Below are 205,789 nucleotides of genomic sequence, written 5' to 3'. Positions count from 1 at the left end.
TGCAAGAATCCTTGATCCTGCAGTGTATTCTATCTTAAATCCAGTGATCTTTATAATGGCGATTTTTTACCCAAAATATTGACAAGAATATATGCCTCTACATAACTTAACACTAGCTTTACATCAGTTCATCAGATTGCCTGTATTGCACCATATGGTACTCAGCTTGGTCAAAAACAATAGTTACATGAACTCTTGACTTGAGTTCCCATGTGTTTTATGTCCAAACCCAGGAAATCATACAAATTATAGCTGGAAAGACATACTAGGTTTATTGCCAAACCAATGCAGAGCATTCCCTATAGGACATTTCCGTGTGGTCTCTGCATTCTAATATAATGTCTTGAGCAACAGATCTCCCTGTTAAGAAAGCTGTTTCAGTTTTGTATAAATTTCATGGTCAAGAAGTTTTGCCCACTTTGCTTAGGGTAATCCCACTATTCTTAAATATACTCTATGTGTAATACTAAGTAATTATTTGAATTTTTCAGTTTATGGCCTTCAAATATTTGGAGACGTTTATTGTGTCCCATTCTCTAAGCTAGGATAACAAAGTGTATAAGCATGCAATATCTTTTTATGTCACTTCCGTTATGCTGCTGATTAGTTTGACTGCCAGTCTTCCCCTATTTTTTATTGAATTCTAATTCTGCTAATAAAGAATTGAATAAACAACCTTACTTATCCAAATGGTTTCTAGAAAAACATTTAATCTCTTTTTATAGTAGGACTCTTCCACCTTCATAAATCATAATAGGTTCTATTTCATTACCCTAAATCACTCTTACTGCCTTTGACATTTGGTTGAGAACAGGTTTGGGAGAGACTAGTTTGTCATTACTGGTGACATAGCTTTCATGGAAATGCAGCAACTCATATGTACTGGAGGCTGTACTTAAGAAGAAACTTTAAATTAAAAAAAAGACCCCACATTAAAAATATTCTGTAATAAAAGCATCTTTACCAATTTAAGAAAAAAAAGCTTTCAACGATCCAGTATTTTGTATGAACATAGAAGAATTGTGCCTCTTTAAAGTGCCTGATTATTTTGAGTTACAGTCCTTTCTGGGACAGTTGATATTCTTGATACATCCAGCAGAGGAAACAGAGGTTGTGTAGCCATCATTATTCCTGTAAATTCGCTCCTGGCATCAATAAATAATAGTACCATTGTCACTGCAATCTTGTTCTAAAGTTCAGTGCTACATCAATGTGCTGCTAAACCCTTGATTCTTAATGTGGAAAAGTAATATGTACATACATACATATATAGATAAGTATATATGCACATATATATGTATATATTTGTATGTAATGAATAGTATTTGTGGGAAATGCACATAGAGCTTGCATATATTCTCAGAAGCCAAAAGGTATGTGATACTATATTCTATTTGGGAGATGGTGTGTTTTATTTGGGAGAGCATTTTTATGAGGTTTTTGTTTATTACTGCTGAAAATTGAACATTTGCCTTTTCTGCACAGAAAGGTGAAAATGCAAAAAATTGCTAGGTTTGTAAAATCTTGGGAGTGTTGTTTTGAAAATTTGCAAACCATGGCACGTACATTGTTAGTACTATCTCAAACATCTATCCAGTTGTGTTATGTGTGTGTGTGTAATGGGAAAACCTGAAGAATAACAAAAAAGCTTTGGTCACTCTTGCTGTAGTCATTCTTACTGTGTTTTTTTCTGCTATGCAGGCTCAGAGAAGTGTTTCTTTGAAATTGTTAGGCCAGAATATCAGAACAGTTGCAGAAAATATTTATCAGCATCCGTGAATAGCCCCAGTGGTAGCACCATATGCCATTGCTTGTTGAAGATTAAGAATAATGTGGAATTAGTCTGAAATCAAGTGTTGATGCTTTTACATATGTACTATAACAACCTTGGTCAAACACATTATGGAGGGTTTGTGTAGTTAGCTATTCCTTTCTTCTCAAAAGAAAGTAGTTTTCTAACCAGGGAGGCTGGGGAATTTCTGAGATCACTCTAAAGAGGTTATCCTTCTTTTGACATTCTCCATGTGTTTGGCATAAAACTGTGGACTTTCTTGTTTTTACATAAAGTGGAATAAACTTCTGTGTACCAGATAATGCATGTCTGCCATTCTTTCTTAAAAAAAAAGTTTCCCTTTTATTTTTGAGTTGTTGAAACTTGTAATTTCTTTTCCTAGAAATCATGTCTTCTTTGGGAAAGATCTGAAAGTCTTTGGAGAATGCTGGCTCATGATATATCTGATAGAGTGAAATTCTCTTCCATATTTTCTCTTACAGAGTATGTTGTCGGTTTGTCTCAGCTAATGTGGATCTACTTGAATTAATGTTCTGTTTTTTAACCTGAGTTTCTGTATGTTTCTCCGGATGAGAAAATAGCATCTTCCCTCCAGACCACATGTTTCCCCAGATATTGCAAGTGTGACATTGGGAAAGGAGGAAAATTCAAATTAGTATCTGGCAGAAAAATTACTTCAAGGTTAGAAATTTGTTTGCTTTTCCATAGCTGGGACCAGGTGAGGCAAAACTTTAATCCCAGAAATATTTTTTTTGGGAACAATTCTCTTTTTTTTAGCATTATCTTTTTGCATTCCCACAGTGCCTAGGAGCTCATTCAACAAGACAGGACGAGGTTATGTACTGTCAAGAACAAACCAGAAAGAATAATGTATTCCAGAAGTTCATCATTTGCGTGCTTTTAAACAGTCTTTGAATTTGAATTAAACTATCTTTGAGTTTGTATTTCTAGGTGCTGTACAACCAAAGCTTTTATTACAGAAACAAAAATTAGCCTGCTGTGAATATAAACTTTCTGTCTACTTACTTGGACAACCAAATAAGCAAGGGGAAAAAAATGACAGGAAAAATATCAGTATCTACTGCTGGAGGTACTAATCGGTCACTGTTTAAAACCCACTTCAGAAATTTCCCTTTAGTTTAAGAAAATACAGGGTTTCCTTAGCAACAAATCTGATATAAAGCAGAATCAGATCTGAGGTAATCTTTCTAGAATAGCATTTGTGAGTCCTTTCTTCTCTGCTGATGTAGAATAAATCAGCATGCATGTCTCTGCTGTTTTTTGACAACGCTTTAGAGCTCTTCTGTGTGGTAGCATGATGCAAAATTGTATGCTGTAAATGTAACTTTCATAGAAGGAAGAATTTCAGCTGGTTGTTTTTTAAAGACAAACCACTGTGGACAAATGATATATAAACGTCTCTGAAGGCGACTGCGTGCAGTAATAAGAGTGTGTGTGTGTGTGTGTGTGTGTGTGTAGAAAATGTTCAGCTTGATTTTATGTACTTGTTTAGAATGAGATGTTTGGGTCCATGCTATGCAGGTATATCATAAAAAAGGAACAGTAGAGCAGAGAGAAGAGCTGCTTTTAAGTAATATTTTTTTTATACATGTATTTCATATCTCCCAATAGTTCTGAGAGATGATCCACAAAAATGTTTGTTGTTATTATTATTATTATTATTTGATCTATTTATTAATTTATTTTTCAAAGGTTTCAGTCCATATTAAACCTGGTTTTGAACAGCTTGCTTTTGCTGTGGTGCAGCTCTGTAACCAAGCAGTAGAGGGCATTCTTTCTTTAGGAGATGGCGCTAGTTCCTTTAAAAGACTACTGTTTTATTCAGCAGGTTAGTGTTCTTGGGTCCTTTTTGTCTCTAAATGTAGCCCATTCACATGTAGATGTTGGAGATAGGATAAAGGGATAAATTCTTACCTCAAATGTGCAATATACTCCTTAGTCTTCAGTAAATAGTTACTAAAATTGTATATATTTTTAACTATTTCATAGAGTATTTTTGGATAAATAAGAGATTATACACTCATTATTCAAATTCACTCTGCAGCATTTTTCATAAATCCAATTCTCTCGAAATCTGAGCTATTTTACTTGGCTATGATCAGTCAATAATCCTAACAAAACAATTTTCAATTGCTGTAGTTGGCAGCAGCACCTGGGTAGGTATTTTCAGAGCATGTTCAAATGGAGTTGTTGGGGACTGTATCAAAATTCCAATGGGTATATTTGTTTTTCATGACTTTTGACATTACCTTAACCCAGCCCTGTCTGAAATTAAATTTAGTGTGGTGTCTTCCTGTCCCGCTTGGAAAATGCTATCTTATCCGGGGGAAATGAGCACTGGGGGTTAGACCCATCCCTTCCTAAGTTGGGAACTTCCCTCCTCCATTCAGTTGTCTGGAGATAATGAGCCAGAGCCCCGCGATGGAGAGCAGCAGGGGGGCTGCACCCCCAGAAGAGAAGGCTAGTTGGCAGTTTCCGTGGATTGCCTGTCTTTCTGGCACTGCTGAATGCTGCTCTCCCTTTACCAGAGAACTCACCACGCACTGGGTACTTGGAGAGTATGTTTTTAAGTGTTCCTCTGTTGTGAGGAAATTGAGATTTTTTTCCTTCTTTTTAAGTTGAGGTGAAACCAAGGTGACTATATGGCTTCTAAATGTGGATATTAGGCATAGGGAGATCCATTATAGGTATGGGTATAATTGGGTATAGGCATAGGCAGACCTGTTATACTGTAGATTTCATTTCAGAAAATGGTTGTCTGAGTGAGTCTAGCAACACCTGTTTTTCTGGATTGTGCAGAATCGCAGGTGAGGTATGAAACAGCATAGACAACAAAACGTTTCTGTACATATACACTTCAATAACATCAGGAAAACAGAAGATCTGATACCAGAGATTAAAATGTTTACATTTTAAATCTGAGGCTGCATATTGCAATTATATTTGCAATGTTGCATTTGAACACATGGAAATAAAACTCCTTCCCATGGCATTGGCCTACTGATTCACATCTGCTATTTTACAATTTTTCCCTGATGTTGCTTGGTCATCAACAGTGCATAACCTAACTGTATATTAAAAAGAAATGCCATGGGAGAAGTTATAATTGAGAAATGCAAGAAGAAGCCTGAAGAGACAAACAACAGAATGTGATCTGATAAACCACTATTCTGCTATGACATGATTTCATTTGATGTCTGGTGAGTTATTGTTTTAATTTTGTACCAGTTTTGCTTCAGAAACAAAACAACCGTTTTGGTTTCGTATAGTACTCCTGTCAGACCTTTCTTAGAACAAAGTTTTTGATCTCTATTTCAGGAATTTTCTCAAACTGGTAAAAGAAGTTTTAGTGTTGATATTTGTTTGCCTTAAAAAAAAACAACCAACCCCAAAACAACAAACAACCAAACCATTGTTGTTTAATTAGTATAAAATAGCTATCAGTTATGAATGAGAGAAAAAGGTTTTGTTCCCTGGAAAAGGGAGAGTCCAGCAGGTATTGCCTCTTCAGCTGGCTAGTAGTTCTTCTGGTATTACAAAACTTCAAAACAGTTACTTAAGATAATACCTGCAAATAAAACTCCTTTCCATGTCACTGGCCTACTGATGCACCTAACATTTCCTGGCTATTTTGATTTTAAATAACCAGCTTTTGCTTGCATAACCTTGAAGCATTCAGGAATCTGACTCTGCAAAACAACACATTATTTCTGAAGATGACTGTTAGCAGGAGACAAGTGAATTTGGGCACACCCAGACTCTAATTATGTGTAAAAGAATGAAATAATCCTGAAAAGTAAATGTCATTGCTGTCTGCAGCTGTGGAATTGTGAAGATGGTTCTGAGGCTGGAACTTTTATCATCTGTTGCTTAGGTGGAATATCTGCCCTATGTTTTTTCTTTGATGCGAATGGGTTTGCAAACAGAATATCAGAGAAGGGCGATCTTAGTGTTACAACAGAGTAATGAGAATAAAAGTTATTCCCAGCTGAAAACTGGCATTTATGGAGAAAGCTCACAGATTTGGAGATGAGAAAGGGCTTTCTGGTCACTTGTGGTAAATCTGTCTAATGTTTACTGCTTCCCCTCTGATCCTAGACACATGCTTCTTCCCACTTCTATATGCTGGATTTGAAGTTGTTGAATTCTGTGTTGGGCAGGATCTAATGCAGTGGAAAACTAACCTGGAAAAAAAGCCCAAACCCAAGCCCTCCTTTTTTAATGGAAGGCGGAATTATGCTTAGAATTGATTCAGTGAAGAGCCCAATAAGCACTGCTGGTGCATAGAAAGGTGATGGGAGCACTGAGCAAGGAGTATTGGTGAGACAAGAGAAATAAGGATCTCTTTGTAAAGTGAAGAGCTATGTGGTGGGCCATTTGACTAATCCTCTGGAATATTGGTTGGTAGGCTCCATCCTATGGCAACTATCGCAAGTAATAAAGTGAGAAAAGCTGAAGGAGCACGGAGAGGTCTTTAGACCAGTTACTGGATTTGGTGAGTTATAGGTGAATTAGATGAAGAAATGCAATGTTTATGGGTCTTGGCAAGTTCTAATGCTTCATTGCTCAGCACTGGCAGTTCTGTACTTGAATGAAAACAGTTCTGTAGGCAGTTTTCCCAGGGAAAGGACTCCCAAAAGTCCCTAGGAAGTTAAGCAATAATTTAAAGGGGTTTTTTAGTCCTTGAATTTTTTCATATGTGCACAGATGGGAGAATTTAGTTTTAAGATTGGTCCATGAAAGTTAGTAGACTTGAGTTGATTTGCTATAAACAGAAAAGAAGTCTGAGGTAAGAAGACAATTTAATGCGAGTGTCTCAGTTTCTGCATGTTCTGTTTTAAGCACTGGTCTGTCTTCAGTTTCAATTGTGACATACCGCTTTTTCCTTTAAAGTTGGAAAATTGAAATTTTAACTGTGTATTTGGTTACTCCACCAGTAAGCTTAGCACTTCACAGACTCAAACCTTTGGGTGGGAAATATTTAACACATTAACTAGGAAATGCAAAGTTCTCTGAATAAAATACTCTCAAGGCTAATGTTAATGGTGTATATAGTTGATTGGTAATGCTCTTTATACGGCATCAGCAGTCCTGAGCAGAAATGGAAAAAGAAAAAAACCCATTACAGTACCTTAGTATAACATGGCTGTCTGTCTTGGGACTCAAACAGTAGCATGAGCTTAAACTTTTTAAAAAAATGTACTAATGCTGAAGTAATGATGCTATCTAGCCTGAATGTTAGTCCACAGTAAAATCTCTGTCATTGTCCTGAAAAGCACCACGTTCTCTATTGCATTTGGGTTTTGGGTTTGGTTTTTTGTTTTTGTTTTTGTTTTTCCCCAGGAAAAAATGGCACTAGCAAACATTAAACATTGTGTTTAAATATTAAACATCAAAGTGCACCATGAATTTTTAATAAGCCAATTAACAAAGTAATATGTCCTCTTTTTTTTGGTGCAAATGTAAGGGTAGCGCAAAGAGTTCAGCAGAGAGAATGTCAGTTGCAATGAAAGGAAAGGGCAGCATTATAAAGCACAACTGCTGCTCCCAGAAGGCACATTATTAAACCCAAATAATACTTTGAAGAAACAGAGGGTCTGGGATTTTAAAAAAATCTTAACTTTGGGAAACGGTTGAAAGATATAAACTTTAAATTTGCAAAGGTTCATGAAAAGGAAATCAGTGCCCTAACTTGTAAGTGATATGACTTACTTCTAACATTAAGGAGATGAATGTTACAGAAAAGCAGAACAGCAAATTGTATAGCTGTAGCTTTTCACAATGGGAGTGTATTTTCATAGGGAAGTATTTCTTCAAGATGTTATTGCAGACTCCAGTTACTGTTACTGTCAGGCAAATTTGTATGATAGTTTTTTGTTGTAAGGCTATTTCCAAAATACAGACCCTTCTCCACCTGGCAAAGTGGTAGGAAGTTCTGCCTCTGGAAAGCTATGAATGTAAATGGGAGTACATTTGTAAGTAGGAATTTCTTTCATTTGATACAATTAACATAGAAATGCCTATCTTTGAGGCTAAGATGAGCATTTGTTTAATAAGGAGAAAATGAAGTTTATGAGGTGGGACAAAATTTGAATCAGTCTTATTTCTGGGCAAAGACCACCTGGTTGGGTTGCATGACAATGTGTGCATGTGGCATCATTCCAGGAATCTGTGGTTTCAGAGTAGCAGGTGAAGGTTAACACAAAGGTCTTAACATGTAAGGACATCACAAACCCATAGCTCATAGAACATGTTGAGAAAATAAGGAATTCCTGGTATTAACTCATTTTTATTTATTTATTTTTAATTGTGAAATTGAAGGGGTAGGAATAAATATAGTGTGTAGAATGATTATTCATGTCAGCAGTGCAGGTTTTCACAGCTCCCATTGAAGCACCTGTTGCTTTTCATCATCTAAGATGAAATGTGGGACTTAATATGGCCTGAGTTTCCCCATTCCTTGTACCGATTGTTTTCTGCTATCAAGGTGGGAAAGATCTATCCCATCACTGCATTCCAGTTCAAGAATAACTGTTACATTCACTTTTTTTTTTTAGCTTATTGGGAGCATAAGACTACATTTTTCCAAGTGCCAAAACGTGGTTGCTGTGGTTTATAACCATTTTTCTTTCTGGCACCTTTTGGACTTCTAAAAGTCTATTTGACTAGGCTTCATCTAGTCTTAACTTTGAACTCTTCTCATTCTGTCTCATACCATCCTCCTTTCCCAACAGTCTCAAATCACCCCTCAAAACAAAACAAAACAAAACAAAACAAAACAAAACAAAACAAAACAAAGCCTTTTAGACTGTTAACTTTTTGAAGGCAATGGGACATTAAGAACATTAATCAGCATAGCAGAATGATGTTGGAGTGTTTCCCTTTGTGAACACCCTGCATGAAATAGCCCTGAGAGCAAGCTGTTCTTTTTTGCTATTAGAGCACTGTTTTTCCTGGCACTTAATACCTCAGTGAACTCCATTGTTATTTTACAAGACCTTCAAAAATTGCCTTGGGTCTGCTATATTAAAGCCCTAGACTTAAGTGCAGAGCTTTGTGCTGTTCTTTTCTGCTCAAAGCAGCCTCTGCACCTCTCTCAATTTGCTATTCATTATGTATGAATAGCACTTACATATATACTGGAAATGTACAGCACTTATGATGGGATCTCAACAGATGCAGAGGAGAGATTTTTCATCTTTTCAGGTTGTAATTGGGTTAGCTTAAAACACACAGGAATTGCTAGCACAAGCTCCTGTTGTAAAAATTTTGTAAAGTTTGCAGGACCTAAACATATGGTATTCTTCCCTCTTCTTTTTGTGTGGTGCCTATGAGCTGAAAGAGCTTTTCATTTATTACCTCCTCTCAGTTCCTGCTATTGAAATACAGATGGACCTAAGTACATGAGAAGAAAGATGTTCTGATAATAGAACAGTCACTGTGGTTTAAATAGTTTGGGCTGATAATTTCCTATTATATTGATGGTTATGGCTGCATGGTGGGCTGACCTTGGCTGGACACCAAGTGCCCACCAAAGCTGCTCTATCACTCCCCCTCCTCAGCTGGACAGGAGGGAGAAAAATATGACGAAAGGGTCATGGGTTGAGATGAGGACAGGGAGATCACTCAGCAATTCCATCAAGGACTAAACAGACTCAATTTGGGGAAATTAATTTAATTTATTACCAATAAAATCAGAGTAGGATAATACGAAATAAAACTAAATCTTAAACCACCTCCCCCTACCCCTCCCTTCTTCCTGGGCTCAACTTCACTCCCTATTTCTCAGCTGCCTCCTGCCTTAGCAGCACAGGGGGACGGGGAATGGGGGTTGTGGTCAGTTCATCACACGTTGTCTCTGCCGCTCCTTCCTCCTCCTCAGGGGAAGGACTCCTCACACTCTTCCCCTGAGAGACAGTCCTCCACCAGCTTCTCCAATGTGAGTCTTTCCCACAGGCTGCAGTTCTTCACGAACTGCTCCAGCATGGAGTCCCTCTCACGGGGTGCAGACCTTCAGGAGCAGACTGCTCCAGCGTGGGTCCCCCACAGGGTCACAAGTCCTGCCAGCAAACCTGCTCCAGTGTGGGCTCCTCTCTCCACGGGGCCACAGGCCCTGCCAGGAGCCTGCTCCAACATGAGCTTTCCACAGGGTCACAGCCTCCTTCAGGTGCCTCCACCTGCTCTGGCATGGGGTTATCCACAGGCTGCAGACAGATATCTGCTCCACCGTGGACGTCTGTGGGCTGCAGGGGGACAGCCTGCCTCACCATAGTCTTTTCCACAGGCTGCAGGTTTTCATTTTATCTATTTTTACTCTGGTTATTGATGAAGTAGGCTTTATATCATAGTTTATTTGCAATAGTTGCTGGGAGTCAATCTGAGGAATTGAGTGTGTTCTATCAGAGGTTATAGATGAAACATTCAGCAGAAAAGTCAAAGCTAATTCATTCCGAAAGTTGAAATTAATATGGGGAATCTTTTTTTAATCCCTCCATCAAAATCTCAGTCCTTCTTTTAAGCCTTGGAACAGGATTTAACTTTCATCACTTTTGTTAATTAATCCACTGGTGGCCACAGCAGAATCCCTTGAAATAGTCTGTATATCTCAAATGTCTATGATGGTGAGCACCACTAGAGTGGGAAGCTGTAGAGAAGCAGCATGTCCTTCAGCTGAGCAGATGATTCCTTCAGTCTACTACTCCTAATTCATCCACTGAAAAAATTGTTTCACTGTTACCAGTTGACAGGTATCTGAAACAAATATGCTTCTGATTTTACATGATCTTGCATCATGTATGGCATTGCTATTTCTACAGCTTTTGGAAATCTTGAGACACAAATATGAATATAGCATGAATCATTCTGAAATACCAACATTGTTTTCCTTGTATTTGAAAGGAAGGAGAATCAGGAAGGCGATAAGTACGGTATGATTTGTATATGGTGGAAATTATAATTATCACTGTTACTACAGTTATTATTTTATTATATCAAAAAGAAGAGAAAAACACATTAGCTGGGTGTTCTGACATGATTTCCCAGACTGGATGAATCTTTAAATAAAAGAGGAAGGGTAACTGCATTAAAAGAATATTGGAAATTGAGGTGCTGGTTTAAATAACTTGCAAGGATATGCTTGACTTAACACGTGTAGTCACTGGAATTAGTCAGATAAATGTTAGTGTGTTTGTATGCTTGTGAGATCTGGGCCTTACAAAGGGCGTGAGATAGTATTGGTACTTATGTATTAAAGTCAATGAAAAGAAGGGAGATAAACTTCTCAGATGTCAGTGCAGGGAAGGGAAAAAAGGTTAATATTTGTCAGCCTTTTTTTTTTTTTTTTGGACTACTGTTATCTATGATACTACCAAGAAAAGCAAATTACTATATGTTAAGATTGATTATTGGCAGTTAAATCAGAAACATTTCTGAATAGCTACAATGTACAGAAATAACACCTATTGTATGTAAACTAAAATATTTTTGTTGCATATTAAAAATCTGAATTAAGATATGGAATAAGACATTAGCTTTGGAGTTCTGAAGGCACTTAAAAGCCCTAGGCAGTTTATGTTTAATTGGCTCTCCAAGGTAGAAAACAATTCTATATAGACAGATCCCTTAACATATTATCCTTCATCCCTACCTTGGACTTATCCATGTGAAGGAGAGCTAGAGGAGAAGTAAAAGTACAGTCTAGCCAGAAAAGTGGATAGATCAGTTGCCCACCAAGCAAATAATTCCTGAGTATCTTGAGAATTTGCTATAAAAATCAATAGTGTATTCTTTGTTCTATACTATGTCCTATTTGAAGCAAACAATGCTAATTCAGTAATTGCTTTTGAGAAAAAAAAATGCTGAGATTGTTGCTAAGTTGAACAGCTTCAAAGAAGTTCTGCCCTTCATAAAATGATTAATTTGACTAATAGTTGAGTATTCACATTACAAACAGTTGCTTTCCTACAGGACGTTTCTGGACTGTAAGCCATCAGGAGGCATGAAGGTGAGTCTATAGATGTTCAACTGCCTGAATACTGTTTGTCAAGAATTATGTGTCTGAGGTTCTGCTTACAGAAGCTTTGGGCCATAAAACAAAATCCCATTTTTCTGCCTGTAATAACACAGTTCAAATATCTCTGCTCCTCAGTGATTCCATACGTTCTGGATAGACATGAGCTCTTTAAGAAGTAAAGCGACTATACCAATATGCAACTAGATTAGCTATGCACTGCCAAAAGAGAAGATTCCAAAGAGTAGCATAGGAATTGCTTACCAAGAACTGTAACTCCAGTAAGAATAAAGGAGGCAATTTTTAGTACTACCTAAATAAAATATTGTCATGCAAATATAAGCCCATAAACATGAGATAATAGAATACTGCTAACAAAGGAAATCAGTATGAATAACTGTAAATTTTGGGACAGTATGAGAAAGATTCAAATGATATGCAATACCAAGTTTTGGGTTAATTTCAAACACAAGCATTGTGGCTGTCATGAAGTACTATGATACATGTGATCTCAGTTGAAAATTAGTATTTTGTTATTCCTGTATTATTCATCTTGTATTCCTGTATTCTCTTCTGCCTTGGTCTATAAAAATGCAATACTTGTGGATTAGACAATTTCTAAGATTCAAGAGCAACTGAAGATAAATAAGAAGGAGGAAATGTTGACCTGACTGACTGTGGTGGAGAACCTTCTTGTTGACATGAGTAGATGCAGTCTTTCATCTCTTGTTTAAAAAAAAAAAAAAAAATCATCCTTGAGGAAGCATTGCCATTCAGGCATACTGAGTTAATTCACCTTCAGGTGATACAACAAAATTCTCCTCTGTTGAGGGGAGAAAAGAAATATAACATAAAAAATCATTTGCCCTTTTTAGAGCAAAACGGATACCTATGCAGAAGTGAATTGACATCACATTCAGCGGGTCATGATACAAGTATATGTGTTGATTCTGCTTCTGCTTCTTATTCCCAAGATTAATTAGTTCTAACATCCTTATTCTTTGATTAGTCTATTCCTCCCATATATTTCACTCTCAGTAGTTATTTATTCTACAACAGTGCAATTTGCCAACAAGATTCTTTTTAGGCTCAGTGTTGGTTCCATTAGTTACTATGAGTATTACCAATTTTTTTTAATATGCTTTACTTGCATTTTACAATTTTCTCCAGGCTGTAAGTCTTTCTCCCAAAAAATGTTCCTGCTAAAGTGAATGGAACTGCTCACTAAGTAAATAGACTGAACTTAGCACTCAGAAAAGCCTATTGAGGCATAACTGTCCTGCATGTTAACATTGTGATTGCAATTATCTCATGACTAGGAAGTCACTGTTTATATACAGTTAGCAGATGAGAAGGCCACAACCTCTAATCTGATCTTCCTCTCTAGTTTTGTTATACATAGTGGGAGTGAGGGTATAGAGGATGCCAAGTACTATTTTATTCCTTCATAAACTCTTTAACTACATAACCTCTCTTTTCTTACTACCAGGAAAAAGGTTTCCTCAAAAAAAGGACAGTCTTACCCCACCACAGATTTGCACTGACTTGCAAGGTAAATTTTACTCCTTTCGTCTATATTTCTGAAGTAATATTCCAATAAATATATTTCACTGTAGCTGGTTTTGTGGTTTAGAAGGGAGATGGCGTGTCATAAGACTATCCTGGATTCTGTCCCTCTCTCCTGAAGCAAGTCAACACCCAAACAGTGCAATTATCCAGCAGTCGCTTGGGAACAGACTGAATCCAGACGAAAATATCTGAATGGGAGCATGCACATAGAAGGACACACCAATGTTACTAACAAAATGTATTCTGTCCATGGAAAAATACTACTAACTGCAACTCCGTTCACAGCTACAAAATTCCCCTCATGCAAGTGGCATATTTTGTGTTTTGGGATATGTAAAACATTAATTTTTTCAAACAAACAATAATTTAGATTATTTATCAAGACATTAATGATCTCTTTCAACTGTATCTTTTGCTTTGGGATTGCTTTGGAAAAAGCACAAGTTCAAATCGTTCCTAAAAACAAAAGGAGCAGATGATGCTGATAATCCATATTAGGCTGTAGTTGCTAAAAAAGGTCATTCTTGGTTTTGGAAAAGTAGGCTTCATCTGAGGAGGGCAGACAGCTACCTTTTTACCTGTCTTACTGGTCTCTGCTTGACAATGTTTAAAAATTATAATATTGATTTAATAAACATATTGTTCATACTTCAGCAAAAAGTGCACAGTCAATAGACACTGAATTAATTTGAAGATAATATTTGTTAATATTCTAAATGGATGTTCTTAAAATAAATTATCCAACATTCATATTTGTTTCTAGATATTTTGTGTGATAGGCTTTATGATAGACCCAGTTCTATAGTTTGTGTTTGTTTATTTCTGCTGCTGTGCTGCATAACAGTGAAGTAAGACTTTTATTTCAGGTCTCAGGGGAGGACTTTATGATACTGAATCTCTGTTTGTAGAATCTGATACTGGTGTTCTTTATCTCCTGAAGTAGCCCTGAATAAATAAAATGCTCTGTAGTACTTCAAAATCTTTGTTTTTCTGGTGGGTAATTTACATTACAAGTGATAAAGTTTTGTTTGTTTCTTTGTTTTTAATTTTTTTTTTTTATAATGGTATGCTGGTTTGAAGGCAGAAGCTTGAATAGATATTTTTTTGACCTACCACAGCTCTTAGTCACTTCTCTGCTTCTGCAGCTCTTATCTTTAATACAACTTCATGCATCCAAAACCAGTGTTTGCCTCACAGTGTGAAGATCCACATTTATTCTATTCTTTCCCTTTGAGAATAGGAGTGTCCTCAGTTGAAAGAAAAAGTCACTTCCAGAGCTGCACAGGGAAGCTTCTACAACAGCTGCCTGCACTGTATTTGTACTGTGGGTAAGTAGGGGAGTTTGAATAAATATTGTAATTAGGAACATAATAGCACATTTTGATTGCTTTAATAAATAATGCCAACATGAATCTTTTCTTAGTGGTGACGCTAATGATCATTAATGGCCAAGCCTGTTATCTTTATGGTATGAATTCTTAGCTGAAAAGCCTAAGTCTTGAACAAGACATGCTATTACTGAAATAGAAAATAAATGCAGAACTTTGGCATTAATCTTATTAGTTTATGATAATCTTCAAAAATATAAACCAGAAATAACAGAAAAGACTCAAAACCTTTTGTTTCCATTGGTTTTCATGCAAAAATAATAGGAAGCCACATGGACACAGCTGGATTCCATATGACTGTGTTTACTCATTACCTAGCATTACCTAGCTACCTTTGTGCTCCAGCTCTCTCAGGTTTCTGTGCCACACACAGCAAGTACCAGAAGAGGTTTCCCACTTTCCAAACACTATGTTATCCACTGCTGATGTTACAGGCTCGAGGCAGTGCAAGTAAAAGAGACAGCTTTGCCGGGGACTTGTATGAAATGTTGCCTTTAGCTAGCTCAGTCATATATAGAGGCATGTGTTCCTTGGGACTGGGCATTTAAGGCCCACGGTGTGCTACTGACTAAAGCACTTGCAGGCCTTAACAACACTTTCGGCAGAGCAATGCCTGCTTTAGCCAGTTTTCCTTTGGAATTTGTACTTTTGTGTCAGTTACTGTTTCCAGCAATAACTTATAAAGTGTTGATCAGTTTCAACCACATTTGAAAGAATTTTCCACTTATTTAACTTGGGGAGAGGAATTAAAGGCCGAAGATTAATTTCTCTTTATCAGATGACATATTGTCCATTGAGATGCTATCAAAAGTATCAACTATTAAAAGTCTCCAGACTTCCAATTTAGACACCAGAAAGTCCTCCAAAAGAAATATACCTGTTCTTAGAAGACACTGTTGGTCTGCTCCTCTGTGCTGTTCATGGAGCTATTCACTTTTTGCGGTATTCCTCCCCTTGAGTATAAAAAGACATTTTGATCATGAAAATGCATTAATGTCATTAAATATACAGCAATCTACAAATGAATTCTTATTATGAAATATAATATTATCTTTGGATAAGGTTTTACAGACACTTTATCAAAACATATGGAACAATGTGCTTTCTAGCCTTTCTTCATCAACAAAATCATCCAGCTGTGGAGTAGGGGAATCACACCTGAAATGTCTGGTGGGAACAGGGATGTACAGCACACTGGTGGTGTTACGTGACATTGGCTGTGCTCTGTTTCACAAGAGGTATCCATAATGCATAATATTCTGTAGAACTTGTGGAAGCTTTCTTGCACCTTTGCCAGAACACATTGCTGTCTGTCATTTCTCATGATACAGGGAGAATCACAGGCTCTCATGAAGAAACATCACCATCTCCAGGTCTCTGTTATCTTTTGTCAGCTTATCAGTCCATCATTGACAGGGCTATAACAAGTCTGTATGGAGACCTCCAGCTCTATCATATAAAACACCTTCTGTCAGCTTATAGGAAGGCAGTACATTTGCAATTATCTGTTGTAGGATATATTCTCAGTTATAATTTGAAATACTTACTGGAATACATGAATAAATCTTTCTACTAGTGCATTTGTTGCTGTATAAAAGATGATGGGACATATTTGAGACAATTCCTCTTCAGAAGTTAACTGAATTCCTTGGTGACTTAGAATCTGTTCAGGAGCTCTATTCTTCAATAAGTATAGTGATAATTTTCAACATCTCCATTGAGTTACAGTCATACAGAACACAACCCATTTAGAATGGGAATCTGTGGATTCAAAAGTCTTCTTTAGTATTATCTTCCGAAGATGATCACCATGTTTTTTGAATGGTCTGTGTATATTCTGTATGTGCTTCAATTTGTTATTCCTTTTTTCAAGTAACAACCATGTGTATTGTGAGTAAAACACATTGTAGTTAGGTGTTTAACCCCTGTTTATCTGATTATATTTCAGCTTACTGGAATTTTTAGCAAAACTCGCAATCGACATGATGAAGTTTAGTACCAATTCTAGGGCTAAATCAAACTTAGTATGCATATCTTACTTTGCATACCACACAGAGGTTATTCCCTTAAACTCTTCCAAACTGATGACATTTTAATTTTACCCAATTTAGCCACATAGAAACACTTGAGTTGTTATTTCATTTTATATTAAAAGTGGAAATGTGCTGTAGTGGCTTAGGAAGGAGTTAATACAAGAGCTAATAGCCACAGTCTTAGGAAAACCAGTCTCCCGCGGCATTTGTAGAGAAGCAAGTTATAAATTTTATCTCCAAATATGATTAATAAAATTTCCACCTTTAAATGAGCTATCTTAGTATCACTGTATGCTGCTATAACCTGTTCATGTAAACAGGCCAGCCTTCAGCTAACCTGTCAAGAACATTTACTTTGCCCACATGGAAGATTTTAGTAACTTTCGTAAACATTAGACTAAAGATTTCATTAATTTTTCTAATAGCTAATAAACTGTACTCAGTTTCACTTTCCTAGCTTTGCTTGGGTTATATTTTATCATTGTATACCTAGAGTAGAAGAGCTGTCTAAATAACAACAGTTGCTTATTTTAGTGTTTATTCTGAAGCTGTACTCAGAGTAGCCGTAACACAGCAAAGCTGGGGGTAAGTGTTCCAGGATACTTGTCTGTTAAATATGGTGGGCTTAGACAATTTTTGAGGTATACAGAGTCAGTAAACTTCATTCAGACTTAAAGGAAGGACAGTGTTGCAAGCTCTACACTCTTTTCTGGCATAATCTTTTTTTTTGTTGTTCAAAACAAGATTACCTGTGCATGAATTCCCCTCACTTGCATCTTCAGACCACTATGGCTTTTGTAATTCTGCTATTGAATTTATATGCTTCATTAAAAGAATCAGATTTCTCTTTCTTTCTTTCTTTCTTTCTTTCTTTCTTTCTTTCTTTCTTTCTTTCTTCCTTCCTTCCTTCCTTCCTTCCTTCCTTCCTTCCTTCCTTCCTTCCTTCCTTCCTTCCTTCCTTCCTTCCTTTCTTCCTTTCTTCCTTTCTTCCTTTCTTCCTTTCTTCCTTTCTTTCTTTCTTTCTTTCTTTCTTTCTAGAAGTCAGAGGTAATTTTTTCCCCCTATAAATATCCTTCTCCCTTTAAAACATGAGAATTTCAACTGTGGAATGTTCTTTATTGTACTTTATTAATCATATAGAATATTTTTACTGGTGTTTGGGACCTTAACAGTAAATGCTCCTCCTCTACTTCCAGACAAAGAAACTCTTCATCTTCCTCACACCATTGCACAAGCCTTAATTTTAGCCTCAGCATACCTACTAAGCATTCATTATTGTCCTCAAGGCAGAGGTCCAATGAATTTGTTGAGTACGTATGAATTTCGAAGCTCAATGTAAGAATTGTACTGGCTTTATAGTATTCTTTTTAAGAAAGTAGTTGTAGTTAGCTATGATACTTGTCTGTGGAATGAGAAGACTTAGCTAAAAATTATTGTACTAATTAAGTAGTTTCTAACTTAAAAAATACTTTTAGCTGATCTATTACAAACAATTGCATACTTTGCTCAGCTTGCAAAATGAGAAGTACTGCTACTACTCTTTGGAATTAAAATAGTAACCAATATAATATTCAGTGTAATATGTTTCAGAATTAGGTTTATTGTCACAGAGCCAATATTCTGTTAACATTATATTCTCTAGTTTGAAATTTGGAGAACATTTTTGTTTCCTTTTTATTTGTATTCAAACTGTCATTTGTAAGAACGTTCACTTATGTAATTTTGTTAAACAATTCAAGAGTCAATAATAATAAATTTACTATTATGCAATTGATCAATGGTAATCTATAAAGCTGCAGATGTTTTATGTACTGTTTGCTCTATTTTCTTATAGTTAATTTGAAAATACCTTGTGCTCACTGCAGCATAAAACCTTATTGTCAAAGGCGTGAGACTGGCTATTGCTGAGAAAGGAAATTGGTCTTCAAGGACTTTGACCCATGTGCATGGGAAGCGAACAGTGTTAATGATTTAAGTCAAATGGCTTAAGCCCTTTCCCCCTATTTCAACAGGGATTACTGTACCTTGGAAACATAATTTCTGCTTAGTTTAAATGATGCTAGTGAATGGCAGTGTAATGGGAATAGATTTCCTTCAATTAACTTCCAGGCAAGGGGTAGGTGGACAGGAGGTTTGGTAACAGCTTTAACCTGAAAAGCTGAGCTCATCTATCAGAATTACTTCTTTGACCTGGGACTAGTTTAATACAAGTAGCTTGTATTCAGGCTGTGCAAATGAAGTAAAATACTCTGTCTCTTAGTAGATTGATTATTTAAACAGTTAGGGATGTATTCACATGGGGCATGTAATTTGCTTAAGTTCTCAGTATAAGTGGCCTAAGAAAGCGGCAGCAGCACAGCAGGTTGATTTCTATAATAACCTATCTTAGTACTCATTTGTATTGAAATTTGATGAACAACCTGGGAACGCAGTTTCTATGGACTTAGTGCTAATGGGAAATGCATCTGGATTCTGGCTTCTCACACTTTTTCATGGGTTTTTTGTACAAGTTGGAGTTTGGGAGGGGACTGAACCTGCAGTTCTATTGTCTGTGCCTGTCGGCCTGTACTTTCCCACAAAGAAAACCATTCAATCAGCCAATTGTTTGGGATACCTCCAAGTACTTTTGGTATTGATTCAGTGGTGCTTTTTGGCTTAGAATTAGTAGCCAGTCTTGGCTCAAAAACATGCACTCTGGTCTCTTACTCAGTTTTGCATGGAAGAACAGAACAGACAAGTATTGTAACATAAGAATTATATGCTATTCACAGCTAAAATGAGATTAATGCATTCAGTCTTTGAAAACCTCAACAGATATTTGTATCAGATCTTTAGGAGTCATCTCCTAGCCAGGCATGGCTTTTCCTTTCTCTTTCTCTACCCCTCAGGAAAAGCAACAGCAATTTCATTTTTACCATACATAGTATTTCATGAGAGCAATAGGGGCTGCTATAAAGCTTTCATCTAGAAATTTATGGTTGGGAATGAAGTAATCAAATAAACAACAGTGATCCCTCAGAGAACATAATTTCTTATTAGTACTTGAGTTACATTTGGCAAACTAGCACTCCATCAGGGACACTGAGTTCATTGACTCCATTTTCATGCCCACCTTCTCTAAAGAAAGACAGGATATCTTCACAATTTAGAGGTTTTATGCATTGTTGATGGACAGTATTTACGTTTGGAGGAGCAGAGTCTCCTGCTATTTGGAATGGTTTCTTTCTGTCCATCTTTATAGGTTGACCAGTGTAATTGAAACATGTAAAACTGGGAAGTGTAAGTAACATGGAAAAGCATTGCTCTCCATAGGAAGTGAAGATTCTCGACACAGAAGACTGGATAACTGGTGACTCTAAGTACATGTCCTGTTGATAAAACCTGTGAGAAAGAAGTAGTAGCTTTCACGGGTGTATGTGGAAATCATGTGGAGACCCTGCAAATAAAAAGGCTTGAGTGCCAGTGCCAATGCCTGTCAATCTGCTGCTGCTATGTGCAGTTTTGGTCTTCCTTGTTTCTTTGGGTGGTGGTCTGGAGAATTATTCCTTCAGTAATTTGTGAAATCACCTTTTTCCTTTCAAATTCTTTAATCATATCCTCTTCCAATAGCTGACAGCTGTGTACAGTTGGTTTGGGTTTTTTTTTTCTTTCTTGTATTGAAATGATTATGTAACATTTTGATTCCATGGGGAAGAAACTATTTCTTCCTACTATGGTAGTGTAGCAACTCTTGCAATGGCAACCTGAACCTTATTTATCATGAAAACTATTGTTAAAATGCTGTTGAAGTGTTTATTACAAACACTACTTATGATAGAAATGTTAAGCCACTGGATAGCTGTATTATAACAGCTCTTCAAATTCCTTGCTAAATTGTAAAGGTGAGCTACAGAGTTCAGATCTGAGTTTTTCTGAGATATGGGTAATCCCTGGTTTTGCTTCTCCATCATATGGAATAAAGCCAATCTCAACTGTATGCCTGGAGAATAAATAAAACGGACACGAATCACTGAAACTCTAGAAGATCACAAACCCCTGCGTTGTTTGTTATGACATAGTATGTATCAGGATATAAGGTTTTACTAGGATATTTTGTATATGATGCAAATTACTTTTCCCTGTATGGTCACAATGAAGATGAGAGGAGAGTTTTAGAAGATCCCATAGGGTAAGGCATTCTCTTTGTACATAATTACTAGAGCTATAGTTTTTTTAGGACACAGAAAAATGATACAACAAAGTCAACATATATTCCTGCATGCTTTAATAATGGCTGAAATTAAAAAAATCAGCTTTTCCTTTGTCATGTGAGTAGAGAAACATGCACTTCCAAACCATACTCTGTCTCAGAAGTACAACATCATTTATATTTACATTTTCAAACCCACAAAAATGTACAATGCAGAACTCATCGTTCACAGGTTAAATCTCATCAATGTGACAAGAAGTATTGCAAATGTGCTTATGAACAAGCAAAAATTCAGCATTGCTCAACAAGTCTATTTTTTAAATAATTCAATTCTATGCATGAGGTATAGAGTAAATTCTCACTTTGGGACACATACATGACTCCCACTGATTTCATAAGGAATTATGTTACACACATCAAGGGAGGAACACCCCTTAGGAACAGCTTCTGGATGAGTTTAGTCCGTTTTTTTGTGAGATCATATTGATTTCTTACTTGGCAAAAAATTCTTAGTAGACCTTAACTCTGCATCTCAAATTACACAGCAACTCCTGTATTGCAATACTTCAGTTTCAAGTGTGACAATATGTTGTGCAAAACTTGTAATCTTTCAAAAGACCTACTTTTCTTTAGAATAATGGGAAAATCCAAATTCAGATAGAGTTCTAAAACACACTAATGTGTTTCAGAAGAAGAAATGTTCCAGTAAATGTAGCAAAATTCAATTTTATCTGTAGAACACTGTCATTTACAATACTTTGCTTCATGTCTTTTGCACAGTGCTTCAGTCCGCTATAATATTTTAATGAAGATTTACCTTTCCGTTTTAAATGTTTATAATACAGACTAGGGGTTTTTTTTCCTGTTCCCCAGAACACTTTGGAACAGGAACATATGACTAGTCAGAGCAGATTGATCATGACAGGGAACTCAGTAATAGGATCTGCAAGATATCATGAAAGAATTAACAATCAAATGGGAGTGAATTACACTCATAAGAAAAAGTTTGTTAATAAGGAAGCAAGAGCTTTTAGCTGTTACAGTAATATCTTCAATGAGCTGTAAAATAATACACAAGAGAAAAAAATCCCAAGTCTCATAGCACTGAATTTATTAATAATTAGCCATTGCTAGCTCCTCAGTGAGGCACAACTTGATTGGAATAATAAATCTGTATTATTCAGGTTAGTTATTTATAGTGGGCAAAGGAAACACACTGGTGAATACTAGTGGTGTGAGAGCATTGGGGAAGCTATGAATCCTGCAGGTTTTTTCCTGGTCCATTCTATACTCATTGCATGACCTTCCAGTGACTTCTACAGTCCTGGGCAGGGAATCCAGCTCTTTGACATTTCACTTTATTTTGCTATAAAGTGGATGCAATGCCTGGAGGCTCCTTTGCGAGTTGTTCAGTTGAATATGTATGGAATGTGACTGCGGGCACTACAGTTAGAAAGGATCCCAGGTCTGAAGTAGAGGGCAGGGTTTCTGGAGCCTAGGCTGTGTCTGCTAGGTTCCCTCCAGAGCTTGTGCCACCGTGGTAAGAGGACCCCGAAACGGTCACTGCCTCTGGCCTCGATGCCCTCGAGCTTTGCCTTGTTGGGTTTTGCCATCTGTAAAATGAGAAACTGAGAAATCCCTGCCCGCAGCAGCCAGCAATGCGTACCTGTTGCTTTGAGACCCTGGGATGGGTCTTAGAGTGCCTTTATTTCGGTCATACATTATTGAAACAGAACGAATCAGAGGTTTTAAGGGTCTGACAGACTGCGCAGACCAGAGGGAAACGCGATCCTGCTGCACGGGAGGGGGCTGCCTGCTCCACGCCTCCTGCCGCGGGCTCACGCCTCCGCGGGGCTCCGCACCCCTCCGCGGGGCTCCGCACCGGCCCTTGCGGCACGGCCTGACGTCACCGCCCGCGGCGGCAGGCGGGGCGGGGCCGGGCGGGGCGGGCAGCGGGGCCGCGCTCCAGAGCGGGCAGCGCGGAGACCGCGCGGGAGCGCGGTGCGGCGCGGTGCGGCGCGGCGGTCCTGCCTGCCTGCCTGCCTGCCCGTTGCCGGCCTGCCTGCCTGCCGGCCGGCGCCATGGAGGAGTTCCTGCAGCGCGCCCAGTCCAAGCTGGTGAGTCACGGCGGGGGGCAGCGGGCGCGCAAAACTTCGCCCGACTTGCCGGTAATTGCAGTCATCGGCCTCTGTCCCCGCACCCCGGGCTGCAGCACCCGCGGATGCTCCCAAAAACTTCTCGGAGTGTTTCAGCAGCTCTGTGGTCCTCGGCGTTCTTCAGCAGGGCGGGCGGTGGGAAGAGGATGGGGCTTGTGACCTTTGTGCCGGCTGGGGCATTTTTTGGGGGTGCGTTTTCTTCTCACACATTGCTGCCCTCTGGTTATTGCTGAATAATGCTCTGCTTTACGAGTATACGAACCTGTATTTGACAGGCATGCGGGGAGTGGCTGCGTGCCATTTTGAGATTGTTTGCGCATTTGTAGAGTCTTCAGATGCATCAAGTTGCGTAGTTGAATGGGGGAAAATTTATATCAGAAGTCACTGAAAACCTGTCATTTCCACGGTCTAAATGTCACGAGGAGTAGGGGATAAGTTTGGATAAGCAAGACTTAAAATAACTGAGAAATATGCAAAGGTGATCAAGGACCAGTCCCATAATTGTGTCTCATCTGCCATAGGTAGTTAATATTGTGTAAGGAATCACAGAGATATATAGGTCCTGTTCTCAAATGACTCTGTTTGTAGGGTTATGCTGAAACTGCAGTGCATTTATTTTGTTTACAGTGAGTGATAATCTGTCCTCAAATAGTATGTGCTTTTTTTAACCTTACATGCAGTGCAAAAGCAGGATTTTTTTTAAGACTGGTCTTAGGCCAGCTTGTTTCTGATCTTGAGGGTTGATTTTCTGTGCAAAACTCGGTTTTACAGTTGTTACCTTTCATGGGCAGCCTGCACTCCTGCTAGCTATCTCAGCTCTAAGAAGTATGTTCAATTATAGAACTAATAATGGGTTAGTAAAAAAATCCTGTGGCTGGTAGTTTTGCCCTGTATTTTTGGGTGCTTGGGACCTATGTGCCTGCAGGGTCCTTTCCCCACCTTTTGGAGAATTGCTGTAGGTAACTAAATGTAAACTTCATTGTTGATAATTAGAAGAGTAGGGCCTTCCCGGTTTGGTAGACCTGTTAGGAATCTCTGGAGAGTGAGCAATCATAAAACCAAGATTGTCTTTCTCAGTGGCGATCATTCTCTGTATATAATCATTTGTACAAGATGGTTTGTTATACCATCTTTTGTTGTCACGCATATATTGGTAATCAGAGAATTAAGGCATTTTTTAGAAGACTGGCAAAATAGAATCCCTTGGTTGCCCCCTTAATATTTAACTGTGTGGGCAAATGTTAAGGGTAAACATGAAGTGTGTCATCTTGGTCACATGCCAGCTAAGTTGTTTTACTATGTTTTTTTAGGAGTTTGTAAAGTGTTTCCCGTATCTTTCATGTAAACAGTCTAAACTTTGGTAGCCCTTTTAAAAGATACTGCATAGCGCAGTTACAAATACTTAGTATGTTTTTGCATCAGCATTTCATATATTGCAACATTTGAACTGGAGATTTGGTTTTGACAAGTTTCCTGTTCAAGTACATCAAAGGTGGTCTTACTTAATAGACATTAATTAAGTTATGAAAGCGGTCCCCTCTGAACCGTTAGTAAATGGCAAGCAGTAAGAACAACTTGATTTTACTACTAAAAGAAAATACTGCATTAATCTTTCTGAATAGCTGTTGATAATCAGAAATGACTTGTCTGTAAAACAATAAATCTGAAGAGGCCCATGGATAATAGATAATATTATTTCTTCAATTTATATGAAACAGGGAGCACAGCAACTGAACAGTAGCCCTTTTTATTCCTGCAATGTGGGTTTTCAAAGGCAATGCAGACTTCTCTTTGTACCTTCTGAACCATGGGAGAAAAGCACATTTTGGAGCAGGTCTCCTCTACAGAAGGAGTACTGCGGAGGTGGGGGAGCGTCTTTCTGACTATGATATTTCATTGTATGGTCGTGTCAGCTGAGCATGGCTGGGGAAGAAGCATCTGAGCACTAGCATGTTCAGTTCAGAACAGATTTATAAATCTTATAGGTTGACTTCAATTTTCCAATTTACTTTGTACCACAGTAGCCTGAAAATGGTAATCCAGAGCAATTCAAGATTTGCATACTGCAACACAGAGGGCTGATGATGTGTTTTCCTTCCTGCTTGGTCAAGCCTTTTGTGGGGAATCTTTCTCTGCTGATACAAGGTAGCCATAGACTGAGTTGAGGGCAAACAAAGGGCTGTGTTTGGTTTGTCATTGATACAAGGTAAAGCTGCCTTGGTAAATTGGTGAATGGCTCAAAACTTACGATTTGCTCTGTGTTGCTGTGCTGCTGCAGCCGTATCTGTGGAAGATGCCAAAGCCCTACATTTGTATCTCAGAGGCCTGATGATGCCGGTCTTACAGTGCTAGTATTTCACACTATAGGTAATCTTATTAGGTTAAACTGATTACAGTACACTGACTACATGAGTACTACTCATCATGAGTAAAGGAAAATTTTCTTTGCTCATGAACAATAGCTCCAGAAGAACCATTGCTCCAGACTGTGCAGGAGAACCTATTACTGCAAGTGCTTCATCATTCATTTGGGTCTGGCTCCAGCCACAACATTAATCAAGGCTTTTTCTACATGGAGTGAATTCTAGCCTGGGAGTATACCACACAAAGGACTTGCACATTTTTTGTTTTCTAAGACTCTTGTATTTTGTACCTTCACTGATTTTTAGAGAGGAAAGTTCTTTCCATATTATCCATTAATAATAAAGTCTCCATTAGGCTATTCTTTCCTTAAGAACAATGAATTTTGCTTTTGTGACTTGTCATGTAATCATAGAACATTGTCAGTAATTTTCAGTACTGATTTTTAAAATTGTTGTGTATAATCTATGTAAAACTGAGGGGGGAAAATGTTAGAAGGCAAAACATGGCAGAACATGAGATGAGGCACTGACATTTTTTGGCATTTACAGTTTAGTCCTGCAGGTTTTTCTCCAGTTTTTTCTAAGTCTAGTAATAATGTGAGAATGGGTGAGACTAGGTGAGACCAAAGGTCCTTCTAAGCCGGTGTTCTGTGTTGTCTGAGGGAGGATTATAAGCAGGAGAATATACAGGTCTGCCGATCAGGTGTTGAAAGCTTAGATCAAAAAATGTATCTGAACTACGATGTTAGCCACAACTAGAGCCATATTCTGTACATTTGGCTACATTTTGAGTTTGTTGGGGTTTTTTGGGGATCAATTTATGCTTAGGGTTCCACAAAATCCCTGAGACAGATGAGTTTTACAATTATATCATGTGCTCTGTGTGAGTGGGGCAATATCCCTGTTTGTTTGCTTTAAACCATCTGCCCGACAATTTTAATGGGAGTTCCATGGTTCTTATGCCTTGAATGAGTATTTTTTGTTCACATTCTCCATGGTGTTTAGTTAAGTATTACCGTATCCCCCTTCTCTTCTCCCAAACTTTTCCTAGCTAAGGTTTTCTATTGCCCCTTCTTACATGAGCAATGTTCTATCACTCTGCTCATCCTTGTGGCCTCTCTCTGAAGATTTTGTAATTTTATTAACCCTTTGAAAGTTGTGGAGCCCAGAACTGCCTGCCATATTTAAGGCATGAGTGCATGGAAGACTTTGACAATAGTATAACAACATCTCAGGTTTTTTTCCATTTTCTTAAAGAGTGCTTGATATTCCACTTACCTATTTATTTTACTGTCAGAGAGCATTTTTCTGATGCTTTCAGAGTGTCATTTAAAATTCATGCATGATTTTTTTTCTGCTTAGTAGTAACCATTTTAAAGCCCATCTGACTGTGTATGTTACCTATAAATAGTTAAAAAATGGAGTTGGGGTTGTTTCCTCACATTTTTCTCTAGTCTGCACTTCTCGACCTTCATTTCCATTTACTATTTTATTACCTAGTTCCTCAGTGTCATGAGTCCTTTCTGTAGCTCTTGTAGGCATTTTTAAATTTGACTGTCTTGAATAATCTGGTATTGTCAGTACTTTTCTCACCTTATAATTTGCCTACCTGTCCTACTGGAAGTAATATTATTTATTATTTATGGATATGAAGAACAGCACATATTCCAGCACATATCCTTGTGGAGAATCCTTCACAGATATTTTTCCTTCATTATGAAAACTGACCATTTGTTCCTGTTCTTTGTTTCCTAACTTTTAGTTCTTTATTATGCCATGAGAGGATTAGACCCCTTTTTTCTTTGGTGATTTAGTTTCTTTACTAGGCTCCGGGAAACTTCTCAATAATATTTTTGGAGACCCAAGTACAATGCATTGACTAGATTGTCCTTTTCTGCATGCTTGTTGAATTCTTCAAAGAACTTTAAAGGATTTTGTACAAAAATGTCATACTTCACAAAACCTTGTTGTCTTCCCCAGTATATTATGTTACTGATATGTTTGGTGGCAATTCAGTCTGTCTCTCTGGTTAGACTCTTTCAGGCACAGCTGAGCTCTCGTGGGAGAAGAGTCACTGATCAGTCAATATATCATTTTGTATAATTTAATTAGAAAAATAAATCAAAAGTTTACATCTTCAGTGGTGTAACTTCAGGATGATTATCAGAATGGTTATGAGAATGTTAAAGGCAATTAAATAGAGAAGTAAAAAATCAGAAATTATTTCTTTAATAACTCTCTGATGTGAAATACTGTGTGCTGCATGAGGTAGTTAAGTTTGGTATTTTCAAGTAATCTCATGTGCTTCAGATTGTTTGCAGTGAAGCTGAATGACTGTGAGAGAAATTAAATCAAGGGAGTCTGTCAAGAAAGAAGCTGTAAGAATTTAAAAAAAAAAAAAAAATTGACAGAATTCCCGCTGAGAGATGCTGAGACAATGGCTGCCAGCCAGTACTTTTCCCCTGGCCTTTGGTCTGTGCTTAATGGAGAGCCTAATGCTTTGTATGCTGGCTTCAGGGAAGTCAAAGAGGACAGAATGAGCCCTGGAAAGGGCTTAATGTGCAGATGATACTGAGATATCCACACACTGCAGCAAACTGCTTCATACTAGCAATTGAAAGATGGTCCTCCCTCTGCAGACAATAGCAGATCAACTGGGGAAATAATCTTTCTAAATGCTGTGTCATCTTCAGCAGTTAACAGTATTTGGAAGAAAACCCCAAGCCCCCTAAAACGTCAAGTTCTTTTAATCACTTGCTGCCATAAGGAAAGAGAATATAATGCTAGACCAATGTTACAGCTGGCAGAGTAATGCACTGGGCAAAGGGGGAACTATGCCCCCAGGCAGATGTGCCCAGAGAAAAATTGGACTATGCAACTGGACATTTTCCAAAGTGAGGGCCATGCCCATGACCAGGGAGATGCTTTTAAGAACAATAAAAAAAGCTTCCAAGGCATCGCTTTGATAGGTATGAAAAATTACTGTTGTTCTTGTTTCTGAGTCAAAGAAGTTCAAAGAACAGTTAGTGATGATGGCATGACTTTAGCAGATTTATGTGACCACAGTTTGAAAACAAGCTGAGTCACTTACATGTTTATTCATATTGCCTTTTATTTGCCTATCTGGAGTTTTGTTATCAACGATAGACAGTGGTTACTTTGAAAATAATATTTGATTTGGTTGGAATAAAGTGGCGGCTTTGTGAAGTGAAAGACATAAAGTGAAGCAGAAGTTATTTTCCCAGAAATTGCTGAACTTATCCAAGCAGAGGGGTAAAAAAGCTTTCAAGCATTAAGACAAGGAATCAAGTCTTACCGTCTCATGTATCTTCTTTGCATTAATCCAGCAGCACACAGGGGACTTGACTCCATTTAGTAGGGCACTTACAGTATGTACAGAATTAAGAGTATGAGTAATGATATTGACTTCAGTTGGAAAACTCATACGTGTAAGGTGTACATACGCCTAAAAATGTTGCAGAATCAGAGTCTTACAGCTGATTAACCTTTTGTTCCTTAAATCAATCAGAAGAAACCATGTACTAGGCAGCAGGAACTTCAGAGTCAGGGTTCATTAGTAATGTGGAAAAAAGAATAAACATTGCACTAAGGTAATTCTGAGATAAATATTTAAACAAAGAATAGTTGTGAGCCATGCTGAGGAGATACAGTAATATTAAAGGGCTAACAGAGATGAGTGAAACGATTAGAAAAATGTTTTGGGAAATTCTACTGAAGAGCAGTTCTAAATACGCATTCAATAAGAGTAGAAAAATCTGTGAGCGTGAGAATAGGAAGATGGAGATGAGTGCGTCACTGCAGTGTAAATAAGACATGCTTGTAGGGTGATGTAAGTGTTAAAAAATGCAGTTTTGGGATACAGTCTTCATATCCCATAGTAAGGCACTAATAGACCTTTGTATGTTTGTACACACTACGCACATCTTTACTAGGGAGGGTTATGTCCTGTAGACTTACTCTGTCTCTTTTTCATCATCATTATGCAGTTTCAAGAGGAATGCTTCCTTCTGTTTTGGGTACCATATCACCAAAAATATATTTCTTGACTGGGTGAAGAATTCAGAGAATCATAACAAAATGATTTAAAGAATTGACTTCTGAGCAAATAAAAATGAACTAATCATAAAACTTGATTAAATTACTGCTAAGCTGAGACATGAGAGCAGTCTGGATCTATCAGGTACTAAAAGCAACACAAAGAAGGAATCATTCATTCATGTACAGAGGTATAAATAAGAAATTGCAAAATGGTCAGTGGAAGCTTAATAACAAGAGAATATTTCCTGAAAATGAGGTCTTTTAGCTAGGAGAGCAGTCTCACAGAGGAAGGAGAGGAAGCCCCTCCATAAAAGCAAACCAAAATAAGACCTGAATTGGATGAACATATGTAAAACTACTTTAAAAACAACATACAGTTGTAAGGAAAATATATTGGGTGATTTAATAGCCTTCTACAGTTCCACTAAAGCCATACAGACTACAAACATGTAGCGGAAGCTGAGAATTAAAAATGCTTTCCCCCCATGGATTTTCTTGGTTTTGGAGGACAGAAATAACATTTTTAAATGATAGCCTACATACCTTGCCTTTCATCAGTCTCTGGTGCAGTGATATTTTCTCCTTTTTCACTCATTAAAAAAAAAAAAAGGAGTGGAAATAGGAGAATAAAACACATCTTGGTGAACTTTCCATTGGAGGAGGTCAAGTACACCAGATTAATCAAGATTAAGCCAAAATCTATCCTGAATAACTTCTTGCGTTTTGGATCACTGCATGCATAGCTGACATACTTTATTCATTGTTCTACACAGAAATAAATTCCAAAGGCATTTCAGCGCAGTATATGTCAATTTACTGAGTATCATGCTGCTCATACTATTATTTAAGTGTGGTATTGACCAGGATCCTGTTGTCCTAGATGCTCTGCTATGCAAATACTACATAAAAAATCTGTTCAATCCCTGTCTTAAGGAGTCCATAAAGTAAGTTGGATAACATGTAAGAGGAAGCAAATGAATCCAAGGTAGCAGTAGGGTGGTATTAGATAGATACGATAACATATATGTATCCTAACCTATTTGTTAGCATTTTGGCAAAGGGCAGCTTTGAGTAGGAATTAGAAAAAAGAAGATGGGGAGGTTTGGAAACGTGTCTTCAAGTATAGGGAGGAAATGAGAAGATCTGATTACTCTTTCCATTCCTCTGCTATTGACTGTCTGGAGATAAAAGTTACCATTTCATTATTGAATAGGAGATGATAGATGAAGCAGAGGAAGGTTTGTAAAGGTAAAGGTTACAAAATGCAGTTCAGGGATTCTGTTTAATGTGTTGGATCACGGAGATCCAGGAGACAGAGGCTGGCATGAACAGAGCCAATATGGCAGGGTCAGAGCCACAGACTAGGGGGAAGGTTTTCCACAGCATGATTCTAGAAGCTGCCAGGTTACATCTGCTGAAGCCAAATAATGTTTCTGTGGTTAATCAATTAGGTAATGATAGCCAGTGTGTTAGCTCTGAGGGTAGACAGGAGAGGTTGATGAGAAAAAAAAACAAACCTGTGGGATTTTGGAATAGGCAGGATATGTGTGTCTAAACTGAACATGATGCCAAGATTACGGGCCAGAGTGATGGGCGGGATAGTTTTCTTAATCTCTCTATATCTGTTATATATCTGTTATATATGTGCCTGTGAGAGAGATGTGCAGTAAAAGGAGAGGGAGTAAAAGCTTAGCTTTAGCCATGCTGAATTGGAGGGTGTGGTGAGATTCTGCCAGGGAGGTGGGGAGAAGGCATGGGATTTTGGTGTGAAAGGTGCAGGACCAGAGGGAGATCAGGCTCAGAGCTTAAATGACTTGATAACGTTCCTGTTATATTCTTTTTCTCCACAGAAGAGAGCCTGGTGCCAGCAACAGTTAGACAGGTCCTTAACAACTGGAATGATATCACTTGTCCTAATGAGACACAAATAGATTACAGCACAGTAAGGACAGAGGACGGACAGTGAAAAGGTTAGGAACATTTCAGAAAACAGTGATGTCGGGATGATGTCAGCTATTTCTCTTTCCTTGTTTACTGTATCATTTGACAATAACTGAATAATAGACCTAACAGACCTAATGCACTGCCCCAGTTCCATTTTGCACAGTCATAACCTGCTTTTGTAGATTCCCCTCTAGCCTCAATTTATTAGTCTTAAGCCTCCTTAGTCAACTTCTGTCTAAAGCAAAGTATGCCCGGCATGATTTACCTGTTTTGTACTATTTAGGAAATTTTGATTTTGCTGTATTTTGAGACCAATAATTGTGTGTATGTCTTTTTTGTAATTGACGTAGTTTTGATAGTGGTTTAGTTTTCTGCATGGAAACAGCTCTGTATACTAACTAACCAAGTTAGCCACTGAACCAGCATTTGATTAAGTGACAGACTGTCATTCTGAAGTGACCTTTTCCGTAACGGTTAATCTTATTGTGCTACATTGTAATACAGAACATAAGAATTATTATAGTTAATAAATGCTTTCTTGCTCTTGTACAATAGTGATTAAAAAATCCTGAGCAAAAATGAGTTGGCAGGGAAGAAGAACCTCTGAATTGGTTCTTCAGACACTACCATGCTTTTATAACTCATGGAAATAACTGGAGACGTAGAGTCTAGCTGGTATGCTGACAGAAAAAGGCATATTCTGCTTGGTGAACTTTATATGCTGTTCTGCAGTCAGTGGGATAGGAGGAAAGAAAGGAACTTTTCCTTTGATTGTGCTCTTTTTTTTCCTCTCTTTTTTTTTTTTTTTTAATGAGAAGCAGAATTGCTCCATTTGGAATATATTTGACTCTTTGTGAAGCAGCAAAAAATTTTAAACTTTTAAACACTTGGAGGGACAGTGTCTCCTAAATATAGACAGTTGGCAAGTGATCTATTGACTGATTCAGCAGTGTTTCTTTTACCTAACAAAGGTTTTAACACTCAAAGTCATTTGGACGCCTGGCTGGATTACAGCTGAGTCAGAGGGAGTGCAGTGATAGATTAACTTGCTGGAAAAGTATATTACTATTTTTTGACAATACATGTATGCAGACCACAGCAGTTTCATGTATGTTTACCTAGTTTTCTTACAGATAAATCTGTCTGAGACTGTATCCTGAGCATTCACATTACTCAAAAAGCAAGTGGCTTTACGTGATGTACCTGTGTGTTGTGCATTTAAGAAGTCTAGGTCTACGTGAAATCTTGGAAAGGTTAGCCTGCCAGGTTCCTGCATGGTTTTTAATACATGTTTGAAGTGGACAGCCTTATCTAGTTAAAAGACCAGGTATGATTTTAAAACCACTGTTTCACTTCTGGTGTCTCTCTGTTTTTGGATTTGTTTATGTGTTGCTTTGAGTTTTTTGATTTTTTAATTCAACAAACATAAAAATGGAAATTACTCATTCAATGAAATAACTTTAGTGCAGAAAACGAACAAAATTTCTCCTTTTTGCAAAGATGGACTTAGCTGTCCTTTGTCTTGACTTAGTTGAGATCGTAGCTGTAGTAATTTTTTCACTAGGAAAAAAAATACCTGTAATTCATGTTTACCTGAAGTACAGATTTTTTTTTTTTCAAAATGAATTACTCGTTCAGTTTGTGAGGGCTTGATAGGATGAATCATATCACTAAGGCATAGTCTGTGGTAAGAGATTATATACTTCCTCTCTGCCACCCCTCAGGGAAATATGTGCATTTATCTCTTTGTGATATGATGGAACTGTAGAGGCTAATGATAGATAAACTGTGCAGTTGCTGAAACCAGCTTTAACAATGATGCATCTTGGCTATTTTTTACATAAAAGTTATTTTGTATATGAGAGGAAGAGGTGTGGGATGGCTTTGTGCAATTCTTTCCTTTCTGCGTACTGTGAGAGACTAGCTACATAAACTCATATAAAAACAGTTCCATGCTATTGCGTGGAATTTGTTCCCTCCCTTGAGAATTTGATGCACACTAAGAACTTCAGCACTGGCGGTCTTAGGAAGAATAAGCAAAGGCAGTGACTTCATTTACTCTTTGAAAGGGTGACATAACTGTGCATTAAAGCATTCATTACAGGGATGAGAGAGTGGTGCAGTTTGGAGTTCTAGTCTTTCATCTCCAGACACATGGACTCATATCCTGTTTTAGATCACATATGATAATGAGTTAAGTGATCTAATCTTAGTAGCTATATTTGTTCACCTCTCAAAAATCATTGCACAGTTTTCAACCAGCAGCTTTTGCACAGTGGAAGAGGGATTTCTAAGGCTGGGTCTAAAGTCTTTCGGTTGATCTGTTTTGCAAAGTTTGTGCAATAGTTGTTGGTGTGAGCCTGCCTCAATATCAAAGCATTGAGCTTTCATTTGAAAAAAAGCAAGGAAACCAAACCAGCCATCAGCTTAAGCCCCCACCACCCCTGCCCTTCACTGTGTGAGAATTGGGCGAGTTACAATCTCATCGTCTGAAAAGATAATTTATTTACAGATTCTAAATAAAACAAAAATTACAGTTGATAGAGAAAATGCACTCATCTAAAGAAATACTTCTAGTTAAGTTTAGGTAAGCATGAAGACTATGAACTCTGCTTGACTGAAAATGCTGAGGTCTTGTTTCTTGGAAATAGACCAAATTAAAGTATATGGCTTACTTGTTATGGAAAGTTTATATGCCATTTCTGTGTTCTGTATCTGTTCCCATATAAAATAATTTGAATGTGCCTCTTTACTAAAGTGTCTATGGTGGTAGAAACCATTGCCAGAGAAAACTTTCAGGCTGTCTATTGATTTTTTTATTCCCCCCCTCCCCCAACCATCGTGTAGAACTTGTTTGAGATTTTATTCTTGCTGTCAAGTGCCTTGCAACTTTTCTATTAGGTTGGGAATTCAAGTTCTGCTCTGCGTTACAGTGGTGAAAATACAGAGTAATGCCAGTTCTGGTAGCGTTGGTTTATGTTTATACAGAAGAAAACAGAAGAGACTGGTTTCAGTATGCTAAAATGGAACACTAAATATAAAAATACTCTCTTTTAATGCAGACAGCAATAAGCAGGTGAACTTATCTTCTTTGCTTCCTTTTCTCCTCAACTTTGTAGCTTCCAAAAAGAAGTGGAAGGAATGAGATCTTTATTAATATATTTACATTATTTTCTTTTTCCTTTTTCCTCTTTTTTTCTCTCTGCTTTCTCTCCTTTCCTGCCAGTAGCATATTCGATAGTCACAGAATCACATAATCACACAGAATGGTAGGGATTGGAAGAGACCTCAGGAGATCATCTGGTCCAACCCCCCTGCTTGAGCAGAATCACCTAGAGCAGGTTGCACAGGATCACATCCTGGTAGATCTTGAATATCTCCAGAGAAGAAGACTCTACAACCTCTCTGGGCAGCCTGTTCCAGTGCTCTGTCACCCTTGGAGTAAAGAAGTTTTTCCTCATGTTCAGATGGAACTTCTGTGTTCCAGTTTGTGCCCATTGCCCCTTGTCCTGTCACTGGGCACCACTGAGAAGAGTCTGGCCCCTTCCCCTTGACATCCACCCTTTAGGTATTTATAAGTGTTGATGAGATCCCCTCTCAGCCTTCTCTTCTCCAGGCTAAACAGACCCAGCTCTCTCAGCCTTTCCTCATGCAAGAGATGCTCCAGTCCCCTCATCATCCTTGTAGCCCTCCGCTGGACTCTCTCCAGGAGTTCCCTGTCTTTCTGGACCTGGGGAGCCCAGAACTGGACACAGAACTCCAGGCGTGGCCTCACCAGGGCAGAGTAGATGAGGAGGATAACCTCCCTTGACCTGCTGGCCACGCAGAGCCATGATGTGGCCATGTAGGGCCATACATACCAATGTATGTGAAACTAGTTTAGTCTCTCAGTAAATTTCAACAGTTTCAGTACACTGTAGTGTAGGTACTTTGTGGTTCTCCAGAAGTGCTTGTAATATTACAGTTTGTCATTTCCTTCTGTGCTGACCAATGAAGTACAGATTGGTTCTTTTGGGTGTCTTACAACATTTAGGATAAGTTAGCCTTTTGGCAAATGATTGTTTATGAACTGTCATTTTCTGTTCTACCTTATAACATGCTGTCCATTGCTAGACAACCAGACAGTTCATCCTGTCTGCCTCCGAGGTTATTTGTCTTTGCATTTGCTGCACTGGAAAGTAAAAAAGGGCAGTAAACAAGTTGTGAAATGACATTCTAAATCTTCCTAGCCCCGCTTAATTACATGTATCCTCCACTGTTAACTGAGTGGTTAATCACTTACCTTGTAAGCTATTTAGATATTCATTTTAATTCTTTGCACATTTCAATTTTTCAGAGCTTAGATTGGTGCTGTTTGATGATGTTGTGGAAAAAACAACCTAGTTAGTTGCCATATTAAGTAGTGATTAAAATCTAGCTGCTTCTCTCCCAACCAGATAATAATTACTGATATTGAATTAACGTCAGTCTGTAAGAGCAGAATCTACTCTTTGCTTCCATAAATAAGAAGTGGTTATACAAATGAAGCTTGTGGGTAATAGAGAGACAAGGAATTCTGCTGAAGAAATGCTAGGCTTATGGCAGAAAGAAGGAAGAACGCAGCACTATTTCACAGCATTGTTTTGAGCTGAGACAGCAACCCTGTGGTACAATAGCAGAAGTTACAGCTAGAGTAGCAATCTGACATGTTCTCTCCAATTTGAATACTTAAAAGGTGATATAATATATTGCACTCAAGGCATTGTAAGGTGACAACATCTCTCTCAGACGCATGAAAATGTCTCTTACAGATTTATTGCATTGTGAGAACATGGGACTTGCTTTAAAGTACAGGTTTGGATTTTAATGTTTTCCAACGTGACTGCATAGATCCTTTAGGTATATGTTAGCAAAAGAAAAGAAGCCAAGACAGAGGAAATTGGAAGGAATGTGTAAACACTGAACGTGGCTGTCCAACCTGACATCCCAGCCTTACCAGTTTTCACTTAGCCCATATTATTAAAACACCACTCTCATCTAGTTCACTTGCTTGTGTGCTCACACTCTCTGCCACTCGCACGCACAGAGAGAAACACAAACCCCGTCTCCCTGCAAGTGGGTTAATGGACTAGAGAGCCCTTGGGCAGAGTTCTCTGCTTTAAACGCCTAAACGTGACCACGGTGTGAGGCCGAGGACTATTTCTGAAATCCCACCGAACCAGCCGAGGGATGGTGTCTGTGTTTTGTGCGCGCATGTGCGTGTACATGCACTTGTATGCATACTGTAGTACCTCTCTCAGGAAGTTTAACTGGTGTCAAGCTTGGGAGATGCAAGGGGATGCGATGTGTTTTATTTCCCACTCATCTCTAGGGAGGCTTCTTCTAGAAGTTGTTGAGATGTGCCAGAAAATTCCTGAGGTGACAGGGGTGGAGGCCTTACTGAAAAAGACTGGTCCAGCTGGCATCTTTCATAGGTATTAGAAATACTGTCCTCTTAGGTAAATTTACACCCCTAAAGAAAGGGGAACTGGACTTCCCTCATGTCCCTATTGTATGCTACAGCTTTTACCTTGCTGACAAAAACTGTTCAGGAAATAAAGTACTCTTAATGCTCTATTTTTACTTTGATTTGAAGGAAAAATTTGAAGGCTTCAAGGGACTTCCAAGGAGCAGCTGAGGTCACTTGGCTTGTTCAGCTTGGAGAAGAGAAGGCTGAGGGGTGACCTCATCGCAGCCTACAGTTTCCTCAAGGGAGTCAGCAGAGAGGGAGCTGCTGATCTCCTCTCTCTGGTGACCAGTGATAGGACACAAGGAAATGGAGTGAAGCTGTGTCAGGGGAAGTTCAGACTGGACACCAGTAAAAGTTTCTTCACTGAGAGGGTGGTTGGTCACTGGAACAGGCTCCCCAGGGAAGTGGTCACAGCACCAAGCCTGTCAGAGTTCAAGGAGCATCTGGATGACGCTCTCAGTTGTATGGTTTAGTTTTAGGTAGTCCTGCAAGAAGCAGGCAATGATCCTTATGGGTCCCTTCCAACTTGAGTTATTCTATGATTCTATGAAATATGAAGAGCTTTTATTTCTTCCTTTGAAATTAAAAGGAATACAGTAAACGAATTTTTGCAAGCTTTTCTACAAAATCTAAAATAGATCTGTTCTTCCATAATGTGACGTGCTCTTATGTGTATTTTTAAGGCTGGATATTAATAAGTATGTCATCAGAGCATTGCAGGTTCCTGAGGAAGCATTTCAAGTCAACTGTCATTTTTAACAGGAAAGAGATGCTAAGCTCCATCCCCCAGAGATCCCAGCAGAATCCACAGCTGCAGTAAACAGAACAGGTGACTGGATGTCACTGACATTGTACACAGCTATAGCTGAAAAATCATTTATCTTCAAGTTAAAAAGATTTAGCCCTCACAAAAGGCTATTCATCTATGACAGTCCAGAGAAGCTAAGGAGTGGCATGCTTTCTAATTCAAAGATTCTTTTTTTTTTTTTTTTTTTTTTTTTAAGAGTAACACGCTATTATCTGCTTTGAGGACCCCTTAACACATTTCTGAATGTTTAGGAAATCACCCATTTTTATGATAATTTGATGTGAGTTAGATTGATAGGTGACAGACAGAAGAGCATATTGTGTGCACTGAGAATTAGAAAACACTGCTGTAATAAGAAAAATAACCAAAAGTATGTAAGAATAGATAACAGGCAAGGCAAGGGAATTTTCTTGCACTTTCTGCATCTTTACCGAATACTTGGGTACTTGCAAGCCCCATTCTATCCCTGTCCATTAACACGGAGTACTATTTTGAACAAGATCAGTCTCACACTTTTAAGTTAGGAATAGCTTGCTGGAAATCATGGAACTTTATTTGAAATGATTAGTGAGTAAGACAGGGCCAAGGCCAGGGAGTGAAAAACACACCAGGAAAAAAAAAAAAGCCAACGAAAAAGAGAAAAGTGGGAAGTAGAACGGTAATATGAAATATATTATTTATTGAATGTAGAAGTGTCCTGTCTGGTTCCTGGTTCTGTCAAGAACCTAAATAAACTTGAAAACTTGACTTGAGTCTTGAAAACTTCCTCCTTTCCTTATGCTTACATTCTCTGTCTGCAATTTTTGGTTACTATAGTTAGAGAGGTATTAATTTCAGGGGCCCAGCTTTACATAATTGCAGATGTTTCTGAGGGCATTTAATTAACGTAAATCAACATGCATAAAGTTTAAAATAGCTCAAACCCACTGAGCTTTAGTAACTAGGTCTTTTTCCTGGCAAGCCCTTATAAAAACACCTTTATAGATTTGACAGTTGTACTGGGAGGCCAGCAAGCAGTGTAAATCAAGGGAACCAAATGTCAGTTAGAAATCGTGGGGTGTTTCTAGTCACAGAGAGATGCATTTTCCTCTCCCTCTTCTCTTTGGTGCTTGTAGCTTCTGCTGCTGAGTTGCCTGTGAGAACAAAGGTTGTTCTATTCGTTCTGAAGAAGGCCATGCTGAACCACAATGTTATTTCTATTTTTGACAGGGTGGTCTGTCATCCAGTACCTAATACTAAAGCTGTCTAGTCTCTATCACTTAAAACACATCTCTTGTAAGTGCATCTTTTGAAGTGTCCCTGGAGGAAAGAATCAACAAGTCTGATTTTAGCTCTTTATCATCTGCTCTTTAATTGCAGAGATTAGTGCCAAATCCTTGAATTGTACTTGCAATCAGTGATGAGAAAAAGGAAGACATAGAACATCAGTGCTTTGTGTTCTTTTTAGCTAATGATAGTCCGTAAGGTAGATGTCCTCAGTAAGGCAAGAGTGATACCACTGTTGTCCCTGTCCTCAGGTCCGCACAGCTGCTGTATCCAGGACACCAGCAGAAGGGTGGGAATGGAGTTGGGTGTAATTAGTTTTGATTCTGCAGATCTTTACCGAGATCAATTAATAAGAAATTGAGTAAGTATCACTAGCACAGTTCAGCACTCTGTGGCAAGACCAAAGACATTTTGGAGGAAATAGGAGAAACATACTAATACTGTTACTGAAAGCTTCTGAGCTTCACGCTCTTTCTGCAACTTTAATTTGAGGTTCAGTTTGAACTGTAATTGGTATTAATGTCAGATCTCTGGTATTTGCAGAATTAGTTGCACTTACAAAAGTGCCATTTTTGACATTATGTATCTGGGAACAGTAATATTTCTTATCTGGGAACAATACCGTACTGCTATATTTGCTTTGGATAGAATTTCTGAAATGTCTTGCCTTTTTCTTTTCTTTTTTTTTCCTCTATGCCTTTCAGAATGTCTGTGCTGAGTCTCTGCTAGTTTAATTTTCAGTACTGACTGTCATGTTATTGGTATCATTTAGCCACAAGGGATGAAAGAAGTGTTTATACAGGGATGATACCTGTCTTGCTATTTGCGAAGTATTCAGACTTCCAAATCTGATTGCATTTTTTTCTGAGGAGTAATATATTAATTAGGAGATTTTGTCATTTAAATATTTTTACTACATTCTCTGAATGTCGTTTTTTATGCTGAAGTGTTCCTGAAAAGAGAATTCCATTCATAAGGAGCAGTTAGGTGTAGATTTCATTTAACTGTGTTACAGACTTTCCCCATATCATGCATTTTTAAATGGCATTTTAAGTTGAGTTTCCTCTTATTGTTAAGCACAGCTGTCACTTTGTATCACAGTAATTGATTTCACAGACTAAATGTCAGCAGAGTAAAAACTGCAAGTTTTCTTGCTAATGTTAACTTAAGCATGTTGCACAGCCCAAATGCTTCACAATATACCTGTCATAACAAAACAAATATTTTATGTCATGCTCTTATTAAAACATGTATATGTGTTGCTATCTATATATTTTATATGCTGTTTTTAAAGAAAAAAATTAATTGCAAATTAAACTTTCTATTTTGATGCTAATTGTGACATTAGCTACCATAATTATTAGCATCCTGGTTCCCCAAATTGATGGAAATCTTTACAATGTATTTGTAAGGCTGGTTATCATAGGAATGCAATATTCATGTGACCAGCAAGTGGACATGGATCTCCTCTCATAGCCACAACAGTCTATTTTTATAAGTAAACCTCATTCTCAAAATTTGCTTCTCATATACTGCTATGCCTGTAACAGATGACTCAAATCACAAAGCCTCTGCAGGTTGGTCCTTGTATAAATTTAAACAGCTTGCTTATCTGTTTCAGTTATCATGTAGTGGAATATCTCAAATCTCTTTTAAGTCAGTATGTTCTTTTTAAGACCTGCTGTGCTTTTTTTATTCAGGAGTGGCAAGTATACCTTGGTATTTATACATACGAACTCCATCTAGAACCAGAGATTAAATATTCAAATGGACTGCGTATAAATACGTTGCCATTATACCTTATCCTCTTTGACAGATCCTGAGAAAAAACGTTCTACTTAGCTGGTAAAATAAGGGAAAGAATTATGCCGTGTTTATTTTTAACAGACTTTCCTAATTCCATTAATGCTAAACAGATATCCTTTCAACAGCCGTAGAAGGCCAGCACATGCTTCCCGTATAAGGGAAAGAAAGCTGCACATAGTTATTCCTCTTGTTCTTTCAGTGCAAAATGCTTATTTTACATAAAATGCTGTGTAATGTTTCTCTGACCTGCTGAGATTTATGCAATTAACTAAGCAGAAATGATAAGCAAAATAAATGTCAGATTGAGAACAGAGTGACCTTACACTGCAAAGCCATGAAATCATCACCAGTTTCTAATGTTACCACTGTTCCTGTTCTGACAAGTGTTTAACAGGAGGCTTGTCAGTATCTCCATGGGTGATATCCCTTTTTTTAACACCTTGAACACCTTGTGAATATAGAGAAATTTCTGTTCATGTGTTGCAGCATTCTCATAGCTGCAAACACAGGAATTGTCTTATTGGTACATACGAAACATCCATGTGATGGAGTATGTTGTGTTGATAGTCACTGATGTAGGGTTTAATTACAAGCAAATACTACACGCCCTACCAGTGTCCTCAGACTTTACCAGTAGAAAAGTGTGGATCTGGCTGCTGTGATCAGTCTTGTACATCAGATATTCTGGCTTGCATAGGTCCCTTTATGGTTTGGGGTTTGGGTTTTTTGGGTTTGGGGTTTTTTGGTGGGTTTTTTTTGTTGTTGGTTGGTTGGGTTTTTTTCCCCTCGCTTCCAGAGATTTAAGGACTTCTCTGTGTGCAAGAGGTGACCTAGGAGAGATGTTGTGCTCTCGGATTTTTTTTTTACCTTCAGAATCACTTTAAGCAAGCTTAGAGCTCCGTGATTTGGTGGAAGTAAGGTATTAGCCTGAGAGGAAGCCGGTTGTTCTTTGCTAACTTAGGTATCTCTCCATACCTTTGGACCCTTTGTTCTTGTCTGCAGCAGACACAGGAATCAATGGAGCTTGACTGCTGAGAAAAATCAAGCAAGTCCCTATGTGGGGCAGGATGCAGTTATCAGTGTTTTCCGTAGATTAAAAATACATCATAGTGTGTTAAATACAAAACTAGAAGATAGTGCTGATTGATATGGAAGTTGTCAATTGAAAGGTAAAGTTGAAATATTAATGTAATTCTGTTTGTCATTACCATATTTTTTTTCTAAAATATTTGTTGTCTTTTGAATTAACTAGGGCAGCAGATTTGCCAGGGATGATGAATTGCCCATTTTGGTGTTAACTGAGAAGATTCAGCAAAACTATCATTGAAGAGGATGTCTTACTTAATCAGTCATTAGTGTCTTTTCATATGTGAATCTGTCAATTTATATCTACTGTTTCCTCCTTCTTAATAAAATTTGAAATAATACATTATGAAAACCTTAATCAAAATGGATGAAATTGAGCGAAACCTTAAACAAAAAAAAAGTCTCTTCTAGGTCTGTTCCTTGTTCTCATATTCTGTTAATGCTTATAAAGTTTTTTAGCAGAAATGAATGGCATTAAATATCTTTAAAGAAATTGTTTTGTAGCTTTATAATATAAACAGTGCTTCAATTTACTTTGTAATTGCACTTTAAATTATTTTTTCTATTATTTTCCATACTTTTAAAGCAATAGTTGATATGCTTACCATGAAGGTCATCTTTAATACTATATATTCTCTATTTCTATGGTTCTCCTCTATATAAAATATTTTTTTATGAGATGAACTATTGTGCCAAATAGTTTGTTTGTGGAATTAATATGCTACTTACCATTACAGAAGCTCTCAGCTCTGTTTAAGGTGGAGCTTTTTCGGTAGCTACAGTGACAATCTGGCTATAGGTCTATGTAAGAAAGATGTGTTTATTGTGTTGTGGTTCTTGACAGATCTTGGCTGTAATGGAACACTGCTGTGATGACCAGCAGAACTATCATAATTTGTTCCTTTTTTTTTTTTCTGTACCAATTGTCCTAGTGTGTTAAATTTAAAACATGACTCAGGTACACGTCTGTTCTATGTCAAGACAAGATAATGTGGAATGGAGTTGTGGTTTAGATGGGCAATAATAATCATCACCATAAATATCGTTTGCAGTATCATCATCTGTATGTCAGTTCAAGGTGTCATTAACACTATGCAAGAGTAATAAGGCAGGAGTCTTACCCAAAATATGTAACCTCTAGGTTCTTACTTTTTTGGGAATCTTTGTAACAGGCATGTTTGTGCTCTGTGGGACTTTAGCTATTGCAGTGCTGAAGGAATGGGAAATGCAGATTTGAGCATATTCCCTCCTATAGATCTTTCCCAGCTTGCCCCAGACGTAGGAGGTAATCATGATTCCACCTCCTGATAAGTTTTTACTTCCTCTGGAAGATATTTTTCAAAGTTATTGTTATTTATTCCAGTTCTTTTACTATTTTTCCATTGTCAATTGTGCTGGACAAATACAAGGATTAGATTCAGTGTTTTCTCTGTTGCACTGTGTTTTCACAGAAGGACATTTAAGAAATAAGTCACTGCTGAAACTTATTTTTTTCCTGAAAAATATTACATCCTTAGCAGCATTTAAAATGTATTCCCTGAAACCCAAACACTCCACTTCAGTTTCCTACCCTTTTCTAATTGAATGTTAGAAGAGGAGGTTTTTTCAATAAATTAAGACTAGTGTTGCATTTCTTCAAATAGGAATATTTTTTGATTTTTTTTTTGTTTTTACAGGAGTGTATTTTACCTGTTCTAACTCATTAGAATGAAAACTAACATCAGCACAGCAAAAATGAATGTTTTAGATTGCTACCGTATATCGCCTTTCAGCACACTTTAATTAAAGTGGCGTTTGTTTGTCCTTTAATATCATCATTCCCTAATCGATGTACTGAGCAAGCACCATGGTGACAAGATAAGTTGCTTTGTTTTGTTCCATATGTCTGTGTTCCAAATTTTCCATAGTTTTAATTGGTTCCCTGCAGAATAACATTTACAAGCATATGGTATGGAAAATGCTGACTGCATTTGTTATCATATATTTTAGTACATTGGTGGCACTAGATCACTAAGCCTTTAAATGTGATTATGAGGTTATTTAATGCAGTCAATAGTGTGCTTAAAACACAGCAAAAATCTGCAGTGAGCCAAATGGTATCAAGGAAATATGTTTGAATGCCTTCTTAATGCTTCGAGGATAGATGGAGAATGATTCAGAAAAGCTTTTGGGTGATGTTTATGCTGAAACATACTTTGTCACCCAAGAGCAATTTGGAAAGGTCTGTAGAGGCTGCTCGCTATCACAAGAGGAATGTGCATCAAAACATGGAATACAGAAAAGGCAAAATATATGATACATCGAAAATTATTGACTTCTGAAGAAATGCACTGGCATTAGCTGATGAAATAGAATACAGGATCAGCTCTTAAATCTCACGTGTCTGACTCTGGAGACATCAGCAGCACATTTTTACACTGATTCTGCTCTGGCAGAAGACGGCCAATCCAGAAGAGAACACAAGTGACTGAAAAGACCCCAGTCATCTCAGCATGTGTGAAAGTCTGAGTTCAACAATATTGACAGAGCTGTTGGGTTATGCCTTTTTGATTGTGCTGAAGGGGAGCGTGTGTCATGGTGGAGAATGGCTGAATTGGATTTCTTGCTCAGACAAGTTACCCAAGGTGGTTTCAGACTTCTCCAAGAAGTCCTCAGTGGGTCATTGTATTAATGACCTCTTTACATTTCATGAGCGGACTGGGAACTCAGACACAGCCCAAATGATCAGAGAAAGAGGGTCACTCCATGCATGGAGATTTCTGATGTATGGCTTACATCCTTTTTGTATGGATTCAAGAAGTACCACATCCCTTCTGTCCCTAGCCTGAGCCCAGCCTAACTTACTAAATAAATTACTTCTACTGTTTTAATATTATCTATGCAAAAAAGAGTATTAGACATTAAAGCAGCACAAGTTCTAAGTTTATTAGTGACTAGATGTATGTTGAAAAGCATGTGAATGTTAAAAGTAATTGAAGAATATGACTACACATTTCCTCTTGCTCATACGCAATACATACATGGTTCTGACAATAGTAGTATGGTGAGGACACTTCAGGGTACATCTAAACAGTATAGACATAACCAGTTACTGTATGAGTAAAACCGCAGTGGTTTCTCATAATGGAGCATATGTTTCTATGTTCATAACATCCCAAATCAAAAAATAGATTGTTTTTGTAAAATCAAGTGACAGTTTCATTCTGAGTGTTCATTTCTTAGTGCACTGTCATTTCACTAACAAGCACAGTGTTGCAAGAAAATTTCTAATTTGTGCTCAGCTTCTGCAGCAAATCAACCCAATATCTATCTCTCACAAAGACACTTGGACTTAAACATGTTACAATAATAGAATTCCCTCATCAAAAAAGAAGCTGCCAATAATAAGAAAGGGCTTTTGAGAAAATTCTTTTGGGGAATGATATTTGCAGCAGGCATAAAGGACAGCAGAGGAGCACTTGTTAATTGGTTTCTGATTTTCAGTGTGGGAAAAGAAATAGTGACTAAAATAATACTAAAGTAAAAAAACCCAACAAATGAACCCTGCATCTTTTCTGAGGCGATTTTACCAGAGAATTAGTAAAAAGTCAAAGACATTTAGAATTATAGTATGATAAAAACCTGTTAAACAATAAAGACAAAATTGAAAGTGACTTTGGCATCCTGATCCAGCTATGATTCTCTCTCTTAGTTGAAGGTGTGTAATACATTTTAGGATAAGTCACTGATGGGAAGAGGGTGTCTATGATTCTGTTGTTAGCATGGACTACTTGTTTGTCTTGAATCACTGAGAAAGAGGGGACAGAAGTTTACACAGAAGATCTGAAAAAAAAAATGGTATGAAAATGTAGCCATGCATGATGTTTGTATTTGAGTTCAATTTAGTCACAAATATTATCTATAGCACATTGATAAAAATTTAGAAGAAACATTGAGATTGCAAGCTGCAATGAAATGAAAAAAAGGAAAGAACAGAATAAAACTCGCTTATATATTGTCCATATAAATACAGAAAATTCAGTCTCATATGACCACTAACGGTATTCCTACTGGGCGGGTGGCTCACTTCAGGGTATGGTGTCCTGTTTGGCTTGGTGCACACCACCTGAGGGCTACACTGACTTAGGCAACATGAAGCTCAACTCCAAAGGCGCCTGTATAGCACAGTGTCCATGTGCATCCTAACTCTTGGTAAATCTATTCTCAGTTGCAAAGTTGCTTCTACCATTTTAAAGAAGACGCTAAGCTTCTTAAATGCTCTGAGGTGTGATGTTTAAGTCTGTGACAGAGGCAGATAAAAGAACTGCATTATTTGAGTTGAATTCCCTTGCCTTCACCAAAGCAAAATCACCTTTTTTCTCCAGTACACTTTCTCTTTCCTCTCTATAAGTCATTCAACTTCTCCTGTGCATGATGTAAGGGATTATTGGTACTGGTCACCTCCCGACACATCACAGAACTGATACAATTACTCTGCCCCTCAGGTAAACGTGCTCACTACTTTTAACTCATTTGTTTTTAATGTCTCAAGGGACAACTTGATCCCGTAGTAAGCCAAACAGTTCCTAAAGGAGATGAATACTGTCAAGTCCTGTAAACTGATAGGCATCCCAGTCTCATGTTTGCATGTAAAGCATCAGGCGGGGAAGGAGAGGAAAGAGGAGTCGTGTAACTTGACCTGAAAATTCAAAGGCATGCTGCGAGTGGCTTTAAACACTAAAGATAACCTGGAATAGGAATATACTTGTTCTGTTGCAGAGCTGAATTGCTGTATGCTGTATTGCATAATCAGTTATTAGGTGAGAGCAATAATCCCGCATAGAACACAGTAATTTGAACAACAAATTAGTTAATGCAGCATAAAAGGACTAATTTGAAGAACAAATGAGTTAATGCAGCATAAAAGGAAGAGGGGAACTTTGATTTTTACTTTAGTAATTTCTGTGATAGAGAATCCTATTGACAGGCTGTTGAAGTACTGCTGATTCAAGCTTAAATAATTATTCTGCTGGAACATTTTCCTTTTTCAGCCATACGAGAGTATATCCTGTTTTGCCCTGGCAGGAAGGGCAATGTGATATCTTTATTGAGCCGAAGGTCATTTAAATAAGATTTTCCCCTCCTCATCTTGGTAATCTTGTATCATAAAAACATAGGTTTCTTTAATTCCCTCAGACGAAGTATATTTAATATCTGTTTGACTTAACAGGAGTTTTATCTTGATGTAACTGCAAAATTGGGATCAAAATATGTGGTGCCAAAGTTATGCTTCCAAAATGTGTGTGAACGTGGGCATGTATGTGTACCCTACGTATGACCCATTTTGAAAACCAGATACTACTGGGTACATGGTATACTTGTACCCCATGATCCAGTAGAAGTGGTGTCTCAAAAGCTGGCCCTAAAGGCAAAAATTTGGAGAAGCAAGAGTGTGAACATCTAAGGCTTATAAAACACAGTGGAAAATCAATGCCAAACCAATTGATGGAATAAATCTAATTTTAAAAGACGCAACAAGATTTTGATTGATGCTTTTAATTCTGTGGTGCTTCTTTTGATATTTAAATGGCATCTCTGCATTGTTTGATTACTCCAGCTACTCTTTTTCAAATGAAAATTACATGTAGAGAACATTGTTCATTTTTGTTTTTCGCAATGTGAATAAATGCACGTGATAAATTAGAGAGAAGGTATTTCAAAAAACAGGCAGAACAGACTTGCATGCAGTTATGTTTTGTAAAATTAATTAAAAATGAAAAGAGATCAGATGTTTGCAGTTGGTAGGAATTCTTTCTTGAACAGCATGAAGGTTGTCTGTATGCAGAATGCCAAATCAGACCCTGTTGGTAACGCAGAAATATTGAACTCAATTCTCAGCAGCAATAGCTGACCATGCCAATTCTTGATTAGAAATGACTGGAAAAGAGAGCTCCTGTCTTGTGGAAATTCCGGTAACAATCTAGGGATAGGACTTCCCTGCCTGGCTGACATGCCAGATAGTTAACTTGACTCATTTCCATTTTAAGTTTTGAAGGATCAGCATGCTTCTATAGAACAGTGTGATTTTGGGAAATGACATTTTAAAATAAAAATCTCTTCAGCAAGCTCTTGGCTTTCAAATATGGCTTTTAAAGAGTTAGCTTCAGAAGACCAATAATGCTTGTTCAACCTCCTGTGGGAAGTGCAGTCACCATCAGAGAAGGGACTGCAAGTAAGACTGGGTAAAATAGGTGTATCAGTTAGGCCCCAGGTAAGTTCTATATGCATGATAACTAAGGTGTTAGGACCTTTTCCTGGTATTTGTTATAGCCTAGTCATAGTTTTTTGTCATGGGATCTTATTCAGCAGAAAATATCGGGTGATATTTTATGCCTGTCTGACCAGTTCTGAGCGTGGCATTGAATTTTTATGACCACTTTTGTTTATTTTTTTGTAAGGTTGTGTCTCCCTTACAAAAGCAGATGGTGTGGATTTAGAAAATTGCCCTTTTGTTTTATTATATTTGGTTCTGCTAGTGGGATTGATGTTTGCTGTAAAAGGTTTTTTTTTAGATCCATAAGTGAACCAACATTATACAATATAGATCCAACAGATAATGATTAAAATATGGCACACTTGAAATTTTCTCTATTAAATTATGTTTCTTAGGGAGGAATCCACTATGTAACCATGTATTATACAACTATTAAAGCAAACTATAATATATATTATATACTGTACATGATAAATGTGATACTGCAGGGGCAGAGAAACACAATAAGTTGTAGGTTTTTTTTTTTTCTGTTCTCAAAAATAAGACAAAACAAAGACTTATCAGGATAAGAAACCATCTTTTTTCCAGGCCATTATAACCTTTTCTTGTGAAAAGACTTATGAAATATTAAACTAACCTGAACTTTGCATGAAATATTAAATTAACTTTGCCTTGGCTTAAAGCCATTTCTTTGACAACGGAGAAGGATAATCAACTTAAAAGCCCTCAGGCCAACGGAAGTATAATACTGCTTGAGACTATAAGGCAAATGCAGGATGTACTCCAAAATGACTACTCAATAAATTGTACCTCTGGGTTGCAGGTACAATTCCAAAACTACTGAATAGGTACAAAAATTTTCTCTCATGTAAGTAAATGACTTAAAATGTCAGTTGGAATATTTATTACTATCTTGTCCTTGGTCCAGGTAGTTTGATTTTTTTTCCCCATGCATCTCCAGGAAAGCTAAGTATGTCTGTGTAGCTCTGCTCCCTTGTTAGTTTTCATGATTTCTTACCTTGCAAGATCATTTCAAGTTCTTCTGTATTAACAGAAGGAAAAAAAAAAAAAAGAGACAACGTCATTTTTTTACTGGGATATTGTAACTTGATGAATCACTGTATGATATGTCCTAGCCAAAGTTTTTGCGAACCTAATTGCCAGTATATGCAGTATGTTTGAATGAATCAGCTGTTTGATGCAGGTAAGTACCAATAAAAGGTATTTTTGACTGCAGTTGCATAAAGATATAGCTGCCATACTAATGCTTTTATGTGATTAAAGACAACAAAAGTGGGCAGATAGGAGAGTTTCTGCACCTTATGTGTCAGAGTATCAGAAGAGATCTCTTACTAGATTGTAGAAGTAGCTTCATGTTTATGTCTCTTTTTTGAGCATTATAAGTGAATGTTGATCTGCACAGATCTGATCTGAATTGAGTTGTCCTGACTGATGCCATCTGAGAATGACACATCATTTCTTTAATTCATTTTATCCCAGACTTCCAGTGTTTGTGCATTTTACAAATTACTTTTAATCTAGCTAAACAAAAACTCATCAGCACTAAGAGAGATCAGTTGTCTCTTATGTAGTTTAATTTATGAGTTACAGTTTCATCATCAACCTGTTATTTTTTTTTTTATTCTTAGAGATATTGAGGGTTCGTGATTCCTCTCAGGTTTAGCTGTAGTAGCTGCAGGAGTTAATCACATTTTAGTCCTACTGCAGCTAAGTCTTACAGAGTTTATGTATCTAAAGCTTCTTTGTCCTGATTGTGGGCTTCTCTGCTGGGGTTTTGCTTGGAAAGACCTGGAAGAGGTCACATCCATGTGGATGCTTTTCTCCTAGCTGGCTGATTAGCAAGCAGTAGACTATGCAAACTAGTTGTATCTGAGATGACGAAAGAGGAAGCAGTCTCAGACCTGTAAGATAAACTCTAAGCTTGGATAGCCCTGTGAGGGTATACTTCAGGGTTGTTTTTATGGAGAGTACACTTTTTGGAAGGTTATTATTAATAAGTAGTAGTAAGATATTAAAAGCCATTCGGGGAGCTACACATGAGGAGAGGAAATGCTGGTGAAATCATCTGTCGTGGACCTGCAAGAGGGGAAGGAAAAGAGAATAAAATTATGCTTAGCAAATAGAAGAGCAGAGATCAGGAAAGGTCAAAAAAAGATATCACTGATCTTTAAAACAGCGTGAGGACTGTCAGTGGAAAGTCTACCTTGTGCGTTGAACTTCTAGAAGAACTAGCTCATGCCGGTTTCATGTTGGTTTCTAAACCATGAGCAGCCATTGAAGCTGAGGAGACCGTTCCCCCAGCCTCAGAAGAGATGGTACCAACTTAACAAAGAAACTTTCCATGTCTGTCAGGGCTGAAGATGTCACCTGAGCTAGAGAATGCCATTTCTTTTATATGCTCTTTAAAAACCATTACCTGATGTGAGAATTGAGAGGGATAGCATACTTTTGTTCCAAATACACAAAAAAGGCAGCGCATCTCAGGGAATGCTTGTTTTGTGCAGTGTTCTGTTTGTATTGTTCTGGATAAGTTCGGATTTAAGCCTTGGAAGATGAAAACCAAGATTGAGGGTTCCAATGATCTTTAAATATAATTTTAATCAATATGAAAATATTTTTGTAACAATTCATTCAGTTATTCCTCTTAACATAACTTCAGATCTATCAGTATCCTCCTTCCTGCTAGCTTTTGACTGCTTTAAAAGTTGTAGTAAGCAACATTGTGGTTATAGACTACAAGACCTGCGTGTTCCTGAAGGAGTAATTAATGATTTGTTTTATCCATGGATAGTGGTGTCTTTTTGCCAGTAATGATTATCGGAGGAAGTGATGTCATGCTGAAAGTACTGACTTCTAAAACTTCTAAGGTTGAGGATTAAAAATGTTGCTTTCGTAGCCCTATGTGCGGAATTGGTAGATGGCACCCATTTATGCTAAGATGAATGCTTGCAGTAACGTTCAAATTTTTATCACTGTGATTTGACAGAGTTCATCTTCTACCTAATGCACAGATCTCAAATTTTCTGTCCAGCACAGGATAAAGCAGTATTTAACCTGCTCTCCCTTGTATAACGCTGTGGTCATCGCTAAGCATTTCATAAGGTATCTGTGTTGTTGTATCAAGAAGGTTCCCTGTGTTAAAATAGAATGAAGGAGATGCTACCTGGCTGTCTTGAGTAATCTATTAAAATATAAAATATAAAAATATATTAAAAATATATAAAATATATATAAAATATAAAAATATATAATAATATAAAAATATATTAAAATTTATATTAAAATATAAATACATTGTCTGTGATTCTGGCATCAGATAAATACCCAGTTCAAATAATAAGGATTCTTAGAGTAGAAAATGTTGTCCATGTGAATAGGTTACGCAAGTGTCACTAAATTATTGTAGTGGTTTTCACTGGGGAATGGGAAGGTAAACAATTCAGCAATAACATACTGACCTGTGTCAGGGATAGCATATACCTGTTTATGCACTTCCCTGTAGATGTCCTTGGCTGATCAGTTTTGCACATGGCAGCTCTCAGACCATAGGTCCTGCTCTGTGGTTTGGAGTTACATCCATGTACTTAGGGGAGTTGCTGCGTAGCCCAATGGTTCTAATTGTCCTGATAACTTCACTTCTAATGGGACAGCACATGCTGTGTGAATGCAAATACTAGGATGGGACTTCTAACTTTGTCTGCTGCAGATTGTCTGCAAGCCTGATCTATCTATATCAAATTTGTGCTGTTTTCTAGAAACGTATCGTAGAATAATAAAAATATCTCGAGTTGGAAGGGACCCAATAAGGATCATCAAATCCAACTTGTCTTTGGGAGAACATATTACTTAGGTGGATAAGAGTATTTGTTCAGAAAGTGGGGGATTTAACTTAGGAAAACAATAGTAAACATCTTTTTATGCTTTTGAGTAATTAAGAGTGACATTTTAGGTTGTTTTTGTTATGTTTTGCTCCCTTTGTGAGTTTCCAGCACTACAGGAAGAATTAGCGTCCAAACGTATTCTACAACTTTATTAATATAAGTGTATTTTATTATTAATAAATAGTTTGGCAGTATATGATTTGGTATTGGAAATCACCTCTTCAAGAATCATGCTTTCACTTTTTTTTTGAATGAAGAAAATTCCTCAGACTGGTGAAACAAGGTGTGGACTATCACTTTACTCTTTTGTCAGTGTGTCTTACATCATCAGAATGTGAAGCACAGACTTTCTTTGCTGTTTATTCTGGCCAATTTTAGCTTTGAAATCTGTGAAATAGAAACTTGAATTACTTATTAAGACAGCTTAGAGGTTGACTTTGAATTTTAACATTAGTAGAATAGCTGCCATATTTTATTAGAAAAACCCCATCATAAAAACACTTTGCTAAAAGTCACAAATGAGAGATTAGGGAGTGAAATGGGGTAGTTGTGTGGAAATGAACAGATTCTTTCTCAGGGAGAGGTAGAGTCATTAAAATAACAAATTGTAGTGCATGAAACAAATATATCCTCTCTGGAGTGACCAGAGAAAGGCAGTGTGGAACAGAAACCCCTGAACGCCTTCAGAAATTTGTTTATCATTCCTTTTCCTTTGGGAAAGAGTTGTCAGTAGCTAGTAGGTCACCTCGGCTGCGTGTTTGGTTTAGGCAGAAATATTCTGGAGGAAACCAGCAGTCGTTTGGAGGGCTAGTATGTTAACAGCCTGATCAAGAAATACACCCTGTCACTGTTAGTCTGCTTACTGCCATTTTAAAAACTCAGCTTAATAAGCTCCATCTCATAGTTAAGCTTGTTAAGCTCTTGAGAACAGTCCAAGGAGATGGCCTGTCCTTCTGCAGTCTGTTCTCATTCATATGTGTTGATGAAATTCTGGTGTGCTGGAGTTAAAAAAATCAGTCCTCAGAAGGCTAGTTGACCTGTTTGGATTATGAAGAGATGGCCTCCAGAGCTTTCCTGCTCCACTATGGTCTCTTTGTATTCCACTCTTTATTGCCATGCTTTTCTCATTTCTTCAGACGTCAAGTGTAGGGTTCAGAAACTTTCAGCCTTGGAATTCTTCAATTTTTGTGTAATTATTCTGTCTTCATTCATCAAGATGTAATAAAGAGGAGAGGCATGATGGAACATACAAATGAGTGCAAGATGCTGGGTTGTTTTGTTGGCTTTTTTCCTTTTCCTTTTCCTTCTCCCCTTCCCCTTCTCTTTCTTCTTTTTTTCTTTCTTTCTTTTTTCTTTCTTTTTTCACCTTTTCTTTTTTCTTTTTTTTTCTTTTTCTCCCCCCCCCCCCCCCCCCGCCTTCTTTTCCTTTTAAACAGCTTTTAAGACAAGGTGCATTTTCCATCTTTGGTAGTTCTCCTCCCACATGATTTTCTACAGGTTTTAGAACTGCAATATACCTGTGTAACAAGGCTACAGCTAACATGTGACTTTAAAGAAGCCACAGCAACATATGAGTTGCAAAAACAAGTGTGCAGATTTTAGTGCTTGAGAGAATGAATTCTAAAGACAATACAAAAATGTCTTAATTTTTCAAAAGAAAACACTCACTTACCTGATGAACGGGTCTGACATTCATCACTGAAACTCAGATGGCTGTTGAAGATCGTTGCTAGTTCTATATGGGATAGTGTTTTGTGGACTATGAGCAACAGAAAGCAAATTGTTTTATAGGTACAGAATATGTAAATACAGAGCAGAATCAGATTGGTTGAAATTTTTTATATTGTTTGCACTGGATTCCTAGATGTGGGTGACTTTGTAGATTTAATAATCAATTTGTCAGTTCATTCAATTTCCTTCTTTTTCAAGGTTGAGTCATTTGTTTTGTAGTTATGATGAACCTAAAGAAAAAGACTTCTATGCACTGAATAGTACTAAAAAAGGATGAGCTCATGAACTTTATTTTCATTCTTTAGGGTGGTAGATCAATCAGAAATGTATGCTACAGAAGAACAATATGACAAAAAACATATTGAAAAGAGGAAAATGGAGACAGTTTATTGCAGATGAAGGCCTGCAGCTTGAATGAACATATCTGTTCCAGACACTGTACTCTTCAGAAAGCTGTCTGTCTTTCCCAGTATGTAGGGAATGGAGAATAGGTGTCCTGGTTTTGTTACTCAAAGGTATATTGATGGCTATGTTCCATATAAAGGAAAGAGAACTAAGTTTCTTCCTTATATCTAGACAGAGGTAAGATTAGACACAAACGGTTAGTTTAAAAAATTTCACATTTATAATTATTGAGGATAACATACTAATTATATACTTCTGCTGAAAGATTAAAATGTTACTTGATATCCAGAGTCTAATTCAAAATAACAAAAAGTACATCAGCTTGTATATGACAACAACAACGTTTAATTGCATATTCTGAGACCTTAGTGTCAGTCAGATATGTTTCTCAAAATAAGAAGCGTAGCTCATTAAAAGAAAATAAACCATAATGTTTTTGTGCAGCTAGCTTGACATTAATGATGTGCACAGGAGAAAAACATCACCTTACATTTTGTGTGCACAATTATGAAGACGGTAGACACTTCCTTGCAATATTTTGTTTTCACACAGTTGGGCTGTTTTTTTCTTTTCCTCATATTTGGAAGGCTCCTAATTTTATTAAATGCAGAACAGACTCAGTTCCATTTGCAAGTAAGAGCAACTCGAAGCCCTCAGTGCTTCGCAGGGCATGTTCAGCTTCTGAAGAGTAAGGGTGAAAGCCACTTACTTTGTCTCGTTACTCATTTCAGCCAAGCAAAGAAAAAAGGGAAAATTAAAATTACAACTTCCTATGTATGTTTGCTGCGTGTATTTCCACGCTCTTTGGGACTGCTTTTTGTCTTAGATTTGTGAGGTGTTTTCAAAAGCTTTTCCCCCATATACATGAAGCTGCTTATCTGTTACTCTGGTGCTAAAGGGACTTCTGTCAGCTTAGATCTTGTTTGGGTTCTAAACCGAGGCCTCTTGTGAGCTCCAGATTTCTTGGCTTTCTTGGGAGCTTCGAAGCCAAGGAAACATGTCTGATCCCACAGTAAGTGCATTCTTTCAGCCGATGGTGAAAAGCGCTGCAACTGAGGACGATACCTGATATTTAATGTGTTTTTTGAAGTGTCTTGGTGATCGGACTTTGTTTTTTCTCATCATTGTCACTCATTGCAATTGTCTTTTAATGTGTTACAGAACAGGAGCAAACGCCTGGAGAAAGTCCATGTTGTTCTTGCGAATAAATCCTGTGATTTGGATTCGCTCATTTCTTCTCTGGCCTATGCCTACTTTCTAGACAAGGTAATGGAAAAAAATGGACCAAATGGTCTTAATTCATTTGTTCCAGGTAGTTACAGACTTCTTATTGTTAATTAATATATATTGTAAAAACATTATGCTGGACAATGCTTCTGTTATAATCAGAGGTGAGGTTTTTAAATAAACACAATCTATATTTCTTTCCATACAAAAATTAATGAGTAGGTATTGGGTGGCTTATTCAACAGCAGCAAAAAGTCACCCCTGTACATCATTCTTTTTCCTTTCTCCTTCCTAGTTTCCGAATGATTCTGTAGGAGAGAACAGAGACAGAAGGACAAGAAAAAAAGCAAGAGACTTTTTAAAAAAAAATTAAGTAAAAGGGGAAAAAAATCAAACCAAAAATTCAGACTGTTTCTAGTTGCTCACTCTGTTAAAACATCTTCCTAATAAAAAACAGGTCTTATTTTATGCAACTCTGACAAATGCACACCTACGTTACAGGTCAGTCCTCCTGATGTTCTTTGCTTACCTGTGTTGAACGTACCAAGAAGAGATTTTAGCTACTTCACAGAGACAAGATTTATATTGGAGGAGCTGAATATCCCGGAGTCATTCCATATCTTCCGAGATGAAATCAATTTGCACCAGCTGAATGCTGAAGGGAAATTGTCTTTAACACTTGTAAACAGCAACATGCTGACAAGGTATTGCATTGTATGTACAGCAAGATGGCTTATATGGGTTTGAGCTGTTTTAAAAATTATATTTTACATTTTTTCTGCATTAATATTAGTATTTCTACATTAATACAGACCCCAAAAAATTAAGTTAAAATATATTTTGTCTCCCATTATGTCCAATAAACGCAACAAACTAAATAGCCACCTTTCCGTCACTTTTAATGAAACTCCCTCTTTTAAGTACCTTGTGTTTTCACACAGCTTAGATTAGATATTTTAATTTAGTTTAAGTAGTCTGGAAGTTTCCTGTAAGCAGTAAATAAGAGATTAGGGTTTTTTTTCCTGCTTCTCAGTTATCTTTCACTAAAGGCATTAAGACGCTTACATTGATCTGGAGATGGCCAGCACACTTGGATATGTTCTGTTAAGACGGCTGCTAGATTATTCCAGTCCTTCAAAAGAACAGCATTTTTCTCAAAATGTCCTGAGTACCAGAGGCTCAGAGTTACTCTGTGGAAGACCACAGTCCATATACACATCCTTAAGTGGGAATATTTACAAGTCCATAGTGAATCTTTTAAAGGGAGCTTCTTTATAATGGTCTGCCTGTCCTGCCCAGAGTGAAGGATGCTGTTTACTTCCAACTGTCTTTAGAACTTGATTTAAGATAAGTAACATCCTGTTGTGCTATGGCCCAGTCCTACTCTGAGGGGTTTGCAGATTAGAACAAAAGTAGGGGGAATCTAAAATGAGAAATAACGCGTAAATCTCATAGCTATTGATTCTTTAACTGCAGTCAGCTCATTACATCATTCACTTTTGCAAAGTAAAAATTATCCGTAAGATTTGCTTTTTTGTTTATTAGTGTCCCTTGTTGCGTTTCTTCCTTCTAAGGAATTATGATTAGTGTTTTATATTCTTAAATATGGTTTGGCTTTGTTATTACTATTATATGCAGAAATATAAAGTATCTAAATGCAAAAAAAAGATCTTTTTTAGTTGCCAAAATATTCAATGGGGAAAATTCAAAATCTCCATAGAAAGGGTGATATTTTCAGTACATGTAGAAATATTTTTTTTCAAATTATTGATTTTTAAAAATTTTGGTAGTGGAAATGTAAACATTTAAGTCCTAGCACTTAATGATGTATCAAGCAATAAAACCACTGTGAACACTTACTTAAAAAAATTACCATTTTGGGACTTCATTGTGACATTCTTTGGCTTTATAACCGACTTCAAGTAGCAATGACACTAGTGTTATAGTCTGGAATTTTAAAATTTTTTTTTCATTGTTTTACTGGGTTGTCTAAGCTTCTAGAAAGAAAAATACGTATAATTTTTAATTTTTCTTGATAGTGAGGATAAAAGTTTGGAATCAGCTGTTGTCAAAGTCATCAATCCAGATGAGCAATGTGACGGCAGCCTGGAGTTACAAACGTCTTCTTCCTCTTTAGTAGTAAAAGAGATTCTTCAGGAGGCACCAGAGTTAATCACTCAGCAACTGGCTTATCTCCTCAGAGGTGAGAGATTACTCTTTATATTAAATACTGAAAGGTTTAATGGAGTGTTTCTGAATCTGCTCATGCAGAAAGAGTGTGATCCATTCTTTGGTTAACAATCCCTTTAAAGACCACGGGAAGCTTCATAAAAGAAGCAGGGAGTAAAGAGTTTGTTAAAGAGTAACATTATATTGAATATTAAAAATGTGCATTTAAAAATAGGCATGAGAGGTCTTTGCTGTATCACTAGACAAGAATATTAAATGGAGCTGTCGACACACCAGCTGGGTAGCTGGAAAAGCTGTGCAGTTCGTCGATTCCAGGGGCTGTGCAGTGCCACCAGTTCTGCTCTGCCTGCCTGTGGACAGCAATATGGATTGGAATCTAATATTTACACGTTAAAGCCTCTCCTGATGGTGGTACCTTTTTATAGAATGATGTTTTAACGGCGTGACGCAAAACTTTTACTGTTTAAAAATGCCGTGACTGCATCTTCATTGCACTCTCCTTTTCTTTTGTAATATGTGCCCGGTAGTGTACAAAGGATGGGGCTCCAACAGTCAGCAGTATTTTCATTTCTGTCTTCATAGTTCATTTTTTTTATTAGTTTCTTCAGTTTATTTGCCGCAGCAGAACTCTTCAATCGGAAATAAAACTGGGTTTGAAAAGAACTGATTGCTGCTTTTAAGTTATTTACTGAATTTAAATAGCATTTAATGAATTTTAAAGTTTTTATGTTTTAATTGATGTGCAACTGTTAAATGCCCTTTTAAGAAATTAACATGGGTGTGTTTAATGAGGAATACGAAAACTTGTCTACACTTAGATTTCAGAAGCTACTGGAGTATGGTCTTGTCATTGTACTCATCACTGTGATAACTAATGTAATGAACATGTTCTGAGAAATTACAAAAGGTAATTATGTTTTTTTTTTAATGTTGCCATGGAAGAAGCATTAACAATAACACAGCATTTAGCCCCCTCTTTTAGTATCCTTCCATGCTAATAAGCTCTCATAAATGTGCCATGAAATATTTTTTTAAGCTCCAAATTTCTGTTGAGTAGCTGTCCAGGAATCTAGGCAAATGACCAAGCATAATAATTGAATTTGGAAGCAGAACAAAGAAGACTTTGGGGATCTCTCAGGATACCTGTTTTGTGCTGGGTAGAGTCAGGAGGGAATGCTCTGGAAATCAAACAAGAACATGTTCAAGTACTGTACGTGGTTGTAAGTGTCTGCATGTTTTGGCTCTCTAGTCTGTATCCAAGTTAAAATTAGAGAAATATTGAAAGTGTTTGCGTTAGAGATAGCACTTCCAGTTTTGAGGGAGATAGTAGCTACATTTTTTTTATAATTAGCAACTTCATTTTAATTACCGTTTTTGGTAGCGCAGTAATTTTTGAGGAACTTAGTGGATATGGTAGTTCCTGCATTCCTTCTCTTGCCTGGTATGAGAAGTGATTGACAAAGCCTAAACAACGAAGCACAGCTGCGCTTGTGACTTGATGCTTTTCTGCTTCTCCCAGCAACACAGTTTGTACATACAGAGGGCTAAGCAACACAGTGAGTCCTCTTGTGGTTCTCTTAAAGTAGAAGAGGTTTTTGGTACTTAAGAACCTTCCATCGCAAATGCAGAACAGTCAGTAAATCCCATTGCTTGTTTTGACAATATGAAAAAAAATTCCTAGATATAAACGTATATAGATGGCAGATCAAACTACAAGCAGTCTGAAAATAAAAGATCAAATACAACCTACCCAAGTCTAGCTTTTGTGTTTCTCTGTATATATTATGGCCTTTTGTCAAAGTCCTTGCCCATAAAGTACAGCTTTTTAAATTCATCTCACCTGTGAGCACAGGAAATGAAGGGACTACATGCATACCGTGGTCTGGAAGGAGGGGTGGCTGCTTCATTCTTGCTGCCAGTGAATGCATGTGTAGAGGCTCGCAGGATGGCCCTTCCCTCTGGTGGCACTCCATGGGCGTACGGCCAACGAAAGGGTCCTACTGCATTTTTCCTGCTTTGTTATGTTACTTCCAGTGTAAACCTGCGTATCGTTAGGGTGTATAAATTTCGGGGAAAGTTCAGAATGGAAGTCCGAAATGGAAGTCAAAGTGCTAAGAATTAGGATTTTATTTTCATAAACAGCTGAGAGATCCTAACATCTGAGTCTCTGAGCTGGGAACTCATCTTTCATTTTCTGGCTTTCCAGTGAGTATTTTGCTGGAGTTGTAAGATAATACAAGTATCTCATGTTTTAATAATTATCATGCAGTAGCTTCATTTGTTGCCTCTTTTTTCAAACTGCTTCTTTCTCTCAGTCTGTTAGCATTTTTTTATTTTAATAACAAAGGCAGATGTTTATAACCTGACATACTTCAACTTTGAACAAACTTTGCCTGCTCTTCTGTGTTAAAAAAAAAAAAAGGCAAGAGAAAAGACTTCTGTGAAACTGAGCAGTATTGATTTAGGTAGCTTAATATTTAAGGACTTTTTTTCTGCTGAATGCTTTCCTGGTATCTTTGTCTCCCCGTCAGACGTAAGTTAATTCTACCCTCGGGCTTTGAATAGAGCCTGCTTGGAGAGTCAGAGTGTTGTACAGCCATATTTGCCTTAGGTTAGAGCTTGTGCTGCCTCTGGATTTATGCCAGAAGCAAACAATTACAGAACCTGCCAGAGACTTGGGCCTGTATTATTTTATTTCCCCAGAGATGTTTACAAGGGGACTGTTGCCAAACTCGAGATCCATTAAACTGCTGAATCATTACATTTTCTGTTGCAGCCAGCTGGCAAGGATGATTCCAAGCACTCGCTGTCAGGTACCTTGGGTCACTGCACTCTCAGAAATGCCTCCTTATGTTTATTTGTATAAGGCCTTGAAGGATGCCACAAGGTGCAGACTGCAACATGTAAATAGAGACAGATTTACAACAAGGGCATCAGCAATTTTTTTTTTTTAATGCGAATCTGCTTTTGCTAGTTATGAACTGCGTAGTTGAGGTCTTTTTGTGCCCTGTTGGGGCAGTCTGACTTTCAGTAGAGAAGATTAGTTTGTTATTCTAGCCACCCAGACAAATGTTAAGAAATGCCCTTTTAAGGACTTCGGGAATTATGCCATTTTTTTGTTGTTGTTCTATCTTGCACATTGATCAGATGATTCACATGTTCCCTAATTGGTTCATCCCTAATATATTTGCCAGAAAGAAAGGAACATTTTGAACTGCACCAAACACTGCACTTACTTGGACTGATACTTTTATGTATGGAAACAGTTTTCTTAGATGTATTGCTTCCCTCCCTGCCCTTTCCCCCCCACGTTACATTTTATTCCAGCTTTCTGGCTTTTCTGTTAATTGCAATGATGACTGCTTGCCAGGGTCTGTTTTGGTTTGTGGATTTTTTTGGAAGTGAGGAGTGTTGAAGTACACTTTTCATGAGGGACTGTTAGTTTTCCCCTTTTCCCTGTCCTTTATTTTTCCAAGTCATGGAACAAAACCTCGACAGGAGAAATGCCTATATTTTCATTGTACTGTTTCTCTCAGCCATAAACTTATAATTCAGGAGATGCTTGTGCTGTTCTTAATGTTTTCCCAAAACGACTTCTGCCTTCATTAGATCATGTTTAATATTAATGCACAGCAATTGCTTTTGGCAAAACTAGTGCTCCACTTCCAAACTGCTTTGCAAAAAAGAATAAAATGCAGATTGTTTTTAAGAGTCCTAGCCTATTTTCTAGTGACCTCTCCTTAGAAAAAAAATATCTGCAATGTAGTGTGATGTACACAAATAATATTGAATCTTGTATTACCTATTATATATTTCTTTTTTCTGTGCTTGTCAGCAGACAGAGCAGCCTCCATTATGCTTTCAGAAACCCTGGGGGAGTTGCACCAGCACTCAGTAAAATCTGCAGGAAGTTTCTGAGCCCATGTATCTATTTTACAGCAGGTACTTAGAAGAGAGCACATGACTAAATGGGCCACTGACCTTTGGCCAGGCAAAAGCACCTCGACTGAACTACAATGCTTGGAAGAGAAGACACGTGCCTTCCTGTCCTGCTGATGAGCATAGTATTAAAGAATGAAGGAAGAATAAATGTTGATCTTAGGGCTGGCTGACACCCTATTAATTTGAGAAGGATCCTTTTCTTGCTTTCATCCTAATAGAAAAGTTAGCAATTGCAAGCACTGCAGTATTGCTGTGACAAGTGGGAAAAATAACCTTTCAAAAACCTAAGATGTCTGCCTATGATGAGGCATTATTTCAGGCTGACTGCATTTCATTCTTGTATTAAGTGATAAATCCCAAAATTTCTAAGTTTGCTTTGCTCTTTGAAGATGTCATCCCTGATCAAAATATGCAAGGGGATTGACTCTGAGACGAACTGAGTAGTGAAAGGCAAAGAGTTGCATTTAGATGCTGCAGTACAGTGCATGTCTAAACACATGCTGGGTTTACAACTTTACAGAAATTTCTGTGTCCTGCCAAAGGTGATATCAAATCCAAGATGGCCTTACTGTTGAAGAAACCAAGAATTTGTCACACGTGTGAAAGCAAGAGATAAATGCACACTGGTACCTGTAGAAATGCATGGTAGGCTGCCATAGTATGTCCTAGGCAGCCTTTCCCTTCCTTTTGATTGGGGAATAGATAAATAGTGTACGAGTTTCCTTTCACCAGGCTATGTGTTTGTGAGAATTAAACTAGTTTTATTGGCATGAGCAATGCTGCTGCAACACTATAGTAGAACTACTTTGGGTGAAAGAAATCCATGTGTTATTTTAGCAAAGAGATACTTGTGGCAATTTTGGTGCTACACAGCTGCTGTAGTTCGGGCACTTATTAAAATCACTGCCAGATACTGACCTGGCTGCTAGAACCTGTCTTGATGTAACCACAGCTTTCTGCTGCCAGTTCTTCTGTTTCCTGCAGTTGGAGAAATAGGAGACTTTTCCTCTTCTTCAGCTTCTTTCCTGTCTTGCTTCCCTCTTGCTTGGCTTTAGAAGGGCTGGGCTACATTAGGTCTGGAGCTAGTCAGTTTAACTTGGTGGCCCAGTCCTGAACTTTACAGTAGAAACTACCTGTGATAGATGGGAGCGTCAACTATTTGAAATAATGACATAGAAAAAAGTTTAGTTATATAGTCTATTTCATTTTATTATAATAGTTTGGGAATTTCTTCTGTGAGAAGCAGGAGAAAATACTTTTCCTTAAATTCTGAGACTCAGAAACTGTCTTCATTTGACTGTTTCTGCATAGTTCAGCTTTTGTTATATTTTGGGAAGGACACAGTTCTGCATTTGTCTTACAGCTTAGTTGAAATCCAGGACTGACTGGATAAAAACTGTGGTGTAGTTATTACTCAATTCACAATCAATCCTGTAGTGAAGCTGGAATGATTTGTAGTATAAGGAGCTAAAATGAATCAGAAGTTGCTGACCTGACAATGAACCCACTACATAGTAGTTATTTCTGTATAATTAGGCAGACAATGAAGCTCATGTCATGTTGACTTCAGAACTGCTAAGCTTGATTGGATATACAATTCACACATCTTGTTTTACTGCATTTCCAGTATGTTCGTGTTAGGATTTTCTCTTCTTGGTCTTCCCCAAATACTCGCTCCCCGAAGCACAGCACAGCTGTGGTAAAAGTTTGACACATTGTGTGTCTGAGGACCTATGCAGATGGACAGACTGCCTAGCTTATCCTAGTGCTGCTGGGTGGCTGTACGGGATTACGGGATATGCTACAGCCTCCCTCCGGTAGGTAGTTGTATGGTGAATTTAACCATGGATTGTAGGTCCAGTACTTTCTGCTGGAGTCTCCATTTCTATTGTATGTGCTTGAGCAATTTCCCTGTCCGCTCCTGGAGGAAGAAAAAAAAGGGTGCTGAAAAAGCAGAAGGTTGCTATTGCTAAAATAATTCATGCAACCTGGTCCCTGAGCTGCTGTTTATCCAGGTGCAGCTCTGTGCTGACTGGGAGTGTGCTATGGGCCATGTAACTCATTCTCGTCACTGCCCTTCCCAAGGTATGGATGAGAATAGGTAGCACAGGCACTGTTACCTGGTTAGAGGTGGGAACAATGAAGGGATATTGTTAGATGAATTATACTGGAGGCTACTGATTGCTTCATATAAAAGGGACTGAAAAATAGGTCTTGCTTATCTATATCTATATCTATCTATATCTATATCTATCTATATCTATATCTATATCTATATCTATCTATATCTATATCTATATATCTATCTATATCTATTTCTATTTCTATTTCTATGTCTATTTCTATATCTATATCTGTATCTATATCTATCTGTATCTGTATCTATCTATATCTATATCTATCTATATCTATATAAGTATCTATCTTGGGTGGTTTATATGTCATTTACCTGTAGTCATCTGAAATCTGCTTGCTGTGGAGCCATGTTGTATGTATGTAAATTTACAAATGTCATTCTGGGTAATTCTGCATGATTTTCATGCAGTCTGTATTTCTTTAATATTTTTTAATACTATCAAATAGGGCAGGAGCATTATCTTAAAATGATGATGAGACTGACATAAAGAAAGGGACACGGAAAATTAAAAGAATATTGGCAGTTACAATATCTGTAACAGAAACACAGAATGGAATTTCATGTGTGTGAATTTCCAGAAAATTATGTCTGATGGGGAACAGCTTTTGGCTTGTTAAGCATTACTAAGTATTTAATCCACACAGGATTTGTCTAATAAGGAGGTGTGTACTTAGCATGGCAAAATTTTTTGTGTTGCAAGTGCTTTATGAATTTTGAAGAAATGCTTTTCATCACTTTTGTGATGGCAGTGTAGGAGAAAAACGGATGTATACTAGATGTTTGGGTCCTAGTCAGTCTAATGAGATTGAGGATGGCTGTGTCCAAGTTTTTCTTTCCCTCTCTTGGCTCTGTGCTAAAGCCTAAATATTTTGGCTTACAACAACTATCTTATACTATTGTACTGATTTGCCCATTGACCTAGCATGATGCAATGCAATCATACGCTTGTTTGAAATCCCTATGCACAGTACAGTAATAAATATTTTCAGTGCTGAAGTATAAGATTTTATTACACTTAATTTAGTGTGAGTAATTGGAAGTGAAGGCTGTCTTTGGGTATATTAATAAATGGGATCTCAGTCTCCAGGGAATGAAAGGCTGACTTTAAACCTCGAACCATCAGGAAAGTTTCACATCCAGGATGGAATATGTACAGCACACAGTGGTGCAAAAAGACATCAAACTGCCTCTGTATTGTATGAGCATACCAATTATGGTAAAGTTATTTATTGGATTATGTTTCAGTTAAATTTTAAGACTGAGTGCATCACTTTGTTTGGCTGAATGTGCTGTGCTTTTTTGGTATGTTCATTGACAATAAATTAGCCGGAGTCAGTTACACCAAAATGACCAATGACTTTAAGATCATCTAGCTCCAACCCCCCCTGCCATGGGCAGGGACACCCTCCACTAGACCAGGTTGCCCAAAGCCCCATCCAGCCTGGCCTTGAACACTTCCAGGGAGGGGGCATCCACAGCTTCTCTGGGCAACCTGTTCCAGTGCCTCACCACCCTCACAGTGAAGAATTTCCTCCTAATGTCCATTGTAGCATTTCACTGACAGGTCTGTGGAAGGAAGGTTGGCAATGTGGATTTACAGTTTCCAAGCATACCAACACTTGGTCTAATGCGTAGAGAGAAGAACAAGCCCTGGTGACCCAATGCTTGCTAGTAGCCGTGCTGCAGAGCTGCGTAGGACGTACAGAAGCATGCCGCGTGCCGCGGCAGCACTGGGACCAGCCAGTTAGCTGTAGCTGTAGCGTAGGTCCTGACAAGGCACCCAGTTCAGATTTTAGAAACTGCCTTCATGTTAGGAAGATGTTTCTGCGTGAAAAGCATTCAATATGTAATTCAGTGAACTCATCAGTGGAATCAGAAGGAAAGCGTTTGGATGGTGATACAGTAAACATTCTTGTTTCTGTGGTACCTCTTTGCTGTTTACAGGAGGCATTGGTTTTTGTCTTTCAATGTTTCAGGAAGCATTCTCTTCAAGTGCATGTCTTTGGAAGCTGACAGAATTACAGAGCAGCAAGAGAAAGTACTGTCAATCCTAGAGGAAAAGTTTCCAGGCCTTCCCCCACGAGAGGAAATTATCTCTGTTCTCCAGGAGACTCAGTGTAACCAACAAGGTACTGCAACTTGCTTCGATTTTTCGGACCTTTTACAAATTTAGTTATGTAACTGTATCGGAATATATCGGCTTATTGTGTGTGGTGAAAATAATTGCAGCATGCTATCTTCATTGACAGTTACATGTAATTATATTTAATTTTAAATTAAGTGGCTTACATTCTGAATCATGGAATTGTGATTTCTGTTGAGGAACTACTGAACTCTTAAATAATCTTGTATTACTTTTACAGATAAAGTAAACATTAATTTATTTCATATATTGCTTTTACAAGTGTATTATAGTCAAGAATTTGTGTTCATGAAGTATAGAGGCATAATCAACATGTCAGCTCACGTACAGAAATTGTGCTGCAATTGCCTACGTGGTGTGGGAGTGGATTTTATCTGTTGAACCTTCCCAAATTTATCGAGGGTTCTGTACAAGTAAAGTGAATTTGACTTCAGACTAAGATTAAGGAAGCAGTGGGAAAATTGCAATTCTTTCATTTCCTTCTGTTAGGAATAGATGAATGCAGTTGTCATTTTTTCGGTGATCAAAAGTGGGAATGTTTGAACCCACAATTTGGTAGCAGGCTTTCGAAGGGATGCTCTGAAACCCTGAATAAAATTGTTGCAATAACTCTCACATTTTTTACTGTCTTTGTTAAATGGCATTTGCTACCAAGTTGTTACCAAAGAGCGAGTATTGAATTACTGACACACTTCTTTGTTAGATATATCAGGTATGCACAGAGTGCATGCAGACTCATAGTCTTTTTTCCTGTTCTTTATCCACCCATCTGCAGAATCCGCTCATCTGACTTCAGACCGTCAGCCCGAGATGGCTGTCGTAGCTGGTAGTTAAGGACAGAATTTGAGGTGCTGCTTCCTTTGCTCTTTCTTTCAGTGAGGTCACAGGCTAAATTAGTTCAGGGCTATAAATCTTCACATAGTTCTCTAAACTTCCTCCAGATGTTAGTCAAGGAATCAGAAATGAACTGAATGCAGCCTGGGTTGGAGAGACCCAGTTAAAGTGGCTTTTATGGATCTCAGTCCTTAGTTCTGCCAGTTGCCTGGGAAGATGGTTTAGTAATGTTTGTCATGTACTTGGCCTGTGAAGTTTACCCTAATATCCAATGTAAAGTAGATACAATGGACAAGTAGATATAACGGATTCAGTTTGCATGGCACTGGTTGCCGATAATTTTTATATGCCACATGAGGAGGGCAATGTCTTTTTTTTTTTTTTTTTTGTCTCATAGCTACTGTTTGCTATGTATTACAAGGTACATATTCAGCACTGCATACGCTCATGTGGCATTTGTATTAGTAAGTTGCTGTTGCGTTTCTGAAGTTCTTTGAAGGCACTAACCGCTACTCAATATTTTACCTTATGTACCTGTTATTTCAGGCAGTATTAGGACAATTAATCAAAAAAAGGTTTCATGCAGAAGTAATGATTTATTTGCCTGAGTTCATGAATTCATTTGTTATTTGAGGCACAGTGGGTTGTAGCCCATCACAAAGTCTACAGGTTACCAATAAATATTTTTAGAAGGACAAACGTGTAAATATAAGAAGTATGTGAACGTTAGCCATTTCATCTTGTCATTAGATTGAATGCAGTAGCTGGACCCTATACAGGAACAGTAATGAGAAGATTCATTTTTTTGGCTTAAGTTGTTATTTGGTTCCCTCTTAAAAATAATTTACGCAAACACATTTTGGATGTTATGCTGCCAAGCTTGAAAAGTCTGTGGACGCTTTAGTTGCCACCCTGCTGAAGTAAGTGGCTTGCAGCTTTCTTTTTATAGAAGTTGGGCTATCATGTCTATATTTTTGATTGTGTGATATGACCATGTTCCTATACATGATATATATTTATTCTGAGAATCTTTAGAGCATTTTAGACAGACATCTTCCACAAAAGAAATTTAATCATATGGATTTTCAGTACATTGTACTTAAACATATCAACATGTCTGGTTACAATGTGAAGCAATTCCAATCTTATACTGGTGTTTCTGATGATAATATGTACTTTTGTTTCTGCAGTACATAAACATCTAGTTGGTTCATTCACCATTTGATGTGTATAAGAAGAATGCATTAGTGTTGGTATCAATTTGTGAGGAAGGTCAGAAAGGTTGAATAACTTTGTGTTTACAGAATATCTTAACTGCTTTGCTTCAAATATTTTATAAATACCATAGTATTCCACATGTGCTTTTCAATATATTACTCATTCAATATGTTACACATTATAGCATGGCGTATTAGTGATTTTATGTTAGACCATAGTAATCATTTATGTATACATTTATCATTAACTGGAATTCAGTTTACTTAAAAAACGTGAGTGTTCACACAACTTCATTGCAGGAGACTTAATTCTTCATCCTTTGCTCCCCCCCCCCCAAAATCTCTTCTTTCCTTCAAAAATCACTCTAGAAACATTAAGCATTAAAGTATTAATGTTGGTTTTAATTTTCTCATAGGATATCCTAAAATACAGGAGGTTCAACATTAAGGTCTAAGCTGTATTTTTAGTTTATGTTGCTGCATCTGGTCAGTTGTAGATACTTGTACATGTTGAAGTTCCTTTCTTCTCTCAAACAGGTGTAAGTATAGAGGAGATTATGCTGAAGGATCTCAAGGAGATTTCAGATGGAGAAATCAAAGTGGCAATCAGCACTGTGTACCTGACACTGGAGGTAAGAGGAAATCTAAACATCGTAGTTGGTAAACAGCCCTATTGCATGTGGGGATGGTTCTTTAACAGCGAGTTTGAACCCATTATTTTCCCAAGTTTATATGAGCAGAATTTTCAGTGATTTAATTAACTTTGAGAGAAGCAGTAACTGTTTGTATTCTGACTTAAATTATTATGCATGTATGCAGACCTATTTGTACTGTGGTGTGTTAAAGCAATGGCATCAACAAATTGCAGCCTTTGGGTGAATTAAAGGTGTGAGTTTTCTTTCGTACTTCAGTAGGCAGTTACTAACTGGGGCTTTGTCCTACCTTTACCTTACAGTATGGCATACAATTTATAAAGCCACTATAACACTCTCTCAGCTTTTTGAGAGGAGGGGATATTATTTTATGCCTTCTATAAACCTATCTTGAAACTGTGTAAAGAAGCGCGTCCATTGGCACGTTGCCTACGTGAAAATGTTGGTAGAAACAAAAGGACATTGATGGGCCAGAAGTTCCTAGAATTTTGATCTTTTGGATCAAAACTACAGTTTTGTCCTTATGAGTACTCCTGAGACAGCCTGAAGGTGGCTGCTTGGATTTTCTTTCTTGACTAGTCCCAAACATTTTGTAATTGCTCAGGGAAAACTCTTGCATAGTATGTTTTGTATCTTTATTTCAAGATGGTTTGTATTATGGATGTCAGTAGCTATTTACCTTCACTTGAAGTAGATATAAATGTTACTGGCTATTATGTAAAAAAAATAATTAAAAATATTAATGTTTAGATCACTGAACAAGTAATGACATAACAGTATTACTTCTGATGGAAGTTTGTATACTGATATACTGATTAATAATAAAACTAACTATATTGAAGAGAATTTCAACAACAAAGAGGTACTTCTATGTAGTATATATTTGCAATTTACAATCTCACCATTTGCCTGAAAGTCACATATACAAAAGTATTTAACATGCAAAAGAAGTTGTCATCTTCTACTTTTGCATTTTACTTTAATTTTACCTCAAATGGTACTAAAAAAAATAATCACTTGAATAGCTCTTTCCTGCGTATATCCAATGAGATTTCTTACAACATGTCTTTTGTGATGCATTTTACAAAAAATAAGATGTTTCTGTGGTTGAACCAATTTGTGGTGCAATTCAGCTAATAATTATCCATAGATTTCTGCTTGCATACTAAAATATACAAAGAAAATTGGGTAACAAAGCTTCAAGAAATGAATCAGAATCTTAGTTACTTTCTCAGTGTCAAGCAATCTTTACCAGCCACCAAACCTGCACTGCTTTATGAACCATAATTTTGCTTCTGAAAATTATGCAAGACTGGTAGGAAGGGGCATGGGGAAAGACTATAGTAAGATAAATCCCCAAAAAGAGGAAAAAAAATTTAAAAAAATTCTTACTAAAACCTTCCTCTTCTTTTGTTTTAAAACTTTCTCTTTTATTCTGTCAATAAGTCAATGGTGAACACACAGGGCTAGTAATTAGTATCTAGCTTTAGCATTACATTTTCTTTTTATTTATTTCCCTTTTAATCTTATTAATGGACTATGTAGAACGCAGGCCTTGCACTCCACAGATCTAAGCTCCAGTTAAACATGGCTGAACTCATCTTTACTACTCTACATACCCAAATTAATCATAATGTAAAACTTGTCTGACTTTTGGCTGCAACTCATAAATTGAATTTAGCAACAGTAGGTTTTCATAGTCCTAAAACCAGGCAAATTTTCAAAGTTTTTTCAGTGATTGTGTAACATTTAATGCAGACATATTTTGTTCAAGGAGTGTCAAGATTTGGTGGTCAAGCAATAAATGTTTCAAAATAATTTTTCTTAGGACATATCTAGTGGCCATCATGGAAGAATAAAGGAGATTCAGTTGCATGTAAAAAAGAAGAAATTGATCAGCATTTTAGTGATGTTAGATGCTGTTTGATCCCAATCTGTTAAGTAATTTTATTACTAGCATTTTTGATGGTATTTTTCTGGAAGTTACAGGTATCTCTCTTCACCTCTCTCTGTTGTTCTGCTGTGAATAGTTTGATTCAGAAAGAGCTAATTTTTCAGGGATGCAAATTCTTTTTTTTCTTGTTATAATGTTTACAAAGTCACACTTAGTACTAAAAGGACTCTTAATTTCACACTTGGGATGGAGATCAGTTTTGCGTTTGTTGCATTACTGCACTTTGTTCAAACATTTTTTGAACTCTCTGATTTACAGTGCATGACCAGCACAAGACTGTTTTACTTGCTCTTACTAGAGCCAGGGATGATATGGTCTGCATGATGGTAGGGGAGATGGCTTGTAAAAACATTCTGCACTAGTTACTTCACCCAGTATCAGAAACAGAATATATATAAGGGAATTACAGACAAAACTGTTCAGATCTGTCTGTCTTTTCAGTTTAGATTTCTGTTATGAACTCAGAATACACAGACTTTAAAGACTTCAGTATTTTCTCAGCAATAATAATGATAATTGTTATTCACCCTCAAAGTGCTCTACGGATGTTACCTGATTAAACATTAAGGCAACATGAAGAACAGGCTTGGCTTTGCTGCAGGTGTTGAATCTCTAATGTGTTTGCTTCTTCAAAAATCTCACAAGGTCAACTTTTTTTTTTTTTTTTTTTTTTTAATCAACAGGTATGCAAAAGTATCTTTCACTAAAGTTCTTTACATAGGCTTGATTATTTGGTTTGGTTCAATGGTCTACCACATAGGTGATACTGCTAAGACCGAAGATGATAGTCATGCAATATAGTGGGTAGAGTAAGCTGTTCACAAGTGTGCATCCACTGCTGCATTGGGTATGTGTCATGAAGAATGAAAGTGTTGCAGCTCAACCCTCAAGCTCTGATTTCAGTCAGAGTTTCACAATAGTAAAGATAGAGATCAATGTCTGGTATTCTAACAAATGTCACACCTCAGTAGCACATATTCAAATGATTCTAAGCTTTCCTCATTTCTGTTTTCATGGCAAGTGTTGCAGATCTTTATTGAAAGTAGATCCTGAAAAAATTCTCTGTTCTTGAGAGGGCAGATGCTTTTTTTAGCAAAGTCTTGACCTGGAGCTAAGTTCCTTTCCTTTCTCTACTGCTGATTTCCTATGTTAGATAAATAAGTAGTTTCCTCAGTTTCACCTCTGTAAATGAAGATATTAATCTTTTATTTCATAAATATGCCATGAATTTAAATTAGTTGAAGCTTGTGTTAGATATGTTGCTATAAATCCTATTTTTTTTAGTGTTGATACACATTTCCTAATATCTGTGGGAATGTTTTCTTAGTTCTGTACTTTAAAAGGAAGGAAATTATGATAACTAATAAGTCATCAATTGTAATTTAATACTTATAATTGCTTTTAGTACTATTGCATAGCAGTACTCCGGTACGTAGGACACATGCAGGTACACTCCTGCTCTCCAGTTTCTCATGAAGAAAGACATGACCGCAAAAATAATAGTGCAATTGATCTTAGTGCTTTATTTGTATGTGCATACTGATATCAGTCATCAGTGTGTGATTTACATCCATTGTCTGTTGGCTCACTAGTTGTCAACTGGCTGATTTTTAAGTGTCTCGGTAGAAGAGAATCTTTCACATATTAAAGGAATAGACAGTGTTGGCGTTAGTGGTAGAGGCAGGGGAGGCATTTTGTGTGGCTGTGTTTAGGTTTCTATAAGAGTCTATACGCAGCTTTGCATTTCTTGAGATAAGTGCCTTTGGGTCTGGACTTCCTGGATTTAGGCAGCATTAAAGCTGTAAATTGACATCAGACCTGTGTCTCCAGTGACTGGCTGCCAGAGAGTATGCTACTTGGATTTTGCATGCATAGCAGCATTTTTTTCAAGAGAGTGACAAAAGAAAACTGACAGAGCCTAGATCACAGTTATTTTTGTTGTCTTTGCCGGAAAGTTTCCCCAAGTCATAATAATGATTACTCATAGGATATTGTGGCAAAATTCAGTGCATGCGTTACAGTTAATTTCTGTTACATTATGTTATACCCTGAGAGTATATTTTGCTTGTTCTCTGCTGGAATTCTCTTGGAAATGAGAAATATCTTCTCAATGTGACTTTCTGTGAAAGTCATCTTTTTCCTGAGGAATGGATATTTCCTTTGTAAACTGAACTCTATTCTCTGCTTTCTGAAGTCAAGCGCACTGAAGAACAATCCAGGTTTTGTGAGTGTTCAGTTTGGTTGAAATGGCTCATGATATTGTAGCTTCCTAATGTGTTTGTTGGACTAAGTCCTTTATCTTTCGATTCATGAAAATTTATTCTAACTGCTCACAGAACTTACAGTAACTTAGGAAAATAGAAAATCAAGTTTCTCCAGGGAGAAGCAGGGCAGTCAGTTGAAAACAAGGCAAATAATGTATGATTGTCTGCTATTGACAAGGGAATACGTGTGTTCTGAAGGCTGACTGATCTGTTGAGGCTCTTGTTCATGTTTCTGGCCATGGCATCTGAATGCTTCTTAAAGACAGCTTCCAGGTTGTAGAGGTTGTGTAATCTTTTAGTATTGTAAGGTTGGAGCCACCTCTTTGTGGGTGCCAACCAAGAGGTTTAGAGAATGTCAGAGCCTGAATGGACAGAGCTGCTGTCACCCGTGTTGTTGCCCCAAGAAAGGGACCTGCAAGTTCATGCCGGCACAGTGAGCTTGACTGTCCTTAGGTAGTATCTAGTAGTCCAAATGAGTTGAGGATGGTACCAAGGAAAAGTTCTGGCTCTGGCAACAGCTTTCCTCTTTATGGCTCTGTGTCTCAGAGAAACTCATGGTGGCTGTTGCAGCAACAGTAGCTTTGGAAATTTAGAAATGTTTGGGCGCACAGTGGATCTGCTTCCTGACGAATAAATAGTCTGATCTCAAAGAGGCGGTTTCATTTTCAAGCTGTTTTGTAGTAATAGTAGTATGGCATGCAACTATGTTACTAATTTGGACAATTTTACTTGTGTGTTATGAAAAGTGATGCTTTTAATGTTGCTGTAAAGCGAATCAAGAATCTCTGTCTAAGCTGGAGTCAGTGTCAGACAAGTGCTAGGTAGATTACAACACGTTTGTTTGAAGGTTTGAACTTTTGGTGTCTGTAATGATTGGACCATAGTTACGTATTTGGGAACTTTTTTCTTGCAGTATAAATATAAACATATTTTAAATGGCATCAGATTGGTCCATGAATTTGTTTTTAATGCTAAAAACAAAACAAGAAGAAAACCCCAAGTAAACATGTTAACATTTAATCTTCCAGTAATGGAATTGGAAACAAAATTCTCAGCAACTTACAATAGCAATGCTGTTCAGGGATATTTTTCTGACGCCTGTTGTGAGAAGTTAGGGTATGTAAAATAAATGATGTATGGAGCTGTAGGAATGCGACTTTTGCAGACTACCTTATGTCTAAGGAACATTAAACATAGGGTTCTCGTTTAGCAAATAAATAACCATTCATTTCAATGGCTGCATAGTCTGGACTTTTGTGCATATTTTTGCAAAGATGAGAAGAGGCCATTAGGGATTTAATATAAAATAAATCGCCAAGGGGTCTTCTTGTAGTCCTAGTCTTTCTGCCACATGGTGTGTCACTAATGTGCATAAATGGGCTTAAATGAATTTGTTATCTGTATTACATTTGCAGTATGTATATATTTATATATTATTTTTTAATTGTGTTTAAAAATAAAACATTAAATACATCATTTCTGAGAGTTGAAAACATACCATTTGTAAATAAATCAACCTTAATTAAGGTCTTAAAATGTCAGTGTGTGAGATCTGCCTGTAGGAAAATGTATAACTTATATAGCACACAAAGCTTGAACATTCTTTCGTTTGCTTTTTTACAAGTATTAGGAGGTTTAAGTCATCACCTTATAGGACTGAGTAATGCAGCCAAACATGCATTAATGTAAATACCATACTCATGTTTAAACATCAGACTTGCGTGTTCTGGAGGGCAGTAGCTGTTCCTTTGGTGGCTCAGGTCAGCAGAAGTACCCCAGTTATAATGAGTGCCGTCCAAGGTGTGGAGAGCTGAGGCAGACCTGCTGAATTCTCTGTTGTAGCTAGCCACTTGTCTCTACAGGTATGAAAGGAAACTGAAGGGGATAATCTGAGACTGTTCTAAGTGCTTCCTAATTAACTATGTGAAATCAAATGGCAGCAAACCCGACATTGATTGCAGTGATTAGCAGGATTGCTTATAGTTTTCAAATCAAGACCGGATTCCTTCCAGAAGATGTTGTGAGGGTGAGATGAGCTGAAGTTCCCCTACTCAGTGACATGTTTCTGCATGAAGTCACGCAAGGCGTTCATTGTTGACCCTTCTGATGTGAGAAAAATGTGAACTTGAAAAACTGGCCGAGACCATTATATTTATCAATCAGTTCAATTCAGCCTGTGCTTAAATAATTAAATAATGAATTATTCAACTGTCATTTTATGCAAGGTGTATTTGATTATTTTATTCTATACTACTGTCATAACTTGTAATAAACCAGAAACACCAGAGATTTTGTGGTATCTCTTTAAGAACACACAGCGTATACAGTGATATCAGGTCTGCAATGGTATGTATGTTGGATTTCAGTTTATTTCAGTGTCTGAAGATATTGGATAGACTTCATCTGTTATCATTTGTGTCACATCTAGTCTAAATTTGGCCCATGCTACTGTTTATAATTTTGCCTTTAGTGGTTTTGTTCAATCTTGGTTCACAAGTTAATAAAGAAAGTAAAATAGCTATGAGAATTATTAAAGGAATAAGCATAGACATTAATCTACTAACATTACAGTAAAAATGTGCTTGCGATTACAAGTACATTGTTTAAGAAGATAAACTGTATTTTCTTTTGTATCATTTATGAAATGCGTTTCTCTAAATAAATTAAGATAATTTCTTTATGAAATACAGCTGTATAATATGCAGTCTCTCAGCTAAATAAAATGCTATCATCTACAGTATCATTACTGGACTGCATTCCTGACTTCTACAAAGCTGACTAATTTATCATTTGTGTACTCTTCTAGTTCTTGTCAGTAGCATCTCAGCTCAGCTGCTCATGGGGCATAGACATTGACAGCGGGAGGTGCTGTTTTGAGAAATGTTCAGCATAAAAAGAGTTTTTTCTATGAAATACAATATACTTTTTAAAAATTTCAATATAAGACCTAACTTAGACATTTAATATTTTAAGATCTGGCCATAATGCATGAGAATACACGAACTGGTAATAGTAAGGGATAACAACAATATAAACATTATAGAAAAGTAAAATTTTATTTTCTGCTATTTAGTTTATGCTTATTCTTTGCTATTGTGTGGGAAACAAATTAATTAGCACATTAAACTGTTGATCCAAGATTACAATGTAATTCCAGCTATAAATAAAAGAACTTCTTTTGAGTTTACTGGTGTTAGTGTTGCATTACTACAGAAGAGAGCAATTCTGTCCACAAGAAGTGACAGAGAGATACAGGGTATTTCTAAGCAAATGTCTGTCTTGGTGACGGCTTTTGTATTTTTCATTTTGAAATTAAAAAAAACCCAAAAAACCCACAAACAAACCACATTTAAAATCGTGCAATATTTATTTAGGATAACCAAATTAATCTTTAACCAAAGAATCTTTTACCAAAGTTGCTAAGTACAGATTGAATTTATTGATTATTATAAAAAGAGTAGGAAGTATTCAAGGTAGGTTTCTAGCATTTCTTTTTTTTCCAATCTGCTTTTTAATTTTCCTATAATTACTTTACCTGAAGAACAGGTCTCAGTGATTTGAGTTTCATAACTTTCTCCATATTTGTGATTAGTGGTTAATAACAAAATCATGCTTTGTCTGAAACCTTAGCTAAGGAGAGATTTTTCTTTCTCATGCTAGTCTAATTCTTGTGGTTTTATAGAAAGCCACAGAGTTCTCATTTCTGTTTAGGTAAAAAAGGTAGGACAAGATACTTTCTTCAGCTGTGATCACGTAGCTCTCAATGCATCAGAATTTCTTATGCATATCTGACGGCTGTCTTCCAGGATTCTTACAGTCCCCTTTCCTTCTGAACACAAGGTAAATACAACGCTTAGTCTGATATAAAACAGGAAGAATTTTGAGGCCACTAAATTTGTGCCAAATGAAAACTATGGCAACTGATTACGTTATCTTCTCCAAACAAGAAAAATCACATTATTTACATTGCAGAGATGGGGAATTCAGGTGTATGTACAACCCTTTCACACTTGGGAGAATGTTATCGTCAGTTCCGTGAGAAAGAAATCATGAATCTGAGTATGGGTGTGAATCTTCCATTCTTTGGCTCAGGACTGTAGAGTTAGTAATAAAATCAAAGAGAGAACCTGGCAGAATTATCTGTCTTCATTGCTAGATGACTTTTCTTCTTCCTTTGCATGAACAATGAAAACAGTTGAAGAAAATCTCTCCTACTCTGGATTCTACCTTTGCCAACAAAAGCTATTAGTTGGTATCTATTTATTGCCAGTTCTGGTTCTTTTTACAGAAGGACAAACCTCGCTACTAGATATTCTGTAACCTGACTGCATTTCAACATTTCTGTCTTGCTGTTGTTCTTTTTCTTAGTCACATTTCCAATGAATTTTCACAAAGCATGACTCTCCCTCCCTCCTCCCTCTCACAGGGAAAAGAAGAAAAAGAAAAAAATAAGAGTAAATACAGTCCACAGGGAATATTCTTGCAGTCCAATCTTCTTTTTTTTTTTTTCCTCCACTGCAAGATCGCCAGAGAGATTTAGCCAGCAATCTGTGCCTGGATTCCACACCAGGAATTTGATTTATTTCTTTTAGGTTTCATGGATGCCAGACATCTGTGTATGCTGGTTCATTCTCTCAGTGTTTGCCATAGACTAGAAAGGAAAAAAGCTGGAATAGATTAATTTTGTACCTAAAAAGGGAACTGTTAAGTCAACTCTTTGGCTGGTAGAACACCGTGGACTTACACTGTGGGTTGTTTTAGCTGAAGAAGGATTCAGGGATAAGTTTGAATAAATGGCAATTGTACAATCAAGAACTCTTGTAATTGTGTTTTAAAAGCAAAAATCTTGACTAAGCACTGAGTTAAGTGCTGTTTTTTGTCAGATTTCATCATATACTGAATCATATTCAACTGAAAGTGTATTTCTTTGGTCTAAAAAAGTTTGTCATCTCTTCTTCTCTATATAAATAGCATTAGCAGGGTTGTTTCTCAGCATTTGCTATTAAACAAGACTTTCTAAATAAAGGGACTAGAAATAATTCAGAAACAAAAAAGTGATTTTCCTTTCACATCTCTCAGTTGAGTATTTGCCATATGGGTTGCTCAGCATCACACTCTCAGCAGGTCTAATTTATGGTAAACACACAGTGAGTGAACATAAAAAAAAAGGCAATGAAAATATTAATATTCTCCCCCCACCCCATTTTTTTAAACGGAACCAAACATATTCAGGTTCAGCCCATATAGTTGTGGCATTTAGTTGAGTATATATGTGTTTGCCACTCTGCTGGGAGTTTGTGAAGAACGAAATGCTGCACTTTTCTTGCCATGAGACTGATTTGCTAGAGCTTGCGTGGCAGTGTGTAAATTATACGTTCCCTGCTCCGATATGGCATGCTGCCAGGCCCCCCAGGGCTGTGCTCTCTCCATGAAGGGCAGTTGGTGAAAACATTGCTGCTCTCGCTGTGGCGTGGGGCGCGTTAGCTTTTCCCTGGGCCTCCACGGGAGGATCACCAGCTGGGTGAATGTGTTGATGCTCTGGTCCACCGCTAGGATTTGGAATAGGCGAAGAAAGAGAGATAGAAAATAAATAATAGTATGGATTTTTCTCGAGACTCACAACCATGGAAATCCACAGCATCAATATTTTGAAAACCTCCCATCTCCCACGAGTTCCTGGGGCTTTCTTTTTCTGTTGCATATGTGATTTCTTTCTCTCTGTGGGTTACCTTCTCCCTCTAGGGACTTTGCTGCCATAACTGTCCTTCAAAGACTCTTTAGAACTTGGTCAACCACACTCCTTAGTGTGCCTGTGTGGCAAGTCATTGGAGAGCAACATGAAGTACTAAGCATGTATCAGCCTAAGTGAGCAACCTTTCATCAGTGCTTCCTGCTCAGGGAATGAGTTTTTTCACAGGAGGATCTGCACTGCTATATTAAAAAAAAAAAAAAAAAACAACCACAAACCCCCAAAAACAAATGAACAAACAAACAAAACCCCCAAAACCAAAAAAACCAATCTGTTTTATGGTTAGGAGCAGGCATATCTGAGCAAAAGAAAATCTATTGCATAAACAGATGCATTGTTCTGAGAATAGAAATTGCTGCCATTACACACTTGATATTGTACTTACAAACAGGAAATAGCTACAAAAGAAAATGCTTTAAAAAAACTGTAGTTTGAGTGCTGCCCTCTGCCTTATGGTCATACACTAGACCCTGGTAATGCACATATTTCCTTTCTATCTGGATACTGTCTGTTCCAGCAAGAAACCTGCACATTCCCATTCCAAATTTGAAGATTCAGCCAAATAATTGAGAACTGTACATGGTTCAGATTTAGAAGAAAGTCCATTAGTGCTGCATTGAACAATCATGATATAATTTCCTTTAGGCAACATTTTTTCTGAGTCTTCAAGAGGAAATACTTGATTTGCAACACCTGCAGGTATTTAGTTCAAATAAATACAAAACTTTTTCTATGGATCCTGCTAAATAGTTGTCTTAGCGTGATCTCCACAGGTTGGCAGCAAGATCCGCAAGCTGCATATTTAACTTGTATATTAGTACTTGCAGTTGTGTTTGATTTCCCCATGTTCATTTTTTCGAACGGGGTTCACTGGAATGGCCAGTTTTGTTTCCCTAGTTATTACTGGGTGTCTTATACTCCTCTAGTGTCCTGCATCTTGTTGATCTTCTCCATGAACTAATCTGTAAATACTTGTAGATGAAAAAATAGAAGATATTGGTTATCGTCTAGTATGAATTCTTCCTTCATGTATATCATTAGCTTAATTGTTTACAGTGTTCCAGTCAGTTACACTTACACAGATCCTCCGAGGTAATGGAGTTGTGTTTTGTAGTATAAACCAATATTTACTCAGAAGTCAAACCTCAGCCTCACTTCCTGTGGACTTCTAGTACTCTCAGTGTAGCAGTAAAATCCAAAATGAGATTTTCAAGATGCCCAGGTGAGCAGAACCATGAACGTAGTAATGTTACTAATTCCTAGTTATGCATTTAAATTTCTGTGAATAACAGCCAGCTAAAGTCAGGTGCCACAGGTGACTATTTTGGACTCTGTGGATTTTGTGCTTCAATAATTTTAGAAAAATGTTAATTTACAGTGTCTCTGTCAACTGGAAATGGTTGGGATGTTAAAGTAAATTAAGTGATGAGGGATCTTTTGTGTACTGTACACTCAGTCATTGTGAACTCACATTCCGAACACATTTAAAGTGGCATTGAATCTGACTATATTTTTGATCCATTATTAAAGACTCAAAAAACAAGCATATTTTCAAATGGCATTCTGCACAGTCAGTGATGTATCTGTGCTTGATGCCACTATTCTTCACAAAATGTGATAATAATGTTATCTGTTAACATAAAAACAAAGTTTGACTCCGCAGAAGCAGCTGGAAATGGATAACCGCAATATGCTTAAATCTCTTAGGAGCACACTGTTTGACATATACTACTAAAAGTTCCTCATATTTAGGAATTCTTTTAAGTGAAATACTTGTGCTGAGTCTCAGCTGGTGTGCATGAAGGAATATTCATTTCCCAGTGGTAACATGGAATTTGATTTTTTTACCTTTATTATATATATTTAATGGATTGAAACACTTTGAAGAAAAAAAAAATGCATACATTTCTGGTCCTAATCTAATTCAAAGGGGTTTTATAGTTCTGATTCCAGCCTTTTCTCATGTTTTATGTATAGGTAAATCAGAAGGTTATGCCTTGTCCAAGCTAGCGGGGAGCAGAAACAGTCCTTCTCTGTGACATCCAGGAGGGTGATCAGTTGGGCTATGAAAAATGAATGTTTACTGGGTGGATACTGCAGGTGATTTGAAAAGAGATTTTCTACAGCTTGGCAAGAGGGTCATGCTAACAGCAGCATGTGTTAAAACTTATTATTTTGTAGTTGTGAGTTGCAAGAGAGGGATATATGAACCTCATAATGTATGCTGGTTATTTCATGCCTGCAAACCCATTATAGTTTAAAACTTTTAAAGTATGATTATTATGTTTTAGTGTTCTGTATACAGAGTCAGGCAAAGTTTCTGCAGTAGAAGTGAGTGGTGGAAACAACTGAAAGAACGGAGCTTTCAGGGATTTGATGTCTGGTCAGAAAGGACATTGCAAGAGTCAGAGAAGAGGTACAAAATGATGGCAGAAGAGTAGAGTGAGTTACTATGGCACAGAACATAAAAGCTTAAACCAGTATGAGGTGGCATATAAACCAACTTGAAGCTTCACCAACTTGTGGGCTTCAAGACTATGCCATGTCCAGAGAAGGGCAACGAAGCTGGCGAAGGGTCCAGAGCACAAGTCTTATGAGGAGCGGCTGAGGGACCTGGGGTTGTTTAGCCTCGAGAAGAGGAGGCTGAGGGGAGACCTTCTCGCTCTCTGCAGCAACCTGAAAGGAGGTTTTAGTGAGGTGGACATTGAACTCTTCTCCCGAGTGCCAAGTGATAGGACAAGAGGAAATGGCCTCAAGTTGTGCTGGGGAGGTTTAGGTTGGATATTAGGAAAAATTTCTTCACCAAGAGGTTTGTCAATCATTGGAACAGGCTGCCCAGGGAAGTGGTGGGAGTCACCATCCCTGGATGTATTGAAAAGACGTGTAGATGTGGTGCTTAGGGACATGGTTTAGTGGTGGACTTGGCCGTGTTGGGTTAACGGTTGGACTTGATGATATTAAGGGTGTTTTCCAACCTAAATGATTCTATGATTCATAGAGATGAGGCTGCTAATTTGTGGCACAGCATGTCACATAAAAGTATGCCATACATTTGTGTGTGTGTGTATGTGCGTGTATATATGCACCACATATATGTGAGGAACATGTGGGCTGTGAGAAATATGAGCTGTCTACCTGCTGTGTAACATTAAATTTTTGCTACATGGAGAATGAATTAGGCTCACTCTGTTTTATCTGTAATTACCCTTTTTTTTTTTCTAATGCAATTTGGTGCTCATTTCTGTCAGTGAGGGTGCATATAGATTTCTGACTCAGATCCTGAGAAATACATATCTAAATTTCTGAAATTCAGACATGTTCTGAGAAAGCACCTTGCTAAAGTTTCCTGTTTCAAAGAAATGGAGAGACGCTGGAGTCTCTGTTGACATAACTGTTACCAGCCAGGAGTGTCATTTCTCTCTTAAGTTTGACTATGCACAAGCAGTAAAATTGACTCAGTTACACTCAGTAGTAAAATCTTTTTCCAGAACAGCTTATTCCATGTATGATTTGGCTTAAATTTTGCTATTGAGAATGCAGTTTTCAGAGTTGGAAGAAGTATTTGTGGTGAAAGTCAACTGAAAGAAAGGGGCTTTCAGGTGCAGAGTGAATTAACATTCTCCATAGGATATTCTAGAGGTAAGATACAGTCCAGTTTCCATTGAGGGAAAAGAATAATTGCAAGCAGATGAGTAGCAATGCTCTTATACCAGAGCCATAGCCTAAGATAGCATCTTGGATGGTACCTACAGTAAAATATTTTAGTATATAGGCAAAGCAGAATGAAAGTCAAGACGATATGATATGTGGAAAGAACTGCATAATTCCACAGATCAAAGAAAACTAGAGACAAAAATATCATGCAGATACAGAATATATCTCATATGAGGTTTTAGTTAATAGTGTTTCATAATCACAGACAGTAAAGTTGAAGCTCTTCGCAGAAGTATAAGTGATTCAGTTGCAATGGGCAAATGTGGATTTTAACAGAAAAGAGCTTATTTTGGGTCAGAAGATAGAGCCTTTCTTTTCCTGAAGAAAAAAATGGTGTTAGTTTTGCAGTATCTGTATAATGCTGGTAGTTTTAAAGATACACCACTCGTAAAGCTTAAAAAAAAAGGATCTCTTGACCTCATGAACAAGTTAGTTATCTGGAATGTTAAATGCAATTATATTGACATATGGTGATAATGTGATAAAGCGTAAGGGTTAAAGGTTGAAGGAACCATGGCTTGGCAATTAGCAATGTAAATGAAACATTCATTATCCAGCATGCTGAGAAGTTGATGAACTGTACAATAAATCTGAGCCCAAGTCACTACTGAGATAACTCATTTCAGACATAACAGTATTTATTAGGATCCTGGACATTGTTTTGCATTCTCTGATGAAATATCTTGCTATATAGAAATATTTTATCCATTAATTTTTGTGAAATAAGTTAATACTAAAAAATCTCAAGGCCCTAAGCAGTTCTCCAAATAATATAGAATAAAAAAGGGAGAAACATGAAAGACATTGACGCTCATCCTGTCTGGAATGATGTTTCATTAGACGTATTGGTATCTCTTCAAAGCATTGGTATTGGTATTTCTCTGATGGAAATTTTATCCCATTACTTATATTAACTAATTTGAAGCCATTTTTCATCATACAAAATACTATTGAAATCCGAATCTGACCTAGTAAGTGAAGAGCCAATTATTTAATGTTGTAAGTTCCATTTATACATAAAAGAGGGTATTTTTTTATAAGAACAGAAGATGTAGACTTGTTCGAGACACGATGCAGAACAGTATTTGTAAGTTCCATGAAGGTTAGGGTTGAGTGTTCTCAGACATTATTACAGTTAACTGTACTTGTGTGTCTCAGAATAATGCCCAATACCAATAAAGCCAGAGCTAACTTGACGACAGCAGTGGTAGATTACCTCCCATTCATTAGACAGTTCTATGAACAGCTTAGGAGAAGTTCCTAATAATAAAATATATAGTGCATAATTTGTTCAGTAAAAATAACTAAGGAGAAGTTAACAGAAACCAAGACACACAAATATGCACTTTCTTGTCAGTGAGACAAAAGAATTTTAGGTTCAAGGGATTGGTGGCAACAGAGTATATATTTGGTTTGTGTTTTAAAATGTTGAAAAAGTTTGTTCATTTTAAAGGCTACTAGTTTACCATGGCCATAGCAAGCAATACATTGTATTTTCTGCTCCAGCTTTGCATCTGTTTGGTATTGTTAGAAATTTTGCATTACATTTTATTTTACACAGATTTCCCACTGTGGCATAGACAAATTTCTTACTATCAAGGCAAAACATTTGAGTAGATCTGTATTAATGACATATAAACTCTGAGGGAGTATCACATCTTATGTAGTTTTCATGCTAGTCCTGTGAAATTTTATTCTTATGGATCGTTATGAATCCTGAAAGATCACATAATAATTTATAAATTGAGCCAAAAACCCCTCAGCATTCCCTTAATCTTCTCCTCTATGAGAATCTGATACACATAAGTCTAACTTCACTCATTGGTGTCAGCAAGAAATGCAGTATTTGTTCAGTAGTACAGTAAAATGTAATGCACTGTTCAGCAGAAGAGTTTAATAGTACTTATTCTATATGGAAGAGATAGCATTCCTATATGTATATATTATCGTATACTTGCGTACTATTCTGTACTACACTGAAAGTACAAGGAACATGCAAGGAAAACTGAAGAGTATTGGCTTACCACCCCCCCTTCATTCATCCTACAGAAAACTTCAGAAAATAAACTTATGTGGTATACATATTGAAGTGCTGATAATTGCTTTCGACTAGACATCTGTCAAATGCTTTGTATCTTCAATTTCTTTTTGGAATCTCTCTAGTTTTATCATTTGACTGAAAGTTCCTTGGGTCAGCATGATACACAGGGTGGAGGATGCAGGATATGTTGGAGATCCTATGGGAAGCCTATAATAGGAGCAAAAATTTAGTACTCTGAGTTCTTTAAATAGCAATTTGAACTCAAAAAAGTCTTTTAATCTTCTTGGAGTAATTGAGATGGCTGAGTATTACATATGTCCCAAAAACAGGTTGCAAAACAGATTTGCAGGAATTACTTGGTTTCTGCTATGGTTGTGTCAGAGCATGGCTGTACTTTAAAATCTAAGTTGTGGGAACTTAACAGTGGGTGAAGCACATCAGCCAGAATACTTACTATAAAGACAGGTGCAAGTGCTGTTTTGAGCACAGCTCTGCCAGAACTGAGAATGTAGCTACAAAGTCGTTATAAAATTGTGAGGAAAACACTATGAAGAAAATATTTAATAACTCTTAAGTTATATTTATATAAAGAGTCTCTTATTTAACTACCTTGGAATTTCTCTGTACATCTACCTACCTTTCACTTCTGTGGCTATTGCTGTGCTTTCCTATAACAGTGATATCAGTTAGCAGAGTTTGAGGCATTAAACTCTAAAGTATATAGTAGGTCATCCTTTACCCGAACTTTTTAAATTAGAAATGACCACAAATAAGTTAATATGTTCTGTTGCTTATCTTCCCTTTTAGAATATTTCACTGTAACATCTCTAATCTAAATACACTTGCTGACCCACAGCTTATTTGTACTATTTGGATAAACAGTGTACTTCCGAATTACAATATTTGAAAGTCTTGATTTCCTGACTACATATTGATTGGCTGTACTTGATCAACTTGAACTGAAATCTGCAAGCAGTAGTCTATATGTTTACATGTAGAGACTACTTCCGATGATTTCTCAGAATATGTCTAATTTATTGCAAAGTCCTTGAACCAATATTCTGGAAAGATCATAGGTGAGATTAAGGAAAAACAAGGCATTGGGAAACATTTTGCATACTAACATGAAGGTATCTACACATACACTGTACACTTTTCAGACAAGTTAAGGCAACATTCTTTTTTACAGATGCAACAAAATTAAATAATACTGTGCAATATGGATAAGTTCTTGAAGCTCAAATCCAAGCAGTTTCTCAGTGTTCCAAAACTAAGAGATAAATAATCTTTCTTCTATATATTTGTGAATTTCTCAGTTAAAACCAGTTGAAGATATTCAGTGGCATATCCATAGGCATGAGGTCCTCGTGTCAGATGGGAGGGTCCACCTATAAATGGCAAAAATATCCAGTCTTGAATCAATATTTTTTTCTTATGTTTTTCTGGGTACATCACTCCGAAGTATCACCACTTGTTCTCAAAGGGTAACTCTCCCATCAACAAAATAGGCCCTTTCCAGTATGATGCTAGTGAGTTAATAGTAACCAGGAAGAGTCAGGCTTGAAGTGATTTTGTATACTTTTTTTTTAATGCCACCTGGTTTATAAATATCATTTGTGGGTTTTGCAGTCTAATCTCATGGGAGGATTTTTTTTTAAGCCCAACTCAAACATAGCTGGTTAGAGATAGAAAGTACTTGTATTTTACTTCATCACATTCAGATTGTGCTTTGTAATTGCTTTCCTCTTATCAGCTGCAAGGCCAGAACTAGGTCTGACCACAACTCTCTTGGCAAACACCAGGGGAGACAAAAGGCCTTAGAGCATGTGCCTTGGGAAAAACAATATTTTTGTTAACTTTTTAGTACTTCTGGCATGAAAACTTCTGCTAATAGCTATCCTTTGCAGAGCAGATCTGAAAAAACAGAGTAAACCAAATAGAAGTGGTAAGTGATGGTAGGGTATTGAAAAGACTAGGAAGAGAAGGTAGTGGCTGTCCATGTAAAGCTTCATGAATGTCAAGGCACTCCATGAAACAAATGTAAAGGTTCTTCTTTTAGTAAGTTTCCTGGTTACTTGAGACAGCTAAGTGCTTATCAGACCATAGAGATTATCAAGCACAGAGGTAGAATGTGAAGCCTGTAAAGCCTGCCCATAGCTGACATTTACTCTAAGCTAATTACCCAGGAGAACATTTATGGTATAGGTGAAAGGTGCCTTTTTGTAAGGTGGCTACCTAGCACTACTCACAAACAGTACTCACCTAACAGCTTGTTTATTCATATCTTGCTTACTGCATACCAAGTCCCCTGTTCCTGTATTGTGGAAATGACAATCTTGGCTGAGAATTTTAGTGGTAGCTTTCTTCTGTGGAGAATAGGAGCCATCTACTGTCCAAAGAGAGCATCATTTAAAGCAAAGTGTGTGTTTTTTCTGTCTTGTCCTATATCCTCAAAAATTCTCCAGTGTTGTTGTTAGTAGTATATATGATGACACCAAATTGGGTGGGAGTGTTGATCTGCTTGAGGGTAGGAAGGCTCTGAAGAGGGATCTGGACAGGCTGGATCAATGGGCCAAGGCCAACTGCATGAGGTTCAACAAGGCTCAGTGCCGGGTCCTGCACTTGGGTCACAACAACCCTGTGCAGCACTACAGGCTCGGGGAAGAGTGGCTGGAAAGCTGCCCGGCAGAAAAAGACTGGGGGTGTTTGTCAACAGCCGGCTGAATATGAGCCCAGGTGGCCAAGAAGGCAAACGGCATCCTGGCTTGTATCAGCAATAATGTGGCCAGCAGGACTGGGGAAGTGATCGTGCTCCTGTACACGGCACCAGTGAGGCTGCACCTCGAGTCCTGTGCTCAGTTTTGGGCCCCTCACTGCAAAAAGGACATTGAGGTGCTGGAGCGTGTCCAGAGAAGGGCAACAAAGCTGGCGAAGGGTCCAGAGCACAAGTCTTGTGAGGAGCGGCTGAGGGACCTGGGGTTGTTTAGCCTGGAGAAGAGGAGGCTGAGGGGAGAACTTCTCACTCTCTACAACTACCTGAAGGAGGTTGTAGTGAGGTGGGTGTTGGTCTCTTCTGCCAAGTGACACTCAATAGGACAAGAGGAAATGGCCTCAAGTTGTGCCAGGTTGGATATTAGGAAAAATTTCTTCACCAAGAGGGTTGCCAATCATTGGAACAGGCTGCCCAGGGAAGTGGTGGAGTCACCATCCCTGAAGGTATTGAAAAGATGTGTAGATGTGGTGCTTAGGGACATGGTTTAGGGGTGGGCTTGGCAGTGCTGGGTTAATGGTTGGACTTGATGATATTAAGGGTCTTTTCCAACCAAAATGTTTCTATGATTCTACAATTTGCTAACAACATGGATGCAAAATTAATTAGGTCTAGATGGTCTACATGTTTCTGGAAAAAACTTATCCATTATACATATACTTATACATATACATATACTAAAAGTCATTTATTCAGACTTCAACATTAACTATTATTTAAAAATTTGTATTACATTGGCAGCTTGAGAATCAGGAAAAAAGCTGGACAGACAGCCATCTGCAACTGTGCAACATCTAAAAAATTCCTTCAATAAAATTAACAATTTTTCTGCTCAGTTCATAGTTAGCTTCCATTCCTAGTTATTATATCAACAGTTTTAAAAAAATCTCATTTGCTAGAGTACAGTTCAATTCTGAACAGGACTCAAAGGAAAAAGCATGCCAGGGTCCTAGTTTCCTATTTCTTCCTGATTTTGGATCTAATAGATACCACAAAATATTTAATCATACATTAAAAAAAAAAAACCAAAACCCAACAAAGCCCCCCCCAAAACTCCCCCCCCCCCCAAACCCCCACCACCCCAAACAACAAAACCAAACCAAACCCACCAAAAGTAAAACCAAAAGCCCAAATCTGAAAAAAATTATGCTTTTCTGTTTTGATCTCTGATCGGTCTTCCAGCTCAGATTGAACTTTGGAAGCCTATCAATATCTTTTTCCTCTACTGCTTCTCCACCAGTTCTACAGGTCACACTGTGCTATTGTCTGCTAGCCAGTTGTCCCAGTTATGCCCTTGTGACACCGAGCACTATATTTCAAAGTCTTAAACTTAGCTACATGGAACTAACCAAATAGTCATTTGTCAGTTTGAGACATAAAATAGGCTATAATCTAGGCAGCTGTTTTTTAGTTGCAATGAGCTAATCAAGAGCGGGAAGAAAGAAGAAACATATAAAACACTTATTTGCTGTTAAAGTCAAGATACATGCTAATTATTGTAGCTTGTAAGGTTCCCCATTATTTTCATTGCTGTGGTAGTTGCTCACATCTTATACACATATACGAACACACCCAACGCGAATAAGACAGCATTTATGTGTAGGTTGAACCAAATGATTATAAATGAATTGAGGGATGTCTCCTGGGATTGGACATAAAGGTCTTGTAAACTGAAAATTTTATAAACAAACAGCTGTTGGGAAAATACCATTATGCTGTAATAGCTGCTATTAAAATCCATTAGCAATCTTGATGGCCTGTTTGAATTTGATGCATCATTTGCTCTGACAGCATTTCTTTCTAAAAGAATTTTGTAAAATATATGTAGATTATGAGAGACAGTAGTAATAGACTAGGAGATTAACACTGATTACACATTTTACTTCCAAGTGCCAATCAAGCTTTGAAGAATGCTGTGTGTGCTCCAGTTTAAATGTCAGTGGACAAACAGGAACACATTAACCTGAACAGCTGCGAAGCTTTCTCCATCACTGTGGGAGAAATACACAGCTCTGCAGAGATGGAGTATTTCCAGGTTAAAAAACATGTTTCAGGCAACAAAATAAATCTCCAGTGTTTTCTAAGAGTTTGTTTCTCCTAATTAATGCCAAACTGTCATTCTCCTCCTGCTCACAAATCCAGATACCACAGTGGATACCAGCTGCCATAGGGGTAGGCATGGCCTGTAGATCATGCTGCTACCAAAATTAGTCAGATTTCTAATGAGATTTTGAAAAATCTGTATGCCAAGAACTATCTGAAAACTCTCCTCTTTTAAGAACAGTTCAAGTGTCAGTGTTATATCTAAACTGTCCCTTCAGAAACAGCTTTGAAAACCCACAGAGTGAAAAGCGTATGCGTCTGTGTCTGTAGACAGAGGTGGAGATGCGCTTGGCTTGTCCGTGGATGCTGCAAGGGCACCATCTGGTGGGTGAACAAAAATAAAAGACTAAAGCTTGATAGAGCAGTCAGATTTAAACGTCTTTTCATCAAGATTTCTTGTCTGCTCCCTTTTTTTGTAATGCTCATACTCAGATGATATAATGCTAGTTGTTGTATATGCTTTGTTTCCTATTTCTTCTTGTACCTTGTGTTTTTCAATTTTTTTTTATTCAAGAAACTAAACAGAATTCTTTATAAGTATTATTGTGGTATAAACTCACACGCCAGTTTTATGGTTACCCTCTTTTCTCCCCTCTCCTTCTGCCTGTTCTCAGTTTCTTTCCCATATCCTCTTTCTCCTCTCTGATATCTGTAAGCAGCTTTTCGCTAGAAGGACTGGCAAAGGGTGCTGTGTCTCCTCACTCCTCCTCTCCTTCCTGGTGGAAGTACAGCGGTGGAGCTGAACCACACCTTGCATGTAATAATGTGGTTCTGCTGAAGTATACAGCATACAGCAGAGCCGTGGTCAGTTCCTTTTGCAAGTGGGAGGTATAGAAGAGTTTGTGCTTTAATGTAAAGAGAGAAAAGTCAGTACGTCTATGTCCTTCTAGCTCTGGACCGTTCTGTCTTAATTCTCTTTTGCAGATTTTGGGTTTAAAATTTTCTTTTTCCTAAAGATTATGATACAAGTATGTTCATCAAAAGAGCTGTAGGTCTATGATACCACTGTTTGTTCTGGTATTGTCTTAACAGAATTGCAAGAGACTAGAACTAGACTAGTAGTTGCACCATTTAACATGCAAATTGTTAAAAGAGCCTTTACTTTACTACTTGTCAGCTACTGCATGGTTGTGATAATACATTATGCATTCCACTAAATGCCTCTCTCTAGCACTGAGCAATACGTGGTTTTGCAATGCACAGTGTAGCGGAGGTAAAGCCCTTGTGTCATTCCATATGGATTTTTTTCATGGTTTGAAAGAAGATTGGATGTTATGTGGAGCCTCAGCATTCTTATTTACATGTTAACATTTTTAATAATATTTTCAGAAAATAATTAAGGCCCTGAATTTAAAGACATCAATTTCACAGAGGTTGAAGTGAGAACATTCTAAAAATGAGCCAGCAGTATAGCCTTATATAAAGCCTTAACTACAGGCCTAATTAATAAGGTGCTCATGCACATATTTTTTACTGCTGTGAAATACTTCAGTTCCAATGATTTGGTAATATTTGAATATATTTTAAGTACATTTTATCTGCAAGTGTAGTAGCAGTTTGATCACCCTAACACCCTATTTTTACTTCATTTACTTCAATGTTCAGACAACACAAATTCAACCTTTATAGAATTGCATTCAAAACCTTAGTTTTGAAACCTCAAATTATCAACAGGCTACAGTGAAATCAATGGGTAGCAGTACAAAATTTAGTAAATAAGCTGCTTGCTTTGTTAGATAAAATTTTGTTTTGACATTACCAAGAAGTACTTGTTTCTTTCCCTACTGTGTTTGAAAGGTGCTTCAGTGGCAATGCATATCTACACTTATGAAGCAGAGGGCGAATAAGGCAATGCACGGCATGCCTGTGGCTAGCTGAAATATGTGCTGTTAACTTGCTCTATATTTATTTTGTCGTCGATTTTTTCATTTGTTACTTATTGAGTTTAAATATATTTATTTACTTTATTAACAGTCTTACTATACAATTTACCTGACAGATTAGGCTTGGCTGAAGATTTAAGTGCTTGGAAGAAAGCTGTAATTGCACGAGGAGAGTCAGTTGTGCTAGCTGGAGTCACTACTGCACAGGGTGGAATTGCCAACCATTGGTAAAGCCCATTTTAAATTTGCATTAAGCTGCAGAGGCAGTACCAACCTAACTTGATCAGCGCCAACAGAAGTTTTTGGAAACTAACTGCTGAACATATTGGAAAATAATGATTTTGCTTACTACTCTTCCTGTAATGTTAAAACTTGGAGCACTTTTTTGTTTGCCAGGCCGAACAAAATCCCTGTATTATTGTTCTTTAGGAAATTTTTTTTTTCTTTCACACACTTAGACATAGTTTATTGTTAACATTGAGAGTTCCATGTAAGTATCACGTAAAATTAGAACCATATTAAATGTATTCCAGCTGCTTTGGGCCCTGAGGGCAAACGGTTGTTAAACTAGATTTACATGGCAGTGTTAGCAGAGCAGTGGTCCCGTGCCTCAGAGTGGTTAACTCCAAGTTGCATTCAGAGTACTGTCTTGCTTTGCATCTCATTTTTCACTTTTACCTGTCTGGAGAGAGAGCAAAGCACAACTTTCTGAAGCGTGCAACCCACATAAAGCACGTATGCTGGAGAACTCGATCCTACCAGTTATCATCCAAAATCTGCCTTACACACAGCTAGTATTTTGCTCTCAGACACTTGAACCATCTCAACGGTAAAAGCTGCTGTCTCAGCTACTGTGTATGTTAAACAGACAAGGTTGCCACTGCTGAACTTCTGCCTGGTGTAACCAAGTGTGTGTCTCCTGACAGGCATCTGCAAAGAACTTTGTTTTATCCTGTTTTTGCTTGTGTTGGTAATGAGTCCTTTTATCTCTTCTGAAGGAACTGACTGTTTAACAAATGAGTTGCTAAAGGCATTTTGCTTGCATAACTGTACGTGCTTATTAGAAGAATCCTTAGGAAAACTTAAGTGAATTACAAGAAACTGAATTGCTACTCTTATTTGTAAGAAGACTGGGATTTTTTTGGTGGCAAAGTTCTGTGACAGTATTCGATCATCTCTCTCCAGTTCCTAGTTCCCGTTCAGAAACTGGCATGATGGACAGGACTAAGGCCAGTGCCACTGAAAACACATTGATCCCTGTTTGTTTGTGTGTCTTGGAGCAAGACGTTCAGCTTCCTCAGCAGAGAGATGAACCAATGAATGGAAAATTAATTAATCCTTTTGTCTCCAGTGGAGACATTCCAGTGGAGCATTCCAGATGAGGGTTACTCAATATCAGCAAGGCAACATGAGTGGCCAAGCAAGGTGCCAGTGATTTAACATACAGTGCAAAACTGACTTAATCAAAATAATTCAAAATGCATTTTTAAATTTTTTGCATACTTAGCAGAGAACTTTTATTTCCTGGAAGGGCAGTTTGCGAAACATGAGTGCCTGAGAAATAGCGTGAATATTGTCTGTGTAGGGAACTGATTGGAGGAATATTTACATGTACATTAGTGGTGTTTGCCAAATCCTTTGAAGTCAGCAAGAGGCTTTCCATTAACTTCTAGTTTGTATGATTCTGAATCGGCCTGTTCTTTCAGGCTTGCAGAATGAACACTACAGATAATAAATGCTGTTTATATTTTTTAATACACAGGGACCCCGGTTAGAGTGAGGTATTTCAAAGCCACGGATGTGTGCTGCTGAAAGGAAAACAGGATAAAAGTATAATAAAAACTGAGGTACAATCGAAGAGCATTTTGCCTTAACAGGAAACTGTATTTGCAATTAGGAAGATTTGGGGCAATAGGAAAAAACAATAAACAGTTAAAACTAAATTCTTAAAGTAGCATCAGTGGTTCTTGCTGAGAATTCAGTTGCAATAGGAGAATGAGAAATTTGAAACAGGAACAGAGAGTTCATAACAGATAATAGGGAAAGTAAAAATTAACGTAAGTCAGGAATTTGCAGCACTGGAGGAGGAAAACTTGTAGGAGAAAATAGCCTTTTGGAATTAAGAGCATGAATGGAAGAAGTACAGTTTTTGAGAAAAATGGTTTGCAATCGAAAGACCAAGAGAGGAAACAAACAGCTACTTTAGCAAGGCAGAAAAAGAGGTAGCTAGTTGAAGCAGAAGTCTTCACCAATTACTAAAATTTGATGCAACAATCCAAACCCGACACATTTAACAATTTAGAATACATTAAAAGTGATAGATCTGAATCCTGCATGAATGGTTCTTTTGATTTATTATCAGTTGATAGTTTTCACAGCAGGATTTTTAGTGGGGAAAGAGGTTTGGATCCTGCACAAATCTGGGTGCCTGGATGGGCCTGTATTGATAAGAGTGGTCCATTTTTGTATTCTAGATCAATTATCTTGCAAAATCATTTGCCCATCTATGTAAATAGAGTGAAATAGCTTTAACAATTAAGTAACTGTGGTTTATTCCTGTAGTGAGATTGTGAGATGTTTACATAAATTAGTAAAGTAAATGTAATGGGGGAAAAAAAAGGTAAAAAATAAAAAAGTCAGAAATTTGGGATTTAAAGTTGTCATTTAACATTTAAAGAACTTAAAGACATTTAAGCAATTATAATAAATTACTAAAAATTTTGGTAACTGAACCAGAAAACAGAAAAGTGTGAGTGCATCTGCATGGCTGCATTGCTGCGTGAAGAACACTCAGATTGAAAGGCAGTATTCCCCAGCAGGTTTTGTTGGTTTGGTTTTGGTTGTTTTGGGGTTTTTTTTGTGATGAACTCATCATTTCACATTAAATACCATCCTCTTTTAAAAATGATTTAATGCTGAGAGATAATGCCATCCCACAAAATATTTTCAAAGGTTCTTCTCCTTCTTTTGACTTCTTAGCTGCAAGTTTTTGAGCTCCATCCAAAATATTTTTGCTGTTTTTACAGTGTATATTAGTATTAAAAACTTTGGTATTTTGTTATTAAATACAAGTCACCCTGAATGATTTGTTCAGAGTCCCACAGTGGAGGAAGAACTGCAGGTTTCCTTCTACTTCCTATACAAATGAGTTTTCGCCCTCAGCACAGTGGTGGTAAGGAGCAGGAATGCTGGTAGAAACATGGTGCAATGGAACTCTACTAGATCATAACCCAACAACATCAGGTGGAGATGTTCGCTGGCTGCTCTCTTTGGGCTGCAGTACGAAGTCTGGCAGCATTTTTCTCTCCTTTGCAAAGAGGGGACAGGGTTGGCTTCCATTGTATCACCAAAAAAAAAAACCCAAAAAACCTGCAGGACTAACTCAGCTACATTATTTCTAAATATGCTCTTGGCTGAAGACTGATGATTTATTAGCTTGAGTGAAAGTCATTTTCAAAGATTAGGAGAAAAAATATTTCCTGTTTCAGGTAGGGACGATATGTGTGATACGTATAATATAGAAGGTACAAATGTATATATAATTTTTCAGACTGGCTGCCTGTGATGGTATCCATTTACAATATTGCTAACTTCTTGCCATTGAAAGTGTTTTTAATGGTACATCTAGTCTTACTGTCTCCAAACAAAAAAGTGTTCCTGAAAGTGGAGAGAAAGCACTGTTTCATCCCTCTATAGTGACAGCAGCTAAAGAGATGTAGCGCTTTTTGCCGGATAAAGCTACATGTTTATGGGAAAATAGCAATAGTATACTATTGTCATTATTATGATGAAGCAAGTCTCCATTTCCTATTTAAGCTGCGAGCATTAAAAATGCACATGAGAACAGCTCACCATCCTGCCTTGGCATTTTTGTTTTTTCCTTGATTATATCTTCAGGAAGAATTAACATTTTGATACAACATTTGTTCATGGATTTGCAGTGGTTAAATCAATAGTTAATGAGGTTCGTCGTATAATTTGAGCTTGTAGTTTGTTTATGCTAGACCAACTTTATCCATACTCCAAACAAATTATCTCTTATAATCACCAGCCTGAAGATAAATCTCTAAATGTTTTTCTGATGATAGTGCTGTGGTTGGCAGGTGTTAGAAGTGCCTCCCAGGGACAAAGATTGAAGATGGGCTTGTTCTCACAAATCCTTCAGGCGAGGTTGTTTAGCTTTCTATCCTGTCATCTGCAGAGGAGCCTTGTATGGTGCCCTGCTAATGAAATCTAATAGGCAAAGGTCATATATCTTTATGAAGAAAAATGCAAAGCTGGTGAGTGATAAATGTGCTCCATGGGGTTCAATGGACGATGCTCAGCAATAAAATCTGTGTTTAAACAGTGTTTCAAACGGCTTAGCATAGCTCTGTTTTTTGTGCCTTAACTACTTTATATAACAATTCTCATTACTAGTGATGGGATTAGATAAATACAAAAATAGTTGAATATGCATGCAAAGTTGTTTATATAATTAAAGAAAGAGGTGGTGACTTTAAGTGGGTAATTATTTTTCCGTATTCATAGCATAATAAATAAGACGGCTCACATAAAAGTACAAAGCAATATTGTATTTAAATTTGAAAGCTCTGTTGACTACTAGTAGAAGCATCTTAGCTAGTGTGAAGATGTGAAGATTTAGGTAGATTCTAGCACCAGTTGTAAACCAAAAATGCCTTTGTCAAATGTCAAAATGAAAAAAAACCTAAACTAAAAACCAGAATGGAAACAAAACATGCTGGCATAAAATTGCAGATAGAACTTCTACAGAATGCAAGTCAGTCCCTTTAAGAAATTGCTAATCTGAAGTTAGAAGGAATTAAATAAACCCGATATTGTTGAATCACTGCTGTTTTTTGAGAAGTTACCAGTTCATTTGCTATAGTTATACTGCTGAGCTAAGAGACAGTTCAATAAATCAACTCAGGCTTGATGGATTCTACAAACCATTGCAATGAGTGCGTGGAAGAGGAAAGAAATCTCTTAGTATTCCCTCTTTGACAAAAGGGTATGCAAAGAGCCTGAATGGATGAATGGTTGATTAATTTTGCCAGAAATTTTCTTGACAGCCAGAAATGTGTTTTTGCGTTACCATGTTTGCATGGGAATTATTTTGTAAAGTATGAATTATTACATATAAACTTACACCTGAGACTTAGCTGGCTAAAATAGACAGCTCCTGGTCAGTATGTATCTGGTTGTGATGTTTCTTATGTTTTCATTCATCACTCCGGCAAGTCAGCCTTTTGCTCGTTACCACTTGCTAATCAGTCAACAGTGAAATCAAATATTGTATGTGATTAAATGAACCTTGTAACTGAAGTGGTAGGTTGTGTCTTTTTCATTATTTTTTTAATTGATTTACAAGCTATGGAAAAATCAGATGGAAGTCCTTAACCTAGGATCAGAAAGCAGAACAATATAAAGGAGAATAAAAAAGTGTATCATATGCTATGTCCACATGGCCTATTGATTAGTAAGACACAAAAAAAGTGTTTCTTTTTCTCCTCTTAAGTTTCTGAGGTAAGTAATATATTAGATTGTATATACTACATTGTACTTCAGTATAGAGATTTTTTCCTTTTCATTTTGTGTGTATTTTGTGCATATTTTGTACAGGTGATATTTGCTTATAAATGTGGTGCATAATCAGGTCCCTGGATTCCTTTACTTTTAGGCTTTGGATACTTATATCTGTGGTTTCAAAATAAGACACTTTCCATGCAGTTTGCTGCAGAAAAATATGTATATACTTACTTCAGCCTTTAAACTGACCAGGAGGGAGTACATTTTAACAATGCAAGTACATTTCCCTGTATTTCCCTACTTGCAGCAGAAGTTGTATGGTTAGGATTGCAAGTTTTCCAGTTTGTCCCTTTAATTATTTTACAGAGGCAGAGTTTTAAAGACACACTTGAAAAATGAGGTGACATTTAAGCCTTTAAACCTGAAAATCACATCTATATATTTAGCTGTATTATGTATTTTTAACGACCCCAAACTACTTATCCTTCAATTGCCAAACATGCTGAAAAATGGCAGCTTTATCTTTATCATTCATGATTTTCTTATTACAGAAAGCATCCATTAACAATAGGAGAAATTACAAGCGCTTTGAATTTCTTCTCTTGAAGATAGAAATAAATAAGGGCTTTCACCTTGATCTCACTAGACTAGATGACGTACATCCCTTCTTGGATCCGGTGCCGCTGCAAAACATTTTTTCTTCTAGATGTTGTGATCGCAGCCATCTGATATTGTCGTGTCGTTCCAGTGCACGCCACAATAGTACGCACACCATTACCTATGTTTGTTTATGTCTTTAGGCTGAGTGTTTAATGTTTATTTCATGCAGCAGCCCCTTAACAAGCTAGACTTCATCTCCAGCCCTTCTGGTCTGTTACACGCTTGGAGTGTATGTGCACAGACCCCAGCAACAGCAGGGACCATTTCTGACTCTTGTGTTTCAGGCACTTCGTTGTACACTCCAGTAGTCAGGGGATAAGAATTTGTGTTCCTTCAGGTGCGTGGCAGTGATGGCTGCCGAAGGCAGATATTGCAGCCAAAAGAAGAATGTTCTAAGCCAAATGGGTCGTTATGATAGCCTTATGTTCATGGATAGTGTAATATCTCTTCAGATACATGGAGATGCTCTATCCCAGCCGCTAAAATCAAAGCTCTCTCAGCTAGCTCTGAAAATGTGGAATAGTGGAACTGAAGTTTGGCTGTTTGCCTAGTCAACTTTTTTTTTTTTTTTTTTTAATTTTATGAATGAATCAAGACTTTCCAGTCTTTCCCAGAGATTGTGTGCTGTGCTAAATACATACAAAACATGGACATCTTTGTAAGTTCTAGTTAAACACAGATCAAAATGGACAACCCTGAATTTGAATACACAGAATTTGTACTTGTATCAAGTGCAAGCAAACTTGTTTAGCTGTAATCTTAATTCATAAAGAGTGGATCTTTGATAAGACATACATTCATAAAATGTACCAGTGCTGTAGAAAAGGCACTGTTCCAGTTGAAACTGCCTAAACACACTTTCATTGAATAAAGCATGATAATTTATTTTATTATAGATTAATCCTTCTTTCTTCTTTGCTTTATTTTTTTTTAGTTATTCTGAATTTAATGAAAATAATAGACTGTAAAAACACAGCCACCACCTATAGTAATGTGAGTGAGATCAGTGCTAAACAGGCATTTATCACTTTATTCTATATGCAGTGTTTCACAATGCTATAGAATTTCCTGTTTAGATTTACTACTAAGTTAAGCTTGGGAGGCCTAAAGTTAAACAAAAGGTGTGACTGGGGTCTCTATATAGCAGGATAACCCAAGCTCTCAGATGCCCATTCTCCTGCTCTTTGGTGTAGGACCCAATACGTATTTTTCTTTGGAAACTTTAGACAGCAACACAAAGAAAGCAGAATTAGCTGCTGGTTTTGTTCTTTTCAGAAAACTGATAAATATTGGTACAACAGAGCTGCTGTTTGGTAGATTGAAATGCACAACAGAAAAATGCAATCTTTCTTTACAGAAAAGATGGTGAATTTTGTATAGACTGTTTTCACCAGTGGTGCTGATACATAAAAGAGGCAAAATAGTGAATGTACTTGTCCATATTTCTGGAGTCTTACAAACACCGTACTGTTTATAATGTTTTTTCCACTTTTAGTGACCTTACCTGAAAACTTTTATAAAAAATTGAGTCTTTTTTTGCTTTTTTCTTTCCCCCCTTTTTTTTTTTTCAAGGAGGGGGCTTCTAGTAATTAGCTGGGTTTAGAACAAATGGCACACAGACTGTTAGCTCTGCATGTGTGCTATAACATTGGTGTTTACCCTATTATATTGCAATTTAAGTATGTCATAAAGTTTTGTCAGTGATCACATAGAAATAAACTGGAATGAAGAAGTACTGACCATGAAATATTAAGAGACTACCGTGTGAAGCAGTATGTATCGACTTCTGTATTGTGATAATTGCTTTGGTTGTGAAAATTGTAATGGGATACAGTGATATTCCTCATTTATATTTTGTGATGGTTGGGTATTTTTAGCAAATGAGTTGTCAGCAGAAAGGCTTCATTAGACCCATCAGGGTATCTGCCCATGAATAACGAATCCCAAACTGTACTGACAGTTTCCTTGAGCCAAAATGATGGAGCACCTCTGACAAAAGCCATATTGTGCTCTCCATGTGAGGAGTGTGAAGAACAAAAGAGACAGTTTGTTCTTAATTTGGTCAGGTTAATATTGACACAGTTAGCTTAGAAGAATCAGAAGTGTGTGTAATGTACATTTACAGTGATCACTTGGGTAATTGACTGTTGGCTTCTGAATTAGAAAGTGTTGCTAGAGATGAAGTCACAAATTCTCTTTGGATATTTTTTGGTGGTTTTGCTTCTTTGAAAGGATCATCCATGTTTGTGGTTATGTTAACTATTCAATTTAAAAATAGATTCCTATAAGGAAATCAAGTTTCAGAGAAAGAAGCTTCACAAAAATATACAGCCTAAGTAAAATGGTATTTCTCAACAGAACTACGTAATAACTGAGCAGGTCATGTTAAAAATACTTCAAAAGGCTGTGGATTTCTTAAACTTTATTATTCTCTTTACTCAGATGATAAAAAAATATTTGTCATTTCAGAATGTTCAGCATATCGTTATGTTGTAGCACTGTATAAACTATATGCACTGGACAAAACAAATGCACGATTTTATTACAAATGCTAAGACACTATATTTCTCCAGTATCCAAATTGCTGTTAACTATGCAAATGCCTTTGCAAAACATATTTACTACTAGATTCTATTTATTTCAAGTATTCTACATTTCAAGTATACTTACAGACCTTTTTTTTTTTAATAGGTTATTTAGAGGACATTATGACAACTAATAATGTTTACATATGCTGTTTACCTGCTGTACACTATGCAAATATTAATCAATATTTAAGCCGGCACATACTAATAAAGTAAGGAAAAGTAGTGTAAGAATGGCTGACTGACCTTTGTCATGGTCTGGCTATATCTCAGTGTATTTCCTACTATACTAAGTCATCAACAGCATATTTTACAGTGCTTGTAATTACTTTGGGATGTAGCAGCTTAACTGTTGAAATGATTAGCATTTTTTTCATTTCTGAAGGAAATGTTTTAATTTCTGTTAGCATTTACAATACATGCAACATTCTGGATGTTTACTTAGGTTAGCAAATTTGTTGAAGAGTCCATATGCCTACCATGTCTTCCAATACATAGTCTTGGGTAATTTATAAGAGTTTCTTGTTTGCAACTGTCTGTCTTTATTTCAATGTTTGAATGCTTGTAAAGGAAGTATCTGAATTGTGTTGGTATTATTTTAAAAGACTGAACTTTATGGATATTTGGGGGAGGGATGGAATGAAACGTAAGTTTTGTAAAAAATTATTACTTAATAATATTTATTAACATTAATAAATGACCCTTACCTGTTTAAAAATATTAATTAATTTTATATTTTGATTAATATTCCATCCAACCAAAAAATTGATGGGGTAGAGTCATGATGCTGTAAGACATGTGATGTGATCTTGTTTTTATTCAACAGCTTAAGTCAACAGCATTTTCCAGTGAACTTAGCATTTGACTTATTCTTTCAACAAGGTCTGTTTGCCTTGTGTTTCATATCTGGATGCACTTAGTGATGTAACAACTTAGGAGAAACGCTTTTTGTTGATTTTTAAAATGACTGTGGGAAAATTGAGTAACTTATGTTGTCAGGTATTATTTGAATATTAATTGTTGCTTAGTCATAATAATGTGAAAAGTTTGTATCTTATTCCTCATGCCACAGAATGAATCGCATCTTGGGTTTTATACCTTTCCTGAATAATGACTTTTTTGTCACAAAGGCTATGGGGTAAAGTAATAAACGGGATGTGATCAGCATAATTTTGCTTGACTTGGACTTTGTTCTGATGTGCCTTAATGACTCCCTCAGCATTATCGTTGATGGGATGTCACTGTAAAATATCTCTCCCCCTCTTGCACTTTTAAATCCTGAAATAATTTGCATGTTTTCTTTAAAGATGTTTTCTTTCAACGTGATGTATGGTGCTGGCACACCGAAACCCGTTCCCATGCTGCTCCCCTGCACCAGGTGGCGCTGGTCCATTATGAGCCCACTAACAGGCAGGCAAACCCTGTGACGTACTTTTTCAAATGCTGTGTATCACAGCTAACGTTATAGGGAGAAAACACGATAGATAATCCTATATCCCTCTAGGTGGTGGGAAACCGGAGAGGTGTTGCCTCCAATCCGTGCACAGCATGCTGGAGACACCCTGTTCATAGAAGAAATTTCCACCTTTTGGTCATTTTAGCTATTATAGGATTTTCTTATAGGGGAACAACTTCATTCGTCATTTCTACCATCAGAAAGAAGGGATGTTCATACGAGAACTTGTTGTTGCACTTTTAGATAAAGGCAAGGATGCACAAGTGACATTATTGCTCGTACCAAGTGGATGCTGTCTGCAGTCTTCTTTGGCACAGTTAGCTGGCCAAGTTTATTCTGTGTCCAAGAAATACATGTAGCACAGCCCAAAGGCCAAGCTGGATCTAAGGCACGGAGAAAGAAACATGTAGAACGTAACTGATGTCCTTCTGCAACTTGTACCCAGTGGAGAGGGATGTGTAGCCTGCTCAGAAGCTTTGTGCTTCTCTCAGTCACGAACATGCTGAGAGCCTCAAGAAGGAAAAATACACACTGACTAGTACTAAGTTTGAGAGCATGGAAGAAATTGAGAGAACCTCAAGTAGCTGGATTAGATAATTATGTAGGTAGTACAGATCCATTATTGTTATATTAATCTGGCCCAGTGCCAAGCTCTCCAGTCCAGTTGCTCCACAAGGGATACCTACTTGGCAACTTCCCCACCTACAGCAGCAGGCTACTGGATCACCTGCTGCTGTATCAATTCCTCAGTGTTGCTCTTGGTTGTATGACGTAAGTTAGCAAAAAACAGGGCACAAGGCAAATTCAGATTTTAGGACCTTCAGGGGCTTTACCATGGCTGTTTACGTCTTTAGTTCCTGCTCTGATGGTAGAACTGACCTTCCATTGTATGGCATTTGGTGCCATACCCTTGCTGTGGTAACCATTCCCACCCACAAATAGCTGCTAGCATGTGTACTTTCTGTCTTATTCTCTTCTATTCATAGTCTTGCTTTATGATGCCATAGTGGTCCTTGGCCTTAAACTCTAGAACTAGACCTCTGATTGCGCTGTGTGCACGCATTGACTTTCCAGTTGGCCGTGATAGTGACAGGGGAGTTTTCCCTGGCCATGTAGGCAGGTTAAAAGGTTCCTCCCTCAAAACACTGCAGAAAGCAGGATTTTTGGCACTCCCTAATCTACTACTTTGTGAGTGCCAAACGTGGGCCGACAGCAGATATTATCTTACTCAATGCCACTTTCATGAGGCTTCCAGTTCACATGATTTTAACAGAAAATTTCTAATTCCTTGCATTTTCAGCTGATACAACCAATATAGAAGATAAAGCATTGTGAGGCTTGAAGGCAGGATATTTTTAGAAGGATCATTTTTTTACCTTATGTACAGCCATAAACCACCTTGCAGACTGGATCCCTGATTGGTTCATGTCCTTCCCTGTGACCTCCCAATCTTCTTGAATTGCCTGTCAGTGGGTAACTGAGATAAGGAGCTATCAGGGATTTTCAGATGGTTTTGAATCTGCTTTAGTTCAAATTTTTCGTTCCAATAGATTTTAATTAGTCCAACTGCAATTAGAGTGACATAATTGAAGTAACTTTTCCATGCTTAAGTACATTTTGGCACTTTTTCTAATATACCAAATACCTGAGTCTTCAGAAAAATGTTACTGGTTTGGACATTCAAGCCTTATTCACCATAATTCTTCACATATTCAGATTTCATATGTGAATGTCCACCAGTAAAGTGACAGATGACTTTTGTTTGTGCATTAATCTGTGAATTTCACATAAAACTCATTTTTAGGTGCTACGTGAACATTGAAGTGGAACTTTATCTCTAATCTCAGAAAAGAATCTACTTCCAAAGCATTTGACAAACAGATTTTTTGTTGTTGTTGTTTTAAGTTTAACTTACAGGGAGGGAGACACATTTTGTGGACAAATTTGAGTAGATTAATAAATCGTATTTGTATATATGTAACCAAAACAGTAATTTATCAGGTAGGAGACAGATGCAAGGGAATAACATGCCAATCTGCATATACAGTTGTGTTGTGTTCATGATGAACTGCTGTTTATTCAGGGCCAGTGTAGCTTGTCAGCATCAGAAGAACTATTAGCTAAAAGATGACAAAATATTATCTCAAATACAAATAGCAGAAACATAAAGGAGAAAATAAAATTTCTAAGACTTTGTTCACTGGCAGTTATCAGAACTGGGGACTGAAGAGAGACATTTATACTTTGTGCATTATGTCCCCAGGTGAGAAAAAGTGATGTATGTCTTACGTTGCAAAATCTAGATAATTGAACATTGAGCTAGTCCAAGTATAAATGAGAACAGGAATGACAAATGCAGTGTTTACCTACTGTCTATTTTGTGTGTGGGATGCGTGAAAATAACCATTTTTTTTTTGACACAAAGCAATTTTAAAACTAGTTTGCCTTACTCTGTCCTTATTTGGGGGGCTTATTGTTTTGAAGACTTGCACAGAATTCAAAGAGGAAGAATAAACAAATCTAAGGGAATAATCCATGGTAAAATTGTATACAATCATGTAACATCGTAATAGACACATATAAAGGGCTACAAAATTAAGGTAGCACATACAATTTCCTTTTGAGTGCCTGATTTTGCACCTCAATACTATTATTTTAGCATCTATTGTTTTAAATGAAAGATTGACATGGCAAATTTCATAAAATATTTTTATTTTTCTAACAAAAAAGGGGTTTTATTCAAGAAATAGCAGTAGCCCAATACTGTTAAGCAACATTGCAAAAGCAAATAGCAGGAACAAGTAACAATTCTGTTTCAGCAGCAGTTTCAAGAAGGCAAAACCTGCATTTAGTATTTTAGTGTTGTCCAGAAATAAAAGTCCATTACTGTGCTGTGAGACCAGTTCTTGATTTTTTTGTAAGTACATAGCTGTTTTGACAAATGGAATGGAATTCTCTTGCCAGTTACAGACACTGATGCTTGTTAATGTTTCTGGCTATTTTCGCCATAGGCTTGGATGGAAAGAGCAAGGAAAAGACACTGACATTTCTTTCAATTTCTTACCATATTTCAGGACTGCGTGTTACACAGGAGCCTTGTTGCTGATCTGAAAGCATTCATAGATAAATATGGGTTTGATGTACTTGTCATTTTGGCCAACTGTTTGTCAGATGAGAAGCAAACAAAACGACAAATAGCGGTATACTCGGAAAACGTAGAGCTAGGCAATCAAGTAAGTTCCTGGAAAAACAACCAAAAAATGTCTTTCCAGAAAAAATGTGTTGTTTTTTTTTTAAAGTAGTATATATCAAAGTGTTGAATAATTAAGTGGTGTCAAAAAGTAGCAATAGTTGTCTAGCAACCGAGTAGCTATTTGAAAAAGCTGCATTATTTATATGATACAAAATGAAAGATTGTGATATTTATGATTGTTTCAGACTAGCCTACTAGGAAGAGTGTAAGATTACAAGAAATACAGAAAGAGACAAGATTTTTCAATTTAGCTAAAACAGAATGATTTTTTTAAATTTTATTTATTTATTTAACTAGTTTTGGCTTGGTCTTGTGTTGTGATCTACATGAATGAGTTTTTGGCAGTGAGGGACAAGCAAACACATTGTAAATGGTAATGACCAGAACTCATGTTATTGCTAAAGAATTTAAGCTCTGAAATGAAGCCAAATTATTCCTAGGATGTTCATTTATCCAAAGCCAGGTGCTGTCAATTTTTTTGATTATATTTGTTCCCAAATGGAAAAAATCATCTCAGTGGCAACTTTTTGAACGTTTTTCTCAGTCTTATAAGCTTCTGATTTTAGGAACAGGTGCCTAAATGACTGTTCCTTTCAAGGTCAATATAAATATATTTATTTTATTAGTCCAGTTATCCCATTCTAGAAATACTTTTCTCATGTACCGTTACATATTTTAGTCAGATTTCTTAAGGCAACAACCAAAATTTTTTTTTTTTTTTAATTTTACTAGAGAAAAGTGAACTTGACAGTCAAATGGTATAATTTCAGGCAAATATTCTGACCATTTATATAATGCACATTTTGTATTGATCTTCTATTTTAATACTTCATCTATTTAGGAATCATAATAAAGCTGTTACAGTGAAAGGGCCAAGAAATAGATTAATAGGAATAGACAGGTATGTCTGTGTTACACAGTGAAGTAGTCAATATGTGCCCTTATGCCCATGATTGCAATGGCTTTTGAAACATCCTATTTTTCAACAGATCTGCTGTGAATTAGAAGAATGTCAGAATCCTTGTTTGGAGCTGGATCCTTTAGAATGTGGATGTGACCAAATTCTCATTTATCATCAAGAAAATTCTTTGGTGACCTGTGATCAAATTTTTCTTCTAGTTAAGGAAGTTATGAATAGAAGACAACCGGAAATGGTATCAAACAGTAGAACTTCTTCTACTGAAGCTGTTGCTGGAAGTGCTCCACTTTCACAAGGATCTTCTGGTATTATGGAGTTATATGGTTCTGATGTAGAACCACAGCCCATTTCTGCCAATTTTATAGAAAATCCACAAGATCTAAATGGATCTATGCAAGCCCACGTTGATGTTAATGTAGACCTTGTGAGCCCAGACAGTGGATTGGCTACCATTAGAAGCAGCCGGTCTTCCAAGGAGAGTTCTGTTTTCCTTAGTGATGATAGCCCTGTTGCAGAAGGTGCTGCTTCCCATCACAGTCTTCTGCCTGGCTTTGATTCCTATAGCCCTATTCCTGAAGGAGCAGTAGCTGAAGAACAAAAACCTCAGTCTAGAGACAATAGTGATAACTTTGATCTTTTCAATTTCGATCTGGCACCCGTGGTTACAGCTCCATCCGAGTCATCATCTCATTCTGTTGATTGTTCCCCAGCAGATGACTATTTCCTTAATAGTGATTCATCAGAAGGACATCAACTCACTGTGCAGAAAGAACTTGATGAGGCAAACCTACTAGAAAATGATACAGCAAATTATTCAAATGATTTATTTGTAACACCGAATGAGGAAGACAATTTAACTGAATTTGATGAGAATCCAGGAGAACTGTGTGAGAAAACTTCAAATTTGATTGATTTAGTGGAAGGTGATTCTTCACCAGAAATTTTGAAATCGTCTGATTCAAGAGTTCCACCAACTCCTATGAACAGTCTTGTAGAAACTTCACCATTAGATAATGGGCAGCCTTTATTTTTCCCACAGGATGTCATTAAAAAAATTAATGAAATAGATGGCACAAATTATTCTCAGTCTCGTGTTAGATATGGGAGCTGGTGGGATGGCTTCGACATAGAGTCCAGAAATGCTGATACATGGAGTTCAAGTGAGCAGGAATCTGTATTTCAGAGCCCCGTCTTATGGAAAGATTGTAAAGAAAGTCCCTTGCTACGAGAACATATTGATAGAAGAGCCTCAGATTCTGTATTCCTACAAAAACAGCCAAAGCAAATGGAATACATGAGAGCAGGTCTATGGGATAATCAATTTAAACAAGATAATTGGAACCATGAGAATCAAGAGAAAAACAGTGAGCATTCACATTTGCAAACTGCTTCTTTAGAGGAGACAAAGCAAGAACTGGAGAGCTTTACTGACCCATGGAATGTCAGTCAGCCGACATCTATGATATCAGATGCATGGTGTAGTGGTGAAGGCAAGGGTAGTCAGCTAGCTGGAAATTCTTACGAAGTCTGGACTAAGTTTGAAGCAGGAGACATTGCTAGATCCTCAGAAAATGTGTGGAACATGCCCAGACTGGATAGAGAAAAAAAATCAGTGAATATTCCTGAGGAATGGGCCATATCAAAAACTAGTTTATCAGATTCTTCAGAAATCACAGCAGACAATGAGACTGAAAATCCACCTATCCAGATATCTCCAGAAGTGTGGGATAAAGACAGATATTATTCAGTAGAAGAATATGGAAAATCTGAGAATATAAATTCTGTTTTCAACAATATGCAAAATAATTTCAAGCTGCAAACAGAGGAAAAAACTGTATTTGGTGACCCTAAACATAGACCAAAACAATTTGAAAATATAGAGACCTGGAATATCTATGATAAAAACAACATCCGGAAAGAAGTAACAGAAGTAGTAGTGCCATGGGAGGACACCTTCTTGTATAAACACTCAGATCTTCATTCATCCAACATAGGTGAAGATTTAGTTATTTCTCCACCAGACACCAATTATTCAACATCTGATTCATATATATCACCTACATATGTGGAAGATGAAAGAGAAAATGAGGACAAAGATTTTGATGAAGGATCAGTTATTGATAAATTGATAAACCCAAATTTGGCTGAGCCAAAAGTACTTGAGAAAGCAAATAAGGAACCATTATCTCCTAGAAACATGCCTTTTTCAAGCACTGGAAACACAGACATCTGGAACACTCCCCTAAATAATGTCACCCAGTTACAAGAAAGAAATTCTGAAATTACTGCTCTTTCTGCCTCTGCTAAACCTTTCCTGAATTCAGAACAAAGACCTAATCAATGTTTTTCAACTGAGATACATACCAGCGAAAATAATTTTTCTGTATCTGAAAACAGAAGAAAAACACCAATATACAAACAAACAGTAAATGACTTATCACCTCCACAGAACGAATTAAATAGTAGACAGACTGCAGCTGAAAATGTAGAAACAGTGAGCAGTGTTCCTGTAGAAGACACAGACACATCTACATCAACTTCAGACACTGGGAATGGTTTGGATCTGAAAATATGTGACTTAGGGAGTGAGATAATTAGTAAGAAGGCAGCGCAAAACACTGCTGATATTGATGAAAAGCTGGATAGTCAGGATTCAGCGCAGCAGCTGAACTCATGGAGTTTACAGACTGAGCAGGCCTGTGAGGAAGTCTGGGACAATACCACTGTAATCTCTCAGGACGGAAAAGGGGAATATAAGAGTACAGATGAGATAAGCGGACAGCAAATGCTTAGTGACGTTTGTAATAAACCAGTGCAAGAGGACAGTGAATCTTCACGTAACGCAGATTCGGAAGAAAACAGGTCAACAACTGAAGTTCCCAGCTCCCCAGAAAAAATGAGGAATAGTGTTAGTTTAGAAGCATTAGTCACAGAGAATGAGTCATTTTCCAATCAAAGTAATCCAGTTAGTCAGGAAGAGAGGAAAGACTTGTTGCAGAATAATGTAGAGTCTTCTTCAAGTCCTTCTGAGGAAGGCAGAAATTATGAATCTTTTGATGACTCCAGACCACAAAATTACAATAATAGTGAAACATCACATCTGCTTTCTGAGAAAGCTGAAAAGGAGACTACAGTGATAGAGGATGCAACAAGTCCTGAGATGGAAAGTATGTCTGAAAGTTCTGATAAGGGAAGTGATAATCCTGAAAACAATTCTTCTGAAATGCGCAGAAGCTCGGGCATCTGGAATGACTCTGGAAAGAGTGGTTGCGACCTAGCCACATCAATTCCTCTGATGATTGAACCACAAGAAGAACTGGGAGAAGCGAAAGAGGGCTTACATGAAGTGGTTCCTAACCATCCAGGCATTTGTAAATCTGAGTTAGTATCTTTCAAAAATAGCTCTGAACTGAACAGAACTCAGGAAAAGTCTTTCACAGATGAGTTTAAGAGTCCTTCTTATGGATATGTTAGTGTTCCTGACATTACAGATATGTCTGTGGTGGAAAATTCATTTTCACATGAAATAGTTTCTGGGAGAAATGAAAACTCTGAAAATTTAGACCCTGCTAATAATCTTTGCAGAGAGCCATATGTAACATTTAATGACAGTTTTCCCCAAACTGCTTGGAATTCACAGCCATGTGAAGATTGTCAGTCTCCTGGAACAAGCCCTGAGGCAAGTGAAGCCCTTGAAATGGCAAACACCACAAGCAGCCTTTCAAAAGATATACAGATCAAAAGTTATTTGGAAGAAGATAATGTGTGGAGTGATTCAATAAATGATTACGCACACTCAAGTGGAACAAGTCCTGATTTAAGTGATGCATCTGTGAATGTGTGGGGAGACCTTCCAGTTGTCAGTCATCACAAAATCAGTAGGGATATGTGGGATATTAAGAATAATAAAAATCTTGAAGGTGCTTATAAAAGGAATGAATTTGGCAATAAATGTGAGGAAGGATTTGAAACAAAGGCTGAACAGAACAAAGTTCCTAAAAGCTTAGATTTTTGGAATGCCCATGTAGATGATGATACTGTATCTTCTTTATCAAGTCCTGACATAAATGAGGATTCGGAGAATTCAGAAACAGGTTCAAAAGTGATTCCTGAAGATTCCATGTATGAAAAGGAACAGCACAAAGGATCTGAAATTGAAGAGGATTATGCTCAATCCAACGCAACAAGTCCTGACGCAAGTGAAGACAATTTAGATGCAAAATCTAAGGTGGGAGAGGAGGTCCAGGTAGGCATCTTCAGTGAAAATCCTGAAACAATTAAAGCTGGGAAAGTGTTACAGGAGGCCTTGACTACAATGGAGCGTAGTGAGACTTCTGAATATTTAAGTCATTGTGAAACACTTCAGAAGACAGCTCAAGTGTGTATTTTCAGTGAAACAACAGGTAGTGGAGAAGACTCATATTTGTATCTAATGAATGAAGATACTACACCAACTTCTGCTGGTGGTGATAAAGAAGAGTATCCTTCAAAAGCTGTAGATACATGGAGTACATCATTGGAAGCCGATTTAAAAACTGATCCAAAATCCACAGTGGGAACATGTGCTTTTCCAGATGACGGTTCAGAATGGTGGAATTCACAACCTGGTGAAGAAAAGCAAGTGGAAGATCAGTATTCTGTTTCAAATCACTCTGCAACAAACCAGTTAACAAATAGTAAGAATGACCCCTGGGGATCACCTTCACAAGATGGAGAACTAAAGGAAGCACATTTCACTAATGCAAGTAATGACGGAAATCAGCCTCCCTCTCTGCACTGTGATGAAAAAGAAAATGAAAGGCTAGTACATCTTATGAATATTCCTGAGAGTCAAATAAATCAAGACACTATACAGTTCAAACAATTTGATCCCTTCATACTGGATAAAGAAGAAAAGGGCTTGAAAGAGCAGGAAAATGAACTGACTCCACAGAGTCCTTTTTCAGATGAGGAACGAGGTATGCCAAATATGTCAGTTCAAGAACTCACTGTACTGGATCTACCAAAAGACAATGAGGGAAATGCAAGTCTCATTCCTCAAGAACAACAGCAGGATACCTGTGAAAGATCAGAAGTGCACAACTCCCTTCCAGGTGCTTTCGCTGTAGATGACACATCTTTTGAAATCACAAAGAAGTCAAGTCCAAGTCCAGGGTGGAGTATATTAGTTCCCCAAACTGCACTTATCCCAGATATTTTACAGGACAACACACAAGAAAGTAATCAGCTGTTTTCAGTGGAACCTGACCTGTGGACTAATGCTGAGCAGATTGTTACTTTGAAATCAGATGGTGAAAATCCTGATATATTAAGTCACTGTGACCAAGACAATAGTTCAGAGGCATCAAGCAGTCCTGATGTGTGCCAGGAGTATGAAGTTAAGCATGCGTCTATCTCATCTTCTCAGATTGGGGTGGAGCCTGAAGACAAAAATAGTCAGTCGATTCAGACATGGTCAAATATGAGTAAAGAGTCAGATCTTGATTCAAAGTGTCAGTTAGTAATGCAGAAGGTAGAGACACAGTCTGAAAGCAGTAGCCCCCAGGACCATGATCAGGGAAAGACCGATGCATCCTATCAGCTAATCTCTTCTAATACTCAGGAGCCTCATGAATTTGCAGTTTTGGAAGAATATGGTCCAGAAAATGAATTTGTTACTGACCCAATTCAATCAGCTGGAATTACCAACGAAGTTTTAGAAGTGACGTCCTTAGATCTGAAAGACACATTCAATGAAAGTTTTACTCCTGCAAGCCATCAAGGAACACCAACTAATACAGCTCAAATAGTGACCTCCCAAATGTGTTTGGTTCCCATAGATTTCACTCTACCTGATAGGGCAGAACAAAACTTAAAAGAAATCAGTGCCTTGCCTGAGGTTGGAAAATATTCTGATATTGACCGTACAGCAATAACTGGTAATGAGCTAGACAGGTCAGAAGAATGTGTGGATGACTCTGAGATGGGGGTAGAACATAACATCAGTAACAGATCAGTGACTAATGTCCCGGCAAGCACATGTGGTGGAATGAACATACTGGCAGTAATAGGCAGTGAAGCAGCAGAAGGGGAATCAAAGGATAAAGAGATATTCTTTCCCAAATCCTTTCTGCCTGGTGATAATGAAGACCATGAATCTGATTCAAATAATCAACTGGTTGATGACATAGCAAAAGAATCTGAAGATGCAATTGAAAATGATGTTCCTGTGTTTAAGGAAATGCCCAGTGACCAATCACCAGTGGTGCATACTCCATCATCCTATTTAACTTTTGATGCTGAACCCTCTGGCAGTAGAGAGTGTGCAAAGGATGAGCTCTTGTTACAGCACCCATTTTGTGACAGTGTTTCTTTGGAAAAACCTTTACCACTGCCAATTCCTTCAGAAGGTGCAGAAAGCATCCTAATGACCAAAGACAGCATTATTAAAGATCAGGTGTCTGGCACATCCACGGAGTGCCTTCAAGAGAATCACACATCAGTACCTTCACTCTCCAAGTCTGAAGTAACTCTAGGAGCTTCTGAGACTTCGACAGGAAAATCTGAAGGAGAAACAACTGATCTCAACTCACCGCCAGGTGGAGATAAAAGATCACCTGATGGTAAGAGAACCTGCTTTCCAGAGCAAGTTCATAGAACAAAGAAAGAAGGAAATGTCTGGAGTATTACTGCTGAAAGATGAGGCTTTGAGTGAAGTTTGAACTTTGTGTGTCTCCCTAATGTACAAAACTCTGTACTTTGGGAAGACCTCAAGCATCACCCTTCTAGACAGATCCAAATCTTTTAAACATTGAAATGTGAACATTATTTCTGTTGTTTGTAAGGGCCAAGCACATGGGACACCGAATCATTTCTTCCTTAGGAATGATTACAGTGTTAATGTATAATCTTTAACAATAATAATGATGATGATGTTATAAAATTCAAGTACACATTAACAGAGCAAAGCAAACTGAGAAGAGCTTTATCTCACTGTACTGATTTAAAAAAATCATGGTTACTGAAATAGTAATTCAAAAACTAAAAAGAGTTTCTGTTTGCCTGTTTTTTTAGAAGCTGGCACTGACTCCCTACTTTGTACAGAGAATGAACTGAGAAATTCTTCTGAGAGCCCTGAACTGAAAAGTACAGAGGGTAAGGAAGATGTGAGGATGCAGGTGCACCGAGATCCAACTTCACTGGAGATGGATTACGTCCTTGTTACTGAGGAAGAAAATATACCATCAACAAAAGACACCCTTGAAAGAAAGGAAAGTAATTTTGCATTTCAAGAAGCTAATGTAGCTGAACAAACAGAATCTCACGAAGGCTTTTCACCTGGCTCCTTGGATACCTTTCAGTCAATCTCCATTACAACTGAAAGGGAAGATCGCTCTGTTTGTGGGACTGAAAGGGACTCTGTCCATGTAGAAGAGAAACGTTTTTCTGTTGTGCCTCAAAAACTGGATGATGAAAGGAGATCTCAGGAAAGCTCTGGGCAACATGAGGGCTGGATTATATTGGGCCAAAATGAAGTCAGAGACATATCACCTGAAGAGATTTCTGCTGAGTCAGAGATGCCAAAATCGGGATCTGGACATTCTGGTGAAGAGCCAGCAGTTGTTGCAACACAGGAATCTATCCTTGACACTCAAACAGAATTTCAAGCAGAAACTCCCTTTCAGAAATCTTTTGAACATGAGGGTTGTTCTCCTTCAGACAGCCTGACTACAGAAGACAAGAATTTGGGCATCACAGGAACACACGGGTTGCAGGTGTTTGATGGTGATGAGGTATGGGAAGCAAATTCTCAACAGACGCCGGGAAATAACGTAGCAACAGAACAAGAAATGAAGGAGGAAGTGGTGCTTCTCAACAGTGAAAGAGAACTGAGTCAAAACTCAGGGTAAGGAAAAAACAACCTGTTTCCTTTCAAGAGTCTTCTGTTCCATTCTTATTGTTACTGAAGTGTGTGATGTTATGAATAGATGGCAAGACTATCAAGTCTGAAGTACTAATTATATTTACATGATTTAAGTATCACTATATTCCTCCCTTTGTAAAAAGAGAGTCTTGGTTCTTGGTTACTTGATATGAGTCAAATTAGGATTATATTGCAATACAGAAAGCTTGTAAGGCCTCTTCCCTGCAGGAATAAGTCCATCTTCCTCCTATGAAGTCCCACAGACTTCATAATCTACCTTTAAATCTGAAACAGATGTGGCCAGGGAACACAGGCCAAACATACTGATGGAATTGCCAGTCCAGATGAAATGACAGAAATGAGATTATGGAGGAATCGAAGTGAAGTACTATCTCTGTCTAATGCAAAACTGCTGGGAAGGAAGATAGGAGGGAGTTGAGGCCCAGGGTCAGAAAAAGGTGCTGCTTATAGAGGAAAGAAAAGGATAATGGAAAATTATGGTCTTTGTGGTTATGTCCCAGCTGTAGTCAGGTCAGAGCAGCATTTCTCTGTTTGCAGTGGACTGGCTGGTGAGGCAGTTCAAGTATATTTGCACCTGCCTTTGGGTGGAAGTGCAGCCTCTGCGCTTACCATATTACTACTGCCTGCTGTCTCTCTGCTGTGTCACCAGCTGGAAAGCGAGATGACCCTCTTGACTCCATTTACTGTAGTGTATTGGAGAGGGTGCTTGGGTTGTTGACGACTCATCTTTTACAACCAGGAGGTTGTAACTCCTATAGTGGACTTATAGGGTAGCCCCAGAGATGCAAGTGTGGAAGTCTGACCTCATTTCTTCTGGGCACCTGCAACTGACATGCTGCAGTTTTACAAAGAGGAACCTGGCACTGTGTTTATACAGTGAAATTCTTGTGAATGGTAAAAGAAATTTCCCACTACAAATAAAACTAGCGGGTGTAACTGCTTTGTACTTGTCACTCTTTTCAAACTGCACTTACCCCAAGGAACATACGTGGTATGAAACATGTGGAAACATATTGTTTGTGTGGAAGGCAGAACTGATATTTTACTTTTTTTCAGGTTTCTCCCAAGCAGTTGTCAGTTCAGTGTAGAACACACATCACATTCACAACTTCTATCAGGTTTTAATTGGCTTGCAATTTATTTTAGACTTTATTTTTTTATATTTTCACTAACAATTCTGCAATTTTGGCATTAGGCTTTCTTTCCACTAAAGGTGGCATGCCCGTGTATGACAGTATAACCCTGATAACAGCATGTACTAATAATCTGTGATAGGAAAGCACAGCTTTTTGCTAACCCCCTCCCCACCCCAAACAGTTCACATTTTATTAAGATTTCAGGAATGAATAGGTCAATAGCTGTGATTTATCTTCCCCCAGACTTGTTAAAATACCTCCCCTCTAGCCATTTTCACACATTTTTCAGAGTATATTAAGAGCAGCATTACCGCAAGATCAGACACTGTTATAGCTGAGCTATTTTTAATATATAGTAAGTGCTGGCTTAATCCTAAACAGAAACCCCGGTCTCAGAAACTCTGAAATATAATGATGTTACTTGCAGGCTTAAACTTAAGCACCTGTATAGGACTTTACATTTTCTGAACAGACAAGATTTTGAATAGTATACAGAGCACACTTTGCCCTCACACACTGCCCCTGGCTGAAACCGCTTCAATCTAACTGGACAGACAGCACTGAGGAGAATATGCGATGAGAGGGGCTCTGTTTCTGTAGGGCAGTGTCAGCTTTTATTGATGCAGGTTAGCATTTACTGCCCTAAAGAAAGAGGCAAATCTTCAGAAGGGTTAGCAGAAGATGAGCACTCCCCAGTTCTGCAGGTCCGAAGTAAATGAAATGCTGAGTGCTTCACCTTGAAACTATCAAAAGTAGAACTGATTGGCATAACATTTCTGTTGTACTCAATCCTCCAAGCTTCTAACTTCCATTCCAGAAGGAAAAGTAGAAATTTTGAAATTTCCTACAAAAGAGAAATCTGGAAGAAGCAAAACAAGCAAAATCCCAAGCAGTTGTTTTGAATCCACGTAAGTGTGGGGAAGGGCAGCTTGGGATTTGCGCATCTAGGAAAAGTAGATGTCCTTTGAGGTAGTTTGCATGTTAGGACTAGTCCACACCCTGCAAGTCATCTTCCTCTGTTATCTCTGCAGGGTTTCAGTAGGAGTTCATCAAAACCAACTAATTTAAATGCATAAAGCTGGGTTTTGACAAACCAGTAGCTTGTAGTGAAAATCTTTAAATCAAAAAATGCTTACCACCTCTGCTCACAATAAATGGTGAATGGGATGGGAAAAAGGAAGGGTTGTTTAGAGGTGCTGGCTAGTGGCAGGCTTGCAAATCTGACATGAACAAATCAGCTGTCAACTCCACTATCTCCCATAAAGCATTTTAAATTAAAATCAGCCAGATGCTGACCCTGCTTAAGTCACACTGATTAATTACATGCAGGCAGCATCCCAGGGTTTGACTTGCCATGCTTACGTGCCCATGATGTTCTTAGAAAGAAAAAGAAAACTGGTCTAGGTATCTGATTTTAAATTATTTTTATAAATCAACACAACAATGTTGAGAAAACTTTGAAGCAGTAAGATTCTTTGTTATATACCTCAAGAAAAGAATCTGATTTTTGAACTTCACTGGCACTAGGAAAATCATTCCTATGGCCATGGGCTTGTAGGGGTTTTTAACATCTTATTGCTATGAATTGTTAGATCCACTTTGATAAGAACTCAGCTGTTCTTTTCTTTGGAGACTTACAGAAATTCCTAAAAACTTAAATCGTGAACATAATAGTAGTTTGCATTGCTGTTTCAGATGTAGTACATTCATTATTGTTAGAGCTTAGGATATTCTCTGAGACTGATTCCCACATTAAAGTCCAAAACTGGACCATATTAATGTAAGAGGGTTTTCAGTGAAAACTTAAATGCATGATGGAATATGGTGCATCCTGCAAGGAAAGGATACAGTAGTTTTGGTATAGAACTATATTTACTTGGTATATAGTATATATGGTCACTATAGCTTCCACTATAGGCTTTTTTCTTATCTGACTCAGAATCATAGAATCATAGAATGGTTTGGGTTGGCAGGGACCGTAAGGGAGGGGGCATCCACAACTTCTCTGGGCAACCTGTTCCAGGGCCTCACCACCCTCACAGTGAAGAATTTTTTTCCTTGTATCTAATCTAAATCTACCATCTTTTAGTTTAAACCCATTACCCCTTGTCCTGTCACTGCACTCCCTGATAAACAGTCCCTCTCCAGCTTTCCTGTAGGCCCCTTCAGGTACTGGAAGGCCGCAGTGAGATCTCCCATGAGCCTTCTCTTCTCCAGGCTGAACAACCCCAACTCTCTCAGCCTGTCCTCATAGGAGAGGTGCTCCAGCCCTCTGATCAGCTTCATGGCCCTCCTCTGGACTCACTCCAACAGCTCCATGTCTCTCCTGTACTGGGGACACCAGAGCTGGACGCAGTAATGATTCTATGATTCTATGATTCTTAGCTCTTAGGCTGCCCTTCTGCCTGAATTTTTGTACTTATGAAAGGCCATAATTTTGATTTAGGAAAGTTTCTTGAATGCTTCACTAAATGTGACTCTTGACTGAATACTTGTTTCCCAGGATATGCTTAATTAAACCTGCTTGGCATCAGACAATTAAGCACCCTTAATCTGAAGGTCTGGCTGGATAGCTGTGCCCTTAGCATGGATTATGCTCTCTGTTCATTTTTTTGTTTTGTCAAATACTTCTGCTTTATGCATTCTGAACCTGTAACGCCCATCTCTGGCTTTTAGAAGTGGCTCCTGAATCAGGGGCTTTCTCTACTGCAGCCTTTGCTTCCCACAAGGAAGCTTTCCTTGTGGCCTGCCAGTTGTTGTTTCAAATACCCCTTTGCAGGGTATATAAATTACGTTCGTTATTTTTAGGTATGTACTTCACTGTCACATATTTATGTATGGCACAAACACATTATCTCTGAAGAATAAACACACACATCGTTTGTACTCAAAACAGATGATGGGGACATCCCAACTAATGCACAATTGAATTGGTAGTCCAAAGTTTATGGAGGCATTTACTCAGTAACTGCCTTCTAACCCCCCTTCTGTATCTACTTATTCACAAGTCCCTGTTTAGAAAAAAATGAAGTTCATGCTTGCATACTGTGCTGAAGTAGGTTTCTTTAGTAGTGGAATAAGGCTTGGTAAAGGATGCGGTTTGCATTATTTTCTGCTGTCATCCAGAAAGTGTCTGTCACTTTGTCTAAGAAAATTGACTGTTCTGTAGAAGACGGAATAAAACTTTTGAAACAGAAAGTGTAAACAAAAATGAGAATGAAGAAGTGGATTAAAACCTTGATGTTTGCTGGTCACTGTCCCCTTCATCCCAATGGCAAACATAAGAACTCTCCAGGCTGTTCAGGTGGGTTTTAAGAAAGTCTGTAACTGGTGGTAAAGTTCATGTCTCCTGTCCTGTTTTTCTTCTGCAAGATAAAGCAGCAGCAGGAGGAGAAGAAAAGTATTAAAACAGTGAAGAAAAGATATAAACTTGTCTCAATAATACACAGACACCAGAAATAATAAACCCTAGAGATTTCTTTGGTGTCATAAAGAAGTACAAAAAGATTTGATAGCACATTATTAATGTCAGCCTTTCCAGAAAGAAAATAGCTTTTTATACAGCTTTCCATATGTGAACAGCCGAGAGTGACTACATTTAAAAAGGAGGAATTTGTGGAGCACTGTATGAATTTTGGGTAGGCAGGATAATATACTTTGCTGCTGCTGCTGTGGCTGGAGGTGTGCCAGCAGTAAAATTTATGAAGACTGGAGGTCTTTTTCTTCTTGATAGAAGCTGTCCTGTCTTACAAAGCTGTATGAAGCTCAGTGGTGACGCAGTGGTCAGGAGGCAGAGGGAAAGCACTGCAGATGACTTTTGCCTACCAACACACTCCTCCGGGTGTGTTAGTGGTTGTGTATACCAGATCATTCTTGCTTTTACCTTTACTGTAGGGAAGGATTATCCTTTTCCTTAGTAGGAAGAGTTAGAAAGAGCTGAGGGAAATACTATGAACTGATGTATTGGCTTGAGGAATAGGAAGTAGTGAGAGCAGTAGAGATAAGGATGCTGATGCTTGGAAGGTTTGGGGGAGAGCTTAGAAAACTGGGGGAGACTGGCAAAACTGAGATGAAGACAATTTCCTTTAAACAGCTGCCAAGATTTATTTAACCCACTAGAATAAGACTTCCACAAAAGAAAGCTTCATTTATCTTGCTGATAGCATGTTCTCAGGGAAGCAGGAATCGGTCTTTTCTGCTCACTTGTATAGTGACTTTTGGGACATTGCCTCTGTCCAAAATACCTCTCTGTGACCACAGCTGTACTGATGTCTATTAAAATTGCCCAGTACGGTAAACAATCCAGTGAATTTTTAATAGAGAAGTCTGTTTTCATCACATTGCCTGTGGTTGAGAGTGAATGAAGGTAATTAAATACAATGAAAGAAAAATCTGTGACTATTTCAAGATTAATAAGAGTTCTGAGACTACTCTGCTATGTCTGTGATTTAGCCAAATGCACATCATATATCTCAAAGCCATTCATGACTCAGGTCAAATATCACTTGATGACCCTTATGGGTCCCTTCCAACTTGAGATATTCTATGATTCTATTCTATCAATGTCCAGTACTGAACTGAAATACGGACAGAATGGAACCAGGGAAAAAAAATCTCATTGATTCCAGTGGACGAAGGGTTTCACCCATTATTTTCTTAAAAAGTCTGTTCTGTCACCCCAAAGCTAGGATAAGGCATGAATTAAGGAGCCCAGGTTTGCAGCTTGCTTTAATGGGCAAAGCAGGCTGCTATATCTAGGAAGCCTAAAGGATTGAAAATCTCTTTTAAGTTTAAGAGGCCACATTCTTCAAAGCAACCTTTACTTCCCTTTGGATGCCTCTGTTTCCTTTTTTTCCTTGCATACCCATGGGGCTGTCATCTTTCACTCCTGTCAAGATTGTTTATTAATTGGCCAGATTTACTGGAAAGCGATTTCAGGCACTCTGGGGACCAGGCATGCTGCTGCAGTGCTGCTTCCAGCTCCTGCTGAACTACAAGATTATGGACTTGAAATGGGAATTGAACTCAGGTCTCCCACTTGGCAGCACGAAGCATGACAATTGACTAAACACAAGGAGCATGCTGTAAAGGTTAAAAACAAACATGTAAGGAAAGGAGCAACAACTGAGAAGGTTGCTTGTGGGAAAGTCCATGTAAATAAAAGTTGCAACAGTGAAAAAGTGGATTGAAACTAAACAAAATGTTTAGATTGGCATGAGCAAGAGCTTTAAGATTGCTGGCTCCAAACTTGAGATTTTAGTGTTCATCTGAGTTTAGGATGGCAAACTCTATAATTAATGTATTTTACATTATTATATATCATACCATTATAATTATTATAGTAATATACATTATGTATTAGAAGCTCTGTGTTATATATTAGCCTTTGCAAAGATGTTTCTTCTGTGAAAACAGAAGAATTCCTGGGATAGATTCAGAGCAGGGAACTTTCCAACAAAATAACTGTATATGCATTAAAGCTTTTTTTTAAAAATTTTGTAATAATCTATTTTAATGTCAGTGAATCTCACTGCTAACTTTTTTATTGATGGAAATAACAACATATGCTGTTGATGCATGGGCTTTAGTAACACCATTTCTTTCCCTGTACTTGATTTGACCTATGAAGTCATGACAACCGTCTTTTTTTGTTATCAATTTTGGGGTGATACAGTAACTTCCATCACCATCTGGAGGTTGAAAATTAATTAAAACTAAAAACCCAGTTTTCCATTGCAGAGCCAGCTGTTAAACAATAGCAGCAGCCAATATGGTGATGATTCTATTTTTGTAAAAACAGCACTTATATTTACATGCCAAATACCAAGTACTTTACAAAAACCTTTTAACAAGAAGCAAACAACACTTTAGTGACTGAAAAACAATTTTAAAAGGAAAAAATCCTACTCACTATTAGTCACTTGTGGTCGTGAAATTTTGCTTAAATTGTGAGATCGAGCTGATAGAGCCACAGGCCATGAGCATTGCTTCTTGGTGCTCATACAGTTTGTGTTTCTAGAATTCACCCTGCCTTCTGAACTGGTGGTGGTTTGGGTTTTGTTTTGTTTTTAAGTTTGCATTGCGTTCCCACAGCTGAACTGCAAACCGAACAAATTATGTAAAGCACGTTTGAATATGCATGTGCTCTGTAACCATCGATGCAAACAGAAATGAGGGCTGAGACAGTTGAATCCATAAGAACTTTTGTCATGCAGCCTCTCATCACGAGCTTTCCTCAGGCTCTGAAACGAAACAGCAGGGAGCTTTTCACCACTGCCAGCTGACTCGCCGTATCAAAGTTTGGTGATGCTCCGACAAAGCTCCGCAGGGAATGTAAAAATAAATAAATAAAAAAATTTCACGGCCGAAGCACAGCTCTGTGTTAATTTAAGTGCTCCTTTAACCAAAGCCCGGTCGCTGCTGGTTCACACAGCCGGCTATCTGAAGGCAGGTGATCACCCTTATTTAGCAGTACCACTAGCCACGTGACAAGAAAATGGTGGAGGATCTGTATTCCTAGTAAACTGCTACAGAAAGAGGGATGCTGAAGTGCAGCAGTAAAGCATCTTTATTATTTTCCAAGTAGAAAGGCCTCTTCAAGTCTTTAGAAGGTAAGCATCTCTTTGTGCTGAGAGGCTGATATGCAGAAGGTTTTCTGATTAATGGCTCTATTGTTGCAGTTACTTTAGACAGAAAAAGGGGAGATGTTTGTCAGCATGATGCAAAGCACCCAGGACCTCATTACTGAAAACTGGGCAGCTGTATTTTAATTCTGTTGCAGCTCTTTATGAAAGAAGCTTACATCAGTTCAATGGGATTTCTTTTGTCTGAACGCAGGCACAGTATTTGTAATTAGGAAACAAAACTTCACTGCACAGCCCTCACCTAGCACTTGAGACTATTTTCAGCTTGTTTGCCTAGCTCTGAGGATATGGTGGGGGGGAAAAAAGGAACGAATGTTGGGGATTGTCAGTGGATAATTTGCTTTTAAGACTGCTTAATTACTTGCATAGCAATTGTTTGTGATAGCTCTCATTGTAGACTACTTGACAATCATATTGTTTTCAGGTTTTTTGCTATAAACTGAAGCATGTGACTTTTTTTTTTGCAATGTCCTCTTAAAATGTTGCAGTGAACAGAATATGTAATCTTTGAAGGTTAACAGATCAAGGATGCAGCAACAATCTCAGTGGTAAGAGGACTGAAAAATTACCGCAAAAGTTGGCTTGTACAGGCAGCATTTTTATTTAAATATAATTATAGGAGCTTGATTCAGCTCCATTCAGTTGTTTACTTTTCTGTCTGTGATGAAGGTATGAAAATATTCTTCAGTTTTAAGTGTGATAAGCAAACAAATGATAGTAATGTGCAGGAGTCATTGAAAATCTATGGAATGTCTAAATATTAGCTACTTAGAGCAACACTGAAAGGAGATGTATGCAGGTTTGGTATGTGTATTTAGCCAGAATCATTCTAAATAAGCGGGGGGCTGGCAGAGATGTCATTTCTGGACTTATCTGTATTAATACTCTTGGGAAGCAGAGCCGTGTTGAGAAAGGGAAGATGCACGCAGCTCTAGCAGCGCTGTCAGGAAGCATTAAGGCAACCGTGGTGCTCGGGGCGGGGGGGGGAACGACACGACACACACTGATCCTTACTCTGCCAAAACACTTTTTTTCCAGGGCTGCTTTGTTCCTCCCACGACTCTCACCGACACTCTCTGCTGCTATCTCTTGTGGAGCAGGGGAGTACTAAGGTCTAAAATAGCCTTTTTATTCCTGTTTTTGTTGAATCTGGCTGTTATATGGCCTTGCATAAATCTGGATAATATTGTAGAAAATCTGTGTAGAGACAAGTCGCTTTCACATAAGTTCACTACTTTAAAAACTTGGAGCCTGCTACAAGGAGTCTGTTGTAGTTTTGTGGCATCTCTGTAGTATTCAGCAGTAACAGGAGAGCAATGTTATTTAACAGCTTGTAATATATCTGTAGAAAAAGGCGGAGAAAAAAACCCCCACAATCTTTAAGCCCACAGTCTTTGTTCAGGCAAAAGGTGCAGCTCTCAAACTTACCAAGAAACAATCTGTAGATGAGAATACAATTTTGTCAGCACCTGTGAATATTGATAAAGCTGGTTTTTATCTCTGTAGTGTCCTCAGGACTTGAGACACTTCCTATCAGACCCTGTACAAATATCCAGAAATATATGGTGCTACTGCAACAACAAATGAGACGGAGGCAGAGGGGAGGATGGGAGCGACAGTCCTGTTGCTCGACAGATTTCTTAGTTTATCTACTTGTTTTACCTTTGGACGTTGAAGGAAATGGCTTAGCTGTTACTGGTTTTTATGAAGTAACTTTTTCAGGTGTTTCTAATTAGTTCTTAGTGTATCCTGTGGTTTGTGTTCTTTATAGTCATTGCATCTGTGAAAAAACAGACAACAGCAGATCAGACTTCCTTATTTCAGGCTACCAGATGAAAGCTGACTGTGTCCTACAAGAACAGGATCACTCTCCTTAGCAGAAAACACTGGCAGCAAGCTCTAAAGAGCTGTCTTATGGACAGCAGCCCAGCTGCCCTTTGCCTGCTTGTCTAAAGCAGTGGAGCATATAGCTAATGTTGCCCTTGTATTTCCCATCTATAATGTGTGAGGAGTGCCATGGGGGGAAGGAGGAGCCCCAATTTCTCACCACGTTTCTGGACATTACTTCTTCAGTCTGGCATTTCCTGTCGCTCTGGCTCTTTTCAACATTTTTGCTATGTCTGACATCCTCCTCTCTCCCATACTTTGGTTGGTTTTTATCTTCCTGCTGCTTCTGTGGCCCTTCCAACTCAGTGACAGAGTTCTCCTTCTGAAGATAACCAGTGGCTTTCTGCGTCTCCTGTCTCCCTTTGCCCATGCCTTCTTAGACCTGCCTACTGCAGGGTCTGACAACCTTCCCCGCTCTGAACACCTCCTGCCTGCGCAAGCAGGCTGCAGGGCTGCCTTGTCTGGTGCCAGTTTTACTGCTTAGGTAGAGGTTATGTGCCTTGATCAGCTGTCTTCCCTGGCTCATGGTTGGGCTTTGCCTGTATTTTTCCCAGGTTGCAAATCACCCAATATGGATGGGAACTTTTCAGTTACCAATTTACACCCATTAGGTTATTTCTATTTTAACCTGCTGGTTAAAATTCGCGCTCCACGTTCTGCATTGTCACTTACATTTTCCTGCTATCTGTTATGTCTCTGACAATTGCAGCTTTGAGACTGAGGTTTAACGTCAATGTCTTTTCAGAGCCTTTTTTTAGCTCAGTCATAGCCAAGGTAGGGAAAATGAAGCTGTTAGTTATTTGTAGGTTTGCTGCAGTAGCTAAGACATTAATCTAAGTTTTAATAACATCGAACATCATAAGGTGTGAAATCATAGTTACATTGACATGGAAAAGATGGAAATTTGGCAGTACTGTGACACAGAAGTGAGAAGAAAAGAGAAAATTAACAAATTCACAAGATGTAAAGTATAGAAGGAATAGAAGTTCTTTGAGAACGATAAGGAATGAAGTCATAAATAGGACCAGAGAAAAAGCATTATGAGGGGAGGAAAAGAAAAATGTCATACAGTATATAAAAAAAAAGTTGCCATGTATGTTTTCCTGTCTATCAGCATATTATACATTGTGCAAAGGCTGTACTTGAAATCAAAGGAGTGCTAGAAAAATCCTAATGCTTTAACGAACAGATCAGCAAAAGTGCTATGAATCTGTACATCTTGATGTTAAGTAAGTTTTGATTAGCAGCTCTGAAAATCATCCCTAAAAACATTTTATCACACAAGCAAAACAGAATAATTCACCTGTAGTAAGATACTTTGTTAAAACATTTGTTAAACTTATGGTAATAAGTATCATCATCATTGTACGTGTCAGCATCCATACATGCAGAGGAACAAATCCATTAAGCAAAGTAAAAAGTTGACAGTATTACAGAAAAGCCAAGTAGCAAATGGGAAATAGCCATTAAAGTTAAGAAGAAAGCTCAGTTTCAGAACTAGTGATTATTACTAACGGTTAAGAGCAGTCTGAGGCATTTTAGCATGTCTTCATTTGGAAGCAAATGTGCTTGATAAGGTATAGAATGTAATAATAGTTGGAGGGGAGTTCTCAAAACTCCACTGGAGAATCTCAGGAGGGTGTAAAATATAAAACTTCTGAGATTCGTTAACAGAGTAGATGTTGCAGGATCAGAAGCAGAAAATCTTTAGAAATATAAAACTTCTAAAGATTTTCTGCTTCTGATCCTGCAACATCTACTCTGTTAACGACTCTCAGAGCATTAGCATACTTCCTGAAAGTGCAGATGGCTGCACTGGATATAAGATGAATACTGCTTTTTCAAGTGCTGTTCATGTGCCAATTGCATCATTTGGAGCTGCAGGTATTCCTATGAATGGTCTTGACAGCACAGTATGGCAGGAAAATTGTCCCTGTGAGCTGCACATGCTAGAAGGAAAACTGGTTTTAACGTGAGGAAAAATAAAACTGAGTTTTCCTAAGTAATAATTAATTGCTCAATGAAAGTGGAAGGTGGGAATCAGGTCCCAGATCTGTGATTAGGCCTGGCATTTTAATAAATTTTTAGAAACACAATTTTCAAGCAAAATGTATTTTCAGGTTATGCTTAAAGATCTTTTGATCAGATTGATTTAACTCCTGCTTTCTCTGCTGTCATTACCTTGTTACAGTGCATTTGTAGTGATTGTTCAGCAGTGGTTGTTGATTAACAGATCATCTAGATGTTATTTGTAGAATATTAACAACTTTTATTAAGAGTAGAGAGATCAGATAAGTTTAAACAAGCCTTCTAAACACTAATACTGCTCTGAACCAATGTAGCTCATGTCCAGACCTTGTGGTCTTCCAGCACCGATGGAGGAGCACCCTTCACACAGGCTCCCCAACTTTGTGTTGTTAATTCTGGTAAGTTTCCACTGGCTTGGAAAAGATCAAGCAGTGTTGAGCTAGGCACATAACAGCAGAGAGCTCCTGCTCTGAGGGCAAGATGCTGTGGTGGTATGTGAATGCAACACAAGCAGAGCAATAGATGTCAAGCGGCATGTTATTTCTGCCTTAGATTTTGTTCTTCTGCTTTTGCACACAAAATAATGAGTTAAGAGAATGTTATTAAACTGGTAATATTAGGAAATGCCTAGCAGGTTCTACGCTCCACTGTAAGAGGCATAGTTGGAGGCAGCGCTATTTCATGGGCACAGTCAGATAACACTGCCCTGAAGAATTGTCTCCTGTCTGTTGTTAGGTGGTACAGGGCAGCTCACTAGGAGTCAGCAGCTGCTTGCATCACACATGTCCTCCTCGGACCCCTGTCTGATTTCTTCTTTTTCTGGATGCCAAAGTGAAGCCACGGGGTCTGACCATACCAGTCTTTTTCAGTGACAGCTAGTCATGAGAATCAGTAGTAGCATGCAGAAGATATTATAAAACACTACATATTCAGAGAAAAACCCCAATGGTTATTAGGCATCACATATCAGGAACTCACAATTAATGGATACTCTCAAAGTTGACTTCTCTTTCTCCTCTGTAGCAGTGAATAATTTCTTATCTTTAACTCATAAAGCTGTCGTCCAAGGCATGCCAAATAATGTTTGGAAATGCCCGGTACTCAGGCGATTAGGAGCTCTGAAAAGCCCCAGAAAGGACTGATTACCCTGTCTCTAGAGCAGTGTTTGAATGGTGCATGATTAACAATGTTTGGGGATGCAGAAAGGACAGGATAAGGTATTAAATAGGTGTTCATTGGGTTGCACTGTCTTTCCTGTAGCATCCTGTGACCTGCTGGTGACAAACCTCTAGAAAGACCCTTTTGGGGACTCTCGGATCTGCTGCAGGCAGCATCATCCTGGCTTGCATTCCTAAGACCCTGTTTCAACAAGCCATTGAGGTTTGGGACTTAAATCCAATTTCACTCATTCTACATTGAGATGCCTTTTTATTTCCTGTGGCTGGAAGTCAGAGATAATTGAAGAAGCCTGGAGCCCTGGATTTGTTCCATAAGACATCCTCATCCATGGGCATATGCATAAGGTTGCTGAAATAGCCTTGTGAATCCCATTATTATTCATCTATTTACTTGGATTTGTCCCTCCATGGCTCCTTGCACCCCTCCCTGGCTTTCCCTGGTTCTCTTGTGCTGTGACACAGGGAGGGAGCTGGCAAGGAGTCAGGACAGACAGCCTGTGGCTGCCTAGCAGCAGTGAAAGCAGCAGCGTATGCTTAAGAATAGCAGCTTTTATTTTTTAACAGCCTGAAACTGATAAGAGCACGTAGGAGAGCCTACTACTATGAGTGGCTACCTGGAAAAAAAAAATGAGGCTTACAGTGAAGATTTAAGAAGAGGAACAAGGAAAAAGATAACTAGATAAACATAATAAACACTGAACTTGACTGGAGACTAGGAAACATTTTAATAAAGATTGGTTAAAAAATTCATTTAGTGGCCTAAAGCGAGAATTTTAACATGTTTTCAGTTAACATACTGAAATGCAAGCAGTTTAAATATTCTGCCTAGAGTACAGGATTTTCCTGCAGAAAGAGTATTACGTCTTACAGACATGCCTAACTTTTTAATCCAACTTTGCTGCTGAAAATGGAGTAAAAAATCAGTACATGGTAAATATTAAGTAACATTATAAACAGAAAAAGGAGCTTTAGATCTGAAGAGTGAAGTGTGAAAAACTAGTGAACGTTACTAGTTTAGCAATGGTTTATTCTGGCTGTCAAGAAAGTAAGTGACATGTTTTTCTGTGAAATAGGAATGTCAGCATGTGTTTATCTACTGTGCAGCAGTATGACAATGATTAGTTAACATTTGCACAGATGTTTCATTAATCAAGCTTTTGGCTCAAACAAAGCACCACAGATAATTTTTCTGGTTTTTTTGGTTTGCATCCAGAGATGGGAATAAAAGTCTCATGCTATGCATAAATTCCAGTACTCAGTCTATAGATTTTTTCCTGAACTAATTTGTGATTAAGAGCCACCAAATAAACAGCAATAGAAACACAGTTAATTTAGTATACTAACATATGGTTGCTAAATGCAGCTCTCGGGAGGTTATAAAATTAATCCATTTTTACAAGTCACCTGTATACAGTATGATTATTTTACACAGCTGTGAGTAAAAGTAATGACTTTTTTCTAGTCTCAGATATCCTGGAGTGGATTCCTTCCAATATGCTCATTTTCTTGGTATGTGGATGTAGTTGAAGTATGGTCTCTGACTGATACTGACTGAATTCTGCACAGTGTATGTCACCGATTTGTTGCATACTCAACTACAGTTTAGGGATCGTTTTATTCAGCGGAACCTGCATTCACACTGCAGTCTCCTTTATCTCTGGTTAGGCAATTGTAGAAATTTTTGTTTATTGTCTGGAAGTTTTGTAGCAAGGGACTAGTTTCAGGAAGCAATTTTGGGGGTTGTTTTTAGTGAGTGCATTTGCTAATGGGTTTCTTCTTCTTTTAGTGCATAATCCAGTTGGGTTTTTTGGGACTAATGTTTCTGGCCTCTTTCTCTGTTTCTTTCTGTGCATTTTCATCAGACTTTCTTCAAACTAAAGCCCATATTTTGTCAGGCTTTATTTTTCAACTTTATAAACTAATGCTTTATTTCCTATAGCATCTCCTTTTGGCTATAGACACAGTCGATATTGAAGTATGTCAACAGTTCTCTGACTTTGCTTGTAGATCATTTCTACCTGTCTTACATGGATGAGAAGTATCAAAATGCAAACACATGCACATTAAATTGGGATTTGTTATTAGTCCATTGGCATTAAAGATCTCTGAAATAATACATCTCAGTTATAACACAGTTTACAGAGTTGCGTCTATAACCAGAAGAACCATCTTCTGTTTAAAACAAAGGACAGAATGACTATATTCTGTCTTTTCTGAGCACTCCAAGAAAGAGTAATGATTTCAGAAAGTAGACACTTGCTGTTATTTTACAACATACTATTGTAGCAAGGGTCTGTAAACTTCTAATTTCTAGTTTTTTCTGAACAGAAATGGAACAGCAATTACAAGCCACAAGCTTGGAGCACACATATATAACATACAAAAGAAAGGGAAAGATGTTGTATTTGGATATAAATGCAAACCAGCAAAATTTCAGTTCTGTTCTAAAAATGGAATAATGTGTCAAGGGTTTAACAACAGAATGGGTTTTGCTATTCTTTTATATGAGGTGAAGCGAGTGTTGGAGCAGCTACAGAGATGGATGATAGCAAAACACCCATTGTAAGTCAGCTATCTGGTGAGATATTTTGGCTTTAAATTTATATACATTTCTGTAGCACGGATTTGTAAACTGAAGAAGAATATAGCAATTAAGAACACACTTTATGTCAACTCTTCCTTGATGGAAATTCTGACTTGTGGAGTGCTTAAAGATTTGCTTTAGTCTCTATTTCTGAGGCTTTTTAATGCTTCTGAGTATGGAAGAACAGCATTCTCATTTTGTCCGAAAGAGGTTAGACATCCTCCAGGTGGAGCAACTGAAATGCTGTAAGAGCCATTAGTAGGTTGCCTCTGGCGGTGGAAAGTGCAGGGATGGGCTTAACCAAAGGTACTGTGTACTCTGGCCTTGGCCTGGAAAAACATTTAACCCTACACTTTCAGACAGAGCCATGCTGAGAGTCAGCGGACAGGCGTTACTGGATAAACACCAAGGGCTTTTTCATACCTTCAGAGGAAAATACTCTACTGTCATGTCCAGTTCCTCAAGTTCTCATTTCTCCTTACCTGGTCTCTGTGCTTGTGCAAGGGTGATGTTACAGGTGAGGACGAGAGGGGTTTAAAGGAAAATTACTTTGTGCTGCCTGTGTTCTGCAAAAGCAACTCAAAGAGGAACTTCAGTTCCCTTACCTTGTTTTTGTACCTAAAATTTCACTGTTCATGCATTCTTCCTTAAAACAGCTCAATTTTTCACTGCAAACCAGTGAGACAATGGGCTATAAGCAGGACTTTTATTTCATCCAAGACCAGGGTGTACCTGCGTAATGTGTGGAATTTGAGAATATGAAAAAAACCAGATCTCTTTTCATTGTACTTCATCTCCTCTCCTCCCATTTAGTTTCCAACAAGCTTGTGTTAATATGAGCTGAGGTGAATCCATCCATGTCATTCATTTTACTAATCATGCTTTGAAACTTTATAAAAACCTTCAACATCTTATGAAAATTTAAGTATAAAAGTATTTCTGTGTGTAGAGGGAACAGCACAGAAGAAACATGAGTTACTTATCTAGGAAAGTGTTTGGCAGTTGTGGGCTTTGCTTCAGATGAAACTTTTGTGTTGGTGAGTACAAAAGCCTGGAAAATGTATACAATTTAAAGTCTGGCTGGTGAGCAAATTGTGGTGGGTTGGAGTGGAGGGATTCGCTTTAGAAAGGTGACAGTCACCGTTGGATTAATGTTGCTCTCTTTTGCAGATTGTAGATGTTCATTCAGAGCAACCCATTGGAGAGATTATTTATTTTAGACTAAAGAAATTAACTTCTTGATATGTAATAGCTGCAGAGCAGCCTGGGAAAATGGTGATATATCACATATGACACAAGGGTGAGGTAGCACAGCCCATAGGGATTATGGCATATTGCTGTGAATATTCAGAGCTACTCTTTCCAAAATAGCAGAATGCTGCTGTACCTAGAAAAGTCAGGAAAGATAACTTTTATTCTGAGAAACACTGATTTGAGAGGGCACTAAGAATTATTTAAAGATTATTAATTTATTGAGTTGTAAGAATGTCTGAACCAAGAAAGAGCAAGGAAAGAATTTCAGCCTCCAGACTCTCTCTCCTCCTTTCATAAGCATTTGGTATCTGTCTCTGATCCACCTTTGAGAAACAGGGGGGTTTTAGGTCCTTCTGAACAAGTATGTAGACCTGAATTATCAAAGCAAATATGCAGTAACTTGATTCCCAGTGCAGCTGATCCTTAAATGACTGGTCTGTGTACCACATAAAAGAAGTCATTTATGTCACAAAAAGCTTATTTGGCTTTGACCTCTGTTCCAAGTGAAAGATCCTTTTTTTTATCAATCCAGTAAATCATAGCTAATTAGAATGGAGTTTTCTAAAGTAACTTAATTTACTTTTTCAATAAGGAGTATTCATTAAAAGGAAAAGAAAAAAAAGTGTTGAGGTTTTTTTCTAATACTTTTGGCCACATCATCCATGGCATCAGTTGCACCTGTATGGAAGGCGAGGAATTTTGTAAGCTAGAATTTTTGGAAGTATGTGAAGTAATCTGTGGGAAAGTAAGAGAAAGTAGTTGCTCAATTTAAGTTTCTGGATTCCATTTTCCATTACTAGGGTTCCTGCTGAGATCTGTTGAGAGCTTGTGCACAGCCAGAAATTACTCTGCAAGATGTTGAGCTGCTTAGCATAGCATGCTCTCAAAATCCATCAGAAAATGGAGACCTATGTCTGTAGAAAACAAACTTCATCCAGATCTTGCTCATTCTCACAGTGATGGGGCGTCTGGAGCCGTATGTTGAGGTACAATGTCACAGAAGCTGTGCTCTGTGACTGGCTTTCTAAACTCACCAGATTTGAAAGATGCTTCTATGGACTATTAATTTATGACCGAACATATATTAACTATGGCTTTTAAAAAATATTAACTTTTGCTGAACATAGAGTATGTATGTCTGGCAAGGAATCTTTAATCTGCTTGGGTAAAACACAAGGGATCTGGAAAAATATGACTAACTCCAGTTAGATCTCTCTTCTCTGAAAAGCCTGTTGACTGTTTGACAGTAAATGAGAACATGGCACAATTGAAAAAGAAAAAAAAAAAAAAAGGAAATCTAATCTCAGCTAAAAAATTTCTGAAAGGTGATACCATCTTCTTTGTGATTGAAAAAAACAATGAATAACCTTGTGTCAGCAATGCTTTTGGTAACTGGGCTTGAACTGATTTTTAACTGCCTGCCTTGTCCCAGATCTTTCAGGACCACAGATTCTTGCTTCCCAAATCAAATATCCCAGTATGAACAATATGGATTATTGACATTATTTTGATGGCAAAGTGTTTTTAAAGTTAGAGATTCTCAGACAAGTTCTGATGCTGTTTACTTGTAATCCCTAAGTGAGGGGCATTTTTTGAGTATATTACCTGTAGCAGTAGTTGTATTTCAGTAGAATATGAAACACATTTATCTTTCAATCCCCTAGAAATGTACCACTCCTGTAAACACAAATGTAATATAAAATTCTGATTTAACTCAGTTGTGCTCGTCCCACTGAAAGCAGAAAAACATTTCAAATTTATGTCATGAAAGTGTAGAGATTCTAGAGAAAGTAGCAATGTACGTACACAGGTTTTTTTAAAAAAAGGATAAAGATGCCACAGGGAGAAAAGCAGTCTTGAGGCAATCCTAGAAATGTCATGACTTAGAATAATTCTGTCCCAAGCATTGAAAAAAATGTAGTCAACTCTTAAAATTCTGAATTAATTACTTGCAGGAAATTGCTTTTTTCAGATTATAATTGTCACTGTTTCTGTAGGGGTAGAGTACATAAAACTTAGTCATGCTTTTATCATACAGAGAAGATGATCTTAATTCTGCTCAATTTTACAGGGTTAATGCAGAGAATACCGTCTCTTTTTAATATAGAAATCCTGACAATTCACTGTCCTCTTGCAGCTTATTCTTCACACAACTTGAAAGAAGAGCATTTCCTTTCAAATAATTTCCTGCAGTGATTTCTGAAGCTTGTTCAATAAAGAATTGTCGTTTGGTGTGATAAGGCTGTAAGAGATTTTATAAATCAATGGGATATATGTTAATATCAAAACCTTTTTCTGGCCAGCCAAACCATACACCTTTGAGTTCCCATAACTCATCATCTGAGTAGTCCCAAACTGCTTTAATCCAAGAACTTTTCATAGTTTTATATTTAGAAAGGTTCGTAAAGCCCCCCCCCGCCCCCCCCCCCCCATCTTAATCTGAATTTAAAAGGGATTAGAGGTATTCATCCTCCCCCACCACTGTTTCCACCACTATGGTTTCCTAATTTATCTGGCTGTTACTTAAACAGCACTTCATTAGAATTCACATTCATCTCTGCTACGTTCAGATGAATAAATTAGACTTCGTTACATATATTTTACTATGAACAGACAGCAAAAAAAGCCAAAGACTCTAATGACTTATTTACATTTTATAAGTAAATTGTGATGGTATTCTGTGTATCAGTTTTCTGTACAGCTTTGAACGCAGATGATGCTACAGAGCAGAAAAAAGGGAAATGGTACATTACAGACAATTTGTGCCATTCATTTTATTCATGAGCAGGATACTTTGATCAAATTTCTTTATGTTCTATTGTGTATCCAAAGAGAAATAATATTTCAAGCCTTATTTGACAGTAATTAAACATATTCCACAATTGGCGTGCTTTGTAGAAAACATTAAGCAGTTAATCTCTGTTTTTGTGAAAGATATACTCTACAGTATGTGGGGATAAATCTATTAAAATTAGCAAGATTAATATGTGTCTCTTTTTATTGAGAGACAAGGCCTGGTCATGAGTTGAGCAGCACAAGCATGTTTGACTCTAGCTTTATATTGTCTGTATTCTCTATGGCCTCACGGGAAAAGTGGGAGTTCACTAGTTTGCCCGTCTGTATTGGGAATTTGGTGGCATGGGGCTTGAGGTAAAGATCTTTCCCAACTTTAAGCACAGTGAAGCCTTTGGCTCACTTATAGGCAGGCCTACGTTTACACATTTCTATATAACCTGTATGAAATTAACAAGAAATCACGGAAGCTATACTCATACTCTGATGCAATGACTGGCCAAAGGAGTCTTGTCTGCGCCCAGTACAATAATGAGGATATTCCTCATGGGGAGAGCGAGTGTAGGAAGAAACTGCAGGAGTGACAAGCCAAGCCTATTCAGACCCATTCGGCTGAATCTTTCAGAGCAGACCTAGATGATGCTGTGGCAGGGAAAAGTACCTTCTTTGATCTCATCGCAGCTCTGTTAATCGAAGTGTAAAAATTGTCTGTTCTTCAGCTTCTGTGGGGGAAAAAAAAAATTAAAGTTTGGAACAGGAATATAGAAAAAAATGCTATAATTATTTTGATAAAATAAATGAAGCTTTTTTTTTTTTAGTCATACATTTTTAGTGCAAATAGTTTGGAAACTGTCAAGAGTGTCTTGAAAATGTAAAATGTTGTTTCCTATCTGCAGCTGAACCATCCTCCCAGCAAGCATTTTGTAAAATGCTTGAATAGTAGATAGACATAAAACCAGTCAAAATTTGCTTTAAACATTCAAACACCTTTGTTATTATTTTCACCACTTAATGCCATTTACTTGTCTTATGTAGGTATGTTAAATGTAATTTCTTAGTATCTTCCTAGAAATGGAGTCTAGGTGGGATCTTTTGCAACGTTTTAGTCTTTGAAAATCTATGATGTAGTTTCGGTTCTCGCTTTTGTGCTTTCTGTAGTGTTTCAATGCAGGACATCAACTGTTCCAGCATTACAAAATGACTGATTTGGGTCAGAATTGCTCTAAAGTACACGTGATATCAAAAGAATGAAAAAATCCACTCCTAACCTCATTTTTGCTCCACGGTAACTGTATGTACAGGAATGAAAATGCTGTTATGGAACCCTTAATGGTGGCGTGCAGTTTGCAAAGAGTAGCTGAAGCTACCTGCAATGACGTGTCTGGTTTGCCAGATGACAGAAGACAAACTTCATTTGTATAAAATGAGAAACACTGCTATTTACCAGCCTGTTATTATTCAGTGCTCTGTCTTGATCCAAGTAAAAGTGGCTATGTGTTGACCTACAGTGTCCCAAAGGCTCTACAAATGTCTGTATAAATAAGGGGCAAGAACAGCACAGTAGAATTACAGCAGCTGTGTTCCTCTCTCACATCAGTTTGTGATCAGACTTTGGTACTGGCTGTGTGAGGAAAATTTCAGTTCCACATGAGCTGTACGCAAGGTCAACCCGTGCATCTCTTTAAGATTTTTCTTTGTATTTTACCTCTCAGGTTGGTACAAGAGGATGTGGGAATGGACATCCCCTTTGCTGAGGATGTACTAAGCCCCAGTTCTACAGAGATGAGACCTGGTGAGAGAAGCTCTTACTCATTTTCTTAATGATATCTTATTCCCTTGGAATTTAATTATGCAGTGAGAAGGATGCTTCTGTGCTGGTAAAGAATCAGTTCAGTGTTGAAAAAATGTTTAGTTTGTTTTATGTAGTCAATTTTCTTGTTCACTTGAGAAATGATAATTGTAGTGTGCCATTTTCTTTTGTACATTGTTATCATCACTCATTTAGTCCTTGCGAAGTTTAAGTAATCTCTATTACTTATATTTGACTACTGTCTAAGTGAACTTAGTTAACATTAGAATGCTTCAGACAGAACAGCTTGGAATGTGCCACACAGTGCGGTGGCAAGGGGCAAAGCTACACCTAGGTTTGTCATGTTGAAGACTACTTTTATGTAAGACTGATTAAAAAACTCATAGGTATTTTTATTTCTGTTCCTGTATTGATTAAGATATTGTATAGTTCAAACTAAAGACATAGCTACTTGCAAATCAGCACCATTCAAGTAGCACCAAGTGCATAAGAAAACAAATATTTACAGGGGATTTTCACTCATATGAATTTTTCTGGGATTCAGCAATGTCTTGGTTCATAACTCAAATGATTTGTATGTTGTTCTTTAAATTCTTAAACATTGTGGGTCAGAGCATGTCCAAGGCTTGATTTTCGTCTGATGATTGCAAAAAAGCGAATCTGGATTTTGCATAATTGAAGAGCTCCCAGCTACATCTGCCATTCCTGTAGATGCTTGGTTTATTTCTTTAAACATTAATGTTGATATTTGTGTTTTATGTTAGTAGTGGTCTTAAGTGGCCTGGTGTTACTAAAATTGATCTGTCCCAGTGTGTTTGAAGGTGATTCTTAAGTATCTGGGAGATGAATTGTATGCAGAGGAGATAACATTCTTGTTTTCTTCCACTTTTTTCAGAACCTCCCAATTCTCTTGATCTTGACGGTTCCCATCCCAGAAGGATAAAGCTCACTGCTCCAAATATCAATCTCTCTTTGGACCATAGTGAAGGGTCTGTACTTTCTGATGATAATTTGGATACACCGGATGAAATTGACATCAATGTAGATGACCTTGACACTCCTGATGAAGCAGACTCTTTTGAATACACTGGACAAGGTAATGTTCTAAATCGTAAATGTAGAGTTCATCTCTGTTTCTTTCTTTACTGCTCACATGGTCAGTTTCACGTCTGTCAGGCTATGAATATGGTTAAAGCATTTCAGAGTTAATGCTAGGTGTCCAGATATTTTTACTGTCTGCTATTTTTTAACCGTTCTTCCCCTGTGTAAAGTAACACATTTCTGCTTACGCAGAGAGCAGAAAGACATAGTATAGCTGATCAAGTAAAATAAGAAGAGCTACCTAGAGAGAATCAAATTCAAAGCCCTGTCACCATAGGACTCGTCTGAAAAGAGTTGTTCAAGAAGGAGATAGCAGTTGCTGTCTGTTGTAGAGAACACTATAGCTAACTGCACCTTTGTGCAGCTCTGGCCAGCTCTAGTTTAGAGTTACATCAGTAGTACTTGGAGATATAACCTTGTGCAAATTGTGTTGGCTGACATAAGCTGCACCAAAGAGCTTGCAGTGTGTAAATGAACTGGACACAGCGTGGTGGGAGAGGTCTTTTGTTAGTGAGAAAGGTCTTTTTTTTATTCCCATGTCTGGTTGGAAAGCTGAGACGTGGAAGGTATGTGCATGGCATGATAAAGCTAGCTCAGGTAGTGGAACAACAGAATTACTCATTCCACCAATTTAAACATGCTTTCTCAGCAGGGCTAGTTGTACAGGATAGATACACCCTGAAGTGTGCAGTGGGTAATTCACTCTTTCTTCGCGTGTAAATGATTTTCTCTCATGTGGTGCAAAAGTGTTTTACACCGTCTTACTCACTTTACTTACCCTCATGATGTACAAAATAGGGTGTTAACACTCATTCCTTGCTAGTACATTAAGAACCATCTAAGAACTGTATTCACTAATGTAAATACATAAAGATCATAAGCTATTTGGGGGGGAAATGAATGTGACCACTTTACAATCTACAACAGAAAGAAACTTTAAAAATGGATCAATTTAAACAGAATTTTCCCTTGCATTTAAATTCTCTGTGGCTAGCAAAGACACTATAATTTAAAAATTGTATGGTCTTTTGAGCATACAAGAACAGTTGCATCAGTTTAAGTGATATTGCCAAAGAGGCATTACTGTGTACTCAATCATGCATGAGCGTCTGTAATGTCACTTCTCATTAGAAGGCCGATTTCCTTATGGGTAGATGCAGAGCATAGTGATGAGTTGCTTGATGGTTAGAATATTTTGTAGCAAAGGTTAAAACTAACACACACGCATGCTCACACCAGAGCAGTGTGTGCTTGCAGTTTTAGACTGTTGTGACCGCTGTGTGAGAGCAAAAATCTGCAGTGGAACAGATTTTGCCTTTAAGCCCTCAAGTAAATACATTCAACTCCAGTGATTTTGGTGGCCGTTGTATTTATAGCAATCATTTCTCCCCAGCTTTTTTTGCTGCTTTCTAAGTGTGATGATGCATTCAATTGCTAAAGTTGGACCAGTTTCCCCGAACTCCTAAACGAAGAAGAACTCAAGGCGCCTGTGGTTTTGGTGACATTTTTACAGTTGTGTAGTTTGATTTTGGACGTACTTAATTGGCAAAATGTCCTCCACTTAGATGAGCCAGAAACAGAGAGTAGAAAAGGAAAAAAATCACATTTTATCAAAATTAGTCGGCAATAAAATAAGTAGGGTATGAATTACTTGAACCTGATAGCTGAGTGTAGTCATAAGAACTACTGCAGAATGGTTTATTTGCATGGTAAATAGCCTTTGTGATCTTTGTACTTCTGTCACTGTACTGTCAACCAGTATGCACTCTGCTGTTTCCAGCACTCAGTCTCCCACAGTGTTTCTAGACTGTTGTGCCAAACACAGGGAAGTCAATATTGAGAAGACGTAGCTGTTGAGACTCTAGAGAACAATGATTTTTAGCTTGTTGTGCTCAGACTGCTGAAGGTCCGTTTGAACTATAAAAGGCAACTGAGAAGAGCAAGACTGTTGTCGTGATTTGGGGGTCCACCTCATTGCTGGAAAACTGATGGCTCTGTAATACAAGAAATACCAAAACCCATTTGTTTAAAAGAATGATGAAGAAGAATCATCACAACTGTGATATGTGAAAAAAATAGATGAGAGCGGAAATAGTGAAGTACTTGTCTTAAACTAGCACCTGATTTGTTTAGGGATTGGTTGATCATCAGTTTCATAGGGGGTTTTTTGTCACTAATACCTTAAATTTGAACATTTTCTCTCAGAACCTAGTCTTGTTTCTGAAATTAGCTTTTTATGAGTATTACATTAGATGACATAAAAATTGCATTTCTGAAAACCGTGTGTGCATATAGGTGAATGCCTCCTCCCAAATCAGTGTTATCTGGAAAATAAGAGAGTGTTTATTATGTTGTCTGCAGATGTTTATTTCCTTTCAGAATTTCACAGTGGTGCATCTTTCTCTGCAAAATCAACTCTCCAGGCAGTAAAGCATAGCCACTTAGTCAGGAAGAGGCAATCTGATATGATTCCTATCAAAATATAATCCATTTGGCCAGTGCCAGCATCGTAAGTTTTATCAGGATCTCTTTTCATCATTTTTTTAGTCATTTGCAGTTTCACCAGCAAAAAAACCCCAAAATTATCAAGCCCTAAATACAATTTCAAAGTTAGTCTGCCAGTTACCTAGCCCAGCCTCTTTTCTACCCTCCAAGGAACTACCTGACTAGACAGTTTTCCTAGGCTGTTCTCATAATCACATCTATCTATTCTGAAAGCACCTGAGCTGTGTAATAGCATCCTGTGGGGACCCTATATCCTTTAAGGAATGGACCACCCTGTGATAGCCTGTCAAAGTCTGCATAGCTTGACTGCAGGCATGTAGTTTTCATATTGTTTTCCATGGTACCTTTACAAAATTAACATCATACAAAATTGCATTAAGATATCTAGGTTTGGAGGGAGTGGGAATCTGCATTTTGTAAGCTTGTTCTCAATGTCATGGAATATGTGATAATTCAAAATTGAATACTGAGTATACTGTTAAACATTGTGAACATTGTAGCCTGAGAAAGCATGAATACATACTTCAGTTCCACAATATATATAATCTACTGAGCAGCAACTGTTAAACCACTTTGAAATAGTGTACCTGGGGAAAAAAAAAATCAGCCTGTTCTTCTCAACCTTAGATCTCCCCAAACTCCCTTTATTTGCAGTTCCTGGGGGAAAAAGGCTTATGTGGTCACATTGTATATGCACATGTATATATTTCTTGATCTTCCATCCCTGTTTCCACCGTTAATACAATTTTTTCTTCAATATGTTTTTAACTCATTGGCTGGTTAGGCAGTGAGGTAGGAGGTGAAATATTACTGCTTTCTTGCAAGATTCCAGCAGGCAGGAATTAGGTAAAGAAAAGAATTGGTGATAGACTCAGCTTTTGTTGCACGTGGAAGAATGTACCTTCCTCTAGAGTCATTCCCTAATAATACTTTGTATTAGGGACAGAAAATACAAGACAGGCAGCAATAGAAATTCAGACTTCATTGGTCCTGCTGTAACAAAGAGAGTGTGCTCAACCTCATACATATTTTTTTAAAAGTTCAAAGCTTTTTTGGTAGTTTGAGGAACTTGATATTCCTAACAAATTTGGTGGAATTGTGGATAGGTTTCAATGCAGAAATCAGTTTTACAAATTAATAGTCAGTACATGTGCTTATAGGTTCTATGTGTGTAGACATATGTGGTATATACACAGTATACTATCTTATTCCTGATTTCATAAAGATAATTGATTTAATTCTTATGATAAACCGGTGTGTTTTAAGGATCATATACTTCCATTTGTATGAGTACTTCCAGAAGGTGCATTAATCAGAGGCATCCAAAGATAAACCAATACATAGAAAGGTTTGAGGACGTCTATGAAAGATTATGTTCTTTACTACTTCTTGTAAATTAAAAGAACTTCTTTTAGTTTATTCTTAATTCTTGTAGATGTCTTTGGTATTTTCAAATAAGATGTCCAATCAGCTTTTTATGTACACACATGTATGTCATTGTGTGTGTCATTATATCTTTATTTACTGTTACCTCACTTATGGACTTACATGATCAAATTCTGCTCTTACTTATCACTGCAAAGCCAGAATAATACTTTAAAAATAACAGTTGATTTTATTTGTTTAGTCAAATATGTGTAATGCATAAAATGTATAGAAACTTTACTATGAAGATAAATTAATAATATGCACACAGCCATAAGGCAAAGGTACTTCAGCAAGAGAATAGTACAAAAGAGGGATATTTTTTTCCTTTCAGTAAAAACAGTATGTTGTAACAATAACTAAAGAAGGAACTTAAATCTTTCCATCTGCAGACAGAATCGATTTTTATGTCACTTTCTCTGTAACCAGCCATTAAGTTTGAAAAACTGGAATGCAGTTAAATTTGTTGTTAAGAGCCATTTCCTCAATATGCAATGGAAACGTAGACTTTGTTAATTACTTCACAGCTTTTCCAAAACTAAGAGTATCCAGCAGAGAGGCTGTGCTATGAGACTTCATAGTCTCTTGTCAGCCATGCAGTTTATTTATTGTGTTCATCGTGTCTGTGAACTACATGTACCTGTTCTCTCATGGGTGCGGGTATGAAGAGGCCAGATTGCCTGGCTCCTCTGTACTTCATATCCGAGAGGAAACTGGTATTTAACCTCAACTGAAAGGCCCTGGGGGAGGTGAATACTGTGCGTATATGAGGAGTCAGCATTATCTCATGACAGAAGCAGAGAAAGATGGGCGCGTTTTGTATTTGCTGTTGCCAGACACGAAGATATTGGAGACAAACTGGGAAAAAGTTGAGAAGCTGTAGCTCTGGTAATTCCTCTCTAGACAAGAAGCATCCCTGTGTTCACTTTTTTTGCTTTTTAGTATAGTTCTCATACCTGCAACACAAAGATTTTTAAAGACCTGCTGTGCAGTACTTCTAGTGAGGCTGATCAGTTTTACTAACTGGATGCAAAAATCCCTTAGCGGTATTCTGCATATTTGTGGCAGCAAAATCAAATATAACCAAGACTATTGCTGCTAAGGGCGACCATTGTATAGTCCTGCCCCTGTGTTAATGTATATCTAAACAATGTACTAATTAAGATGTGATTGTCAAGAAGTAGAAGCGTAACTGATAAATTGTTAGTTTGACCAACAAGCCTTGAAGAATTGTTGACGATTGCCAAAGAAGAAGGAAATTAGGGGAAAGGTAATTCCAACCGGGGGAGATCGCGACCCCTGACCCATGGACCAACCACCCTAATTATACCACTGACTCAAAAGATAGAGGTGGAGCAAAGAACTGAGCATGCGTTCTAGTTTGCATGCTAGACGAAGAAATCTAAACCAATCATTTAATAGAATAACAATGCATATGCATTAGAAAGATGAATATGTTAATGTTGTATGTATAAATAACCACTGATTTGGAGCTTTGGTGTGCTATCTTGGACAGACACCCATAGCTGCACAAATATGCAATAAAATACCTCTGCTCTGTGTGTATATTGGCGTGTTGCACACTGGGTAAACAAACCCCCAGTTTTGGGACAACATAGTGATAATTGTTACTGTTCTTTTAATGTTCAAAATGATTAAAAGTTTTTTTTTAAAAGTGGAAACTTCTTATTTACTAACTGTTAGATGATCAAATTCTGCTCTTACTTATACCAGAGCAGATCCAGGGTAGTGCTGTAAAAATCCAGTTTATTTCAGTCATCCATTTCAAATGTATGTAACAGAGAAAATATTTAATGTTTTTACAGGAAGATGTAATATATACAATTGCATTTTTCAGAAGAGCGGACTGCTGCTAAGGATGCTTCCCAGGAGGAGTCAGAATCAATTCCAGAGTACACTGCTGAAGAGGAGCGAGAGGACAACAGGTTATGGAGAACAGTGGTTATTGGAGAACAAGAACAAAGGATTGATATGAAAGTCATTGAACCTTACAAAAAGGTCATTTCACATGGAGGTAGGAAAACTCTGAATGCATTTTTTAGATTTATGTAAAAAAACCCCATGCTTTATTGAGCAAATTCATGCTTTATTTCAGTTCAGTTATGGTACTGGCAAGTGGAGAGCTAATGTTTCAGTTATGGCAGAAATCAACTGGGCTTTCAATTCAGTGTGGCAATGACTAATGAGTATTTTAAATACAAAGCAATTTCAGGAGCAACAAATAAGCTGACATACATGTGTCAGTAACAATCTGGTCATTGTTGGCTAAAACTGTCTTACAGAACTTGTCCTACAGAAAAAAATTTTGAAAACTTTATTCTGTGGATTTTGGCAAAAACTTTTGCATGAGCAAGTATAGTACTCTGTGATTTGCTGAATGATGTATGTGAGTGCACAGATCTAAACAAGTGGCAAAAGAAAAAAAAATAACAGTTTTCCCTGGGGCTCCCATTCGTCTGGCTAAGCTCCTTATGTTATTGTTCTGCCATTTATTGTTGTCAGCAGATAGCATTTCACCAGCAACTGTTTTATGGTTTTTTTCACATAATTTGTTAATGATTATCAAATAGCATATCAAAGAAAACATTTAAAGTAGGAAAATGACCTCATGTGCTTGTTATATTGTTCCCTCTGCTCATCTGCTCCCTAACCTCCTCAGAGAATTTGTAGATCTGGTGTTACTAGCACACTTCTGTATAAATTAATTCAAATGGATAAATATTACTATAGATATTGAAGGAAGAGAATGAAACAAAGCTTTCTAAGTGCCTTTTCCTTGGTGTCTCAGAGTTAGATTATTTTTGGATTCTAGATGTTTGGGGGACACTGTTTGCCCCTATTAAGTAAGGTATTAAGTAAGGATGAGTTGTTCTGTTCCTGCAAAAACTGAGGCAGGTAACTTAGCATCTCAGAGGTAAGATTTGTGAGTTTATATGATGATGCTTCTGTCACAGTGTTGCTGATCTGTAACATCATTTAAAGATAAGCCATTTTTTTCCAGTATATTTTCAGTGTTGAATCTCTATCTGGTAAAAGTGACATAAATTATGGTTAATCATATTACCTAAGGATGCGGTCCTCAAATTTGCACGTTTAGATTAAAAGCAGCTAAATGCTAGCCTACCGATGTTCACAGTGGCCAGTGTGCAGAAGGTTTAGTCGGAATTAATAAAGACATTTGAACCTCCAAGCATTTTCCCACTATAACATCACCATCAAAGATTTATGAATGTGATGACACCTCAGATACAGTTTAGCAAACAGACACAGATGGCATAATTTAGGAAACAAACATAACATTTTGCGGCCTTGCTAATTGTGTTTATTTATATGTTTTTTGTATGCTGTAAACTAGTCTAGGTACATTTGTGGTGAAAACTGTCACATACAGTTCCCACTAGATGCTGATGTATACATTTATACCAGCTTTTATGAAAAATAAATACCAGTCCATTTTAGTAAGCAGAGAAGTAGCTCTTAATTGAGCATTGCTTGACTGTTGAACAAGGACTAGTTCCAGTGGCCTTCATCTCTGATGGCAGCAATGACGTACATTTATCTAAGATAAAGAGCATTATGTTTCCTTTGCTTCACTTTCGAATGGGTGCTGGTCAGTAATTTGCCATTGTAAAATAAATGGTGTGAGATGTAATGATAAGTTTCAGCCCACCATTGGCTAAATTGGAAATTTTGCCTGAAATCTAGCCATATCAAAGCAAGTTAAGGACTGGACTAAATTCTCTGTTTATGAAGTGGCAGACTGAAGATGTGGAAACAAAATAATTTTGATGCATGGGTCGTGGGAAAACTTTGGACAGCTTCAACAGTTTCTACATTATGGTGGCTAGGCCTATTCTGTATGATGTTCCCTTTGGCAATACTTTGGTATCTTTGGAGTGCTTTAGAAGCCCAGGAACCTTTCCTTTAACCTCGAGATTAAGAACAGTTAATTAGCAGTCAGGTCAAGTATCTCTTGATGATTCAATGATCTACTGAACATTCCTCCCTGCCAAAAGACAGGTAACACCAAATGCAGAATCTAGATAGTAGCCACAAAATAGGAAAGGGGAGAGTAGACTTGGCAGTCTAGATGTGAGATTGCCTTCCACGTATGTTATGGAGAAATTTCCTTGAGATCTGTCTCTTTGCATAGGCTGACAGAATTTGTGCAAATGGCTTTTACTGGCTTCCGGTGATGAATTAAAAAGCACTTCTCCCTTGGGTGAACATTCCTTGTCTTCAAGCATGTGTAGGAAAAAGTGACTTAGATTTATCTGTGGGTTTTTCTTCTGTGTGCTCTTAGGTGGCATCTGCACATAATCATTTTGCTTTACATGAACTGCAAACTGTGCTGTGTAATCTGGTGGACACACCTGCCACAATGTGCTCTCGCTGCCAAACTCCTGAGCCAGCTGGACAGATTGCTTTATGGCAGCATGACATAAATTGTCCCAAAAGTCTTTTAAGGCAGTGCTAGATTAATGGTTGGACTTGATGATCTTAAAGGTCTATTCCAGCCTAAATGATTGTATGATTCTATTATCTCTGTCTTTTTATAGAGAATTTTGCCTTGCTTGGATGGCTACAATGCAAGAAGTTCTACAAGCATTTGCGTTAGGCTTGGATACAGCTCTCTAGTACCCAAAAAGCCCTGTAAAAGTCAAAATCTCCTTATGAAAGTGTTGTATAGGTGATGGTATTTTCCTTTGATTTTGTCAGGAATGTGTTCCTATCTCCAAAGGAGATTTAGAGTGTCCTTTGCAGATATAATCTGTCCCTCATGATTGGTTTCTCCTAGCCTCCTTAGAAAGGTTTTCTAGTCGTTCTTATATTCAGCTTCTCTCTGTGTGTGTCATTACTGCTATCTACCTACAACCATTTCTACAGCATCTTTATAAATTGCCTCTTGATTGCTTGTATCTTTTAAACAAAACTTTCAACTGAAATGCAGGATTATTTTGTATTTATTATTAATAATACAGAAATCCATAGCAGCTGCAAAGGATTGTGGAGAAGATTAACCAGCATTAATCCACCATGAAAATTTTTTTTTTCTTTTGGGTAACAAGCAACTGTCCTGGACTCCAGAACAGTAGTGCTGCAGCTTTGAGGGTTTACAACTATCATTGGGTAGTGGTGCAGCCCAGAGAATGCCAGTATTGGACAACTGCAGTGTCCAAAGTAAAAAATATTTTATACAAAACTTGCAGCAAAGGATTTAACTGATCCCCAGGAGCATTTAAGGTATAGTGGGGTGCAGTCATAATTGTAATATCCTGAGGCCATTGGAGCTGCACAAGCCCACTGAGATTGGATTGCAAGACTTTCATAGAATCATAGAATCGGTTAGGTTGGAAAAGACCTCTAAGATCATCAAGTCCAACCATCGACCCAACACCACCATGTCTATTAAACCATGTCCCGAAGTGCCACGTCTATGCATTTTTTGAACACCTCCAGGGATGGTGACTCCACCACCTCTCTGGGCAGCCTCTTCCAATGCCTGACCACTCTTTCGGTGAAGAAATTTTTCCTAATATCTAATCTAAACCTCCCCTGGCACAACTGGAGGCCATTTCCTCTTGTCCTATCGAGTGTTACTTGGGAGAAGAGACCAACACCCACCTAGCTACAATCTCCTTTCAGGTAGCTGTAGAGAGCGAGGAGGTCTCCCCTCAGCCTCTTCTTCTCCAGGCTAAACAACCCCAGTTCCCTCAGCCGCTCCTCATAAGACTTGTGCTCTAGACCCTTCACCAGCTTCATTGCCCTTCTTTGGACATGCTCCAGCACCTTAATGTCCTTCTTGTACTGAGGAGCCCAAAACTGAGCACAGGACTCAAGGTGCGGCCTCACCAGTGCTGAGTACAGGGGCACGATCACTTCCCTACTCCTGCTGGCCACACTGTTCTTAATACAAGCCAGGATGCTGTTGGCCTTCTTGGCCACCAGAGCACACTGCTGGCTCATATTCAGGTGGCTGTCAACCAGCACCCCCAGGTTTTTTCCACCAGGCAGCTTTCCAGCCACTCTTCCCCAAGCCTGTAGCGCTGCATGGGGTTGTTGTCAGCCAAGTGCAGGAGCCAGCACCTGGCCTTGTTAAATCTCATTGAGTTGGCCTTGGCCCATCGATCCAGCCTGTCCAGATCCCTCTGCAGAGCCTTCCTGCCCTTGAGGAGATCAACATTCCATCCCAACTTGGTGTCATCTGCAAACTTAGTGAGGGCACACTCAATCCCCTCATCTAGATCATTGATAAAAATATTGAATAAGACTGGCCCCAAAACTGAGCCCTGGGGAACACCACTTGTGACTGGCCACCAACTGGATTTAACTCTGTTCACCCACATCATTCAAAAGATGCAGGATAACAAATGTAGGATATTTTCTTTAGCCCCTTATTCCTCAGTCTAAGGTGAGCAGTCAGCATGTGATTGCCATAGCGATGCAATGAACCAAGAGTTACAATAAGATCATATTACTTACAAGGGGTTTTTGTTGATCTCTATAAAAAGTGTACTAATAGTTGTACTAAGCGTGTTTTTCAGGAATTCAACGTAACTGACTATCCTACTTTATCACTGGATGATCGTTTGTACATTTTTGTCCTCCTTCAGCAGTAGACATAATAGCTCTATTCCAGAACTTTGAGATTTCTTTTTAAATTCATCTTGTTAAGAGCCTCTGATAAAGATAAAAATGCCTTTTTGTTTTTTCCACAGGATACTATGGTGATGGTCTGAATGCTATCATTGTGTTTGCAGCATGCTTCTTGCCGGACAGCAGTCGAACTGATTACAACTATGTCATGGAAAATCTTTTCCTGTGAGTGATATGTAGGCAATGTGACAGAGTCTTTTGAGTTAGTACTCATAATTATCTAGTGAGAGATAACCTGTCTTTAGTTAAGAGGTAATTTTGGTCATTAGAAGGGGAGAGATCTGAAGGACAAGGAAAATAGCAGTTTTAGATAAACTGCTCAGTGGAGTATTATTTTGGTGTTCTTTACCTAGTCACCCTCCCAAATTAAGGCATATTTGCCAGGACCAAGTCTGACTGTATTATCTCCCTAAATGCCAAGGAATGCAGTATCTTCAGCTTCTTGGGCCTACAATGCTTGCACTGTTTCACTAGTGATTTCCAGCCCTTGCTGAGAACAATCAGCAGGGACTTGGCCCTTGCTGAGAACATCAGCAGTGAAAGACTGGTTTTCACTGTTCATTGTTTGTTATGTATTATCAAGATGTATCACTGTATATCATAATTTTAATATATGCTGTGGCTGTGTTTAGGAGTCACAGGACCATTTTGTGACACTTGTTTTAAAAATACAGGATGAACGGCCAATGCTGACACAAACAGCTCTAAGTATTTGTCCTGACTCCAGCTGCTTCTGATTCAGTTGTAAGTGCCAGGGGCCAGTTGGGCAGGACACAAATTTGGCCACATGAACCCAAATTTATCACAGGAAAATTACTCCTAATAGCAACTTGGTTTGGAAGCCAAAAATTGTGAAGGCAGCACTTCTCTGAAGTGCCTCCAGCTACTTCCACTTACAGCTGTTAAAAAATAAATCATTCCAGCGTTTTCTATGCTAAAACCCAGTAAGTCATTTCTAAACCCAGCAGAGGCCTGGCCATCACAGTTTGCATCTTACGAGGCACCAAGAGCACAGACCCAGTCTCCTTAAAAGTCCAGTCCTTGAAGATGCATGTGGTGACAGCCAATGCCTTCAACATTGTGTCTATGTATGAAAAACAAGATTGAGTGCTTTAGTTCCAGGTCAGACCAACTGCTAGCATTTGTCTAGTAGAGCCCTAAGACCCTCATGTCATCGACAGTAATTGATTTACACAATGCCCAGTGATTTAGAGGGGAGGAATTACTACAGTGGTTTTAACTTGGTAACTAGGTAACCAGGACTGACTTTAAATAATTGTTCTTTGACTTCACCCAAAAGTGTTGTTTACAGAGCTCTTGGTATATGGGCTTCGCAGAGAAAGCCTTTTCAGTCTTGAAGAGACTTGTCCATATCACTTGAGGATATTGCCAAAGTCAGTTTTATAACTCACTGTGTTTTTCTTAGTGTAAGAGGGAGTTCAGGTTCGCTGTGAATCTTCAGCTTATTTTAAGGCTTGTAGGCTGTTGGTTCTCTGTAAGAGAACAAGAAAAGGGAAAGTCATATCAACCCTTTCTTTCAGTTGTAGGCCTACTAATTGCATTGAAATAGAGGGAATGCAACAGTTTACAACATATCCCATGACTGACATGTTTAAGTATTTGTGAATTCTTTACTATTGGATTATGTAGTAAATCACTAAATCTCTTCTCACATTTTATACAGCATGTTTCTGACAGATAATCGTGCACTTGCAGTATGTAAGCCACCGCTAGTTTCTGATTAACAACTGTCCTCAATTGTTACTGAGTTTTGCAGTTACTGTCCCTTCTGGATTCCCTTCACATTTCTAATTACCTTGTTCCTATTTATTGCCTTGACTAATCATGTAAAACTGTTTTTGAAGAGTTGGGTTTGAGCCAAAAGTCTTGAGAGAGCATCTTCTACAGCATTTCTAGATGCTGCAGCACCACAGAGAAAATTCTGCTGTTTCTTTTGTGGCTGCCTGATACAGTCTAGAGATTAAACGTTTTTTAAAAGAATGACTTGGAAAACCAGCACTTTTTGACTTCAGAGTGAATTATTCTGGTCAATGAGAAAATTTCTGTCCATCTTTTCAAATAATAAATCAATTACCATTATTACCAAATAATAAGAAATTAGTTAAAGCTAGCAAGAGCTCTCTATAACTGAAAGACTCGCAGTGTTTTGAGAAGTACTTACACACACTTTTCTGTATGTTTGTATCTAAATGCCTTTAAATCACTAGATGTTGTGCTCTGTGGGAAGGGCTAATTTCATAACCTGTCAAATAGTCAGTAGATTCAGTTAAATTAAGCTTTTTGCATCAGAATGTCCATACAATCCCTCATTTTGATATTTCACTGTTAGACATGCACCTTTACAAATGTCAGGCAAAGCAGGGAATGCACAACTGCAAGGTGAGAAGGAGAGCAGTGAAAAGCATTGAGTGAGTAGTGATTTAGGTGGGATTTATCAAATGCATGGTACTGGTCAGTTAATGGCTGCCTACTTTATGCCCAGGTAAAATATCACTCTCTCTGATGAGACCTAGATTTCCTACTATACTTTTAAAGAAACTGCATCTTAAGGAGTTTAAGGGTCAGATTAGACCATGAGTCATTCCCATGCACCTGTGAAAGGGACCATTATGTTCAGGGATAGAGCTGCCTTTTGTAGTGAGCACTCAGGCATTCTGGTTTTTAAGGTGTGACTCATGATTTCTCACTGTAGTTTTTACATAGACATGCCTTGGGGCTGGATATCAGAGAGAACAATTTGAACATTCCTGTGATGAACTACTCTGAAGTGAGGCAGGGACTACAGAGCATCTGCATATATAGTTCTGGACAAGAATTTAAAGCTACCCTTTCATTTTTCTGAGTACTGTGCTCTTCTAGATAGGGTGAGTTTGGCCCCCAGAACACTGTTTTTGTCTGAATTATCATTGCCAAGCAGAGGAATTTTAATGAGTGTTTGGAGTGATTTGCTCACAAAATGAAGTGATGCCATGGGGCGCTCTGTCCCATCAGAAGGCACGTTGATGGAAAAGTTTTATTAGCCTTGAGATTCAAAGCGTTTGCAGTTGGCAGTCACAGACTCAGTAGCAGTAGCGTGAGGATCACAAGAATTATAGACAAGTACAGTTTTGCATTGAACAAACATGATGATTAATAGTGAAGAGAAGTTTTTCAACAATTAATTTCAGAATTTCCTGGAGCTTCACGTGGTCCTGCTATGCTCTCCCTTGCAAAATCTCATGATTTAATGCCATTTTAAGAAAAAGCAAAGTCACCTGTGAGATTGGAATGCTCACTATGAAGCTGTCTTTTTGTAAGGAAACCATGTATTTCTGAAAATGCAAATAAGATTGTGGTTTTCTAGTCATACATCTACACGCAGCATGGTGACCAGTGCTAAATGTTTGCTTTGGTTTAATGGAAAAGAAAACACTGTCTTGTTATAAATTGTTTAGTCTGCCTTGATTTATTCCTAGTGGACTGATTTAGTTTGGGCTTAAGTGGATAATGTACATGCTCACTTCTGTACTTTTATCAGCTATGTAATCAGTACCTTAGAGCTGATGGTAGCTGAAGACTATATGATTGTATACTTGAATGGAGCAACACCAAGGAGGAAAATGCCTGGACTGGGTTGGATGAAAAAATGTTACCAGATGATTGATCGAAGGTGAGTAGTATTTTCCTTTCTGATCCACAGCCATTATTTTAAACACTGTCCATTTCTGTTACTCCCTTGTATGACAGTGTTCACTGTATATGATCTTTCTGTATGTTTTGTGGGTTTTCTTATTTTTAAGAAACCATTTCTTTTTTTTTTTTTTTTGCTTAGATTACGGAAGAATTTGAAATCATTTATTATTGTTCATCCATCATGGTTTATCAGGACAATTCTGGCTGTGACACGACCTTTTATAAGGTATGTAGTGAATACCAGTGGTTTTCTGTGTCCCTAAGAATACAGCAGCACCACAAATCATCACACATGGCTGTTAATCTTCCACTGAAGAATACTCATATTACAGTTCATGTTGGGATTTTGACAGTTGAAGTTGACTTACCTAAAGTGAGTAGAAAACACCCCATGATTTACATGAGTATCTAGTTGAAGACATCACAGGCACAATACCATGAACCTGTATGCAAACTGGGAATTCAGTCCCTTAAAATTGTCTTTGTTCCAAGCCCAGCTAAAAGGCATGTAGAAAAGGGGTCTGCATGTAATGATAATCAACTCATAAAAAAAGATTCCTGGCTACAGAACGAGATTAAGCTACGATTCTGGGTTTAAAAAAATTAGTTGCTCTTCATGCAAGAGGACTGCCAGCACCCTGAGCTGTTTGAAGGCATAGGACTTCTGGTTCCAAAAAAGGTTTAATGACACCAAAAATAATTATTTGATTAGTAAAAAAGCAAAGAAATGTTACAGACCCTGAAGACCTCACAAGTTGTTGAAGAAGATGAGCAAGTATGCATTTGAAATCCTGAGATCAGGGGGAGCAGACTGACAGGTGTGAGAAAGAGTTGCTTCAAGAAGCATTGTCTACAGAAGCCACAAATTGAATAGCATACCTCAGGACAGACCTCAGAGAGGTCTGCCCTCAGGCTGCAGATGAGGACACTAGAGGTGTCTGTCGCAGGTGATATTGCGTTGGGGAGCACATGACTTCTCCCATCGCTGCCAAAATGCAATAGGTGGTGTCATAACAGAGCTTCTTCTTTCAGGCATTGTGTCTTTAATACCAAGTAGAAAGTGACAATTAAAAATACCAGAGTAACAGGTAAACAATACTTGGAATTATCAACAGTAATGATGGTGGTTCACTGAGTTGCATTTGGAGTCTGGGATATTTCTGTTGGCACCCTATTTGCTCCCAGAGGAAAGGTAGGCAATAAAATTTAAAAAAAATCAAATATGCCATCTCTGTTTCAAATCATTAGTCATTTATTCAGAATGACCATTCTGAGCGCAGTGACTAGAGGTTTTGCATTGCCAAACAGGAGAAAAGGTTTGCTCTAAATAGTTTGGCAGAGCAAGTTAGCAGTACAAAACCAAACACAATAGAGACCAGTTAAAGCTCTCCATTTCAGCTAAGTAGGTTGAGTCTCTGTCTGTGCAAGAAGAAAGTGAAGTGCAAATGGGAGCTAAAAAAAGGTGGGCAGGACACATGGCCAATGTGACTTTTATGGAAGATAACATAAGATACTTGAACCCTCACCAAGGACAGAAGAGCACTATAAGAAAGGTGAGAAAGCTAAGTAAAAAATTCCAGGAGGCATGAAAAGAGAGTCAATTCAGTAACAAGCAATGTAAGGAGACAGAAACTTGACTACATTGAAGGCTGGTGGCTGTAGCTTAGTTTGCTAGCACCGGGCTGTTCACCAAAACACTGATGTGCATGGTGGGAATTTTAGAGTAAGAAATTAATTGTTCCCAAGGCAAGCAGAGATTTCAGTGAGATAGCTAACATGATTTGAGATGAGCCACATAATTTTAATTCTATTTCAGCTGAGATGTGGGCCAAAACAGTAGGAATCAAGAAACTGAAAGACAACAGAATGGCAAGGGACAGTCAAGACACTGAGGTTGTGCTACAGTCAACACAGCCACCTCAAATACTGGCATGGGCATTCAGTGGAGTCTGGGACTCACCTTGACTGGCAAACACTAAACAGTTGTCTGAATACACAGGGTAAAAGAACTAGTGGTTACAAAGATAGATCCTAAATACTCTTTTATGGACCAGATATTCACACCAGATATTCACATCATCTTAGCTGTGTTAGGTAAGACATTAGGTTTCTAATAAAACAAGTTTCTGTGAAGATTTTTATTCCCCCACCCCCCCAGTCTTTAGAAGCTTCTGATTGGCTTGCAGCTTGCCAAGTTACTTTAGCTGACAGTTCAGATGATGCAGACTATGATTAACATTATGGATAAAATGCTAAGAATTGTCTTTATGTTATCATGGCTTTGACTGGACAATTGTGAGTGATTCATCCATGGTCAAAGCATGGCCATTGGCCTGCTCCAGTGTGTGTGCCTAGTGATGCTAGTCTGGTACAGAGACAAATTAAGCAACTGTTCACAGTACCTTGATGTATTCCTGTTTCAGTTGTCTCGCTTTACATTATTAGGAAGATATGTATGGTAAAGGTAGGGGCAGTAATCTTCTGCTCAGACATATTTCAGAGGCTTCATGTTGTCTGCCCATACCCCCAAATCAGCAGTAAGAAGGAAGAACGTGTTCTGTTTTTCATGACCTACACTTCACATTTACAGTCAATGTGCATTCATCACTGTTACTGATGTTAAAAGACTATCTAAATACAACCAGAGGTAAATTTGGAAAATTGCTTTATGAACCAAATGAGAAAGATAGATTTCTCAAAGCTGAAACATATGAAATAATTCAGGTTAGACATTATTTTTTAAGTGTGTTTTCTGAACAACTTAGCCTTTTTCAGAATGATTGTTTCTCAAACACAATAAATGATCATAGAGCACAGCTGAAATAAACAAGGGAAGTATTTCCTCATAAGAAGACCCTGCAATAAGAATAGATGCGCACATACGCAATCAGATCTGTACTCATCTAAACAAATGAGGAAGTTCAGTTTTATTATGTTTGATTGAGAATCAGTGTCAAATATAAATCCTAATTCATCACGATCACTTGATGTTAATTCATCATGACCACATTAAGCGAATGCTTCCTATGCCTTTTTACCTGTAAGTAAAACATGCTGTAGGGGATTTGATTCTTCTCAGAATTTTAATACATCTCCTTTGAACTGTAAAACTAATCGCATTGCCTAGTATGTAGACATTACAATTTATAATGTTGTCCTAAATACTGTGATTAAGCCTAAGCAAGAAACAGCAGAAGGTCCAGACTTGATTTCAGCCTCACTAGAACTCAGGTATGCTCATGATCAGCTGAACTCTGTAATTGAAATATGAATAAAAATGCTTAATTATTTAATACATTAAGTACATGCCTTCTCTTTTTTTTTAATATATCGTAAAAGATTTTGGGGGGAAAGTCAATTAATATGTTGTTTCTGTGTTTCAGCTCTAAGTTCAGCAGTAAGATACAGTACGTCAACACATTGGCAGAGCTTCGTGAGATGATTCCAATGGAATACGTGGACATACCAGACAGTATTGTCAAGTAAGTGATGTACAGTAAGCGTGTACTTGTTCTAGTGGAAACTATTTCCACAAACTAATAATGGTGTTTCAGAGTCTGTAAGAAAAACAGAAAGCCCCTTCCTGGATAGTCTTACAAATTTATTATTCCGCAAAAATGCCATTGTCAAACTCAGAAACAGGAAGACACTGTGTAATGGAAACACAAATCACAATAAATATACACTCCTAGTGGAACCAGTGTTTATAGGAAGAGAGAGGGTTTGTAGTGAACCAAACGATAGGTGTGGTAAAATGAAGAAAAACTTTCAGGCTCAGAGTCCCTTCATCAACCTTAGAATTATATAATCTGAATTGGAACAGACCGTTCACTCACTAATTGGAACCCAGAAAGAAAATATGAAAAAAGTCAAACCCTTCCACAGGTATCACTTCTGCTATATTTTTTCCATAACTTTTCCCACTATTTAATTAAAAGTGGTTTTCAGCTTTACTCATACAGAGCTTTGAACTGAAACAGTAATTCATAGATAGCCTGTTCAATAGAAAACCACTGAGCGTCCATAGGTTCACTGTTCCTTATCTTGTTGATTTTCATGGTTTAACCCAGAACCACTGAAAGACAGTCTCTCAGTTCTTGCTTCTTATATATAAAGGTTTTTTAAATGCAGGTGTTTCTAAAGGAAAGATATGTATTAAAAAATTATAGGAAGTTGGTTTGAATTGCTCACCTCAACTGCCTTTTTTTCTGACCTGAAAACAACAAACTGAAATGGTATACCAAGACTGAAATCCTTGGAAATCAATCATGGTTTTCATGTGGATCATTATTTAAAAGATATGCTGTTCAGGAATGCCTTTTTTATTATTATTCTTTTCAAATTCAAATATCCTAGGTTTTGAACAGGCAAACATTCTGCTCTAGAAAGTATTTTAATGAGTAAATATGTAAGTATGATTGTCTTTTCCTTATGGTTTGTCAGTGACTAGACATGAAGAACACTTCTTTTGGAGCTGTCATAGATGTCTTCAACCGCGGCAGGAGTTTTCACACCAACCTCACAGTAGTTGTGACAGCAGCATAATTTCCTACATCGGGCTGGTGGTTGCTCCGATATTTGTGCAATTCCAGGGAGCAAGTGGGAAGCTCAGTTCTTGCAGTGGCACTTGTAAAAATAGTAAATTACAGTCGTGAAATCAGGGATCATAGGGACTTTCACTCAAATTTATTTGCTCCTCTAACTTCTTTAGAGGTGAAGTGATGCTAAGAATGTGCAGAGGTTGTTGGTCACCTGACAAAGAAATGTCCAGAATATTTTAACATCCCTAAAATTTTTTCATCCTCCTTCCCTCCATTCCTTCCTCCCTCCCTCCATCCCTCTTTTGATTTCTGTAAGCATTTTAATATCTTATAGTTGCCTTTGATACAGACCTTAACCTGATAGCGTTTCTCTCTCTGCTTCCTTGCTGTGTTTCACTGTCACACTGTCTGTAGCAGTACACACATCTGTGTAACACACATCTTTTCTTCCCTGTGGACTGAAAGTTGCTGGGAAAGTCCATTCTCCTCTCACACCAGAGGTGAAATGATTGCAACACCAGTACTAAAGAAACCTTGGGACTTAAAGCTTAAGGAATGTTAGGGAACTGCCTACTTCATGTCATCAGCAGCCAGATGAGAGGTCATGATTTTGCTGAAGAAAAAAACCCAAAAGGTGACAAGTGTACCCATTGGCGGCAGGCATTTTCAAGATGATGTGATAGAAGGATGTAGTGGGTGTGTGCACTCAAGGCACTGTGAGAGGTTATTCCTGTGCCACAGGGAGAAGAACAGTGTTCAGCTGATAGCTTCCCTTCTGCTGCAAACTGAGACAGATTCCTGTAGCAAAATAAAATACAATTCAGTTTTCGGCTTCATAATTGCTCCACTGGCAAGAAAAGAAATAGCACCGATGGTCATGAGGACTCCCACCCGTAGAAAATACAGAGGGTTATGGCAGGATTTGGGTTGTGTGGTTGTTTGGTAGTTTGTACTGAAGTGGGCTACAATGTGCCCGTTATATCATATGAACTTGTACATCTTTTCTCTTCCTTCACCCACTCTTGTCTTGTAAGGTATGATGAAGAGAAGTGTATTAAGAGAAGAATGAGGTAAAACTTGCTTTCTAGCCCATGCTGCTGCTCATAATGGAGTGAATCTGTGTGACGGCCTTTCACCTGCAGGCGACCTCAACAGCTGAATGAGAGAGGACTTGCAATGATGTGGAATCTTACTTTCCCCTTCAAGCTGTTGAGATCAGCCTGCCTTGCAAATAAAACTTACCCAACTGTAAACGTCCTTGACTTGGCCAAGGCTGCAGCTAGGTTAATACTATCTGACAGAGCAACTGACTGCTTTCAGCTCTGTCCACTGGGCATGCCTCAGATCCCTGCTGCTTTTATGTTTCTGCCTCCAAATGAGCTAAATAAGGAGTTACAAATTAAAGGTGGGTTGAGCACAGGGATAAATGGTATCATTCTGAACTCAAGAGCTTTAGAGTCAGTGCATAATACTGGGTGCCTGTTTTAGAAGCATGCACTATATTTGTTCTGCTATTGCTCTGCTTTTCTCTTACGCTTTGCCTGCTTCTTTGTTTCTTTATATCAATAATTTTTACTCACGCAGACTGGATGAAGAGCTGAGGGAAACTTCAGAAACAGCTAAGTAAGATAGCTTTCAGCTGGATGCTGGCATTATATTTACTTGTTTCACAGGAATAGATTGAATGCAGAAGTACATTATGTGTTTTGTACAGCAATCAGCTTGTAGTTGCAATTACTGTGTAAGTTGCCACATTTGTGAATTGACTTCCCCTCTCACTATGAGCAGCCTGCTTTTGTACCATTGGGTCTCAGTAAGGAATAATCATACCCTTACACTATAAAAAACATTTTTGCTATTTTTTTATGATTGTTTCTGTAGCCATGGGGAAGACTGAAATCACTTTTTTACGCCATTAAAATAGTTCATTAAACATTTTCTACCCTTCACCCATTATGTCACATGATTCATAAAAGTTTTTAGGAGGTAGTTCTTTTTAAAAATTATTTTTCACAATTTACTAAGTTAGGGATACCTATTGTGCCTCATTCTCAGTTAAGGTAGGTAGATAACTTTTCCTGTCTTTCCAGTGTTGGTTGGATAGGCCAGTGGATTAATATTTGATAATGTTGTATTGTCTATGGTCACTTAATAAATCAGTGACTGCTGATGATCAGACACTGTAAACTCATAACTCTGTGCCTTGGCTGTAACATACTGAGGCAGTATGGTGTAAAGTACCATAGAAATCCTTAACTGGAAGGACACAATCCTTGACTCACTCAGCAGAGCTTACGAAGTATGCAGTGCACTTTTTTCACCTGTGTATTGTACACAAGATTCTGGAGAAGGGATCTGTGTCTGTTGCTTCTAGTATGACATTTTCCCTGTCAAAGATTTTGAGGTTTTGAAGTTTCTTTTGTTTTTGTCAAAGATTTTGAGGTTTTGAAGTTTCTTTTCAATCTCCCTCCTTCAGCCTGTGCACTTCAGCATTTTCATCTTACCACTTCTTCTTTGTTGTACTTTTTCTAAAGTTTCTTCTTTTGCAGTACACGTTTTCCTCCATTTCTCCTGAGATTAGCTTTTCAAACAACCAGAGAGAAATACCCAGAACACTGGCCACTGCTTTTTGATTCTAGCAGTTAGACTGCCTCAGAAGCAATAAATTCACTTGAATAGTTATCTGATGCCATCTGAATATTTTGTTAAACAAAAGAGGCCCACCCAACCTTGAAATGCAACTTCTATCCCTTCTATTCAAACTTTTTCAAATGTATTGTAGTATATGACAACTAAAACTGTGGAAGAAAGCTGCTTTCTCATTATTCCTTTCATTTAAAAGAGTGCAGGCTGCAGCATAGCAAGTGAAAGGGGAACTAAATATTCATATGAGGCATCACTGATTATCGTTATTGTCGGATGTATGAAGTCACTGTAGTGCATTTCCCTTCCCCAACTTAAAGAAATAGCTTAAAAATTTATTACTGAAACTAATTTGTGTCGCAGGCTCTAAGCTCACTACATTCCTATCAATAACATTTGTGTGTTTGTGCCGTCAAAGATACTCACTACAGTTAGTTATTACATCCCCCAAATTTGATGTCATATTTAAAAAGAGAAGGAAATAAAACACAGAAGAAATGTTTACTACTACCTCTTCTTCCTGTATCCAGAACTAGCTGCCTCTCAAATGATCCAGAAATGACTTCAGTGGAGCAGGAGTAAGAATTTATGCCTAATACTGTCATTACATTTTACCATTATTTTACAACCATGCCGCTAGGAACTGAGGCTGGGTAGACTCCATAAAGGTTTTTGGAGACCTAAATGCTTTTATAGTTATTTTCAGGAACTTGATACAACATATACAAGCAGGAAAAGCACTGAAGTTAGGATTTATTATATTTGCATTGCAGATGTGTTTAAAGTGTCCTCGACCATTTCCAAGCAGAAAGAGATAGAATTCTTAGCCTGAGGATATTCAGGTTATGTGTAAAACAGATAGAAAAAGTGCAACATGATCAGAGTGAAGATGGTCCCATGCATTTTCCTCAATTAAAACAAAAAGTGGTAAACTTGCCATTCTCGTTCAGAGATTAAAAAGTCTTAGATTTTTACTTCGATCTCTGGGTCATGCTCTTGATGTCTTCTTTCACTTTGCTTTTTGTGCTTCTCAACTTCTTTCATAGTTATTTCCCTGATTAAATCTCCAGTGTCTTTATGTCTTTTCCTTTCGAAGCTGTGCTGGTTCCCTTGGAAATGGGAATGTGTCAGTCCTCCGGCGTGCTGTTCCTCCATCTGATACCGTAACCCAAGTGTGCAACTCTGCACTGCTCTTACTGTGCATCCGTGAGGGTGTTGGCAGCTGTAGTGTGTCACACAAGCACTAACAGTTCGTTGCTAGAACAGCGCCTCAGGAGGACTAGCCATTGCAGCATCGTGCGTGTTGCTGGCCAGCGTGTACAGGGGAGGAGTGATTGGGGACTTTGCTGCCCCTGCCCATCTCACTGGTATGTAGAAATACACTTGTGACTCACACTGGAATATTGTTCTGGAAACAACATATAGTAAACCTAACTCCTTAGTAAAAGAGTCCATCAATAACATGAGTACTAATAAGCAGGCAAATAAGTACAGGTAGCACACAGATGTATAAATAAAATGGAGCTTTTATTTTCATTTTTTTTTAAATAAAATTGTATTCTAGTAAACTATCACAGTATCATACCTGATAGATCCATAAGCTAAATTGCTGATTCCTAGGGCAGTTGACATAAAATCTCTGAGCATCTTTTTTTTTTTTTTTTCTCAGACACTGTTTATTCTGTAATGAGTCAGTGAGAACTGTTTATTTTAAAGTATGAGAACAGAAGATAAATAACACCTTAAAGATTATTTATTTATGCTTTTGGTCTTTTTGTGGCTTGAACAATTTTCCTCTTTTTCTTGAAAGAGAAGTTGGGTGGGGAAAAAACAATATGAGAAGATAATTTATGTAGCTTAAATAAATATAGATGAGGCCAAATTAATGCTAATTCCTACTATTTCTTTTCTTTGCATAAATATGAATCTGTCTTTAGAAGTGGCAATAGTTTTCCTGTGGTCATACCACTAATTTCTGGTGTCGTTTCTTCAGGAAATAGGATTTCCCATGTGAATGCCTCCACAATGATAACAGCAGTTTTACACAGACTTTTCTTCTGTATGCTTTCTGCTGAAACCTCTCTGGAGTCTGCCCAGCTCTTAGTTTGCTTCTGTTGTCTTTTTCATATCTATATATCTATTCAAAAGGCTTTTGTCTATTGTCATGCTCTCTTGTGTTCTATTTTGTTCAACTTCTTGCACTTCCTCATGACTAAAAAAAGCCCAATGTTCATTATGAAATAAGTCACAGTGAAAGAACCCTGTGTGTTCTGTAACAGTTCATAAATATTGAGGGTGCTTTAAATAGTTAGGTATTCTATAAGGAAAAGTGTATTTTGATGCACTGTTTATGATGACAACTTCTTTATCTAAAGAATGTTTCTAAAGTATATGATGACATGTGCTTTGCACTACATGGCAAAGCTCTGCTCTTAGAAACATTTTTAAGGGCACCCATATCTTGCCACACTGTGGTGGCATTCCACCAGTGGATCTTTCCACATCTGGTGTCTACTTCAGATTGGAATTACTAGGAATGTAGTTATTAATTTCAATAAAACAGTAATAGATCTTTTTAAGGTGTGTATTTTCCATATATAGTAGGTAGGATGTGTGTAAATCTTTGACACCAGTGCATTTAAGCAAATGAGAGATGAGGATGCTCTACACCTTGTGGGAGCTCAGGACTGGGGAAATGACTAGCCATTTGTTTCATAGGACTGATTTCTTTATTTTTCTTGTTCTTCTGTGTTTTTTTTTTCTTTAATATATAGCATTGACATGACCCTGAAATAAAAAGCATCGTTGCGAGACATTTGAAGAAGACGGTTCGCTTGGATTTTTATCACCCAGACACCCATGACCATGTTGTGCAAGAAGCAATTTGGGTTAATTTTGTTTTGTTTATGATTTTTCCATGTCATTCAGCAATTCAAGAAGACCGAAAGGGCCAATTCTGTTGCCATGGAAACAGCAGAATTTGGGGCCTGGTTATTTCTGTTGTTTCTGAGTTTTTATTAGGAGAGCTTTATCATCTAGCGTTGGTTTCTGTGTGTGTGTGTGTGCAATTTCTGTTTAAATGGATACCACTTTATCAACAGTGTCCCTCATGAACAGGTCCACAAGGATGTGAATTTCTGTTTCAATTTTGTCTTCACCATATTAATGTTTATGTATAGCTGAAGACAACAGTTATTGTTACAATAAATGTTAGCTTGGTTGTGTCACAGAGCAGCAGCAACTTTATTGTTTAAAAATAATTCCAGAAATTTTGCAGGACTTTCTTGAATTTCTCTGCTTCTTGATACCTGACGAGTCTTTCCATGTTCATTTAACCCTAATGACTTTTTTATTTGGTCACAGAACAGACTGATATACTAAAAAATAAAAAAAGATTAGTCATCAAACAGACTTCCCAGAGGACAAACCAGTAACTGAAATTAATTTTATTTTAATAATTTAGTTTTGTATCTTTATTTTAGGGATAGCTTTTATAGAAGCAGCTAATCCTGTAAGTGATTGTCATATATTCTAAAAGCCTTGGAGCATTAATTAGTTGTTGTTGTTTTCTAAATCTGTTTATTCAGAACTTTTTTTTTAGTTATGAGTCTTCACATTATATCCTCACTCCAACTGTAAAGGCTATTAATGCTATGAATATGAAAAAAATACTTAGCATTTCCTACTAACAACTGAAGGTTAAATGTATAAATCTACAGTTGGGAGTCACACTCATTTGTTAGGAATAGATGTTGAAGTGTTATTCAATGTGTATCTAATATAAAAAATATAAGTATTACAATGCAGTTTATTGTCTGTGTTACAGAACACAGCAGTAAAAACATGAAAAGGAAAAAAAAAACCCTAAACATTTCTTGTTTGCTGCTGTCCTGTGTACTGGCGCAAAAGACACTGCAGTAATCCTCATTTTCACTGGAAAATAACTGCAGTCTCTCAGATCATTCTTTTGCAAGAGTGCAAATTAATTGTCAAGTGAATTCTGCTTGTCTGCTTTAAAAAGTCAAAAGTCAAGAATATTACTAGTGCTTTCTCTTCCCCTAATGAACACATGCATGCACTTTCCAAACCTGCTGACTCACCTGCCTTTTGGGATGTCCTAACAGAAGTGTTACGCACTCTCTGAAATAATATTATCTTCACATACACCCTAGAATTACATGTGTGGATTCTCTGCTTTGTCTGTAAATAAGTCCTTAGCCATAACAATTCAATATCATTTGCACCTTCTTTTTATGTGTGCACTAAGTCCAGTCCTGCTTCCAGTCCAGAATTACTAATGAAAGAGAAGACAAGCAAAAGTTTTCTTGGGGAATAAAGTTTAAGCAAAAGGCAGGACAGCATGAGTCTTGATTTTTTTCAGTAGGATCTAAACTGAGAGTGAAACTTATATTTTGTCTTTCGTTTAAAAGATTGATACTTTCGTTCCGTGGTTTGCACATTTCCATTTGTATCTTGTATTTGCAAGATAATCTGCAGGCAAGGAAGCGAGCATCCATCACTCTGTGCACAGTTGTTCAGCTACTGTACTGAAGATTGACAAAATCCTCAGAAAGGCAAGAACTTGCCAAATGCTTTCTTATCCGCCAGCATCAGACCTGAAATATCTGCGCCTCTGCAGTCCTTGCTCTGTACTGACAGGTGGTGGATTCTATGTCATACTAGCTAGCCTTCTGTATCGCATCTTTCTGTCAGTTCCTGTTAATTTTCACAGAGAAAGGGCCTAATCCTGCTGACCGTTGTTGCTGCTCTATAACCTTGCCCTAAATTATGTTCTGGTAGTTTCCACCTTTTCTCAGATATTTGAATCTTGGCTTGTGTCTGCCTTATAAAAGTGCTGTCACTTAGTATATTGGGGATAATGTTTTATGTACAGATTAATATTTGTATTAACTTTCAGATGCTAATTAAGCTTCACCTAGATCTAAACTATTAAAAGTGTTTAGTAGCATGAAGTCATGTCTTCTGTAGACCTTGTAGTTTAAGCCACCTAGAAGGAGCCAGATCACTTGTGTTATGCTATAGTTGAGAGAAGTGTTCGCTAAAAGAGAAGTTCGCCACAAAGCAGAGGTTTGGCACAAATCTAAGTGGGGTATAAGAGATTTGTGGTCTTAGCGGTGGATATCAGCTCGGATATGAATTTAATTCTAAAGGCTTTGTGTGAAATTACTAAACAGCAAAGCTATACATGAATTAATATGATTCATGTGGGCAGACTAATAGTGGCAGCCTGAGATGGAAGGAATTTGTTCAAGCCAAATGTTACATTAAACAAAAAGGGGCTTCAATGTGATGGTGAAAAAATGATTGCAAGATCAAGGTGTGGTTATCTTTGCTTATTAATATATTTTGAAAAGTTTTTTAATGTTACGATATGGCAATTCTATATTATACTAACAATAATATATCAACATTAATAAATCAGTAGTTTGTTGAAAGAAAAATATGGTACATATAATTGCACAGATATAATCTTTTATATACAGATTTTTTCTACTGTGTATCAGAGTGCTCAGATCAAATATAAATTAATAGTTGCAATTTTTTCCTGTTAAAAGACCTATGCTGACTTAGATTAAGCAATACAAGGATATCTAATATCATTGTATGCGTATATATGCATATGAATCAGAAATAAAGAACTTCAACCCACCACTGGAAGTATTTCCTTTCAGCTCCAGCATTTTTTCTTTATTCCCTGGGTGCATGGAAACACCTGACTGTTTCAAATCACAGTTCTTTGCATAGTTGTAAATATTTTTTTTCTTTCTATTCCCTACCTGTCCTTCCAGAAATTGAAACTGAGTCAATTCACTTCCATGTATTCAAATCCTTGCTATGCTGATACTAGCAATGTTGTTCCTGAAAGCAAGCAGGAGCAGCTCTTCAAATCGGTCTGTGCTTTTCGTCTGTGCAGTTATCTAAAAATCAAATGCATAGATAGTCTTACGCTATCTCATATGGCAGGGAGAAAACAGAAGCTATGGGGCAGAAACAGATTGACTGTGAAAGCACCCTGAGCAATTTAGCAACCTTATTGATTGCAGTGAAGGAAGGAGTCAGAGCTGGTGGATGTTCAGTCCTCTCACCTACCTGGTACCATGTGCCCACTCCTGTCCCCATCTACATCTATGTCAAATGGGTCCATTTATACTGCCACTACTTTAAGTACACCTGGCTGACTTTTGGACAGCAAACCTGGAGCATTGGCCAGGGAGGCACCAAATATGGTGATCTGTCAAATCTTAAACTCTGCTAATTGTGGTGGGTTGACCCTGGCTGGAGGCCAGGTGCCCACCAGAGCCACTATCAGACATAGGTGAAGCTTCTAGCAGGTCCATGCAGAAGTCACCTCTGTAGCCCCCTGGCTACCACAACCTTGCCACACAAAGCCAATACAATAATTTAGGGCTTAAATTGAGACTTAGAAGCAGACTTAATTATGGCCATGTCATACAAAAGAAGTGCTGCTAGATGTCAGGAATCATAATTGTGGTTTGGTTTTGATTATCTTTCTCCAGGCTATAGAATCATAGAATGGTTTGGGTTGGAAGGGATCTTAAAGACCATCTAGTTCCAACCCCCCTGCCATGGGCAGGGACACCCTCCACCAGACCAGGTTGCCCAAAGCCCCATCCAACCTGGCCTTGAACACTTCCAGGCATGGGGCATCCACAGCTTCTCTGGGCAACCTGTTCCAGTGCCTCACCACCCTCACAGTGAAGAATTTCTTTCTAACATCTAATCTAAACCTACCATCTTATAGCATAAACCCATTACCCCTTGTCCTGTCACTGCACTCCCTGATAAACAGTCCCTCACCATCTTTCCTGTAGGCCCCTTCAGGTACTGGAAGGCTGCTATAAGGTCTTCCCCAGAGTCTTCTCTTCTCCAGGCTGAACAAGCCCAGCTCTCTAGCTGGTAAGTCAGGAAAGTGCTGTTGGCAGAGCTGTTGGGACTCATCACGGTGCGTTAGAACGATTACAGAAAAAATAAAGGAAATCTACTTTGCTTAATGAAAGAAAGATCTTCAAGTGTATGTACAAATACAGAGTTGGGAAACAGTCCCATACGTTATGAGACCCATGGTAGTTTGGAAGTTATTGGATTAAATGAAAAATCTCATCTTTTACATTAATTTGAAAAGTTAGTCTCTAGTCCTCTTGAGTGATCAGATATTTACGACGTGAAATGTAAATGTTTCAAAAGAAAGCAAATAAAAGAATTCCTTACAGTTTTCTCTGAAATAAATGTGTGGTGGATGGGTTTTTTAGATCCACCTGATTTTGGTGTGTCTCTTCTGCCCTCTGAAGCCTTTGGGCTGGTAACATTGCATCCTTTACAAGTTAAACTTGTTAGTGTTGAAGGCTTGTGACAGTGCTGGCAGTGTATTTTGTTAGAATTACCAAATCTACAAACACGGATTTTCAGGTTGGTGGTATAGTATTTTGTAATTTTTGAGTGTTAGCAGTGCCCTTCAATTTCCTGCTAGTGCCACTAGTGGAAATAAAAGGTCTCAGATTGTGTCATACATAGTTATTTCCAGAGACAAGAGGGGTGTCCCTGTGTTACCTGGCACAGACAAAGCCAACGGAGCAAGTGTTGGGAAATGCACTGTTCTGATCCTCATTCACTGTCCCTTTCCTCCAGTCATGCAACCTCTCCAGCACCCCGTTCCCATTGCAAAATACAGCCTGCCCTGCAGGCAGATGGTGACAATTAACTAAATGTTTACAAAGCTTTAAAACAAGGGCCTAAGTTCATGAGGGAGCTCATAAATCTCTCGGATGTATGGGGAACGTAGGAGGGCTTTAGACCACTGTGTTGTTAGGGTAAGCGTAATTTTTTCTAATCCTTTCTTTGATGCTGGCTTGCCCTTTAGTGCAGCTTTTCCTGTCTGTGGGCTTAGTTTCTGTGCATCAGCACTTGAATTAGGCAGAGATAAACGTTTATGATGTAGGTGTTTTGTTGGAGCTTATTCTAGTTCCTAAACAACAGCTAAGCTACTGGTCTGCTATCCAGTTGGTTGATCTTTCTTGATTCCTGTTATGTTTGTATTTCATTTTCACGTCTTGCCATGTGCCAAATACTACCATCTTTTAGTTTTAACCAGTAGCTTTGTGCAAGTGAAAAAAACCCCAAAAACCAAAACAAAAAAACAATCCACCAAAAAACCCTTTATTGAAGAAATCATTTCACTTTCCAGGCCTGCAATTAGAAAAAAAATACAAAATTGCTTGTGCATGCTAAGTCATGGCTTGTAGCATCATTTAACTTTCATTTAAAAATTGCTTCTTTGTAGAAGGCAATATCTAGTGAAGAACAAATTATTACCTATTTTACATGTAGATGCTGTTCTGCATAATTAGCTGCCTGTGCTCAGGAGAAGGTCGAAGAATGGCACCATAAAGTTAAAATGTTGGCTGTTCCTGTTTGCACTGTTTTGGTTTACAGTTTGCAATCTTTGCCTTGACAAATGCCAAACTACTACAGAATACAAACTCACCCAAATAAATTATTTTGCAAAGCTACTGAAGTCTCTTTAAAACCCATGCTTGGTTCTTACAGTTATTTTTCCTAGAAAGATCCAGCCATTTAAGAGAAAATGACCACTTGCTGCTTGCACAGACTTCTCTCAACAGTCCCTCTAGTGACTCTCGGTTTGTCCATCCAGCAGGAGCAATGGAGTTGGCTGGGCTGAGCTCTGCCAAATTCAAGAACCTGAAATGAAATGCAGCCTGAGCCTGCCACCTCTTTTTTCTTCCCCTTTACTTTTCTCAACTTAATATGACCCTGTTAATCACAGCTTTGTGGAAGTAAGGCAGAACACTTCTCAAGGCTTATAGTACGTAATAGCACATTTAAATGTGCAAACTGGTATAGGCTTTTTGCTGTACCTTTGCTGGCTGTTCCTGTATCAATAATTATTGCTAAGGAAAACCACAGAAGATTGATTCTACAAGTACACTTGCAATCTCCTAATTTTTTCTCCAGTATGGAAAGTGTCTGGGTCTTTTATGCAAGACAGGAATAACAAGGCAAAATTACAATTTTTAATTATTTTTTTTTAGAATTGTATACTATTATCAGATTTCGTCTCTTTTTGAAGAAAGCTCAAACGATAATTTCATAAATATTATTAGAAAAAGCTAATTTCATGTACTAAAGTATGCATACATTAACATTGTTAGCAAGGTGTTTGTTGGCTTCAGTGGACTAAGATTTTGGTCTTACATCCAGAATTATGTTAGGCGTGAGAATGCACTGTACCCTGTTATCACTATAGTTTGCATCATATTTGGATTATAAAGTTAGAAGAAATGACATTTGACGCCAATATTTCTGTATCATGAACAAGTAATTTGAATCCAGCACAGCACTATTTCTGAATGATTTTTAAGTGCCTTGAGGCCACAGACCAATAGACCCATATCCCTGCCCTAACATTAGCTGGTAACCTATGAACAGTCTTGGAAGTAAATGACAGCTCCAGAGAATGACGTTTCTTTTGTGCTTGAGATGACCAACTGTGACCTCAGTGGTGGGCTGCTACAGAAAAAAAAGTGGTCTGTGTCTCTCATACAGTATCTGGTCTGTCGGAAAATCTGTTGAACTCTAGGATTGTCAAGCCACACTGTTCAAAGGAATTAAATTAAGGTGAAGAAATAAAAAGCATAAGCTCGCCTCCCAGTATTATCTGTTTAGCCAAGTCACAATTTACTACAAAACCAGAAGCAGTTAAAAGAAAATTCAAATAAAAAATGTCAGAACCTTATCTTCTTGCCTCTCTATTATGTACTTCAACAGCAGCAAGCCAAGGGGCTGCCAGCCTTGGCAGGAAAATAATCCACAGAGTACTTCACACACCGCTCCCTGAGGCCTGATACATAAAGCAACCTCCCTCCATGAGGGAGTGACTCAGAAGATGAAGCGCTGGCTTTATATGACAGACATCAAGACTGCAAGACTGAATTTGGCATGTTAAGCCATCAAGACTGCAAAACCTCATGTCTGTCTTCATCCGTTTGAAGTATGAGTAACGCTGCATTAAACAGTCAACCTAAAGAACACAGGGGATAGTAATGTGAGATTTGGGCTTTACAAAGAGAAAAAGGAAAAGGAACGCAGCTAAAATTATTAGTCTGGGAAAGGAAAAATAGGGGAAGAAAGGACAGGTCAGGGAAATGACCAGGGGGAAGGTAGTGTTACAGACATCTTTCTGCTTGAGGCTCCAGCCTTCTTCCAAATTCTGATTCTCCTTGGGGACAGCTTCTGAAACACAGCAGGCCTTGTTTGCCTGGAGCCTTGACTCAAAAGAAACACGAGTCAGCTCTGTTCCAAATGTTCTTTTTTCCTCATTTAAAGAAATGACGGAATCCCTGGAGACAAGTACCTTAATCTGGTTTTCCCTCAGTGTAGAATAAAACCTTCTCAGCCCTTGTGTAGACAGCAGAGAAGAGGAAGCTGGAAAAAAAAGGGAAACTTTGCATGAATTTAGAAAAAAAAATAAATGTAGCTATTTCCCAGTGACTTGCACAGAATAAGCATAAGTCAGAAGACATCATAGGTGTGAGTAAGGAAACAAATTAAATATAGAAAGAGCAAGAGGCAATAGGGGGGCATATGGAAAAGAGTGTTTCATAGAGAAAAATAGCTGCAGGAAAGAAATGACAGAATTGGATATGAACTATGCCAAAGAGGATAAACAGTGACCAGAAATGCAACGTAAAAAAAAAAACAAACCAAAACCCCAGCTAATTGCCTCAGAAGAGAATTGCTGTGCTATTTAATGAGTCAACAACAGCAGTGCCCAGTGGAGAAGCTGCCATCTCCTGAAGGTGTCTCAGTGGTGCATGATGGTATAGATGTGTACAGCAGTAAAATATCTCAAGTTATCCATTCACGCACTTCCTACCCCATCACCACTGGAAGAGGAAAGAAAATCAGTGTGGGGAAAGCAAGTGGATTTAACACTGCACAGATTTGGGGAGGAAGCACCAAAATTAGTGAGACCTTGCTGATCCACTAAAGCTGGTCTGGTATTCTTTAACTAGAAGAGTGGGTTTTGGTGTTTTTTACAGAATTCCATCACTGATATGGCCATACTTCCTAAACACACACCATTCCCACAACCCGGTCCACCAGCAAAGTAACATTATTCAAATGGTCATTGTAGTCCCAGGAGGAAAAATTCATAGGTTCTGGCTGCTGCTATTTTCTCTGAAAACAATTTTCTTTGGAAAAATCTCCTTTCAAATAGTATTTTCTTTAGTTTTCAGTTGTTGTGGATTTGGAATCTCTATTCTGTCTGTCAGCCTGGAAGTATCTGTGAGAAGCATCTTTCTTTCACAGCTGCCATTGGATGGAAAACTTTGTTTCTATTATTCATCTCATAGATGTTGTGGGTTAACCCTGATAGGGAGCTAAGCACCATGCAGCTGTTCACTCACTCCCTGCAACAGGATGGGGAAGAGATTTAGAAGGCTAAAAGTCAGAAAACTCATGGGTTGAGATAAAGACAGTTTACTAAACAAAGCAAAAGCCGCACACACAAGCAAAGCAAAGCAAGGAATTCATTCCCCACTTCCCACGGGCAGGCAGGTGTTCAGCCATCCCCAGGGCAGCAGGGATCCATCATGTGTAACGGTGACATCAGAAGACAAACACCATAACCATGAAACCCCCAACTTCCTCTTCCTTCTCCCCAGCTTTTATTGCTGAGCATGATGTCATATGGTATGGAAAAAAACCCTGGTCAGTTGGGGTCAGCTGACCCAGCTGTGTCCCCTCCCAACTCCTTGTGCACCCCCAGCCCACTCTGCTGGCGGGGCAGTGTGAGAAGCAGAAAAAAAACTTGATTTTGTGTAAGCACTGCTCAGCAATAGCCAAAACATTGGTGTGCTATGGACATGGTTTTGGTCAGAAATCCAAAACAGCACAATACAAGCCACTATGGAGAAGATTAACTCTATCCCAGCCAGTACTATTACACCAGAAGATCAAACCCAGGCTGCTGTTAATAAGTATAATTTTGGCATACCAAACCTGACTTAAGGCATCTTTAGATGATGGAGCAGTGATCATCTAGACACTGGTCTAAATGCTATTGGTGTTGGTAGACATCTCCAGTTCACGGGAGGATTGTCAGGCAGGTTCGGTGCCTGCTGCAGAGAGCTTTCTCAATTGCTGGAGTTGTGATGTGAGTAAAAATGGATGAGATTAGTAACATGAACGCACACAGTCAATGTTGTCACCAACTCAGTTAACTCATTTGCCAGGTCTCTTCTAACAAGTCCTGGAAAGAAAAGGGCCCTCCATTTTTTTTTCTCCCGAAGCCAAATCAGACAGGGACAAAGCAGGGTAAAGCGCTCTCAGAATCACCCTCCTGAGGCTGGACAGACACCCTTCTCATTTTCTTTTGTGCCAGCTTCTGCACTTCCTACAAAGCTGGTACTCCGTTCTCTCTCGTGAGTGGAAACTGTGAGCACAGGAAAGAGAGCAGGATGAGATCAAGAGTAGGGCTTTTTTTGTGAATGCTGAACAGAATACAGAAGAGACATTGTGTTTCTCATCCTTAATTGCCTACTCTTGATTTTTGTCTCTGGTTTGTTTAGCCTGATAAGTTCTTTTTTTTTTTGTTTATTCTGACTACTCTGTATTAGGTGTTGTTACTTCTGTTACCATTCATTAGCATTTATTCCATTGATAAACTTCCTAACTTTATTCCAGCTTCAAACTAATAATTACTACTGATGAAAGGCTTAATCTTTTCATGTTTCTAATTCAAACAGCACTGTGTTGTTAATTGCCTTCTTTCAAAGTACGAATGTGGTGCAACAGGAATCACAAGGAGAGCACAAGAAGGTTCATCGGAATGTTTATTGACCTGAAGCTCCTGGGCTACTTCACTGTGAAATAGTATATATCTATATAGATACATAGATACACACACACATATGCATAGATGCATAAATTTAGCAGCAAAACCAGAGCTGAAAAAAGATTATATTGCATTCAAGCTTTTATGTTGCATTTTAGCTTTAAGGGATGTGTTGGGTTTGCATGGCAAGGTTTGGGGGGGGGGGGGGGGGGTTGGGGGGTGGGGGCTACAGGGGTGGCTTCTGACAGAGCCAATGCCAGCCGGCTCTAAGACAGACCCACCGCTGGCCAAGGCCAAGCCAATCAGCGCCTCTGTGATTTAAGAAGGGGGAAAAAAACAACCTAGGGAGAGCTTTTGCAGCCAGAGAGAGGAGTGAGAAGATGTAAGAAACTCTGCAGACACCAAGGTCAGTGAAGAAGGAGGGGGAGGAGGAGCTCCAGGCACCGGAGCAGAGATCCCCCTGCAGCCTGTGGTGAAGGCCATGGTGAAGCAGGCTGTCCCCCTGCAGCCCATGGAGGAAGGATGAGGGGGTGTAGAGATTCCACCTGCAGCCTGTGGAGGACCCCACACTGGAGCAGGTGGAGGCACCTGAAGGAGGCTGTGACCCCGTGGGAAGCCCACGCTGGAGCAGGCTCCTGGCAGGACCTGTGGCCCCGTGGAGAGAGGAGCCCACACCAGGGCAGGTTTGCTGGCAGGACTTGTGACCCCGTGGGGGATCCCCACGCTGGAGCAGTTTGCTCCTGAAGGTCTGCACCCCGTGAGAGGGACCCCACGCTGGAGCAGGGGAACGATGAGAGGAGTCCTCCCCCTGAGGATGAAGAAGCGGCAGAAGCACCGTGAGATGAACTGACTGTAACCCCCATTCCCCGTCCCCCTGTGCCGCTGAGGGGGGGAAGGTTGAAGCCGGGAGTGAAGTTGAGCCTGGGAAGATGGGAGGGGTGGGGGGAGGTGTTTTAAGAGTTGATTTTATTTCTCGTTCCTCTACTCTGTTTTGCCTAGTAATACATTAGATGAATTCCCTCTCTAAGTTTGGTCTGTTTTGCTCGTGACGATAATTAGTGAGTGATCTCTCCCTGTCCTTATCTCGACCTACAAGCATTTCGTTATGCCTTTTCTCCCCTGTTTAGTGAAGGAGGGGAGTGAGAGAGCGGCTCTGGTGGGCACCTGGCCTCCAGCCAGGGTGAACCCACCACAAGGAAACACCTGCAACTGTTGCTCTGCTGCGTGATGCTCTGCTGGATATGAAGTTAGCTGTTCCAGGGATACGACAGTTAAAGATCAATTGGTTTAAACTGCTTTCATGTACCACAAATGACTTCCTTTCTAGTGTGGAGATAGCATCAGTGAGTTGAAAGGTTCACCCTTTCCTGTTACAGCGCCAAATCATGAGGAATGGATAATATAAACTTTTGGCATCTTAATATTAGTCAGATTTTCCTGAGTGTGTTCCAGTATTTATTTTCTGTGAAGGAAAAAAAAAAAAAGATGTGATCCGCATATGATTCTAACTCCTAGCCCCTACTGTGAGTTGCCTTCTTTGCAAAATTAATTCAAGCATTAAACTTTTATGTTATTCCAAAGTGATTTGTATCCATATGCACAACCTTCTCCGTAGTTGTGGTAATACCACTCCCTACAAGTGGCCCAAAAGTAGGCTGGTTAAACCTTGGGTCAGCACAACTTGCCAGTTGCTAACAGGATGGCTCCAGGGTGCAGCCACAGGATAGGACAACTGCCATGACATGAACTCCCAGTGTCTTCCCACAAGTCTTTTCCTTCCTGTCCAAAAGGACAGATATCTTCTTCCAGAATGCCTCAGTAAAGGATCCAGCATCTGCCTCTCTGTACAGCAGGACTTATAATTTGGGGATTTATTACTGGAAGTCCAAACACCCCTAACAGCAAAGTGCAATGCAAACACAGACTTGTTCTGTGGCTGCTCTCACTTGAACTGAGCTCCCTCAATTGAGGTCTGCCAGAAAAGCAGACCGTCCTTATGCCTATCAGGATAAAACTATGCATTTCTTTAGGTACACTGCAAAAATGTAGATTCTATGGGTTTAGTTCTAACTTTGTTTCAGCATTAATTCACCATTCTTCTGCCCTTCCATGTGCTCACACACTCCTTGAACCCTCCTGGGTGGCCTCCTAATCCAGAAGGTGAGCTGCAGCCTGTCACCCTGGGCAGGAACATCATGCTGTCATTATTATTCCCATCCCTTCGGAATTTGATTAAACCATGTATTTTAGCTAAACTCATTCACAGCTTGTCTTTCCAAAATCAGATACGTTGTACTTAATATTGTGGAGGACCTAAGGTGTATGTGAGGGATGTTCTCTGCATACATGAGGATTAAGAATATTTAAATAGGTAAAATAAAGTATAACGACTAATAGCTCTGCTACTACATATGTTCATTCACTTTCATTATATACTAATGATAGAGAAAAAAACCCACAACTTGTTTAAGGTGTTTTGTTGTTTGGTTTTTTTTTTTTCTCTTTTGGAACTTCAATAAATAAACCAACCTACAGAATAGGTGAGTCCTAACTGATGGGAAGAACTGGTGTCTCAGTTTTGGAGCTGGCCCACTGATCTGGTAGATGAGTCTCCCTATGAGTTTTTGATTGGTAAGGTTCATGACCAAACTGAATAGGTCTTCGTCCAGTAGGTTATAACTGCTCAGCTGAAGACAGAGATGTACAAGTGTGTGTGAGAGAAAATCTTTAGTGATGCTGTGCTACTTTTACCTAGGACTTTGTTTTTGTAAATTGCTGAGTCTGTTGTGTGCCTGGATATTTTGTCTGCTTTAAATAAAAGCAAATAAGGAAGTAAACACCAGTAGCCCCAACAACACCTGTTGGTGAGGAAACAGAAGAGAGCAAACAAGTCTAATTGCTTGATAAAGAAGGGACAAACCAGAAAATATTTTTAATGGATTTAGAAAAGAAAGCCCCAGACTATTTAAATGTCCTTCCTGAGTTCAATATTCAATATGAATAACTTTGAACTTCTCTGAGTTTCCAGTGTTTTTTTAATTTTTATTAAGCTCCATCCAAGAAGTTGAACAGTGTTTGACTGCACATTCCTTTGAACATGCAGAAGTTACAGGTGCCAGTTCAGTGCCTCTGCTTGGGAAACACAAGTGTTTGAATGTACTGTAGCTGTGGTCATCAGCGGAGACATTCATCTTAGGGAGATTTCCCTGCCAGCTGTTCCAATCTCACTCATGAATTAGAAACTGGGCATGTGTGGGGAATCCAAAATATAAATTAGTCATTTGGTGATCCAGGTTGCAAAGCTGAGATTTTCCTGAGTATATTAACATGGAAAATTAAAACCTGACCACGTCTACCTGCTAGTAGCTTCATCACATAGAGCCAGTTTATAAGTAAATACAGGTATTAAAGAAATTAATTTTTCTTCTGTTCTTGAGATGAACTGGCCCTCAAGACACTGCAATGGCTCAGAGAACCAGAAGCCTCCCTTTGCTCACAACTTACAGGCAGCAAATAACGCCTTCCCCTCGCCACTGCTTCACATAAGCCAGGCTTGGGCTATTTCTGCTTCCCAGCGTAGCCCACAGAGCGGCTGTTGCTCAGAGTAGACATTTTATCTGGGCACTGCCGCCTTTACCAGCCGCCACCTCTGCTCCTGCCTCTGGCCGTAGGTGCCCTGGCTGCTGCCCTCCCACCGCACGCCCCTCCCTGAGCTCCCCGCCAGCCCGCTGGATTACCCTCCTCTTCCCCCCCTGCTCCTGCATTTCTGAGAGTCTATGTAATGCCTTGTAACTATTTACACAGGTAAAAAAACGGTGTAGGGCCGGTACACTTACACGCCTACATTCTCTGGTTGTTCTATTAACAATGCAATAGTCCACCGTAACTATAGTGAAATCTAGAAAAGACTGTTTTCGCCTATTATTCTCATGTTCCTTAAGGAGAAAACTGCTACCAGATAGAAACTAGTTCTGGACTGGTCTGGATGATACACGATTAGTCTGCTTTCTGATGAAAGTATTATTGCAATACTTAGCTATGAGGCTTTCCTACACACCTTCATTTGAAACATAACCCAGTATCTATCAACTCTTGTATTTAGCTCAGGAAATACTTTTAATACAACGAACCAAACGCCACTCAGCTTGCAGTTTTGCTGAACTATATTTCTGTCTGGGACAGGCAGGTCATTATGAGGTGGGGAAAACAGAGCGAGTGACAAATCTGTGGTAGCTACTGGCAACACTGTTGAACGCAGACTATTTATTTGGCTCAATTTCTACAGCTATAAAAATCCCCCAGGAAAAGTCTGGTTGCAAATTTTTCTGCCCTTCCCCAGCGAGACCTTTTTCAGTTTCAGACCTCTCACATCTCAATACTGGTTACATAGTTTTCCAATTATTCTATGCATTATCTTCACTTTTACTTTCTTACTCTATTAAATGATCTTTCATGGGTTTTTTTACTTCTGGGGAGAGGGAGGTTTGAGGAAATAAGCCCCAAATCTGTTGGCAGTACAGGCCTGTGAAGACCTCAATGTTTGATAAACATTAGGTGTATTATTCGTAAAAGATCTTCATGTGGTAAGTAGGTCTGTAGGTGTTCTAAGTGAAAGGTGTATTTAACGTAGTGCTGTAGCAAATGGAATAGCACAGCTCAAGCCAAGACCTTACAAACAGGGCTGTACAAAGATCTGACAAATAAGAAAGCCTGTCCCCTTGCCTGGGTCTCAGACCCTCAGGAAGATGGACTCATCCTCCTCTTTGCTTTAAGGTAACACTCTAACAATGTAGGAGAGAAAGTTCAGACAGAAAATAGGGCCAAGCAATGGAAGGATGCATTAAAAAAAAAGCTTATCTTTTTTCTTAGCAATATGCCTATTCATATGCTTAACTAAGATTATAAGCAGCAGTACTCACTGTACCTGCCTTTGGTGCTCCCCAGCACAACACAGTGTTCCAGTTCTTAACACATACTCATTGCTTCCACCTAGGAGCAAAGGTGAATTAAGTAACACAACTCTGTGCTTAGCACCAGATTAAATGTAGTCTGGATAAACAAACATGCTGTATTTCAAGTTGCTTTCTAATTTTAATACTTATTTTGGTGTCTTTTAAAGAAGAAATTGCTTAACTGGCACAGTGCACTCAAGACTCTCTTAGCTAAAAGGTGAATCATATTGTTATTTTTATGCTTTTTTTTCTAGTTCCACTGCAATCCCCTAACAGTTTACTCATTTTTATTATTAATCCTCTGTTTCAAAGATGGGGATAAGCCATCTATTATAATTGTTATTAGCAGAGTTAGTGTTCCCCAAAGTGTTTTGCTAGTATTTCTGCTACTGGTAGGTGGGGAGTACCCTGATAAATAGTAAAAGTTAGTATGCAGATACTCATCTTGGCAAAAACTTTCCAGAATGAGTCAATGCAAATGTGTGCAGCTAAAAGCAACCAGCTAACCTCTCCCATTTCCTAAAATGTGAACGCTTACATTGGTGAGCAGAAGCTTTCTGTATGAATGCTAAGATGAAGCTACTGATGTTACCCCATTTACAACAAAGAACAAAAGCACAGATATAACTTTCTGAAAGTTATACACCAAAATCCATACAGATACATTTAAATTTTCACTTGTATTCACTGGTATTTAGGAATCTTCAGAAGGTGTTCAAAAGGACCATTTCAGCACTATTGAAATTAAATTCATGACCAGTGTGCTCACAAACTAAATTTCATTCATTATTTGGTCAAAGTCACAAAAAAGAAAGAAGCAGAACCACAAATGTAATCAATGTATTACATGAAGCAAAGCTAACGGAGCTACTATATTAATCACAGACTAGCTAAAGCTTTTACTTCAGAACAGGAGTAACTACTATTTAATAAGAGAGTTCAATTCTGCTAAGAGTGCCTAATATTAATTTGGCTGCACATCATTTTCAGCCACTGCAGTCTCAAGCAGAGAATAAAAGCCTCATTCACTCAAACGGGCTTATTTATTAGCCTCTTAAAAATTTCCACGAGTATGTGTTCAGGACTTTTCAACAGCAATGTTATTTTTCTCCAGTTTTACTCCTGCTAACATTAATTTAGAGAGGAGGAAAGTCTGTGTCATTGTAGTCAGGCCTACATAACTATTTTGCTTTGAATCCTCATTCCCAGATTAAAGTGAAGTGACTTTAGGAGCAAATCATAGTCAGTTGGGACACTTTACATTCAGTGAATTCCCTTCAAATGGATACAGAAGTGAGCTGGCTGGGCTAGAGTCTCAGACTTGGAAGAGCCAGGGTATTTACAAATGTTAAACATATTTAAAAGGAGAAATGTAGAAGCCAATCTATTCCACGAAAACAGACAAGAAACAGTAATGATAATTCCTTCCTCAATGCAATAACCATTTTCTGAGGGTTATCCACTCTAATTCAGGCAGCTGTGAAGTGTGGTGCTTCCAAGATAAGGTTGGTTTGCATCCTGAGGGAAGTGAACTTGTATTCCATGACAGAGAAGAAAAGGAAGTTGACTAAATGGTATTTCCTCCAGCCAAAAAATAGTTTGACTCACTTGTGTCCTTGAATGGTTCACAATCACAGCATGTGGCAAATGTTTGTGATGCTGCACCCAGAATGGCCTAGCATGACACGACACTGTGTTAGAAATAAGTACAGCCAGATGACTCTGACAGGATGCCAAAATTATTGAAAAGGATACAGTTGCTACCCATCTTTCCTTTGTCTAATCCCTTCCAGGGGAAATAGTCCATAATAAAACCATGTTTTTCATCTGGGGAGTTACAGTTCATTGAGAATAGACCTGACAAAATAATGGGCAGCCTAGGGCTTAGACCTAAAAGTAAAATAAGGTACCCAGGAAAGTGCTGCAGAGACACAAGTTCGATTTTTAAGTAATCTAGGAAACAAAGTTTCAAATCTAGATACAGAAAACTCCAGCGACTCCACAGCGTCAGCGAGTAACCCAGAGAACTGGGATGGTTCATGATATATCCCCATCCTTAAAGAGCACAAGGCTTGCCTCTTGTTTACTCTAATTAGAATCACAGAATCATCGCATGGTTTAAGTTGGAAGGAACGTCAAATATCACCTAGTTCCAACCCCCTGCTATGGGCCACTAGACCAGGTTGCCCAAAGCCCCATCCAACCTGGTCTTAAACACTTCCAGGGATGGGGCATCCACAGCTTCTCTGGGCAACCTGTTCCAGTGCCTCACCACCCTCACAGTAAAGCGTTTCTTCCCAACATCTAATCTAAATCTACCCTCTTTCAGTTTAAAACCATTACCCCTCGTCCTATCACTACATGCTCTTGTAAACAGTCCCTATCTTTCCTGTAGGTCCTCTTCAGGTACTGGAAGGCTTCAGTAAGGTCTCCCTGGAGCCTTCTTTTCTCCAGGCTGAACAACCCCAACTCTTTCAGCCTGTCTTCATAGGAGAGGTGCTCCAGCCCTCTGATCATCTACATAGCCTTCCTCTGGAGTTGCTCCAACAGCTCCGTGTCTTATGTTGGGGGCACCAGAGCTGACCACAGTACTCCAGGTGGGGCCTCACCAGAGCGGAGTAGAGAGAGGGAATCACCTCCCTCAACCAGCGGGTCATGCATCTTTTGATGCAGCCCAGTGTACAGTTGGCTTTTTTTTTGCTGCAAGTGCATGTTTGCTGGGTCATGTTGAGCTTTTCATCAACCAACAACCCCAAGTCCTTCTCTGCAGGGCTGCTCTCAATTCATTCTCCCCCCCAGCCTGTATTTGTGCTTGGGATTGCACCAACCCATGTGCAGGATCTTGCACTTGGCCTTGTTGAACTTCAAGAAGTTCACACGGGCCCACCTCTCCAGCCTGTCAAGGTCCCTCTGGATGGCATCCCTTCCCTCCAGTGTGTTGACCACACCACACGGCTTGGTGTCGTCGGCAAACTTGCTGAGGGTGCACTCGATCCCACCCTCCATGTTGCAGGCAAAGTTGTTAAACAGTGCTGGTCCCAGTACCAACCCCTGAGGAACACCACTCATCACTGATCTCCACTTTGACATTGAGCCATTGACTGCAACTCTTGGAGTGTGACCATCCAGCCAATTCCTTATCTACCACGTGGTCCATCTGTCAAGTCCATGTCTCTCCAATTCAGAAACAAGGGTGTTGTACGGGACAGTGTGAAGTGCTTTGCACAAATCCAGGTAGATGACATCAGTTGCCCTTCCCTTACCCACCAATGCTGTAATCTCGTCATAGAAGGCCACCAAATTTGTCAGGCATGATTTGCCCTTAGTGAAGCTGTGTTGGCTGTCACCAGTCACCTCCTTATTTTCCATGTGCCTGAGCATGGTTTCCAGGAGGGTCTGCTCCACGATCTTGCCAGGCACAGAGATGAGACTGACCAGCCTGTAGTTCCCCAGGTCTTCCTTTTTACCCTTCTTAAAAATGGGGGTTATGTTTCCCCTTTTCCAGTCAGTGGGAACTTCAGCAGACTGCCACAACTTCTCAAATATGATGGAGAGTGGCCTGGCCACTTCATCCGCCAGTTCCCTCAAGACCCACGGATGCATCTCATCAGGTCCCATGGACTTGTGCACCTTCAGGTTCATGAGATGGTCTTGAACCTGATCTTCTCCTACAGTGGACAGTTCTTCATTCTCCCAGTCCCTGCCTTTACCTGCTGCAACTTGGGTGGTGTGGCTCAAGCCCTTGCTGGTGAAGACTGAGGCAAAAAAGTCATTGAGTACCTCAGCCTTTTCTATATCCCAGGTAACCAGGTCTCTCATTTCATTCCAGAGCTGCCCCACATTTTCCCTCATCTTTCTTTTATCACTAACATACCAATAGAAGCTTTTCTTGTTGCCCTTGATGTCCCTGGGCAGATTTAATTCTATCAGGGCTTTAGCTTTCCTAACATGATCTCTTGCTGCTCAGACAATGTCTCTGTATTCCTCCCAGGCTACCTGCCCTTGCTTCCACCCTCTGTAGGCTTCCTTTTTGTGTTTGAGTTTGTCCAGCTCTTTGTTCATCCATGCAGATCTCCTGGCATTTTTGTCTGACTTCCTCTTTGTTGGGAGCCATTGCTCCTGACCTTGGAGGAGGTGATCCTTGAATACTAATCAGCTAAGGAGATCCCTGAAGAGGCCAAAGGCTGCTCTCCTGAAGCCCAGGGTAGTGAGCCTGCTGTGCACCCTCCTCACTGCCCTAAGGATCTTAAACTGCACCATTTCATGGTCACTGCAGCCAAGGCTGCCCTTGAGCTTCACATTCCCCACCAGCCCCTTTTTGCTGTTGAGAACAAGGTCCAGCATGGCACCTCTCCTTGTTGGCTCCTCTATCACTTGAAGGAGGAAGTTATGAACACATTCCAGGAACCTCCTGGATTGCTTATGCCCTGCTGAGTTGTCCCTCCAATAGATATTGGGGTGATTAAAGTCCCCCATGAGGACTTGGGCTTGTGAACATGAGGTTGCTCCTATCTGTCTGTAGAAGGCCTTATCCACTTGGTCTTCCTGGTCGGGTGGCCTGTAGCAGACCCCCACTATAATGTCACCTGTCCCTGTGCTCCCTTTAATCCTGACCCATAAGCTCTTGGTCTGCTCCTCATCTGTCCCCAGGTGAAGCTCCATGCACTCCAGCTGGTCATTGACATAGAGGGCAACACCCCCTCCTCCTTGTCTCCCCTGCCTGTCCTTCCTAAAGAGCCCATATCCTTCCATTCCAAGACTTCCATCATAGGAACCATCCCGCCACATCTCTGTGACACTAATAAGATCATAGCCCTGCAGGCATGCGCACATCTCTACTTCCTCTTGATTATTCCCCATGCTAATGTGTTTGCATGCTGGCATTTAAGTTGGGTCCCCAATGAAGCTGTCTTACTGGCTTACTGGTGACAGAAATAGTTGCCATTTGCTATAAAAAAGCATATTTGAAACCAGTATTGTAATATGTTCTACTGTGTGCAATTAATTGTAAAGCCCATTTGCAGCTTGCTTGATGGTACCTGCATTATTTTGAATACAGGCTGACTCAGAACAGCATTTGGTTTCACACTTAGGTTCAGTTTTATTCCTTTGCGGGCACTCCTGCTGCTGCTCAGATCGTCAGCTCTGCTGGTGTCTGTGATTTTCCCACTGTTCTTGGCATCACCAGTGCCGCTGCTCCGCTACCCCTCCGTGGCACCTGGTGTTGCTGCTCCTGCCGAGGATGGAGCGGGAAGAGACGTGCCAATGGCAGCAGCACCAGCAGCTGTGAGTGTCAGGATGAGCCTCAAATCAGGCAGATTTTTGCCATGGCCCTGCGGCTTTCCAGACAGCTGGAGAGGGTTAGATAACCAGGGGTCATTTGGTGGTGTGGTGGGTTGACCCTGGCTGGGGGCCAGGTGCCCACCAGAGCCACTCTATCACTTCCCTCCTTCACTAAACAGGGGAGAAAAAGTACAATGAAAAAGCCTATGGGTTGAGATAAGGACAGGGAGAGATCACTCACTAATTATCATCACGAGCAAAACAGACTGAACTTAGAGAGGGAATTCATCTGATTTATTACTAAGCAAAACAGAGTAGAGGAATGAGAAATAAAATCAACTCTTAAAACACTTCCCCCCACCCCTCCCATCTTCCCGGGCTCGACTTCACCTCCGGCTTCAACCTTCCCCCCCTCAGCAGCACAGGGGGATGGGGAATGGGGGTTACGGTCGGTTCATCTCACGGTGTTTCTGCCGCTTCTTCATCCTCAGGGGGAGGACTCCTCTCATCGTTCCCCTGCTCCAGCATGCAGTCCCTCTCACGGGGTGCAGACCTTCACGAACTGCTGCAGTATGGGTCTCTTCCATGGGGTGCAGACCTTCAGGAGCAAACTGCTCCAGCATGGGGATCCCCCACGGGGTCACAAGTCCTGCCAGCAAACCTGCCCTGGCGTGGGCTCCTCTCTCCACGGGGCCACAGGTCCTGCCAGGAGCCTGCTCCAGCGTGGGCTTCCCACAGGGTCACAGCCTCCTTTAGGTGCCTCCACCTGCTCCAGCGTGGGGTCCTCCATGGGCTGCAGGTGGAATCTCTACACCCCCTCATCCTTCCTCCATGGGCTGCAGGGGGACAGCCTGCTTCACCATGGTCTTCACCACGGGCTGCAGGGGGATCTCTGCTCCGGCGCCTGGAGCACCTCCTCCCCCTCCATCTGCACTGACCTTGGTGTCTGCAGAGTTTCTTACATCTTCTCACTCCTCTCTCCGGCTGCAAAAGCTCTCTCTGTTTTTTTTCCCCCTTCTTAAATATGTTATCACAGAGGCGCTGATTGGCTTGGCCTTGGCCAGCGGCGGGCCCGTCTTAGAGCCGGCTGGCATTGGCTCTATCAGACACAGGGGGAGCTTCTAGCAGCTTCTCACAGAAGCCACCCCTGTAGCCCCCCACTACCAAAACCTTGCCACGCAAACCCAACACAGGTGGTTTTGTGGCTGTCTGCTGAAGTGACATCTTACAGTACTACTGTTGGGTGACCTTTTGGGGTGGGGGTTGTGGTTTTTTGCCTTTAGCGTACAGAAAAAAAGCCAGCTTGTAATCAGGACGCTAAAGTAACTTATAGTGGTTTGAAATGTAACACCTGGCCACATCCAACTATCCTGTTGTTATTCTGCAGTCAGCGTATTTAGCAGCATTCAGAAACACTGACTGAAGTGCCTAACTAAGGGGCGAAATGACCTATTACAGCTGGCCAGCACTAAGACTGAGTTTATAATTAAAGCAAATTCATCGTCCATGGAAATATATATATGAGTAATTTTAGACTGAAAAAGAAAATCATCCTAGAAAGAAGGGTGCTCTGTAAGAAAATAGATCAATAAAATGCTTCAGAGTGTATACACATTTCCTTAGCATTTCCTCATTGCTGCTAAGAAAATTAAATGTAAACATTGGTTAATAAATGTGAAACACTACTACATCCCTTTTAAAGCCAGGGAAGTTGAAGCAAATTCAGTGGCCCTTCTAGTACTGGCAGAACATCTGTGAAACTGGAATTTCCTGGTGACTCTTGGCTTGTATTAGACTGAAACTTACCAAACAGGTTTTGTTTCTTTTTCAAAACCTTATCTGACATAACAATTACTCTAAACTTTTAAAAGATTTCTTTTTTTTTAATGTAAATGCATTCTTGGCTTTCTTTTCTGACCTCTACTCTCCTATGAGCCTTAAACAAACACGCTTTATGCTGTGTGGACTGAACTAATAACCAAATGTCCAGCCAAGAAAAACAATTGTATCTTGGCTTTCATTAATGAGGTTAAATGCAGGAATTTGTTTGGACAGGTCCTTTTCTACACATGGGTAAATCACTAGTGGAGATGTACATCAGGGCTTGCTGTGAGGTAGTGTCCATTTAAAATGAAACCACCAATGGAAAAAAGAAAAAGAAGTAGCATGGGATTGAGTTCAAGAAAGAGATCTGGGAAGAATCTTGTAGAGTGCTAAACGAAAGTCAGATACCTCAAGGAAAACTCATGTAGCTGGGAAGTAAGCCACTTTTCATGATATAAAGCTCCTTTTGACCACTGCTTTATCAAGATCCTTTTTATACTATGAAGAAATTTTCCTGATCTCCTGATGATGGAATTCCAGATGCAAAGTCATGAAGGAATTAAGAACAAGCAAGAAGAATTTATCTGTGATTTGATTTAGTTAATAAACTTCCCCATCATCATTGCCCTTGATTTTTTTTTTATTTTTAAGTTACCTAGTTCCATATTATTCACAGTTATTTTCTGCCTTCATCTTCAGTTTTGTCTTTTTTTTTTTTCCTTGTATGAGTAATTCTCTCTGTCCATGGACAGAGCAAACCCTGGAGAATACAAAATACTGCTACCCAGCTGGAGCTAGTCAAGGTATTGATCTCATTCCCTGTAGGATACATCTGCAGGTGTCTTTCTCTACCCAGGATTTATAAACAATACTGGGATTATCTAATATACCTGCAGAGGAGAAGAGGTGAGTCCTTACTCTGTTCAGTCTGCTCCTGTGAGTGTAAGAATCAATGTTGAGCCTAGAAGGTCTTTGAACAAGACATCAGTCATCATAATAAATTACAAGTGGGTAACATACATGACACAAATTCCCAAAGGTATTGCAACTGCTGACATGACTTCCCATCTTTTATTACCAGATGGAGAGAGAAGGGGAGCTGCAAATAAGCAAATGTACAACTCTGTGAAAAATGAAATTAAGCCATGTAGCGTTCTCTGAGGCTGCCAGTCTGTCCTTGCAAAGACAAGCTGGAAAATGCAAAGCTGAAGACCAACTGAAGCAAATAGAGTTAAAATTAGCCTGACAGTAGCATCTAGGAACCAGGCTGGCATAAAGACCTCTTGTGCACCACGCTATAGCCAAGCACTATGACTTTTGGAGCCAAAAAGGCATCTCAGGTGGCCTCAACAGTCCTGATGAGGTGACAGGTGAGATGGTGTCTGAGACCAATCTGTTCCAGACAGTTTGTTCCTGTGTTTGGAACAAGGCTAATAAACAGAGGACTGGTGAAACGTGAAAGGAAAACATGTTTGACTGAATTAGATGGCACTTGTTGATTCAAAGTAAGCTAGGGAAAAAGGACTTGACATGCTGGTGGGATTGGGATCATATTTCTTCAGAGGACTGTCGGTCTAACCTTGAATTAGATCCACTAAAAGATGTGCACATGTAAAGCAGGACTCAGGCACTTTGTTGCTGGATGAGCCCCAAACTGCAATCTGTTTTTTTCCACAACCCAGTCTCAACCCCCCCCCCCCGCTCCCCCGGCTACTCAGTTGCTACATAAAACTACCTGAGCCCGAGCTGCTCAATGCCTGTCTGCTGTTTGAGTCCAGCCAGGGTGCAGATACAGTGGAGACAAGTAAATCCCTAGGGATGGAGCTAAAGGAGATTTTTCTGTTGCATTGATGCAGCTGGACCCTCTTAATGCGCAAGCTTCAATGTCTGCTCTGTGAAAAGGATATTCACCTACAAATGTTTTTCCTAGGCTTTGAGCATTCAACTTCATATGTCCTCTTCCCTGGAAAGTGTCCTCACCCTTGGGAGAAGCTAAGGCACAGCACTGCTCTTCTGTCATTCTTGTATGTGAAATTGGGTATTGCATGTGAAATACAAAGCACAGGTTTGTATTGCAAAGTTTTCTCTTCTGCCTGTTAAAGGAAAGGTTTTCTCTTCTGCCTGTTACTTTATCCTTTCCAGGGTTTCTTAACAAATAGTGTGACCATTTGAAAAATTATGTCCTGTGCAGTGTAATGGAACCTCTCTATTGACAAGGCATCGTTTTTAAATTTTGTGTCTTTACACAGGTGTGCATCTAAATAAGCACAAACATACATTGCTGTACTTCCATTTCTCTGTCATGAAGACAGTAGTGCTATTTAATGGTTTAATTTGTAATGACAGTCTAAATAAGAAGTTTCATCTAAAAGTGCATGATTTTTTAAGATTAACTACATAAAGGTCTACACTGATTGAAGGCATAAAACTATATTCATTGCTTTTAAGTATCTAGTGAGAATAATACACTATTATATTTTTAAATGCCAAACTTTTAATTTTTATAAATGGCTGACATTGCAAAAATTGCACCTGTCCACATGTGATGCTACATGATCCTTGGAGGACTGGAACAAAAGTTAAATGGAGGAATTTAAGAAAAATGTAGTGGTGAAAGAATAGAGAGACGGAGGCAGGCGGTTACTGTTAGCTAAAAGGCTTCTGTTTAAAGATTGTCTGTACCGTTAGCCACACAACTTACTTGGCTCTGTTGAAGTCAGTCAGTTAACACCGTCTTTAAAGAAATGTTCTGCAGGTTTTAGCATTTCCTTAGTTGTGGTGACAGGACTAAGAATAAATGTTGCACTATCTCTGTGGCAATGCTACTGGTCAAGATAAGCAGCCTAGCTGAAGGAAGGTTACATTTTGATTCGTCAAATAAAATACGAATTTTGATGGTTTAGCTTGCCAGCAGTAGCTGGCTGTAACCAATCCCTACTCTTGTCAACCTTTTACATTTCTGGTGAATAAAAAATTACTTTAACAGTTACGTTAATTCTCAAGACATCTAGGATTATCTGATTTTTAAATCTGACAAGGTATGTGCCTTTTTTAGAGTGGAGGCAGGGGAAGTCGATCTTAACTGTCACACCAAGGGTAACTCAGCATTGAGGCAGACAAAATGTTCACCCAGCCCAGAGCCCTCCTGCCTCAGTCAAGCTGCAGGACGCGGGAGATGTCTGCTGTCCCATCTGGGTGCCCCCCGGGCCAGGGCCACTGTGTGTTTCTCCAGTGCTCACTGGCCCTCAGGGGCCACCACCAATCTTGTGTGCAGCCCCAGAAGGCCATCGCACTAGGGAGCAGCCCCCTCATCCAAAGCCACCTGAGACTACATCTGCAGGGCTGGCAGCAGTGGGAAGGTGAGGGCAGTGTTGCCCATCACCGCAGCACTCCCTCAGTCCTGCTTTGCTATGAAGGGGTGCATTTTCTTATCTACATGTGATAGAGAGGGATTTTTGAGACCCAGACCTCCTGCATTGGTTCAAGTCTTTGTTGATGCTGGGTTTGTGCTCTTGTAATTCATTAACCTTGGATCATCTTGAGATCACCCAGGTGCTGAGGATACACAGAATAAGATTATTTTCTCGCAGTATGAGCACATAATGTAGTTTGATCTCCATTTAGTGCGTATGAACTGTCTGGAATATATTCTAACACTAGTTGTAGTGACTGTACTACTCATGACAAAAATGTCTGGATTACAGTTTCTCATAAATCACTATAGTAAGCAGGGTGTGTGCTCCCAAAGGAAGAAAAGCAGTCTTAGCTGTCTGGTAGTAATAAACCTAAAAAAAAATTGTTTTACTTTTAGGCCTGAAGAACACTCTATGCAGACTAGATGAAAATGTATTATGTAGTGGGTACTAGATGGCTTTCTGTTATTTCCTCAAGGTCGTGGATGTATTGTGAGAAAACACTAGGATAGAACTGCATAAAGTCGCAAGAGATACACCTCATTGTTTAAGATGACTGATGTGTGATGCTTAACTTTTCTTTCAACTTTCAGATGGGAATGAGCATCCTGATCTGCATTGTTCTGTTTGTGGAGTTATCTCAGACTCTTTTGTTTAGTGAAAGTCAGTTTGGATGGACTTGTTTCAGAATAACATTTGCATTGTTTACTATTTAAGTAAAGAATTAGATGAAAAAAAGGATAAAGGCATTATTATGTTAAACTAATTTTCCGCAAGGAGAGATTTTTCCAAATAGTTGTTCCATTTTAGGTAAGGTAGAAATTTAAATTTCCAGGGAGGAAAAGACTTAGGAGTGTCTGTGAAACGGTTTTATTTCCATTTAGTGTCAAATCTTCTGGTGCCGCCTGATGTCATTCATACTGAATGCGTAAGTACTACCTTGCAGGTGGGAGGAGCTTATGTCAGTTGTTCTTGGGACAATAGTGTAAAGGTTATAACTTTATTATATTTTAGTGTTATTACTAGGTGCTGTTTTTAGCTCCTTAGAGCGATATTCATTTAGGCTTCTGGTTTTGTACTGGGAGGTGCTGGTCTGTTGCCTCCCAGTAAGAAAAGTGCTCAGACCCTGTAAGATATCACTCACAATGCTATTTGTTAGAGCTAACACAATAGGAAGAGAAAAACCTAGATGATCTTACATCCCTATAGGTGCTGGGAGCCCCGGGCATCGAACAGGAATCCGATCCACACGCAAGATGCCTTGCGGACCCTGTTCATGGCAGAGAGAGCGAGCGAGTCACCCCTGCCAGTCGTTCAAGCTGTTATAGGATTTCCTAGCAAGAAAGCAACTCTATTTAACATTTCTACTGTCAAAAAGGAAAGACGATCTCCAGAGAACTTCTTGTTGCTCTGTCAAAGACAAGGCTTTATCACCAGTGCTGACTGGGAGCTGCCCACGGGCTCCTCCAGCACCATGCATAGGCTGCGGCAGAGGAAGGCATGCAGCACGGCACGGCTCAGCACAGCTCAGCACGGCACAGCATGGCACGACATGGCACGACACAGCCTGAAGGCCGCTCTGAGCATGCAGCACCTGCCCAGGTTAGCTGCAGTGTGGGTCACTGGCTCCTAAATGTACAGTGGTCTCCCGGTCAGGATCACTACAGCTGCTTATTGGCAGAAACTTGTAGTTTTCCACAAGTAAAACTTTAAGTAATTTATAATACTTCAGCGTAGTAGTGGTGGACAGGATGTGTAGAGATGAACAGACAGAATGGACAACCTTTTGAAATGTCAAAACTTAATTACAATATTTTCTTCCACCATCTGCTGCCACTTTACTATCATTACCCTTTGCTAGTTTTTCTATTCCTCCCTTCCTGCTCTCTCTTCTTTCACCCGCCTTCCTGTTTTTCTATTTTTCCCATTTTTCTAGTTCCAATCTATTTTATTCTTTATTATTTTCTTGTTCTATTTTCATCAGTATGACAAAATATATTCTTCATCTCACTTGCCTTTTAGTGTATTGCCCTGTGGTTTTTGTCATGTAGGTTCTTTGGAGAAGGTGGTCTGTTTTCCTATTTGTTTACACACTGCTTGCCACGGTAGGGCATTTGGATAAAGTCACAATGAAATCAATAACCCTGTGAGATTTTGCTTCCTTTCCTTTCCTCTAGACAAGTTAATATTTAACTCCAGTACGACCCATACTGTGGCTAATATTTTTTCTTTCTTTCTTTTTTTTCTTTTTTTTCTTTTCTTATTTCTCCCCCCTCCCTCCCAATATCTGTCCACTGAGTATGTGTCCACTGCCAGTACTCCAGAAAAAGTTAACGGATCCATGCCATTTTCTTTTCTATACTACCGTGTTCCCAAGGTTTACAAGAGCTTCTTAGCCACTTCACTTTTTCACATCTAACACTGAATGTTCTGTCTCTTCTTCCCATCTTCCTACTATATGAAAAAAGGAAGTGCTTGTGCTAAGCAGAATTTCATCACTGGTTCTGCTTTTCACAGCTCATTTTTAAGACTTTTTTTTGGCTCTCAGTTAACGTAGACAGTTTCGATTTGCTTAGAAGTCACTGTGCTTTCCAGACCTCTGCCGATGTTCTTTGTCTAACAAAAAATGTACTGTGTGAACCCTCTTATAATGTACTGTAAAGCACTGAAATTGCATCATGGAGCCTCCAATCTGCCCAGCAGCTGGACTCCTCATGGCAGAAATAACCTGATCAAATGGGGGCTGAGCAGCTCTGAAGCTAGGATTTGCATGTTGAACTGTGGTGCTGGAACTGATTCAGTGAGAAAAAAATGCCAATGGCCTCTTGAAATATACTTAAATATTATTTGACAGTGTTTTATCCAACAGCCTGATCCTTTTCTGTAGATTTCCATTTAACACTCAGGCTGACATTTTACTCTACCTGCCATTTTTTTAATAAAGGCAGAGAATCTTCTATCTGGTAATAGATGAGAATTTTAAAAGGTAGGGTAGTGAAGGATTTTTCTTCAGCTGAGGTTCATTTGCGTAAGCATTTTGAGGTTGATAAACTTTTATTTCTGAAATTATGCTGAGTCCAGGCTACTGTAACTTCTATTGCTTTGTTGTGTTTTCCTGACTTCTCCTGCCTGCCATTTTTGAGACTTACCATCAGTCTGAGCCACCCTCCCAGTCTGGTGGTGTGCCTCTGATATTGGTTGGTTTGTACCAGAACCTCACAGAAAGACACAAGAAACCTGACATCAGACAAATACAGCGATATATCCTCCTTTGGAGTTATGAAGTGCGAATATCTGCAATATCTGCACAGAGATCTGCAAACATTAGTGAAGATGTACACATTAGGCTGCACTTACATACAGCATTGAAAATGTTTTTTTTCAGAGGGATGTTGGAAGTACATGCCTGATTCCCTGTTCTGGGCTTAAGTGCCAGGCTCCATAGAGAGCATGAACAACTGGCACGGGGCGTTATCAGCTGCATGGGACTGGCCAAAGCAATAGCATGGAGAAGGGTTTGTCGTTAACCCACTTGTCTCACAAAGCTGGTGTCTTCTTTAGGGAAGAGACCAAATTCCGGTGTAGACAGAGGTACGTATTTCCTATTCTTTTAAAAAAACCAGAGTGTGCTGTTCTAAGGTAGAGGGGAGGGGAAGGGCAGGAAAGGTTTCTGAGCGTGCCTACAGCAGTATGTCTTTGTGCAGACTTAAAAATTAACTAGGCGTTGAGCTAGGCAGCATGGGCCCGGCCAGGTGGAAGAGGATGTGTAGATTCACATGTTTAGGTAAAGCATGAAAGATTAAAGATAAAAATGTGATGGAAAGAAGACGCCTCTAACTTCAGGTGCAGTGAGGCAGGGATGTAATTTTGGACATAACTATCCAAGTTCCCACATAAAGTGCTTTCAGGTTTTTTGAAAATTGGCCAAGGCTAGCAGCTTGAAATACAAACTGTATCATAGTCATTTACTGCAGTTTAGGCAATACCAAATATGGGAAAGAAAATTGGAGCCAGGGCTGTTAATGTAAAAAAAAAAACCAAACAACATTTCATGGTCACTTTTTGTTGCTGATATTTTCCCTTCCATTACTTTTGCCAACAAATGACACAGAGCACTCGGCAGAAAGTGAAATCATTTTGGTGGAATTATTTTTCCTTCTTTTTTCCAGCAATTAAAGAGAGTAGCACTTAACAAACATTAACCAAATACTGCCTTCTGCCAAAAATCATTTGTACTACTATAGCCCCAATGCCTATATATAAAGAATAATACTTTCATTGGTATATTCTTATGTACTAACTCCAAGCTAAGCTTTTGCATGGGATTGTTAGACTACATATTAAGTATCAAGTTCCCATCAAAGGCCTACATAATGTGGTTTCTCAGTTTAAACTATTCTAAGTACCTGCTCCTGTCCAAAGAGATGGTAAGTTCTCACAAACGCACGTGCATCTGGCCTTTTTTACAATATTTTTTAAAAGTACCGTACAAGTCCAGACATACAGACCTTCCTAGGCAAGAGGGAGCACACATGAAAATAAACACACCAAACAGATATGCTTTCCTACGGTTCATCGTTATAGGTACCTTTACAACAATCTTTAAATGGCTAAAAAGCCAAATACCTTCTTAGAGCAGCACATAGAAGATTGACCTGATTATGCTGACTCCTCTTTTTGTCCAAAGAGGGCCTTGTACAAGCGCACACTGATTTTCCTTCTGACTGCACTCCAAGAAAAAGAAGGGAACCATCTCCTGCCATCCCCCTGTTGTATTACACAAATGGGTTAGTTTGTGGCTTCATCTGAGGATGTGAACAGAGCCAAATAGTGGGTACAACAGTACCAGAAAGTGCTAAGTGTCTTCATTATTTCTCAGCTTTTTTTTTCTTAATCACTATTCCCAGCTTCGGCTAGGCTAATTGATCCTCTGAAATACAACTGCCAGTAATGGGCAGACAGTTTTACACTACATGTAGTGAGCAGCCTGCCCACCTCAGAGTGTAGTTCTGTCATTAACATTAGCAAACATTTGACCAACTTTAATCCCAGATAGATGTGGCAGTATTCTTGTGAAAAGAATGCTAAGTTAAAAATAAGAGAACAGGTGAAAAAAGGAAACAATGTGTTGGGGCTCTGTGGGGACTGGTATTTGTGCGGATGAGAAAATGGATGTGTGCAACACGGGAAAATGAGTTACAGCAAGCCTCCGGTATTACATATTATTGAAAACATTTGGTTCATAAGAAATGGGTTATCTGAGTCTGGAAATGTTTTTCTTCAGCTCTCACTCATCTTGAGTGGTTTTGTAACGGTATAACTGCTGGAGGACTATAGAAAAATGGTCATATGGGCTGGTATGGACTGCAGGAGGTGTCCAGTCCAACCCCCTGCCCAAGGCAGGCTCAGCTCTGGGGTCAGACATGGTTGCACTGGGCTTCACATGGCCAGGGCTTGAAATCCCCCAAGGACAGAGATGCATCTCCGGGCAGCCTGTCCCAGTACTTAGTTGTCCTGCCATGGAAATTCCCCACTCCCGCCTTCTCTAGCTGGAAACTCTCCTGCTTCCATTTATGGCCACCATTGGCAAAAAGCCTGGCCCTTGTGACCTCCTCATAGGTAGAGCCGGCACCTCAATGCTACCCTTCTCCAGCCCAGCTCCTGCTGCCTGTCCTCACAGTGTCTGTTGAAGCCTTGCTCATGTACGTCCAGGCCAACAACGTCTACTGGTCTCCCCTCATCCACAAATCCAGTCATTTTATCACAGAAGACCATGCAGCAGGTCAGACATCATTTAGCCTTGGTTAATCTTTGCTGACTGTTCCCAATCCATGTCTTTCTCCCCTGCATGCTTGCACATGCCCAGGAGTTCTTGCTCCACCCACGATTTTCTCAGGAACTGAAAATGAGGCCAGCCAGCCTGTAGCTCCCCAGATTGTCCCATTTGCCCTTCTCTGAAGATGGGTACAACATTTGCTTTGCTCTGGTCATTGGGGACCTCCTCCAGTCTCCATGACCTGTGAGAACTGAAGGAGAGCAGCCTTGTGAGGATGTCGGAGAGCTCCCTCAGCAGCCTTGGATGCAGCCCAGCTGGTCCCAGGGGTGTGGGTACGTTGAGGGCTCACTTGAAAGCCACCAAGTATGTCACCCTCTGTTTCTACATTACTGCCCCCCTTCCAGTCACTGGTCCAAACCTGCTGTTTAACCTCCACTGGCTGAAAGCAACTGGTGACTAGTGCTGAACCACTAACTATAGCATCTCAGACAGAGCTATGTGAAATATTTTGATATGTTGTCACTCTGTTTCTCTGTGACTGTTACTTTACAGTGTTTTCTGCTCATAAAACACTTTTAATTTTTTTGAGAGACTGTTCCAGCCTGTGTCATTCATCTTCAGCTGATGAAAAGTAGCCTTGCGGAGGATTTTCCCTCTCATTTAAAATATTTCCATGTGTGACTATTTTTAATGCTAGAAAGATACTTGGTGGAAATTTATTACGGTTTCATGCATAACTGAAGTACATGGATTACACAGCTGAGCTGCCAGTCTAGCAGATTTAATATTTTCTGAGTGTTCTTCAGGCTACCAGTAAATATTCAACCTTCAAAGGTCAAGAAGGGTGAAAGCCCACTATATTGACTACAGATTTTGATATATTCATGGGTAAAAGAAATATGAGTTCAAAAGCACACAAACCCCTAATGGTATATAGTTCAATATTGTTTTAGTTAGACCTGAAAAACATTAAGCTTGTGTGGGCTTTGAGGTTTTTGGGACTACATACCCATGAAGATAGATCAGAGACATTTAGGAACAACTGCTCTTTCCCAGACTATATATTTTAAGAATTCTGATGAAAACTGAACTTGACAGTTGCAGCTGAGGGTTTAATTTAAAAGAAAACCTCAGATCTTTTTAATTATTCTCTGCCAAATAAATGGCAGCCATGCAAAAGCAATTATTCTTAAAAGGGTTTGAGATTCTGAATTTACTAAAAAATTAAACTAAGAAATAGCTACCAAATTGAGAAACAAACATACATACAAGACCTAATCCATTCTCTAGGTCCCACTTTCTCTTCACTAGCTGCTCCCCTTCCACAGAGGTACTGAAGCCTAGAGCTATGCTGAAATATGAAAGAAATTATTCTGCCTATCCTTCCCCTAAATAAATAAATTTATATGCTTCTCAGGTATACAACAGCGCAGAAGTGACTGCACTCAATTGAAAACATTTCTGTGTGATTGCTGTTTGTGGAAAGTCCTATAGAACCTAAGAAGTGTGTTTTCAGTGTTGTGTTAAAATAGTGAAAATTGTTTCTAAATGATGGAATTTGTCCTATATTCATGACTCAAATTTCTGTTTTATCCAGAATGTCAGTCTATTACTCTTACACTTGAGTAAATGTAGTGAAATTGTAAATGTGATGTATGTAGTAGCTTTTGAATTGTAATTCATAAAGGAAAAATGTGTGTGTTTGAATATTTTACAGATTAGAAAGTGCCTAGAAAGATTTCAGCTGCTGAAAGAAACCTCATTTATTTTCCCCGTGTATCTGAATTGTAGCATTTTAGAAATATTTTCAGGTTCAGGGTAGACTGCAGAATAAAGCTGGACAGGTAATCCACCAAAGGACTCTCCCGCCTATACATAGTTAAAGGAGACTTGCACCCAGTCTAGATGCCACTGGCACCCTGAAGGCTGGGAAGCTGGCAGGAGGAAGACGGCTTTCAGGACCAAAGTAATTAAGTACCCTTGCCCTGGGTAGGATCTGTAACCCCATATGAAAATAGTTTTACTGAAATTTAACTTCTCCTTGTACCTTGCCCACCTGAAGTAATATTTGGCAAGGTCTGTCGGTGCTTCTTTCAGATGCTGGGCTCTCTTCCCAGCAGATCATGGCAGGAGGAGAAAAGTAGGCTGGACACTGTGAACCAAGGAGGCAAAGGTGCAGAAAGTCTTGTTTGGTAAGGAAGGAGAAAGCCCGTAAGACTGGAGATACTGCGGAAGAGACCTTTTTCTCTGTGCCCTCAGTTGCAGTGGGTAAGCAGGCAGAAAGGGTTAAAAAGCAGCAAAAGCAAAATGCTTTTACATGTTCCAGTGAAAACAAAATGAAGTTGCTCTCTGGTCCTTCTGGTTTTGGTCATTTGAAGAGATCTCCAAAGATCAGTTGCCATGGGGAGCAGGCATAGAAGCAGGGGCTTTTATCTCAGTTACCAAAGATCCTGTTTGCTGAGTTTCCTGGCATGACAGCACTTCAAGTTAAATTTCGGGGGGTGGGGGGGGGGAGTGGGGGTGGGGGTAGGGAAGGAGGAAGAGAGGGAGGGAAAAGTATGTGTGGTGCTTGTGTTTTACCTTCTAGCAGAAGTCCTTAAAGAAGATGTACATGAGTTTTGTAATCTGGATATTTATTTTTTCTGAACTCTTTAAGTTTCATAGCTGTCTGATTGTTGTTAAGGATTTATGTATCTCACAGGCAACAGCTCCTCAGTGCTATGGTGTGGTGTGCACAGGAAGAAAGTATAAATGTTTTTGGTCTCACTGCCCCTAAGTAGGTTGACCTGGGTTTGCTCCAGTGTAAAAGCAAAACACCTCTACTCTTTGGGGCCCCTGGAGCAATAGGAATTGAATGTGTCAGGATGCATGGCTTACAAGTCTGCAGTATGTTATTTCTTAAGAGCATCTCCTTGCTCTGCATGCCCGGCATGGATGTGCTATGCAGGTAGTTAAAACAGCACTGCTTGGTCTACAATAAATGAATCCACTGGGCTCATTTGGGCTCAAGAGCTACATGCAGGCAGGAGGGCACTTGGCCTGGCCAGCAAGAGTTGGTGCGTTGCTAACAACAGGTTTGCTGATTTTTGCAGAAGGACCTATCTGCCTTAAACTTGAAAAGGCACAAAGGATGGCTAGGATTAACTCAAAGTTAAGGGTGACAGTATGTAATCTACTGCTTGTGGAGGGGGTTTTACAACATCATCCTAATAATCTAGTTGTTCAAAGAGGTAATTAAGGTTTAACTGCCTGGTGCAAGCATCATGCTTAATTAATATCAGTCTGCTATTAAACAGGATCCCAAGCATTACAGACAGGTGATGTGCACTCTTCCAGTATGTTTTCCATACTTAACTTATTTCACATCAACATTGGGAAATCCCTCTTTCCAGGATCACTAATGCAGTTCACACAGCTGGTGCCAAAGTGTACTAAGGACTCACCTATAACGTGAGTTGATGCTAAGCCACAACTTTCACTTTCCCTATCATACGCCAGTTGGTAAAATATACTTTGAAGCCATATGACCATTTCTGCTACACACCCCCACGTGTAGCAAAGGCGAGTTGGTTTAAAGGAAGAGAGAGAAAGGGTTTCCATGTAGACAAACTTTCATTAAAGTTAGTGGACGCTTTAGTAACTAAACATTTCCTGCTTTCTGATTTCTGAAACACTGCTTGTTTAACAAGAGAATGAAGGTAGGGTCAAGTCCCTGAAAAATAAAAAAATACGAAGATAGCTAAGTTACATATGTTTTCATGGTACAGAATGAAAGATCATTACTTGTATGTGACTAGATCTGCCAGTAGCCCTAGGTTCCCACATTCAAAGGAAATTATTTTTAAAAAGTATAGTTAGACCTGTATCTGTCAGAAAAAGCTCCGATATCCTGTCCTGGAGCATGTGACATGGATTTTAACAGGTCACATCTGCTCAGGACCCATCCTGACATGTTTTTATTAACTGAATTTTTTTCTGTATCATCTTTTTTCTCTACACAACTTAGATTTTGGGGGGAAAACTGTATTTTTAAATATGTTGCTCTGACTTCAAGGATTTGGTTGTTCTTAACCTTTTCTTGTCAATCTCTATTATAGCTGTAGAAGACAAAGTAAAACAAATCCTGGCAGATCCTAGAAGAACCCAACCATGTGTAAGTCTCCAACAGCAAAGCTCAGTTTCAGAGCCACAGAATTTAAATGAGGGCACTGAACAAAATACTTCCCTGTGTGAAGATACTGTAACGTAAGGCAAATAAGGGACACCATAATGCAAATACAAAGGATCTGCATGAGAGTAGTTGCTGACTCAGAAAAGAAAAAAAACCCTCAGAATACATATGAGGAAAATAACTTGATAAATCAGATTAGTGTAGATTCTTGAAAACTGAGTATGAATATCTGGAAAAAGTTGAGTGACTTGATTTGGAATAAGGAACATAACCTAAAGGGTATTGACCTTTTATGTCTGCTTTTTAAGGCACCTAGAAGGCTCCTTGCCTGTTGAAAGCACGTTACTGTTAATTTACCACATTGCAATCTAGGCTGTTAAAAGCTCAGTTAAGGAAACTGATCTATTGGAAAGAAGAGAATTTGAAAACTATGAAAACTAGTCTACTAGATTATTGACATGTTAAGCTGAGGATGAATGGTATTGCTAACTAGAAATGGGAAGCCATTTTACATAATACAACTTTCCATATTTTAGTTGACTGAAGAGGCACTCACTACAATATTAGCTCTTTTATATGTAACTGGCTAAAAAAATCCAGCACTAAAATTTTCAAGACCAAAAGAAGCTATAAATTAAAACAGTGAAATATTTTAAGAGAACTTAAATTAAATCACATTTATTATTTTTAATGACAGACACAGCCATTCCGAGCTAGCAATAGCACTGAATCTGCAGTGTTTAACTTGAAGGTTTCCTTATTATTAGGGCCACTCAAAATGCTTATGTGTAAGTGGGGACTGAACTACAGCAGTGCCTGTGATGCACTGAATCTGCCAAGAAACTTAGCCAAAATAATCATCAGCCTAGAATCAAGCAACTTTGTGGAACCAACAAAACATCTTCCTCTGATCACCTCTCAGGGAAGAAAGCAACACACAGACCTGCACCAGGATTGAATGTGGAAGCTGGAGAGAGGATAGTAAAAATTGAAGCCATGATGGTGGGTTCAGCTACGGTGCTGCCCAGGTGTGGTAGGTTGACCTTGGCTGGACACCAGCTATCCACCAAAGCGCTGTATTACTCCCCTTTTCAGAAGAACAGGGAAGAGAAAAAAGTAAGATGGAAAAAACCCCAACCCCAGACTCATGGGCCAAGATAAAGGCAGTTTCAGGGAGGTGGGCTTTTTTGTGATTCACTTTTCCCAGAAGAAAAAGAAATTCCTCCTTATCGTATGGAGAATGTACACAAAACAGCAATATTCTCATATTTTTCCTTCTGTACAGAACATACAGTGAGTGTACACAGGATCTCTCTTGACTCTATCCAAACAGTAACATTTGGAGCACCTAGTCAAGTAGCACCTTCACTGTCTATCTATAGTATCATTACCAACAGAGATACAGACAGGCATTGATTGTATTATACAAATGAGTAAGTACAAAGTAGGCTGGAATAGACAGGTAAAGGGGTTGATGCTTTAGCTGTCTAGCAGATTTCAAGCAATTGAGTCAGCAGTCCATCCCTCTGCAGAGAACTTCCTTAGGACTTTTTCAGTCTATTTGAACTAGCACTTCTGGTCTCATAGAAGCTATTAATGTAACTTGTATTTAGGTGGAAATTCTTAAAAACAAACAGACTCCTTTCTGCTAAAATGTAACATGACTTCCTGGAATTTCTCAGTACTATATGCAGTGAAGTTACACCTTGTTGTAGCTCGTGTAAAGGTGGCAGAGTACAACTGCCTATATAAGAGCATTCTTGTAGAAAAGCCAAAGGGTGGGGAAGACAGAGTATTTCCCTCCACTGCCTCAGCTCACAGGCTTTAATTACCTGTTTATGCATCATGTGAGTCTCTGAAGACTCCCTAAACAGCTTTCAGGTGGTTTTGAAGGCGGGGATTGGCAAGAATAGGCCCTATTTCAGATTAAATTGCTTGCCTCCCTAGCTGTTTGCATGATCAACAGTAAGCAGCAGTTCATTATGTTAACGTCTAAATATTAGGGCACACTTTAAGAGAAACTTCATGATAAACTACCTCTGTAAGAAACACATGCTGCCATCACAGCAACAGTTCAAGAAACAAAAAATTCATTCTGCCATTTGCTAGTGCCTGCAATGAATTCCTCTGGCATCTCAGGAGTAAGGTGAGACACCTGGCAGTAACTATGCATGACAAACTTGAATTCATATGAAAAGAAATAATATAATCCCTCACAGTGTCCTGTTCTCTCACCACCATGCTTCCGTGCCACATTGCAGCCACTAAACTAAGCGAGGACCTAACACAGAACAAAACTCATCCAGATTTCCTCCTTTCCCTTCCATCAAGAGAAACAAATAAATAAAAGTCTGCCACACCAGCTAAACCTAAACAAGCATAGACACGTGAATTAATGAACATATGGAGGAAAGGTAAGACTTGTCTCAGCTGCAGCTTCAGTTGTGTATGGTAACCTACAGCAAAAATACTTTAGGCTTCATCATTAGGATTTTTTGGTGGTGCTTTTAGAAGGACTTTAATTGTAGGAAGAGGCAATATCATTTAGAAAAATAACTTTATTTTCCCATACTCAGTGTTAAAAGAATCTGGAATGCAAGTTGAACTTAACAGAAAGCAAAACCCAGCAGTTCCATCATCACTGACATTTAGACACTACTCCAGTTGTTCTTTTAAGTTTTTGAGAAACTTGAGTCATTTTGGATCTAAAAGCAAGACTCCTGATACAGTAAGAGGTGTAAAATTACAAGTCTAACTCTTATCAGGCACAAACCTGAAGTTTCCCTGAGAAGATGTGATTACAAACTAGTGTATAAACTTTATATCACATTATCAGGGAGGTTTAAGAGTACAAAAGCAAGATTTAGTGACAAAAATTTAACCACAAGTCCTTAATACTCCATGCTGAAGATGAAATTTTCAGGAGGATTAAGGATTACATATTACAGAACTACAGCAATCAGATTTAAGTTAAATGATGACAGCTGGCTTTGGTATATTCCCTTTTGTTTAGTTTTCAGATCAATTCTAATGTTATTTTCCTGAGATCTTTCAGTACTCAGTATGAAGTCTGTGCAGTCCAGCTGCTTCCCCACCCCCCTTTCATCCTTCCCTTCCAGCTAGCATTACATTCATGGAAAAAAAAAAAAAAAAAAAGAGGAATAACCATGAACAACATGCATTTTCCAAGCCTTACAACCAATAGTTTAGCCAAAGGAAGTCCATTAATTACACCTTTTAGATAATAAATATTCCAAAAACTGCTGTCTTCAATTTTGTACCCAAAGTTCCAAGCCTAATGTGCAACGTAAGGTATCCCCATCTCACTTGAGACATGTCTTCTCTCCCCCTTGTCCACGGACAAGGCAGGGAAGGCGTCATCACCACCATATCAACATGGTGAGAACCATTATACCCATTATCAGCACCACCACCGTCAGTGTTACATGTTAAAATACACAGCCGTATACAATTTGTACGTATGTTTTGTAACAGGAGCATGCAGCATTTCAGTTCTTTTGCAGATGCAAAGCTTTGTGTCGCAAATACTCTTCCAAACATTTCACTGCAAAAGGGTCAACATCAGTGTCGAACTTATTAGCAAAAAAGTGGTGGTTTCGTAGCATCCAGTTCAGGTCTCCCACCCCAAAAACACAGACAGAGCGAATGTGAACTCCACTGCATGGTGGGTAGGGTGCACCTTTGGACACATCACCTTCAAAGTACTGCCACTTGACAAACCTTGCCAGTGCATTCATGTCGGAAACATCGTACTTGTCACTAGAAGAAACTGCACCTGGGACTTCAGGGATTCTCTGAATTGTTGCCCACAGATACTCATCTGGGCTGTAAGTGTCTTTTGCCCACTCAATGAACTTAAGTATTTTGCTGCTTTCTAACACGTATTCTACAAATCTTCTGCTAACTACAAAATAGGCACTACCAGAAAAAATTGGAGTACTGAGAGGTGGTAGCTGTTTGTCTACACCCGTGTTCTTTATTTTACCATCAATAATCTCATGGTGTTTTTTCCACCTTACTTCTTTATAAACAGGCATTTTTTCTGTTTCCAAGCTGTTTTCACCTTTAAGAGCTTTTAATTTCTCTACTATTTCCTGGTTGGTCTTTATAGGAAAGTCCATGCCGCAGAGGTTTATTAGGTATTTCCAGTTTGAACTTCTTCTGTAGAGATCTTTCATGCAGTTAATGTCTGCCTGCACCCTGCTCCATGAAGCATACACAACACTCTCTAACTGGCTGGAAATAAAGACATTATCAAAACATGAGACTATTCCCTTCACAGCAGCAAAAAAAGATTCTGGAGACTTCTTGTCAACATGAATGCAGTAAAAATTCTGAGGGGCATAGATTGATCTTAGAAGTCTATCAAGCATCTCTATTTTGTGATAAACCACTATTGAGTAAGCAATCGGAAATTCTGCTTCTTCATTGCTGAGAGGTTCCATAATGTATTTCCTAGTCTTGGTGAAGGAGGCACAGTCTGCTGTCATGTTAATATAATCATTTGTTGTTAGTCTAGGGCGTTTCTTAAATGACACTGACAACGTCTCAAGCTTTACCTTTTGAATTTCTTCTATATCCCCCTCTATAATCTTCGTGCAATTAATATTGCCGATAGGGTCTTCTTTTGTCAGCTCTAGATGTCTCCGATTTAATAAGTCTTGTTTCTGGTTAACTTTCAAAACCGAAATGATTACTAAAATTAGAGTTAGACCAAATAAAAGCCTGAAGCATGGGTTGTGGCAAAACCGTAATTTCCTCTTCAGCATTTCAAATACCAGGTACCTTTGCAGGGCTAAAAAAATTGCCCTCCACTCTGCTCATATCAGCTTCAACAACTTCAGAAAAAACAGTTTGTGTTTCTCAGAAATTTGGTGAGTTAGTCAGGAAGATGGAAGGAAAAAATCCTAAAATAAAGTAAAATATGACTGTCATTCAAATACTAAAAGGTTTTTTTAAAAAATTACCAGTTAATAATTACATTGCTATTTAGTGAGAGTAAAAAGGTAAATAGTTCAGCCAAAAATATTCTGTTGAAAATTAAATGAATGAGTTTATTTTTCTAGAAAAAGATTGGGAGAGGCAGATAGTTTTCATGAGACACTATTTCCTATCTTCTACCAGTTGTAGCACTAAGACTACAAACCAAAGTTCAGTAAGAAAACAGAGCTGATTCAGCTGCATCTGACATGATTAAAACCAGTAAATCAGGTAGGTTACTGAGAAGCAAGCATTTGATATTAATTCATGCTTCAGAGTTTGACACGAATGTTTTATATGTTCAGCAGTGACATACATTTCATTATAACTTACCACTCATTTCCTAGATGCTAGTCATGCTTTATCTTCTCACCAGGAAAGCAGCCCCTAAAGCTTTTCAAGATTTCTATGTGAGGTACTGTCTCTTCAACATCCTGCAGATGAGCTTAGAAACACCATCAGGAAAGAGCTGATGAGAATGAGAGAAAGAAATTAGTATAGCATAGCTCCTCAACTTTCAGAGTTGTAAGAACAGCTGTGACTGAATTGCTGAAGTACCCTTTTAAGGTAAAAGGCAATGCTTACAGCCTACGTATAAAGCTGATTTGTGTTAAGTCACTGCAAATGCACAAATCTTAGAGCACAGCAGGGTTGTGTTACCATTGTTTAAACACACTTGTTTTTGTGATTCAGCAATTGCTTTATGTGGAAATATGCTGCAACGCTGAGTTGCAGTAAGATTTATAATAGGTCAATCTTACTTTCATCTTTATTTCACATTATTTTTGTTTGTTAGTCCTGTTTCCTCTTAAGCACCGTTTTTCTGTTTCAGGAGTCTCTGACGGGATCACTGCACAGTTTTACAGCTGCTACAGAAATTCAAACCACCCTCTAATTGCAAAAAGCCAATACATTTTATAGAGAATGTCTTCCAAAATTTAATCTACAAGTTAAAAGGTTAATGAAATATTGAAGTATTTGAGGGATATACAGCTCCTGTAATCTTTACTACTTTCAAGAAAAATTTCGTGCCTCTGAATAACTGTCTGAACAGCTCTAAGAATAATTACTATCCAAAAAAACTGGTAAGAAAATTTGTGTAAGAAAAAGAAGTGTGCGCTTCTGTGCTTTGCTGTAGGCTAGTTAGTGTAAGATTCTTCTTTTTTGCCCCTCTTTTCTTTAAGCTACCCCAGTATCATTTTAGCTTTTAATTCTCAAACTGTGGCTTTTAACCTGCTACTCGCAAATCTCAGAGCAGGTGTGTGTAAGAAACTGAGGCCTGGCATCACAGAGCTTTTTGGTAGTAATGCTGCCATGGGGATGCACTACACATTGGGTCTACCACTAATGTCCACAGGATTGCAAACTGACTGTGGGAACTGATCCACGTGTAGTAGTAGGTGGGGGGAAGGTGTGGATCACTGTACAAATGTCTAAGGATCAGCGGTATTTTAAGCAAGTACTATAACCAAATATTTTGTAATTCAAGGCACCAGCAGGCAGAGACCACAAACTATTTGTGACTAACAGCATTATATAAACATCTTATTTACTGTAAAGTGTACTCTATTTTCAGAGTTATAGCTATGATTATTTTATCCCACATTTCTAATTTATCTTAGGTAGACAGACATTTTTTCCGTTTTAGGTGTATAGTGAAGTCAAACTGGAAGAACTAGAATTTTAACCCTTCAGGTAAGTGGGTAGGTCAACTAGAGTGCACTTACAGGTGAAAGCATAGAGAGGTACCTTTTAAGTATCAGGTCTCACACTTTGAATTTGAACTAAAAAAAAATTTAAAAGGGAAATTCCACAATTACCACTTCTAGTTTGCAATGTGGCATCAAACAAAATGACATAATTTAGAGCAAATTTTAACATGCTTTATAACTTATCACACACTTGCTCACTTGACATCCTTCTAGTTTTGACAAGTAGATCTGATCTAGTAACAGTAATATCCATTACATATGAAATTAACAAAGGAAGGCTACTAGCTACGTGATAGTCTCCATAATCTCTATCGAGTCTGTATTTCCATAGGATGAAGCTTGTGATACTGGTTACCCTTACTGTTTTCTGCCTACTAACTTAGAAATGAAGACTTTTCTAGAACTTAAAATGTACTTCAAATACACTTACATTTGTGAAGGGGGAATCCTTCTTTCTTTAGGATGAGACTTAGCACTACTATTTTATCCTATTCTCAGTTTTTATAGAAGGACTAGCATTGTGGAGTACCACAGACTTCACGAGGATTGCCACCCCACTCCCTGTTCTTTACAATGCAGGAAGACAGAGCCTTAATCGAAAGCTACCATTGCAGTCTTCACCTTCTACAATTTCCAAAGAATAAAGCTTGCTAAGAAGTCTTTCCTGCTCCTGTTTTAGAATAGAAGTTAGTTGAAAGCAGGATAAAGAATCTCTTTCAGAAAGGCCTTGTATACCCAGCTGGGTGCAATTCCTCTATTGTTTGGAGCTCAGAATAATCAGACCCTGCATTTCTATTATACCAAAATGAGAGATCTGCAAACATTTACACGTTAACATGGCTCTTATCTTTAGGTAGCAGTTTTTCTCCCACAGTCAAATTTCTCTCACTGACACGCTGCTTCCTCTGAACAGTCTTAACAGTAAGTTATGATTTGTTTATGCTTTCAATTCCTTTTGTAAAAAGTCCTAAAACTTGATCATATCCCATTCTTTGCAAAAGCTGACCTTTACAGGATAAGGAAAGATTTGGTACCTTTCGTCTAATAATATACCTATGTTTTGTTTTATAGTTTTACGAGCCTAGAATACTCACTAATGTAGCTTCAGACTGCATTCAGTAAAGCTTTTAACATCTTTTTCTGAAGCTCTGCATAGCTTTAGTGTGCACACTAGGCCATGCGGTGTCAGAGGCAGCACTCTGCACTGTGGGAGAGTGGGAGGGAGGTTTGCACAGCCACAGATAAAAGACTTCATGCTGCAGCCTTGGTCTTGCTCTCAACCGAACTTCAATTGCAGAAGTAATGTACTTGACCCGCTTCCTTCTTTTACTGTCTCCCCCTCAAGTCAGCCTGTATTTCTGATGCAGTATTGTTAAAAGGGGAAACTTAGGCCCCTGTCCCCATGATGCCATAGCAGGGCTGGTCTCCAGCCCCCACAGCCTGGCCACGGGCCCTGACAAGCGGTGATCAAGTCCCAGCCCAGCCTCGGGCCCCTGTCCCCAGGGAGTGCCTGATGCCAGGGCTGCCCCTGTGCCCCCTCGCTGCCCCGCTCCAGGCTGGGGTGGTGGGATGGGCCCTGGCTGCCCTGAGAGACCCACCATGGGAGCCACCGGCCCTGCAGCACCCTGGAAGTCTGCGCTCACCACACCGCAGTCCAGCAAACCCAGGCTCTGGGTTTTAGGCTCTTGTTTGGACTGATACGGCAGAGAGTGAGAGATGTGTCTTTTCCTAAAAGAGGTTAAAAACAGTGGCAGTCACTAATCAGTGTTACACTAGGGTGGCACTGCTCTCTGGGGCTATTAATTCTGCTTGAATTACGGTGTCAGGATTGGGAAAACAGGATTCCTGTTTCTCAGGCATTGCAGGGCCTCCCAGCTCATGTAAAACGCATCACCAACCCTCCTCTGTCCTGTCTGAAGTAGTTTAGAGAGCGAGTGGAACCATAAACAAAGTAGATATTTTTTGTATTTACGCAATTACCATATATTTTTACACTGAGTATATTTTTTGCTTGGAAAAAGCAGTTAGGGCTTGCTGTGAAATGGTACACAGACCCATCTCATGGTAAGATAAAAATCATTAGGGGCTGGTGGCACAGGAGCAAAAAAAATCAGATCTCTTTCGATTGTGGCACTTCAGTCTTTTCTCACACCGATGGCAAAACTGTTGAGGCAAGATGTTAAATGCAAATTCAGCATGCAAAAGGAAGCACTGTAACCTCCAAAACACACCACAGGCCAGTATCAGCACCAAAAGTTCAGAAGCGGGTAGGTAGAGGGTAAGAAAGTACTTTGGAGTACTTCAGCAGCCTATAAATCTTGTGAAAGACTGACAGAAAGGCAGGAAAGAGCTTAGAGTTACAGAGCATCACGGAGGCTGTCAGGAGGTTAAAACCAATTATAATAAGAGCACGGAAGGTCTGATGGGTCTTGCAGGCTTAGCTGCAATGTTCTAGTGTCATGACTCTGTCAGCCTTGTGGGCTGCTGAACTAACGTGCACCCAGCTCCTTCTCTTCATTTTTCCTCCTATTCCACTTCCTCTAACAAATACAAGAGGAAGTAGACAGTGATGTTTGCTCTCTTGTAGTTGCTTTGGTGACTTTTGGTATACAGCTACTATGGAGAGGACCCAGCAAGATGAACATTATGCAGGCCTCTATTATATGTCCACGGACACATTAGCTTTTAATCAAAGCTTTACAACAGGTGTTTGGAAACTGCCTGGCAGCTGCATTAGTATCCTACATCCATTCACGACAACCTGAGATTTTTGTTTATATAGAAATGTATTGAAGAAAAGCCAAGTGGAAAACGCAGTGCTGAGTACACCCACCTCTGAAATGGGCCAGAAGACAAGTAATCGTTTTGATGGGTGGGGAGCGAGAGTCAGAACTGACTTATTTTTCCCTTTTCTTGCCTCGCAGGGAGGGAAGATAGAAGGAAACTTCAGCTACCCCTGAGAATAGTAAGTGAGCAGATGTTGACCAGATCCTTGCTGTTCTCTTTCCCCATTCACAAATTCCATCTGAGACACAAAGCTTTTCCTCAACACTTCAGAAGGCAGCCCTCCGCTAAGCGTACATTTGCTGGGAAGTCCGTGAGTTTTTCCAGGGCATATCCATGACACTTCAAAGCATATGTGTCCTGCAAGCAGTTATTACAATTAACCTGTCTCCATTCAGGTTCAGTTATGCAGAACATTTGTTCTGATGAGGAAGTGATTTTTAAAGCCGTAAGCAGCTTGCACAAATACAAACACACATAAGCACAAAGACAGACTCTACAGGTTATCCGCAGAAATCTCCCAGAAGTAGTCACATTTACTCAGCATTTCCATGATATCAGGCAGCACAGTCCTGAAAATAGATACTCCTGTAACTGAATTAAAGTACTCGTGTTTGTTCCGTTAAATAGTCTTCAGTCTTACTGAAAGTAAGACTTGGT

General features: G+C 38.6%; 2 protein-coding genes across 7 annotated transcripts in view; one reads left to right on the top strand and one right to left on the bottom strand.

Moving 5' to 3' along the window:
• Nucleotides 1–22,953: 22,953 nt before the first annotated feature.
• PRUNE2 (prune homolog 2 with BCH domain) lies at nt 22,954–162,988 on the top strand. 5 transcript variants are annotated; one of them, XM_054810239.1, is made up of 20 exons: nt 22,954–23,118; nt 55,430–55,534; nt 55,997–56,199; nt 57,535–57,698; nt 65,741–65,893; nt 68,496–68,590; nt 104,394–104,552; nt 105,562–112,093; nt 112,545–113,376; nt 134,632–134,711; nt 135,625–135,825; nt 141,619–141,795; nt 146,501–146,603; nt 149,977–150,108; nt 150,271–150,357; nt 153,515–153,613; nt 155,707–155,742; nt 156,257–156,295; nt 157,846–157,893; nt 160,090–162,988. In XM_054810239.1, exons 1-20 carry the CDS (start codon nt 23,083–23,085, stop codon nt 160,109–160,111), a joined length of 9,303 nt encoding a protein of 3,100 aa, XP_054666214.1. In that variant the 5' UTR covers nt 22,954–23,082; the 3' UTR covers nt 160,112–162,988. The 5 variants fall into 5 exon arrangements, with proteins under 5 accessions (XP_054666214.1, XP_054666209.1, XP_054666210.1 ...); XM_054810234.1 differs by lacking the exon at nt 156,257–156,295; XM_054810235.1 differs by lacking the exons at nt 156,257–156,295; nt 157,846–157,893.
• A 35,184-nt stretch (nt 162,989–198,172) lies between these two features.
• GCNT1 (glucosaminyl (N-acetyl) transferase 1) overlaps nt 198,173–205,789 on the bottom strand; it is a 10,987-nt gene continuing 3,370 nt past the window's right edge. The window contains exons 2-3 of one of the 2 annotated variants that reach the window (XM_054808763.1): nt 200,967–201,102; nt 198,173–200,560 (exon numbers count right to left, since the gene is read on the bottom strand). In XM_054808763.1, the coding sequence (XP_054664738.1) occupies nt 199,142–200,422 (1,281 nt within the window). In that variant the 5' untranslated portion in view covers nt 200,423–200,560; nt 200,967–201,102 and the 3' untranslated portion in view covers nt 198,173–199,141. The remainder of the gene's footprint in view (nt 200,561–200,966; nt 201,103–205,789) is intronic. The other variant, XM_054808764.1, reaches the window with a different exon arrangement.

The sequence above is a fragment of the Grus americana genome, chromosome Z, assembly GCF_028858705.1.
Source record: "Grus americana isolate bGruAme1 chromosome Z, bGruAme1.mat, whole genome shotgun sequence".
Taxonomy (NCBI): Eukaryota; Metazoa; Chordata; class Aves; order Gruiformes; family Gruidae; genus Grus; species Grus americana.
This window is presented reverse-complemented; position numbering and strand designations above follow the sequence as displayed.

Coding starts and splice junctions, on each gene's coding strand:
- PRUNE2 (XM_054810239.1), top strand. CDS start 23,083: ATGGAGGAGTTCCTGCAGCGCGCCCAGTCCAAGCTG. Junction 113,377..134,631: donor GAACTGAGTCAAAACTCAGG/GTAAGGAAAAAA, acceptor TTTACCTCTCAG/GTTGGTACAAGAGGATGTGG. Junction 153,614..155,706: donor ATACCAGACAGTATTGTCAA/GTAAGTGATGTA, acceptor TTGTCTTGTAAG/GTATGATGAAGAGAAGTGTA.